Source organism: Dendropsophus ebraccatus, chromosome 1 (genome assembly GCF_027789765.1).
Source record: "Dendropsophus ebraccatus isolate aDenEbr1 chromosome 1, aDenEbr1.pat, whole genome shotgun sequence".
Lineage (NCBI taxonomy): Eukaryota > Metazoa > Chordata > Amphibia > Anura > Hylidae > Dendropsophus > Dendropsophus ebraccatus.
In genome coordinates, this window is record NC_091454.1 from 120,656,366 (window position 1) to 120,922,879 (window position 266,514).

The window sequence follows — 266,514 nt, forward strand, 5'->3', positions numbered from 1 at the left end:
TCCACCCTTTTTCGGTCTGTCACATGTCCATATGTTCAGGACTACTCAATATATTGGTGTCTAATAAAGTATGTTAAAATTTTGGTTATTGAACAAGTTATTAAAAATTACACATTCTATATTACAGTTTGTGTATAACATGGAAACATCTTATTCTGTGCAAATAAACCATAAAATGCTTAAAAAAAGGAAAATATGTGAACTGCGCAACACAGCACTGAATTTTGATATTGTACCTGAAGACACTGTCCTTGCACAAAAGAGTGTTTGTTGTTAATCTCAATATTTGTCTCCTTTGGCTAGACTCTTGGAATTACTATTGCCCAATGGAAGTACCTAATGTTTTGCTTTTTAAAACTCACCTGATAAGATGCACCACTGATTTTAGAGGCGAAAAAATGGAAGTTTGTATTCACTGTGTAGTGGTGGTAATGTGTAACTGCAGTCCAGCTCCCATTAAAGTGAATAGGAGCTGAGCTGCGGTTACAGTTGTATAGTGCTATGGGCAAAATTTATTACGTTGCGCAAGTTGTTTTAGGAGCAGTTGTGCTAGGGAGTTAACCCTCAATGAGTTGAGGCACAATTGCTCCCAGAACAACCTGATACAGATGGCCACTTGTGTTGGGTAGCTTGATAGAAGGTGGGGGGGACTTCACAGTGCTGTGCTACTATGGGCACACATTTCAGTAAAAAAAGACAAGCGTCAGCTGAAGCAGCCGCCAACATTTCATTGCATCGGCTGCAAGACATACACTCACGTAACCGCTGCAGAGATCTGTTTGTGGCTGCTCCTTCAGCTGAAACTTGACTTCACCCATATCTGTGCTGCGGCTCCAATCTTTCTCCTTTTGCTGAAGTGCCTCATGTGCTCAGCAAAGGACAGTGCTGGAAGGCAGGGAGGCAGTGGGTTGCTGACAGTGGAGGCCTATTGGCAGCGGCGGCTGAGAGTAGAGAGCTATCGGCAGTAGAGATGATCGAACATCGGAAAATCTTAGGTTCTATAGAACCTTAAAGCTACTCTGTACCCACAATCTGACCCCCCCCCCCCCCCAAACCGCTTGTACCTTCGGATAGCTGCTTTTAATCCAAGATCTGTCCTGGGGTCCGTTCGGCAGGTGATGCAGTTATTGTTCTAAAAACAACTTTTAATCCTACAGCGCTGTGTCTAACGGCCGGGGCTTACATTTGTATATGCATTAGGCTGGCACAACCTCTCCTTCCCTCCTCCCCGCCCTCCTCAGCATTAGGAATGATCTAGGAACATTTACTGCTGTTTGAGCTTTGCACAGGTGTCTTAACGATCCAGCTCATGTTCAATATGCACACAGAAGGGGAATAGGAAGCAATCTGCCTGGAGCATTCCTAATCATGAGGAGGGTGGAGAGGAAGGACAGAGAGGGTATGCCAGCCTAATGCATATACTAATGTAAGCCCCGGCCGTTAGACACAGCACTGCCGGATTAAAAGTCATTTTTTAAACAATAACTGCATCACCTGCCGAACGGACCCCAGGACAGATCTTGGATTAAAAGCAGCTGGTTTGGGTGGGACAGATTGTGGGTACAGAGTCGCTTTAACATTGTTGAACTTTCCGCATTTGATTCCCAATGCCTTTCCGGTCCGTGGGGAAGGAGGAGACAGCCCGGGTACCGCCTGGAATTCCAGGATTACGCCTATTACCTAGGCTGCATACCGGAATTTAAGTCTGTACCCGGGCTGTCTCCTCCTTCCCCACGGACAGGGAAGGCATCTGGAATCAAATGTGGAAAGTTCGACAAGGTTCGAGTTCTATAGAACCTATGATTTTCCGCTGTTCGATCATCTCTAATCGTCAGTAGCCTGGAGAGAAGTCCCCTGAGCTTGGAAAGCTGGCAGCCATGTCCTCTGCACAAGAGAGGTAGTTGCAGTGGCAGGTAAATCAGTGGGTCTGTGTTGCCAGGAGGTTTGCTCCATGCTACGGGGAATGGTTGGTGAGGAAGTTGGGGGCTTGTGCATTGCCAGCTACACCATAACTGATGGTGCCGAGCATGTTCGCTTTATAAGATGCACTGGGCGCAAAACTGTGCCATTAAATAAAAAAATACAGTATATACCGTGATTCCCCAAAAATAAAACAGTGCCTTAATTTTTACATCAAAACAGGAACTGTGTCTTATTTTCAGTGTATGTCTTATTTCTCTCCCCCCCAGCTCTCTTCAGCCCCTGAAGTATCACTGTTATGTTTTTGTTATGTTTTTAAAGGAGAAGTCCAGCCAAAATTAATTTTTGATATGTTGTTACTTATGAAAAGTTATACAAATTTCTAATGTACATTAATTATGGGAAATGCACATATAGGGCTATTTCCCTTAATTTAGTAGATCAGGAAGTGTTAGAATTCTCTCAGATCCAGTAACGTCACAACGAAAGGTGTAATTCCTATAGAGTGTCCAGCAGGGGGCGCTCTCTATATAGAAGTCTATGGGACTTTATTGTTTCTATGGATTTCTATGTAATGTAATGTAGTGTACAGTATGCTTTATTGAATGAATACATCTATGGAATACTTTGGGGAGCAAGTGTCCCTGCTCCCCAAAGTATTGCATAGGATATCACAGTAAGCCCGCTGATCCGCAGCACTCCCGCCGATCCGCCGCATATACACTGAACTACAGCTCCCATCATTTGCTTATAGTATGAACAGGTGATGGGAGCTGTAGCTGGGTAATGGATATCACTTGCCTGCGATGCCACTGCTTATGCCGCCGGGTGCAGGGGGGAGCCGCTCAGTACACAGGAGCGCTCCCCTCTCCTCCTCCTTCTTCCGGGAACCTTCCCCCTATAGCACTGCTGACTCCCCGCCTGGCCGCCGCTCTCATATACCGGTTCCCGATGCATCCTGGTGTCCGCACTGAAGCATCTGGAGCCGGTATATGAGAGCGGAGAGCGGCGGCCAGGCGGGGAGTCAGCAGTGCTATAGGGGGAAGGTTCCCGGAAGAAGGAGGAGGAGGGGGGAGCGCTCCTGTGTCTGGACCCTATGTCTTCCCCATTCTGTGAGAGCAGCAATGGTAAGTGTAATACCATATCCATACTTGTGTCGTTTGGGGGCAGCCTTCCCCGCCGGTGGTGCTGGCTGGGTTTTGGTGGGGCTTTTTGGGTCTGGTCCTGTGACATTGGGGTTGCAGGGCCGTTCCATGGCCTCCCTTCCCTGCACGTGCACGCTTTGCGGGGTTGGCGGTCGCTGACCGACACGGTGTGGAGTTAGCGTAGGGACCCGTGTGGACCAGAGGACCTGCGCGGTGGTACACGGGGCAATATGGCTTGATCAATTCATATACAGACACTCTGGTGTTGATTTTTAATATAGGCCTAGCGGCAATAGTGTCAGCCATAGATGGGATGTGCAGCCGTTCCACTCTCTCCAGTTCGTGTTTCACAACTCCTGTGTACTGAGCTGCTCCACCCTGCGCCCGGCGGCATAAGCAGTGGCATCGCAGGCAAGTGATATCCATTACCCAGCTACAGCTCCCATCACCTGTTCATACTATAAGCAGATGATGGGAGCTGTAGTTCAGTGTATATGCGGCGGATCGGCGGGAGTGTGGCGGGCTTACTGTGATATCCTAATGTATTGAATGAATACATTTATGCAATACTTTGGGGAGCAGGGACACTTGCTCCCCAAAGTATTCCATAGATTTATTCATTCAATAAAGCACTGTACACTACACTACATTACATTACATAGAAATCCATAGAAACAATAAAGTCCCATAGACTTCTATATAGAGAGCGCCCACTGCTGGACACTCCATAGGAATTACACCTTTCGTCGTGACGTCACTGGATCTGAGAGAATTCTAACACTTCCTGATCTACTAAATTAAGGGAAATAGCCCTATATGTGCATTTCCCATAATTAATGTACATTAGAAATTTGTATAACTTTTCATAAGTAGCAACATATCAAAAATTAATTTTGGCCGGACTTCTCCTTTAACCCCTTAAGGACCGGGCCTGAAATGGCCTTAAGGACCGGAGCAAATTTTATGAATTTGACCAGTGTCACTTTATTCATTAATAACTTCTGGATGCTTTTACCTATGCGGCTGATTCTGAGATTGTTTTCTCGTGACATATTGTACTTCACATTTCTTGTAAATTGGAGTCGATACTTATAACGAATCTTTATGAAAAAAACCAAAATAGCGTGAAAAATTGTGAAAAAATGCATTTTTCCAACTTTAAAACTTTTCTGCTTATACAGAAAATGGTTATACCACATAAATTATATATTAAATAGCATTAGCAACATGTCTACTTTATGTTGGCGGCATTTATTAAACTATATTTCATTTTTTTTAGACAATAGGAAGCTTAAAACATTAGCAGCAAATTTCCAAATTTTCAGTAAAATTTCAAAATCAGATATTTTTAGGGAACTGTTCAGGTTTAAAGTGTATTTGAGGGGACTGTGTGTTAGAAAGCCCCACGAAGCACCCCATTTCAGAAACTGCACCCCCTAAACTCTGCAAAAGCACATCCAGAAAGTTTTTTAACCCTTTAGGGGAGTCACAGAAATAAAAGCTAAGTGTGTAAGAAATTTGAAAATTTTAATTTTCTGTGCAGAGATTTTATTGTAATCCAATATTTTTCATAATTATAAACCTATTACCAGAGAAATGCACCCCAATATTGATTGCCCCGTTTCTGCAGTTTATAGAAATACCCCATATGTGGCCCTATTGCGCTATTTGACGCAACCACAAGCCTCAGATATAAGGGAGTGCCTAGTGAATTTCAATGGCTCCGTTATTTTTGGTCATTTTTGACTGTACCACTTCAGGTTGGCAGAGGCTCTGGGGTGCCAAAACCTAAAAAACACCCCTAAAGGGACACCATTTAGAAAACTACACCCCTCAAGGAATGTAACAAGGGGTGCGGTGAGCATCTGGACCCCACAGGTGCTTCACAGATTTTCCAAACAATATGGCTTGAAAAAAGACTAAAGTATTTTTTACACTAAAATGTTGTTCTAGCCTTCAATTTTTCATTTTCACAAAGGGATAAAAGGGAAAAAAAAACACAAAACATGTAGCGCAGTTTCTCCCGAGTACGGAAATACCCCACATGTGGACATAAAGTGCCAAGCGGGCGCAGGACGAGCCTCCAAAGGGAAGGAGCGCCAATTGGCTTTTGGAAGCTGGATTTCACTGGAATGGATTTCAAGGGCCATGTCGCATTTACAGAGCCCTCGTGCTGCCAAGACACTGGAAACCCCCCACAAGTGACCCCATTCTGAAAACTACACCCCTCAAGGAATCTAACAAGGGGTGCAGTGAGCATATGGACCCCACTGGTGACGGGCACAAATGTGGAAAAATGTGACGTGAAAGTGAAAATTTTCATTTTTTCACTTTCATGGCACAAATGTGCCCGTCATCCAGGGGTCCATATCCTCACTGCACCCCTTGTTAGATTCCTTGAGGGGTGTAGTTTCCAGAATGGGGTCACTTGTGGGGGGTTTACAGTGTTTTGGCAGCACAAGGGCTCTGTAAATGCGACATGGCGTTCATCATCCATTCTAGCCAAATCCAACCTCTAAAATCCAAATGGCGCTCCTTCCCTTCAGAGGCTTGCCCTGCACCCACATGGCGCTTTATGTCCACATGTGGGGTATTAACAGACTCGGGGGGGAAATTGCTCTACACATTTTGTGTTTTTTTTTCTCTTTTAACCCCTTGTGAAAATGATAAATTCAAGGCTAGACCAACATTATAGTGTAAAAAATTTAATATTTCATTTTCACACCACATTGTTCCACATTTGTGCCCGTCACCAGTGGGGTCCATATGCTGACTACACCCCTTGTTACATTCCTTGAGGGGTGTAGTTTCCATAATAGGGTCACTTGTGGGGGGTTTAACTGTCTTGGCAACACAGGGGCCTTTTGAATGCAACATGGCCCCTCGAAATCCATTCCATCCAAATCCAGCCTTCAAAAACCAAATGGCGCACCTTCCCTTTGGAGGCTTACCCTGCACCCGCATGGCGCTTTATGTCCACATGTGGGGTATTTCCGTACTCAGGGGAAATTGCTCTACACATTGTGTTTTTTTTTTTATCTTTTAACCCCTTGTGAAAATGAAAAAAATCAAGACAAGATCAATGATTTAGAGTAAAAATTAAAAAAAAATTACACTAAATGTTGGTCTAGCCTTGATTTTTTTCCATTTCCACAAGGGGTTAAAAAAGAAAATGAACACAAAACGTGTAGGGTAGTTTCCCCCGAGTACGAAAATACCCCACATGTGGACATAATTTGCCATATGGGCACAGGGCAAGTCACCAAAAGGACAGAGCGCCATTTAGAGGCTGGAATGGGGGATGGAGGCCATGTCGCAATTACAAAGCTCCTGTGCTGCCAGAACAGTAGAAACCCCCCACAAGTGACCCAATTCTGGAAACTACACCCCATAAGGAATCTAACAAGGGGTGCAGTGAGCATATGGACCCCACTAGTGATGGGCACATGTGTAGAACATGTGCCGTGAAAATAAAAAATTCTATTTTTTTCATTTTCACGTCCCAAATGTGGCCGTCACCAGGGGGCCATATACCCGCTGCCCCACTTGTTAGATTCCTTATGGGGTGTAGTTTCCAGAATGGGGTCACTTGTGGGGGGGTTTCTACTGTCCTGGCCGCACAGAGGCTTTGTAATTGCATCATGGCATCCTCTAATGGGAATGGCGGCCATACCTATTTAGCTGGGGAAAAGGGACAATTCTAATTTATTTGGGGGTATTAGGCCAATTATTAGTTTATAAGGTTGAAAATGACAGGTGTCCATCAAATTCAACCTGTGTTGATCCAGAGGAAGGCAAAAACCCCTCGTGAGGCAGACGACAGTAGCCTCATCACAGGGGAAAAATTCCTTCCCGACTCCATAATGGCGATCAGAATAATCCCTGGATCAACGTGACCCCTGAAATAGGAATAAGGGACAGAATTTAGATAATGTAGAACCCCAGTGACGTGTGGTGCGCCTTGGAGCGATCCAGTATGCAGAGGCCGGGGGGATCAGGACAGGTGTCACACTGGAAAATGTTGTCCTTCCTGATCTCCCTGTTACCCACACTCTGCACTTCTTCTGGGGTCTCCCTTTCTCCAGTGTGGGGGACGTCACCTGGAAAATGTTGTCCTGGTGCGATACGGGGTCCTTCATATCCAGAAGTGCTGGGTCCGCTCCATGGCTGCTAAATATTAGGGCTCTATTACTACTTCTGATATGTTCGGATCGTGCCGCAAGCTACAGTAGCTCGGGCAGCGAGGGACCGGAAGAGGGGGTGCTGGTATAAAAGTTATCCCCGTACAGGTGGTAACCTTTATCCAGCAGTGGGAAGATCAGTTCCCGGACGATGTCCCCACTAACTCCGAGGATGGGGGGGGGGGGGGAGTGGGCATCTGGGGGCTGGATTCGAGTGTCCCTTCCTTCATACACTCTAAGGGTACGTGCACACTGCGGAATCGCGAAGGATAACCCTTTGTGCATTCCGCAGTTGGCACCCGCCGGCGGACTGATGCAGGCGCACGTCTCCGTCCGTGTCGTAGACTCCATTCTATGCACGGGCGGATTCCGCTCTGCGTCCAACGTGTTGATGGAATGACGGATGATGGAATCCGCCCGTGCATAGGATAGAGTCTATGACACGGGCGGAGACGCGCCCCTGCATCAGTCCGCCGGCGGGTGCCAGCTGCGGAATGCACGAAGGGTTATCCTTCGCCATTCCGCAGTGTGCACGTACCCTAAATCTGTAAGTGTACCCTGAGGTACTCTCACAGAGTTTGTAGAATTTCACGCCATACCGTCATCTCTTATTGGGACGGTACTGGCAGAAAAGACGTGTCTGGGGGGCAGCGTACGCTACGCTACTCCCAGACACGTCACTGGATGATGAGGAGGATGAGGATGAATGGAGGAACAAAGGACCCCCCATTCATCCTCACTGGCTGTTTCGGTGTCGGAGGCAATAATAACATATGCGTCCGATACCGAAAACACCCTGGGGGCCATCTTTATATGGGGATTGGTATATGGGGTATGTAGTGGTGTAGTGTAAAACTTTATTCAATGTAGTGTGGTGTAATGTAGTGTTTTTTTACGTGTTTTTTACAGTAAGTATACAAAAAAAACCTACGCCAAAAATAGTGTTGCTGATAAATGCCGCATTTATGTTCGGCACTTATCAGCAGACCGTGGCAGTAGGATATAAAAAAAAACCACCCTACGCCAAAAAGGAGGAGTTGCTGATTAGCAGCGCACTTTCGTGCGATGCTGATCAACACTCAGCGGCGATAGGGTGCGGAAAATAGAAAAAAAAAAAATTGGGAAAAAAAAAATTTTTTTTTACTACATTCTGAACATCCCTGCAGTGGCTGATACGTGTATTACACTTATCAGCCGCTAGGGGGCAGCAGAGCGCAAGATCCGAAAATAGACGACGCTGGAGCCGGAAAAATACGAAAAAAAGACGACGCTGGAGCCGGAAAAAGCCGATCGGGACTCACGGAAGAAGCCGAAGTCCCGACAAGATGAAGAGGACCCCGGGAACCCGGAAGACGCCGATCAGGACCCCGGGACAGGTGAGTAATATACAAATACCTGCTCTGGACCCCTCAGCTACCTAGCTGAGGGGTCCGGAGCAGGTATTTATTACTTGTGGGGACTCTGATCGCCGTGAACGGCCGGCCGGCCGTTCACGGCGATCGGGACTGTGGTACCGTGACCACCATTACTTTTTACAGTAATGGCGGTCGGTGCCGTCCTCGGACAGCACCGACCGCCATTTTTTTCCGGGTCATCGGGCCACCGATGGCCCGGAAAGGTTCCGATCGCCGCTATGGGCTTATCAGCCAATAGCGGCGATCGTCGGCATGGGGGGGTTAACAACCCTCCATGCCGACAGGGAGAGATGGCCTGCTATGTATTATAGCAGGCTATTTCCCCCGATCGGGACCCGGCCGGCCGCGGCGCCCGTTTAAAGGGCCGACGTACCGGTACGTCATGGGTCCTTAAGTGACAGTGATCCATGACGTGCCGGTACGTCATGGGTCCTTAAGAGGTTAAATATGCGTTTTCGGTTTTGGTTGGTGAACACTCATTCAACAAAGGAAAACAATAAATGCATTAGACATGCAATATATATGCAGTGTCAACCCAGCCTAAATGTAAACTTCTAACACACATGCAGTTTTCTGAGAACATGCCTTCATATTTAAAATCAATCTGTCAGCTGCAATTTACATGTTTAACTGCCTACCTGGTACCTTTCATATATCGGTGCTTTAATAACCTAAAAAAATTTATTTTATTCTCTTGTGAAAAGTGTCAAACATTCTTAAGCCCCCTATGTAATGGAGGCAAGAATATCCTAGCTAACAGTGTCAGCATTTTGGAACATGAATTGCATTGGAAAGATTGCCTCAGTCTATTCCAACAAAAGAAAAGTGTGGCACTGAGAAAGCAGACACTCCAGATACATTTCTTATATATGGCTGTATTTTATTAGTAAAACTGTTGCACATTTTGTCCCACAATGTAGCCTTTACTATAGAAAAAAAAAATCAGAGTTTACAATATATTTGAAGGTTTTATCACTTGTAAGGTGCTGGGTTATCAACAGTAATCCACATTCCTAACAACTGCATCAAACCGAAAAACTTGCTAGAAGTTAAAGGGGACCTATTATGATGGCCTGCAGACGCAGCTGACACCAGAAGATTGTGTTGCTGTGGATAAGTGCTCTCTGCATTAATTAGAATAGGGCTTGTGCATGGAACTAACTTGGCATGGGAGCAACTCTAGTTTCCAGCATCAGCTTTAACTGCATGCTGATCTGGGGAGAAAAGAATGGTAACAAGTACCCTTTAAGGGGGTTGTCCAGGATTAGAAACTGCGGCTCTCTTACCTCACATCACTTTTTATACCATCTGAGCCACAAGTCATCAGCGCAGTTCATGGTGGCTTCTACATTCTCTTTGTGTAGCTAAGAGTGGTGGACAAACTGGGGGGGGGGGGCAGATTACACGCCCTAAGGGCCCGTTCACACTAAGCAAATTTGGCAGAATTCTGCTGCGGAATCCTGCCTGCCTTAGTGTCAATGTGTCTATGGGAGGGCTCACGGGCCTCCGCTTTCTCTGCTCAAAGAATTGATACTGAGGAATTCTGCAGAATTTGCTCAGTGTGAACAGGCCCTAATCCTGGACAGCCCTTTAATAGTTTTGAGATAATTGGGATGCACATCCTTAAATAAAACTAGAGTGCATTAAATCTATTTATAAAACATTAATATAACTTCAGGGCAGCTTCACACGTACCGTATCGCTGTGTATTTAACGCTGCGTATTTATCGCTGCGTGTTTGGTGCGATTTTTACATGCGAGTTTTGATTTTCACATGAAAATCATGTGAAAATCAAAACTCGCATGTAAAAATCGCACCAAACACGCGATGATAACGCAGTGATAAATAAGCAGCGATACGATACGTGTGAAGGCACCCTCAGAATGTATTTAATAGGATATAAAATCTACATTCATATCAGTTAGACTGTTAAACTAGCACTGATCAATCTAAGCGGCACCTAGTATTCCGGTGACCTCCCAAAAGGCACATGTATTACTGATTTCACATATAATGACCTGGAAAGTGTGAGCTGTCCACTATCAGAAGAAAGTTTGCTTTCAGGCCCAGAAACAGCAGCAATGTGGGTAGTGCTTGATAGTTACTTGAGTGATCTGCAAAACCAGACATATCTCCATGAACAAGAGTGGCCTTCTTTCAAATATCGGACAACCCCCTTAAACTCAAGAAAACACTGATGTAGGTTGTTTTAAAAAGATGTAAACTGATTGACTTGCAAAGGCAATTTATTATCTACACCAATACAACAGTCATATCCCTAGATTTCCCCCTTATTGATTGTGTTACCTTACAATAATCCTGAAGAAACTTCCACCCCCACTCCAGCATTGTATAGAATAATTTCAACATGGAAAACATGTCCATGTAGAAGGAAAAGGCACCGTACACCAGACAAAGGAGGCAATTTTTTATATTTCCTTGGATTTCAGGCCTGCAGTGCTATGAAGCTTTCTATCCGGTCTACACACTGTCGAGACTATAGTAATCAAAACTATGTGCTTTCCATACCCTCCAGAAGAAACACTTGAATGTTTTTTGAGTTTTTGAAACTCTGCTCAATGCAAACTGTAGTGGTAAAAAAAAGTTCACCTGACCAATCCAGTCAGGGAGTGGAAGACCGTCCAGTTTCTCCAGAGATGTCAGGTTGTGTTTAGTTTTAGAGACTGCAGCCAATCCTGGAGCTTCAGATATATGGTGCCTCTCTGGGCTTCGGCTACAATCCACCTCTGGGTTTCACTCACCAAATTCATAGTTGCTGGAAATAGCACCAAACAGATTTATTTTATTTTGCAGAATGGTGTACATCACATTCGTAATGCGAGGGTCAAATCTACAAGACTTTAAATTCAACCAGAATCCCATAATACATGTTTTCTGATACTAACCTATAAAGTGGATGGCATTTCAAGCTCAATATATATGTGTGTGTGTGTGTGTGTATATGTGTGTGTGTAATATATGCGCATTAAAAAGACAATATCTGTATTCTTCAGGTCAACATTGCCCAATCTGTATCGTTTTACTTAACCCCTTAAGGACAGAGCACAATATGACCTTAAGGACCAGGACAATTTACATTTTTGCATTTTAATTTTTTCCTCCTTGCCTTCTAAGAGCTATAACTAGAGATGAGCAAACCTCGAGCATGCTCGAGTCCATCCGAACCCGAACGTTCGGCATTTGATTAGCGGTGGCTGCTGAAGTTGGATAAAGCCCTAAGGCTATGTGGAAAACATGGATATAGTCATTGGCTGTATCCATGTTTTCCAGACAACCTTAGAGCGTTATTCAACTTCAGCAGCCCCCGCTAATCAAATGCCGAATGGTTGGGTTCGGATGGACTCGAACCCAAACCCGGTTCGCTCATCTCTAGCTATAACGCTTTTATTTTTCCATCCACAGGGCCATGTGAGGTCTTTTTTTTTTTTTTTTTTCAGGAACAGGTGGACTTTGTAATGCAGCCTTTTAATCTACCATAAAATTAATGACTGAACCCCCCAAAATATCATTTATGGGGTAATTTTGGGACAAATAATGCAATTACGCAAAGTTTGGGGGGTTCTGTGTTTACGTAATGCACTTTACGGTAAAACTGACATTTTATCTTTATTCTATAGGTCAGTCTGAATACAGCGATGTGCATGTTAACATAGCTTTTCTAATGTTTTACTGTTATTAACAGTACATTTTTTTTTGCAAATGGGGATATTTAAAATGGCCCTATTGTAATAATCCTATAGCGCATTTATTTTTTCACCTATGGGGCTGTATGGGCTGTGCAATCTTTTGTACCACGATCTCTTGTTTTTTTACCATATTTGTTTAGATTGGATGTATTGGATCACTTTTAATTACATTTTTTTACATACAAAATGTAATTAAAAAAAAAAAAAACAGCAATCCTGGCATTTTTTTACAGCTTTTTGTTCATGCCGTTCACCGTGCGGTAATATACCGGTTTTATTTTAATAGTGCGGACGATTGTGCACGTTACGACATATAATATGTTTACTTAGTTTATTACTCTTGTATGTTTTATTTATAAAAGGTAGGTGATTTAGACTTTTAACAATTCAAAAGAAAGGGAAAATAATATGCTGTACTCAAAACTCACCTTTTAGGATGGTCTGCCCTTCTCTGCAGGTATTTTCAATATCCTGTAACGGCACATCTGGATTAACATTGACAGTAGCTCCTGTAAGCTGTAACTGAGCCTGAAGGTTTGCAGGTATTTTTAAATTAATACTTCCTAAGAATGACAATAAAAATTTATTAATATCAAGTTAGAAGTGCTTTACTGTTCACTCACTGTTCTCTTTGACCATCATTACATAGCTTCAGTTTCTAAACTTTAATGGACACTAACATGTCATATAACTTGTGCTCATCTAATAATTTAAGCCACCAGTCTCACTTCAACTAAATTTTCTATCCACTGCCTGTAGTTAGGATAAGTCTCTAGTAACAGGGACACCAAGATCTGTAGCAGGGCTTAGGTAGTGCTATATGAAGGAGAGAGTCTAGGAAGGTGTAAATGCAAGCAGAGTCTGTCTGCATCTTCCAGACAAATAATACTGTATCTACAGGTAAAACAAGGCTTCCCTCTTATCTCTGGCCAACTTTCCCTTGCGTACCTCCCTTATCAGCAATATTTCACCATGTAAGGCCCTATTACACAGAATGATAATCTGCTCAATTCGCCCGATTATTGCTCTGAGTAAAAAAGACAACGATCAGCCAAAAAAAAATGATCATTGTCTTTCAACATGTTGAAAAATCATTGGCCGCCGACCGTGCATTGCTACGTGTAATAGGTAGCACGGCCAACAGCTGATGACAGTGTATAAAATGATAACACTAATACTGACCTGTCCAGGCTCCCCTAGTGTTCTCCAGCCTTGCCCGTGGGATTCCAGTCACCGCTGCTGCAGCTGTCACCCTTGGTCTCGTCTGAAGTGACAAAACAATGCTGTCCCATCTTCGCCAGTGATTGGCTAAGCCGCCTGTCACTTCAGAAACTGGACCAAGAATGAGAGCTGCAGCTGCGGTGACCAGGGAATCCAACATACAAGGCTAAAGGAAACGTAAACCTGATCAGGTAATTAATAGCTTTATTACTTTACACCAAAGCAAGGGCTGCACGGACATCACTAATGATGTCCATACAGCCCTTGCGCTCACTTATTTGGAAATTAGGGCTGTGTAAAATGGCCCCTTAGACCAGGGCTGTTTCGTAATTTAATGTCCTTCTTGCTGTAATCCTCACTGCTTGAATCAGAGCTGCTAATATAAGTTAACCCTTGCCTTGCTGTCCTACTGTTGCCATGTTGCTTTCTGCTCAGACTGCAGCTTGCAAATCCAGAGCATCAATGACTCCCTTCTTCCCAACATGCCATCTATAGTAATGTATAGTACTGTAAATGATCTCCCAGCACAGTGCCAGCCTGTTCAATTTAGTACACTTTCTCCAGCATTGTGACAAGTGGAGGTGCTGTCCTGTCATTAGCCTGAAAAGTAATAGAAACAGCCTAGCTCTGGTTCCAACCCCTGAAATGAGCCTATTATTAAAGTGAGTCCAAGGGATACTAATTCTCCTTAAGGAAAGTCCATCACAAAGACGTGTGGAGACAGGCCATTGTTGCCCCGCTGGGAACTGACTTGACTTAAGGGTACAAACACACACAGCAGATACGCAGCAGATTTGATACTGTGTTCAGTTATTTAGATCCAATCTGCTGCGTATCTGCTGCGTATCGCAGCAGTAAATACGCAGCATATAAGCCGTGTGTGTTTGTACCCTAAAGGGACATCTCTTTGCCTATCAAGGAGTCTTAGAACATTGACTGGGGATTTTATGCCAAGCCAAACTATCTTTCCAAACAAAAAGACTTCCCATTTGCAGACAGCTTTTTGGGGGTTGTTATCCTTCTCCAGTGCACAGCAGGGTGTTGGCTGGCTAGTGAGGAGCCTATCGACATGGGTCCAAGGGGTACAAATTTTCCTTAAAAAGTCAGTTATAAAGACGTGTTAAGACCAAAAGGCCATTCCTGCTCCACTGGAAATTCTGGGAAGAAAGGATATGCAAAATAGCTCTCACATGTCTTGAGCAAAGAGATAACTCAGTCAGTGTCTCACTCTAGGAGTCCTAGAACATTGGGGATTTTACATCAAGTCAAACAATCTCTCTAAAAGAAAAGACTTCCCATCTGCAAATAGCAGTTCCGGCATTGTTGCCCCTCTTCAGTGCAGAGCAGGGTGTTTGGTTGGCTAGTGAGAGGCCTATTGACGTGGGTCAAAGTGGTACTAATTCTCCTTAAGGAGAGTCCATCATAAGGACTTGTTGAATTTTCTACATAATCATGGCCGCTTTCTTCCAGAGACAGCAGCATTCTTGTCTCCAGTTCCAGCAATTAAGCGCCTTTCACTTCAATGGAACTGAGTTACAAAATCCTACCCAAACTGGAGACCAGAGCGGTGCTGTCTCTGGAAGAAAGTGTGTAAAGGGTGACAGTCCCTCTGCTACCACCAGTGGCCGTGTCAAAAACTGCAGGCCTTCAGAAGCCCAGGTCCTGACACGGAGCCTTTCCTAAAGTTAATTCTAATGCATATTGGTATTATAAAAGACATACCAACTGAAGCAGCCTGTGAAAACTGAAGAGCTCTGCAGTCACATCACAGTCAAGCAGAGTGAGTGACTATAGCTGTTAATCACCTCTCAATCTGCTTCACTATCCCTGCTCACTCTGTCTGTGTAAAGAGCAGCATAGTGAAGCAGAGTGTGGACAGGTAAGGATCATCATGATTTTGTTTATTCTTTCACCAGCTGTTAGCTGCACGTCACTATTACATGGGGGGATGCATAGCTGGCAGCCGCAATCTGCAACATATTGACATAGAACGTTGCTCTGTTTATTAGGAATGTCTACTGCCGTAGTAAATGTTACAGCTAATGAATAAACCTGCTCACCTTTGTCAGTTTTCAGGTATACCTTATCAGCTTGACTGACATAAACATCTATTGTGCCTTGATTTGTAGAGGCCATTAAACAACCATCTGAGGAGTCTGCAAAACATGGTAAGGCAAAACATATTTTAACACTTGTAGGAGCACTATTCAATGTGACAACATAATACTGCACTACCGAAACTACTATTCTGCAAAGGTATATAGCTAATCTACATATTTAGAATTGCAAAACTGTCAGAGTAAATAGAAAAAAATGAGGAACAGAATCACAGATGACTGTGACCTAGCTCAAGTTCCTACAGCACCTTCCACCGGGGCTGTGGAGTCGGAGTTGGTCATGATAAAATTCAGGAGTCGGAGTTGGAGTCGGAGCTGCGGCTTACCGACTCCACAGCCCTGCCTTCCACTCAATTCTGGACAAGTTACTATGTGGTTTTTACATGTAGGAATCTGGGGGTGATGCACTTTGTTGGCAGATTCCTCTACAGCTGGGCACTGATCTCACTGATCAGTGCCCATCATGAAAATTGTGGACCGCACTATAGATGTACCTCCTTAGTGCTCCGCAATTCATTGACCACTGCAATGAAGATGGGTGTTCCACATTAGGACCTGTCCTTTGTTTTTTGCAGCAAGGATCACGGCCCCATACACATGTACGGATGTGTGAATGGGGCCATTGAAGTGTATTGGTCCTTCTCGTCCAAAAATATGGACGAGTGAATAGGGCCTAAGATGCAAGCTTTTTAGCATTTTAGACATTTTCTTGCTAAAAAGTGTGTTTTAGAGTCTGAAAAATATGACATTAAACTGCACAAACATCATTAAAAAAAAAAAAAATAATAATTGAGATGTTTTAACACGTGGTGCTGAAACTTTTCATGACACTGTAGACAGACTTCCCTTGTAATACAAAGTAGGAGATAAGAGACATGACGCTGCACACTGACAATGAAAATATAAACTTAGCTTTCAAAGTCAACTAAATTGTTGAAAAAGGAAGTTATATCTAAGTGCAACCCAAGTCAGCAGCAATGATAAAGTAACTATGTGATGTTTAAGTTAAAAGATAGCGGACATGGTCAGTAAACCAGAGGATCTTGCATATTTTTTATAACGAAAGCCATATGGTCCATATATCAAACAGTAGTCCCACACAGCAGGTCATGGGAAAAAGTCCTGCCTTACACGTGTCTGAACTGATCCTAGTTTGTCTGTAACCCTGGTAGTAATGACAAGTCAACAGACATTACTTGTTGGCCTGTTTAAAGTATAAGAGCATATGGCTAAAGAGATATCAGAGATGTAGAATATTGTTATTGACTGACAACCACACATGCTCTGGCCGCTGCGGTATGTGAATGCAAACTTGGCCCTCCTTAACATGTTTTACCAATCAACACGTTTTGTGGCTTATTCAAAAGGTAGAAGGTAGCAAGTAATGTAATGAAGGGAAAACTCAGAATCTGATAGTTGTACAACCTCTCTCGCTGACGTAATAGGGGGTGGTTAAAAAAAACAGACTATTCCGTGCTGCCACCCTGGCTCAAAACCAATACCAGATAGCAGGAGGTGATATGCAGAGACCTATTAGTACACAGCAGGGGAACTAACAGGTATGTCCAGTATGATCTGGATAAGATGTCATTGATATTTTATGATCTATAATTACAAATGTAAATGGGTAAGTATATAAGCAGTAACCAGAGGTATAAAATGAATAGTTTTAAACAGTAGATGGTATATCCTGTATCCCAAGGCGGCATATATTGATATACCCAACTTGCTCATGTTGGTCATTTTAAAGTATGTCATATTGACAGTAATGGATAATCAACAGATGTATCAAACTCGCTTAACAAAAGTATTTGCAAAAAATACCATTAAATGATAGTGACATCCAGACCCCAACAACTTTTGGCATGTCTGTGTATAGGGAAGTTTACAATTAAATTTTTCTATGGTATACAGACAATATTTTAATATGTACAAGATCTAGAGTAGACGCACTTTAACCAGTCTTTCTTTCCGTATATCATAGTATAACAGAAACTGCGTTGTCTAGGGTTACATCAAGAATGGTAATCTAGCAACCTGCAGCCGACACTCCATAGTTAAATCAATCACTAATGCTACAAAAAAAATAAAAGACAGTGTAATCCAGATCTTATTGTACAGGCAGTGGCTGAAAAACTTTTAGTTCTATTATCAAAAGGGGTAATCCTTAAAAGTGCTACTGACGCATAACAAACATTAAAAAAGCAGCACAAGGGAAAAAAATTGGGGGAAAAAACCCCATTAAAATAGACATAAAATACATGAGAAATGGTTCATGTCTATTATATTTTTTAATTAAAGCGACTCTGTACCCACAATCCGACACCCTCAAACCGCTTATACCTTTGGATAGCTGCTTTTAATCCAAGATCTGTCCTGGGGTCTGTTAGACAGGCGATGCAGTTATTGTCCTTAAAAACAACTTTTAAACTTGCAGCTCTGTGCCAAACGGCTGTGGCCTAGAGTGTCTGTGCCCTAGGCTTGCACCGCCTTTCCGTCCCTCCTCCCCACCCTTTTCACCATTAGGAATGCCCCTGAGCAGAACATCTACTATTCATCACTTGTCTGAACACTGCACAGGTGCCTTATCAATTCAACACGTGCAGTGTTCACACAGGTGATGATTAGGAGAAACCTGCTTGGAGCATTCCTAATCGTGAAGAGGGTGGGGATGAGGGATGGGGAGACGGTGGAGCCTAATGCACAGATACTCTAGGCTACGCCAATTTGACACAGGGCTGCAAGTTTAAAAGTTGTTTTTAGGACAATAAGTGCATCACCTGCCGAACAGACTCCGGGACAGATCTTGGATTAAAAGCAGCTATCTGAAGGTAAAAGTGGTTTGGGGGGGGCTGATTGTGGGTACAGAGTCGCTTTAATGTCTCAAATAACAGTTCTATTTTTTTTATTTGTATTTTCACACTTTTCCCTCACTTTTGCTACTTTTTTGGTGTTTTTTAGTTATATTACTAGAAACTTCTCAATGAAATGTGCAGGCAAGAATGCATACCTACTGTAATATTTCCTTCTGCTGTATGGAGTTTCGTATCGCCTATAAGAAAATAAAGCAAATTATTCAGCAGAATCTTATCAGGATGCCAAATGCATCAGGTAAGGACAGCAAAAATATTAACAGGTATATATACACACATGGTATGTTGTCCCCAGAAGTGCCAGATTCCTAGCTACAATGACTGACTAAATAATGGCGTCACTATTCACATTCATCAGTAAACACAATCCTCTGTATACAGATCTAGTAGACAAAACACTACAGAACCAATGCTAAAATGACATCTAAAGTGAACTGTGCAGATTATAGCCAAAGCATTTATATGCTGCCAAGCGGATTTTTGAGGAACAGAAATTAGTCATCCTTCCTGAAGTCCGCCCTCCCACCAGAGTTATTATCACACTAAGGGGAATAAAAGAGTCAGGAGAACTGGATGAAAATACTTTATCTATTTTTCACAAGACATAAGTTATATGCCAAGTGAAGGGTTACAAAAATGGAAAAATAATGGAAAAGTCATAGAATGGACGATTAAATGTCTCAGGAGAATATAGCAGGAAAGAATGAAAAGAGATTGTTTGGGGTTACAATAGGAAATGGATTTTAGTGTATGTCTGTCCCATATGTCTCATTCCAGTGCAAGGCAGTTCCAGTGTGCGCTACTAAAGCTGTACAATCACACCACCTTTCCATTAATCCTGCTTATACAGACGGCACATATATTCTGGTTTAGGCAAATAAAGACAGTTTGGTTTTGAATATGTGAATCCTTGAGAACGCCACCAGCCTGCATAGAGTCTTATAAGCAGACAGTGCACAGACATCGAATTCACACATACCAGGAAGATTGCAGCACTCCAAAAGGATAACAGTGGGTTATTCAACTTCAATTCACGCAGTGCATCAAAAGTTATAGTGAGCTTTCAATCCTCTCACAGGATCTTTTCCAAGGCTTGAAAGGATGAAAATGTTGCTAAACTTCTGGATTGAATAAACCAGTGCTTTAAAGGGAACCAATCACCCAGAAAATCAATGTAAAGACAAGGATATGTGCTGATAGATCACCCAGCACACTTTCCAAATATACCCCTGTAACCTCTGTGCCCCCCTCAATTAGACAGTAATCTTACTTTGTTCAGGTCACGCGCTGTATGTAAATTTTTGCTAAGTAGTCCTGGTGGGCGTATGTAGTCCTGGTGGGCGTATGTAGTCACGGTCCGGGGGCGTATGTAGTCACGGTCCGGGGGCGTAAGTAGTCACGGTCTGGGGCTGTAATCACGGCCAGAGGGGCGTGATTCGGAGGCTTGCGGTCCAGTGACGTCATCCGGCGGCTTGCGTTCCGCGTCGCGGCCGCGCCGACGTGTTCGGGAACCCGCGCATGCGCAGTACGTCAGCGTCGTCTCCCGCTGTACTGCGCATGCGCGGGTTCCCGAACACGTCGGCGCGGCCGCGACGCGGAACGCAAGCCGCCGGATGACGTCACTGGACCGCAAGCCTCCGAATCACGCCCCTCTGGGCGTGATTACAGCCCCAGACGGTGACTACATACGCCCCCGGACCGTGACTAGATACGCCCCCGGACCGTGACTACATACGCCCACCAGGACTACTTAGCAAAAATTTACATACAGCGCGTGACCTGAACAAAGTAAGATTACTGTCTAATTGAGGGGGGCACAGAGGTTACAGGGGCATATTTGGGAAGTGTGCTGGGTGATCTATCAGCACATATCCTTGTCTTTACATTGATTTTCTGGGTGATTGGTTCCCTTTAACTATATATGTCTTTCATGTTTTCTTTGTGCAATCTATGAAGACATGAGGGAGGAAAGTCTACAGCAAATTCAAGTCTGTAAGGTCAAGTTGTAGAGTCCAGATCGTACAGAAGCAGAGATGTCATAGGTAAAGCATCAACCTAGTCAATGTTTTAGGCCTTGTTAAGTCAGTCGACAATTCAAAAGGAAACAGTGAAAAAAAATTATGTTACTCTATTAATTCATACGCAAGAACACTATTGTCGTGAAGAAGCAACCTTTCGTCCTCCATCAAGTAAGCATGGAGGTGTTGCAACGGCAGTGTGGCACAGCCATACTCATCTGAAGGTCATCCACTGACTAGAAATGTTGCCCTAGTAATAGTAGTATGTCTGCGCACTCTATTGGGTGCAATTAGAACAACAAAATACTTATTATGGAATATTAATTGCACACCTGAAACAGGGTGCAATGAATATTCCATAATTAGAAATGTTGCCCTGTGTTTTAGCATACTGTACAATAATTGAATGTGGAGAATGTTTTTTTTTTTTTTTTAAACCACCTGGGTCTGGCAGCTATATGTCTGACTGAAAGAGAGTGCTAGCCGAAATGCAAGTTATTCAAGGTGCAGTTCTGGAGCAATCTGCACATGTTTCAAAGTGGACACTGTAAATACTAAATGAAAAAGAATACACGAAAAACTGCACGAAAACTGCACTGTGTAAACAAGGTCTTTTGAGGAGGGCAGTGTACTTGCACTTTCCTCAAAAGCTCGTTTTTGCTGGTTAAGTTGACCACACCGTCCTTTTTCTACTATTACATAAAGACTGCACAGCTGCTGACTGGAAACAGCTGCATAACTCGATAGCACTAAAGTTGTCCAGCTCCCCACTCTCTCCCCTAAGGAACTGTTTGATCAGAAAATTCCACGGCCTCTTTAAGTTTTGGTCTGATTAGAAAAAAAGCAGCAGAGAAAAATCCCCTCACTGCTGGATGTGGGGTAGGAGGTGTCCGTGGGAGGAAAAGGTTTATAAAGATGTGTCATGGAATTCAGGATGCAAACTGAATAGATAGAAGCAATCTGGGCATCATGTATGAAAACCACTAGTGCACATAACTATTAGAGCTGGTCACTTCAATAACTGATGGGTTACTGAGGGCAACAGCTTTGTTTCCAGAACATGCACAAAACTCGTTTGCACCAAGCCAGCGTTGCTGCATACACAGTGCTGTTGTTACAGACCTCCACCACCCCTGAGTAGTGTAAGTTCTTATTAGAATATACAGCAGCAGGGGATGGCTGGCTGTTAGTGGCACTGTGTGTGTGACAGTATAGTATGACAATGAGTCCAATAGATTTCAATGGGCCCTTTCACATGCCTGTCTGTGTTACCAAAAAAAAAAAAAAAAAACACAGGTCCTAGTGCAGACCTGACTTTGTGGCATGGATCACTTCAATATACACTACAGAGCACTGCTGATGCACATTCATAGTGCAGTCTGCGGTCGCAGGCTGCACTACGGACGTGTGAATAAGGCCTATAAGACAAAGTCTGAGTTAACTTATAGGGTATATGCACACTACGGAATCTGTGTGGACAACTTCCAGCAGATCGCATGAGTGTTCCTGTGCACAGAATTGACATGTCAATTCCACGGATGGCGAAGCATAGAATAAGGCCTAGGCGGAATTTCAAGCCTAGGCATACTGGCGCAAATCAGTGGAACTTATCCGTGCAGATTCCATAGTGTGCACACAACCTTACTTTAAAAACACAGCAGTATGAAATGGAGTAATATATTACATGTCTATCTTTTGTCTGCCCTCTACAACGCCTGTAGGTAACAAAAAAACGTAAGCCCCTATTGCACGGGGTGACTGTGAGGAGCAAACGAGTGCTGTCAGCGCTCATTTGCTCCTCGTTCCCCGCTCACTGTTGCCGCTACTACATGCGGCAGCAGCAAGCGAGTGAAAGACGGGGGCGGCGGGGGGCTGCCCGGGTGATCGCTTGATCGTCCAGACAGCCCATAGCATATAGCAGTAGTCTGCTGCCGACGCTCCTATTCCAAAGAGCAACGGCAGAAGATCGCTGCTATATGAGTCTTTTGTCTTTCAACATGTTGAAAGACAAACGACTACAACGATCAGCCGACATTGTTCATGCCAGCTGATCGTTGTGTTCTATTACATAGGACGATTATTGGCCACAACAGCCGATATTGTCCAAATATGGCCGATAATCGCTCTGTGTTATAGGGCCTTTACACTTATTAGTCATCAAATAATTACAACACGAATGACCAAACCACATTTACGTTTTGTTTGTTTTTATTCAAGTTGTTTATCCACCACAGAGGGAAACTAAAGGCTGTAAACGGGTCTTTTCAGCAATAACTCACATCCCACAGATGACATCATGCTAAAACTATTTGTTTGAACTGGACGCTCTTCTATTTGTGTCCCAGTCGTGTTGAGGGAAAACACAAATCTACTCCCAGCTTAGCAATGACTTTAGTAATTGCTTTAATGATGCTATTAATGTCTAAGTTTACTTGATGAGTGGATTATTACCAACATTTTCTAATCATGGATTTCCTAAGTGATATTTACAGTGACTTAAATGGGTTATCCCCCACAAAATTATTTTGTGTTTTTCATTAGTACAAAAATATATTTTTCATCCGTAGCAACCGATTAAAAAATCTGTTTCTGAGATATCTTACACTGATGTCAGTGGTGGTGTCCCCCACTTTACATACAACTTGTATACCTTGTTGATAAAGGTCATGTTGACCGAAACGTCCAGCAATATGATGGTATACTAAAAATATGCTTTGAGCACTATACTACCTTTGCTGGCTTTCTTATCAGGTGCTCTTATACCTTTGTTTATTTCTATTTACATTTTACATTTTCATAAGCCTCTATATGTAGAGTGAGAAGGTGAGAAATATTACACAGAAATGTATATAAGTACCTCTCTCAGAAGTATAAATTTGTATGTAGTACTCTATTTTCTTCCTTTACATATACAGGCTTATAGAAGTGCATGAAGGAAGTATACAAAGCACAAGTGAATAATAAGGATACGTTGGTGATGACGACTGAAGAGGAAATTCTGGGACATGAGATCCCATAGCGCTGTGAATTAGTGAGATCTCTGGAGCTCTGTGTGAGGGGCTGCTTTCTATACTTGTCAATGTGGGAAGAAAGTTGACAAGAGTTATGTAACCTAAGGAGTTCCTAAGGGCCAGACTGCAAAGCACTTCAGGTCACATGGTCACACTGGTTTCACAAAGTTCTACAGATTAGTAAATTACTTTGTTAAAAGAAAAAGCTTTTGTGCACCATGATTGCCAGTGGATATAAGTATTTTTTTTTATTCCAAAACGGTTTCAAAACTGGGATAGATAGGTAAGTAATGCGTTATGCTTCTGCAGAAGTTTCAGCAGAAGTTTCATTTTTTTTAACCTCTACCTGGAGTTCCCCTTTAAGGGTACAAACACACTGGACGTATCCACAGCAGATTTTCTTGCTGCAAATCCGCAGCAACCCGCCCCGTTAACCCACGCCGCTGGAGCGTATACTTCACCTGCTCCCCACTCCGGCTTGCTTCAGAGCTCCCGGCGTCTTCACGCCCCGCTCAGCCAAGCAGTGTGCTGCGGCCGGGAAGCGCACTGATTGTCCGAGCGGGATGTGCCGGGAACCCCTGAAGCAAACCGGAGCATGGAGAAGGTGATGTGTACACGCTGGTGGCGGGGGGTTAATGGGGCGGGCTGCTGACATACTCAGCAGTTTGTCTGCCCATAAAGTGTACAGGGCACAGATCAGCAGCAGATCCTGCTGTGAATTTGCAGCGAGAAATCCGCTGCGGATCCACCCAGTGTGTTTGTACCCTAAAGGAGAAGTCCGGCCTCTTTTTTTTTTTTTTTGTTTTTTTTTAATGCAGGTGCATGGGGGAAAATAACAAATGGTACTAACTCACCTCTCCCTGTGCCTCTTCAGCATCAGATCGCTGCTAAGCGGACTATCCATGAGCCGAGCTGGGATGGGGGTCATGACGTCATTACAACTCGGGGGGTGGGGATGCCTTCCGGCAGGGGTCCTGGGGCTGGTCAGGTGGTGCATCGCGGGCACGGGGAGAGGTAAGCAATGCATCTTTGTTATTCTCTCCCCTGCCCCCTGTGAGAAGTTAGATGAGGCCAGACTTCTCCTTTAAGGCACTGTAGGGAAGCTTGTTTTAACAGTCATTATGCGGTACAAGTAGTTTAATGGGCGAAATCGACCTGACAGGTTCCATTTTAGAAGGGGTCTGTTTTCATTTAGGACCATTGTTTTACTCGAATAGCTAGTTGGACAGCGCCTCCAACCTACTACAGTAGTTTAGCACCAGAATTTCTGTTCAGCAAAATGTTCCAGACATTTTTTGGAAAGAAATAAACCAAAAACCGAGAAGAATTTCAAGTCGTGGGTTAAACAGTATTGCCACAACTGCAATGGCAAGCAATTAAGCAGCATGTGTTACCGCTTGTCTTAGCCCTAAAATGTATTAACCCCTTCCTGACTGCCCCACATTAACGGGCTAAGCAGAGGAAAGGGTGTATGGAGCAGGCTTGCCAAATGCTTGCCTAAGGCCCCATCTAGACTACGAAATCACATTTTGCTGCTATCAGCCGTATTCTGCCTTCAATGTGTTTGAATGTAAATTTTGAAGTAACGATGTGTTTTTTATAACGATCAGCGTTTAGACAGAACGATAGATCGTTTGAAAAAATAGTTATTGCGATCGTTTTAAGATCGCTTCGGCCCATCTCACACACAGGGTAAATCGTTGAAAGACTGTTTACACGAAGCGATCTGCAAATTTTTTGCGAACCACCAACGACGATTGGAGAACTTGTTGAAAGATCAAAATGAACGATTTCTTGCTCGTCGTAGTGTAGTGTAAAGTAGTGTGAACCTAGTAAATAACTGGTTTAACTTATTTATGCAATATCATAACAAAAAAATTAAATATATACTAAATGCCAGAATTCGTTTTTTTGATCTCATTACATCTCAGATAAAACTGAATAAAAAGTGATCAAAAAGTCCCAAATATAGTAAAGATAAAAACTACACTTCATGATGCAGAAAATTAGCCTCAAAACAGCTTTGCAAAAACACTTCATCCTCCCAAATTTGCAAAAATGCTGGGTTTCATTTGCTTCATTTTCACAAGCAATTGTTTATGTACCTTTTTTGTATGGCAAAATGTAGGGTGTCATTAGAAAGTACAGTTGGTACTAGGGCTGGGCGATCTGGCCAAAAAATCTCAATTTAAAAAAAAAGTTTGAATGATTCTCTATTTAAATCATGATTTGTTTTTTCCTTGCAGCGTCAGATACTATTTAAATGATGTTTGAGACAATAACTGTATTGATTCCCACTTTAAACAGTGCCCCCCTATGCCCCCATGTAGTAAACAAGCCCACCCTGTGTCCCATTAAAGTAGTTTTTCCAAATATGTGCCACTCTGTGCCCCCATATAGTATAGGAGAGCTTCTTTGTGCCTCTATCTAGGGTGTAGTAGTGGAGGTATAGTGGATAAGGGGTGTAGAAGTACAGGTACAGATGAGGGGTGTAGTATTAGTACAGGTACAGATGAGGGGTGTAGTAATAGTACAGGTACAGATGAGGGGTGTAGTAGTAATACAGGTACAGATGAGGACAGGGGCGTAGCTAATGTCTCCTGGGCCCTGGTGCGAGAGGTCAACTTGCCCCCCCCCCCCTTTCACGACCAAGTGATGCTACTGGTAGGTGTATGTGTGTGTGTATATGTATATTATATATATATATATATATATATATATATATATATATATATATACTCCAAGACAGATATTAACAATAACACCAGCATATAGGAAGTGAAAATATTATCACCATATATATTACCGCCATACTGTTACTGTATACTGAGACCAATATTGCCAATAATACAAGTATACAAGGGGCAAATATTAACGCCACACCACAACCACTACCATCACCACCACATTGTTACTGACCAAAACCAGTATACTGAGACCAATAAAACACAGTACCGGATAAAAAGTAACAAATATTACCACCACATACTGACTAACACCGCCACATACTGACTAACACCACCGCTGCTACCGAATAAGATCCACTGTACACAGATCACTATCACCTCATCCACTCATATAGAGGTGGAAGCAGCTCCACACAGGTTGTATACACCATATAAATTACAGCGCAGATATATCAGGTGACTCACAGGGGACGTCTTGTCTGATCGGAGTTCTTCCCTTTTCATCTTCTCCGTCTGTCCTGGGCCGTTATGAGAACTTCTCCGAGCCACGAATCCACAGAATCTGCCAGACAGACATATTAGTCTCCTCACACTGACACCATCCTCATCTCTATACACACTGCACATCTGTACTGTCCCCTTTACACCCTCATTTGGTGGGTAGCCCTGACTATGTGACCCCCTTATAGTATATATAGATGGCCCCCACTGCATGTTGCACCCCCCTTCCCTTATAGATGGCACCCTCCCCTTATAGATGACCCCCTCTACCCCCATTATAGATGCCCCCTCTCCCCCCCATTATAGATGCCCCCTCTCCCCCCCCCATTATAGATGCCCCCCTCCCCTTATAGATGACCCCCTCTACCCCCATTATAGATGCCCCCTCTCCCCCCCCATTATAGATGCCCCCCTCCCCTTATAGATGGCCCCCACTCCCCCCCTTATAGATACCCCCTCTCCCCCCCTTGAAGATGGCCTCTCTTCCCCATTATAGATGCCCCCCCTTCTCTTCCCCCCATTATAGATGCCCCCCCTTCTCTTCCCCCCATTATAGATGCCCCCCCTTTCCTCTATGCTAAGCAGTATTTTAAAAACAAACACACAAACTCACCTGACAACCCGCTCCCCCGGCGATCCTCTTCTTCTTCAGGCGCTGTCCCCGGCTGATGCGCGGCTGCCGGGGGTGTCCTGTCCTATCCCCGGCAGCGCGCGCATCAGTGAGCTCCCTGTACGCCGGGGCTGTGACTTCTGACACAGGAAGCGTCTCTGACGTGTGCTTCCTGTGCCGGAAGTCAGGGCCCCAAGCAGCTCACTGATGCGCCGCGCTGCCGGGGATAGGACGGGACACCCCCGGCAGCCGCGCATCAGCCGGGGGCCCGGACGAGCACCCTCTTGTGACCGCAAGCAAATCAATGCTTGCGGTCACAAGAGTAATTTAAGGGGGGAGCAGTGCAGTGGCAAGGGGGGGGCCCTCGCAGGCCCCCCCTAGCGGGCCGGGTTGCAGGTACAGTTTAGGGGTGTAGTAGTAGTACAGGTAGAGTTGAGGGGTGTAGTAGTACAGGTAGAGTTGAGGGGTGTAGTAGTACAGGAACAGATGAGGGGTGTAATAGTACAGCTGGGGCAGAGGGTGGTGACTGGGGCAGGCTCGGGCAGCGGGGGGTGACTGGGGCAGGATGGCACATACCCGGGATATACCCCTATTTCACCTCTCAAACCGGGCACACACGTTCCCTTCTCGGCCACACACAGAGGCCTTCGGTCTCTGAAGAAGGAGGTGGTGCAGGAACTACAGAATAAGGTGACATCGTTGCTGCGGTTACTGGAGCTGTACAGCGGGATCGGGGGGACGAAGACTTTGATTTTACTTTGGGGAGCGCAATGCACACTTTTACTTTGTCTTTGATTTTTGGTTCTTCTAGAAGAACTCGGTCCTCCGGCAAAGCCAATGGTCCGTCTGGTGATCCCAGGGGACTGCATTGTACAGCTCCAGTACCCAAAGCAGCGCTATCCCCTCTGCCCCAGTCAGCTGTCCCTACGGCCTCCTCCAGAGACCAGGGACCTCCGTGTGCGGCCAGGAGGGGAGCTCGTCCCGCTATGGGTAAGAAGCGGGTCAGCAGTGGCTCTGCTAGCTTTAGCAGCTAGAGGCCGCCAGTACCTCACCGCGCTGCCTGCCCTGCACCTTGCCACCCGCCGCCCCCTCAGCACTACACCTCACCGTCAGAAATGATTTTTTGTGAAAACTTAATTTACGATTTTCTTCAGGAGACCCGCTCTTCCTGCAGGTCAGAGCAGGACCGCATGCCCGCACCCAAGTGACTGCCGCTGGCCACCCTGTGCCGGCCCACACCTATAAGATTGCCGCCGGCCGCCCACACCCACAGGACTGCCGCCAGCCGCCCTTTGCCCGCCCACACCCACAGGACTGCTGCCGGCCGCCCTTTGCCCGCCCATACCCACAAGACTGCCGCCCTATGCCCGCCAGCCCGCACCCACAAGATTGCTGCCGGCCCACCTGAACCAGCAGCGGCAGTAGCCAGGCACTGAGCAGCCCATGGGACATTACTGAAGAAAACTGGATATTACAGGTAAGGATTTGGCCTGGTGACCTGCCCCTCCCCAAACCACGTCTACCTAACTAAAACTATTACTCCCATTACTATGGCTACTAACCCCCACTCCTGATACTACTACTCTCATTACTATGGCCACCCCCCCCCACTATGACGACTACTACTCACATTTCTTAATCTTTAACCCGCCCTACTTCAGCTTGGATGCCTTATAGGTTCCCAGCACTCTCTGTAGGTATACATTGTAGAAGTGACTATATGCTGTTAAAGTAAGGATGGCTTGCTGCCAGTAACTGAAAAACTAGTAAAGGCAGTGACCCTGCTTGAAAACTAAAGATCTGCTCTGTTTATGAATAATACAGGAAAAGACCAAGGACATCTTATTAACAATAAATGGTATTTTGGAATCTCGAGAACATATTTTACCTTGAAGAAAGCAAAAATTATAAGAAAGCAAACTAATTTAGTGAAACAAATGTTAGATAGGATTTATGCATTCATTTCTGCAGCAAGTCACTGCCAGAGCTATATTTAACCTCAGCCTGCATCTGATTATAACAGTGACTCCACTGGGACAAAATTCACAACTCACAAAAGAAATAAAAAGCCAAAGGAGGACCACAAAAGGGTTGAAAGAGATACAAGAAAATGCTGTTACACTGGCAACTCTGGAAACTTATCTTTCCTCCATTCTGGACCAGTTACTTGGTCACTTCTCTAGTATGTAAGTGTTCTGTATGTAGGCAGCACAGTTGCACCACCTGACCCTGTTACATGTCCTTCGCCCAGGAGTACATTACATGCCTGTGCACATGTTACATGCCTGTTGGAAAAGACATACAGGCATGTTGATGTCAGTAGGGGGCACTGCCACTGGAAAGTTTTTTTCCCCATCACAGAATATAAATGTTTTATCAATTTTTGCAAATAACCAAATTACTTTCAAATGTTCTTTTTGACTCTAAGGGCCTGTTCGCACTGAGCAAAAGTAGAGGAATTTCAAGCCGTGACCACACCGCGGACGCTGCTTGAAATTCTGCCTTTCCCATTGTTTCTATGGTATTTCTCATGTGCCTCCGCTCAAAGAGTCGACACATCAATTCTTAGGGCGGAGAGCAGAGGCGTGCGAGAAATCCCATTGAGACAATGGGATAGGCGGAATTTCAAGCGGTGTCAACGGCGCGGTCTCGGCTTGAAATTCCCCCACTTTTGCTCAGTGTGAACAGGCCTTTAGGATGGAATCACAAACTGCAGTTTTTTGGAAAACCGCCCCTGCAGTTTTTGTGCCATGTGTGTCTAATCTATTGTGGTGAACAATCCTATTTTTTGTGTGTTTGTATTTGCGTTGCAGTCATAGCTGCGTGCATAAATTACAAAGATGTCAGTTAATTTCTGGTTTTTGCAATACTTACCATGTGCACTCCCTACTATAATATCTCCTGCAGCTGAAGACATAGACGATGACTCTGCATACAGGTACTTGGCTTTCAGCTGACCATTTTCTGTGCAGATATTAATAGATGTTCCAAGCAATTTCTCAATGTCAACTGTCTGCAAAACAAATGTAGGAACATTACCAGTTTAACTAGAACACAGTGAATGCCTGTTAGCAGCATCAATTATTTATAGAAAACCTAATACCTAAACCTAAAAGAACGACAGAAATATATCCCATTCTTTAATCATATTTTTAGTTTTCAAAATATAAAGATACATTTGCATTTTAATGTGGACAAAAATGTAAACCACATGTTTAAAAAGGGGTTGAAGAGGTTATCTGGGTAACAAAAACAATACTCTAAACGATTCCCCTTTCCAATACCACCCTCTGGGGGAATATACACGTCTGTGGATGATACGGACAGGGGAGGAATGTCATGGATTTGTTCCCCGCTTGGCATGTACAGGACAGGATCCGCAGCAGATTAGACAAAATAAGTGAACACAGCAGATTTGATGGTCAGATTTTATGCTGTGTTGCAGTTATTTAGATCAATGTGTGAAGCTGCCCTTAAACTTGCAGCTTTGTGTCAAATTGGCGTGACATAGATTGTGTGTGGCCTAGGCCTGCACCGCCTTCTCCATTCCGTCTCCTCATTAGGAACGTCCCTGGGTAGAATTTTTCCTATTCATCACTGGTCTAAACAGTGCACATGTGCTGGATCGTTAAAGCACATGCACATGTGGTGATTAAGAGAGATCCTACCCAGGGGCATTCCTGATGATGAGGAGGGCAGGAAGGAGGAATGGAGAGCCGGTGCAGGCCTACGGCACGAAAGGGCATATACTGTCCTGGCATCTGGGCAATAGACACTTCATGATTTTGCAGCCGGATGGTATGTGCACTGGGACAGAGGTTGGGAACGTAGCATGAAAAGCTCTGGGAGCTGGATGGACCTGCACGGGCAGGACCAGAGCATGTGCTCTACTTGGCTGTACTGACTTATGCAGGAAGTTTTCCCAGTAACTAGTAAGAGAAATTGCACTCCCCTTCTTCCTTATACTTTTTGTGTTGAGGAGACATGAACAACTGCAGTAAGGGAATTACATTCTCTGTGTGTGCATCCCTGCTGCCCCAGACAGGCTTCTGCACAAACGACATCAAATTTGGCAAATTCTGTCATAAAGACCTGAGACAACACTGCCTTGCACATTCTCTAGGAGGCATGTAAAAGTCAGGGGGCAACTCTAGAGACAATGCAGCTCGGCGTCCTGAATAGTATTTGGAGGCACATATTGGGCCTGCTCAAATAGGTGTTACTATATGAAGCAATCCAGTTGCTGCCTCAAACACCATTAGAATAGTATCTGAGGCGCCTGCATGTACAGAAATGGTCTGTTTATCAAGAGATTATATTTTGTGGCCATATCGCCCAGCCCTAAATGTTACAAATAGATGCTAAAGATGCCCTGAATTAGGTGTTTATTTGAAGAAACACTGTAAAGTCTTTTCAATCGACTCTGTTCTACACCCACATTTAAATTGTGATGTCCATATAATGAATACTGAGTCCTCAGACAAAATATGGTGGGTGAGAGTGGGATAACCTTTCTTACACATTGCATAAAGAGAGCAAGATATTTCTATTCTTTCCACCAGTCCTACACCAGGCTACACTCACAATGCTGCGTATCTGTATCAATTATGAGATATGCTAGGATGAAAGGCAGCAGATACTGAATACACACAGACATTACTTTACCATTATATACACAAATAAGTGTTATGGGGATTAACAGGCTTTCTGCAGTTTACACATACACAAATTCACATGCACTTTTCCACTGATATATTCTCCAAAGACTTAAATGCATCTTGGCTGCCAAAAAATTCCTTGTACCAGATTATGTGCCAGTGGGAAAATTTCACTACAATCTGGAGATTATTTTTAAGCTTAAGTCATACAGCTAAACTATTAATAACTGTGCATAATTGCAGAGTTCCTTTGGCAGAAATCTAGGCTTTAATTCTCCAGAACATACGTGTAACTTTACTTTTCATGAGTTTTACAAGTTAACCACACGGTGACGCATTCATTTTGATCAGGCTGATCATTATGGCAATCTAGATTGGAAAAGAAAACTGCAAACAGCCTGCGGACTTGTGTCATGTTCTTTGGTGTCTCTCAATGAATCTTGAGATACAACTCAAGTGTGTTTGGAACATTGTAAGGAGAAGCTACAGAACACATGTGAGATATGGGAATAAACAAAGTACATTATTACAACCATATGGAGTGTTTGCACATCAAGCTGCATCTGAAAGATATGTATTGTCAAGATATTAAACATTCTCAAGTTTTATTTCACTTCTCTGCATTTTTTACAAGTTTTTCTCTGGCCACTGAGCCTCATAACAGGCTGACACTTTCTGTTTTGTTGACAAGGCTAGATTATGGTTGGCTCCCGGGTGGAAAAAAAGAGAAATTGTGGTGGGGGAATCTAAAATGTATAAATTTTGGTATAGAGCCACTAGTCCCAAGAATATGATGAAAAGGGATGATATGAAGGATGATGAGATGGGCATAGGGGCCAAAAGAAGGACATGGGAGGAAAACGTAGAGCCTAAGAAAAAGGGTGAGAAAGTAGGCCATACACGCTGAAGAAATGAAAGGTTATGATTAGAGATGAGCAGCCTTTTAACTGACTGCTACTATGTGGCGCTCCTCCCTGGGTGCTGGGAAAAGCTGTTTCCCAGAAAAGAAGTTTCCCAGGACTGGATCCCGGTTTACCCACCACCTGGGGAGGAGCAGCGCTAGCAGTAGTCAGTTAAAAGGCAGCAGGCTGATGAGCGGATTTCAGAGCTAACTAAGTGGTTTGCTTTGTTATTACTGTACACTCGTTAATCTCTAGTTACATCCACTATGACCACTAGTTATGGTCACATTCTACCATGCTTACAATAGACACAGCAATTCCTCCTCTAGGCTATCAGGTTCCTAATCCATCTCCAGGAACTCCTGCCTCTGCACACTTCTGGCTGGTAAGCTCCATTGGTGCAGGTTTACTGCTGGGCTATCACCAAAACGGAACGGGTGCTGGAAAACGTGATGGGGCACTGTAGCAGCCATAGTGATGTAGCCAGGCTTTCATGCTCTATTCTATCGATGCAGGGGCGTAGCTAGGATTCACGGGGCCCTATAGCAAAAGAAACTGTAAGCCCCTCCCCTACACACAACACAAAGCACTGTACACATGGACTATAAACAGAGTACAGGTCATAAAGGAAAGACTGAGATTTCTCCTCTTTGCAAATCCAAATGGCTTTGGCTGAAAAAATGTGTCAGATAATCTGTCAGATACATCTTGGTGTAATAGGGCCCAGAATCCTGCCTGCAGCCACAAGAGTGACTGGCAAAGCAGAGAGCCAATGGCTGCTTGTTCTGTCAGTCCACTGTACTTAAGCTATAAGGGCCCATTAGGAGCTTATGGTTTAATACATAGGTGCAGGAGCAGACTATTTTCTGCTTAACCCCTTATGTACTGCAGTGTATAAGTGACCCAAAATTCAGAAGACAAGGAGATCTCTGCTTTGCACTGATAACCCCTGACCTCTGAACAGGTCAGAGAACAGAGGTCAGGGGTTATCAGTGCAGTGAAGCAGAGATCTCTTTGTCCTGTGCTTGTTAACCCTTTTTTTGTGTTGCAGCAAGTAAACATTGGGTCACTTACACACTACAGTACATAAGGGGTTAAGCAGAAGGACACAGGACGGCTCTTATCTTCTCCCCCCGGCCCCCCTGCTGCAGGGCCCCATAGCAACTGCCTACCCTGCCTCTATGGTAGCTACACCCCTGTATCGATTATATACACTGAATACTGCCCATAGAAAATGTACACTAAAAATCTAATTCTTATCATCATTAGTGGTGCTTCTTATGGTGTATATATACTCTGGTATATAACTGGTATATCAGTTTCAAGGAAATCCTTTGGGGGGAGATTTATCAAACATGGTGTAAAGTGAAACTGGCTCAGTTGCCCCTAGCAACCAATCAGATTTCAAATAGTTGCTGTCCGGCTCCAAGTAGTATAAAAATCTTTTCTTTATTGTAGCATATTAAAAACTGTACATGACAGTATCATAAACGCCGTTGATGACACTGTCATGTACAGTTTTTAATATGCTACAATAAAGAAAAGATTTTTATACTACTTGGAGCCGGACAGCAACTATTTGTATTCCATATATGTATCGGGAGTCGGCCCGACTCAAGGTCTCGTGCTTCATGGTGGCTGGTGCCTGAACTTTTGGATCAAGGGTGAGCTGATATTATCCCTTTCTTAACTACAATCAGATTTCACCTTTCATTTTTCAAAGAGTGTGTGAGGAATGAAAGGTGGAATCTGATTGGTTGCTAGGGGCAACTGAGCCAGTTTCACTTTACACCATGTTTGATAAATCTTTCCCATAGTGTTTACAATTATAAGCTGCCTAGTTATGTTGGTTACACATCCTAAGTATAAAACTAGGCAGGACATTTTACGGAAAGGTTTTGCAGCTTTCCCATGACACGATCTAATCTAGATTACTGTCTCTAATAAGTTTTAGTATATTAAGGTATGAATAAAAGAAGGTAGAAAAAAAACACAGAATAAGTCCTGCAGCCTAGAATAAGATAAAACCTGGGCATTGGTTGATTTATTTTACAAAGATTAACGTGGTAATGTCTGTATTGCACCACCAGTTTATTCTCCGAAATGTATTACTCTTTCTAAGTACGCCATCTTGTGGTAAAAAGCAAAAAAAATAATAATAATAATAATTGCATATTACAACGTTTTGCAAAGGCATTTGCTGTCAACGCAGACCTGCTAGCAGCTTTTTGCCAACTGAAGTAAAACAGTGTACAATAGGGTTTCTTACTAAAAATCAGGATATAAACTCTACTTTCAATCCATCGCCGAGCTAAAGGCCCACCAAAGTTCACATAGTGTACATTGTAGGCAAAGGGGCTTTAATTAGGACAGAAGGGGACAAATGTTGAGGAACACCCTGTAGGGCTTTATCTTATTTGAATAAGATGTCTGAAGGTGGCCATACACCTAAAGGCCCTATTCCACGGAACGATTATCGTTCGTATTCGGCCGATATCGGCCGCTACGGACGATAATCGTCCCGTGGAATAGAGTGCAACGATCAGCCGACATCGTTCATGTCGGCTGATCGTTGCAGTCGCTTGTTTTTCAACATGTTGAAAAACAAGCGACTGATATAGCAGCGATCTGCTGCCGTCGCTCCGTTGAATAGGAGCGTCGGCAGCAGATGCTGCTATATCCTATGGGCTGCCCGGACGATCTAGCGATCCCACGGGCAGCCCCCCCGCATCTCCCCGCCTCCCCTCCCGCACTCACCCGCTCGCTGCAGCCGCGCTGAATAGCGGCGGCAGCGAGCGGGGAACGAGGAGCAGTGGAATAGGGGCATTAGACTTATGTAGGCTGAACCCACTGCTCGCAGAAAATTTGGTTGTCAGTCTGGGGTGTTTAAGGCCCCTCTGATCAACCACCGACAGATGATGTCATGGCGATAGGTGTCAGACGTGATGGAGAACCACAAGGACACAGAAAGAGCGCTCTCACTGCGGCATATCTCTTCCTATAGAGAACACGGGAACTCCTTGTCTGCTGAAATGTAGGCAGGAGGGGCCGGTCAGAGATGGTGAATCACCAGTGTGACAGAATTGTGCAAACATGGTAATACATGATATAGAGAGAAAATAATTTTCCCTATCTGGCGTTTCCCTCTAATGGCAAAAATGCATCAGTTTTATCAGGTGTCCTATCCTATCAGTTGTTGGGCATGATAGATGGAGGAACACTGCAAGATGTTTCTTCCTTCCTTCGTGTTCAGTGATCTGACATCCAGATTCGAACACCAGATAGTCTGAACTGTCCCATGACACCTGTTACCAGTTGTGGGGTATAGAATAACACAGAGCTATGAAAACAGGTCCTCTCTAAGGCTATGTTCACACTACGTAAGAGACCGGCCGTTCCATTACCTCGGCCAGGTCTCAGAACGGCCGGGCTCTGGCCGGATCATCTCGGCCGTTACTTAAGTACCAGCCAGATGATCTTTCCGGCCGCAGAGCTCTGATGCAGGCGCATCAGCACGCGCTCGCATCAGAGCTTCCCATAGCACACAGTGAAGCAAGCGGCCAGAGCCGCTCGCTTCACTGTGTGAACTGACAGGGCTTTCTGCGGCCAGAATTCACTGCATTCCAGACGCAGAAAACTGACATGTCAGTTATTTGCAGCCCCGTATGGGATCCCGGACGGACCGTATACGATGTGTATATGCTCCGGCCGGGATCCCATTGAAAGTAAGGCATTGTTCCACCCCGCAAAAACTACGACAACAACGGCTGTAGTTTTACCTAGTGTGAACATAGGCTAACACCTGAAAAAAATGAAGAATCACTAAACTTAGAGGATGGTCACTCTGTGTTTTTACTTTGTAGTATATATACAAATCACAGATCTGACACAAAACCATGTTGGTTTCAATAGCCGAACATTCCAGAATTGTGAAACCCTTAAAGCGACTCTGTACCCACAATCTGTCCTGTCCACAATCTGTTGAAAACACTTTCAATTTTTTTTTTTTTACTTTGTAACAAATTTCCTAAAATGCTATCAGACGCACATCTGTTTAGCCCGAGAAATGTATGACAGATAACAATGATTTTATCAAACACACAAAACATTCAGTCAGCTGATGAGTGAGCGTTTGCTCGACTGATCTCTGGCCTTTGTAAAAGGACCTTAAAAATGTCCTAAAAAATGACTTCATTCCAGAAAATGCAAGCCTTAAAGAGGATGTACCATCAGACCTCATATATTGTGATATACATACTAATCTGTCGGTGCTGACATGTAGAAGAGGCTGGTGTGGAGCATCTCTCTTTATCCTCCCCGGTCGCCGTTAAATTCCCCTCCGAACGGATATTCAAATGATCCGGTGTGAAGCACAGGAGGCGGGCCCAGGGTGTGCTATTCCCTTCATCTCCTCCCCCCGCCCATGATGTGCGCCGCTTACTCTCATTACCGTCGCCTCAGTACTGCCTCTTATGTCAATTTGGCAGATCCTACAGTATGCAGCACAGCCCTGCCTCCTGTTTGTGTCCCAGCCACTCTGTCATCATGCCGGGATGTAGGACCTGCCGTATTAACATACGTATTAACGTACGGCAGGTCCTACATCCCGGCATGATGACAGAGTGGCTGGGACACAAACAGGAGGCAGGGCTGTGCTGCATACTGTAGGACCTGCCAAATTGACATAAGAGGCAGTACTGAGGCGAGGGTAATGAGAGTCAGCGGCGCACATCACGGGTGGGGGGAGGAGATGAAGGGAATAGCACACCCTGGGCCCGCCTCCTGTGCTTCACACCGGATCATTTGAATATCCGTTCGGACGGGAATTTAACGGCGACCGGGCAGGATAAAGAGAAATGCTCCACACCAGCCTCTTCTACATGTCAGCGCCGACAGATTAGTATGTATATCACAATATATGAGGTCTGATGGTACATCCTCTTTAATAAATTCCCCTGTAGACTAGCAATGTGCAGGCTTGACCATTACTCCACTGAAGTCACAAGTGATCCAATATTTATCACCTAAAACAGCAATATGAGAAGTATATATACTTACACTGTGGGCCAAGGTACGAATATCAACATTGCCATGGACTGTCCCCAGACACACTACTTTGCCTCCCTTTGTACGAATGTTAACATTATGACCCTAAAATGCAAAGAAAATTGTATTAAATGGTTGTCATACAGGTGGCCGTCAGTATGGGGGTCAGAATTAATAAACAGGAGTCAATAAATATAAAAAAAAGGTAGAAAATTCCCATAAAAAACCTCTCCTGCTCTCCAGACTGGAAGTACTACCACTTCCTGCAGGACATACAGCTGCTGGTAAGTACTGGAAGACCTGAGGTTTTTTAAACTGTAAATTATAAGTCTCTGCCACTTTGTCACAAGGTGATTTGAAAGAATTTTTTTTTTTTTCCTAAACTAACCCTTTAAAAAGCAGTGTGAGGCCATATTTTATGTTAGTACAGTGGTCCCTCAGGTTACAATATTAAATGGTTCCATTGTATCTTGAGACCAAAACTGTAAGGAAAACTGGTAATTGGTTCTGAAGCCCCCAAAGTATCATCCCAAAAGAAGAAAAAAATTAAGATTTAAAGGATAATAAGCAGATAACTAATATGGATAAAGCAAGCAAGATGAATATATACAGCAGTCAGAAGGAGTTACTGGAGAGTGTAAATCACTTTCTGTATAGAGGACTGCAGCATTTCCAGGATTCTGTACAGATCAGATTCCCAGAAAAATAAACTGAAGCCGCCCTCACCTGGTGCCCAAAAGGCAACTTATCCTGGCCCAGGTAAAGAGCAGTACAGAACATGTAGTATCACACTGTACCATCAGGAGGAGATACTAGACACACACACAGCAGTACAGGACATGTAAAGTATCACACTGTACTGTAGAGGATCACTACTAGACAGCACCTATACAGTATGTTGAGTCTGGTCTCAAGTTGCCATGGTCCAGAAAGGAACATTATATGTTAAAAAATATTGTATCCCGAGGCCATTGTAAGTTGAGGGATCACTGTTTTTTTGTTTGTTTTTTTTGAGGGCGGAACACAGAAAAGTAAATTTGTCATAACCAGATTCACTCTTTTTTTACTGTTATGGGAATACCAAATACATGCACACCTTTTGTGGTTATATAAGCTTACATTACAAACTTTATTTTACATTAATTACATGCTATAATTGTCATTTTTTTAAGTACAGTTTTGTTAGGTTTTTATCCTATTTGGGCATTACCTTTTTACATTTTCTGTGCCACAACAGATCAAAAATTGTCCCATTGCTCTGAAAACATGCAAGCTGACCTTTGATTGGTTGCTATGGGCAAATCAGTTTTAGATAAATCTGGGCCAGTGTGTGTAAAGACAGTGCTGGAGTATGTCTAACTATAAGGGAGTTCTGTCAGTAATGTGGATAGCTCATCAGTAGTTGATTGTCGGCTGACCCCCAGCGCCTTCACCCTTAAAGGAGACTTCCAGCAAAAATTTTTATGAAAGTATTGTATTGCCCCCCCAAAAGTTATACAAATCTCCAATATACACTTATTACAGGAAATGCTTATAAAGTGCTTTTTTCCCTGCACTTACTACTGCATCAAGGCTTCACTTCCTGGATAAAATGATGATGTCACGACCCGACTCCCAGAGCTGTGCAGGCTGTGGCTCATGGAGAGGATGATGGCAGAGGGACACAGGGCACTGGAGGGACACTGAGCATCACCCTGCTATCATTCTCTCCAGCAGCCACAGCACGCACAGCTCTGTGAGTCGGGTCGTGACATCACCATTTTACCAGGAAGTGAAGCCTTGATGCAGTAGTAAGTGCAGGGAAAAAAGCACTTTATAAGCATTTCGCATAATAATTGTATATTGGTGATTTGTATAACTTTTGGGGGCAATACAATACGTTAATAAAAATTTTCGCCGGACTTCTCCTTTAGGCTGTTCAGTACCACAATACATGGTAAGTGCAGTTTGTCACTGTTTATTGTATAGCGCTGGCAATGTGCAACTGCAGCTCAGCTCCTATTCCCTTGAACGGGACCTGAGCTGCAGTCACAAACTGCCACCACTTCACAATGCATACGTTCCCTGTGTAGAGTGGCGAAAATTAGAAAATTTTACACTCAAACTCTTTAAATCTAGTTCTTAATAATAAATCTACTGCTCACTTCCTACTGACTATTTCATTGTTATGCTCAATGGTTCTCCATGTTTGCTTAGCGAACAGCTGCATTTTAGTACTGTGAGAAGCAGACCATCTTGCGGTGCAGTTCCTTGGTTTTCCAGGATGTGCTCTCACAGGGTTAGCTGCTCTGTAACCTTTACCTCACATACACACTGCAGGAACTCCATCCTGGTCTACAGCCACAGTTAGTTCTCTGACGTCTCTTGTGGTGGATGAGCCAAGCAGCATGTGCGATCTGTTACTGCCCTATACCCCAGCTCCTTTAATCTCACTGCATGTGGCACATCTCTGATAGAATGAACAAGACTAATAGCCCTATTTCACGGAACGATTATCGTTCATAGACTCGCTCCAACGACCGCTCATTAACAAGCCCTTAACGTTTTTTTTAAGCGAACGATAACACATAATACGTGTGGGAACGTGAACGATATCTGTAGTGTAACGATTTTTTTGCGGTCGTTACATCGTTACATGGTCGTTTAAAACGTGGGGAAATGTAGGTAGACATTTCAAGAACGCTTGAGATTTTTTATTCAACGAAAAGATTAGCGAATTATTGTTGACAAACGATTTTTTTTCGACATGTTGAAAAAAAATAGTGAACGACTCAACAACGATTTCGCTGTTGTCGTTCGCTCGTTTACAGCTATTCCACAGAACGAATATCGTTAATGAGCGGTCGTTTGAACGATTTTATGAACGATAATCGTTCGAAAAAGTTCAGTGGAATAGGGCCTAAAGCCTTGCTGCAAACTGAGACTGCTACTCTTCAGTTACATCTAGACCTGGGATTATTGCCACTGTATAAAGGTTTATGTAATCCGTGGTAAAAAAAAAATAAAAAAAAAATATCTAAACCTTAGGGTGCCTTCACACCTACCTGATCCACAGCAGATCTCACTTCTGCGGATTCGAAACGAGAACCGCTGCGGATCCGGTATCAATTCACCCCTATGATAGCACATATTCGCAGCAGGATTGAAATCCCGCTGTGAATACGTGCTTTAACTCCCTGGTGCCGTCGCATCCCCCCCATCAGCCCACCCCCAGCCCGCCGCGAGCATACATTACCTGCTCGGCTGCAGTAAGGCTCCCGGCTCCGGTCCCACTCAGCTGATCTGATCTGCGGGCTGGGGGTGGGCTGATGGGGGGATGTGGCCGGGATGGGGGGGATGCGACGGCGGGGCTGCGGGCACCAGGGAGTTAAAGCACATATTCACAGCGGGATGTTAATAGGGGTGAATTGATACCGGATCCGCAGCGGTTCTCGCTTCGAATCCGCAGAAGTGAGATCCGCTGTGGATCCGGTAGGTGTGAAGGCACCCTTAAGGATTATTACTGAAATACTCTTTCTGGTCCCATAGTCATGTGTCTGATGGTCGTTTACCTGTCAAGAAACACAAAGAAGGCACAAAAGGCTCTAGTAGGGTACAAACACACACAGCAGATACGCAGCAGATTTGATACTGTGTTCAGTTATTTAGATCTAATCTGCCGCGTATCTGCTGCGTATCGCAGCAGTAAATACGCAGCGTATAAGCCGTGTGTGTTTGTACCCGTACACAAAGAGGATGCTGGGCTCCAAGGACGCTGGGCAAATAACAGCACTGTAATTTATCATTATATAATATAAAGGGTTTTACATATTGTTGCGTTATTACTGCAACAAGGGCTGTGGAGACGGTAAGCCGCAGCTCCAACTCTGACTCCTGAATTTTATCAGGGTCTAACTCAGACTCTAATTCCAGCTCCTCCATAAATGGCCAGTCATATGCCAGGGGAGTTATCTATCACATTGTTGTAAAGTAGATCTGGCTCAACAGCTTCTTCCTAATGTCCTACATGATCCTGGGTCGACTTCTGAGTGAATAATGCAAATTCTCCTCTTTGTGTGTCTGTGCAGTGATGCAGCTAGTCTCCAGCCTCCATGTCCTGAACAACTCTGAAGAACTAGACTACATGGAGCAGGTGGTGTTTTCTGCTGATAATCATTTATGTCTCTAACTAAACATTCACCATACACAGCTGTGAGTGGGGCCATGACATCACAGGATCAGGAGCTTGTGGGATCGAGCGACTATGAGCCGTGACACTGCACTGTATCACTCTTTCTAACTAAATGTATGGGAAAAAGTGTTGTTCTAGTTTAAATAAATAAGGCCCCTAAATTGCTTGAACATAAAATATATTAACGAGGAACATTTCAATTATAAAATGTTTAAAGACATGAAAAGAAAGCAGGAAGTTGGAAAACATAATTGGGAGTTGAGCAGTACTAGCAAAATAGAGAAAGTATTCCTGTATTTAGAAAAAAAACAACTTTATCAAAGACACATGAGAAGTTTTAAAGGGGTTGTCCGGCGCTAAAAAATTATTCACAGAATAACACACATTACAAAGTTATACAACTTTGTAATGTATGTTATGTCTGTGAATGGCCCCCTTCCCCGTGTCCCACCACCCCCACCCGTGTACCCGGAAGTGTGGTGCGCTATACATACCTGTCACGTGCCGACCACGGTCTCCGATCCTCAGCAGTGACGTCTTCTTCGGGCGGCCAGCGGATCTTCCCGAGTGCTGGCCGCCCTCTGCAGCGTCATCCGAAGCTCAGCCGCGATTGGCTGAGCATAACTGTGCTCAGCCAATCGCGGCTGATGACGCGGCCACGTCATCAGCTGCTCAGCTGCGATTGGCTGAGCACAGTTATGCTCAGCCAATCGCGGCTGAGCTTCGGATGACGCTGCAGAGGGCGGCCAGCACTCGGGAAGATCCGCTGGCCGCCCGAAGAAGACGTCACTGCTGAGGATCGGAGACCGTGGTCGGCACGTGACAGGTATGTATAGCGCACCACACTTCCGGGTACACGGGTGGGGGTGGTGGTACACGGGGAAGGGGGCCATTCACAGACATAACATACATTACAAAGTTGTATAACTTTGTAATGTGTGTTATTCTGTGAATAATTTTTTTGCGCCGGACAACCCCTTTAACTGCTTGTGGTCTGGACGTTCAGACCCCCACAAATCTTCAGACACAGCCAGAAGCAGTGTGTGACTAAACACTTATATCCCCAGCTCCCTTAAAGTGAATGTATCATCAGAAATTGACTTAGGGTAGCTTCACATGTACCAGATCCGCAGCGGATTTCACGCTGCAAGTCTGCAGAGAAATCCGCTGCGGATCCTGGTAGTGTGAAGTTGAATGGGTCACATATATACAGCGGAATTTTCATTCCGCTGCCAGTATGTAACCTGCCCCCCCACTGCCCGCAGCCCCCGGCCCAGAGCATACATTACCTGCTTGGTGCCGCGGCTGTGTGTGAGGCTTCCGGCTCCCCATCAGCCAATCTGTGCACGGCAGCACTGATTGGGTAATGGGGACCGACAGGAGCCGGAAGCCTCACACACAGCCGCGGTGCCGAGCAGGTAATGTATGATCAGGGCTGGGGGCTGCAGGGGGGTTAAAGGAGCCGGGTTACATATCCCCAGTGGAATGAAAACTGCGGATATATAACCCCATAGACCTTCACACTGCCAGGATCCACATCGGATTTCGCTGCAAACTCGCAGTGTGAAATGCGCTGCGGATCCAGTACATGAGAAGCTACCCTTATTGTTTAAAGGGAACAGGCTCCCGACCCCGCTACAGCCCCCTATACTTACCTGATCCCGCTTCCGGTCGGGTCACGGAGATATCAGCCGCTGCAGCCCGGCGCGCGCGCTGAGAGATGAGTCCAACGCTCATAGAGAATGACAGAGAGTCCAGCGCTCCGTCATTCTCTATGAGCGTTGGACTTATCTCTCAGCGCGCGCGCGCGCCGGGCTGCAGCAGCTGATATCTCCGTGACCCGACCGGATCCAGATACGGGCCCCGTAGGGATCAGGTGAGGATAGGGGGCTGTAGCGGGGGGGGGGGGTCGGGAGCCTGTCACCCCGGCACGGGGGTGACAGGTTCCCTTTAAATGATGTTTTATGTTAAACATATTTTTGGTGACATTTTTACTAATTTTCGATTTTTCTATCTACATTATAAAACAATCCTGAGATCTCCCCAAGCTGAGACTTCCTGCTGTGTCTGTAGTGATAAGAGGAGGCTGCTGTAAAGTGATTTGTACAGCATTGCAGTGACATGTGACACCAGTTGATACAGGAGACAATAGCAGCTCCCTGTGGAATGACCACTTCAGAGGTCACAGAGTATGCTCAGTAATGTTTCACATTCATCTCAAGGGGACAGACTATGTTCATAAGTCTTGCAATAAAGCACGTCATTAAATGATGTTAAGAACAGCTCAGGCAAGATGGCAGTCCCCATAATATACAAAAAACGATATAAACAAAAAAAACAGAAAATAGAAACAAATTAGAATAAAAGAGTAAATTAAAGAAAATGTAGGTAATAAATTCCCTTTAAAGTCTATAGAGCTTGTCTTACCCAGTAAAAAAAAATATCACAGGAAGCCAGGGGAAGAAGCACTTGCTTTTCCTGGCTATACCTAGGCCATGCAGACCATTAGTAGTATTCTTTGAAGCACCAAAACCACCTCAGTATCTAGTTAGGCAAAGTGGCGTGTCCATAGGTACATCTGAAAATACACATGACACAGAATGCAGCTATGGCTCAGAGGTATTGCCACAATGTGGTAAGACAAGTTAAACAGGACGTAATCACAAAAGACAAAAAAACAGAAGGTGCAACAGCAACCCACAGGTGCAAGGGCTTACCGTATATTCCCAGCGTACACACAGCAAACACCTGCTCTGTAGATATTAAAAAGTGAGGATCTTAGCAAACTATTTGATCAAACAGAGTATACCATGTCGCCAAGTTAAGGCGTCCTCGAGACATGGTCCCTACTCTAGCATCTTCACACTAGCAATGGCCTCTCCTGGGCAGAATAAGCCTATAACTGGGCAGATAGGAGCCAAATGATCTCTTTTTATAGCACCCTTGGGAAATGGGTGAAGTGCAAGCCAACAAGGAGGTGGCCACACCCCCTCCTGTTGGCTTGCACCTTCTGTTTTTTTGTCTGTACTTTAGCCACAAGCAGCGTGCAACCTGCAGTGTGAACAGAGTCATAGATGTGCGGCCAATTGTTCCTTTTTTCTGTAATCACAGAAGAAACATGGAGTAGGTAACAGACTGCCCAAAAGATGGCCAGAAACCTGCACAACTTTTTCCCACCTTGCCACTCTCCCCCCACCATCAGGCACGGAAGGAAGACACCTCCAGACACAGCAGGAGGTCACGTCTCCACCTGCGCCCCCTACCCCCCATCAGTTGAGCGGGGGATATGGCTGGTGTACGCCACAGAAAAAGGGCGAATCTGCCCCTAACAGTGTCAGCGGGTCGAAATGTGAATTAAAGCCGACAGATTCACTTTAAACACTTCTACTTTGTTTGTTTTTTTGTAATTGCACATTTCATACAAAAAAAATCTGCACCTGGCAGGTTTTGCACTGAAGCCAATAGGCAGCATTTCAACTATGTGACAGTGCCTTAAAGTCATTAACAATTTTAGTCAGTTAGGTTATGTTGACATATTCAGCTCATATTGATATTGATAGCTTCTCCTAAGGATAGGCCACCGACATCATAGTACCAGAAAACCCATATTCTTAATTATTAATCAAAATACTGTAAAATGATTACCTTGACAGACTGCAGCACACTGCTCCCTTTCTCAGTTTCTATTTGGCAATTGTCACACTCAATTTTTCTTACATTCACACTGCCAAAGCCCATGGTTTTGATGTTTACATCTAAAATACAACCATAAAAAATAATAGTCATTACAGCAACAATTCTTGCATTTTTTTCAGCCATTTGCAACTTTGTTTTTCTGCATTGAAAACTATAATCACATAGCAGGTCCAGGTCATGGTACCACAGGACACTGCCCACCCCAAAAAACTATAGGTTTCAAATTCTGTAGTGACTATCTTTTAATATTGCTAACAAAATAATGTGTGCACCAGAGAACCCCATACACAATATTTTAAAACAAATAGCAGGGTACAGTCACCCAATGGCATCTACAACGGGATGCTGTAGTATTTGTAGGCCAGCACTTCAACAGAACATTATATAGCTAGACACGGTGGTCTTACCATCTCAGTTTCTTATGCCAGTGTCTTGTTCAATGCATGTGAACACACATCAGAGTTGCATCTAGTGAGGATCCAAGGTGTCAAAAGGTGGTCAAGGGGCCTTTCCTGATCCTAATGTAGCCCTGTGGGATAAGAACTCCCCTAAGTTGGAGTTATTCAGGAAGGGGGTCATACCTTTTTTTTTCTTTTTGGGGGGTGGGTAGCTCCAACTAACCCATTGTAGTTAGGGGTCAGGAATAGGACCCTTGCCCACAACTACAATGGGTTAGTTGGAGCTACCTACCCCCACCCCCCCCCCAAAAAAAAAAAAAAGGTATGACCCCCTTCCTGAATAACTCCAACTTAGGGGAGTTCTTATCCCACAGGGCTACATTAGGATCAGGAAAGGCCCCTTGACCACCTTTTGACACCTTGGATCAAATAAAAGAATGTACAGTACATGTGATACAGGGATGAGCTCAGGACATCTACTGTCCGAATGAGCAATTGATGTATACCAACATCAAACTGTGGGGACCGAGGTGGATTTTTCTGGATTTACTCTATTAGGCTGGGTTCACACTGCGTTTTTGCAATCCATTTTTTGAAAAAAAACGAATGAAAAACGGATTGCAAAAACTGATGCATTTGCGTGCATCTGTTTTGATCCGTTTTTCCATTGACTTCCATTATAAAAAAACGGATCAAAGCGGATCTGTTTTTTTTTTTGACAGACACAAAAATGTTGCTGACACTTTTTTGTCAGTTAAAAAAAACGGATCCGTTAAACGTATGCTAAAAACGCAGTGTGAACCCAGCCTTAAACTGAGCACAGAGATGCAGAAAGATGGACTCCTGCTCTGGTAGATTTGGCTCCACCATAACGCATTCACAACTGGAGCTTCTCTAAACAGAAAAAAATAAAATCAGACACATTGCCCGGAATGCAGAATAAAATCAAATTAGCAAGTTTTCTGTGGTTGTTTCAATGTAAGGGTACGTTCACACTGAGTAATATAGGCGGATTTCAGGGGCGGAGAGAAATCCCCCACTCGCGCCACTCTCTCCTCAAAATATTGACATGAGAGACAGAAGCGGAGGCACACGAGCCATCCCATAGACACACAGTGTGTTTCACTGAGACCTATATTACGTAGTGTGAACATACCCTAAATTCATGTTTTAGGGTGCATTCACACATACAGGATCTGCAGCAGATTTGATGGCGCAGATTTGAAGTTGCAGATTCAAAGCAAAGCAAATCTGCTGCAGATCCTGTACTAGTGAACGCACCCTTAAAAGGAAAAAAAATGGGAACACCATAAGTAAATGGGGTCAGACAAGGATGTCAGGAATAGTTCCAATAAAAGATTACACAGAGTGCACAGTGAAGCTTACCGCTGCTGAATGTAACGCTGGTGCTTACAGCAATGTGTCTACATGCATGACTTGTTCCTTAGCATGGATTAGCCATCCATGCACACAACATACTCAAGGGCCATTAGTGTCTTAGGGATACAGAATGGTAAAAAACATGAAATGTTTGGATCACTGAGCAGTGAAAAACATGTACCGTACTAGTGTGAGCAGTGTAGTAGTTAGAGGGGCACAGCAGAAAAGGGGGGGCTGCTGACTGGTTTGTGTTTCTTTTTTTAGCTATGCTGCAGCTAGCCCTCACAATTCACTAGCTGAACACTTTCAGGTTATGCTGCGTTTACACTGAGCGATAATTCGCCCGATCGTACGATTAACGATTTTTTTAATATATTTTTTTTAAATAACAATCAGCGTTTAGACGGAACGATATATCGTATGGAAAAATCTGCAAATTTTTTGCGAACGACGATTTAAGAACATGTTGTAAGATCAAAATGAACGATTTCCCGCTCGTCGTTTGATCGTTCGCTGCGTTTACACGTACGATTATAGTTCGAATTTGATCGTTCGCAAATTCAAATGATAATCGTTCTGTGTAGACGCAGCATTAGACTAGCAAACTTACAAATCAGTGATCTCAATGTGAGGGGTGGCTGCAGCATTAGCGTTGTCTGATCTACTGTGTGGTGATCTCTGCCTGGCTCGGCTGCATCCATCCTGTTTTTTAGGTAAGCCAGGTATCCGTCCACCTATCTATCTTCCTACCAGTCTCTCTGTGTATACATGTATATTTATTATTTTATTTACACAGGCATATATTATATCGTTACTTATAATCATTCTTGTGGTCGTCTTGTTGTTGCTACTGCGTTCGTCACTACTGCGAACGACCGAACGACTTCTTATTCAATACGAACGATTTGCGAACAAGCAACGATAAAAATAGGTCCAGGTCTTATTAAACGATCAACGATTTCTCGTTCAGTCGTTAAGTCGTTAAAGGGGTAGTGCGGCGGTAAAAAATTATTCACAGACTAACACACATTACAAAGTTATAAAACTTTGTAATGTATGTTATGTCTGTGAATGGCCCCCTTCCCCGTGTCCCACCACCCCCACCCGTGTACCCAGAAGTGTGGTGCGCTATACATACCTGTCACGTGCCGACACCAGCCTTCGATCTTCATTCAGCAACGTCTTCTTCGGGCGGACCGCGAACAGTTCTGACTGTTCCGAATGCCGGCCGCCCTCTGCAGCGTCATGCGATGCTCAGCCGCGATTGGCTGAGCATAACTGTGCTCAGCCATTCGCGGCTGAGCACAGTTGTGACGCGGCAGAGGGGGGACGGGCGGTAGCGACTCGGCCGTCCATCCGAAGATGACGTTTGGCACAAGATGGCGGACGACCCTCGACACGGATCAGGTAATGTATAATGCACCACACTTCAGGGTACATGGGTGGGGGGGGGGGGGGGGACACGGGGAAGGGGGCGATTCACAGACATAACATACATTACAAAGTTGTATAACTTTGTAATGTGTTATTCTGTGAATAATTTCTAAGCGCCGCACTACCCCTTTAACTACTTTTCAAACAAACAATTATGGTTTAGATTCGAACGGTTTAACGATAGTCTAAATGATAATCGCCCAGTGGAATAGGGTGGAATCTGATTATCGTTAAATCGTTCGAATCCAAAGATAATTGTTTGTTTCAATAGCAGTTAACGACTAACGACCGAAAGAGAAATCTTTTTTCGTTTAATAAGACCAGGACCTATTTTTATCGTTCTAAAATTGTTCGCATTGAATAAGTCGTTCGCAGTAAAGACGAACACAATAGCGACGACAAGACGATCGCAAGAACGATCATAAGTAACGATACTCTTTCCATGTAAATGGGTGAACGATTTCAGGTCTTTCGTAATACCGGTTGTTTGGATCGTTTATCGTTAACGATTACGCAAACAATAATCGTCCCGTGGAATAGGGCCCTAAATCTAAAGGGACCCCAGTGCTGATGTAGAACTGCAGTTTTCCCTGTACAGTGGTGGGAAGTGCAGCTGGCCACAGTCACCGGGATATAACACTCAGCCCCCCACCACTCAGATAGCGCCTTAGTGACCGCCCACAGGTGTTTTTACAGCGGTAACTACGGGGCTTTGGGCTAGGTCACTGCCTAGTATAGGTTTCTTGTTCTGAGATAGCAGGAGCTTGGTTACCAGTATGTGCCCCCACCCACTGCCAGGACTGGGAAACCATCCACCCTGGCAGTTTAGTATGTTACATGCCACAGCCAAATAATGACCGTGACACGTAATGGACCTGCGGGGCTCTGCTTCACCATTAGCAACCCAGCAATGGGTTTCCATGGCAACCAATGTGAATCTTTGCCTGGGTTATTAAATAAAAAATAAAAAAAACACTAGCTACTCCTCTGGATGGGAGGGTCAGAACTGGGGCAAGCAGACGGAATGTATAAATGCATGAGTCTTTCCTGTCAGGGGTCAGCAGGTCAGGCATAATGGTGGGGGGAATGCGCTTAATGAAATGTTAAATATATCTGTATTTCCCATATATTGCCAGCACGGACCGGCAAACGCCAGGTACTGCGAGCAGAGTGCCGTATACAGACGGTCACCTTCTAGGTGTAGAGACCACCTCTAAGAGCTTATGTAAGCACTGAGGCCAGCAGCCCTGGCAGGACAATGCACCATGTACAGTCAGGGGATGTTTCCAGGGACATGACTGAGATTTCCAGCCCTATCCCAATCTAACCTGTGACAGACTCTCCTGTCAGCCTGGACTACCAGCCCCCACCCCTACAACCCCAGCCTCCAGGACCAGGGGTACACAGGTGAGAAGCATAAGGTGTCACCACCAGAGGGCGCTGTGCACCCCATCACCTCAGCCCCCCAGCTGGCACATACCGAAGCGCACCGGGGTGGTGACCTCCACGCACGTCCGGCTGTCTATGTCCTGGGAGCTGATCAGCACTTGCTTACTCTCCTCGTCGTAGCGGACCTCAATGTTGTCCAGGTCGAGACCCCGGTGCACATTGCGGTCCACCCCGCTCACCAGCACAAACACCCTGTCCGCGTCCGGATACGTGAGCGGGTCCTGGGGTCTCACCCGCACATGACACGGCAGCTTCACCCGCAGGCTGCTCAGCGGGTGCACAATCAGAGTCCACTGCTTCAGGGGCTTGTTCCGGGACTCTGGCGCACAGCTCCCCCAGGAGCGACAGGCTGCTCTGCCGGTGCCCGCCGCCAGAGACCACCACAGGCGGCCGCCATACACTATGGGGACCATCATAGCCCTAGAGCAGCCATGCAGACTCTTCTCTCAGGTTACTAAGCGCCCCCTACTCCGGGCTGACGGGAAATGTAGTTAAAGACGCAGCATTGTACATGGCTTCTAGTGCTAAGTAAACTACAACTCCCAGAATCCCTCTGAACGGTTTCAGCAGTGCAGTGATCGCCTATGTTTACTGCCGCTGTGAACTCCTTCTCCCCTGCGCACTGGCAGGAACACGTGTCCCGACATTTTACACGATCTGGGGTTATCCAGTAAAAATGTTATTCTTTCAAATTAACTGATGTCAGAAAGTTATATAGATTTGTAATTTACTTCTATTTAAAAATCTCAAGTCTTCCCATACCTATAAACTGTTGTATGTCCTGCAGGAAGTGTTGTTTTATTTACATTCAGAAACAGTGCTCTCTGCTGACATCTCTGGCCGAGTCAGGAACTGTCCAGAGCAGTAGCAGATTCCCATGGAAAACCTCTCCTGCTTCTGAGTTCCTGACTCGGCCAGAGATGTCAGCAGAGAGCACTGTGTCTGAATGTAAATAAACAACACTTCCTGCAGGACATACAACAGCTTATAAGTATGGGAAGGCTTGAGATTTTTAAATAGAAGTAAATTACAAATCTATATAAATTTCTGGCACCAGTTGATTTGAAAGAAATTTATTTCCGCTGGACAACCCCTTTAACCCTTTGAGGACCAGGCCCAAAATGACCCAGTGGACCGCGCAAATTTTGATCTTAGTGTTTCCGTTTTTCCCTCCTCCCCTTCTAAGAGCTCTAGCACTTTCAGTTTTCTATCTACAAGGCCATGTAATGGCTTATTTGTTACAGGAGTAGCTGTACTTTGTAATGGTATCTTTCATTTTACCATAACATGTATGATGGAATTCCAAATATATTATTTATGAAGATATAAATTGGTGAAATCGCAAAAAAGAATGCAATATGGTAACGTTTGGGGGGTTCCTGTGTCTACGTAATGCACTATATGGTAACAGCGACATGATACCATTATTCTACAGGTCAGCCCGAACACAACCATATGCAGGTTTACGCAGATTCTCTATGTTACATATTTTTTTTATGAAATCCTTTTTTTTGGCAATTAATTATAAATAAAATGGGACTATTGTGACGCTTATAACGGTTTTATTTTTTCACCTATGAGGCTGTATGGGGTGTCATTTTTTCCGCCATGATCTCTAGTTTTTATTAATACCATATTTGTGAAGATCGGACGTTTTGATCACTTTTTATAACATTTTTTTTATATATAATGTAACATAAAATCGGTAATCCGCGCACTTTTTTCCCTCTTTTCGTGCACGCCGTTTACCGTTCGCAATGACGCTTGTTATATTTTAATAGATCGGACAATTACGCACGCTACGGTATATTATATGTTTATTTGTTTATTTATTTTTATATGTTTTTTTTATATAATGGGAAAGGGGGGTGATTTCAACTTTTATTGGGGGAGGGGTTTTGGGGTTGTGTGTTAGTGTTTTTAACTTTTTTTTTTTTACACATTTGAAGTCCCTTTGGGGGACTTTTATATCCAGTACTTGGATTTTTACACTGATGAATGCTATGCCATAGGCATAGCATTGATCAGTGTTATCGGCGATCTGCTCATTGAGCCTGCCTGTGCAGGCTCAGTGTAGCAGATCGCCGATCGGACCGCACGGAGGCAGGTAAGAGACCTCCGGCGGCCCGTTTTACCAATCGGGACCCCCGCAGTCACACTGCGGGGGTCCCGATCGGTAAGTGACAGGGGACTCCCCCTGTCACTTACACTTAAACGCCGCAGTCGCGCCGCCATCGCGGCGTTTAAGGAGTTAATGACACGCGGCAGCGCGATCGCTGCTGCGTGTCATTACCGGTGGGGTCCCGGCTGCTGATTGCAGCCGGCCCCCACCTGCTATGAAGCGCGCTTCGCTCCGGAGCAGGCTTCATAGCGGGAGAAACACCCAGGGCGTACAGTTGCGCCCTAGGTCGTCTGGGGACAGACTTCCATGGCGTAACTATACGCCCTGGGTCGTCTAGGGGTTAAGTTAGGAAAGTATATAGCTGAGCTGCCTTTGCATCTATGCAAACAATTTTCCAATAAATATATCAAAAGAGTTGTCAGGTGTTTTGAAGGAAAAAAAGAGCAGCGAAAGATCTTCCCCTGCAGATGTAATGGTTCTCCGGTGGTTGTTGCTTACAACTATCGAATTTTACATATGTTCCCACTACAAAATATGTGGCAGAATTTCGAGTGGAGGCTGTGCAGTGGACTCCGCTTGAAGTTCTGCCGTCCCATAGACTCCCAAATCCGCCCTCCGCCCAAAGACTAATGCTGCATTTATACAGAGCGATAATTCGCCCAAACAATCGTTTAACGATTTTGAAGCAACAATTTGGTTTTTATAACTATCAGCGTTTAGACGAATGAATCGTTAGAAATATTCGTAAGAAAAATCGTTATTGCGATCGTTTTTAAGATCGCTTAAGCCCATCTTTCACATAGAGTGACTCTTTGAAAGACTGTTTACACGAAGCGATCTGCGAATTTTTAAAGAACGACGATTTGAGAACATGTTTACACGGAACGATTATCGTTTGAATTTTCGCAATAACGAGCACATTTCATAATCGTTCCGTGTAAACGCAGCAAACAATCAAGCGACGAGCGATAAATCGTTCATTTTGATCTTTCAACATGTTCTCAAATCGTCGTTTGCTAAAAATTCACCCTATGTGAAAGATGGGCTTAAGTGATCTTAAAAAATGATCACAATAACTATTTTTCTTACAAATATTTCTAACGATTTATTCGTGTAAACGCTGATTGTTATAAAAACCAAATTGTTGCTTCAAAATAGTTAAACAATGGATTGGGCGAATTATCGATTTGTGTAAACGCAGCATTACAGACCCCAGTATTAGACCCCCAGCATATTAAAGACCCCAGTATCTGGCCCCCGGCATATTACAGACCCCAGTATCAGGCCCCCGGCCTATTACAGACCCCAGTATCAGGCCCCCGGCATATTACAGACCCCAGTATCAGGCCCCCGGCCTATTACAGACCCCAGTATCAGGCCCCCGGCCTATTACAGACCCCAGTATCAGGCCCCCGGCCTATTATAGACCCCAGTATCAGGCCCCCGGCCTATTACAGACCTCCGTATAAGACTCCCAGAATATTACAGACCCCAGTATCCGGCCCCCAGCATATTACAGACCCCAGTATCAGGCCCCCAGCATATTACAGATCCCAGTATTAGGCCCCCGGCATATTACAGACCCCACTATCAGGCCCCCGGCATATTACAGACCCCAGTATCAGGCCCCCGGCCTATTACAGACCCCAGTATCAGGCCCCCGGCATATTACAGACCTCCGTATAAGACTCCCAGAATATTACAGACCCCAGTATCAGGCCCTCGGCATATTACAGACCTCCGTATGAGACTCACAGCATATTATAGACCCCAGTATCAGGCCCGACATATTACAGACCTCTGTATGAAACTCCCAGCATATTACAGACCCCAGTATCAGGCCCCCGGCATATTACAGACCCCAGTATCAGGCCCCCAGCATATTACAGACCTCCGTATGAGACTCCCAGCATATTACAGACCCCAGTATCAGGCCCCCGGCCTATTACAGACCCCAGTATCAGGCCTGGCATATTACAGACCTCCGTATGAGACTCCCAGCATATTACAGACCCCAATGTAAGGCCCCCAGCATATTATAGACCTCCGTATAAAACTCCCAGCATATTACAGACCCCAGTATCAGGCCCCCGGCATATTACAGACCCCAGTATCAGGCCCCCGGCATATTACAGACCTCCGTATGAGACTGCCAGCATATTACAGACCCCAATGTAAGGCCCCCAGCATATTATAGACCTCCGTATAAGACTTCCAGCATATTACAGACCCCAGTATCAGGCCCCCGGCATATTACAGACCCCAGTATCAGGCCCCCGGCATATTACAGACCCCAGTATCAGGCCCCTGGCATATTACAGACCTCCGTATGAGACTCCCAGCATATTACAGACCCCAGTATCAGGCCCCCGGCCTATTACAGACCCCAGTATCAGGCCCCCGGCATATTACAGACCTCCGTATGAGACTCCCAGCATATTACAGACCCCAGTATCAGGCCCCCGGCATATTACAGACCCCAGTATCAGGCCCCCAGCATATTACAAACCCCAGTATCAGGCCCCCGGCATATTACAGACCTCCGTATGAGACTCCCAGCATATTACAGACCCCAGTATCAGGCCCCCGGCATATTACAGACCTCCGTATGAGACTCCCAGCATATTACAGACCCCAGTATCAGGCCCCCGGCATATTACAGACCTCCGTATGAGACTCCCAGCATATTACAGACCCCAGTATCAGGCCCCCGGCATATTACAGACCTCTGTATAAGACTCACAGCATATTACAGACCCCAATGTCAGGCCCCCAGCATATTATAGACCCCAGTATTAGGCCACTAGTACATTATAAACTCCAGTATCAGATCAGATCCCAGTATCAGAACACACCATAAGTGAACTGATTCGCCTCCGCTGACCCTACACTCCTCATTAGTATTGGACAACAAAGTACAGTCTTCCATAAGACTGTTTGATCAATCTCCCCAATATTTTCAGTGTACAATGGTCAGGATTACCAACAACAAAACATTGTAAGTTGCCTGTACTATTCATGTGCTAGTCTGTATATAGAGAACAGACTCTCACCAGCTCGGGATATCTGTGGAGCAGAGTAACCCAAAGAGGACTCATGACAGATCCAAAGCGATCAGACTACGATTAAGTTGTTGTTGAGTGCAGTACACCTCACAGACACGCGAGGGCGCACTACGTTCTCAACCATTCTAGCCCACATTCGGAACGGTCACATGTGCAGCGTTCCACCTCCTCCAGAAGTTATCAGTGCGGGAGAGTCAGGCCCCGCCTCCCATGCAGATGATTGGTCAGCCGTAGTATGCGGCGGGGGCGGCAGCGATGTCTGCCTGTTGCCATGGAGTTGGACGCTAGCTTTCTCCTCAGAAGGTGTAAGGTGATAATGTGGCAGCGTCGCCCCCTGTGACCCCAGCAGGGAGGGAGGTGAGGTCACCTGAGCCCAATCCACCGGGACCGCACACCTGTGCCTGCAAAAGGTGAGAAGGAAATCAGAGCCGCGCACTGCTGTGATCTGTGCACTGCACGGGCTGTGGGCTGTAGTAACCCGCTGGGCACTGATGGGCTGTGGGCTGTAGTAACCCGCTGGGCACTGATGGGCTGTGGGCTGTAGTAACCCGCTGGGCACTGATGGGCTGTGGGCTGTAGTAACCCGCTGGGCACTGATGGGCTGTGGGCTGTAGTAACCCGCTGGGCACTGATGGGCTGTGGGCTGTAGTAACCCGCTGGGCACTGATGGGCTGTGGGCTGTAGTAACCCGCTGGGCACTGATGGGCTGTGGGCTGTAGTAACCCGCTGGACACTGATGGGCTGTAGTAACCCGCTGGGCACTGATGGGCTGTGGGCTGTAGTAACCCGCTGGGCACTGATGGGCTGTGGGCTGTAGTAACCCGCTGGGCACGGATGGGCTGTAGTAACCCGCTGGGCACTGATGGGCTGTGGGCTGTAGTAACCCGCTGGGCACTGCTGGGCTGTAGTAACCCGCTGGGCACTGATGGGCTGTGGGCTGTAGTAACCCGCTGGGCACTGATGGGCTGTGGGCTGTAGTAACCCGCTGGGCACTGATGGGCTGTGGGCTGTAGTAACCCGCTGGGCACGGATGGGCTGTAGTAACCTGCTGGGCACTGATGGGCTGTGGGCTGTAGTAACCCGCTGGGCACTGATGGGCTGTAGTAACCCGCTGGGCACTGATGGGCTGTGGGCTGTAGTAACCCGCTGGGCACGGATGGGCTGTAGTAACCTGCTGGGCACTGATGGGCTGTGGGCTGTAGTAACCCGCTGGGCACTGATGGGCTGTAGTAACCCGCTGGGCACTGATGGGCTGTGGGCTGTAGTAACCCGCTGGGCACGGATGGGCTGTAGTAACCCGCTGGGCACTGATGGGCTGTGGGCTGTAGTAACCCGCTGGGCACTGATGGGCTGTGGGCTGTAGTAACCCGCTGGGCACGGATGGGCTGTAGTAACCCGCTGGGCACTGATGGGCTGTGGGCTGTAGTAACCCGCTGGGCACTGATGGGCTGTGGGCTGTAGTAACCCGCTGGGCACTGATGGGCTGTAGTAACCCGCTGTGCACTGATGAGCTGTGGGCTGTAGTAACCCGCTGGGCACTGATGGCCTGTGGGCTGTAGTAACCCGCTGGGCACTGATGGGCTGTGGGCTGTAGTAACCCGCTGGGCACTGATGGGCTGTAGTAACCCGCTGGGCACTGATGGGCTGTGCGCTGTAGTAACCCACTGGGCACTGACGGTCTGGGGGCTGTAATAACCCGCTGGGCACTGCACGGGCTGTGGGCTGTAGTAACCCGCTGGGCACTGATGGGCTGTGGGCTGTAGTAACCCCCTGGGCACTGATGGGCTGTGGGCTGTAGTAACCCCCTGGGCACTGATGGGCTCTGGGCTACTGGACACAAGGAACCATCCCTTTAAGAATTTACCATGTGGGGAAAATAACAAGTCAATAATATGTTTCAACTTGTGCATGAAGATAGTTTGATTCTTGCACACCATCATTTATAGTGTTCCCATACCAGTATTCTCACCATGTTATTCTAGTCCCTGCCAAGACAGAGCTCATTTAAGGCTGTATGTATCCCCCTGGATGTAGAGGGAAGATGAGCAGTATTGGAGAAGAAAGGTCTGAAGAAAGTGCATCTTCAGCAGAGGAAGAGGAGGAGGAGGATGAAGAGGAGAAGCCACTGAGTGCATTACCTCCTTTCAGCTCTAAAGAGGAAAGTCCTAAGGATGTGTCTGCAAGTCCAGCCTTCCAGTGCTTGGATGAGGTAAGGAAAGCACATATATCTACAATGTAGTCTACATCAGGGCTTCTGGGCACGGGGCAGTTCCTGTCACAGAGGTGGCAGCAGGGAGCATAGTGTCACACTGGAAAGTAAACGCCACTTCCTGTAAGGCATACAGCAGCTGAGAACAGGGCCGGACTGGGACTTAAAATGAGCCCTGGCACTCAAGCTCCAGCAGCCCACTTACCATATATCATGGATAGTGGTGTAGGGAACCAGGAGCCGGAGAAGCAGGCAGGAGCATGGACAGGTAACGTATTAGTCCGGCAGCTGCTGGGGTGAGTGGGAAGGGACTACGTTCTTGCAGCGAATGAAAAATCCGCTGGGAGAATGTAAAGCCATAGAAAATTACAGTACCAGTATTGCAGCATATTTTGCTGCAGAACTCACAGCGTGAAATCCGCTGCAATCCGATACATGTGAAGGCATCCTTAAAATACCTATAATACCGATAACACCAATATAGACAGGATAAATATACAATAACCACTACCCTCAGCATACAGTGACTGGATGATACCACTATACTGTCACTGAATAATAGTCACTATATAAAGAGCAATATTCTCCCTGACCAGTGACAATATAGAGGTATATACAGCTGTATGCAGGTTCCACAGACTTATAACTGACTATAGTGCAGGGACTCACAGGGGGCGGCTTCTCTGTGACGTTTTTCATAGTCAGAGTTGTCTCTGTTCCTTTCCTTCTCCGTCTGGCTCTGCCCATCATGAAGTTTTCTCCGGCCAGGACTTTCCTCCACAGGATCTGCCAGACAAACATTTTAGGCTCCACACTTAAGGATCATCATCCTCTCTATACAAAGTCCCCATATATTGCTCCACACACTAACAATGCCCCCTCTGTGCCCCCATATAAAGAGTTATGCCCAGTATGTGCCTGCAAATAGTATACAGGCTGCTCTGTGTCCCCATATGGTAAACAAGCCTCCTCTCTGCCCCCATATAGTACACACCCTTTGTGCCTCCATATAGTTTAGCCCTCTGTATGGCTCCATATAACATAGGCCCTCTGTGCCCCCATATAATATAGCCCTACCTGTGTCTCCATATAGTATAGCCCTCTGTATGGCTCCATATAACATGGGCCCTCTGTCCCCCTATATAATATAGCCCTACCTGTGTCTCCATATGGTATAGCCCCCTCTATGACTCCATTTAGTAGTCCCCACCCCCTCCTTCCCCTTAGGTATTCATGTAGTCACCTCCCCTCCTTTCCCATAGGTATTCATGTAGTCACCCCCACCTCCTTCCCCATAGGTATCCATGTAGTTACAAACACACAAAAAAATGCAACAGCTCACCACAATGGCAAGATACAAACCCACTACAGACAAAATAGTTAAAAGCAGCCCCCCCAACTGCCAAAAAAAGCTTCCACAAAAATAATGAGGATAACATTTGAAAATGGTGTAAACTTCCCCACCACGTTACGGTGGCCTCATACACGGGGCAGTCCTACACTGTACTATGGCCTCTCCATGGCATGTAATACGCCTATGCTCTGGGCATGAAAGATCTGTCTTATACCGGCACAAGTAATTACACCACCTGGGTGGGATAGGTGGAGTGTTCTAGGAGAGCTGACCAAATTTGTCCTTTTTTTTCTGTGTTCTAGATGGGGGAGTGGCTGCCTCTACTTGGTTGTGCACTCCACCTATCCCACCAAGGTGGTGTAATTACTTGTGCCGGTATAAGACAGATCATGCATGCCCATAGCATAGGCGTATGTCATGCCATGGAGAGGCCATAGTACAGTGTAGGACTGCCCCGTGTATGAGGCCACCGTAACGTGGTGGGGAAGTTTACACCATTTTCAAATGTTAACCAAGCGCCTCATTATTTTTGTGGAAGTTTTTTTGGCAGTTGGGGAGGCTGCTTTTAACTATTTTCATGTCTGTAGTGGGTCTGTATCTTGCCATTGTGGTGAGCTGTTGCATTTTTCTGTGTTTTTGTGTGTTTGCAACTTCAGCCACAGCAACATGCTCCTGCCTAGTGTGAATGGTGTTCTAGGAGAGCTGACCAAATTTGTCCTTTTTTTTTCTGTGATCCACGTAGTCACCCCCCCTCCTTCCCCATAGGTATTCATGTAGTCACCCCCCCTTCCCTATAGGTATTCATGTAGTCACCCCGCTTCCTTCCCCAAAGGTATTCATGTAGTCAACCCCCCCACCACTTCCCCATAGGTGTTCCTGTTGTTATTGCCCCCCGTAGTTAACCCCCCCCCTCGTGGTTTATCCCACCCCTGCGTGATAAAGGAGAGGCAAATTATAAAATAAAATAATAAAAACACATACTCACCCGTCCCAGCGAAGTCGCCCATCTCTCCTTATCAATGTGAACTGTCTGCTGCTATCTCTTCCAGCTCACTGACACACAGGAAATGCCGGGGAGTCGGGAGATAGAGCAGCCTCTTGTGGCCGGAAGTATAATGCTGCCTCCAGCCACAAGAGTGACTGGCAGGGCCGGGGGCCAAGGCCTTTCTGGCTCTGCCAGTCACAGAGCTGCCGCTGCAAACTGTGAGCTTTCATCTTGAACGCTCACAGTTAAAGGTCCAGGGCACCGGCCCTCTGAAGAGGCTGAATGAATAGCTCAGCAGCCGGCTGTGCTATTCTTGCAGCCACTGCTGAGAGTCGGTGCACATGGGGGCCAGGATTGGCGGCCCCTGGACTGGTAATCCTGGCAGCCCAGCGGGCATTTGCCTGGCTTGCCAGATTACCAATCTGCCTGGCTGAGAAGCACTAAAACACTTGAGAATTTTTAAAAGATATCATTTACAGAACTCTATAATTTTCTGACATCAGTTGTTTTGAATTTCTTTCTCCAGAGTATCTGCTTAAGGGGTTAAAACATCTGCTGCTAACATCTTGGTGCCAGATTCCACAAGTATACTGCAAGCCTCAATTGGTCCGAACTTCTTTGGCGGGAAAAATGTTAGGCAGATTTAGGGTATATTCACACGGGCGGGCTCGCAGCGAGATTCTCGCTGCGAGCCCGGCAGGTCCTGTCAGTTCCCATAAACTACATACTTGCTGCGGTCTAAACGACCGCAGCGAGTATGTAATTATACCTCGCTTAACCCCTTCTGCCCCCGCCGGCTCCCCCGCTGTAAGCAGCATACATTACCTGTCCTTGCTGCACGGGTCCGGCGTCCTGCTCTCCCACCCGGCCAATCAGTGGCTGCGGCTGGGCAACACACTAATTGGCCGGACGGGAGAGCAGGACGCCGGACCCGTGCAGCAAGGACAGGTAATGTATGCTGCTTACAGCGGGGGAGCCGGCGGGAGTAGAAGGGGTTAAGCGCGGTATAATTACATACTTGCTGCGGTCGTTTAGACCGCAGCAAGTATGTAGTTTATGGGAACTGACAGGACCTGCCGGGCTCGCAGCGAGAATATACCCGTGTGAATATACCCTTAAGGGGGTATTCCACACAAACATAACTTTTGATATATTGCTGCCCATGGTGAGACTAACAATTCCTTCCATACTTGTTATTATGTATTCAGTCACCTTCACAAAATTCTGAGCTGCTGCTTTCTGCTGAAGACGGCAAGAAAAACCTCACGTTTTCAGCACAAAGTAGCAGCTTAGAACTATGGGAAGGAGACTGAATAGATAATAACAAGTACGGAATGAATTGTTAGTCTCACCATGGACAGCAACATATGAAAAGTTATGTTTGAGCAGAATGCCCCTTTAATGTAATGACTGATCAGTATACAGTGGTGCCTTGAATTACGGGCATAATTCGTTTCGGGACCGTGTTTTGTAATCCAAATCCACTCTTAAACCAAAGCAAATTTTCCCATAAGAAATCACAGAAATGCAGACAATTAGTTCCACACCCCATAAATAATGATTTTTTATTCTGAATAACCGGTAAAACAAATGAAACAAAGTTTTAGAAACAGCTGGATGTGTCTTATTGTAAGTTACTGTACAGTATAGCAATCAGCATGTGGTGTATAATGTATAGTAACTGCATAAACCTGAAAAACAGCTGCAGTTTGTAGATACAGGATGGAGCTGCAGATCCCCATAATGGCGAAGATGGGAAACACAAGGGCTGACAGAGACTGCAGGGAGCATGAAGGAATAAGCAGGGTATAGGGTAAGCAGTATAGCAGCACTCTCTGTCCAGGGAGAGAGGGGTTACAGCTATGAAGAGATTACCTCCAATGTCCTGTCCTCCGATGTAAGCCCCAGCCTGAAGTGGATCTGCTATGATTTGGAAGGTGAGGGAGTCGTCCTGGGTCAGAGTACAGTGCTGTAGACCTCGCTATGCAGACCATGCCCCTTCCCCACTCCCCCTCCCACCCAGTACAGGGAGCTCTTAAACCAAAGCAATGCTCTCAAACCAAATCACAATTTTGAAAAACTATGAGCTCTTAAACCAAAACGCTCCTAATCCAAGTTACTCTTAAACCAAGGTACCATTGTATACTTAATATATATATATGTATATATTGTGGACATGTCACGGGAAAAGTGCTCGAGGGGAGGTACATCTCACCCAGGTTAATACGGAGCATGAGATGGTAAGTCCAGGAGGCATCTGTGCTCAGCAGTGTTATGCTGCTGAGCTATTATTTATTATTGCCGGGCCTGGACTTACATGGAATGGCAGATAGGTTTTGGTAGTGGGATTTGCCATTCCCTCCCCCCGATCTAGGTCAGGTTTTGGGGTCAGGTGTCTCTGGCCCTAATCAGCCTGACAAAGAAAAGCCCTGCAGAGGATCCTTGGTTAGCTCTCAGACAGGAGTAAACAGCCTGCGTGGTCTGTTTGGTGAGAGCTGGGAAGACAGCCGCTGCTGGGGCCTGTTCACACCCCGCAATACTGCCGACTGAAGTGCCAGAGAGGTGACCAGTGTATTAGTAAGCGCCCAGACGGGCAGGACTTTATGTTTTGTTTTATTCTTAAAGCACAGTGTTGCTGTATTTATTTTGCTGGACTGTTTATGCAACAAATAAACACCAAAGCTGTTTTTATAAGTCCAAGTTTACTGCCTAAACTGTGTCCAAACACACCATCCCCCGGGAAGATCCCTACAATATATATATATATATATATATATATATTCATGATAATATGATACTCATACTGAAGTCACAGCAACAATAAAGTTTAATCTAACTATAATGTAGAATTATGTTACAGCAAAGAACTTTTTCTATCCACTTGATGGCAGTATTAGGTTGTATTATCAAAATAATGGCACGCTTTCAAAAATGCGTCCAAAACTTTACCTGTTTGTAACAAAGGGCCTGTATATGAAAAAACTTCAAGGATACACGTTACACCTTCGAGAAAAAATATCACAAGACAAAAGTTCATGGATGATTTAGCAATGGAAAATCCTTCAAAATAAAAGGTTTACTACCTAATGGCAGATCCTATTAAATGGTTAAAGGAGAAGCTCCCCAAAATACACTTATGGGAAACGTAAGGTGCTTTTTTTCCCCTGCACTTACTGCAGCATGAAGGCTTCACTTCCTGGATAACATGGTGATGTCACGACCCGACTCCCAGAACTGTGCAGGCTAAGGCTGCTGGAGAGGATGATGGCAGAGGGATGCTCAGTGTCCCTCCAGTGCCCTGTGTCCCTCAGTGTCCCCCTGCCATAATCCTCTCCAGCAGCCACAGCCCACATGGCTCTGGGAGTCGGGTCGTGACATCACCATGTTATCCAGGAAGTGAATCCTTGATGCAGTAGTAAGTGCAGGGAAAAAAGCACTATATAAGCATTTCCTGTAATAAGTGTATATTGGTAATTTGTATAACTTTTGTAGGGCAATACAATACTTTATTAAAACATTTTGCTGGACTTCTCCTTTAAGGCGTTTGGCAGTGGTTACCACTGTTCTATCCATTCACATGCATAATTGGTGGAGGATCACGTAAGATAGCTAAGCCATTAGCTGAATGAGCATTCAGCCGACAGCTTTTGTATGTTTATGAGTAGCTAAAAAGACTTTAATAATAATAATAATAATAATAATAATAATAATAATAATAATAATGCTGTATCTGTATATCTCTAGCTTATTCCACAACACTTTACATGCTTTTGTCAATTTTGGTCCTTGTCCCCATCAATCTAAATTTTTCTATCTGCATGTTTTGGATGTGGGAGAAAATTGGAGTACCCAGAAGAAACCCATATAAACTCTTTGCAGATATTGTCCTTTGCAGGTTTTGAACCCAAAAGACCCCAGCGCAGCAATGCCACCATGCTGCCCACTTTTATTGAACCTTTCTCTTCTTGTCCAGCCCTGAAACCTAGATGGGGACCAACACTGGGTGTTATATGCCTTTGGGAGGCCAACAGTGTATGACCAAGTTAACAAAGGACTATGTCTCTACATCTGAAACAATGCATATACAGATGTTACTACCAGAAGAATGTGAACCACCTAGGATGCAGTCAGATAATGGTATTCAGTATTATGGATAAAAATTCTTCACGCTGTACTATAGTAAGGGCTTATTCTCATGCCCCGTATTCTGCGGATCGTACGGACAGGGAAGCCCTGTAGTGGACTCTTTCTACGCCTAGCATCATGTATCAATATGATGCCGGGAGCGGGGAATGTATTTGAATACTCACAGCACAGTAATGACACAGCCATGCGGCTGTCGACTACAGGGCTTCACGATCTATAGGAATCCGTCGAATATGGACCATGGAAAAAAGGCCTAAAGATGTAGCACAAATCCAAAAATCTCAGGTGTTATACAATAAGTAAACCAGCTAGATATTGCTAGTTACTGTGTGTGCAACCAATGACGGACACAGCAAGAACCAATAAGAAAAAGTCATGTATAGATATCAATAGAAAATGTACCCGGCACTGCCCGAGTATAAAGTGTCAGTGTGTTAATTAGATTTGTTCTAAGGTGCCCAGGAGGCCAAGCTAAAGGTATTGTTTCATCTGAGTTAATCAGTGTAATTAGTGTATACCTGTAGTGCATAGTTGGAGGGGTTTTGTATACCCACAATGTATAGTTTTTAGGGGTCTCGCATATCCGTAGTGCATAGTTGGGGGGTTGTATACCTATAGTGTGTAGTTGGGGGGGTCCTGTATACCTGTAGTGTGTAGTTGGGGGGGGGCTGTATACCTGTAGTGTATAGTTGAGGGAGGTCCTGTATACCTGCAGTGTACAGTTGGTGAAGGTCCTGTATACCTGTACTGTATAGTTTGGGGGTCCTGTATACCTGTAGTATATAGTTGGTGCTGTATACCTGTAATGTATAGTTGGTGGAGCTCGTGTATACCAGTAGTTTATAGTTTGAGGGTCCTGGATACCTGTAGTGTATAATTGGTGGAGGTCTTGTATACCTGTAGTATATAGTTCGGGGGTCCTGTATACCTGTAGTGCATAGTTTGAGGGTTCTGTATAACTGTAGTATAGAGTTTGTGGAGGTCCTGTATACCAGTAGTGTATAGTTTTGGGGTCCTGTATACCTGTAGTGTATAGTTTGGGGTCCTATATACCTGTAGTATATAGTTGGTGGAGTTCCTGTATACCTGTAGTGTATAGCTTTGGGGTCCTGTATACCTGTAGTATAGAGTTGGTGGGGGTGCTGTATACCTGTATTATATAGTTGGTGGAGGTTCTGTATACCTGTAGTGTATAGTTGGTGGAGGTCCTGTATACCTGTAGTGTAAAGTTTGGGGGTCCTGTATACCTGTAGTATAGAGTTGGTGAAGGTGCTGTATACCTTTAGTATCGAGTTGGTGGAGGTCCTGTATCCCTGTAGTGTATAGTTTGGGGTCCTGTATACCTGTAGTATATAGTTGGTGGAGGTCCTGTATACCTGAAGTGTATAGTTGGTGGAGGTCCTGTATACCTGTAGTGTATAGTTTGGGGTCCTGTATACCTGTAGTATATAGTTGGTGGAGGTCCTGTATACCTGTAGTGTAAAGTTTGGGGGTCCTGTATACCTGCAGTATAGAGTTGGTGAAGGTGCTGTATACCTGTAGTATCGAGTTGGTGGAGGTCCTGTATACCTGTAGTGTATAGTTTGGGGTCCTGTATACCTGTAGTATATAGTTGGTGGAGGTCCTGTATACCTGAAGTGTATAGTTGGTGGAGGTCCTGTATACCTGTAGTGTATAGTTTTGGGGTCCTGTATACCTGTAGTGTAAAGTTTGGGGTCCTGTATACCTGTAGTATATACTGTAGTTGGTGGAGGTCCCATGCACCTGTAGTGTATAGTTTTGGGGTCCTGTATACCTGCAGGGTCGTATTTACCATTAGGCACCCATGGTCTGGTGCGTAGGGTAGCACCTTCCAGAGGGGCAGTACCCTCCCGTTCAGACTTGTCAGAAAATCTGGTGTCTTTTCGAGGGGGGTATGGTGGTATTGGTCAGGTCTGCTATAGCGGTGTTATCCAGTCACAGTATGGCGGTATTAGTCAGGTCTGGTATGGCAGTGTTATCCAGTCACAATATGGCGGTATTGAACAGGTCTGGTATGGCAGTGTTATCCAGTCACAGTATGGCCGTATTGGTCAGGTCTGGTATGGCAGTGTTATCCAGTCATAGTATGGCGGTATTGGTCTGGTCTGGTATGGCGGTGTTATCCAGTCACAGTATGGCGGTATGGGTCAGGTCTGGTATGAAAGTGTTATCCAGTCACAGTATGGCGGTATTGGTCAGGTGTGGTATGACAGTGTTATCCAGTCACAGTAAGATGGTATTGGTCCGGCCTGGTGTGGCGGTGTTATCCAGTTACAGTATGGCGGTATTGGTAAGGTCTGGTATAGTAGTTTTTTCCAGTCATAGTAATGGTGGTATTGGTCAGGTGTGTTATGTCAGTGTTACCCAGTCACAGTTTGGCGGTATTGGTCAGATCTGGTATGACAGTGTTATCCAGTCACAGTATGGTGGTATTGGTCAGGTCTGGTATGGCGGTGTTATCCAGTCACAGTATGGTGGTATTGGTCAGGTCTGGTATGGCGGTGTTATTCAGTCACAGTATGGTGGTATTGGTCAGGTGTGGTTTGGCAGTGTTTTCCAGTCACAGTGTGGCGGTATTGGCCAGGCCTGGTATGACAGTGTTACCCAGTCACAGTATGGCGGTATTGGTCAGGTCTGGTATGACAGTGTTATCTACCAGTTATTTCTGTGGATGTTGTGAGGCAGCTTCCCTAGCAACCATTCACATTCCAGCTCCCTGTCAAAATGAAAGCAGTAATCCTATTGGTTGCTAAGCTCCAAACTGCCGTTTACTGCTGGAGACATGCAGCTAATTATATCACCTGTGTGTGCAGTGTGGAGATTTTCCCATTCATCTCTATGGAGAGCCGCTCTTCCCCCTCTCCCTCCTCTCCTGTACATCTGGCGGGGACGGGACCTTCGCAATAACCTTCCCGGGCACCCAATGTATCTGTGGGCCAAATTTGGGGTCAAACTGTTCAGGCGTTTGGAAGTCTATACGGGACAGACAGACAGACAGACAGACTTTCATTTTTATGATATAGATTATGCTGGATCAAACAAATAAAACAACACATGTGCCATTCCTACGCTTTTAGCTAATCAGGTCTCCTCAGGGGAGGAATTTGGCTATGTATACCAAGATTTCTGGAACGTCGCCATGTAGATATGTAGACTAGATGAGCTGGCCAGATTATATAGTTCAAGAGGCATGAAAGCAATGATAGGTTTCATTTAACAGTGTTTTATATGTTTAGTGGGTAATTTTAGCTATTATACATATGTGTAAGAATCTTAAAGAAATATGCATCTTTCTACACTTTTCAGGCTCCTTTCCTGTTTCCTTTCCCGACTAAACTTATCATTTACTCTGAATAACAGCTCAAGTTCATTTTTAGCGATGAACTTGAGAGATAACTCATTCAGGGATACTATAACATGCTGCCCATAGAAGTGTAGGGGGGAGGAGTTTATAGTAAGTATTAGATCTTACTCCAGTGCTTGATTTACAGCCTACCTGGCTCAGTACTGCTCTATAATGTCCTCTGCGCTGCTGATTCTAGGGTGTGCTATAGATATATTGGGAATCAGGATGCCCTCTTCTGTGTGTGCAGTGTATGGGAATCATCATAGAGATTAGTCTCCAAGTATTAGCCCAAAGATAAGTGAAAATTAGTGGCGAGGCCTGCAGAGAGGAAATCTGGTAAAAAAAGAAAAGTTTTATCATGGTCAGGCATTGTGTACACACACGACAGTTTATCCTGTAAAGTTTAATTAAACAGCAGGTATGCTTTACCAGATTTTTTCAATTGTTGAATATATCTGCTATCATTTAAAATATAACCTAAACTATTTGGTAGCTGTATTAAATAATTTAGTCTGTAACAGTACTTACACTACATTGGGTCACATGTTTATTTAAAAATGTTACATGTTTAACTTTCAGCCCTAAAAAGGTAAAGTACCAAGTAAAGTGCATAAGAAGAATTCCAGTATGGGAAGTGAAAGAATCTGACTGCCTCACAACCTCTTATTGTAGGAAGGAAAACTAGTATGTGCGCAGTTTCATTATTATTCTTCTTTAAGGAGAGACTTTTTGCTTCCTATTTATTGTAGGCTTTTTGTTATTTGGTACTAAAAACAATAGTCGTACTGTATAGTCAAATCTATTATCTTTATAAATATCTAAAAGCAAGTCCTTCAAATACTGTCATAATATTTTCTCCCCCGATTAGTGTGCAGTAACTCCGACCACCAGAAAACTATGAAGGCCAGGTCAGTTCCTATTGGATCAGAAAGGGGCTTGTGCATGGAACTTGAAACATAGTTGTATACATATTTACCCAAATTTACGACGGCAAGAGTGACTGCACGCTGATCAGGGGAGAAAACATCATGACAATTAGTACCCTTTAACATTCCTGATTATGGCTATGTTCACACATAGTATTTCTGTCAGTCTTTTTTTCAACCAAAACCTGGAGTGGGTTGAATACATAAAACTGGGTACAAGCTTGCTCACCCCCAGTGGGAGAAACCCCCCGCCCCTCTATGATGTGGCTCCATTGATTCTAATAGAGACATGTCATAGAGGGGTGCGGGTTTCCTCCCACTGGAGGCGGTACGACCTGCCTCCATTGCTTCATCCCCGCCGATGCCTGTGAATAGAACGGTCTATCCATGGGCAAAACTTAAAGTGAATGGTACATTTGCTTTAAAAAGGAATCCGTTATAAAAAAAAAAAGGATCCATCCAGCTTCGTTTTACAGAGAAGACGATACTTAATAGATTAATAAATCATTTTTGGTAAAACAGTCTGTAAAACCTCTAACAGGTTTCTTTTAAATACAATAAGAATGATAACAAGAGTAATAGATGTGCCCCATCCAGAGCACTTATTTCCATTCATGCCTTATCCTTCTATGGTCCTTTTGCTTTGTAAAAAGAAATCACACACTATATTGGCCAGTACTTTCACATTTCATGACTTGTTTGGTCTTTTGGGAAGCTGAATATAGGACTGTGAATTTCTACAACCAGGTAATCCAGCAGGAAGCTTAGAACAAATAGATCATAGCCAAGACACCTGTTTAGGACAGAATCGCTATTACAATTGCAGCTGAATTTGAGGGAGTTCTGTAAAAGGTCATGACTTTGACACTACGTTCACACTGCGGATTCAGCGCGGAGATTCGCTGGAAACCTCCGTCCATGTTCATGTTAATTCTTTGAGCAGAGAGGCATGGAGAGCGGAGGCGCAAGCCCTCTCATTCAAAGACATAGCAGGAGGGATTCGGCGCGGAGTTCACAGCGGAGTCCGCGCCAAAACCATAGTGGGAACAGGCCCTTAAAAAGGAGAGTGGCTTTACGTGCACCACAAACTGTGCAAAATTCTGGTGCTTGCTGAGGCCAACTAATAGTTGATTTAAACTTAAACTGCACATGTCTTGAGATGTACCATTTTTCAATCAGTATGATACATCATAAGAAATCTGGCACATTTACACTTTTAGGGTAGCTTCACACGTACCAGGGCATACATTACCTTCACACGTACTGGAGCATACATTACCTGCTCGGGCCGCGGCTCTGTGTGAGGCTCCCGGCTCCCCTCGCTCCCCATCAGCCAATCAGTGCACGGCAGCACTGATTGGCTGATGGGGAGCAAGGGGAGCCGGGAGCCTCACACACAGCCGCGGCGCCAAGCAGGTAATGTATGCTTTGGGCTGCGGGCTGTGGGAGATTAAAGGGGCCGGCTTACATATCTGCAGCAGAATGAAAATTCCGCTACGGGTATGTGACCCCATAGAACTTCAGTATACCAGGATTGAGCTGCAAACTCGCAGCGGGAAATCTGCTGCAGATCCGGTTATGTTTAAAGCTACCCTTAGGTTATGTTCCCACACAGTATTTTTGCTCAGTATTTGGTCACTATTTTGCAACCAAAACCAGGAGTGGATAGAAAACACAGGGGGGGGGAGATTTATGGAAGGGTGTAAAATTTACACCTGGTGTAAACTGCCCACAGCAACCAATCACAGCTCAGCTTTCAGCTCCGGTAGAACAAAAGAGGAGCTGTGATTGGTTGCTGTGGGCAGTTTATACCCTTTCAGAAATCTCCCCCAGAAAGCCTATGGTCACACAATGTTGAAATTTAGTAGATGGCCGCCATTTTATGGAAAATAATTACTGTTATTTTAAAACAACAGCTATTGTTTTAAAATAACAGCAATTATTTGTCATTAATTGATGGCCATCCACTAAATTTCAAGTGTGTGAACATAGTCTTACAGTGCAGGGAGCCATGTACAAATTAATATACCATGCCTTTATAACTGAAGAGGTTATCCACCTAAAAGTAGGTTGTTTATTAATTCTAGTTAATATGGGTGTATGAAATTGAAAAAGAAAAATCTTCTGACAAGCATCTTTTTGCCTTCTTTTTCCCTAACACACATTGAACAGGTAAACAGCCACAGTAAGCATATGCTACTTGGTGGGCAGTTAACAAAATTTAAGGGGAATGTATTGCCTAGATTTTTAAGGAATTAGATCCAAATACTGAAACTTATTAATTTATACTTTTTTTTAATGTTTATTGAAAAGAAATATCAATTTACACCACAATATCCAACGGAGAAGACAAGCGTAAGAGCTGATAAGAATTTAAAAGAACTGATAAGTGATAAAGGTAAAAACAGAGTAATAGGAAACAATGCCACACGCAGGTGGGAGATGGTCAAATAATGCACACAGAGCATGGGAACATAGTTTGTTCTGCTGGTTTATATTGTAAACCCATACCTTCAAATAAGGCTAGGTTTACACTGCGTTTTCAGCATCCGTTTAACGCATCCGTTTTTTGCAAAAAACGCATGAAAAACGGATTGCAAAAAACGGATTCATTTGTGTGCATCCGTTTTTCCATTGACTTCCATTGTAAAAAAAACGGATCCGTTTTTTTTGACGGACCAAAACGGACAAAAAAACGTTGCTGACCCTATTTTTCTGGACGTTAAAAAAAAACGGATCCGTTAAACGGATGCTGAAAACGCAGTGTGAACCTAGCCTAAGAACAAAAATGCAGTCTAGGCATATAGCACATCATCAGGTACTTGGATGTTCGGAAGTCTCAAATTTGGCAGGGCAACCCCAAGCTTCTTGTGTAAGAGACAACACAAGAGTAAAGTGGCTTTTATTAGTCAGAACCAGTTGCAAAGAGTGGGAATCTTGGGGTGTTTCCAATTTAAAGGGGTTGTCCGGCCTAATTGACCAAATGATTCTGATGCCGGGGCTGTGAGAACACAACAGTGCTTTATACTTACCTGTCCTACGCCCACTGTCTTCTGCTCTCCTCAGCTGTCATCATTTTTACGTGTTTTGACATGTCTATGCTAAATGGCCATTTCCTGTGGAATCGGCCTGTAACTGGAAGTTGTCCGAATAATGACAACAGCAAAGAGCAGAGGACAGAGGGCAGCATTTCTTCTGTACTCTCTAAAGCTAAAGGTGCAATTGTATTATTCTATCTATGGCTTTATTGGCTTCTCCCCCGAACTGTTCTTAACAGCAATTAGTGACATGCTTTATGACAAGCATTATGATTATGTAGATAAAATTATCTCCATGCTTAATTTTTATTGTATGGAACACATTTGTAAGCATGCTTTGTAACCTCTGTTACCTATCCAAAGGTCATTCCACAGGGAGGAGGAGGCAGACCTGCCATTGTCGTCTTTATCTGCTTGTCTCACCTTTGGCTAAAATGCTATACAAATCGCTTCACAGTAGCCCTCTACTTATCATCACAGACAGAACAGGGAAAAAAACCAAAAAAATATTTTAAAATATGTTTAACATACAAACTTGATTTAAAATTAATGTAGCAGCAGTACATTTGCTTTGGATAGAATGGTACCGATGCGATAAAGCCGGTCCCAAGGTACCTTTTTTGAACTGCGGCCTGGTTCCCGCGTATGGCGCTGTTCTATTTCCAGGCATCTGCCAGGGGTTAAGCACTGGAGGCATTATGATCAATGGAGCCTTATCACAGAGGGATGATGGTTTCCTCCCAGTGGGGGGTAGGCCGGTCCGCCTCCAGTGCTTCACTCCTGGCCGTTGCGCAGGAATAGAACGGCACCACCTTCCCTATGCTGACGCCATTCTATCGATGTGAAAATCTTAAAGCGAATGTACTGCATGTACATTCGCTTTAAACAATAGGAGGGAGTTTTATCAAAGTGTGTAAAATATAGACTGGTGTAAACTGCCCACAGCAACCAAGCAGCTATGGAATCATCAGCCTCCTGCGATCCAATTGCAGGGGAGCTGACCTAAACCCTAAACCACCAATGATGTTCAGCCATACTGTTCAAATGTGCTGTCTGTTTAGACAGCGACATCCAAGAAGTTAAAATAGTTGGCATCAGCGATTGCACCTTGCTGACCATGAGTGGCGGCCCTCAGCCTGTTCCTTACACTGTTGATAACATTAGGATGTGTTTACTGCTACTTTGTCGTCATCTGTTTAGAATACAGATGTAGCCAGAGGCTACAAACTGAAATAACTTGGCTTGTAGCAGATCGGGAGCTTGTCTGTGACATATTTTACTGGGGAACAAAAGCATTTTTCTATATTCTAGAAGCACAAAAGGATATACAATAGGTACAACTTGTCTCTTATATGTGTAAATTTTATGTTTATACAGTATACATTTTTATGGCATTTACCCTTTAATATAAATAACACATTAACCTTTTTCTATGTTAAGATAATATTCATACCAAAAATGTATTGTTTTTCACACTTTAAGGCTATGTTCACACAATGTAACAACAATGGCCTTTGTATGGCACTTAAAAAAACAACGACAGTTGTGAGTGTTACAAAAAAATGATTGGTGGAAGTCTTTATGCTGAGACCCTCACTAATTGTAACTATCATTCTGTGCTGGTGGATAAGCTGTCAAAATCCTGCCAGGCATTGCTGGAGGTAGTGCTGTTGACCGCATTGTATACACATTGTTTACACCATGGGTGTCCAAACTGCGGCCCTCCAGCTGTTGCAATCAGTGGCGTAGCTACAGTGAAGGCAGGGAAGGCGACTGCTATGGGGCCCCTGCATGAAGGGGGCCCGAGGAAGCCTGCCCTGCCTTAACGGTAGGTACCCCGCTCCCCCAGGTGTCCATAGAGGAAGAGGGACCCCCACTGCACTGTTCAGCCCCCTCACTGTAGTGCCGGGTGAGCGGGCTGAACAGAGGAGCAGGACCTGCCAGACGGCACAGGAGAGGGATTAAGGACCTTTGGGTCACATGACCCAAAGGTCCTCAATACCTATGTGAAGATCAGCCCGGACTACAGGAGGAGGAGGGGGAAGCCTGGGAGCTGTAAGTGCTGTGTATGTGTGTCAGTGAGTGTATATATGTATCTGTGGGTATATGTATATGTCAGTGTGTGTATATATGTATCTGTGTATATATTTATATGTCAGTATGTGTATGTATCTGTGGCTATATGTGTGTGTGTATGTCAGCAATGTCTGTAGCACTGGTGTATATGTGTGTGTTTGCTCCCAAAGATGTTCTGCCGCAGCTTCTATTAATGTTGGGCTCTAATAAAAGAACCCACCACTAATATCTGCAGCATTTTCTTTTATTTCTGGTTGAGTATTTCTTATTACACTGAGATGATTTCCCTGTGTACAGTCTACTCATGGTGTATACATCAGCACTAGAGTAATCACATTACAGTGTATATATGTGTGTATGTCAGTGGCGTATCTGTATATATGTTAATGGTGCCTCTGTGTGTGTATATGTGCGTCATTGTCTGTGTTTGGCGGGGGGGGGGGGGGCGTACAGGATTTATGGGGCCCCATACAGTTTTTTGCTATAGGGCCCCATGAATCCTAGCTACGCCCCTGGTTGCAATACTATATTTCCCATCATGCCTGGACAGCCAAATCCAAAGGTTTAGTTGTCCAGGCATGATGGGATTTGTGGTTTTGCAACAGCTGGAGGACCGCAGTTTGGAGACCCATGGTTTACACCAATGGATTCACACTAATTAAAACTTCTCACATGATACTGCCATCATTTTTTTTGAAACAGTATACAATACAAACTTTAAACATAAAAAGGTGCTTGAATCAGTAATCACTTGTCAGGCTGTGTCCACACATTGCATTTTCATTGCGGTACTCTATAATTTCTGGGAAGTCGCTGCTGTACCTCTTCAGTACTGCAAGTGAACATAGCCTTAGGTGCCATTTTATCTAATTTTTAGTTTTAGCTGTCACCAGTCTTTGATGGTGAAGGCACAACTTACTGCCAACACCTTATGTGTGTGATTGATACCAGTAAGTGGTTAAGGTGCAAAAGTTTTTATTAGATAAAAACTCAGTTTGTTGTTGCAATAAGCTTGTGAGCAGAATGGGCATGTGTAATAAGGACATTCTGTATAAGGATATGTTCACACTGGGCTGATACTCTCATCTGTTAGTTGGTCTGTCTTGTGTGAACATACTCTCACTTTATCTTATGTGGTTATAGCTTAGCAGGATCTTCTTCTGCGGTCTTGGTAGCATAGTATTTAATGCATAGTTGCTTTATTACTTTCTCTGTCTTTTAGGGTATTTGAAAATACATTATTGATAGACAGAACTATTTATAGAACTATGGTTATATTTTACACATGTTTTACAGTATGTGAGAGCACAGTTATGATGAAAAGTCTTTTGGTCTGATCATCATCCTTACAGCCTTAAAGGTATGCCTGTAACTGTTAAAGTTCTCTTCAGAAACACCCGGCCATGTACCCCAGAAAATCCCATTGCGCACACCCTTGTATTCTTTCTCATAATATTTGCCGTTAAGATTTGCAGACATGCATGCATCAAACCACCATCCAGAGCCATAGTAAGCACCACAGTTCCCAGATGGATACCTGTCATTGTCTTTATCTGGTGTAGTAAAGAACTTTTGGTCATGATTGTACTGTTTGCTGAATTGCAATGCATCACCAGCTGTTCCACTATAGCCACTGACAGATATTTTATATTTAAGATATTCATTGGCCACGTAGAATAGATCATAATTGGCAAATTCTTTAAGACCCTTAAAATCCTCAAGTTCAATTCTTAGCATCATGTTACTGCTCTTGGACAAGAGATGAAGCCTATCATTTCCCAACCAAAACTCTCCACTAAGGTTTCCAAAACCATTTTTGTATTCATTCCATGTTCTGTTGAAACTTATGGTGCCATCTTTACGCCTCTGCACCACTGTCCAGCCTCCACCCATGGACTCCATATCGCAGAAGACTTCAAATGTCTTATTCTTTGGATCTGGCATGACTTGGTAAATACCATTTCGTCTTTTACCCATCTTGTAGTAGTCGGAACAGTCCTGGAAGATAAGCTGTATGCCTACAAAGGAAACAGTAAAAAAAACACAAAAAACATTTAGCAGCAGTATTATAATTCTAATAATTACCCCCTTCAATGTCCAATGGGAGATATTGGGAAAAAATGCATAGTATATTATAGACTCTCATATCTTTAGTATTGTATATACTTTGTACTGAAGAGGCTGTGTCACAGCTTTATTTTTAAATAAAGTCTTCCAACAGACATTTAAATATTCTGACTTTTCCTGTAAATCATGGAAATCATTGACCTCTATGATATCAGCGAGTTGCTCTGCACATACTTGTACACAAATGGGTTAAATGAATTGAGACCTGACACGCTTGTATTAACAAATTTTAAGTGTCTGTAAATGTATAAGAAACTGACTACATGCTATTACCATTCTCCTTGTCAATGAGGAGTATGCCTTTATACAGTGTCTAGTCAGTACTGTCTGTATCAGAATGTGTAGGGGCAAGTCAGATTTCTAGGAGGAATAACCAAGGAATAGCACAACAAGCTCTAAGAGAAGAGGTGGATGCCAGTATATACAAATAAAATAGACATGTCATTAACAAGTAAAACACACAGGAGAGCTGACCTGACAGCGCCTCTCTAAAGGCCCTTGTTTCAGCGCCTCTCTTAAAGCCTTGTTTCACCAATTACCGGCTGTTTAAGCCAATAATCGTTTAGTGTAATAGCGCATGTTGAAAGGCAACGATCAGCCGTCATGCACGATGTTGGCTGATCGTGATCTTTCAACATGCTGAAAGAGCATGATTTGTGCACCAATGGTCTGCTGCATAATGCTCTGTGTAATCGACCTGTGAGACCGCTGCTGACCTAAGTGGGCCACTTGAACAATCTAAGAATTATTCGGGCGTTCCCTCCCGCTGCTCCCCGTTCGCTGTCTGTGCGTGTAATAGCATTGTATAGTGAGCAGGAAACGAGGGAAAGGGAAATCAAGCGTTAAACTGACAGGTTGGCGCCCGCTTCCCCCCAATTATCGTGCCACTTTATAGGGTTAAGAGGAATACAAGACAAAAGAGCATATGGTTCCAGCTATAATTTTCTAATTTAGCTTCTATTAGTTGCCTAGACAATTCTTCTTGTGGCTCTGTTGAACTTTTTTTTTATGTGTATAGCCATAGGGTGACGTCACCTAGAAATTGAAGACTTCACTTAATTCCATCTTAGGAGTTATTAATTACAGGAGAACTTTGCTTTATTAGCTCGTTGCCAAAATACAATGATGTCCGCACTTGTTTTTGTTGGGAGGCTTACAACTCAGACTTCTGCTATTCTGTTTCTCATATTTATCTTTAAAATGTGATCTGATAGACAAAATGGGGAAAAAAAAAGCTAGGAAAGAAGAGCACTAAGCGCCCAATTTGGCATGCCACAAAGGAAAGGGCGGACAATATAACAGCACACTGGTTTCCTCTTTTATTTATCGTTTTATTCACTGGACATTTAACTTGCCAGATGTTCTGGGAGATAAAGTGTTATACTGTAGATGTAGCACTGTCCTCAACCCTCCTACGTAAGTGGTTAGAGGAAATGACAGAACTAAAGTGAACTGAACCTTATGTCCTATACATATCATAAACACCAATATTTCATCCTGATCTCATTCAGGAAATGCTCACATAACATGGGAACTGTATTTATTGCATGTGAACACGCACTTGTGAATTGACCTTGCCAACACAATCTTTATAAGGTAGACATAATAGAATGTATCATTTTCAGTTGCTTTTTTATAAACATTCAGAAAAAATAAATGTACGCCTCAATGCAGACTTATGGTCCGTTCACACGTACAGGATCCGCAGCAGATTTGATGCTGTGTGTAGTTACTTGATATCTGCAGCATCAAATCTGCTGCGGATCCTGCACGTGTGAAAGCACCCTAAGGCTATGTTCACACACAGAAAAATAAAAGCATAATACAACCGTAATTTTGAGGCTCAAATACGCATTATAGTCAGTATAATAATCTGCTTCAGTGAAGTCAAGTCAAGGAAGAAATTGGCTGGCAATGCACACACAGTATAGAATATTGATTTATTAATTACGACCATCAAAATAATTAAGAAGCTCATTATTAAAACCTTTTTTTTGCTAAATACAACCATTTCTATTCACTTGTTTATATATTGTTCTATTTTCATTTAAAATTATGGCTGTATTTTGCTTTGATTTTACTGTGTGTGAACATAGCTGTAATGGTTTCCAGTTCCAAGAAACCTGACTAGAGGGAAGTTTCTAATGATATGCAATATCCTTTGTAGAAAAGCACTGTTCTAGACACAGATGACGACGTAGCTGTCTATATATCTATGAATTATTATTATTAGTCCATACCTTACATATATCACTTTAGCTTTAACAGGGCCTTGCAAAATAGTTATAAGCTCAGCATGCAATGCTCCCACTTACAAGATGCCAAATCTTTCTTCTGGAGGACATTCCACTTCATCAAATGTAGTGGATGCCAACTCGTCTATGCACCTGTTTCTCTTCCTTTTTTGCTCATTTTCGTCAGTTTTTTTCAGGTTCACTTTTATTACGTCATTAAAGTCAACTTTTATTTCCTTATTTTGTAAGTTAAAGCCTCTTTGTAGGAAAACAAAATATGTTACAGAGCTTTAAGATGAGGCTTGCGGCTGCCTTGTAATGGCAAACATTGCAGAGAACAGAGCTCTTGGAACAGAAAATGTTTTCTTGAACTAAAATAGTCCTTTTGGACTTTCTGAAAATCTGCAGTTTCCCACAGTTTCTCCCTCATGTGCCAGGAGTAAATGTTCATCAGAGAAAACCTTTACCACCTTGTGTATTACTTGGTTAGATCATTATATGTTAGTCATGTACATTCATTACTGGAGGGTTTTTTATATAAGCAAATACAGTATATCAGTGCATATAGGGATACAAGTTCAGTAATACTTTCATATCACTTCATATGGAAATCATTGTGGATGTTAATTCAACTGGCTTAAATTTAGACTCTGCCTGTATGGACAGCCAACCTGTTCCCATTTTTTATGTGTGTATAACATACAAGGTAGTAGGCAAGGTAGTACCTGTATAATAATCAGGTACATCAACTGTCATGACTTCCATAATACTTCCATAATTCTGTTTTTTTTAGAAATAATTAAATATTTTATTATTTTTAAACTTTTATATAAACTCGTTTATATTCTCTACATAGGTGTCATAAACTATGTTCACATCTCTATCATATATTCCTGTCAAAGTGATAGACACTTAGATGGACCAGCACAGATCCCATTATAAGTCAGTAGGGTCTATCGGATTCACTACTGCATCATGGTTTCTGTTTATAATGGAAACCAGGTCACTAATGGGAACTATGTCAAAATTAAATAATTGTAGACAACCTTTACTATATGGTCCTGTAGGAAAATGGGTAGATGTAAGGCTGCTAAATGATGTGCAGAAGATAGATAGATAGATAGATAGATAGATAGATAGATAGATAGTATAGTTGTATTTCCTGTAGTAATTAGTGAGGTACTGTTTGGATCTATAAAAGCTAACACTTTAAGTAAAATTGTTAGCTGTCATATATGTTAATAGATTAGGTTTCTGGTGCAGAATTTTAAGTATATAAAAGACTTACTTGGAAGTGCTTCCTTTAGTGGACAGTTATTGGAGCACTTGTCACCATTGCTGAGTGTGAATGACAGGTTTGCTATCTTCTTGTCAATGTAGTCATCCACATTGTTCGTATTCATCTTCTCTATCTGATCCTGCAAGTTGTTAATCTGATTCCGTGCATTCTTCAAGCTTATGGACATTTTCTTCATCTTAGACTGCAGATCTTGTATTTGATTCACCTGCCCATCTCCATCAGAGACCCCAGTAGCTTGTTTCTCCAGGTTCTCATCTGCCTGCAGTTTGCAGTCCTGACAAGATTTCTTAAGGTTATTTACAGTTTCTTTTAGGCTCTGTACTTCCTTGAGTGTTTTTTCAAGAAGCTGCAACTGCTTGGGTAGCTGTATTGTCATTGGGGGCAACGTTATCTGGTAGGGACAGTTCCCTTCTTCGTCACATTTACCACCATTCTTCATTTTTATGGGGCAGGCATTAACAGGTTTTTCTGCTGGAACATTCTCTTCTTCTGCACCAGCCAGCCCAGCTGACAAGGCTGCGGAGAGGCTTCATAATTCTGGCAAAGAGAGCAAGAGGCTCAGCACAGTTTATATAGAACCAGCAGGCTCCGCTGCAACAATTCACAGTACTCAGAAATGGGTGGGAGCTCCTGAAATTGTAGCAAATAGTCGTGTAAGAGAACTTCCTGCCAAAGTGATCAAATATTTCCTCTATTTTAAACATCAGCTGAAAATAGATTATCCGAGAAACAGCTAAAGTGGAATGATAAACTATAGAGAAAAAAAAGCTTGCTGTATTTCCATTTTGGTGTTTTTACAATGGATCTGGTAGTGTAGGATTATTCTTCATATGAAAAAATAGTCTACTTTATCTCCCATAGCAACCAATTGGATAGCTGCTTTTAGGTATGCCACCCCTTTTGGTGGGATGCCTGATTGACCTCTGGGACACCTACCAGTCCTGATAATATAATTACATAATACTTAGTGCTGCAAATCCTACATTTTCTATGCTCAGCAGCAGCACTGGCTACTTGGCCAAAAGAGGAGACTCACCTGTTTGGCTTTGTCGTACCTGCTGCCCACATGCTTGTGCTACCTATGTGCATACCCGTGTGGCATGTTTATCATGGCATGTAGCAATGTACAATTAGTTATTGAACCCTGATGATATTTTGTATAAATGCAAGGAAGTTAATGAGAAGCACTCACCACATAATCTTGAATGTTTGTTTTATGGGATGAAACATTCACAGATTACTACATAAGTGCAAGATAATCAGTGAATGTTTCGTCCAATAAAGCAACCATTCATAATTATATGGTGTATGCCGCCTATTCACTACCTTGCCTTTATACAGTTGGATCGCTGTATGGGGCAGAGCACCTCAACAAGGTTTTGCTGATTTATTTGTCCTCTATAAACTGGCTACATGTTGTTATCATACTGATTAACCCAACACCTGCGAATCAGCTATTTCTATTGCATCCTGATGATATTTTAGGCGTTTGGCATTTTGCCTTTAAAAAACTGACTTTTTTTTCATCAGTTTGCATCGGTTTGCATCCGTTTTCATATCAGTTTATTTTCTTTCTTTGGTTTCTTGCTTCTTCTGCGCATGCTCAGTGAAATACCTGATGAAAACTGTTAACTTGCAAACGGATGTGAACAGAAATACCTTCTGTTGAGATCCGTCCTCATTGACTTTAATGTAAAAAAAAAAAAACAAGTGCACTTTCCATTCGTGTTCCGTTTTTTCAAACGGAGGGAAAAAAGCAGCATGCAGGATTTTTCTTTCCGTTCACAAAAATGGAACCCTGACGGAATACATGCAAATGGAGCACAAATATGACAAACGGAGCACAATAAAAATACATAGAAATGAATGGGGTGTTGGACAGATACGTCAGATTCCGTTTATGTTGTTTAAAAACAGAACAGCTAAACGGAACTGTGGCGGAGAGAAAAACGTCAGTGTGAACCCAGCCTTACCTGTTAAAAACATGTAGGCTCTCTCGATGCTGGCATTCTGGTGAAAAAGATCTTTTATCTGGGCGGCGCTGTGTCAGAGGCAGGGTCTAGAGCTCCCGTGCCCTGCAGCAACTCTCTCTTCTTGCTGCCCATCCCTGTTTTTAGCTATACCCCTGGGGTGGGTAGAACTGGCAGCAAAACAAGGCATGGGTGCTCTAGGCGCGCCTCTTTGCCAGAATAAAAGATCTTTTTTTTTACTGGAATGCTGGCAACAGAAGAAAAACAGACCTGATTTTTGAAGATCTGGTGAATCTCTTAACTGTCTAATGTAAGCTTGCACCATTTATTAGTTGGCAGTTTACCATAAAATATATGTGCCACAAAGTGGTGCATTTTGACACATTTTAGCCTTCCCCTTTTTGTCAAAGCCACTCCCTCCTTCCAGTAAACCACATTCTCTAGTTCCATTGAGGTGACGGTAAGTTGCAACATGCAAACCTTCTTCCCCTGTCCAGGGAGGGGTGTGGAAGGAAGGAGGAATGCATACACAGCTTCTTGGGTATTTGAGCTTGGATGGAAAACATCAGGTTCAAGGTTACCTGAGAAAACATAACATATTATAAGACAACATAACAATTATACATTAAAGTGTCACTGTTGTTAAAATTTATTTTGCAGAAATCAATAGTTCAGGCGATTTTAAGAAACTTTGTAATTGGGTTTATTAGCCAAATATGCCATTATCTGCATGTAAAAAGCCTTTTCCCAGGTCCCCCCTCCTCTCCTTTCTGTCATCCACTCCTCAGAATCAGGAAATCTCGAATGTTTTTTCCATCAGTCGGATCTGTCTGGCCTATGAAGAGGGGAGGGGGGAGGGGGAAGGAGTGAGATTAGCGGGCAGCTGAGAGCCAAGAACAAAGGATTGCACAGGGCGGGAGCTATTCAGAGCCCTAATTAGTGGTCAGAGAGGTCCTGGTGACTGTCAGAGGAGAGAGCTCATGATGTGAATGTAAATTAACTCTTTTTTGTCCTGTTTTGCTTCCTCTACTTTCTCTCTCCATAGGAAAACCATAAAGACAGAGGGAGAGCTTCAAACTGCTTTTTCTGACTAATAAATTGCCTGTACTATTGATTTCTGCAATAAAAATTTTAACGACAGTGACACTTTAAGGCAACTTGGGAAACAAATGGCCAAGTCTAAAAATAATCCTTTACTCAAATACATAGTAAACATATCGGAGGGAAATTATCAAAGTAGTTCTAAATGTGTTTGTGTCTATATTATGCCTTTGGCCATATGGGTATCTTTACAATGTGCCATTTTATAAATTAATAAAAATGGAGCATAGTCATAAATTTGGTGTAACCTTGGAGACGCACCGTTTCACACAACTGGCATGCCTTTGACGTTATTTAAGGGTGGTCCAGACTGAAGCGGCTTTGGACCTATTTTGCGTAATCTAAAAAAGTAGCAGTTGATAAATGTTTCCTGACCGGCAAAAATAGAACTTGACAAAGGACACACGTGAGCAGTATAGTTGCAAAATGTTTGCAATTGCGCAAAAATCAGCGACTTTTCCACGACATACATAAAACAATGATGAATTCCCCCATATTGTCTACCATATATGACACAAATATGTAGGGCACTTTTAGATTGGGCTGTTTCATGCCTATCTTTTTTCAATATTCAGTGGGGATTTATCATTCCTTGCACCACTGTTAAATTGTGAAATTGTTGTCAAAACAAAGTTTGCTCAAAAATCTTGCCACTCTGCACTGGAACTTGTAATGAGTTGTAATCCTCAATTTCTTCTATTGTTTATGGATAATGTTGGCGTATTAGTTTGTGTAGGTTATCTGTTATTGTTCAGTCACTCACCATGGCTGAACATAGCAATATTTTAGGCCTCCCTCCGTGTAAAACCTACAGATTCACGCTAAAGATTCACAGTCTAGAGCTCATTTAGCTGTAATGTCTCTGACATGGAAAAAATCTGGGGTCACCAGTGATTTTATTTCTGTAAGAAGATCTTGTCTTTCTAGGAAAGTAAAAGTAGATCTTTAAATCATGTAGCTCTTTTGCTAGCTAATAAAAAGAAAGTTCTAGAACAAACACAGCCTTTCATCTGCTAAAGCAATTCCTAAGGAGAACTATTTGATTGCTATGTTTTCAATTGTGGTAGTATGTGTGTATGACTTAAAGGCCAATGATTATTGCTGGTACAGCCCAGCACCAGACCTTTGTTAGAGAAATCAGTGGGGGTCTCAATACATTTTTCACGAAATCTTTTTTATTTTAATTTGGTGCACTGAGGCGATTTGTAGTTATGAGAACTGGAGTCACTGCAGAGCGACACCCAGAGGGACAGGCTGGCGTGGTGGGTTGGTGCACTGAGGCGCTTTGCAGTTATGAGAAAAGGAGTCACTGCAGAGCGACACCCAGAGGGACAGCCTGGCATGGTGGGTTGGTGCACTGAAGCGCTTTGTAGTTATGAGAACTGGAATCACTGCAGAGCGACACCCAGAGGGACAGGCTGGCGTGGTGGGTTAGTGCACTGAGGCGCTTTGTAGTTATGAGAACTGAAGTCACTGCAGAGCGACACCCAGAGGGACAGGCTGGCGGGGTGGGTTAGTGCACTGAGGCGCTTTGTAGTTATGAGAAAAGGAGTCACTGCAGAGCGACACCCAGAGGGACAGCCTGGCATGGTGGGTTGGTGCACTGAGGCGCTTTGTAGTTATGAGAACTAGAATCACTGCAGAGCGACACCCAGAGGGACAGGCTGGCGTGGTGGGTTAGTGCACTGAGGCGCTTTGTAGTTATGAGAAAAGGAGTCACTGCAGAGCGACACCCAGAGGGACAGGCTGGCGTGGTGGGTTGGTGCACTGAGGCGCTTTGTGGTTATGAGAAAAGGAGTCACTGCAGAGCGACACCCAGAGGGACAGGCTGGCGTGGTGGGTTGGTGCACTGAGGCGCTTTGTAGTTATGAGAAAAGGAGTCACTGCAGAGCGACACACCAGGCGTGGTGGGTGGTGCACTGAACGTTGTCGTCCCATCCCCAGTGCCCCAAACTACCTAATTTACATATTAAACTACAGATTTAGTGAAAATGATGCTAAGAATGTGCTCTATAGGGACATAACAGCAGTTTAGAGTCTTCTAACCTGCTGTTAGTTTCCCTTTAACTTGAATAATTTTTAACTATATTAAGTCATTTGTACATCCTCCAGATATCCAGCTATTTTCCTAATATAGCTGTCAATGTAATTGAAGAACAAGTAATTAGTGCAGATAATTTCTGGGAGCAGCTGGACATGTCTCATGCCTTAAAATACTTGGCCAGCTTCTTGTTTTGGAGGTTTTGTTGTGACAAGTTGTGTAAGTTGATTACATAGTGCAGCCTCATTTGTCATGATCACTGTGAGAGTTCTGTATCATTTCTGTTATTCAGGACACATAGGGTAGGGTAGTAACAGTGAAGCACTTTGCCTTTTGTCTCCATCCTTTCCTTATAATCTGTAAGCTCTTCTGAGCAGGGCCCTCATTCTTCATTGATGGTTTCATAATTATATGTATATGGCTACGTTCACAAAAAGCGGCTGTTCTATTTAAAAAGACATCTGTTATTACCGCTTTTTAACTGATTGCAATGCATTGAAGTCAATGGGGTGACGGACCTCCAATGCACACAGTGTATAAAATAACGGACGTTATCTGCGCGGACGTCAAAATAATAATCATGACAATTATTTTCGGACGTCTTTTAAAAACAGCGGACGTTATTTATTTTTTTTTGTTCACACACAGTTTTTTCAACAACCTTTTTCTGTTTTTACTAATAAATTCAATGGACTTTTCAATTAAAGACATATGCAAAGGTCAATCAGTAACCACAAACTAGAATAATGGACCAGCGGCCAATCCTCAAAATAACGGATGTCGTTTTTAAAATGATAAATAGACAAGAAAAAAAGTTGTGTAAACATAGCCTCTCATCTCTGTAATGTCTGAATTTTGTCTATGTATAAGTAAAAATTATTATTATTATCAGGTTCACACCTAATCTTGGCATACCTATAGGACTAAATGGACCACCCACACTTTATTTGTATGTTTGGTTTGCATTACCATGGTATATGTCTTATTTGTGAGATAGAATAACTTAGTGAAACAGGGTTCTATAATGTGTGGCCAGAGCTGGAGGAACATGGCTAACAATCTTTGTGCAGCCCTTTCCTTTAATCAGCCATCAGCAGCACATCTCTTATTATATGGACAGATCTGCATTGGATGGCAAATGATCTTTTCGCATGTTTAAAGTGAGCGATCAGCCGACGGGTCTTCAGCTGCTTACTGGCTGTAATACATTGGGAGATATCAGTCTGATTTGTGTAATAGAACCCATCTAAGTATGTCTAAACTGGAGAGGGAAGCGCTCAGCCAAGTGCTTATAAAGGGTAACTCAGCACTTGGGGGCAGTCTTAACCAGACCCTGATTACTCAAAACCATTGAAATATCTTTATGAAATGTGACAAGGACAATTTAAAGGGAAACTCCAGGTAGAGGTTAAAAAAAATGAAACTTCTGCAGAAGCATATAGCGTTACTTACCTATCTATTTCAGTTTTGAAACTACCGAAAATCCATTTGTTTTGGGGTGTTTTGTTCTGTTTGTGTTTCTGCACTTTCTGGTTGAGCAGTTGTACAGAGTACTACAGGTTCCAGAATGCATTGCTTTCCCTCAGCTGTTCATCACAGTCCCCCCCTGCACATTCCCCGCCCAAATCTATTGCAACACACATTGCCGTTTCAATGAATTATTTGCATTACTTTATCATTCCATTGTTGTCCCACCCACACAGCACACAGTTACTACCTGTAACACCACACAGTGCTGTATTCTCTACCTGTAACACCACACAGCACGCTGTATTCTCTACCTGTAACACCACACAGCACGCTGTATTCTCTACCTGTAACACCACACAGCACGCTTTATTCTCTACCTGTAACACCACACAGCACGCTGTATTCTCTACCTGTAACACCACACAGCACACTGTATTCTCTACCTGTAACACCACACAGCACGCTGTATTCTGTCCCCTGTAACACCACACAGCACACTATATTCCCTACCTATAACACCACACAGCACAGTGTATTCTCTACCTGTAATACCACACAGCACACTGCATTCTCTACCTGTAAAACCACACAGCACACTGTATTATCTACCTGTAACACCACACAGCACACTATTCTCTACCTGTAACACCACACAGCACACTGCATTCTCTACCTGTAACACCACACAGCACGCTGTATTCTCTACCTGTAACACCACACAGCACTGTATTCTCTACCTGTAACACCACACAGCACGCTGTATTCTCTACCTGTAACACCACACAGCACACTGTATTCTCTACCTGTAACACCACACAGCACGCTGTATTCTCTACCTGTAACACCACACAGCACGCTGTATTCTCTACCTGTAACACCACACAGCACGCTTTATTCTCTACCTGTAACACCACACAGCACGCTGTATTCTCTACCTGTAACACCACACAGCACACTGTATTCTCTACCTGTAACACCACACAGCACGCTGTATTCTGTCCCCTGTAACACCACACAGCACACTATATTCCCTACCTATAACACCACACAGCACAGTGTATTCTCTACCTGTAATACCACACAGCACACTGCATTCTCTACCTGTAAAACCACACAGCACACTGTATTATCTACCTGTAACACCACACAGCACACTATTCTCTACCTGTAACACCACACAGCACACTGCATTCTCTACCTGTAACACCACACAGCACGCTGTATTCTCTACCTGTAACACCACACAGCACTGTATTCTCTACCTGTAACACCACACAGCACGCTGTATTCTCTACCTGTAACACCACACAGCACACTGTATTCTCTACCTGTAACACCACACAGCACGCTGTATTATCTACCTGTAACACCACACAGCACACTGTATTCTCTACCTGTAACACCACACAGCACGCTGTATTCTCTACCTGTAACACCACACAGCACACTGTATTCTCTACCTGTAACACCACACAGCACGCTGTATTATCTACCTGTAACACTACACAGCACACTGTATTCTCTACCTGTAACACCACACAGCACGCTGTATTCTCTACCTGTAACACCACACAGCACACTGTATTCTCTACCGGTAACACCACACAGCACGCTGTATTCTCTACCTGTAACACCACACAGCACGCTGTATTCTCTACCTGTAACACCACACAGCACGCTGTATTATCTACCTGTAACACCACACAGCACGCTGTATTCTCTACCTGTAACACCACACAGCACGCTGTATTATCTATCTGTAACACTACACAGCACACTGTATTCTCTACCTGTAACACCACACAGCACGCTGTATTCTCTACCTCTAACACAGTACGCTGTATTCTCTACCTGTAACACCACACAGCACACTGTATTCTCTACCTGTAACAACACACAGCACACTGTATTCTCCACCTGTAACACCACACAGCACACTGTATTCTCTACCTGTAACACCACACATCGCACCGTATTCTCTACCTGTAACACCACACAGCACAGTGTATCCTCTACCTGTAACACCACACTGTATTCTCTACCTGTAACACCACACAGCACAGTGTATCCTCTACCTGTAACACCACACTGTATTCTCTACCTGTAACACCACACAGCACGCTGTATTCTCTACCTGTAACACCACACAGCACGCTGTATTCTCTACCTGTAACACCACACAGCACGCTGTATTCTCTACCTGTAACACCACACAGCACGCTGTATTCTCTACCTGTAACACCACACAGCACGCTGTATTCTCTGCCTGTAACACAGTACGCTGTATTCTCTACCTGTAACACTACACAGCACACTGTATTCACTACCTGTAACACCACACAGCACACTGTATTCTCCACCTGTAACACCACACAGCACACTGCATTCTCTACCTGTAACACCACACAGCACGCTGTATTCTCTACCTGTAACACCACACAGCACGCTGTATTCTCTACCTGTAACATCACACAGCACGCTGTATTCTCTACCTGTAACACCACACAGCACGCTGTATTCACTACCTGTAACACCACACAGCAGGCTGTATTCTCTACCTGTAACACCACACAGCAGGCTGTATTCTCTACCTGTAACACCACACAGCATGCTGTATTCTCTACCTGTAACACCACACAGCACGCTGTATTCTCTACCTGTAACACCACACAGCACACTGTATTCTCTACCAGTAACATCACACAGCACACTGTATTCTCTACCTGTAACACCACACAGCGCACTGTATTCTCTACCTGTAACACCACACAGCACGCTGTATTCACTACCTGTAACACCACACAGCACGCTGTATTCTCTACCTGTAACACCACACAGCACACTGTATTCTCTACCTGTAACACCACACAGCACGCTGTATTCTCTACCTGTAACACCACACAGCACGCTGTATTCTCTTCCTGTAACACCACACAGCACACTGTATTCTCTACCTGTAACACCACACAGCACACTGTATTCTCTACCTGTAACACCACACAGCACGCTGTATTCTCTACCTGTAACATCACACAGCACACTGTATTCTCTACCTGTAACACCACACAGCACGCTGTATTCTCTACCTGTAACACCACACATCACACTGTATTTTCTACCTGTAACACCACACAGCACGCTGTATTCTCTACCTGTAACACCACACAGCACGCTGTATTCTCTACCGTGACAGCACACAGCACACTGTATTTTCTACCTGTCACACTACACAGCATGCTGTATTCTCTACCTGTAACACTGATATTGGAATAAAGTAAAGAACTTTTTTGAACTGTTTTTTTTCTTTTCATTTCCACGCACATTTTATGATCAAGCATCCTTTATCTTTGAAGTTGAGCCCTACTATAAGGCTCTGATCCCCTCTGCCGTTTATAGCATCATTTACTTGTGTTACTGCATCATTTTTGTGAATACGCTGCAGTACTGCAATGACACTCCAACATGTGTGAACACAGCCCTAATTTCACTGCACACTTCTGCACAATTAGAGAAATCAGTGCAACACCTGCTTCTGGCCGGTCAGAAATGGTGCATCACTCAGGAGATTGGGGGATCCAGCCAAGCCTCCTGTGACATCACGCCCTGCCCCCTGTCTGCATGATCAGCCTGATCCCAGCAAACACACACAATGTGAGACAGAGTCATGGAAGATTTGTCTCCTAAGGTGGGAGAGCAGTGGGAGCAGGAGACAATGTGGATTTGCACAGAGGCCATTTTTCATCACTTCCTGGATTTCTATCAGCTACCAGTGTGGCAGGACCGTACAGATACGGTAATACATTGTATAGACACATCAATATAACTTTTAATGTACTTTTAATAGAAAACAAGTTTTCCTTATCCGGAGTTCCCCTTTAATACAATAATTAAAGATACATGCTAGATACATACATACTTTTTTTTCTTTTCTAACTATATTTATATATTATGTAGGAGATAAACACTTGTTTAGTCAAGAAAGTATTAACATATATTATTATGAGATAAACAAAGTAAGCAAATAGAAACAACAAACAGAATGTGAAAGCACAGCACTCAACAATTCTTTATTTGAATTATTTATTGCGCTACTCCATCCCATTACATATTGCATCGCATAAAGGCCTTAGCAAAACAACTATAATGCTGAAGCTTATAAAGGTAGCACTTATGCCAAGCACTTTTGCCAAGGATTGTCTCATGTGATGGATTGATGCAATAAAGATTTCAAAGAAATAGCTGGTAAGCGCTAGGCTTTCACTTTCTGTGTTTGCAGACCCCATTGATGAACAGTATGCTTAGATGTTAAAGGGGTGGTGTCATGAAGAAAACTAGGTCTATAGTGATATGTTTTGTAAAATAAAACATATTTCCAAAGTACATGCATTGTACATATATATGGGCGTCTAAACTTCAATGCATTGAACATATTGGAATAACAGATCTTGGTTTGTAGAAGTAAAATATGAGAGAGAACAAAGAAGGAAGAGGAGAAAAGGAGAGAAAGAGAGGAGAAGAAGAGAAGGGGAAAAAAGGAGGGGGTAAGCCTTTCTTAAAGGGAAACAATTAGCACATTTGTGCTGATTGGGCTTCCAACACGTTTGCACGCACCTGGCAGCCGGGTCTCCTAACAGGCTAACGGGCCTACTTGTCTGTCAATCACCCCATTGGCAAGACAGAGAGCTGTGACTAGTCACAGCCTACATGCCTATTTCACGGCTCTCCCCCTGCCTTCTGCGTGGGATTAAGAACCATTTTACCCGACATGAATCCCGGAACCCCAACACTATAGGAGACCCAGCTGCCAGGTCTATGCAGACGTTCTGGGAGCCCAAGCAGCACAAATTGTATAATTTAAAAGATATAGCACCACTAATCCCCCATGTGTTGTTTTGCTTCCTTATCTGTTGCCATTGGCCAACCAGGCATCCACTTTTTTGTGTTACACATGCTTCGTTCAATTGTCACATGATCTGTCTGATTAGTACTGGCAGTTGGTTTTCATTTCACGTGCAGCAAGGGGGATTGTGGGAAAGTGTCTGCACTGTTACATAGCAGAAGCAGGGTCACAGTTCAGAGAGGAAACCAGGGAGTAAATAGATACACGGGGATGAAACTTGCTCACTGATGTAAGTAACTACTAAAAACAGCACATTTGTTCTCCTGTACATATGTGTATGCTTTGTGACACCACCCCTTTAAGCACTGATTACCACCTGCAGATACTGTTTTTGAGTAACTGCACCGTGACTTGAAGTGTCTGTCTGTCTGAATCTGAATGAATTATATACTGTAGTACCAATTAATAAAACCTGAGTTAATTCCATGTGAATTCTGTGTCCTATTAATTTCAAAGGGAATGCACACTGTAGTTTATACGATACAGATTTTTCATTATAGAGTTTAAATCCACATAGCAGAAAACGAAGTGGCGTGTCACTTTTTAATGATGAATCTGCAGCAGGTAGCCCCACATAGATAAGCTCCAATGAATAGTTAACCCATGGTATCTCAGAAGGCAAATCTGCTGACCACAAGAACACTTTGCAGATTTGTGCAAAATATAAAATGTTTCAACACAGTTTACCTCATATGTCATTGAGGAATTTCCTAGATATTTATGAAACGGCACACATAATTCATTGCATGTGTCATATTGCAGCATAAGGTAATATGTGAATGCAATAATCCTATTAGTCAGTGTACTGTAGCTAGGGATGGAAGACTTTGTTATGACAGTGGACTAACCAGTATGTTGAAGTTAATAGCCTTTCTCTTTTTCATCCTTCTATGGACATAAACAGTAAACTTTAGGAGTTTCCCACCTTTCTGTTCCATTATAAGCTAACTGAACAGTTACAGTTCAGCAACATGACAAAATAATAAGATTAGATATGTGTGGGCAAAAGCATAAATCATACAATAATCAACTCTTGTAGTAAAATAAAGACAATGAGCTTATTGCCAGATAAAGAATGTCAGGTATTGTGACTTTGTGATAGGAGAGACATTTTAAAGACTCAATAAACAAATGAGGAAAATAAATCTCAACTTCAAGAAGGGGAAACTGGCAAAATACAAAGTACAAGTCTTTTCATTATATGCTTTTTTTTATTTGTAGCTGTTTCTAGCTGGTAAAATCCCAGGAACCAGAGTAGCTGAACTGAAGGCAAAGTATAGCTTGCTGTATGAGACACTGAAAAGGTATTGTACTTTTACAAGTTATAATGTGTGAATCAAATTAGTTTACATGTATTGTGTGTGTGTTTATGTGCATCACTTTTTTTTACCTATGGATGGGGAAATGTTAAAAATAATAAATAAGTCATACTTACCTACCCTGATCCCCCACAGCTGCCATTCCTAGGCTTTCTGGTTCATTGCTTCTTGGTTTTCGTGATGAGTCATGTGACTGCCCTGATTGGTGGTCAGGCAGTTCCTGCTGAGATTACTTATTTGTTATTTTTAGCACAACACAAGTAAAAGAAAAATTATGCCCCTTCAAAACTAATATCACAAATGTATAGTACAATAATAAATAATATTCAGTGCTAGCAAAAAAGTATTATGTAAATACAAAGAGCAGAATTTTTTAGCATATAATTCAGAAGAGAATATTAAAGGAGTTATCCAGCCCACTCAGCTTGGCCAGTACGATCACCTCAGGGGGATACCCGAGACCTATAGAAGGACACAGGAGGAGCGCGGAATGGTAAGTATAGCTTTTTTTTTTTTACATGCTTGCAGCCATATAGCTATGATTTTGTATCGCCGAAACACCCCTTTAATGTTTTAATCTACAGTTGTGGTTTTCTGGTATTCTCATTGTATCAGGTGTGTCTTCCTGTTTTGAAGTTTTTTACTCTGTGACCATGTTTGTAACCTTTTCTTTCTGATGTCTCCTGACAATCTTCCCTTGAAAAAAGTTTATTTTATATTACCTCATGAAAGATAATGTGACGGTATACTTCATTACTTAATGACAAGCTAAGGAGATAAAAGGTGTGGAGTATATTCCAGTTCTTAAATTTGAATTTTGTAGCTGTTCATAAAAACTTTCAATGTGTGGTTCGAAAAGGTGTCAATGCAAGTGAAGGACGGCAGTCATGTGCTGCAAAAATGATAAAGCAATGCTTCACCATGTAGATAGATGATGACCAAACACATACTACAAAATCAAGACAGGAGCTTTTTAAAGGAGTTTTGCAGTCAAAACAGGCTGATGAGCCTTTCATAGGATAGGTCATTAGCCACTGATTGATGGGGTGCAGAACCCCCGCCAATCAGCTTTTCAGCCCCCACATTACACAGTAGATGGGGTCGGAAGCAGCTAGCTCCAAATACTGGACCTGGTTACTGCAGCTTAGCTGCTGTTCACTTGAACAGGAGCTGAGCTGTAGTTACACATCACTACTTCTACACAATGAATGGAGCCAACTTTCAGCCCAATTTACTATGTAGTACACGAACTGCACAGTGACTTATGACCTCTTGGATAGCTTATCAGTCTGTTTTGGCCAGAAAACACCTTTAAAGACAATGAAAGGGCATACTTTTCAATGATGAAGACAAAACTGAAAGCAGAAAGTCCCAGACAAGTGAAGGCGGCTTCAGTAAAGGCCTGGGAAAGCATACTCTAGGAAAGAACATTAGCACTGGGTGATGCCCATGTGTTCCAGTTCGCAGGCAGACAGTGACTACAAAATATTCACATCCAGTTATTAACAGAATCTTTATAGCTATAATTACATTACTTTGTCATATTACTTTTTAGCCTTTAACCCCTTCACGTCAGCCATTTGTATATATACGTTCCTATTGCACATGCCCCGTGCAGTAGGAATGTACATATACGTTCCTGACTGACAGGGGCTTTGTGATGAGAACGGGATAGCTGCAGGGACAGCGATCCCGCTCTCATCTGTGTACAGCACCGGAGATAATGAGGATCAGCTGCGATTCCGCAGCTGACCCCCATTAACCCCTTAGTGACCGCCGAAACGCCGGTCACTAATGGGCCGGTGCCGCCGCTGTATTTCATCTCCCCCCACCGTGAATCCACGGTGGGGGGAGATGAAATAAGTAAAAATCAGACCCCAGATCAGCCCCCTAATGCCCCAGTCACTAACCCCCCCTCCCGCGGCGGCCATCGGATCCAAGATGGCCGCCGCAATCACTGTGAACAGACTAATGTCTGTTCACAGTGATCAAAAAAGAAAAATGAATGAAAGCCCCATGCTCTCCGCCACCGGAGGTAGCGGAGAGCATGGGGCAGTCATCGGGACCCCCCCTGTGGGGTCCCGGTACAAGCGATCAGCGGTATATACTATATACCGCTGATCGCTTGTGCCATGTGCCGCCGACACTTTTTATCCCCTGTCACCATGAATGATTGGTGACAGGGGATAAAAAGTGATGTCCCCCCCACCCCCCAAGTCGCCCCCCACCCCCCAAGTCGCCCCCCACCCCCCCTGTCACCCCCGTCCCCCCCCCCTTCCCCATATACTCACCTGCTCCTGGAGCTCCTTCCTCTTCCGTGTCCTGGCTGGTTATGAAGTGCGCATGCGCTCCACAACCAGCCAAGCTCTGAAAATTTAAAGTGACAGAGACCAATTTGGTCTCTGTCACTGAACTATGATTACTGTGATAGAAAATATCACAGTAATCATAGTAATACAGTGAACATGAATGTATAAAGTACAAAAAGTGACAAACATACAAAAAAATAAAACACACACTTTTTATTATAGTAATAATTGCAGTTTACTCCCAAATTACCCCTAACCCCCCCCAGATTACCCGTAACCACCGCAGGTTGCCCGTAACCACCGCACGCTGCCCATAACCACCCCAGGTTGTCCGTAATCACGTCAGATTGCACGTAACCCCCCAGATTACCCGTAACCACCGCACATTGCCCATAACCACCGCACGTTGCCTGTAACCACCGCACGTTGCCCGTAACCACAGCACGTTGCCAGTAACCACCGCACGTTGCCAGTGACCCCCTCCAGATTGTCCGTAATCACCCCAGATTGCCTGTAACCACCCCAAATTACATGTAACCACCCCAGATTAGCTATAAGCACTTCACTCTATCCGTAACAATTCTAGATTGTCTGTAACCCCCCCAGGTTGCCCGTAACCACCCCAGGTTGTCCGTAATCATGCCAGATTACATGTAACCCCCCAGATTGCTCGCAACCACCGCAGGTTGCCTCTGACCACCGCACCTTGCCTCTGACCACCGCACGTCGCCTCTGACCACCGCACGTCGCCTCTGACCACCGCACGTCGCCTCTGACCACTGCACGTCGCCTATGACCACTGCACGTCGCCTATGACCACCGCACGTCGCCTATGACCACTGCACCTTGCATCTGAACACTGCACCTTGCCTCTAACCACCCCAAATTGCCAGTGACCCCCTCCAGATTGCCTGTAACCACTCCAGATTACAGGTACCCACCTCTGATTACCTATTAGCACTTCAGTTTATCCGTAACCACAGCAGGTTGCCTGTAACCACCCCAGATTGTCCGTAACCACCCCAGATTGTCCGTAACCACCCCAGATTGTCCGTAACCACCCCACGTTGCCTGTAACCACAGCAGGTTGCCTGTAACCACCCTAGATTGTCTGTAACCACAGCAGGTTGCCCGTAACCACCCCAGGTTGCCCGTAACCACCCCAGATTGTCCGTAACCACCCCAGATTGTCCGCAACCACCCCAGATTGTCCGCAACCACCCCAGATTGTCCGCAACCACCCCAGGTTGCCTGTAACCATACCAGATTGTCTGTAACCACAGCAGGTTGTCCGTATTCACCCCACATTGCCCGTAACCACCCCAGGTTGCCTCTAACCACCCCAGGTTGCCTCTAACCACACCAGGTTGCCTGTAACCACCCCAGGTTGTCGTAACCACAGCAGGTTGCCTGTGACCACCCCATGTTCACCGTATCCACCCCAGATTATCCGTAACCACCCCAGATTACCTGTAACCACCCCAGACTGCCCGTAACCACCTCAGACTGCCCGTAACCACCTCAGACTGCCCGTAACCACCTCTAGATTACCCGGAACCACCCCAGACTGTCCGGAACCACCCCACATTACCTGTAATCTAATTTTTTTTATTATATTTTAGTAACTGCGCTATTCTAATAACTGTTACTAGCTGCGGTTTTGCTCCAGCAAATTGGCGCTCCTTCCCTTCTGAGCCCTGCTGTGTGCCCATACAGTGGTTTATGCCCACATATGGGGTACCGTTGTACTCAGGAGAACCTGCGTTACAGATTTTGGGGTACATTTTTTCTCCTGTTCCTTGTGAAATTTAGAAATTTCAAACTAAACCAACATATTTTTGGAAAAATTCAAGTTTTTCATTTTTACTGGCCAATTTTAAATACTTTCCTCTAATACCTGTGGGGCCAAAATGCTCATCCTACCCCAAGATGAATTCTTTGAGGGGTGTACTTTCCGAAATGGGGTGACTTTTGGGGGGATTCTATTCTGTAGACATTACAGGGGCGCTGCAAACGCACCTGGTGCTCAGAAACTTCTTCAGAAAAATCTGCAGAGAAAATGCTAATTGGCGCTCCTTCCCTTCTGAGCCCCGCTGTGTGCCCATACAGTGGTTTATGCCCACATATGGGGTACCGTTCTACTCAGGAGAACCTGCGTTACAGATTTTGTGGTGAATTTCCTCTCCTGTTCCTCGTGAAATTGAGAAATTTCAAACTAACGGAACATATTATTGGAAAAATTCGAGTTTTTCATTTTTACTGTCTACTTTTGAGTACTTTCCTCTAATACCTGTGGGGTCAAAATGCTCACCACACACCAAGATGAATTCTTTGAGGGGTGCACTTTCCAAAATGGGGTGACTTATGGCGAGATTTTACTCCGCTGGCACTACAGGGGCACTGCAAACCCACCTGGCGGTAAAGAAACTTCTTCAGCAAAATCTGCATTGAAAAAGCTAATTGGCGCTCCTTCCCTTCTGAGCCCTGATGTGTGCCCATACAGTGGTTTATACTGACATATGAGGTACCTTTTTACTCAGGAGAAGCTGCGTTACAAATTTTGGGGTACTTTTTTTCTCTTGTTCCTCGTGAAATTGAGAAATTTCAAACTAAAGGAACATATTATTGGAAAAATTCGAGTTTTTCATTTTTACTGTCTACTTTTGAATACTTTCCTCTAACACTTGTGGGGTCAAATTGCTCATCCTACCCGAAGATGAATTCTTTGAGGGGTGTACTTTCCAAAATGGGGTGACTTATGTTTTTTTTTTCTCTGCTGACACTACAGGGGCTGTGCAAATGCACCTGGCGCTCGGAAACTTCTTCAGCAAAATCTGCAATGGAAAAGCTAATTGGCGCTCCTTCCCTTCTGAGCCCCGCTGTGTGCCCATGCAGTGGTTTACGCCCACATATGGGGTACCGTAGTACTCAAGAGAACCCGTGTTACAAATTTTGGGGTGCTTTTTCTCTCATGTTCCTTTTGAAAATGAGAAACTTTAATCTAAATGTATATATTATTGGAAAATTTTAATTTTTCATTTTTTTACGGCCTAATGGTGAATACTTTCCTCCAGCCCCTGTAGGGTTAAAATGCTCATTATACCCCTAGATTAATTCTTTAAGGTGTCTAGTTTCCAAAATGGGGTCACTTATGGGGGTTTCCAGTATACAAATCTCCTAAATCAACTTAAAATAAGAACTGGTCCCTAAAAAAAATCAGTTTTGGAAACTTTCACGAAAATGTGGTAATTTGCTGATAAATTTCTAAGCCCCGTAACACCCTAAAAAAGTAAAATATGTTTATGAAATGAAGCCAGAATAAAGAGGACATATTGGTAATGTGACTTAGTAACTAATTTATGTAATACAACTTTCTTTTTTTAAAAGCAGAGAATTTCAAAGTTCATAAAATGCTAATTTTTTCAATTTTTCATGATATTTTGATGTTTTTCACAAAAAACACACAAAGTAGTGACCAAATTTTGCCACTAATATAAAGTGCCATATGTGACGAAAAAACAATCTCAGAATCGCTAGCATATGTTAAAGCATCACTGAGCTATAAGCGCATAAAGTGAGATAGGTCAGATTTTGAAAAATGAGCCTGGTCTTTTAGGTGCAAATAGGCTTGGTCTTGAAGGGGTTAAAAATGTTGCACTGTGTGATACATTTCATTCTTGAACTAATATTTTGATATTATTGTTAAGCCCTTTGTATAAAAGCTGAAAGTCTACATATCAGTCACATATTGAGCTTTCTCACTATCCAAATATTTCGGGTCCCAACTGTATATACACAACTTTTCTTTTATTCTTAGTTTTATTTTTATTATGTAACCCATTATGAAGATGTCAAGATAAAAAAAAATCTTCTTCCTTAGGACAGGTGGGTGTAAAAAAAATTGTTACAAACATATGCACAATATAAAATACATCAGAAGAGGAAGACACACCTGACACCACAAGAATACCGGAAAACCACAAGTTAAAAAGAAAAACATTAACGTTTTACAATATGTGCCAACAGATACTGCAGTACTGTTCAATTTGCATTAAAAAAACAATTACAATGTAACAAATCTGAGAAATAATAATCATGTCTGAGGAAGGGGGCAGTGAAGCTCCTAAAGTGCATTGTATAGATAAAGGATCCAGGATTTTCCTCCAGGTCTATCTTCCTTTAACCGTGGGAGCAGCAAATCAGTTTAAAGCGACTCTGTACCCACAATGTCCCCCCCCCCCCGCCCAAAACCTTTTGTACAGTCGGATAGCTGCTTTTAATCCAAGATCTGTCCTGAGGTCCGTTTGGCAGGTGATGCAATTATTGTCATAAAAAAACAACTGCTTTTAGACTTGCAGCCCTGTGTCAAATTGGAATGGCCTAGAGCAGTGATGGCTAACCTTGACACTCCAGCTGTTGCAAAACTACAATTCCCATCATGCCTGGGCAGCCAAAGCCATATCTTTGGTTGTTCAGGCATGATGGGAATTGTAGTTTTGCAACAGCTGGAGTGTCAAGGTTAGCCATTACTGCCCTAGAGTGTCTGTGCCCTAGGCTTGCACTGCCTCTCCATCCCTCCTCTCTGCCCTCTTCATCATTAGGAATGCTTAAGAGTAATTTTTTAGGGCAATAACTGCATCACCTGACAAATGGACCCAAGGACAGATCTTGGATTAAAAGCAATCTGAAGGTACAAGCAGTTTCGGGAAAGGGGTGTGTGGAGAGGAGAGTCACTTTAACTCATCCACTGGGATGCGCTTTGTTAATTCACCATTTCTCTTCCTGTCTTCTGGTACTTTTTTCTATGGGTCAACTTGGTGACCACATGACAGTAATGAAATGCATGAATACAGTAGTGCTGAAATAAAACACATAGCATTGTTAGACTAGTGATGGTGAGTGTGCATGATGTGGGCAAAAAACCTGGAATACTTATTTGATGACAAGTGCGTAAGCAGAATAGTCCTGCAGTTTCTGTACCTCCTGATTTACTTAAACAGTATAGCACACAGTGCTCCACTTTATGAAGCTCCCATTAACATCTATGGAAGTTACATATACTATGTAAATATCCCACTGAGATAATTTTGCCATCCTGATCACCATCAGCCACCACAAGCAGAACAGAAGGAACTGAGGTGTGGGAGGAGTGGCTTCATTCTGGAGAAAGGACCTATGTGACCTATGCCTTTAAAGGGGTATTCCCATCTGGTCTTGTTATTCCCTATCCATAGCCTAGGTGATAACAAGTTGATTGTTGGGGGCTGGACCACTGGGACCTCAGATGATCCCGAAAATGGGAATGCAATCTACTTGCAATGAATGGAGCACCACTGTGGCCGGTGTTCAGTTGATTCTTTACGGATCTGCCGGAAGCAGCAAAATGGTCGTGTTTTATTATCATTGCGCAATGACATAATTTTTACAGTGATTTTGGAAAATCATCGCAGAAACACGGTCCCAGCTCTCAGGATAATAGGCTCAGGTGTGAGAACTCCTTTAATAGCAGAGTTATTTGTCCCCATTGATTCATTGGAAGGAGGCTGCAATATTGTTTTAGTAAATTGTGTGCACTGACCTCTCTATAACTTCCATCCAGCATACAGGAATCTGAGATACAGTTGTTGCAAGATGCTAAACACTTCACATATCGACTAGAGAAGCAACAACATGAACTAGAAAAAGCCGATCAGTTTCCTGAGGGATCAAACAGTGAAGTCTCCCGAATGAGGCAGCAATTGCTGAAATATAATAATGACCTGAACGAATCTGAGGAAAGGGAATACCAACTTCAGTATAAACTAGAGTGGTAAGTGTCTGTGGAAACAGTGTAGACACCTTCTTTTCACTTATCTGCTTACACAAAGTATTTGTTACTGATATCGTTGTAAACTTTGAGGTAGTAAACAAGCATTAGTGTTAGCTGGCAAGTTGACGAGAAGTGGAGCTCCGCAAGAAGTCTGCATAACTGTGTGCCAACAGCTGACTTTACGTAAACCATGGAAAAACATCGGACCATTAAGTCATTTGAAACTGGATTTACTGAATGTTTTCCATCTAAAATGTAAAATGTTCAGACTGGAAGTGATCAATCGGTCAGATTTAACGCATAACAGTTGTACAGTGGGTTAGGAAAATGAAGGCGATACATAAATGAAATAAGGGCGTTGCTGTGTACAAGCTAGACTGGTTGGCCCCTACCTTTTGGAGATCTGCTAGAGAATGGGTCTCCAAACTGCGGCTCTCCAACTGTTGCAATACTACTTTCCCATCATGCCTCGACAGCCAAATCCAAAGCTTTAGCTATCCGGGCATGATGGGAATTGTGGTTTTGCAACAGCTGGAGGGCTGCAGTTTGGAGACCCATGTGCTAGAGAGTTCAAGTCATATCAGGTCTTCAACAGATCAGGGATCAACAAAGTCTACAAAATTATGGTATTGTGTAGTAGATGTAGATTTGTCTTGTAACACTGTGAAACTGGATGTGTACTAACAAACAAGCTACTATGTAGTATTAAGATAGGTGTTAAAAAACATAGGAGGGAGAAAGGACATTAGTTAAGAAAAAAAAAAACTCCTTTCTGATCAGTCTTCATGAATGTAACCAAAAATGGTAAAGTTTCTGGATAATTTAGCTCAGCTCTTTTTTTTATACGCCATAATTAGGCTATGTTCACACTACGTGAAGAGACCGGCTGTTCCGTGACCCGGCCAGGTCTACGCTCCGGCTGGGGTCCCATACAAGGAAAGGCAGTTCCACACCATACTTTTACATAGTGTAAACATAGCCTTACTCAGTAATAGAAAGTTCTTACACTATATTACTCTACAGCCACCAATGTTGGAGAAAATGTCAGGTTTTTTTCCTGGTCTTGATAAGGCAAAGTGAATGAGAAACAATGGTATGAGTCATACTACAGTGTACCTACAAGACAATACATTTTTGTGTATGGAGAATTATCAAGCACGCTTGTAATATCCTATGACTTAATTGGCACTTGATCTGTGGAGGGAAATGTCAAGCATTCTTCATCACACATGTAATGGACAAGAACCAATTGTTGTGGGTTTCTAACTTTCCTCACTTATGGAAAAACTGAGAATTGGTGTAGGATTCTATATAGGAATCAGTGTTCTGGGGAATGAAGCAATGACCTTTTCAGGGAACCTGCCAGTATAGCGGAACAGTGTTTAATAGTAAATTGTGTGATCCATTACGTTTTAGTCTTCAATGTAAATAACCAACTGATGCCTGTTTTACTTACTGAAAAATTTACCTTGCTGTTTGGTACATTAGTAGTAGTTGACCTTAGTAACAATTCATATATTGAATGGTCACTTTATTTATTATTGGAGCAAAAACCAAGAGAACAAGTTTTCTGTGGATTAGTTTCAGTATGAATCCACATTAGAATAGGAATAGAAGTGATCTGACTTTGACTAAGGCCTGGTCAGCTGTGCTAGACAAGCTAGGGCAAGGATTTCAGTAACTGCAAACCTTGTGGGGTTTTCTCATACAACGGGGTGGAGAGTATACCATGAATGGTTGGACTGAGAAAAAACATCCAGTGATAGGGGATCTTGTGAGAACAAGCAACTTGATAAAAGTAATGACTGGAGGATGTCAAGAATTGTTCTGGCGAATAGGTGGTACAGTCAAGAAAATTAGGCTGGCTTTACACTGCGTTTTTGCAATCCGTTCAATGTATCCATTTTTATTTGGGTACTTTTAACGGACAGAAAAGCTACTACTACTTTTGTGTCCGTTAAAAAAACGCATACGTTTTTTTTGGAAGTCAATGAAAAAAATGTATCCAAATTGATGACACACAATTGCATTGTTTTTTTTCATAAAATGTATACGTTAAACAGATTGCAAAAACGCAGTGTGAACCCATCTTTACAGCCGAATACAACACTGGTGCTCCAGCTAATATGTACAAAAGCACAACTTGTCATTCCTTAGCATGGATGAGCTATAGCAGCACATGACCGATTCACAGTTAACAAGACTTCAGTGGGCAAACAAATACATAAATGGATTAGTGGGCAATAGAAGAGCTTTGACAGGGATGATGAAATCTGATCTTTTGCACCATTGTTGACGGAAAGGTAAGAATTTGATGCATACAGTATGACTTGTCCTCTAATTACACTTCATGGGCAATAACCTTCTCATGATCAAAGGTCACTGATGCACGGATGTCCAAGTCACACTTAAGCAGTGCTCTACTCCTCGCATTCTAAGAGCCATAACTAACTTATTTTTCCATCTACAGGCTATTTGAGGTCTCATGTTTTGCACTATGATCTATAGTTTTTATTTGTATCATATTGTTGTAGATGGTAATTCTTGATCTCTTTTTATATGTAAATGAGGCTTTTTTGTTCTTTTCATTTACGCTGTTCACCATGCATAAAAAATATTATAATAAAATACAGTGGTGCCCTGGATTACGAGCATAATTTGTTCCGGACCGTGCTTGTAATCCAAATCCACTCTTCAACCAAAGCAAATTTTCCTATAAGAAATCAATGAAATACAATTGGTTCTACACGTCTGAATACCATGTAGAACAGATGAAACAAACAATGAGAAACATCTGAATATGTCATATTATAAGTTATTGTACAGTATAGCAGTCAGCATGTGGAGTATAAATGTATAGTAAGTGCATAAACCAGGAAAAAATAGCAGCAGTTTGTAGATACAGTATGGAGTTGCAGATCCCCATAATGCAGTAGTGTAGTACAGCTTGCTAGAATAGAGAAGCAGGGCTGCTGTCAGAGGTCTGTGTGGTCACATGACAGCAATGGGGAAGGGGGGTGTGCTCAGCATGGACCAATCAGGAAGTTGCAATCACAGAGCTGTGCAGAAAGACAGTGACAGAAAATTTATATACAGCAATTCGAATGGCTGAGTGTGAGTGCAGGCAGATTTTAGCAGCAGTGTGTATAGCTGAGTGTGAGTGAAGGCACATTATAGCAGCTGTGTGTATAGCTGAGTGTGAGTGCAGGCACATTATAGCACGAATATAGAGCATGGAAAACACAAGGGCTGACAAAGACTGCAGGAAACATGAAGGAATGAGCATTGCATATGTGGGCACGGTATAGCAACACTCTCTGTCCAGGGAGAGAGGGGTTACAGCTATGGAGAGATTACCTCCACAGTCCTGTTCTCTGATGCAAGCCCCAGCCTGAAGTGGATCTGCTATAATTTGGAAGGTGAGGAAAACTTCCTGGAGTACAGTGCTGTAGACCCCACTATGCAGACCATGCCCCTCCCCCACTCCTGCTCCCTCCCAGTACAGGGAGCTCTTAAACCAAGCAATGCTCTTAAACCAAGTTACAATTTTGAAAAACTGTGAGCTCTTCTTGCAAAACGCTCTTAATCCAAGTTACTCTTAAACCAAGGTACCACTGTAGTTTGAACAATTCCGCACGCTACAATACCAAATGTGTTTTTTTTTTAATTGACATTTTTATTTGTAAAATGGGAAAGGGGGTGATTTCATTGGGGGATAGGGCTTTGTAATTTTTTTTCCACTTTGTAAGCCCCCCTAGGGGACATCATCGATTAACAATCATTAGATTGCTTATACTGGTTAATGCTATGTTATTGCATAGCATCAACTAGAGTTATTGGCACTCTGCTAGTACAGGCTGTAGGAGCAGTTCAACGATCCAACAGCACAGAAATGAGTAAAAAATTTCCAGCTGTCAGGAAAACAGATTGGCATCTCCTGACACTCTTAACCACTGCAATTGATTTAGATTACAGCATTTAATGGTGCGTTTACACAGAGAGATTTATCTGACAGATTTTTTAAGCCAAAGCCAGGAACAGACCATAAACAGGGAACAGGTCATAAAGGAAAGACTGAGATTTATTTTCTTTTCCAATCCATTCCTGTCTTTGGCTTCCAAAATCTGTCAGATAAATCTGCCTGTGTAAACGCACCTTAAGGGGCTATAACGCAATTGCTGCTGTCCTTTATTGTATTGGCTGCTGCCACTTAAATGTGTGCAGTCCTGCTCACATTGAGGCCATTCGGCACACGTTAAAGATTTCTCCCCACCAGGAACGTGTATATACATTCCAACTGCACAGGGCATCGGCTGTTGAAACGTATATAGACGTATTGCTGACTTTAAGGGGTTAAGACAGTCTTATCTAAACATTGTTGGAGACCAAATTCATCCCTTCATTTCAACTGTTTATCCTATGGCAGAAGGATACTTTCAGTAGAACAATGCACAATGCCAAAGGGGTTTACAGTCATGGATTGGTTCCAGGAACATGATGAGCCAATATTCCTGCAGAACGGTATCAACACCTAGTAATCAATGAAGAATTGCCGTGGTTCTGAAAGCCAGAGGAAGTCTAACATGTTATTAAACAGGTGTATCTATTAAATTAGCTACTCAGTGTAGTTTTCAATGTTAAGCACTTATTTAAATAATAAGTTTGCAAATGGAAAATGCTACAATTATTATGTAAAGCCTGTCTTGGTTTGCATATCTGATGGCTAAAGAAGATATAAAATTAATGTATAGATGATGGTAAAAGCAAGCAGGCATAACTAATGTAACAAAACCAGTAGAGCATTAATAAACCTAAAGAGGTGACTAGTATGTGTGTGTTATAAAAACAGAGCATGTGGAGGACTTGATATATGAAAGAAAAAGACAAGGACAGGACATATCAATGAATAAAAAAGGGGAAAAATAAGAGGAAAAGCATTAAATATTACTATAACATTTTTGGTGTGTACAATTTTGGCTGCTTTTCTAACATGAGAACCTAGTAGTTAATCTACAGTAGAAGCTTCTAGTGACTTGCATAGTGTAACTCTCATTTAACATACAGCACAATATCTCAGTATTTAGAAGAAAGTGTGACCATAACTACATACCCAACCCACTAACTTGGCACATGCTTAAGGAATTCGGGGTTTGGAGTAAATGTAAAAAAATAATGGTAACTATTAAGGGAGTGTCAGTAGCAATATGGAGAGAAGAGAATTACTATGTGGTTAAGCATTGTGGTCATTTGCATAGTTTATCTAATATATTGATTTAATAGTTTGGTGAAGAAAACAGAGTAAAGGCCCTGATACACGTAGTGATTATCTCTATAACAATTGATCGCTAGCAAAAACTAGCAATTTAGTAACATGATTCTGAGGTTATAACGTTGACCAATTGCTGTTAATGAACAATCATTTTTGAACATGTTCTATCTGCAATTGACGGCGAATTACCAACAATAATTTTTCTACATGCTGAAAGACAACGATTGATGACTTTTTGTTTGTCGTTTAATCATTGGGTGTTATTACATGAGCAGATAATTGCTAATTTTCTATTGTTCTAGCAAATTTTTAAACGATAATTGCTCGTCTAAAGTTTGTGAAGAAGTTATATTTTTATAAATTAAATGTATGAAACAACAAGTCAAAGCAATCAGAATAACTTGCCACAAGCAGTATTACTCCGCTTTTCATGAGGGAGAGAATAAATTATTTATATATAGGGCAAGCGGTGCTACGAGGGCAAACTCATGGGAGATTGTCTTAGTGTAACAGCGGCAACAGGTTACTGCAGCCTTAATCATGTAGAATTGAATGGCACAGCCACTACACTAAGTACAGTACAAGCCAACTACTTCTGGCTCCATCCTCAGTGTAGTGTGGGCGCTAAATAGCTGATCATCAAATATTGATAACCCATCCAGTGGACAGGCTATCACCATTTTTTCCTGACAAACCTCTTCATGTAAAGGGACATATATTGTATTTAATGAGCTACATGTAAACTCTTTCAACAGTTTACGGGAAGAAAAACGGCTTCTGGAGCGGGAGTATGAAAGAATCCCCAAGATTGGGGTAAGTGTTGTTGTATCTTAATGTGTCAGTATCTTTGGATGCTAGTTTATCAAGACTATTCATTTGTCCCTCAGGCTTATGCTAAGGATTTATGCACACAAGTACAATTTTGCTAAACATTTGTATGGTTTCCGTGTGAGTGCTACATTTATTATTGATACTGTAAACTTGAGTTTACACAGGCAGAAATTCTATAGTAGTCATATCATAGCACGCATATAGGAACATAACATGTATATAACATTTATTTGGAGCTCAGTTGGTGGCTTTTATGTATCTGTGTAGAATACTATATTGGTACCAGGTTTAAATGTTTTGCCTTGTAAGAAGGCTGAAGTGTACAAAAGCACAGATAGTGTTCCTTTATGTAGGTTTATGTAGGTGCTAGACTTGTTCATAGAATTAATAGTAAATGTTTGAAGAAATACATAATCTGGGTAATCTATTGCCAGAGCAGCTCATCTCAATTTATTAACTTGTTCATAGTGTTATACAGCTTGTCTCATACATTGATGGGGTCGGTTATGAACAAAACTATTGTGTTTCATAGGTTTTCTTAAATCGTATTATCACAGTTATCATCATCGTTCTTATGAAAGGTATAGAGACACAACAATAAATGTCTTTCACATTGCAGGAGTTAGAGAAGAGGGCCAAACTGGTAAAAGAAACAAGCGAGGAGCTACAAAAGGAGAACACCCAGAGAATACTAGAGATTAAAGCACTTAAGGAAGACCTGGCTTTAAAGGAAAAAGATATTCAAAAAGAGCAAACAGAACTTGAAAAGATAAAAGAGCAACAAGAACTCATAAAGGTACAATGTGCCAACAGATTTTAGTTAAATTTATGCTTTCTAAAAAAAATAAATAAATAAATAAATAAATAAAAAAATATATATATATATATATATATATATATATAGTAGCGATTTATTTCTTATCTTTCCTTTCATTATTTAAAGGGGTACTAAAACAATTTTTTTTTTTTCTTTCAAATCAGCTGGTGTCAGAAAGTGCCAGAGATTTGTAATTTACTGCTGTATGTCCTGCAGGAAGTGGTGTATTCTTTCCAGTCTGACACAGTGCTCTCTGCTGCCACCTCTGTCTGTGTCTGGAATTGTCCAGAGCAGTAGCCATTCCATATAGAAAACCTCTCCTGCTCTCCAGACTGGAAAAAATACATCAATTCCTACAGGACATACAGCAGCTGATACTGGAAGACTTGAAATTTATTAATAGCAGTAAATAACAAATCTCTGGCATCAATTGATTCTTATAGAGCAGTGTCATAGAGGGTCAGGGGTTTCCTCCAGTTCTTTAACCCAGGCCGATGCCCAGGAATAGAACAGTGCCGTACACAGGCGCCGGCGCCGCGGCACTGTTCTATACAAGTGCAGAACTTAAAGCGAATGTACCTGATAGCAGCCTAGAATTGGTTGATATTCGTGAATACTGCCTCTATCTTTCATTATTATCTCACCACCTCATCCTCTGTATTATTTCTCTGCTCTCCAGAGAAACCGTGGCCAAAGTGTCTCCTCTCTGGGAAAGTAATGATCATGCAATCTTTTCACCACAACGTTTTCTAGCATAGTTCCTTAGAATCTTTGAATAACCTGGTCACACAGTGAGAACTGTCATTTTTTTTATCATTATTGACAAATGTAAGTAATAGTACATAATTCTGGGTTGTTCCTTCCATCAAATGTGATGGAATATGTGGACTGTGAATCTGAACAGAACTTCAAGGGAAACTATCAGTGGGTTAGACAAATCTTGCTGATAGCTTCCTATTGCACACAGGAGGTCAAGGATGAAGGTATGTCTCCTGTCCAGTATGTAGTTTAATCCTGCATCTAGTAAGGCCCTGTATCTAATAGTCATTACAAGGGGCGGGCCTTCTGGGGCAGATCAGTGCTTTTGGGGTGGTAGCCCCGTCCCCAGTCTGCCAAATGGCCTTACTGGATGCAGGATTAAACTACAAACTGCATGGAAACAGCTGGATGAAGGTAATGAGTCTTACCTTCATTCTCAGTGCCCCTTGTGCAATAGGGAGTAGGGATGGTCCGAACCAGAACGCTCGGCATCAGATTCCCGCTGTCTGCCCGCTCCGTGGAGCGGGTGGATACAGCGGGAGGACCGCCTAGAAAACTGGGATACAGCCTATGGCTATGGCTGTATCCCAGTTTTCCAGGCGGTCCTCCCGCTGGATCCGCCCGATGCACGGAGCGGGCAGACAGCGGGAATCATTACCGAGAGTTCGAATTCGTACGAACCCAAACCGAACTCGGTTTGGACCATCCCTAATAGGGAACTATCTGCAGGTAAGAGTTTTCCTTTAAAGGTAAAGTCCCACAGAAGTACATAAACAGCAGGAAAATAATAAACAACTGAATTCACCCATCCTCATGCCTCCGATGTGCTTCTCCTGACTCAGTTTATGTCAGCTGGTGACTTGCAGCTCTGCGAGCTGCAAGTCACGTCCTGGCTGAGTGATTGCCCGCCCAGCCAATCAGTGACCGGGACACCGCCCCAGTCGTTACATACCTGGTTTCCAGCTATGTGACAGACGGCTGATGTGAATAGGACCCAGAAGTGGCACATTGGAGACACAAGGATGGGTAATTTCAGTTGTTGATTATTTTCCTGCCCCCACCATCCTGCCTGCAGTTTATGAACTTCCATGGGACTTCTCCTTTAATGGAGAATTGTGGAATATATAACAGCTAAAATTTACAGAGTTTTATTTTTTTTGTTTTAGGATGAACTTGTTCGAGTCCAATACATCCCAGAGCAAATTGGTAAAGACATAGAGAAGATAAATCGAAAAACAATGTATGTGGTTTAATGTCAACTTCCATAATGTATGTGTGCTTGTGGCGTGCAAAGAGTTAAATGAATAATAATGAACAGATATATGTCCAGCAGAGGTCTATAGGCAAGGATCTCTAACAGATTTCTTGCCCAGCTGTTCCCAGATTTGGATGTATGAAAAGTTCTGGATATAAACACATTTGTCTGATCTGACAGGGGAATTGCAACATTCCATATACATATTCCACAGAGCATTTTGAATGTCCTATACATTTTACGGTAAAATATAGAAAGGTCCTAGCACACATCGCATGTTTGTCAAGTAGAAAACCTAATTCCATGTTACAAGTTACACAATGGTAAAACTTGTAACATGGAATAAAGTTTTTTACTTGATAAATATTGGTGAGTTCCAGAACCTTTCTATATTTTACCATATTCCATTATCCACATTAATTGAGCGCTGACCTAGGTGGTATATTTACATATACATTTTATAGTCAGAGGTGAAAAAAGCAGAAATATGTAGACGCCTTAATACCTACTGTAGATATATATAGGATATTCATTTTCCTAATATTTAATGGTATTATTTATACTTTTCAATCCTTAAACTTTATAAAAAATAATGACTGCTTTATTGCATGGCATATATACAGTGCTTTTTTGCCATATTCACCACTGGTTTTGTATCACAAATTTGTCATATACCGTAATGTGGCTCAAATGTTATTATATATTTGGCCCATGGGTCACATATAGTTATATCCGGCTACACCTCTTTCATGGATTAAACATACATCTTTAGCATTTGCATCATCTGGCAGAGCATATTTGAGATCAGGAAATGAAGAGCTATTCCCAATGCTAGGCTGCTATGCATAGAATGATATTGAAATTATATTGTTTTGTGCCTGAATTCCAGAGAAACAGAGAAGAAAAAGTTGAAGCTAGAAGACGAGTGCCAGGAGTTAAATCTCAACCTCAAACAGATAGAGAATAAAACCAAAAAGATGTTGGAGGAAAAAGAAGATGTGATGAAGGAATTGGAAGGGAAAAAGATTTTATTGGAAAATAAAGAACAGGAATGTAATCATCTGACCAAGTTACTGGAGTTTGCCAAGGAAAATGAAGCAGTTGCTCTGGGAGAAAGGTTACTTCACACCTATTGTTTGTGATCTTTTTTTTGTGGATTATTGTACTTGAGAAACATGTGCTGCTATGGAGTGTTATTACAGCAGCAGAAAATGTTATACTCTGTCGGATCAACCCAAAAATGTGCTGCAGGAGATATAAGCACTTTCTGGTGTAAACCATTCACATTTATAGTGCTGGTATACCTTAGAGCAGTAATGGGCAATCTTTTCAGCTTGGTGTGTCAAAATTCTGCAAAATGCTGAGCATAACTCAAATGGTGTGTCACTTCAACAACAAAAAAAAGCGATATTTATAGTTTAAATAACAAAAATATATATCCCTGTCCCCATCCCTTCAGCAGCATACAACACCAAACCCCCCTGGCCCCTCATCCCTTCACCAACATAGACCCCCAGTCCCCCTGTCCTATCCCTTCATCAGCAACCTGTCCCCCCCACACATACTCACCAACTTACTGAACGGTCAGCTCCACATACAGGAGAGTTGCTGCCTTTGAAACACAGACTACACTATGCTGCACAGAGGCGTGGCACTTTAGCTTATGTAGGCGGCGCATACATTACTGTGCATGGTGTAGCGGCACAGCCGGTGCATCCAATCCGTGTCGGCTAACGTGGAGCACGGCATAGTGGCGCATCCATTCTGTCCAGGCGGTACGTGCAGCGAGATGCATGGGGCGGAACAGACCTGGGAGCACTGCCAGAGCCCTGATACTGTTTTTGCGGTGCTGCCGGGGCATGCCTGCATCCTTCTCAGGCATGTGGCTGCATACTTCTCTGTATGGGCTTACAGCACACTAAACACTATAAGGATGGGTTTTTAGGGTAAATTCACACGGGCGGATCAGCCGGGAGTCTCACGCACGAAATCCGCAGCTAATCCACAATACACGTATTATTCTTATTATTATTGCGGATTAGCTGCGGATTTCGTGCGCGAGACTCCTGGCGGATCCACCCGTGTGAATTTACCCATAAACAGTTTCTTTTTTATAAACATACAAACAACAAAAAAAAACCATAAAGGTTCCCAACATTGGAGACACCCCCCCATAACCTCATAACTAGAATTGGGATATAGTTGAAAAGCAGTATGATAAAAATAGACATCTGTGAGTGTCACATAAAATATATTAGAAGACAATACTCCATTATGGTATCAGGGGCGGTCTTGGCATTTCTGGGGCCCCAAGCAAAGTTATGTCTGGGCCCCCCCCCACTACATGCGCTCCACAACAATAGACCGCTGTGTGCTGCCCCCAGTAGTATATACCCCTTGTGCGCTACTGCCAGTAGTAAGTACCCCTTGTGTGCTGCCCCAATAGTATTTACCTCTTGTGTCCTGCCCCCAATAGTATATACCCCTTGTGTGCTTCCCCCAGTAGTGTATGGACCCCTTTGTGTTCCCCCAGTTATATATAGCCCCCCGTGTGCTCCCCCAGAAGTATATAGACCTCCTGAGTGCTGCCCCAGTTGTATATAGACCCCCTGTGTGCTGCCCCCAGTCGTACATACCCACTGTGTGCTGCCCCAGTTGTATATACCCCCTGTGTGCTCCCCCACTAGTATAAAGCCCCCCTGTGTGCTCCCTCAGTGGTATTTAGCCCCCCTGTGTGCTCCCCCACTTGGATATAGACCTCCTGTGTGCTCCCCCACTTGGATATAGACCCCTGTGTGCTCCTCCGGTAGTATATAGACTCCTGTGTGCTCCTCCAGCAGTATATAGACCCCTTGTGTGCTGCCCCCAGTAGTATACAGACCCCATGTGTGCTCCCCCAGTTATATATAGACCCCCTGTGTGCTGCCCCAAGCAGTATATAGACCCCCTGTGTGCCTCACCAGTAGTATATAGACCCCCTGTATGTTCCCCGTGTTCCCACCCACTTGGATATAGACCTCCTGTGTGCTCCCCCAGTTGTATATAGACCCCATTCTGCTGCCCCAAGTAGTATATAGACCCCCTGTGTGCTGCCCCCAGTAGTATATAGACCCCGCTGTGAAGCCCCAGTAGTCTATAGTCCCCCTGTGTGCTCCCCCAGTTATAGCCCCTCTGTTATATAGCCCCCCTTTGTGCTCCCCCTATTTATATAGACCCCCCTGTGTGCTCACCCAGTTTATATATTCCCCGCTGTGCGCTCCCCCAGTTAAACAGACCCCTGTGTGCTCCCCCTCCCATATAGTATATAACACAATAAAACAAACAGTTATACTCACCTGGGTCCGGGCGTCTCCTCTTCTCTTCACTCTTGTGGCGGCAGGAAGGGTTTTCCCTGCGATCACAAGAGGCTGCACTCCCCTTGTCCTGGCGCCGATGCTCCAGTGATGTCTGTGGCCACAAGAGTGACTGACAGGAAGGGAGCCAATGGCTCCCGCCCTGTCAGTTCTGCTGTTGCATGTAACTATGAGCGCTCATTACGAGTGCTCATAGTTACAGTTCAGATCGCAGCAGAGAGCAGGGCAGCGGCCCTGTCCAGCGGTCTTGAGCACAAGAGCGGGGTGTGGGGGCCCCCCTGGTGTTGGGGGCCCCAAGCGATTGCTTGGGGTGCTTGGTGCCAAAGACCGCCACTGTGTGGTATATAAACACAATGATTCCACCATGTTAAGGGATAGGCAAGAAAGGGTGTAGTATAGAAATATCAGATAATGAGAACCTTAGTGGTTCTCTGGAGGCCAGACCGAAGTGATTAATCCACACCCCCTAAAGTTTCTGAAACGTCAAAAAATTGTTTCATTTACGGTAAACCACCTTCTCCGTGTCGGCTATAAACTCTGCCCTAGTGGGCACAGCATAACAACAATATAGAACAATCTGCTTTCGGGCCATATATAGCATTCAAGCAACTGCTAATTTGTGTAGGTCATTGAGTGCCAGATCGTCCACATATACTAGGAGACATTCTGGTAGGGAGAGATCCCCCTCACAGTGTACACATTAGAAACAATAGGTATGGCTTTGGACCAGATGTCTTCCAACTGAGGATTCACACTAGCTTAATAAATATGCATTTTTGTAAGTCCTGGTCTCACTGTGATCTGAAGACCTGTTTTAACAGCCATCCATATTATGCATATCAGCTTAAGGCTATGTTCACACAACGTATATTTTCATAAAACCACGGCCGTTATACAACAGACGTGATTTATACGAAAATATACTGGCCATTGCTGCCTATGGGATCCCGGTCTGAGCGTATACACATAGTATATGCTTCGGCCAGGATCCCTAGCGGCGCCGCAAACAACAGACATGTCAGTTTTCTGCGGCCACTATTCATTGAATAGCGGCTGTAAAAAAACATGTCAGTGCACACTGTGGAGTGAGCGGCTCCGGCTGCTTGCTCCATAGTGTCAGGGGTGATTCTAGCCTCTCTGCTGCCCGAGGCGAACTATAGGATGTCAGGAGAGGAGGGGGCTGATCTTATAGGGGAGGTCACAGCAGCACAGAGGAGGTCAGGAGAGGAGGGTGCTGATCTTATAGGGGAGGTCACAGCAGCACAGAGGAGGTCAGGAGAGGAGGGTGCTAATCCTATAGGAGAGGTCCCAGCAGCACAGAGGAGGTCAGGAGAGGAGGGTGCTAATCCTATAGGAGAAGTCCCAGCAGCACAGAGGATGTCAGGAGAGGAGGGTGCTGATCTTTTAGGAGATGGTCCCCCTCTCCCCCTTCCCTTATAGATGACCCCCCTTTCCCCCCTCCCTTATAGATGGTCCCCCTCTCCCCCCTCCCTTATAGATGGTCCCCCTCTCCCCCCTCCCTTATAGATGGTCCCCCTCTCCCCCCTCCCTTATAGATGGTCCCCCTCTCCCCCCTCCCTTATAGATGGTCCCCCTCTCCCCCCTCCCTTATAGATGGTCCCCCTCTCCCCCCTCCCTTATAGATGGTCCCCTCTCCCCCCTCCCTTATAGATGGTCCCCCTCTCCCGCTCCCTTATAGATGGTCCCCCTCTTCCCCCCTCCCTTATTGATGGTCCCCCTCTCCCCCATCCCTTATAGATGGTCCCCCTCTTCCCCCCCCCCTTATAGATGGTCCCCCTCTCCCCCATCCCTTATAGATGGCCCCCCTCCCTTATAGATGGCCCCCCCCCTCTCCCCCTGCCTTATAGATCGCCCCCTCTCCCCCCTCCCTTATAGATGGTCCCCCTCTCCCCCTCCCTTATAGATCGCCCCCTCTCTCCCCTTCCTTATAGATGGTCCTCCTTTCCCCCTCCCTTATAGATGGTCCCCCTCTCCCCCCTCCCTTATAGATGGTCCCCCTCTCCTCCCTCCCTTATAGATGGTCCCCCTTTCCCCCCTCCCTTATAGATGGTCCCCCTCTCCCCCCTCCCTTATAGATGGTCCCCATCTCCGCCCTCCCTTATAGATGGTCCCCCTCTCCCCCCTCCCTTATAGATGGTCCCCCTCTCCCCCCTCCCTTATAGATGGTCCCCTCTCCCCCCTCCCTTATAGATGGTCCCCCTCTCCCCGCTCCCTTATAGATGGTCCCCCTCTTCCCCCCTCCCTTATTGATGGTCCCCCTCTTCCCCCCCCCTTATAGATGGTCCCCCTCTCCCCCCCCCCTTATAGATGGTCCCCCTCTTCCCCCCCCTTATAGATGGTCCCCCTCTCCCCCATCCCTTATAGATGGCCCCCCTCCCTTATAGATGGTCCCCCCCTCTCCCCCTGCCTTATAGATCGCCCCCTCTCCCCCCTCCCTTATAGATGGTCCCCCTCTCCCCCTCCCTTATAGATCGCCTCCTCTCTCCCCTTCCTTATAGATGGTCCTCCTTTCCCCCTCCCTTATAGATGGTCCCCCTCTCCCCCCTCCCTTATAGGTGGTCCCCCTCTCCTCTCCTCCCTCCCTTATAGATGGTCCCCCTTTCCCCCCTCCCTTATAGATGGTCCCCCTCTCCCCCCTCCCTTATAGATGGCCCCCCTCTTCCCTCTCCCCCCTTATAGATGGTCCCCCTTTCCCCCCTCCCTTATAGATGGTCCCCCTCCCTTATAGATGGTCCCCCTCTCCCCCCTCCCTTATAGATGGTCCCCCTCTCCCCCCTCCCTTATAGATGCTCCCCATCTCCCCCTCCCTTATAGATGGTCCCCCTCTCCCCCCTCCCTTATAGATGCTCCCCATCTCCCCCTCCCTTATAGATGGTCCCCCTCTCCCCCCTCCCTTATAGATGGTCCCCCTCTCCCCCTCTCCCTCCCTTATAGATGGTCCCCCTCTCCCCCTCCCCCTCCCTTATAGATGGTCCCCCTCTTCCCCCCCCTTATAGATGGTCCCCCTCTTCCCCCCACCCCTTATAGATAGTCCCCCTCTTCCCCCCTTATAGATGGTCCCCCTCTTACACCCCCCCCCCCCTATAGATGGTCTGGTCCCCGGCTGATGCGCGGCTGCCGGAGGTGTCCCATCCTGTCCCCGGCAATCGCGCATCACCCGGGGGACTAAGGCTGCATTCCCACGTTCCGTGATCCTGACGGATCACGGACGTGGAATGGCGGTACCGGAGACCCCCGCGCCCGGGCAGTATCTGTAATTAGATGATGGGAGCGGGGGAGACTGTATTCATAAGCGCCACGCTGTAGTAACAGCACCGTGCGGCTGATTCTGTACAGCGCGGCGCTTATGAATACAGTCTCCTCCGCTCCCAGCATCTAATTACAGATACTGCCCGGGCGCGGGGGTCTCTGGTACATGCATTCCAGGAATGCAGCTAATCAGTGGCAGATTATAATGTGGGCAGCGGGGCATGGGCCCCCCGGAGCCTCGGGCGGCCGCCCAAACCGCCCATATTATAATCCGCCATATGCCGCCCCCATGATGACAGCTGGTGGCGCCGCCTGAGGCAGACGACTCAGGTCGCCTCATCATTGCGGCATCACTGCATAGTGTGCTGTGGAGAGTTCTGATGCGGGCGTGCACAGATGCGCCCACATCAAACCTCTGCGGCCATAAAGATCATCCGGCTGGTACTGCAGTACAGGCGGGGATGATTTTTTCAGAGACTAGCCGTTCCGTGACCCGACCGAGTCACGGAACGGCCGGTCTCTTACTGTGTGTGAACATAGCCTAACAGTGTAATAATTGTATCAGAAACATTGATATTCTTTACATTATATTTACTGTACAGTACATCAGATGCATGCTCCCTGGCTACATCTGTAAGGATTCTTTATATGGGCAGACCCATGCCTAATATGATCCCCAATGTAGTAGATTAATGCTCGCTTAGGGTGCGTTCACACCTACAGGATCTGCAGCAGATCTGCAGCAGATTTGGTGCTATGTTCAGTTATTTAAATGAAATCTGCTGCAGAAAATCAGCTGCAGATCCTGTAGGTGTGAACGCACCATTAATGAACATTTTGTGTGACTCTACCTGCATCACCAATGATGACTCTTAGTGTAAGTGTTGCACAATCCCAACCTTCAGCCAACAACCGAGCAATAGCTCCTTCATCGGCTGACTGCCGATTTACACAGAAAGATCATCTGACAGATTATCTGCCAAAGATTTGAAGTCAAAGCCAGGAATGGATTTGAAAAGAGGAGACATCTCAGGTTTTCCTTTATTGACCTGATCTCTGTTTATAGTCTGTTTCTGGCTTTGGCTTCAAATCTTTGGCAGATAATCTGACAGATAATCTATATGTGTAAATGGACCCTTATGGTTCGGTTACACAGACAGATCTTTGAAGCCAAAGCCAGAAACAAACTATAAACAGAAATCAGGTCATAAAGGAAAGACTGGGATCTATCCTCTTTTCAAATCTATTTCTGGCTTTTGCTTCCAAAAATCTGTCAGATAAATCTCTCTTTGTAAACGCACCCTTACATGGGGCAATAAATTGCCTGTTCATCCGATAATTGCCCCGTGTAAAAGGCCCTTAAGTCTCTGATTTGTCTCATTGGTGAGCATGTCGACATTATTTTCCTTAACTCTAACCTCTAGTCTTTAATTTTTAGGGCAGCTTTAGATCTTAATCTACGTCATGCTATGATAGAGAAGCAAACACAACATGATGCGCTGACCAGAAAACAAAAAGAGAAAGACCGGGATATGCGAAACATCAAAAAGTTGGAACTACAACTAAAGTCAGCAAATGATGCGCTAATACACACACAATCTTTATATGACAAAATCAAAGCAGAGGTAACTCCGCAGACACTTTTTGCCTTAAGGACTCAGGCCTTTTTTTCAAAACTGACCCGTCTTGTTTTATGTGCTAATAAATGTGTGAATGAAAGTTATTCTGAACTATTTTTTTTTTAACAAAATATATTTAATGAAATTTAGGATTGAGTCCATCACCTTTTTTTGTGAAAATTTTTTTAAAAAGTTTTTCTAGGTTTGAAATACTCCGATTGTAAAAATGATTGTCATGCAACACAAATGAGATAATTCACATTTACAATATGTGTACTTTATATTATTATTTAGTAAATGTCCTTTTAATTTTTAGTATGTTATAGGGCATAGAAAATTAGCAGCAATTTTTTTTATTCTACGTACAGTAACAGGGGCAACAATCAGCAGCAGGGGGCAAAGGCCTCGATCAGGTACAACAACAGGAGACAGGGGCGACAATCAGGTACAGCAACAGGAGACAGGTGACGATTAGAGTACGAAGGGGTTAATTTGTGTTTGTGTAATGTTTTTCTTACATTGTGGCTATGGATGAGATCAGACAGAAAACCTAGCCCCTCTTGTCAGTTTACACTGCAGTTAGTCAAACTGTATTGATGGACCAATCACAGCGATCCCCAGCCGAGGCTAGCAGGGCTGGTTGCCAGGACTTATCAGTTGCTGGCAACAGTTTTAATTGTCTCTGTTCAATTTTGCACAGTAACAGTAAGGGTATGTTCACACTGAGCAAATACGGCAGAATCCCGCCGTGCTCAGTGTCTTGCTGTGAGTGAATGAGAGGACGCGCTGCCGCCGCCCTCCGCTCAAAGTGCACGCGCTCTCCCATTGAGATGACATGACACACTGAGGCGGGCGTAATTCCACAGCAGAGAGTTCCGCCACAGAATTACGCCTATTTTACTCAGTGTGAACATACCCTTAAACTCATTTTTGTACATGAGGTTGTACTAAGGTGCAGCAAACCTAGACATACATATACATGAATTTAAGTTTCACGTACATGTACGTTAAGATACAGAAATTTTGCCTTTTTATTTTATTTTTCATATATACCAGTCTTGCTGGTCTAACTTTGTTTTTCATGGCCATTAGCTCCATATTCTCACTGATGGTTTATATCTGCATAGTTGTAAGCGATTTGGAGCATTGTACTGGGCGATTCATATTATTACCTATTTTATCCTAGTCTCAAAGCATTACTCTTCTTAAGTCATGTTTCAATATGTGAGTGGTGCCTATCTCCTAGGACCCTCAGCATTCTTTAGTTTCTTTTGCAATTACAGTTATTTTTACACCTTGCACACGGCTGTATGAAGGAGAAAGGGCACATGCGATCAACATTTCGAATGACTTCACATATTTATTCAAGATGTAGGCAAGCACAACATGTACGTCTTCACATTTTCACTTCATCATGGCTTGAAAAAGATGTAGTCATCTGAAACGCTGCTCATTTGTGCAACTCCTCCTAGTTGGAAGTGTGCAATAGCTTAATATATAGCTTTAATTCTTAAAGGGGTTAAAGAATGCTGTCTCCACTTGTGTTCTATGCACCACCTCACCTGCTGATGTGTTTGTAGTCACATGCTCCTAAATCCTCAGATGCAGGAGCATTTTGAACCCTTTGTTACCATTGTTTGCCATGTTACATGTACAGGGGAGCTGTAAGCTGGCATTATTCTTGTCTCCTCTGTCAGTATACACTACCTAATCAGTAGCAAAATTTTCAGGGAGCAACAAAAATAAATTCACAGACAGATCTCTTTTGCGGAAACATTTATATTGGGGACTTCCTACTAAAATGGTTTCAAACAGTGTCATCTATAACTTGAAATAAAAATAACTTTTTTTCTAATGAAACTGAGTTTGCATTGCCTTTTTTTCTTGTAGATAGATATTTTCCCGAAAGATGACGGCTCACTTATTGAAAAGAGGAAGGAATTACGCAAAGAAGTTGAAACACTTAAAAGGCAGTTTGCTCAACAGGTTGGCACCTAGCATATTATGTGTTTTACTGTTGCTTTTTATTAAAAATGTATACCTTGCGACATAAAAATCACTACATTTTAGATAGTTGCCTGCTAAACTAACCTAACTCACTAGATTCCCTATATGTGTATATATAAGACATCTGCTGCCAGATAGCTCAAGTACAAAAGGATGAGACACGTTGAAATCCAACATGCCCTACTGTTCTCTCTCCTGACAGTCGAGAGGCCCCCATACAGGTTTCATGATTGGCCGACCCCACCAAAATTATTTAAACATTTTTAAGAAATTTTGTGCTTCCAGACAAGAAATTAAAACTATTGTACAATGTAGGGTCTTGATCGTGGGAAGCCACTTGTGTATAACAGGTACCTGTGTAGTCTCCTACAACCTGGTGCTGACAACATTCACACTAGTCATCTTGCATTTCCTTTTAATGTAGCAAGCTCTAACGGAGGTAGAGGCGCACATGTTGGCACAGTGTATAGCTGAAGAAGAGCAGCTTGTAAAGGAGCAGGGTGAATGCCGGGAAGATTTGGTCAACTTAACACGTTTGGTGCAAATCAAAGCTGATGAGAGAGAGCAGAAGTCAAGGGATTTTGTAAAAGCTCAGGTAAGTCATGTTTATAAAATCATTACAATATCATCCTGTTAATACTAGTTTAATTAATACTACAATTACTACACTTACTACAATACTACAACATTACGGCTCATATGGCAGAAGTTACATTAACACACCCATAGGGAATTTGGAAAACAGTTTCGCAATAGAGAGCAAAAACTAAACAAAAGAACAATATAGGCCCCATTACTTTCCCTCCGTCCATTGTGCCACCGTTTGTTAGTTGTCCCAAGACTAAATTATCTGCATTGACAATTAAGGAATTTTAGTTTTTGGAGATCCTTAAAGAAGTACTCTGGCATCAGTTAAAAAACAAACATGCTGCAGAAGCAAATAGCATTGCTTACCTACCTGTCCAGTTTTGAAATTACCAAAAATTCATTTGTTTGGGGGTCAAGTGTTTTTTTTGCAAGAAAGTAGCTGTGCTTTTTTTTAATCTTGAATTACCCCTTTAATTCTTTTCTACATACTCATAGTACTTCTCATAAGGTATGCATGCAGTTCTTGGACCACCAATAGTCATTGTCCCGTGTACAGTTTTTTAAGATGTCTGTGTAGACTAAACAAAAAAAACAAAACAATAAGGCTTTACATATGGCAGACAAACCAGTGCAAAGTGCATCCTTCATAGAGGAGTCATTGTGAGCTTGATAACTTATGCAGATAGGGTGACATATCACAGAACTGATTTCCTAACACACATTTTAGTTTCAATGCTAAGTTGAGCGTTGTAAATCACAGAATTGCTCCTAATGTATGAGCAAAGAAGGGCTTAGGTCCGTCCCAGATTAATCACCATCACAGAGGCATATCACTTTTAAAACACTTTATCACTTCTGGGGAAGTCATCATCATGATATTTGGGGCACAATAAGAGGGTCAATATGAGCCATGTTTTTATGTATCTGCATGTTATGTGGAAAATTGGACTTTGTCCTACTTCTGTTTGCTAATTATCTGACAAGTCGGAAACTAGTTTAGGCTTGAGATGAACCATACTCTTCATCTGCAATTTAATTTGCACCTTTGCTTTGAATCTTGCCAATGATTGGGATTGCAGTTTTACTTTCCCTCCCTTGCTGAACCGTCTATTACACAGGGAAATGTGTTGGGAATTCTTTTAATTATTGAATATGGATAATCTGAAGAACGTATTATTTACTTATTATTTGTATCTGATAAATTCCAACCACTGGTGACCAGTAACACCATGGATATGGAATATCTAACTCCTCACCTTTCATGCCTTATTGAATTTCCATTACCTTGAGTAAAACAAGATGGACCCTTTGTATGTATTGATGTTTTTGTAGCGTTTTGTATTTTGTAGCATTTGTCAATATTCTGAGTGACGCTTTAAATTTTATACGCCTCCGAGACAGTAAATTGAGTGTTGCTTTTAAAACATTTTCATTATTTTAATTTGCAGTGACCTTTCCCAACTCCTCACTATTTTTAGAAGGCCTACAACATAAGTGACATCTCTACTGTTCTGATATTATGTATATACATAGCCAGTAATATTGTGTGTCGCAGCTGATCACTGTTGACATCAGTGGTAATGGTTATAAGATAGGAGAAACAAAATCATTCTTTAATGCATAGACAGTTCTTGTAGGCTCTTCTACATGATAGTTTATCTGGAGTGTAACAAAAGCTGTGAACAAATGATGATATAATAATTTATTTAAGTGCCAGAACTTATTAATATTCACTATTACAAACAGCAACGATACCAACAAGTCCTGCAGGAAATTAAAGGACGGGATCTTATTATTGGAGAGCATAAAAAGAAAAACCAAGAAGTTCAGAAAAGGTAAAATTGCAGATGTTATCAACATTGTATCAGACCAACATGTTATTGCATACCAAGGCTACATTCACACGTTCTGTGTTCCTCACAAAACACGGAAGTGGAATGCCTGTAACGGACTGTCCCCCCGCCCAGGCAGCATCTGTAAGTAGATGCTGGGAGAAGGGGAACTGTACAGATATGCGCCACACTGTACTGACAGCGCCACACGGCTGATCCATTACAGCGCGGCGCATATCTGTACAGTTCCCCTGCTCCCAGCATCTACTTACAGATGCTGCCCGGGCGGGGGAGAGTCCGTTACAGGCACTCTACGTCCAAAACACGGAAGGTGTGAAGACAGCCTTATGGCCCTATTCCACGGAACGATTATCGTTCATAAACTCGCTCAAACGACCGCTCGTTAACGATCAATAAATGACTATTTTTCGCGAACGATTACACATTCAATCTAGTGGTAATGTGAACGATAACGATTATTTTGCGGTCGTTACATGATCGTTAAAACGTTCGCTAATTGTTAATTTGAATACAACACACCTACTTTTTAGACACATTTTACGAACGATTTAACGATTTCTAATTCAACAAAACGATTAGCGAATTATCGTTGGAAGACAAACGATTTTTTTTCGACATGTTGAAAAACTTTTGAGAACGATTCAACAACCATTTTGCTCGAGTCGTTCGATCGTTTTCATCAATTCAACGGAACGAGTATCGTTAACGAGCGGTCGTTTGAGCGAGTTTATGAACGATAATCGTTCCGTGGAATAGGGCCTTTAGACTGTCCCTCTGCAAAGGACACATCCCCTTTTCAGAGTTCTAAGGTGCTTTGTTGGTCACGAAAAAAAAAGTATTATCTTTCTCTTTAGTAAATATGGGCCATTATCTTATTATTGTATGCTATTCCACAGATATTAAAGGGGTTATCCAGAGCTACAAAAACATGGCCACTTTCTTCCAGAGACAGCCCCACATTTGTCTCCAGCTTGGGCAGGATTTTGCTGCTTAGTTCCATTGAAGTGAAAGGAGCCTAATTGCAAACCACACTTGAACTGCAGACAAGAGTCGTGTTGTCTCTGAAAGAAAATGGCCATGTTTTTGTAGCACTGGATAACCCCTTTGAGGGTCCATTCACAAGTACAGGAACTGCTACAGATATCAGTTTAAAGGGGAACTCCAGGTAGAGGTTAAAAAAATTAAATTTCTGCAGAAGCATAACGCATTACTTACCTATCTATCCCAGTTTTGAAACTACCAAAAATCCATTTGTTTTGGGGGGGGGGGGGTGTTGTTCTGTATTGTGTTTCTGTACTTCCTGGTTGAGCAGTTCCCAGAATGCAGTACTGGTTCCAGAATGCAGTACTTTCCCTCAGCTGTTCATCACAGTCCCCCACCCTGCCTATTCCCTGACCAACTCTGTTGCAGAACATCTAGGCTGCGTTCACACATTGCAGTTTCATTGTGTTACTGAATTACTTAATCATTTCATTGTGGTCCCACCCACACAGCACGCTGTATTCTCTACCTGTAACACCACACAGCACGCTGTATTCTCTGCCTGCAACACTGATAGTGGAATAAAGTAAAGAACTTTTAGAATTTTTCTTTTTTCTTTTCATCTCCACGCACATATTATGATTAAGCATCTTATATCTTTGAACTTGAGCCCCACAATAAGGAGATTATCCGATATTATCTTACATGGGATATACTGTTTATGCCTCGTTTTTTCTCCAGGTGGGATTGGCAGTTCCGGCTCTGATCCTCTCTGCCGTTTATCATTTACTTGTGTTACTGCATCATTTTTGTGAATACGCTGCAGTACTGAAATGAAACTCCAACATGTGTGAAAACAGCCCTAATTTCACTGCAGACTTTTGCAGTGCAGCAGGTGCTTCTGGACGGTTAGAGATGGTGAATCACTCAGGGGATTGGGGGATCCAGCCAAGCCTCCTGTGACATCACACCCTGCCCTCTCTCTGCATCAACAGCCTGTGCTCAGCAAACACACACAATGTGAGACAGAGGCATGGAATATTTGTCTCCTAAGGGGGATAGCAGTGGGAGCAGGAGACAATGTGAATTGGCACAGAGGTTATTTTTCTTTACTTAATGGATTTCTATCAGCTACCAGTGTGGCAGAACAGTACAGATATGGTAATACATTGTATAGACACATCTATATAACTTTGAATAGAAATTTTTATGTGGAGTTCCCCTTTAACTAAATAACTGAACACAGCATTAAATCTGCAGCTTTGAATCTGGGATATCACATTTGCTGCAGATTCTGTTCATGTGAATGCACCCTAAGGCTATGTTCACACAACATACTTCTTATGAAAAAAATGGCTGTTGTAATTTAAAACAACAGCCATTCTTTTCAAAATGCAATGATTTGCATTGAAGTCAGTGCAAACAATAGCCGTTTCACATAATGTATTGAACAGCCGTTGTTTGCTACGGCTGTCGAATTGATGTTCATGTCAATTATTTCTGGCCTTTGTCCATAGACTTCAAATCAATTTTCATTTATTTGAGTGCCAAACAACGGCCGCTGTTTATATGGTGTGTGAACATAGCCTAAAGGGGTATTATGGCTAATAATAATCTGGGTAAAATATATATATTATAATGTATTTTACCCAGATTATTATTATATATATTATTTAATTTTTATTTTTATTACATTTCTTTAATAAAATTAACTTTATTTAAGATACATATATATATATATATATATATATATATATATATATATATATATATATATATATATTTTAGTGGCAGTGCCAATGGCTGTGTTGGGAACTGCAGGGCAAAGGCAGTCTGTAGAAGAGACCTTTGCTCTGCTACATTGTGCCACGGCTGCAGAGCTAGTGACATAGGCTTCTTCCTCAGGTGCAAAGGGGCCATGTAGGCCCTTACTGCTGCCACACTATGTATAAATGTAAAAAAATTATACTGTATGTATATCTCAACAATAAGACAAAGGGTGTGTTTCTATGTTAACCATGTTTATAGGGTGCACTCACAAAATGTTTTATAAGCAAATTCATTTTATTTGTAATACACAGAAAAACAGGTAAAAGCATTTAAAAGATGACAAAATCCACACAGAGAGAGGACTAATCCAAACCTCCAGAACTCCAATATACAAAGAATATATATACCAGTAAATAATTTTGTTTGAAGGTTAGGCCCTGTCAAAAAGTTCAGCCTCAAGTGCAAGAATCAAAGAATCAGTAAAGTGCCAAACAAATGTTAGTAAATATTACCAAGAAAGGACAGGTGGCCAGGTGATGCCTTCACATAGCATTATTTACTGGTATACATATTATTTGTATATTTATAGTGGATACCTTTTATATACTGTGATAGGAGGGAGTTGGAGTTTGGATTTATACTCTCCCTGTGTGGATTTTGTCATCTTGTAAGGGCTTATTCCCACGTTCTGTATTGTATGGATGCTACGCAGTGGCGGATTAAATGTACCCTCGGCCCCGGGCTGTCCATCCAACCTGGGCCCCCCCCATCACGAATAATACCTGTGTATAAAAAAAAAAAAAATCACCTCACCGTGACCACCTCCATTACCACCACATAGTGACTAAGGGGTCATTCACATGTCTGTAGAGTTTCATCCATACACGGACGGTGTTCTGTGGACCGGACCAGGGAGCTCCCAGCATCAGGATCAATTATGATGTTGGGATCTTCTAGGCAGTTTAACAGTTCCCGCTAGTGTACTGTACCAACTGCAAGGCTGTGTCAGTACATTAGCACAAACCATATACTGTACCATTTAGACCTCAACGGTACAAAGGCTCTGCACACTATAGAAGTTATTACAGTGCAGTTACTAATGACTTACAGGTGATGTCTTCTCTGATTGCTGTAGCTCACTTTTTGCTTTCTTCTTCATTTGGCACGGCCACCACGAAGATTTCTCTGACCACAACTTGTCTGCAGGGGGGCAGCTGGGAGTGACTGGGGCAGGTGACTTGGCCAGCTGGGGGTGACTGGGGCTGCTGGGGCGGGGGACAGCTGGAGGTGACAGGGGCCGGGGTTAGTTGGGAGTGGCAGTGGGACCAGCTGGGATGACTGGGGCAAGGGAAACAGCTGGAGGACATCTGGAGATGACTGGGGGACAGCTGGGGGTGACAGGGGGACAGCTGGGTGACTGGGGCTGACAGGGGGACTGCTGGGGGTGACTGGGGAACTGCTGTGGGTGGCTTCTGGGGGGTAACAAGGGAACTGCTGGGGGGTGACTAGATACTGCTGGGGGTGACTGGGGGACAGCTGGGAGTGACTGGGGGACAGCTGTGGGTTACTAGGGGACTACTGGAGGTGATGGGGCTACTGGGGGTACAGTAGGACAGCTGGTAGGGACATGGAGACAGCTGGGGTGACTGTGGGTGACAGGGGCTGCTGGGGGTGACAGGGGGACAGCTGGGGGTTACTAGGGGACTACTGGAAGTGACAGGGGCTACTAGGGGGGACGGGGGGACATGGGGACGTCTGGGGTGACAGGGGCTGCTGGGGGTGACAGTGGGACAGCTGGGATGACAGGGGCTGCTGGGGTTGACTGGGGGACTGCTGGGGGTGACAGGGGGTACTTGGGGTGACTAGGGGACTGCTGGGGGTGATAGGGGTGACTGGGGGACTGCTGGGGGTGACAGGGGGTACTAAGGGACTGCTGGGGGTGACAGGGGGGACTGCTGGGGGTGACAAGGGGTACTAGGGGACTGCTGGGGGTGACAGAGGGTACTGGGAGACTGCTGGGGGTGACACGGGGTGACTGGGGGACTGCTGGGGGTCACTGGGGGTACTGGGGGTGATTGGGGGACTGCTGGGGGTGACGGGGTACTGAGAGACTGCTAGGGGTGACAGGGGTACGGGGGTGACTGAGGGACTGCTGGGGGTGACTGGGGGACTGCTGGGGGTGACAGGGGTGACTGCGGGACTGCTGGGGGTGACAGGGTGTACTGGGGAACTGCTGGGGGTGACAAGGGGTACTGGGGGTGACTGGGGGAATGCTGGGTGTGACAGGGGGACTGCTGGGGGTGACAGTGGCTGCTGGGGGTGACTGGGTGACTGCTGGGGGTGACAGGGGCTACTGAGGGTGGCTTGGTGATTGCTAGGGGTGACAGGGTACTGGGGGTGACTGCTGGGGGTGACAGGACTGCTGGGGGTGACTGCTGGGGGTGACAGGACTGCTGGGGGTTACAGGACTGCGGGTGACAGTGGCTACTGGGGGACTGCTGGGGGTGATTGGGGGACTGCTGGGGGTGATTGGGGGACTGCTGGGGGTGACGGGCTGAATCCGGCACCTACCTGGAGGAGGAGGGCGCACAGGCCGCAGGGACCGCCTGATTGGGGGATGGCGCCGCTGGGGTGGACGTGAGTGCGTCCGTACGTGCGTCTGTGCGTGCGGGGGGCGCGGATTGGGCGGGAGCGGACGGGGAGAGGGCAGATGCGGGCGGGGAGAGGGCGGATGCGGGCGGGGAGAGGGCGAGAAGGGGGTGGGAGTGGGTGGGACACTGCTATTCCAGGGGGAGCGCCTGTAAACTGACGCTGTCCTCTGACTGGTGAGTGAGGGCCCAGTCAGATGACAGCATGGATATATGCGACAGCACTGGGCATGGGCCCCCCCGGAGCCTCGAGCCCCGGGCGGCCACCCAAAAAGCCCTTATTATAATCCGCCACTGATGCTACGGACAGGGAAGTCCTGAACTGTAGTTTTTCTCTGCCTGGCATCATGTATCAATATCATGCCAGGATTGGGGAAGGTGTGTGAATTTTCGTCGCACTGTAGTGTTAAGTGTAGTGTAATCATTACAGTGCAGTGAGGATTCAAACAGTTTTGAACAGTATTGATACATCATGCCAGGCGGAGAAACACTCCACTACAGGGCTTCCCTGTCCTTAGCTTCCGTAATATATAGGACATGGGAATAAGCCCTAAGGCTATGTTAACACATAGTATTTAATAAGCATTTAAATTATCGCTATTTTACAGTGAATTGTGGAATATGCTGCAAAATAGCTCAAATTAACACTAGTTAAATGTTATGTGGTAGCATAGTCTACGGGCCCTATTCCACCGGACGATTATCGTTTGCATAATCGTTAACAATTTTAAACGACCGCTATTGCGAAAGACCTGAAAACATTCACTCATTTCCATGGAACAATAATCGTTACTTATGATCGTAATTGCGATAGTTTTTTCTTCGCTATTTATTCGCTATTGCGTTCGTATCTATTGCGAACGAACGAACAACGTCCTATTCAATGCGAACGATTTGCGAACGTTTTGCGAACGAGCAACGATAAAAATAGGTCCAGGTCTTATAAAGCGATCAACGTTTTCTCGTTCGGTCGTTAATCGTTAAATACATTTCAACCGAAACATTATCGTTTAGATTCGAACGATTTAACAATAATCTGAACAATAATCGTCCGGTGGAATAGGGCCCTAAATCCTTTTAATTGTTGTTCTGTATTTAACAAATAAAATTGATTGCTTATAGTTATAATACATTTGGGGAGTCCTTTGTCATACCCTGAGATTGTGTGCACCCCCTTAATCTTGGAGGTGCATTTTCTTTAAATGGTTTACCCAGGAATAGAAAAAACATAGCTATTTTCTTCCAGAAACAGCTCCACTCTTGTCCTCAGTTTGTGGGTGTTATTGCAGCTCATTTGTATTAAAGTTATTTAAGCAGCATTGTAATACTACTCACTACCTAAAGACAGGTGTGGTGCTGTTTTGCACTTTTAATAAAGTAAAGTTATATGACTATTAAAGAAATGCAAAAAATAAAATAATGTTTATTTGCCAGAATACCCCTTTAAAGCCAAATGTTAGAGTCTTGATCACAGTTTTAGGTTATGTTCACACAACATCTTTTTATGCAAGATAATGGCTGTCAGTGTTAAAAAAAAAAAACGTCTATTATTTTTAAAGCAACACAAAATATTGTGTGAACATAGCCTTACACTGCTTGTGGTTAAATTATTATTACTACAAGGAGATAAGATTAGGGTTAATCAGAGTTAAAGGAGCATTCAGGTTTCGGCAAATAAATGTTAATCCTTTTATAATAAAATTTATACTTTTTGCATCAGTCTTATGGTTTTCCGATCCATGCTAGCTTCAGAGCTTGATGCCGTAAGTTCCGAGTTACAGTCCATAGCACATAGTCTGTGCACAGACCGTAATTGCTGAAAGTGTGAATGCCTCCTAAGATGGGCTTTTTTAACATTTTAGTCAAATATATTTATATTTTTTTATGTTTTAGACTAAAAGAATTCGCCAAGATGTATGACATAATCCGCAATGAAAGAAACAAGTGTGTCAGCTTCATTCAGATGGCTACCCAACGAGCTGCAGAACTGCGCGAAAAACTCAAAATCTATGGAAACGAGATGGAAATACTGAGAACTAACGTTTCAAGCAAAGAAAGGTCTGTGTAGTATAATAAGATATAGAGAAGTGATGAACTGACTGGCTGAAAGCACATTTCCTGATATGTCTATTTATGAGCATTCGGAAAGAGAATTTTAAATAAAGACACACTCTACAAGCTCTCATTGAAGGCAGAGCACGCTGTGGGATTCAGAAAGTATTTTAAATATTTATTTTATGTTAGAATAAATCACTGACATGATGATTTTACAAGAAACTTGCTTGCTGTGCAGGTGATTATATGGTATTACTGATACAAAACTTAAAGGAGAAGTCTGGCAAAATTTGTTATTAAAGTATTTTATTGCCCCCCAAAAGTTATACAAATCACCAATATACACTTATTACGGGAAATGCACATAAAGTGCTTTTTTCCCTGCACTTACTACTGCATCAAGGCTTCACTTCCTGGATAACATGGTTGTGTCACGACCCGACTCCCAGAGCTGTGCAGGCTGTGGCTGCTGGAGAGTATTATGCCAGGGGAAACTGAGGGACACAAGGCACTGGAGGGACACTGAGCATCCCTCTGCCATCATCCTCTCCAGCAGCCCGCACAGCTCTGGTAGTTGGGTCGTGACATCATCATTTTATCCAGGAAGTGAAGCCTTGATGCAGTAGTAAGTGCAGGGAAAAAAGCACTTTATGTGCATTTTCCATAATAAGTGTATATTGGTGATTTGCATAACTTTTGGAGGGCAATACAATACTTTAATAAACATTTTCTCATTTAACATTTTAAATGCTCTTTAAGATGGAGGATAAAATTATTATTATATTGACAAACAATATTACTGCCACCTTTCTGTTATGACTCCTGTAAACAGAGACACATAATTTAAGATGATAAACGTGCCTCTCTGTGCTTCCTGGTAGGGTGCTAAGTATGGCAACAACATGATGACACTACAGGGCTTAGTATGCAAGCTACAATGTCACTACAGTCAGTGTAAATGCGTAATGTTTTGTAGTTCCAATAAAGGTATGTATAGTGTGAGAAAATGCTACCTAAGCTGTTTTGTTGGAAATGCATTCCAAAAGGAAAAAAAATGTCTGAAACTAATCGACAACCTTCCTATAATAGGCAGCTCCAAAAAGCCATTTTAAAGCAAACCAACAACCACATGATACGGGATAGCCTGCAGAAGGATGTCAGTAGACTTAGCCTACATCTTCAAGAGGTGAAAGAAAAGAGGGAACAGAAGAAAATGGAGATTGGGAGACTCACCAATATGATTAACCAGGCAGAGGAAGAAATGGTGGGACTTCGGAAAAAGTATGAATCAGCTGTCAAAAACAGGAATGAGAGGTAAGCATGGGAGAATCTCATTTGTAGAGTTTATTATTAGTACCTGACCATTTTGCACAGCGATCTAGAGCTGTGTGATTTAGAGTCTATTGTGCTATGGGGAGATAAAAATTGACAAAAGGACATGCATATACAGGCTTGCCTGTATGTGTCACACATTGCTAAGCCTTGACCGGAATCCCCAACGGATTAAACAAACAAACAAAAAAAAAATTACAAAATTACATTTTCACACATAGCATTTCCATCAGTCTTTTGGTCCATATTTTTTCAACCAAAACCAGGAGTAGGTTGAAAACACAGAAACTGTGCAAATCTTTCTATTATACCTTTTCCCGCTCAATTCCACTCCTGATTTTGGCTACAAATATTGACAGAAATAGTGACCAAAATATAATGTGTGATCGTAGCCCATTTCAGAAACTAACAAGTCAACATTAAAATAAAGTCTGCCCCACTTGTTAACATGTGAAGTGCTTATTGTACATTTAGGCTACAGGGTAACTTAGGTTGCAGCAGGGCAGTGGCGGATTAAATGTACTCTGGGCTCCAGGCTGTCCACCCAACCTGGCCCCCCCACCCCCACCACTGGCCCCAATTATCAGTGTTCAGTCCCACTGCCAGCCACAAAGCCAGGGTAAGTGACCACATTATATGGACTACAAGATGTTGGGAAAGCTGAGTGACCTTCATAATACTTACTACTGTACAAGATGCTTGGAAAGCTGAGGGACCTCCATTATACAAGATGCTTGGAAACTGGGTGACCTCCAACTGGCAGAGATAGAGTTACCATCCTTCCTGCTGTACAGCCACTCTTTCCTCCTCAGGCCCTGTGCACCCTGGCAGTGGATTTGTTAGGCTTACCGGGATTGATGGCAACTATGCACGCCGCTTGGCTGGGCTGGAGGTGGCTTCTCCTCTCCCTCAGGGCACTCAGTCCACTCCGCTCTTTTCTTCATGCAGCAGTGCCTGGTTCAAGACGCTGCATCCCACCCACCTGGATCATACTGGCATGGACAGCCTCAGAAGAGAGCGGAGCAGAGAGCAGAGATAATTGCTGGGAGGAAGGGATGAGTAAAGTGATTTAAAAGTCTGACCACCCAGGAATCTGGGACCGAGGAAGTCCGTACTCCCGGGACAGCACTGCTGCAGAACTTCACTCAGGGTTCCACTGGATCCTGGGAGTGATGTGCTGCTATGTTACATGCATAGTAGTAATGTGGCTGGTTTGGACAGCATGGGCCCCCCCAGAGCCTCAGGCTGCCGCCCAAGCCACAAACGTTATAATCCGCCAATGCAGCAGGGGTTGTAAGGCAAAATATCATAATAATCGCACAAATGGGCTTGTGCTGTATGACAGGTAATGTCAGTGAATGTGGTTGCCTTATGACCCACAAGTAGCAAAGACCTGACAAAAAGGATATCTCAGATCAATTTCATGGAGCCCTCAGATTGCAGATGTGGGCACAAGTAGGTTGCAACATCCCGTTCACTTACATAAGCTCTAGTGTAGCACAATCCATTCCAATGTGACACAGTAATATTATCTTCACTTTTTCAATTAAAAATAACAATACAAAAGTGACTTCACACATCCTTACTTAGCATATACATCATCTATGCAAGCCAAGTGCAACCATTTGTTATAGACCAGTGTGTGGTCTTATTCTTCAATATTACATCACTGTCTTGCTATAATACAAATCTATGCTCTGAACAGATCAGCATTATTCACACAAATCATATATCCAAGTATTCCTGTGAAATCTTTCCAAATGAATATTTTACCTGATTTCACAGCCTGTACCGCCATGTCAGTGAGAGTGAGTGAGGGTGAGGGGAAGGGAGGGGGAAGAGAGGTAGCATGGTTAAAAGGGGGAATTTGCAGTTCTTCAAGCAGGTTCATCAGAAAAGATAGGTGTTAGGGTCCTATTTCACGGGCCGATGGGGGCCCGATCGACGATGTAAACGAGCGCTGATCTGCTAAGATTGGCGCTCGTTTAGTGGGCCTATTCCACGGCCCGATGATCGTTGAGAGAGGGCTGCAGGGACATTGTTACCGATGTCCTTGCAGCCCTTGCACCATACATTACCGGGTAGAACTTTTCCTCCGCTCCATCTTCCTCCCTGTTTCCCGCGGCGCATCAGCAGCTCCGGAGCGGCTTGACTGAGCTGTCAGACAGCTCAGCCAATCACTGGCCGCGGCGGTCCTGGTCTGACTGCTCAGTCAGGCCGCTCTGGAGCTGCTGATGCTGTGCCACCGGACCCGGGGAGGAAGACGGAGCGGAGGAGAAGTCCTGCCAGGTAATATATGCTGCTTCTCAAATCGTAGGTCGCCCGCTGCGCCCGCTATTCCACTGTAGTGATGTGCGGTGGGGGACCGATGATTTTAGGTCTGGCCCTAAATAAACGATCAGCCGATGACACGATCGTTTTCTCTATTCCACTAAGCGATAATCAAATCACATCGGGACGATTCAGCCAATTATTGCTCCTGTGGAATAGGCCCCTTACTGTACATTTACAAAAAGCAAATGTATTAAGCTTATTTTAGCCCTTAAAAGCGAACCATCTTGGGCAATCACATCCCCCTAGGGAACTAGTGACTAGTTTTTTAGTGAACTTAGCTGGTTTTGTGTATTGGATGTTTATCTAGATTGTTTTTTTATTGATATAACCAGGGGAGTCCAGTTAATTGAGCGGGAGGAAGAAGTCTGTATCTTTTATGAGAAGATAAATACTCAGGAAATGCTGCTGAGGAATGGTGATGTGGAGATGATGGCACTGGATGAAAAGACTCGCTTCCTAAAGATGCGGGTCACAGAAGAGACAAGACAAATTGAACAAATCAAGAAAGAGTTGCCAAATAAGAAGGCGCTGGAATCTGATCTTATAACACTACAAATCCAGGTCAGAACTATCAGCAGTTAACTTTCTGTCAACCTGAATATCAATGTGTGTGAACCATGTGTTGTTTTTTTTGTTTTTTTTTCAGTCAAACACTAGAGCAGATGTTAGAACAATAGCAAAGGAAACACATTAAAGGAAACCAATCACATTAAAAATGGCTATTAAGCTTATGAAGTGTGCTGATAAATCATTCAGCACACTTCCCATACATGTTCTTATATCCCCCATCCCTGCAAATGAAAACTTATATTCTTACTTTTACAGATTGGCACGCTGTATGGTAATAACCCCTAAGTAGTCATCTGGGCTGTGGGCAGGTAGTCATGGTCCCCTGGGCGGTTCGCCGTCGTAATCACGCCCCTCTGGACGTGAGGGGCATGATTCAAACTTCAGTAAAGCTGTGACGTCCTCCAGAGGCGTGCTGTAGCGTCTGACGGCGCAATGACATTCCCATCACGAGAACATTGGCGCACCGCCGGACACTACAGCACCCCTCTGGAGGACGTCACAGCTTCACTAGAGTTTGAATCATGCACCTGGGCGTGATTACATCGCCGACCCGCCCAGGGGACAGTGACTACCTTCCCTCAGCCCACCGCCCAGATGACTACTTGGGGGTTATTACCATACAGCGTGCCAATCTGTAAAAGATTAAAAGTTTTCATTTGCAGGGATGGGGGATATAAGGACATGTATGGGCAGTGTGCTGGGTGATTTATCAGCACACTTTCTGAGCTTAATAGCTATTTTTAACCTTATTCTCTTTAAAAATGGATTTGTGGATCTTTCATGAACCAAAGATACAGGCATATGAACGAACCCTTAGGGTACTATTAGACGGACGGATGATAGCCTGATCAATAATGTAAATGAGCACAGATCTGCTAGATTGGGGCTTGTTTACTGAGCCTATTACACAACTCGATTATCAGTTACCAAGGGCGGCTCAGACATTGTTAGCAATATCCAAGCAGCCCTTACCCTAAACTGTTACTGCATTACCTCTCCACGCTCCTGGTTTCTCCTGCCGCAGCTGCAGCTTCAGAGCGGTCTCTGAGCTGACAGGCCACTCAGCCAAACACTGGCCAGGACCACTGCGGCCAGTCATTGGCTGAGAGGCCTATCAGCTAAGAGACCGCTCTGCTGCGGCACCGGGAAGCGAGCAGAGAGCAGAAGACCAGGAGCGAATACACGTAGTGATTCTCAGTCGGTGGCTGATGATCTTGGTGTTGGACCTAAAGACACGATCAGCCAACGATCGTCGTCATTGGCTGATCGTTGTCTCTATTACACAGGGCGATAATCGGCCTGATTCGGCCTATTATCGCACTGTGTAATAGGGCCCTTAGGGTCCTATTAGACAAAGCGATTTTTAATGATTAACGATCGCAAACAAGGTTGTTTATCGTTAACCTGTAAACGATAGTCGTTAGATACGATCGTTACTACGATTGTTTACTCCATCTGATCCCAGCAAAACATTTTGAAATTACACTGAACAATTGGTGAATAAATGAAGAATTACAGTGAATGATTAACAACGATTTTAGGGTCAGATCTAAATCAAAGGTCCACGAACAAATTTTCGGTCATTGCCTGTAATTTAATATCGATTAATATAACTATTTTCTGCACGAATATCGCCCTTTGTAATAGGGCTCTTAGAAGCAGTAGGGGTCGATGTGGGAGCGATCTTTACTGAACACGAACATTTAAGCCCCTATTACACGAACGGGTAAGTGAAGGGGGGGCCTGCGGGGAGCTATTTCACAGAGCTACAGCAGCAGATGGTTGCCATCGTTGGCTTTCAACATGTTGAAAGACGTTAAAAGACACAAAACGATTATCGTCCGATAATTGCTCGGTGTAATAGGGCCTTTAGGCCATGCAATTAACATAATGTTTGAAGCAGTTTTTAAGCCTTTTGTTTACTTTTTCGCACTTTTTTTATACAGTGTTTACACCCCATTTCTTTGTTTTGGGGTTGTGCCATTTTGGGGTTACAGCGAAACTTAGTTTAAAAAAATTACTTTTCGTCATTTGGGCACTATATATTCTAAGAATTGGCTGGGGGAAAAAAAATTAAGCGCTTTGATTTTCAGTACGATCCCATTAGTAAACCAACAATCTTTAATGCAGCCTTGACAGTGACAAAAAAGCGGGGCCTAAGGTTCTTGTGTCTTAGGCCTGCTGCTTCTATCCTGCCTCTTTTTTTTTTTTTTTTTTTTTTAGCAATCTTCCCAGCCTGAATTTACGCCATGTACATATTTCACACACACACACACACACACACACACACATCATGTTGTACAGAGTTGGTTTAGGTGTTTTGACTCCTCATAAGCTGTATCCCTTCCTCTTTGATACTGTCACAGCTGCATTAAAGATTTTTTTAATGAAGATCACAGCAATGACGTCTTGAGAGCTATAGTAAATTATTAAAACATTTAGAATGGTACCAGCAGACCAATGGGGATTGGGTGTGTTTGTGACAAATTTGCTTTCAAGAACACATTTTATAAGGAATGAATACTTGTCCATGGAATATTCTCTACAATCTATCTTCAACTTTGTACATTCACAGATCTTGTTCTGTTTACTTCCACGCTGTAAGTTCAATACTATTTTAGGCAAATGTCATTATGCGTCCAGCTGCTAACGGCCAACCAGTGGAAAATTATCTAGTAGGAGAATACAAGGCCCATAGAAGAGATGGTGATGTTTACTGCCTTTCTTGATGCTGGTCAATTAAAATTGTATACTCTTACAATATCTGGTAATAACTTTTGTCAAACAGCTTTCCCAGTGTAATGATAAAGTAGCTGAACTTGAAGACCTGGCACAAAGTCCTGATAAAGAAAGCCGGATACGCATACTAGATGGAAAGGATCCATCTCTGCAAGATCTTATGAAGAAAATGGAGGAGGTAGGGATGGTGACAATTGTAACAGAAAGCAAATGTTAGTTCCATACTAGTATGAATACTACTGTAGTGATTAGAATGAGAAAGAGAGGAACGCCATAGAAGTCTACAGTCTTTTAAATGCTTATCTTTGCTAAAATGTTAACACTGTATATGCATACCATTATTACTTCAACTCTAAAAAAGTTTGTTGCGTATGAGTGGAACTGCATATATATATATATATATATATATATATATATATATATATATATATATATATATATATATATATAATCAAAAACATGAACTGGTAAAGTGCTACTAGGCGATGTGTGAATTATACCTTAAAACTACCCGCTTATTTTCAGAAGGGATTTTCAAATTCACAGGAATGAAAACTGTAAGATTTCAGGATTATTCTAGAATATTGATATTGAAAAAAATATTGGCAATATTATGCGTGTTAAGCAGCTTTTTGTCCTGGAACATAAAGGATGTCCTTACCCAGGGCACTTATTATATCCAAATTCCAAGTTTCAACATATTCTGCAGTTCTATACACACAGTATGTGTAGGGGCGTGTCCTGTTGCTGCACAGCAGTATAAACTGCCACTTCCAATATGGCTGCTGTCATGAGCAGTTTCCATGGTAACACAATCATACCAGAATGACTTAATTTACATCCAAAATTCTTTCAAAGGTAACTGTTTAAATGGTACAGTAAGTATACTTACCTGTCCATTGCTGTAATATACCTTACTATGCTCAATTGCTCAGAGAATTTTAGAAATTCAGAAGTTAATAAAAAGAAGTATCCTCATACGTCAGTAACAGTAATCTTAATATTTATATTATAATCTTATATTTTCATTAATCTTAATATTATAATCTTATATTTTCATTAAATTCAATACAGTTGTAACACCAGTAGTAGGCACTATGATAGATAGATAGATAGATAGATAGGGGGGGAAGGTAAGGGGGTAAGGAAAGAGAGGGGAAGGGATGGGGAGAAGTTTCGATGAAGCCTCTTTTTTTTTTTTTTTTTTATTCTCAATTTAATTCATTTTTTAACTTTTATAAAAACGGACAGTACAATTAACACCCAAAGAGTGTAAAGGCACATGTGTAGAGATACACAAGAAAAAATTGCCGTATAGGACTACAGCAAAAATTATACCTGATGCATTCCGCAGCTCCCAAATTTTCAGAGTTGCATGCATTAGGAAAGGCAGGAAGTGAGCCAATGCTCAATCTAAAACCGAAGAAAAAAGAGGAGGAGGTAAGAAGGAATAAAAGGTGAGCATAGAAAGAGCGTGAGAAAAAGAGGAGGGAATAGGTGGGGGACGGGGAAAGGTGCACAGGTAGCACCTCACTGAGCCAAAAGAGACTTGTATCCATCTGTTTCGGTGAATTGGTCCCAATGAAACCAAGTCCGGAAGAAACGAGAGGCACGGCCGTACAGCTGTGCAGTGAGATATTTTATGCATTTAATATCTTCAGCTTTTTGGATCCACATAGAAATGATAGGGGGAATCAGGTTGTCACCAGAGAGCGGTAATACATGCTCGGGCAGCGTTAACCAGGTGTCGGAGAACAGAGTGACGGTAACTCTTAAGAGGAACGTCTAACACATGTAGGAGAAAGAATGTTTGAGAGAAGGGAAGCTGATGGTCAGTGAAGGTTGAGGAGTTGTGCCACACTTCTTTCCAGAAGGAGACCAGTTTAGGACAACTCCAGAATGTATGTAAAAGGGAGATGAAGCCTCTCCTTGTCTCTCTTTATGTAGTGATAACTCTGCGGTGCTTTTAATTATCACTGTTATTCTGAGACTGTTTTTTCGTGACATATTCCCCTTTATGTTAGTGGTATACTTTGGTTGATACATTCAGTAGTTTATTTAAAAAAAAAAACACATTTGCGCAAAAACTTAAAAAAGTTACGTTTCTTTATATTCAAAATTCTCTTGTTCTAAGAAAAATAGTTATGCCACATGAACTAATTATTACTGTAACATCTACAACATGTCTGCTTTATGATGACGTTATTTGGTGAACGTCCTTTTACTTGTTAGAATGTTAGAGGGCTTCAATATTTTGTAAATAATAATTTTTATTTGTATAGCACTAACAGATTCCGCAGCACTTTACAATTCTGGGGGTACATACATAGACATTACAGAGATATACATATAATTATCCATACATGAGGAGTGAGGGCCCTGCTCGCATACATGAGCTTACTGACTATTAGGAAGAGGTTTGAGACAAAATGGCAAAGGGGCAAAGTGCATCTTTGGTGTTACAATTCCCAATACGAAAATACCAATACAATACCAAAGTGTGTCCATTTTCTTCCTCCTTCCAGTTTACATTTAAAGCCCTTGTGGGGCACTGGGCAGGGTCCTCTTCCCATTTACAGTAAATTTGTCATCTGGCATTCATGTTCCAAACTGCAGATACTTACTGTTTATATCTAGGCAAAGCAATCATGGTATTAGATGATTGATCTGTGACTGTGTACAACTGAATGCTCTGCTTGCCGACACCCCCCGGTCTCTGCGCCCCGGGGCAGCTGCTCCCCAGATGTTGCCCTTAAAAGGAGAAGTCTGGCAGGATGAACATAAGACCGTATGCTTACTGGACCTTGTGCCCGCGCTGAGACGCTCCTGAACCCCACCGAATGCCAGTTTTAAGGTACATCACGACCTGGCTGACACGTCACTGAAGCGTGGTAGTTACCCTGCTTAGCCAATCAGTGAGGCATCCGTCAGACGGGTCGTGACGTAGCTGCAGGAGAGATCTGCAGACTGCCAGTAGGGTCCAGAAGCGGGACGGGTAAATATAACTTCTTTATTATAATCATAAATTTGATGACATATTGCTTCTGGCTGCTGTCACACAGGGCTGATGCCATCTGCTTTCCCCTCACAGTGGCAACACATGGCCAGGGATAGGAGAAAAAGGTTGTACTTGGTGCTCTCCTTCCCTCTATACTACAGCACTAAGTTTCTCCAGAGATCTAGGGACAGATTACATGTGGCATCTTTCTAGAGAAATAGAAGAAAATTCACAGCATAATCTGCAGGATTATAGGGGGAATCTTGCACAAAGGCAGTGTATTAGTAAAGTTTGTAGAGAGGGGGGTTAAGCAATGACAAAAACTGTTGGAAAAAGCAGAGATAACATAGCATGACTGTTGAATCTGCAGGGAATGCGGGAGAAGGAGCACACAGATGCAGAAATAGGCCATGTTCATACTATGTATGAGACCAGTCGTTCCGTGACCCGGCCGGATCACGAAACGGCCGGTCTCTGAATAGCTCATCTCGGCCGGTATTGCAGTACTGGCCTGATGATCTTGCGAATCCGCATCAGGACTCCCCACAGCACGCTAGCATAGTGTGTACTGAGATGGTTTTCTGGAGCAGCTATTCACTGAATAGCGGCCACAGAAAACGGACATGTCAGTTGTTTGCGGCGCCGCTAGGGATCCGCTACTGGTAACTTGTTACCTATAGTCCACTTGTTTTTCTGTACCTGCATGAAAATGCAGTTGTATGCATGCAATATAAAATGTGGTTTAAAGGAAGAACACAGCTATATCATGATTTATTGCAGTGTGTGAATTAATTACAACAGAAAAAGAAATAAAGTATTATGGAGCAGAGATGAGCGCAACACATGGATACAGCCTATGGCCTAATCCATGATTTCCCAGACTTCCTAGGGCTGCATCCAACTTCTTCAGCCACTGGTATTTAAATATCGAATAATTGGACTCAAGCTTATTTTATTTTTTTTTTGGGGGGGGGGGGGGGCGCTTAATCATGCGAAATTGGGGTTGCAGGGCCTTTCTATGGCCTCCCTTCCCTGTTTGTCAATCAGCAACTGCTAATCCCGCAAAACGAGCACAAAGTGGTGATTTAGTGTAGGGACTCATGTGGGCCAGGGGACCTGCATGTGGTACATGAGGCAATATGGTTTGACCAAATTATATACCAACATCCTGGCTTTGGTCTTTAAATGTAGCCGAGAGGCATTAGTGTCAGCCATAGGTGTGAGGTGCAGCAGCTCCTTTCTCTCCTTGTCCGTATTGGACTCAAGCATGCTTGAGTTGCACTCATCTCTACTATGGAGGTATCAGGCAGTGAATTTCCTAAATATAAAAGAACATTGCTAGGCCTATGGATGTTATTTACAGGAGCCCATTAACCCCTGCTGTCTTTACCTTAGATAGAACTGCACTTGGCTGAGAAGGAGGAACAGTTGTTGGAGAAGGACTTTCTCTATGAACAAGTTTCCAGACTTTCAGAGAGAGTACGCATTAAAGCAGAGAACGGCAAGGAGGACACACTGGTTCTTGCCAAAAAGGTTTGTGTAATAAATAATTTATTGTTGATCAGAAAAAGTACACACAAAAGACCCTTACTTAATACAGGTATCATGCACCAACAGATTATCTGACAGATTTGTTTTGTGCCAAAGCCTGTAATATACTAAGCCTGTAATATACTATAAACAGACTGAGATTTCACCCCTTTTCAAATCCATCCCTGGTTTTGGCTTAAAAAAAAAAATTGTCAGATAATCTGTTGGTGCAACAGGGCTCTTATTTAGGCCTCATTCACACGTTCAGCAACAAACTCGTCTCTGCAATCCATGAAAAATAATCTGTAATTGCATTTGTGTCTGTGTCTGATGTGTATCACCCCAGTGTATCCCCTCCCCCTTTCCCCCAGACCTGGCAGCACATCCCCACAGATGAGAGCCCGAAACCCCCACCATGTCACCTGCATCCCCTCAGATGAGCACCCGACCCCTGTCCAAGACCTGGCAGCGCATCACCACCCTCAGCTCCACCATAGTAGTCCCACACTACTTCCTTCGGCACAAATCACTCATGCACCCGAGAGCTGGGAGAAGAAAGCAGTGCGGGACTACTCTGGTGGAGCTGAGACCAGAGTTAATCTGCGGGTGGTAATACGCTTTCAGGTCCAGGGCAGGGGGTCATGCGCTCATCTGTGAGGATGCAGGCTACATGGTCGGGCACTCATCTGTGGGGATGCTGTTCCAGGTGGTGGGGTGGGGGGGCTGATGCAGGTGACATGGGATTCCTGGTTTTTACGGATGCCACAAATAAGGCATCCGTGGAGTCAGTGAAAAACACATATCTCATAGTCTTATTGAGCAGTCCTTGCCCTGATCCACCACCGCACTAGGATATGTCCTATTTTTTCACAGCACAGATTGCTGTACAAGTCGCAGCTTCAAACATTTTATTAGACCCAAAGATTTCTATGGGCCATAAATTGTCTGTGAGAGCAGTTCTTTACAACTTTACGGAACATGTGAATAAGACCTTTTACTTATTTAGGCTTTATAGGGGAGATTTATCAAACATAGTGTAAAGTGAAACCGTCTCAGTTGCCCCTAGCAACCAATCAGATTCCATTTTTCATTCTTCACAGGCTCTTTGGAAAATGAAAGGTAGAATCTGATTGGTTGCTAGGGACAACTGAGCCAGTTTCACTTTACACCATGTTTGATAAATCTCCCCCTTTGTCTCTATCTAGTCTCCTAATCTTCTCTTTTCTGCTTGCCTCTGAAATGATTGCTTGGTGTAGGACCTGTCTACATACCTTTTTTATTTTTTTTTTTTCGACAAATAGATTACTATTTGTAGAAATAATAAAACTATAGTATTTACACACTGCCATTCTTCTCATGCTTTGGACTGTCAATGTTTTAGATGAATGAGCTTCAAAAGAAAATTAAAGACACCACTCGTAAAATGATGTCCTGCATTGCGGAACTGTCAATGCAACAAGCCAGTTACATCAAGCTGCAGCAGGAAGTGAGAGATAAGGATAAGTTTATGCAGCGGTGCTATACCAGAATGGAGCAAGGACTGGCACCTAGTGAGGAAACCGAACAAGAGTGGAAACGTCTACTGCGTGAAGAGCGTAGGCGCAGATTTGAGAAAGAAGAGAAAACCAGGGTAAGGTTCTTCTAGTAAAATCAAACCTAGGGGTAAGTTCACACCACGGAATCTGTGCGGAGACTTTCCTGTGGATTCCACCACTTGCCCCTATGCGCTCCCACTTTAATCTCAACCTGCCCCATTGTTTGCCATTAAATGGTGGCCACCCACTCAATTTTAACAGTGTGTAAATATATGAGCATAGCCTTTTTGTGTTAATAATCCACTCCTGGCTTTGGTTGCAAAATTCTGACCACAAATACTGTGTGTGAACATAGCCTTAAAATCAACGCGTAATGTCATACTCCCCAACCCCATAAATAGGAGAAAACCTCTGTGCCAAAGTGTATTGAAACTCATACTAGAATTAGCTGTAAACAAGGACCTAACCCTCAACGTGCCTCTTGACTTTGTCTAGTTAAAGCGACTCTGTACCCACAATCTGACCCCCCCCCCCCCAAAACCGCTTGTACCTTCAGATAGCTGCTTTTAATCCAAGATCTGTCCTGCGGTCTGTTTGGCAGGTGATGCAGGTATTGCCCTAAAAAACTACTTTTAAACTGGCAGCCCCGTGCCCTACGGGAGTGGCCTACATTGTGTGTGCATTAGGCTGGCACACCCTCTCTGTCCCTCCTCCCCGCCCTCCTCATTATTAGGAATGCTCCAGGCAGATTGGCTCCTATTCGTCAACTGTGAAAGGACGGCACATGGGCTGGATCGTTAAGACACCTGTACAAATGTTCAGCATGGAGAAAATGTTCCAGTGGCATTCCTAATGATGAAGAGGGTGGGGAGGAGGGACGGAGGAGTGGTGCAAAGTTAAGGCACAGATACTCCCGTTTGGCACGGGCTGCCAGTCTAAAAGTAGTTTTTTGGCACAATAACTGCATCACCTGGCAAAATGGACCGCAGGACAGATCTTGGATTAAAAGCAGCTATCTGATGGTACAAGTGGTTTGGGGGGGGGGGGGGGGGGGGCAGATTGTGGGTACAGAGTCGCTTTAAGAATAGGCTACCATGGAACATTTCTCCATGCATACTAAACCATACTACCATTTTTGAAGGCTTGTCTTCTAAGCATGACCTGTACAGTAACAAACAAAATGACATACTTTATTTTATTATGCTTTTTATTGGTATTTTCTTATGCAAATTACATTTATCCAGACATAAAAGGTTTAGAAAGAAATATAATATTTCATCATTTACATTTTAGTTATGCAGTTTCACATTTACAACTTTAAGACTATATCTTCGTAACAAGTTTTATTATTGTTCCAGTGACTCCAAAAAGAAGAAAAAAAAAAAAAAAAGTATTCCACTTTGCTCGGTCTTAATTGAAAGTGTTCTATCGTTTTGTTTCTACAATGTGTCTCAGTGGTGACAGACAACAAAAACCAACCCTTTATAGTCTAATCCTGCAGTTTTATTTTATTTCTATTTCATTTGTTCCCAACCTTATGCTTACATATTCTTAGTAAGTTGTCAAAAGTAAAGTACAGACAGAAGGCAGTATGACTGCAGAATCAGACTGTACAGGGTTGGTTTGTTCTGTTGCCCTGGAGAAACATAGGTCTATAAAGTGGTTGTAGAAGGAAACTGGTGGGAATTTCTTAAAACGGTTATCCAGGCTTAGAAAAACATGGCCACTTTCTTCCAGAAAAAGCACCACTATGGTTTTGAGGCTCAATTTCATTGAAGTAAATGGAGCTGTATTACGATACCACTCACAACCACTTCGTACAGGTGTCGTGTTTTTTGCAAAAAAATATGTTTTTTCCCTAATCCTTTAATTACAACCTACTGTATTGTCATTTATTTCTTTTACATGCTACTATAAAAGTTGTCTGATAAGAGTTAATTTTTCTACAAACTTCTATGTGAAAGCCCTACAACAGAATAAAACCATGGATTGTTTATTTTATCCACTGCAGGTAGAAGAGGAGGAGGAACACCATCTATTGCCAAATGGCATTTATACAACAGCTGAGCAACGGCCTAATGCTTATATACCAGAAGATGAAAATGCCCTTCCTCTGCCTCGGCCATATGGAGCTCTAGCACCGTTCAAACCCAGTGAACCTTGTTCAAACATGAGGCACATTAGAAAGCCACTGATAAAGCCCATTGAAATCTAATGTCCATCACACGACAACCATTATATAGTGGCAAAAACAGACTATATACATTGGACCTAATAGCGGTAAATACATTCATCTCTACTGGCTACACTAAGATCTTTCTAAGTATTTAATAATTTACAGCTGGTTAGTTAAGTAGTAAGCAAGTTTTATGAAGTGCTTTAAGAGCAATTCCAAGCTGCCTATTTTGTTCATGTATACAGCGTTGCACCAGGTTTGATGTAATAAAAGTGCCTACACTTGTCCATGGTCTTACCCTTGGCTAAGGATGCAGTTCAGGAAAGCATTAGGGCTTATTCCCACATGCCTTAAGACATGGATGGGGAAGCCCTGTAATGGAGTCTCTCCCTGCACAGTATCATGTATCAATATGATACCAGAAAAATGAAAAGTGTCTGAATATTAGTGGCAATGTAATGAAACAGCCGCTTCATTACACTGCCACAAATATTCAAACACTCTTCCCTCTCCCGGCATCATATTGCTACATGATGCAGTGTGGGGAAAGACTCCATTACAGGGCTTCCCCATCCATGTTTTAGAATGTGGGAATAAGCCCTAAAGGGAATTTATCAGCTCTAGATCAAAGTGCATGGCTCAGTGCTGGAAACTTCTTGATACCTGAGGTCTGAGCATGATATGGAGCTGACAGATACCCTTAAGATTCATAGGTCTCCTCTCCAGTCTAAGAATAAGGGTGTAAAGTTATACTGATTATTATAAGGAAAGGCAGGTGTGTGTGTGTGTGTGTGTGGGGGGGGGGGGGGGGGGGACTGCTATGCAGTATAAGGTTCCTTAACTTCTGCAGTGCACAAGACACCATTCACAATTCTTGAAATTCCTGTCAGTGTGGAAGCCACTTTTTTTGCACCTTCACTGTGACATTACGCAATAAAACATCTCTTAATTAACACTATTGAAAGTTCAGAATTTTCTTTTGCACAATATTATTATAATAATGTAAGGGGTGTATAGAACCTATCACCCCTTTCCTGTATCCATCCCCTCCTTGGTTGAACTTGATGGACATGTGTCTTTTTTTCAACCGTATTAACTATGTAACTATGTTGAAAATCACTTATCAGAACTGTCCACCAGAGATACTGGTTCATAGACACTTTCTTTCCCATAGTGTAAGCTGAGTACCAATTGTTTGCTATGAGAAACAAGACTAAACTTTCTTATATTTCCCCAAACAATCTGGAGTGATGTTTAAGAAAAATGATAGATCTGCACAGGTCATTTACACAGACATACAAGAACATTTCTTAAGTTACCAGAGATCTGTGGTAACCTCAATGGAGACAATGCAACTACTGGGTAAAAAAAAAAACCCTCAAAGTACGTCAGAACACAAATCCCCATACCCCATACCCCATACCATGTCAGTGCCAGAAACATGGCAATTAGGAGTCAAGGAAAATGTTCCTCCATGGTTTCAGCTTTACTATAAATTGTCTTATTACCAATTATAAAATAGAAAAAAAATGCACATAAAATGGCATTTCTCTGAACTTTAATACAGTATGTGATGATAGCAGCAGGACATATTCTGTCTGTCTTGACATGATGACAAACATGCAATTCAAATTAAATTTAGCAGTTTATGAATGGTATGGAAAAGACATGTCAGAAACCAAGATATTCTTCACTTATATGACAAGTAAACCATCAAGATAGGAAGCACAACAGATAAAAGGACCTTCGCAATTGTAGTAGGTTATTATCCAGTGCTCATCACAAGACATGCAGGTTGTGCTGTTGCTGATAAATATGTATGAGTAAATGTCTTGCGTCATTAGAAAAACAACACACAAAATGATCAAATGCAAAGGAACTCCAATAAACCAGATTGCAGTGCAGCATTCAAAGATACATGTAAACTAAACTCATTCACCATTTGTTTGATGGAAAGGACATTGTTATTTATGGCATTTCATTAAAAAGAGGGTATAATAATTCGAAAGAAAAGAAAGAAAATCTTTATACTAAAACCATTACATCTCTAAAATTCAAGCTGGTCAATTAAAGGGGTTATCCAGTATAAGAAAAAAGCTACTTTTTTTTTCAAGAACAGCACCACACCTGTCTCAGGTTGTGTGTGGCATTACAACTCCATTCACCTAAATAACCAAGCTGCAAAACCACACCCAAACCGAAGACCAGAGTAGTGATGCTTCTGGAAGAAAGGGGAAATTTTTTTCTAAGCCTAGATGACCCTTACAAAGTGAATCTGTCAGCTGAAATTCATGTTCCAACTTACTGACAGAGTTAGATAGCTGTTAGGTCAAGGAGACACATAGTACCTTTCATAAATCTTTGATCTCAAGTGCAAATTGTCCAAGAGGCTTTCCCAAGTTCCTTATCTGCTGCAAGAAAGAAACTTTCTGATTCCTCTCCCAACCTGGACACTGCTTGGAGCTCAGCTTGCAACTGACTCACTCAAGCAAGGTCAGGTATAGGAAGACGAATGTAAGGAGGCGTTTCAGTTTGCAGCAGACCAGGAGCTTAGAAAAACCTCTTTTACATGCTACGATGGATAACATTTTTCTGTTTTATGGAAGCACAGACAGATCTAAAAAGGTACAATGGGGGAGATTCATCAAAGGATGTAAAACTTAGACTGGCGCAAACTGGCCACAGCAACCAATCACAGCTCCTCTTTCCTTTCACCAGAGCTGTGATTGGTTGCTGTGGGCAGTTTGCACCAGTGTAAATTTTACACCCTTTGATAAATCTCCCCCAATGTGTCTTCTTGACCTAATCACTATCTAACAGTTTGGAATGTGAACAGCAGCGGACAGATGTGCTTTTATTTGGTCAGACGTTTAATACCTACCAGCATAAATTAGATGGAGCATTTCTCTAATAAACTGGAACATAAGGCTACATTGCTTATACTTCTAAGTACTATGGTCCATTTGTGTCTCCCCATATCATTGAATTTTACCACTAGAGATGGGCCAACAATAAAGGTCTCCTAGCAGAGAACCCAGATTTATAAATATGTGTAATAACAACCACAGTTGTGATTGGTTGCTGTGGCCAGTTTGTACCAATTTCTATTTGTTCACCCTTTGATAAATCTGAGCCACTTACTAAAAATGTAAAGTAGTGTTCTGTAAACAAATGTATTAGCTAATTCATATCTCAATATACAATTCCTATAAGGAATACTTTTTATACTGCTGGCACATACCTGGTTTTAGCTTGCTGACTGAAATCAATATATTGTGCCAATATTATAAACCACTTTTTACCATTACCTTGAGAAGAAAATACATTTGAGATGCAAACAGAAGGTTAACCACAAAAGAAAATGTCACAAGCATAAAATGTACACACATAAATTCTACTGAATTTCAGTGTTGCACAACACAATTTCAACAGAATTGTCAAAGACATTAAGGCTATCACCTTGCATTCTGCAGAAATATATGGACAGAGGTCATTACTTTTATCCAGTCTAGCATTGTTGTATGCGTAGTAGATCTGCAGTCTGTTTTAAGGCAATTTCTTCCAGAAATGCAGCATCTATATTATCTTCCTCAAAAGGATTTAATGCTGAAATAACAAAACGTACATTATACATATATAACTTATACGTTGGTCATTGTTACAATCAAAATATATTATTATCTGGCAAAGAACTTTCCATGCAGGGAGGAGTCTATAAACGCGAAGAGAGAACGTTGCCTAAGGGTGGGTTCACACTATGGAATCCGGGCGGATAACCCGCCGCGGATTGCGTTGCTCGCCCCCATCTCAAACATGCCAATTCTTTCAGCGAATTGCAGAATCCGCCTGACCATAGAATGGAGTCTGTGGCAGGTGATTTGCCCGGATTCCAGTGTGCGCCCACCCTAAGGATGCGATCAGAAAATTATATTTAAATAAAATTACCCCAAGACATAGCATGTCACTCCAAGATCTATAACAAACTGTACTGGCTTCAGCAGGGTTTTGCTTGAGACAGTCTCTCCTGAGATATCACATAATCCTCAGCTGTTCAAGGACAATGTTTCTCAACTTCAGTCTTCAAGTAGGTCATGTTGTGAGGGATTCCTTAGCATTTCAAGGGTGAAATAATTATAGGCAGTGCATGAGGTATGGCCACAGGTGTTCTTTGTATGACATATCCTCTAACCATAACCTCTTGTGGATCCTTGAGGGCTGAAGTTGAGAAACAATTTTTTTTAGAATATGTGGCAGAATCTGGTTTCTGAGCTAAAGATCCATCCCCTGATATAATCAACTCTAATCAGCTCCACCAGCCTAAAATCACTGGTCATACACATATACGGTCATGGATCCCCAGTCACCTCATCTGCACTTGACTGCATGGATGATGAAGTGGGTAATCCTTAGGGGTAAGAGGGGCTCAGACAATGTCATTGGTACCTTAATTTTTACTTTTTGTTTTAAAATGTAGGCATGTATATGTTTAACTTGTTTCCATATCTACTAATGTATAGTTTGTTATAAGGTTTGTTATGTAATAAAGATACTTTTCTGATGTGCAACCTTGTTATATGCACGTTTCTTTCTACTGTTCTGGTTTAGTGTATTGTTCACACACAAGTTTGCACTCAAGACAGTGGTGCCTGCTGTTTTTATAATTCGATATATATGTAGAGCAGACACAGAGAGCTCTGTTCATACTTTCCTCAAACATTATAGGATCCAAAGGAAGTCTTAACTCAGAGTAAGACTTTACTCTGGTAGTCTGGTGCCATTCTATCTATTTTCTTGGGGTTTCTCTTTTTTGTTGTTCTTGCAGCCACCCAACTTTAAAAGTTCTTATGACAGAAAATTTCCCTTTCTACACAATAATTGATACAAACTGATGTTTTAAAGAAGACTTTAGATTATAGGGGGAGATTTAACAAAAGGTGTAAAATTTAGACTGGTGCAAACTGGACACAGCAACCAATCACAGCTTCTCTTTCCTTTCACCAGAGCTGGAAACTGAGCTGTGATTGGCCGCTGTGGCCAGTTTGCACCAGTCTAAATTTTACACCCTTTGATAAATCTCACACATAGTGTTTTATATTCAAGATACCTCTATCTTCCACTTCTGATAGCATCATGATTAAATAATTCAGTGGTAGAAAGTTGATGTACAATGGAGAGCGATCATTTGGTGAAGGTCTAGTAACCTGAAAAAGAAAAAATATAATTCAGACTTGAAACATTTTAGTTAACTAATTGGCCATACTAACAATACCACTCAAAGAAGCTCTATTCCTAGTCAAATCGTGTTTTATTATTAGTTGTTAGTTTTCTTAAGAAGTGATTGAGTGAAAGAAGAAAACTTTATAATCTGTCAGCAATGGACCCAGAAAAGTGCCAAGGATTATTAGTCCACTGTAGAAATATATATCATTTGCAACAATAGATAGCATGTATGAAGATGGTGTCAAATCTGATATTGAGCAGTTTATTAGACAGTGGAACTTTTTTTTATTCAGTTTTCCTCCACATTACATTTGCGATTCTGATAATTTAGTACGGTAAAACACTTTTCACTGGAAGTGGTCAAATACTTACTTCTCTTTGGTTAAGCCTGAAGAGCAACTTTTTCGCATATTTCCTAGCAATGACATTATTGCTTATGGCATGATCCCACAAGCTATGGACTTTTTCACAAATGTTCTGCATGACAGAAAAAATAATAATAATGAATTTAACAATGTGGAATATACTCTAATGTTCTGTGTGTAGCAGGGGCAGCTCAACATCTTTCATGTAGTATTTCCTGACACTAAGTGGGTTTATATGCCATACAGGAAATCCTGGAGCCACACGTCCTAGACTTCATTTCATATAATGGAAAACTAGATATCTAATATTGTTCACTTCCCCTCTTGGTAAGGGAAACTTGCATTACAATCAGCAAGATGTAATATTATAGAATGTATTTAACATTAGTACAGATTTATTTGTTCCTAATATATTACGTTATGTAAACGCACCATTCTAACAGACTCAACCTACCTCTGGAAGTCGCAGAATGATGCTACACTTCAGTTTTTCATTTGTTTCACTATCATCCAGTTCTGTAAAGGATATGAAGATGTAATGTTCATGTGGGCTGGTAAACCTAGTGACTATGCTACATGCTACAACAAACTGTAAAGTTATGTACCGTCTAAGCATGATAAACAGTTACTTTTTAAAACACTATCCCAGCTCAATGTAATGGCCTTACACCATATAAAGATGATTTACCTTTGAGAAGTTTAATAACAAAGGTTTCTGTCAAGGTCACTACTCCGGAATCTATGTAATGAAGTAAGTTTCCTAGAGGGAGGCAGCGCGCTGCTAGAATCAGATGTAGTGTCTGAAAACCTAAAGTAATAAAAATAAAAACAAAACCATTTTACAATATCGAAAAGGACACAGAGGTTTTGTTCAGATTTAGTGGAGAAAAAAAAAAAAAGGTGTCATGTTCCTTAGCACACTGCACCTCGATTAGCAGATTTCTAATGAGCGTACAGCCATAAAAAATACAAATAATCTACTTCTGCTATTACTTACCAGGAGGTAATGGCATACACATTCGGCTTGCAGCATCTGTAATTTGACACATCACATGAAAGGCAAAATACTCTGAAGAATTTCCGCTCTGGTCCCTAAAGGAGTTTTCCCTAAATTAAAAAAATAGATAAAAGGCAACTTTATTGCAAGCGTCAAAAGCTGTGGTTATTTTTTTTCAAATAAGTGATGCGAGTTCTATAAATAATTTTGGAATGTGTAATGCTGATTTGTAGGAGAGACTGGTTTCACACGCTAATCAACTATTGATAGTCTATCTTGTTTTATCCCGACAACCCCTTTAAAAGCAGAAGTCCGCCCAAACGAAAACTCTGCTAAAGGCAGAAGCGGGAACTTAATAACGTATATTCAAGTCCCTATGCCCACGAACTGGTGCTTTACCAGCCTTCTGATCACCACCAGGTTCCAGTTTCTTCTGGATCCCTGGTATGTCAGGACCAGGGTGGGGGAAGCACCCACTCAGCCAATCAGTGACTGCATCAGTGTCTCACCTCAGTCACTGACTGGCTGAGTGGCCATTCCTGAGCCCATGTAATGACATTGCAGGAGCTGCAGTAGTCAGGCAAGGCCCAGCAGCAGTGATGCAGCTGTGCCGGGGCATGGGGACAGGTAAGTATACATTTGTCTGTCTTCCGCAGATTTTTTATTTTGGCCAGACTTACTTAAATTTATAGGGGGCAATGCATCAGTGGAGACCCTTCAGTGAGTACTCAATTTAATTTTTTTGTTGCTGGTCTCCCCGAGCTCAGCGATTGCTGTATTTTGCCAGACTTACCAAACAAATACATATATAGGTCTTTTACTTACAAACACAAGACGCCAGGATCAAGAACGTGCCTTCTCCAAACAACCTCCAATATTTGACACACCAAATCCAGCTGCCGGGGAGAAAATTAATAGGTCTAATATAAATAAATATATATATCTCAATCATTCATATTGTGGACAACCAAATAATGTTAGGTAATGTCAGAGGGAGAAGTGTAAAAGTACAGGCTCTGTGATACATACAAACTTAACCAAACATGAACTGACTACAGAGCAAAAAAAAAAAAAAAAAAAAAAAACAGACAAAAGTAAACTTTAGTCTTCATACTTTTCTACATAAAGCACATTCATATCACAAAATGTATAGGAGGAATACTTTAGTGTTAATCCAGTATGGACATTAAGCAATGGGAGAACAGAATTATTTAATTTAATAATACATTTCATTTTAAAGGCTAATACACATTCAAGGTTGTTTACAATGTAAAATGCAAACCTGAAAATAGACAAGTATTAGTTACAAATCAATAAAACGGGATGCAAATGGATGAAGAAAAAAAGCTAGTTGTTTTCAATGACTTAGAATAAACCGTAGTGTAACATTATTATGACCACCGGCTAATATCCATAGTAACTGCTATATGCAGCACAGACATAAGCTAGGCGGGCTGGGATTGACTCAATAAGTTTTGGTAGGTTTTTACACGTATCTGGAGCCATGCTGACTGCAGTGCATCCCACATCTGCTCAATTGCATCCAAGTCTGGGTAATTAGGGGACCGGGTTAGTACTTGGACATGTTGGACATTTCTAGACATGGGACATGTCACATTGTCTTGCTGGAAGAGCCTATCTGCCCCAAGGAAAACTGGCAGAGTGGATGGGTGTTCGAGATATGCAAGGATGGATTTATACTTAATTTGGTTGTAGCATCTTGGTCTGACCTTGCACACCTTCCTCGCTGATGTTCACTTTACACATCATTGGTACTTGGTGCTCTGCACTCCTCACGTCACTTATTCTGAATGGTGCCATTTGTCCATTCATGATACACTTACAAAACAGAAGCACGTGGGCAGTTTAAAAACTATGCATTTTCATAAACACTGGTACCTTTGGCCCAAAATCCAATAATCATCCATTTTAGAACTCTGATACTTTGCACCTTTTTATATAAAAGAGCTCCACCTTCTAAATGTCACGCAGCAGAAGGTATGAATGCCAGCTCAGCTCCCAATGTTAACTTATTCATCTTTATATCTACATCAGCTTGATAAATACAGCATGTGAATAAAAGAAATGCAGCAAAATGAGGACAGAATGTACAGCGATTGGAGATGCATACAATGTAGCCATCATCACTCACTATGGTTCTGGAGCAGGAAGTCTGGTGGTAAAGAGGAATCCCTACTCTTGTATTTACATTTCATAGTATGCTACGTAATGTATTTACTGGAAAAGGGACTCCCTACACACACACTCTAGTGGATTTCGTCATACCCACCTGTGTTTCTCCAGGTTACTCAAAATAGAGTTGAGGAGATAGAGGCTCAGCATTAGCACTGAAGCTGAAGAAAAGGCGAGTGGGATTTTTTTTTTAATGGTTGGACCTACTAGGGGCATCATGAGGAGGGTGGGGAAAAAACCTACTTATACATACTAGGAGGTGGGGAGCAGTGGCGGATTATAATATGGGCGGTATGGGTGGCCGCCCGGGGCCCGAGGGGGGGGGGACCCATGCCGCCCACATTATTACTATGCATGAGGTTACACAGCAGCACATCACTTTCGGGGCCCAGTGGGCCCCTGAGTGATGTGCTGCTGTGGCGCGCTGTCCCTGAGGTCCCCCCCACTGTCCTGCGCGTGAGCTGCGGCTGTACGCTGCTCCAGGTGGGCGGGACGCAGCGCAGCGGTCAGAGGAAGCTGGTGATGCAGGAAGTGAGGCTGAGCTGACCGAGTCTGTGCCTCATTGCAGCCAGCAGTCTGGGGCCCTGTTTCCTCCCCCATCTGCTCTCCTCTGCTGTCGGGGGAGAAGCGGAGGAAGAACCCGATGCCCACCTGGATGAAGATAGAAGCAAAACTGCAGTGAGCTTGCAGTATGGGGTCCTGCATGGGAGCAGGAGGGGGAGGGATGGAAGAACCCGATGCCGGGACCAGGAGGAAGATGGAGGAGGGAGACAAGAGGCTGCTGTCTGCTGACAACCAGGAGTTTCTTTGTAATAAGTGTGCGTGTGTGTGTGTGTGTGTGTGTGTGTGTGTGGTGTCTGTTACACTGGGTCAGGCTGTATACTGTGTGTGGTGTCTGTTACACTGGGTCAGGCTGTATACTGTGTGTGGTGTCTGTTACACTGGGTCAGGCTGTATACTGTGTGTGGTGTCTGTTACACTGGGTCAGGCTGTATACTGTGTGTGGTGTCTGTTACACTGGGTCAGGCTGTATACTGTGTGTGGTGTCTGTTACACTGGGTCAGGCTGTATACTGTGTGTGGTGTCTGTTACACTGGGTCAGGCTGTATACTGTGTGGTGTCTGTTACACTGGGTCAGGCTGTATACTGTGTGTGGTGTCTGTTACACTGGGTCAGGCTGTATACTGTGTGTGGTGTCTGTTACACTGGGTCAGGCTGTATACTGTGTGTGGTGTCTGTTACACTGGGTCAGGCTGTATACTGTGTGTGGTGTCTGTTACACTGGGTCAGGCTGTATACTGTGTGTGGTGTTACACTGGGTCAGGCTGTATACTGTATGTGGTGTTACACTGGTTCAGGCTGCATACTGTGTGTGGTGTCTGTTACACTGGGTCATACTGTGTGTGGTGTCTGTTACACTGGGTCAGGCTGTATACTGTGTGTGGTGTCTGTTACACTGGGTCAGGCTGTATACTGTGTGTGGTGTCTGTTACACTGGGTCAGGCTGCATACTGTGTGTGGTGTCTGTTACACTGGGTCAGGCTGCATACTGTGTGTGGTGTCTGTTACACTGGGTCAGGCTGTATACTGTGTGTGGTGTTACACTGGGTCAGGCTGCATACTGTGTGTGGTGTTACACTGGGTCAGGCTGTATACTGTGTGTGGTGTCTGTTACACTGGGTCAGGCTGTATACTGTGTGTGGTGTCTGTTACACTGGGTCAGGCTGTATACTGTGTGTGGTGTCTGTTACACTGGGTCAGGCTGTATACTGTGTGTGGTGTCTGTTACACTGGGTCAGGCTGTATACTGTGTGTGGTGTCTGTTACACTGGGTCAGGCTGTATACTGTGTGTGGTGTCTGTTACACTGGGTCAGGCTGTATACTGTGTGTGGTGTCTGTTACACTGGGTCAGGCTGTATACTGTGTGTGGTGTCTGTTACACTGGGTCAGGCTGTATACTGTGTGTGGTGTCTGTTACACTGGGTCAGGCTGTATACTGTGTGCTGTCTGTTACACTGGGTCAGGCTGCATACTGTGTGCTGTCTGTTACACTGGGTCAGGCTGTATACTGTGTGTGGTGTTACACTGGGTCAGGCTGTATACTGTGTGTGGTGTCTGTTACACTGGGTCAGGCTGTATACTGTGTGTGGTGTCTGTTACACTGGGTCAGGCTGTATACTGTGTGTGGTGTCTGTTACACTGGGTCAGGCTGTATACTGTGTGTGGTGTCTGTTACACTGGGTCAGGCTGTATACTGTGTGTGGTGTCTGTTACACTGGGTCAGGCTGTATACTGTGTGTGGTGTCTGTTACACTGGGTCAGGCTGTATACTGTGTGTGGTGTCTGTTACACTGGGTCAGGCTGTATACTGTGTGCTGTCTGTTACACTGGGTCAGGCTGTATACTGTGTGTGTGGTGTCTTTTACACTGGGTCAGGCTGTATACTGTGTGTGGTGTCTGTTACACTGGGTCAGGCTGTATACTGTGTGTGGTGTCTGTTACACTGGGTCAGGCTGTATACTGTGTGTGGTGTCTGTTACACTGGGTCAGGCTGTATACTGTGTGTGGTGTCTGTTACACTGGGTCAGGCTGTATACTGTGTGTGGTGTTACACTGGGTCAGGCTGTATACTGTGTGTGGTGCTACACTGGGTCAGGCTGTATACTGTGTGTGGTGTTACTCTGGGTCAGGCTGTATACTGTGTGTGGTGTTACACTGGGTCAGGCTGTATACTGTGTGTGGTGTTACACTGGGTCAGGCTGTATACTGTGTGTGTAGTGTCTGTGTCCCCCAGTGCATACAGAGGTACATTAGTAATAACATCCATGTATGTCCCCCAGTGCATACAACGCGGCTGCAGAGAACATCTATTCCTCTAAGTTCGGTCTTTGACATCTCAGACGTTGTTCATAGAGGACCACAGAAAAGAGATATGGAGACAGCATCCAAAAATTGGGAAAGTGTAGCTTTATTCACCAAGCCATGCAACGTTTCGGCTGTATATCAGCCTTTCTCAAACATGAGAAAGCATGGAAGGAGGGGGGGGCCCAGGTAGGGCAGACAGCCCGGGGCCCAGGGTACATTTAATCCGCCACTGGTGGGGAGGGATTACCTATTGGGGATTTTGGTTAATGGAAGAGTTATCCACCTATCCTGGGCTTCTACCTAATGTGGAGGGGAGCAAATTACCAACATTTAATATTATTTACACAAGAAAACTGAAGTAAATTGCAGCTGAAATCTACATCAGCTTCTAAGTGGTGCAGAGTTTAGTCTGTGGTACATGTATAGCCCTACTAGTAAACAATTTAATGGAACTTGATTAATTAAATACATGTATGCATTTTACAGGGTTTTTTTTTACCTGTTTACAGACAAAATCCATTACAATTTTGTCAATCTTGTTTTTTGCAACATGATGAAGATGTTGAGACAAATGATCTTTTAATTTTACCATCATCTGCAATAGAAACAGAACATGATCATGCAGGGTTTCTTTAGTTACTTTGCATCCAGCAAGGAAAGCTTTTACTGTTTATATAATAAATTAAACAAAATAGTATGTATAAAACTGCAATTTCCCTTTGTGTTGATTGCAGTCAGACATGTAGAGAATCTGAAGCAGGGCTGGTCATACTGAACAAGACAGATAGCTAACTGAAGTGTCCTTAAGAGTGTTTCTATGGGTTGGATTTACTGCAGCAAATCCAAACCATAATATACAGGAAAATTCATATGTCAACCAGTGTCAAATCAAGTTTAATTTTGATGCAAAAGTTGCATTGAATTTTTTTTTTTTAAATATAAACCCACACACTTTTCTCCCCTGACACTCCCATGGCAATACTTCTTCCAATGGTACACCTTATACCCCCTATTGCCACCAGGGGGTGAACAATGCAGCCTGTAATAGGCTGGAACAGTATAACATTGTTGCCATAGGGGGCCAGGGGTGGAGAGTATAGCTTTTTGCGTTTTATTTTCTACAAAGTGAATTTGTCAGGTCAAATTTGCAGTACTGTTGGCAGATAAAGTATTAGTACAACAAGGAGACACGTAGTACCTCTTTCGTAGCTATCCGTGCCTGTAAAACGCTAAAAACCATTTAAATCCACTGGTGGAAAGTGTCAAAGAGGTGGGTGTGACTTTGCCCCTGTGCTTTAACACATCTTTGTTCCCAATTCCCATCCTCTCTTGTTTGAGACACAGGGTGTGGCTTGCATTGCCAAGCCCTGGGGAACACTCAACCATGCGCCGTGCCACTGGATTGCCATGTGCGCTGCATGGGGCATGCATGAGACTATCAGGGCATGTTGGTCTATCAAACAAGGGCTGCGAAATCTGTTGGCGCTATACAAATAATTATTATGGACAGTAAATGAAAACCCCTTGGCCCCTCAGAGGCAAAGCCACACCTTTCACACATGCCACCAGCAGATTGAAGTTTTTTTTTGTTTTTTTTTCAGCAGGGACTGGACAGATTCACTATAAACTTTGTTTAATTTTACTGCATCCAAAATCTTGCAATTTGTTGGGTTCAACAAAACAAAATGTGAAAAGTTTGCAAGAGACTTACAACCATTCCACGGCATAAAGTTCATGTAGGAAATTTCTGCATATATACAAGAATCAATTGAATAACATTCAAAATCTGCTTATTGGGTGGGACTCTTAGAACTGCCTCAATTTAGGGATTATAGAGAACACCAAGCACTTATCTAGGAAACCCTGTACCTATAGGGTTAATGTAGTATATTGGCCTGTCAAGGACTACTCTGGTATAGTTCTGCATTAATACTAAGGGAGATTAGCGACATCTAGTGAGCTCTTTAGGAAGTGAATTTTTTGCCAGGTCTACTACTGTCAGATTGAGATTACAATTAACCAGTATAGAATAAATGTTAAATAATGTATACAAATATGTATACTGTAACAAACACAAATCAATATTTACTTTATATCTTAAAACATACCAGCCCCATTAGATCTTTCTGTAGATATTCCTCGTCTTGGTTTAATGGCACAATTCTTCCAACTGCAATAAAAAATAATGTAATGATAAAATTAAAAGAGTTTGGCTTTTAGGGTACAAACCCACTTGACGTATTTGCTGCGTGAATCAGTCTTAAAAATAAGCAGGCAAAACGCAGGTTGGCTTTATACAATTGTTCTGTGTTAAAATACGCAATTGCGTATTTTTGAAGCGTGAAGCTACATGCGTTTTTCACACAGGTTGCTAACAACTGATGCTTTGCCAACAACAAGCTTCACGCTTCAAAAATACGCAATTGCGTATTTTAACGCAGAACAATCGTATTAAGCCAACCTGCGTTTTGCCTGCTTATTTTTAAGACTGATTCACGCAGCAAATACGTCAAGTGGGTTTGTACCCTTAAGAAATACAGTATCTGCTGGACCTCCGCTCCTCTAGAAAAATAGGCTTCTAAAGCCTTGGCAAAGAAGTGGCAATGTACGCTTTGCCACTTCCCACTATAGTGCATTGGATATAAGGGAGCTTGTAAGTGGCTAAATGCTGGGACCTCTCTTACATATTCCAATAGCCTTTTTTGTATTTGTTATCACTACATACATGAGGTAGGATGTCATCTATTCTCTATGGGATGCATGCTCCGTTAAATAGAGTACTAACTGAACACTATGACCTAGTAACTTTCATCTATAAGAACAGTGTGGTGGCTTCTTGTTTAGTCCAGACTGATTATATGAGCTTGCAACTATATACGCTATAAAATGTGACAAAATACTATGTTCTACAATGTGGAAGTTGCTTTATTGAATCCAGAGCCCGAGATAGATGTTTGTGGCAAGCAAGATGGGTCCCTGCTCACAGCACAGAGTTTTTGAAACTTTGTTTTTGTCCCACTTTCTTGTGGGAATATAGCTCCTAAGGACTGGACTGGGTTTTCAGGCTGTGTCTTGGATGGGGGTTAGAATATAGCATATCACTAAGGTGGCGCTTTACAAAGGATTGTTGCTTACTATGTCCATCATCTACAATATAGATTGGATAAGACGTAATGGCTCCATGGATATTGGCTATAAAGAAAAAAATGGAAATAGGCACTATTGCAACTGTAAAAACTATTGTCAGTGATAAGGAATCAGTGGTGTTTGTGTTGATGAATGAATAAAAGACTGTCACTTTTATTCTTCAGTGAAACATATGAATCTGTGGAGCAAAATCAGGTTTATAAAAGGATCAGTGAATAAATGCTGGGACTCCTACAAGTCTGACTTATTGTACTTCCAGTTTATATTTCATAGAAGTCAAAAAAACCTTTAGGTCAATCTCAATCATAAGCACCAATAATACTGCCAGAATCCTCCTCTTTATGATGGGAGCTTTTCCACCTGTCTCAGCATGTAAATGAACAATGCTTTTGGCCTTTCTTGGTGATCAGATCAGAAATTTCATTAACTAACATGCAGAAAAGTGAAGCACACAGCCATTTATTTGCTGTCAAAGAGATGGAAACTTTTCTAGATCCCGGACTTAAGACCATATCAGATTGCCCAACAATAAGTGTAAGTGAACGCCGAGCCTATTACATGGCTTGATGATCATGAAGCAAGGGTTGCACAGACATAGTTAGCGATGTCTGTGCAGTCCTTGCTTCAAATATGTAAAATAAATAAATAAGGTTTACTTACCTCTCTGCACTCCCAGTGTCCTTAAAGGACTCCGGACAAAATGTATTTTAAGTGTTATTACATATGTAAAATTAGACAAATTCCTAATGTACACATAGTGCTATTTTCCTCTATTTGGTAGATAAGGCAGGGTTCAATTTCTCAAAAAAACTGTGACGTCACAAATAAGGTGTAATTCATAAGAAGTGTCCAGCAGGGGGCGCAATATATGGAAAAATTACATTGTAAAAACTATCTAGGGGATTTCCCATGGGCAGAGCCGCATGACACTTCTTACAGGGTAAAGAAATTGCGGTCATCAGGTGCCAAGAAGCCTCTATTATATGGTTAGTGAGCCAAGACACTGTCACAGCCCAAACATGCCAATAAGGAGCAGGGTGAGGCTGCAGGATAACATGTATCCTCATAAAGACCGCACATAGATGGGGCCACAGCCACTACAGGGATCAGCCAGGAAGTCATCCTGAAAGGCCTCACTCAGCTGTGGCAGAGGAACGCACACACACCCTGGGCCCAGCACTCATCCCAGCTACTACAGTGTCCCTGCTCATCACCCATGGAAGATGCACATGCCACCCCGCAGCCACACGTGGTCTCGCTTCAAAGGTGCAGTCAGGAGTGGCCTGTATCAATCAGTGCATGGGGGGGACCTTATCAGTGCCACTGCATTCCAGATGCAGATGCTGGGAATCCAGTTACTATGAGTTCAGAGCCCACTTCATATGGATCATCCTCCCGCGCCCCTCCGTACCGCATCAACAGGAGCATCTCCTCCTGTGTGCAGCGTGTCTCCCTCTGCTCTGTCTCTCTCCTGCTGAGGTAAATGACTATGTGCGTTAGGAGAGAGACAGCGGGGACCACGGTACAGCAGTGCTCACCCCGCTGTACACAGGACAGACAGCGGGGTGAATGCTGCTATACCATTGTCCCTGCTATCTCTCTCCCGCTGCAGTGAAAAATTACGTGCATCGGAAGAGAGACAGCAGGGACCGAGGGGAGGGAGACACACTGCACACAGGAAAAGATGCTCCTGTTGATGCAGTTCGGGCCGTCAACGGGGGGTGGGGTGAAAGTTTGGCGGCTAAGTGAGGAGTATAAGCTCGGAGGGGCGCGGGAGGCTGAGTCATATGAAGTGGGCTCTGAACCCAAAAGAACTGGATTCCCGGCATCTGCATCTCTACGGAATGCGGTGGCACTGATGAGATTCTCCCCCCCCCATTCACTGATTGGTACAGGCCGCTCCTGACCGTACAGTGTAGGCTCAACACCTTGCAGCCTCACCTTACTCCTTATTGTATGTTTGGGCTATGACAGTGTCTTGGCTCACTAACCATATAATAGGGGCTTCTTGACACCTGATGACCGCAATTTCTTTACCCTGTAATAAATGTCATGCAGCTCTCCCCATAGGAAATCCCCTGCTTAGTTTTACAATGTAATTTCTCCATATTCTGCGCCTCCTGCTGGACACTTTATACGTATTACACCTGATTCGTGACGTCACTTTTTTTTGTGAAATTGATCTCTGCTTGATCTACTAAATTGAGGAAAATAGTACTATGTGCATTTCCCATAATAAATGTACATTAGGAATTTGTCTAACTTTCCTTATGTATTAACAAAAAAAAAAAACTTTTGGGCGGAGTTGTCCTTTAAAAAGAGTCTCCCAGCTCACCAAAGCCATTGATAGCACGTGATAGCAATCACTGGCTGAGACGGGACAATGCCGCAGAAAGCGATAAGATTGGGCCAGAAGCGTCAGTGAGAGGAGAACACAGGGAAAGGCTTCAGGACAATGGCAGAAACTAGGTAAGTAGAAACTATTTTTACTGTGTCATCAGCTGATGACTACATGCAGCGATGTGCATCTGACGGCCAATGTCTTTTAAACATGTTTGAAAATCAACAATCAGCCAATGATCAGCTCTTTGGCTGATCATTGTCTTTATTACAAGGAGTGCTAATCTGCTGAGTTGGCCTGATCCTTACTTTATAAAAACAGCAGTTTTTGGAAGACATGTAATTAAAAAAAACAAAAAATAAACATAAAAGTCAGTGGGATTTAGTGGTCAATATTTGGTGGATCCTTTGCACAATGGACCCACAGTGGAGATGGAAGCAATGACGCCAGCTAGAGTGGACCATAAGTTAGTATCCTCATGCCCCACAATCAAATACTCCAAATATATACCTACCAAACATGAATTCCATTACTTACCATACTTTCTTGAGTCCATGTTTTGAAGCACCCTGAAAGAAAGGAACCAAAAGCCATCTCCATCAAGATTGTAATAAGAAATTTGTAAAAAATTTAATATATTCTATGTAGGAATCATTAACCCTTTTACTGCCAGCACAATTCTTACACATTTATTCTTACACAAAATAAAAATAAAAAAATCATTTTACACTACATACTCATGTTCTGAAAGTAGACACATGGCATATTATTAAAATGCCACTTAACACTTTACTTATGTAGCTTACTGCTCCTGTACCTTATACCTGCTTGCAGATAAATCATGGTGAAGATCTACACCAGCTCCAGAACTGGTGCAGATTTCTGAAGCTGCAGTATTGCAGCCATAGAGTCACACCTCTCAGTAAATCCAGCATGGGGACTGAATTTATTTAAAACTTGCATACTGATATGACTGTATTAATGATTGCCCCCCAGTGTCTCTATGTAGATTGATCTTCGAGCTGCAAGGCAACAATTATAACCACCAATTAAGCAAACACTAATGCCCATCAAGGGTATGCTCATAACACTTATAACAACATGGTTAATGACATGTAAAGCATGCCAATTTTCATGTAAAAAAAAGTAGTATCACTGTTAAAAAACCTCACTCCCACTGACTTCAGCGAGACACCATGAACCACAAGGAACACTGATGTCACTTTTCTGCATGGTTACAATTTGAAGCTCACATTGAAGTCAATAGGATCTTCAGGGCTGAAGCATAGGCATGTGGTTTTCCTATGTGAACTTACTTTAAGGGTACCTTCACACAGGGCGACTCGCAGCGGACATCATAGATCAGCAGTCCCTGGCAGGGCATGTTAACTGAAGTGCATCAGCGGTGGTGGCAGGGTGGCAGACATCAATAGAAACAATACAGTACCATAGACTTATATATATATATATATATATATATATATATATATATATATATATATATATATATATATATATATATATATATATATATATAGAGAGAGAGAGAGAGAGAGAGAGAGAGAGAGAGAGAGAGAGAGAGAGAGAGAGACCCCTGCTGGACACTCCATAGGAATTACAACTGATTTGTGATGTCTCGGTTTTTGAGAGAATTTGAAGACTCCCTGATCTACTAAATTCGGGAAATAGCACTATATGTGCATTTCCCATAATTAATTTACATTAGGAATTTGTCTTACTTTCCATAAGTAATAACATATTAAATATATATTTTGGCCGGAGTTGTCCTTTAAGCAGCACTATATAATCTCTCATTTAATAATTAATTATAATTTAACCAACAAAACAGAGTAAATCACTGAACTCAAGGAGAACAGTGAAAAATAACTCCAATGAAGTACTCAAGAGTCTCCACTGATGCCCCCCAAAATTTAAATATGCAAAACAAGAGTCCATGGAGTCTCGGTTGCGAGTCTCAAAATACAGGATAGCCAGATATCTCTAGCCTGTTGCCACGGGGTGCCTCCATGAGGGCGAGAGCACCACACCACGCTGATAAATAGCCCCTTAAGTCCCACTCTGTTGCGAGCATTGGAACATAAATAGGGAAATACCAGGGTGGCCCCTTTTTGTCCATGTCTAAATCAAGGTACGAGTATTGCGATCATGACAAGGGCTTGCCAAGACAGGCCTCCATCCACAGACAGCCATTTCGGGGTATTTGCCCCTCGTCAGTGTGGAGCAAGATTCTGGCTAGTTGGGGCAATAACAAATCAACCAACAAAACACAGTAATCACTGAACTCAAGGAGAACAGTGAAAAATAACTCCAATGAAGTACTCAAGAGTCTCCACTGATGCCCCCCTATTTCCCTATTCCCTATTTATGTTCCAATACTCGCAACAGAGTAGGACTTAAGGGGCTATTTATCAGGGTGGTGTGGTGCTCTCCCGATCATGGAGGCACCCCGTGGCAACAGGCTAGAGATATCTGGCTATCCCGTGTTTTGAGACTTGCAACAGAGACTCCACGGACTCTTGTTTTGCATATTTAAATTTTAGGGGCATCAGTGGAGACTCTTGACTGAGTACTTCATTGGAGTTATTTTTCACTGCTCTCTTTGAGTTCAGTGAAAATTGTGTTTTGTTGATTTGTCATTGCCCTGACTAGCCAGAATCCTACTCCACACTGACGAGGGGCAAATACCCCGAAACGGCTGTCTGTGGATGGAGGCCTGCCTTGGCAAGCCCTTGTCATGATCGCAATACTCGTACCTTGAGTTAGACATTGACAAAAAGGGGCCACCCTGGTATTTCCCCATTTATGTTCCAATACTCGCAACAGAGTGGGACTTAAGGGGCTATTTATTAGGGTGGTGTGGTGCTCTCGCCATCATGGAGGCACCCCGTGGCAACAGGCTAGATATATCTGGTTATCCCTTGTTTTGAGACTCGCAACCGCGACTCCACAGACTCTTGTTTTGCTTAATTATAATTTAGCTATATACCATACTACACATTTGCACTTACTTCTTAGCATTCTCAAGTATATTCCGTTGATAAACATCATTTCTCTTTTCTATTGTATCCTGGTAATAAAAAATTTGAAAAGGTTACAATCCATTTTATAGGTCAATTGCTTTTATAACCTAAATCTAAATTAAAAGTAAAGGTTAATAATGGCCTGGGTTTTTAGAAGTAAGACTAACACTGAATAAGCACAAAGTTTACCATTACAATTCACAGGGATTTTATTACATTTTGCCTGTGTGGATTATATGAGTCAAAGGATTAATAAACAGTCCCTCTTTTTCAGACCAGATGTAAATCTAAGAAGACCACCTGTCTGAGGTATGTGACCCACAACCAAATATCTTAAAGGGGAACTTCAGAGGTAAAAAAAAAATAATAATAATAAACGTGCTGCAGAAGCATACAGCATTGCTTACCTGTCTAACCCAGTTTTGAAACTACCAAAAATCAATTTGTTTTGGGGGGTTTTGTTCTGTACTGTGTGGTTGTACTTCCTGGTTGGGCAGTTGTTCAGTACTACAGCTTCCAGAAAGCATTGCTTTCCCTCAGCTGTTCATCACAGTCCCCCACCCTGCCCATTCCCCGCCCAAATCTATTGCAGAACATCTAGGCTGTGTTCACACATTGCAGTTTCATTGTGTTACTGAATTATTTGCAGTACTTTATCATTTCATTGAGGTCCCACCCACACAGCACTCTGTATTCTCTACCTATAACACCACACAGCACACTGTATTATCTACCTGTAACACCACACAGTATGCTGTATTCTCTACCTGTAACACCACACAGCACGCTGTATTCTCTACCTGTAACACCACACAGCACGCTGTATTCTCTACCTGTAACACCACACAGTACACTGTATTCTCTACCTGTAACACCACACAGCACGCTGTATTATCTACCTGTAACACCACACAGAACTGTATTCTCTACCTGTAACACCACACAGCTCGCTGTATTCTCTACCTGTAACCAGGGCCGTATTTGCCACTAGGCACCCGTGGTCCGGTGCCTAGGGCGGCGCCCTGCGGGGGGCGGCACCCGCAGGACACATTTCTTTTTTTATTTAATTTTTATTTTTTTTTTTACCCCCTCCGCCGCCCCGCCGCTGACATCCGCGCCCGGGTGGTGCGGCGGGGGGGGGGGGGGGGGGGGGGGGGGGGGGGCGGTGGTTTGTCAGTCGGGCGGCAGGAACAGAGGCAGGCTGGGAAGGAAGGTCCCCCTATGCAGGGCCGGCGTGAGCTTCCGGCACAGACTGTCACACAGGCCGGAAGCTCACAGTGCAGCCCCGCGATGCCCGAACTTCCCTGCTCAGCAGTGGCGTGATGACGTCACACGCACGCTGCTGAGCAGGGAAGTTTGGGCATCGCGGGGCTGCAATGTGAGCTTCCGGCCTGTGTGACAGTCTGTGCCGGAAGCTCACGCCGGCCCTGCATAGGGGGACCTTCCTTCCCAGCCTGCCTTTGTCCCTGCCGGCCGGCTAATCCAACGCCCCCCCCCCCCCGCTGGTCCCTCTGCCATCCCCCCCCCCCCCCCCGCTGGTCCCTCTGCCATCCCCCCCCTCCCGCTGGTCCCTCTGCCATCCCCCCCCTCCCGCTGGTCCCTCTGCATCCCCCCCCCCGCTGGTCCCTCTGCATCCCCCCCCCCGCTGGTCCCTCTGCATCCCCCCCCCCGCTGGTCTCTCTGCGCCCCCCCCCCCCAGCTGGTCTCTCTGCTCCCCTGCCACCCCAGCTGCCCTCCCATCTTCTCCCCCTACTCCCCCTCCCCCTGTCGCCCCAGCTGCTCCCCGTTACCCAGCTTCTGCCCCTTTCCCTGCCACCCCTAGTTGCTCTCCCTCCCTGTCGCCCCAGCTGCTCCCCCTGTTACCCAGCTTCTCCGTCTTTCCCTGCCACCCCTAGCTGCTCCCCTTCCCCCTGTCGCCCCAGCTTCTCCCCGTGTTCCCCAGCTTCTCCCCTCCCTGTTAACCCGACTGCCCCCCTGTCGCCCCAGCTGCTCCCCAGCTTCTCCCCATTCCCCAGCTTCTCCCCCTGTCTCCCCAGCTTCTCCCCCTGTTCCCCAGCTTCTCCCCTCCCTGTTAACCCGACTGCCCCCCTGTCGCCCCAGCTGCTCCCCCTGTTCCCCAGCTTCTCCCCATTCCCCAGCTTCTCCCCCTGTCGCCCCAGGTTCTCCCCCTGTCACCCCAGCTTCTCCCCCTGCCACCCCAGCTGCCCTCCCATCTTCTCCCCCTGCCACCCCTAGCTGCTCCCCCTCCCCCTGTCGCCCCAGCTGCTCCCCGTTCCCCAGCTTCTCCCCCTCCCCCTGTCACCCCAGCTTATCCCCCTCCCATTGCCACCCCATCTGCCACCCCATCTTCTCCCCCTGTCGCCCCAGCTTCTCCCCATTGCCCCAGCTGCCTTCATCGCCCCAGCTGCTCCCCCTGTTCCCCAGCTTCTCCTGCTCCCCCTGTCACTCCAGCTACTCCCCAGCTTCTCCCCCTCCCCCTATCACCCCAGCTGTTCCTCCTGCCATCCCCAGCTGCCTCCTTTCCCCAGTTACCCCCAGCTGCCTCCCTTCCCCAGTCACCCTGCTCTGCCCACCTGCAGACGAGTTGTGGTCAGAGAAGTCATCATGATGGCTGCACCAGATGGAGAAGAAAGAAAAAAGTGAGCAACGGCAATGGGAGAAGACGTCACCTGTGAGTCATTAGTAACTGCACTGTAATCACTTCTATAGTGTGCAGAGCCTGTGTACCATTGGGGTCTAAATGGGTCAGTGTATGGTTTGCGGTAGTGTACTGACACAGCCCTGCGGTCACTACAGTACACTAGCACAAACTTTTAAACTAGAATGCAACTACAACAGCTGCAGGTACTAAAACTCCCAGCAGAGGGCTGCAGACTTTCAGTACATGCTGGGAGTTGTAGTGCCTGCAGCTGTTGTAGTTGGGTCCTATACACTAGGTGCTTTGTGGGAGATCAGAATACATAGATTTGTAGGGGCTCAGTGCAGGGAAGTGACCCCAGAACATCACTAATAGGGGATACAACGAAAACATCTCCCCCTATCCCCTATTAGTGCTGTTCTGGGGTCTCTTCCACACACTGAGCCCCCACAGATCTATGTATTCTGATCTCTCACAAAGCATCCAGTGTATGATGCACCTAGGACCCAACTACAACAGCTGCAGGCACTACAACTCCCAGCATGTACTGAGTCTGCAGCCCTCGGGATATGCTGGGAGTTGTAGTGCCTGCAGCTGTTCTAGTTGGGTCCTAGGTGCATTATACGACATATAGGAAAACATAGATCTGTGGGGGCTCAGTGCAGGGACGTGACCCCAGAACATCACTAATAGGGGATAGGAGTAGATGTTTTGTTCTATCCCCTATTAGTGATGTTCTGGGGTCACTTCCCTGCACTGAGCCCCCACAGATCTATGTATTCTGATCTTCCACCAAGCCTCCTAGGACCTAACAGCTGCATGCACTACAACTCCCAGCATGTACTGACAGTCTGCAGCCCTCAGGATATGCTAGGAGTTGTAGTACAGTGTAGACAGATGTATTGCTGGACCTTCAGGGCTGATGGTTGTCACCCACAGATTGCAGCCACCAGGAGACTCTGCACACAGTGATTTATTAAAGGGTTGTCCTCTCAGAGACTACAAATCCCAGCATACCCTGAGAGCTGTATAAATGGAGGGTGTTCTGTCACAGATTTGTCACAGATACAGATAAATCCAGGAAAGGAGCGGGTCAGCATGTCGCGTTTCACTGGTTCTATATTGGTGGGCCCCAGGTGCCCCAGTCCGACACTGGACAGAAGCTGTCCCCAAATTAAGTCCCCGCCCTCCTTCCTTCCTCCATCACGTCTGATGATGAGAAGAGCGGGCATCAAGCAAAAGGGCACCCCAGTACTACTGACAGTCGGGGGGGTGCCGCCCAGTAGTACTGGGTGCTGGAGTGCCGGCCTGCCAGCTGTGCCAGGGTATACACCATGCATGTAACCTGCCAGTGCCGAGGGGAAGGGGGCACTAGTTCGCCGGGGGGGGGGGGGGGGGGGGGGGGGGGGGGGGGGGGGGGGGGGGGGGGGCGCCTCGGCATGCAAAGTGCCTAGGGCAGCATGAACTCTAAATACAGGCCTGCCTGTAACACCACACAGTACACTGTATTCTCTACCTGTAACACCACACAGCACGCTGTGTTCTCTACCTGTAACATCACACAGCACGCTGTATTCTCTACCTGTAACACCACACAGCACGCTGTATTCTCTACCTGTAACACCACACAGCACTGTATTCTCTACCTGTAACTCGACACAGCACGCTGTATTCTCTACCTGTAACACCACACAGCACGCTGTATTCTCCACCTGTCAATAAGGACTTTATCCGATATTATCTTACATGGGATATACTGTTTATGCCTCGTTTTCACTCTAGGTGGGATTGGCAGTGCCGGCTCTGATCCTCTCTGCCATTTAGCATCATTTAATTGTGTTATTGCATCATTTTTGTGCAGATGCTGCAGTACTGCAATGGCACTTCAATATGTGTGAACATAGTCCTAATTTCAATGCAGACTTCTGCACAATCAGTGAGATTGCAACAGCTGCTTCTATCACTCCCTGCCTGCTCAGGTGTAGGCTGGAGAGGCTGGTCAGAAATGGTGAATCACTCAGGGGGGTGGAAAACAAGATCCAGCCAAGCCTCTTGTCTGCATCATCAGCCTGTGCTCAGCAAACAAACTTAATGTGAGACAGAGGCATGTATTCTCTGTCTCCTGAGTTGGGGGAGAAAAGGAACAGGAGACAAAAAGGATTGGCACAGAGGCCATTTTTCTTCACTTCCTGGATTTCAATCAGCTACCAGTGTGGCAGAACTGCACAGATATGGTAATACATCATACAGACACATCTATATAACTTTTATTAGAAAAAAAGTTTTCCCTATCTGGAGTTCCCTTTTAAGGACTGAATTCAAGGTCCGTAAAGTTCTCTAGCTTGGATGCATGGCCTGGACACTCAAGACATTTTGTAAGCCTGCACAATGCCATATTCTAAATTTGTTGCTGCCATTGGTCCCTGAGCATCTTTGATTACTTTGCTGCAGCAATAATGTGCTCATATACCTATATGACCTAAGCCAACATGCCATATACCACTGAGACCAAAAGTGCTGGAGAAGCAGCCGATTTAACAGGAAAATATATGTTGTTTTGTCATCTGTCATTCCGTTCACTTCCATTTGTTTTTAACATTTGTCTCCCTTTGATACCTAGATTTTATCGGCTAGTGCAGGGGACAGGTACCCTAGTGCTGACAACTGTGTAGGCATAGTAAGGACAAGACTTGTTCACTTGAAAGTATAACTTACAGGTGATTATTTTCCATACAAATCTAAGGCCTAGCTTACCACTTCAGAGATTAGTCTGCACCAATCCCTTCTCTGCAGATGGTTACTGTACAGAAATCTTTGTTGTGCTTGCTTCATGTATTCCAGTTCAGAATGAAATTTCTCCCAAAATCCTTTAAACATTCCAATCTGTTCAGAAACAATTTGTTATGCAGCTTTGTGTTTCACTTATCATCTCAAATACAAAGGACTAGCATCTATTTTAGGTCAAAGTTGCTTCTTTATGAAGCGATCCTAAATAATAAATTTCCATTATTCCAAAGCTTTCCTTTGTTACAAATAGTAAAACCATTTTTATTAATTGGCTACAGGTCCTTTTTATAAAGGTAAAAAATAGCAGCTCACCCAACAAAATTTGGCCACTCATATCTTCCTGGCAGATAATCAGAATTGTACTGTGTGTAGTGGGTTTAGGTGAAGCATCAGACTGACGAGAAAATGACAATGGGCTCAATAAACTTACCTTCAGAATCGGCATATCAGTTATGTCTGTCGTACAAGACACACCTTCTATATCCTAGAAATAAACAGACAAAAATGGTATTATTGTATACAAAATACAAAAACATGCTGGGTAAATTAACATGGTTGTCAAGTTACGCAGCCATAGTTTTAAGAAATTACTCTGTTTTAAAAGATTCAATGTAAGCTAAGAGGATTTTACGCCATGTAAGCAAAGCTGTAGAAGCATGTAAGTAATATAGTAAAAGCTTACCAGACATACAGTATATTCTGTATACGGCACAGGTTTTATGCTTGACTAAGGATTTTTAGCAATCATCTCACCTGACTCCAAAAAGGCACTGAAGTGTAAGGCAACAGTTTATCCAGGTACATAGTTTCCAAACTTAGGTGCCTATGCAAAGAAGCTAAAATGCACAATAAATTACAATTTAGACCTTTCAATACAAAGCCATAACACTGAAACCACCTGTCTAATACAGAGTAGGTCCTCCTTTGTGCCATTAAATGCATGCATCTGAAACTATGCCGCCTTGTGTTCTCCAATAGCAGAGTGGAGATTGGAGAATACAAGGAAGCATGGCTTCAAATGCATGTATGCGGAAATGCAAGCAGTTGTTATTACTAGAACATCAATAATTGCTTGGACACAACAGCTAATATTTTGGGAACTAATGGACTAACTTTGTTATGCTGGTTGGCACAAAAGAACTAAATGCAAACATGCATAGTTTTTTCAGACTTTTTGTGGCAGTTTTTGACTGTTTCATTTCTGGAAACATAATTCATTGAGCAATTAAAAAAAAAAAAAAAAAAAAAGTTTGTCAAAGCAGGAATCCAGTAAAACAGAAATGACCAGTGTTCAGCTACCCCCCCCCCCAGACACACACACACACACACACACACACACACACACACACACACACACACACACACACACACACACACACTGCGCCAGGTGCTGCTTCTATTCATTTAACCATAAGAAGCCCCCATATCTAAATACAGTGTACTGACAGAGCGCTCACAAGGCTTGGAGTATGAGGAGATGCTAAGACATTTAGATAACCTAAATGGGGAGGTGCTTAGTACAGAGGGGGAAATTACCTACACCCTATTAGCTAAGTGGGGACTATGTACAGGGGGCGGGATTACCTACAGAGGCATTGACTACAGGAAGTAGTTGTGTATGGAGGGCTGACTACTAGGTGGGCTACATACATGATTGCTACATATGGGATACTATTTACTGGGGGGGGGGGGGGGGGGAGGGGGTTACCCACATGGAAGCACCCAACTACTATATAGAGGTACAGAGCGGCCCAACGACTATATGGGACTTATCTACTACTTGTGACACATATTAGGCACAACGGCTGCTATGGCCCACAACACAGTTACTGTGTGCAGCAATAAAGTTTCTGCCTCAAACACCATTAAAATATGTTACTAATGCCATGTGGTGCACTGGGGGGGGGGGGGGGGGGGGGGGGGCTACTTTAGCCTTTAATGCACCTAAATTGCCCCCTCTCTACAGGTACTGCTGCTGCAGAGATGCATCCTCAGTATTAATTTCTCATCTTTGCTAGAGGAGTAAGGGATCAGCCCACTTTCACCAAATGAGCTCATTAACATATACATAAAATGTTTCAATGGGGAAAAAGACACACACACACACACACACACACACACAGCGCACCATATTTGGTGCATTTGCTAAATACTGATCCAAATGCAGATGTTAAATTAAAATGATGTACCGGTGAACCATATTTAAAGGCACAGGATGTGCACAACATCAGAACTCTTGCCAGTCTAATAGTTACATTGGACAGTATCCACAAAATTATGATAGATATACAAGTCTTAGGTCATTAGGGCTTTAAAACACTAGAATAAAATGTTCTTAATATATCACGTTACACACACAAGCATTTACAATGTGTAAATTCAGAATTCATGTTTATTCAAAATTATGCATGTTGCCAATGTGTTTTCTTGTCTACATTTCTTTAGTACATCGTATTCTTAAAGGAGAAGTCCGCTGAAAATTTTTATTAAAGTATTGTATTGCCCCGCAAAGGTTATACAAATCACCAATATACACTTAGTACAGGAAATGCTTATACAGGGCTTTTTTTCCCTGCACTTACTGCTGCATCAAGGCTTCACTTCCTGGATAACATGGTGATGTAACGACCCGACACCCAGAGCTGTGCGGGCTGTGGCTGCTGGAGAGGATGATGGCAGGGGGACACTGAGGGACACAGGGCACTGGAGAGACACTGAGCATCCCTCTGCCATCATCCTCTCCATAAGCCACAGCCCACACAGCTCTGGGAGTCGGGTCGTGACATCACCATGTTATCCAGAAAGTGAAGCCTTGATGCAGTAGTAAGTACAGGGAAAAAAGAACTTTATAAACATTTCCCGTAATAAGTGCATATTGGTGAGTTGTAAAACTTTTGTGGGGCAATACAATAACTTTAATAAAAAAATTCACCGGACTTCTCCTTTAAGTACTGTACAATAAGTAGCTACAAGCATAAGCTGCTTACCAACAATGAACTCCTGTATAGGATCAAATGTGAGACAAGTTGACAGGTTGTCACAGATCCATTCAATTAGCTAGAAAACAGAAAGCATAACATAGTTAGTGCTAAACAGCAGTAAGAGATGCAAAATCTAAATACTGATTCAAAATACACTGGTATGAAGGAGGTCCTATAAGGATTAAAAAAAAAAAAAAAAGAAGAAATGCTAACTTTTCTGCAGTATTACCCGGGTCTCTAGTTGTGGCTGAAGGTCTAGGTATAACAAAATGCAATGTAGCACTGCCAAGCGATCCCAGTCCCGTCTACTTTCTGTCAGGAATTTTAAAAGTTGTTCCTGGTTTATAGACACAGAGAACAGAATTCCTGTGCAACATTCTATTACATGAGTCTTCAGAACCGTCTGCAAGGGGCAATCGCAGCACATACCACTTATTCTGGCATCTTCAGCTAAAGGAGGAAGCAAAGTTTTGTATGAGCATTTTAAAATCAAACAAATTGAACACAGGCTCAACACACACACAGAAAATCTCCCCCAAAAAACAACACAGCTGTGTATTTCTCGACATCTTTTTTTTGAATTGTGCCACTCTTGTTATTTATCCAGGGCACATATTAACAAACCGACAGTAAGCTAGTGTGGTCATTCCTCTACTCCATACACAGTCTGACACTGGTGATAACTGTGTAAGGCTACAGTCACACGTCCACAGATTTGTGGACATTATGGACAGGAAAGTAAAGTAATGGATTTGGATCCCACTTCACGGCACTGTACTGACAGAGCAGCAGCGGTTCAAACAGTTTCCCCACTGCCGTCACGATACTGACACCTAATACACGGCAGGAAACGAATCCACTTCATTCCTTCCTCGTCCGTAAGGTCCGCAAATTTGCAGATGTATATGCCCCCTAAGTCTTTAACATCTAAAGTTGCCATTCCCTTTGTGGTTTCCTTTAATTTCTACATTTTCACCTGAAATAAGAGACAAATAGCATAATTGCCAAAAGGAAAAAAATTGCCATTAACCTGTTTTATTAAATGAAATAACATGTTAAGTACATTAGCAGTTTCTCTTCAACTCACAAGCAACACATCTGTGAGTGTAAGACATTATCTATAATTTGCTTCCATGTTCATCATTAAAGGGATTATTCAGAAAAACAAGGCTGCTCTTCTCCAGAAAAAGCACCTGTTTGTCCTCAGTTTGTTTGTGGTAACTCTTCTCCATTCCCTTCATTAGAGGTGAAATGCAATACGCAGACACACACACACACACACACACACACACACACACACACACAAAGACAATAGTGGCGTTATTTTTGTTAAGAAGCAGATTTTCTAATCCTGGTTAACACCCTTAAATATTTACTTTTCCACTGGGAGCACTTGTCATCTGAACCGCTGCTATAAGGTAAAGGCTGTGGCATTATGGATGCAGTGTAAAACATTTTGTAATGTTAAAGGGGTTATCCAAAAACATGGCCACTTTCCCCCTACTGTTGTCTCCAGTTTGGGTGGGGTTTTGAAGCTCAGTTCCTTTGAAGTAAATGGAGCTTAATTGCAAACCGCACCTGAGCTGGAGACAACAGTAGGGGGGAAAAGTGGCCATGTTTTTGTAGCACTGGATAACCCCTTTAAAGAGAACAGACAGAACTGGTAAATCAGATTGGTAGAAAAGAAAAATCTAAAACCTCAGACATAGATGGCAACACACAAGTTTTGCAACTGTAATCTTTTAAAGCAAGCATAAAATGTTCAAGTAAACAGACCTTTTAACAATTGCTAACAAAGTCTGAAAGAAGAAGAGGGAAAGACTCTGTAAGTGCAATCTGCATTGCGTGCATACTCAACCAAAGGGTTGACCTGTCTCCACAGTCTTTCTAGGCCACGACTCATTGACTTGGCTACTGCAGATTAAAATACATATATATTTTTTTTACCCTAACCAAAGCAGCAGGCGCACTTTAAAAAGACATGACTGGGAAGGACTTTACCACAAAACGATTTTTCGTCGAACGATTAACGAACTCAAACGACCACTATAGCGAACGGCCTGAAATCGTTCACTCAATTACATGGAACTATGATCATTACCTATGATCGTTATTGCGTTCGTCCTGTCGTCGCCACTGCATTCACCGCTACTGCGAACAACGTCTTATTACAGACGAGCGATTTGCAAATGATCAACGAAAAAAATATGTCCAAATTCTATTTAACGACCAAAGATTTCTCGTTGGTTGTTTTATCGTTGTCTGCCATTACACTAAACGATTATTGTTCAAATTTGAATGATTTAACGGATTTTCGAATGATAATTGTCCCGTGTAATACCACCCTTACTTTCATCATTTGGATGGCACCAAAGTGTTGCTTTTAAACATCTAATTCAGACAGTCAACTAAAGTCCAGACTAGATTCAGGAGGGATTAGATGGGTAACTGCTCATCTTTTTAAAAGCAATCTATCACAATGAATCCCAGTGCAGATTGGCAAAGCAAAGCAGTCACAGTTAGAACAGGAAGATCACTTTGTTGTGGATATGTCCTGCATTGGACAAGTTCCACATCCACTGCAACATAGTATTGTCAGCACCTTTCAGTCATTTGGTGAAGGAAAAAAAAAAAAAAAAAAAGATCTTGTGTTTGGAATGAGAATAAGGCATTTACCTGCTAAAAACAAGTGGTAGCACATCAATTCTGAATGTCTTGTGTTTATCAAATGTAGAAACTGGTCAGGCAAGTAAACAGCAACGTAATTGTCTGGGGAAAAAAAGAATTTTAATGCTGAACTTTTACGAAAGACAAACCATACGGCAACACAAAAAAGGTCTTAGCAATTTATTAAAGCTTGGCAGTCCATGCAAAGTCTGCAGACACCCAGGCAGGTAAGAGAAAACACATGTATCAAACAATGTATATAAGAAATATGCAGCCAGGGTAGTGCTGAACTGTAGTTGCAAAAAAAAAAAAAAAATCCCAATCCAAAGCAACATAGATCATAATAAACAAATCTAGCATACTATCCTACCACATACACACAATTCTAGGCATATACATGCAGAGTTTAAAGGGGAACTCCAGGTAGAGGTTAAAAAATAATAATAATAAACTTCTGCAGAAGTACAACGCATTTCTTACCTGTCTATCCCAGTTTTGAAACTACCAAAAATCCATTTGTTTGGGGTTTTTTTTGCTTTCTTGGGGTATGTGCACACTGAGCAATTCTCGAGGAATTGAAGCAGAAAGTTTTCAGGCAGAATTCAAGCAGAATTTAAGCCCCCCATTGACTACTATAGGATTCCTCTAGCAGATCTACAGCAGAAAATTCTGCTCGGAAATTCTGCAGTGTGAACAACAGAGCAGAAAACCCATTGAACACAATGGGACTTTGCTCTGCACATTTTTTACGGGAGGAATTTCAAGCTGAATTTTGAGCTGAATTTCAAGCTGAATTCCTCGCCTTTTCCTCAGTGTGCACATAGCCTTTTGGGTTTCTGTTCTTCCTGGTTTGGCATGTCACAGAATGCAATGCTTTTCCTCATGTGATCATCACAGCCCCCACCCATTACAATCAGTAAAATCAGTGCAGCACCTGTTTCTGGTCGGTCGATTTCTATCAGCTACCAGTGTGGCAGAACTGTACAGATACATTAATACATTGTATAGACACATCTATATAGCTTTTAATGCACTTTTAATAGAAAACACGTTTTTCTTATTTGGAGTTCCCCTTTAATTTTGATTCTTTAAACAAAGAAGGTAACATTGCTTTAATAAATAAACAAACCCACAACATTCAGCACATTAGAAATTTTGGTTGTTTGAGTACAGTGTCCATACTAGGACATAGTAAGAGGTCAGAGTGAATAACCATTTCTACACAAGTCTGAAACCTGACCCCTGATTAGGACAAGAATCATTTTTACACAAGTGTGACACCTGACAACTAGCTTTTGATCGCTAACTTCTGACAAATGACTACTTAAGTATGACTTCTGATAAAAGTTTCACTTTCACTTCAATTGCTAGGCAGCACCTAGTTTGTATTTTTCAGGTAACAAAATGAAGGGATATCTGATCTCTGACTTGTCAGAAGTCCTGTCTCACTTGATTGCTCTCAGAGCTGAGTTTTGAAACTCTGTATTTGTTTCAGTTTTGCAAATAGCTTAAGGCCCCACCTGTCCCCTTATTGCTGGCCTGGAGCAGAAGCCATTTAGCCATTTGCAAAACTGAAACACATACAGTGTTTCAGAACTCAGCTCTGTGAGTAATCAACAAGTGAGACACGACTTATCACTTCTGACAAGTCAGTTATGAGATATCTTTTCAATTTGTTACATGAAAATGCAAGGTAGGTGCTGCCTAGAAATTGAAGTGAAACTCAAACTGAATAGAGACTTGTGATACTTAAAAGGAGAAGTCTGGAATTTTTTTTTTATTAAAGTATTATATTGCCCCCCAAAAGTTACAGATCACCAATATACACTTATTATGGGAAATGCTTATAAAGGGCTTTTTCCCAGCACTTACTACTGCATCAAGGCTTCACTTCCTGCAAATATGGTGATGTCACGACCCGACTCCCAGAGCTGTGCGGGCTGTGGCTGCTGGAGAGGATGATGGCAGAGGGATGCTCAGTGTCCCTCCAGTGCCCTGTGTCCCTCAGTTTCCCCTCCAGCAGCCACAGCCCGCACAGCTCTAGGAGTTGGGTCGTGAAGTCACCATTTTATCCAGGAAGTGAAGCCTTGATGCAGCAGTAAGTGCAGGGGAAAAAAAAAAGCCCTTTATAAGCATTTCCCATAATAAGTGTATATTGGTGATATATATACCTTTTAGTGGGCAATACAATACTTAAATAAAAAAATTTAACTGTGGACATTTCCGTAGTAAGTTATCAGTAGTTAGGTGTTACACTTGTGTAATAATGATTCTTGACTTTGACTTCTGACTACGTCCTAATATGGACACTGTAGTGGGGGCTTAGTTGCTGAGAAATCCACCAATTGCAGGCAAAAGAAGCATGTTACATGTAGAGTAATTTAGCTCCTTCTTCAGCTATCAGTGGTGATCACAGTACCCAAACACAACAGGATACACGGATCTAGTGTAAATTCCATTATCTATAGTTAAAGGGGAAGTCCAGGCAAAATAATTTTAAGATATGTTATTGCCCAACAAAAGTTATGAAAATTAGTAATAGACACTTATTATGGGAAATGCACCTATAGTGCATTTTCCCTGCACTTACTACAGCATGGTGTCTATCAGCAATTTTCATAAATTTTGTTGCGTAACATATCCTAAAATTATTTTGCCCAGACTTCCCCTTCCCTAAAGTCAACAGCAATATATCTTACCAATATTAATAAAAGATACTTTCTTAAGTTGCTTGGACTCTGTTGTAGTGCTGATCCTAAAAGTCTTACTGCAACCTAAAAAAAATATATATATAATCATTGTAAAAATCAAAAAGGGAAGATCTAAGATTTACTTTAATGAAAAGCTGAGCTACTTGATGCCAATCTCTTTGCAGTGCATAGACATGTGTTGGTGCAATATGTATGCCATCCTCACCTTCAATGTTTTTAACCCCTTAGCGACCCATGACGTATCTGATACGTTATGGTGCCGCAGGGGGTGTTCAGAGCGGGGTCCCGCAGGGACCCCGCTCTGAACGGCGCTGATCCCGGCTGACACGTGCAGCTGGGCAGTGCCTCTGTTAGCCGGAGCGGGTCCCGTTGCCGCGACGGCTAATTAAGCACTTCAATGCAGCTGTCAAACCTGACAGCTGCATTGAAGTGCTTTATGCACACTATTCCTGGTGTCTAGTGGGTCGGATCTAGTGGGTCGGAATGACGCTGATCCCGACTCGGCAATAGATTGCTATGGCCTGCAGCAGGCCATAGTAATCTATGACCGATCTAATCGATCTTTGCTGTGTATATACACAGCATTGATCTCTATGAGAGATCAGTGCTATGTATATACAAGCCCCCCAGGGGGGCTTGTAGTCCATGTAAAAAAAAAAGTAAAAAAGTGTTTTTATTAATAAAAAATCCCCTCCCCTAATAAAAGTCCAAATCACCCCCTTTTCCCATTTTATAAATATAAATTAATAAATAAACAAATAAATAAACATATTTAGTATCGCCGCACACGTAATCGCCCGAACTATTAATCACATTCCTGATCTCGCACGGTAAACGGCGTCAGCGCAAAAAAATTCCAAAGTGCAAAATTGCGCATTTTTGGTCGCATCAAATCCAGAAAAAATGTAGTAAAAAGTGATCAAAAAGTCGTATATGCGCAATCAAGGTACCGATAGAAAGAACACTTCATGGCGCAAAAAATGACACCTGACACAGCCCCATAGACCAAAGGATAAAAGCGCTATAAGCCTGGGAATGGAGCGGTTTTAAGGAACGTGTATTTGTTAACAATGGTTTGATTTTTTTAAAAGCCATCAGATACAATAAAAGTTATACATGTTATATATCGTTGTAATCGTAACAACTTGAGGAACATGCATAACAAGTCAGTTTTACCATAGGGCGAACGGCGTAAATGCAAAACTCCCCGAAATCAAAACAAATTCTTTTTTGTTTTCAATTTGACAGCGCAAATGATTTTTTTCCGGTTTCGCAGCATATTTTATGGAAAAATAATGCCGGTCATTGCAAAGTACAATTGGTTTCGCAAAAAATAAGCGCTCATATAAGTCTCTAGGTGAAAAAATGCAAGCGCTATGGACTTTTAAACATAAAATGGAAAAAGCAAAAGCGAAAATTGGCTTTGACCTTAAGGGGTTAAAGAATACAAAAATTTTACAAGCTGAGAAGTATTAAGGATTGTACGAATAAATAAGAATAGCAAATACCTTTATGCAAAAAGGCTGCCATGTAAGTAAATACTTGCAAATCTTTCGGAGGTTGATAATAAAAAAGACATAAACCACCTAAAAGCAGAAATACACAATTTGTAATAAAACATAGATTACTTCTAGAATGGTACATTAATAAATACAATATTACAGTTTGCATGAAACAAAACCGCACAACTCAACTATTCAAAAGGAATTCTGATCTAAAAATCTTAAAAAAAATTCAAATGGTTAAGTAGACCACTCCAGTGGCGTAGCGACCGCGGTGGCAGGGGTCGCCGCCGCGACCGGGCCGCTACCAAGGGGGGGCCCGCGAGGCCCCCCCTTACCACTGCACTGCCCGCCTCCCACTCCCTCTTGTGACCGCAAGCAATGTTTTGCTTGCGATCACAAGAGGCAGGGGCCCCCGGCTGTCTCGCGGCCCCCAGGGAGCTCTGTGTGCGGGGGGGGGGGGGGGGGGGGGGGGGGGGAAGTACTTCCAGCGCAGGGAGCATCGCGTTAAGGAAAAAATAGGTCCCGCGAAGCTCCGCCCCCTCCGCGCTAAGCCCCGCCTCCCGTCGGGGGAAGCCCGCCAGCGCGTGTGACCTGGGGGCTACAGAAATCATGCAGGTGAGTATAGATTTTTTTGTTTTTAAGGGGATGATGGGGGTGTAGTGGTATGATGATGGAACAAGAGGATGATGGGGGTGTAGTGGTATGATGATGGAACAAGAGGATGATGGGGGTGTAGTGGTATGATGATGATGGAACAAGAGAATGATGAGGGGTGTAGTGGTATGATGATGATGATGATGATGATGATGAAGGAACAAGAGGATGATGGGGTGTAGTGGTATGATGATGAAGGAACAAGAGGATGATGGGGGTGTAGTAGTATGATGAAGATGATGATGGAACAAGAGGATGATGAGGGGTGTAGTGGTATGATGATGATGGAACGAGGATGATGGGGATGTAGTGGTATGATGATGGAACAAGAGGATGATGAGGGGTGTAGTGGTATGATGATGATGGAACAAGAGGATGATGGGAATGTAGTGGTATGATGATGATGGAACAAGAGGAGGATGAGGGGTGTAGTGGTATGATAATGATGGAACAAGAGGATGATGAGGGGTGTAGTGGTAGGATGGAACAAGAAGAGGATGAGGGGTTAGTGGTATGATGATGGAACAAGAGGATGATGGGGGGTGTAGTGGCATGATGATGGAACAAGAGGATGATGAGGGGTGTAGTGGTATGATGATGAAGGAACAAGAGGATGATGAGGATGTAGTGGTATGATGATGATGGAACTAGAGGATGATGGGGGATGTAGTGGTATGATGATGAAGGAACAAGAGGATTATGAAGGAACAAGAGGATGATGAGGGGTGTAGTGGTATGATGATGGAACAAGAAGATGATGAGGATGTAGTGGTATGATGATGATGGAACAAGAGGATGATGGGGGGTGTAGTGGTATGATGATGATGATGATGATGAAGGAACAAGAGGATGATGGGGTGTAGTGGTATGATGATGATGATGGAACAAGAGGATGATGAGGGGTGTAGTGGTATGATGATGGAACAAGAGGATGATGAGGGGTGTAGTGGTATGATGATGATGATGGAACGAGGATGATGGGGATGTAGTGGTATGATGATGGAACAAGAGGATGATGAGGGGTGTAGTGGTATGATGATGATGGAACAAGAGGATGATGGGAATGTAGTGGTATGATGATGATGGAACAAGAGGAGGATGAGGGGTGTAGTGGTATGATGATGGAACAAGAGGATGATGGGGGTGTAGTGGTATGATAATGATGGAACAAGAGGATGATGAGGGGTGTAGTGGTAGGATGGAACAAGAAGAGGATGAGGGGTTAGTGGTATGATGATGGAACAAGAGGATGATGGGGGGTGTAGTGGCATGATGATGGAACAAGAGGATGATGAGGGGTGTAGTGGTATGATGATGAAGGAACAAGAGGATGATGAGGATGTAGTGGTATGATGATGATGGAACTAGAGGATGATGGGGGATGTAGTGGTATGATGATGAAGGAACAAGAGGATTATGAAGGAACAAGAGGATGATGAGGGGTGTAGTGGTATGATGATGGAACAAGAAGATGATGAGGATGTAGTGGTATGATGATGATGGAACAAGAGGATGATGGGGGGTGTAGTGGTATGATGATAAAACAAGAGGAAGATGAGGGGTGTAGTGGTATGATGATGAAGGAACAAGAGGATGATGAGGATGTAGTGGTATGATGATGATGGAACAAGAGGATGATGAGGATGTAGTGGTATGATGATGATGGAACAAGAGGATGATGAGGGGTGAAGTGGTATGATGATGAAAGGGCAGGAGGATGAAGGGGTAGTAGTATTATGGTGGAGGTGGTTGTAGTATGATGATGGAGGGGCAGGAGGATGAAAGGGGTAGTAGTATGATGATGGAGGGGCAGGAGGAGGGGACAACATGGGGGGCAATCTATATGGGGGATAACATGGGGGGCATCTATAATAGGGACAACACAGGGGGCCATCTATAAGGGGGAAACATTGGGGGGCCATCTATAAGGTGGACTACACAGGGGGTGTATACAATAGGGGGATATGTACTATAAGGGAGTCACAGAGTCAGGCTACCCACTAAATGAGGGTGTAAAGGGGCCAATACAGATGTGCAGTTTGTAGAGAGATGAGGATGGTGTCAGTGTGAGGAGCCTAATATGTTTGTCTGGCAGATTCTGTGGATTCGTGGCTCCAAAAAGTTCTCATAATGGCCCTGAGCAGATGGAGAAGATGAAAAGGGAAGAACTCCGATCAGAGAAGACGTCCCCTGTGAGTCACCTGATATATTTGCACTGTAATGTATATGGTGTATAGAGCCTGTGTAGAGCTGGGGCCACCTCTATATGACTGGATGAGGTCTATGACTGGATATTGGTCTATGTACAGAGGATTTTATTCAGTAGCAGCGGTTGTGTTAGTCAGTATGTGGTAAGGGGGGGGGGGGCCCAAGTTGACCTCTTGCACCAGGGCCCAAGAGACATTAGCTACGCCCCTGGACCACTCCCTAAAGTTCCCCAAAAATTTTTTGTTCGATGATGACAAATAGGATTTAAAAAGAACTCACAATTCACAGTATGGAAAGTAAACAGAATACTAACAACTTAAATTAAATTCTCCAAATCAAGCATTGTTTATCAAGTAAAGCATTGAATAACTGCTGGACAACCCTCTGCATAATATATTGTAAAAATAAAAGTGTCCTTTCTTTAGGTGGTGTTCAAAGCAACAGCTCATCCTTCCTGGCAGTATTCTGTAGCTCTACTGCACCTCTACTACAAAGCCACACAGCATAACACAGAGGCAGCGCACTTAGTAGCTCCAATGTGATGTGCTGATTTAGGGTGCCTTCACACCTACCGACTCGCAGCGTTAACGCTGCAAGTCGGCTAGGTGCTGGCAGATCACTGTCAGTACATACACGCAGCAGTCTGAACAACCGATGCGTGTATGTAAATCTGCCGGCTGCTTAACCCCTTCTGATGCCGGACGCCTCCAGCTTCAGCTCTGTATACATTACCTCCTCGCTCCACGGGGTCCCGGCGTCCTGCTCTCCCGCCCGGCCAATCAGTGGCTGCGGCAGGGCAAAACACTGATTGGCCGGGCGCGAGAACAGGACGCCGGGACCCCGTGGAGCAAGGAGGTAATGTATACAGAGCTGAGCGGGAGGCGGGCGGTATCAGAAGGGGTTAAGCAGCCGGCAGATATACATACACGCAGTGGTCGTTCAGACCGCTGCGTGTATGTACTGACAGTGATCTGCCAGGACCTAGCCGACTTGGAGCGTTATTAACGCTGCGAGTCGGTAGGTGTGAAGGCACCCTAAAGGAGTTATCCAAGGTTAGAAAAAACAAAGCTACTTTCTTGAAAGGGAAAAAAAAAAAAAAAAACAGCACCGCCCCTGGTTGTATGTGGTATTACAATTTAGCTCCCTTTACTGAGCTGAGCAGCAAAACCAAACTTAAACCAGAGACAAGAAAGCTGCTGTAACACTTACAAGTTAAAGCTCTGTACAGATTACAAGGATCTTTCATAATACATAGTAGATCAGCACTGTCCGTGGCTGAAAGTGTAACAGTCTTTTTATGATTTAATGTCCGCTTTTGAAAACAGCCTTGTGAGTACAGAAAGAAGCTCTTTTGCCTAATACAATCTATTACTGACTTTCTAATATTTGCTTGTACTATTGTACTGCTTCTACTTCAAAGATGTTTGACATGAGAGTTACACTTTAAAGGGGTTGTCCGGCGCTAAAAAATTATTCACAGAATAACACACATTACAAAGTTATACAACTTTGTAATGTATGTTATGTCTGTGAATGGCCCCCTTCCCCGTGTCCCACCACCCCCACCCCTGTACCCGGAAGTGTGGTGCGCTATACATACCTGTCAGGTGCCGACCACGGTCTCCGATCCTCAGCAGTGACGTCTTCTTCGGGCGGCCGGCGGATCTTCCCGAGTGCCGGCCGCCCTCTGCAGCGTCATCCGAAGCTCAGCCGCGATTGGCTGAGCATAACTGTGCTCAGCCAATCGCGGCTGAGCGGCTGATGACGCGCCCACGTCATCAGCCGCTCAGCCGCGATTGGCTGAACACAGTTATGCTCAGCCAATCGCGGCTGAGCTTCGGATGACGCTGCAGAGGGCGGCCGGCACTCGGGAAGATCCGCCGGCCGCCCGAAGAAGACGTCACTGCTGAGGATCGGAGACCGTGGTCGGCACGTGACATGTGAGTATAGCGCACCACACTTCCGGGTACACGGGTGGGGGGGTGGGACACGGGGAAGGGGGCCATTCACAGACATAACACACATTACAAAGTTGTATAACTTTGTAATGTGTGTTATTCTGTGAATAATTTTTTAGCGCCGGACAACCCCTTTAAGGGACCGCTACACCAGGTTGCTTTAGGCATTTACAGTTTTAGTTTTATTTATTACAATCTTCTAAAAAGTATCATTTCATACCTGTTTTATTTGTAAAAACCTGCAGATTTTGAGAGGAGATTCTTCCCCTTCCTCTTTCTTCAGGGGGATCATATCCCAAATTGACCAGACTAAGATAGGAAACAATACTTATCACTTGAGTTAACAAAACAAGAAAAAAAAAAAAAGTAGAAAGAAAAGACTTTTGCGATACTTGCCTCACGCATTGGTCATCTAGGGATATTTCAAGTGGAATTTCAAGCTTTAAGAGGAGTAAAAAAAAAATAAAAAAATAAAAAGTCAGAGCACTGAGTTTTCTATTTTAAGGCTATGTTCCCACACAGTATTTTTGCTCAGTATTTTGCAACCAAAACCAGAAGTGGATTGAAAACACAGAAAGGCTATGTTCACACACTGCGGAAATTGAGAGGATGGCGTCATTTAATGGTAAATAACGGAAGGTATTTTAAAACAGATGTTTTAAGATAATGGTACTTATTTGCCATCAAATGGCGGTCATCTCCTCAATTTCCGCAGTGTTTGAACATAGCCTTTCTGTGTTTTGAATCCATTCCTGGATAGCCTTTCATTTCAGCTCTATGAATTAGGCTTGCTTAACCCCTTCAAGACCGAACCCACTGATGCATGGATGTCTAGGCCAAATTAGTGCAATGTTCTTCCTCACATTCTAAGAGCCATAGCGCTTTTAATTTTCCACCTACAGGGCTGGCTGGGGTGTCTTTTTTTTGCACCATAATCTCTAGTTTTTATTAATATCACATAGGTGAAACAGAAAAATTTTAATTGCTTTTTAGATGGCCGATCCAACAGGACGGAGATAAGTGGATTACCCCCGCCCGTTGGTAAAAGCGATTGGAAACCCCCGCAGCAATGATTACTGATTACTCAGTGACCACTCAGCTCCCAAAGCTGCTGTGCTGGGCCGCTCTTACTGCAGCATTCCCGCACACATCAAATCCCTCTGACACGCAGGAACGTATATATACACACACATTCCTACTGCACGGGGTATGTGCACTAGGAATGTATATGTACGTATTACTGACATAAAGGGGTTAAAGGGCATTTTTTAATGAACCAAAATAAATGTTAAAACTTTCAACATTTGTGTTTTCGTTGCGTTTTTTTTCTTCTATAATCACAATCTGTCCCTGCAACATGATCAGCACTATCAGGCTTATCAGATTGTTTATAATAAAGAAAGACTGTTGCTAAATCGTGTTTGGCCAGCAGCTGCTTAATATGAACCTTAAAAAAAATAAATAAAAAAAAACTCCTGTTTTTTTTTACCAATGCATTTTCTCTGTAGTTTTTTTTGTTTTGTTTTGATTTTTTTAACTCAAATGTGGAAACAAAGCCTTAACAATTTTGATACTCATTTTTAATCATCTGTGGGGAATTAGGGTGCAAAATGTTGCGGGGATTGGGGAAAACAGGGGACTGTGGTTTTCACAATGTTGAGGTCGCAATCCAAATGCGTATGTGGAAACACACCCTTCAAGATCTATTTCTCTATATCAAATATTCAGTAAAGCTGTACCCACTATAGCAACATCAGTACTAAAAACACAAAAACATTACTTACCACATATTTAAAATTTCCATCAGGATAAAACTGGATACAATGGAAAACACAGCCTGCATGCTGGAGAGATGAAAATGTGATTTTATTGTGTATAGTTATGTGTTATACCCTAGACACTACAAACTAATAGAACTGAAATTGAAAACCAATGGCTATTAAAAAGGAAAATTTAATAGAAGGTTTCTTTCCGCCATCATGACACGAGTGTGGGTATTCAGCATCCCAGGCAACTGGTATGTGGCTGGACAAGGATAGTCCCTATTTACTGCCTATATTTTATTTTGTAGGCACAGAAAGTTACTTATTATATTTCCCCATTACCAGTGTACCAGGCAGCCAGAGAATGGGTCACAAAGTCTTCTCACACACACCTAGCTGTCAAAGGGGTTATCCAGCATTTGAAAAACACGGCCACTTTCTTCTGGAGAAAGTTATATACAGTGAAGTCTTCCCTGATCAGAGTTGTTTATATTTGTCTCCATCCAGCCCAGGCGCCACTGTCCCCTAATGATGTACCACCGTGCCCAAATGATACCCCTTCCCCCTCTTATGTACTGCATTACTATCTGTAAACAACTGTTCCCCAATCTGTGCCCCACAGCTGTTGCAAAACTACAACTCCCATCATGAACTGTCAGCTTGACATGATGGGGCTGTAGTTCTGCAACCTAGTAAGCCACAGATTGCCCCTCTCCCTTTCAGTATACACACTCTCCAGTGTACCCAATGTGCGCAAGCAGCTGCAATAAGTTAGTAAAGTGGTAAGGGGCAATAAGAAGCAGTTCATTATAAACAGGTACATCAGTAAAGTGATGGCATCTCCCTCTTCCTTAGCTGATGGCAGGAAATATATCTTTGTAATCAGGCCTCCCTGGGAGCGTAGGTGCCCCTTTGTGACTCTGCAGAATCCTATACACTGATGCTCCCAGGAAGGCCTAATTGCAAAGATATTTCCCGCCAGCAGTGACTGGTTAGGAACTCAGGACTTCCCCCATGCCTACACAGGTAAGTATTACAAAGTACAATTTTAAGCCATATAAGTAATGCTCATAGTGTTTACTTATATGCCAGAAAACAGTGCTTGGGGCCATTTAGAAATGCATTTATAGCTGTAACAGTGTTTTGTTTTTTTTTTGATTGGTTCCCTTTAATACAACACTAAAAGAATGCTTGGATCCACTCTATGGCTGTGTTCACACAATGACTTTTCTTGGACATATTTTGAGCCTGTTTTTGGACAGCAGGCATTGTGAAGCAAAAAGACGGGCGAAACATGGCCGGCAAAAGACGTTGTGTTTACATTGCACTGACAGTGTCCCAAACACTGTTTTAGGCTGTCGCCACACACATCTTCACTGGTGTTGAATAGTGGCCTTTAGTGGCCTTCCGGCCTTGTGCAGTTAAGGCTGTTAAAGTGACACCGTCACCCCCTTTGTGCATTCTGACATCTCTACACAGGTGTAAAGGGTAAGTTTAGCGTTTTTCATACCTTATTTTATATCATACGTCATGGGGTTTGTTCAAGTATAGGTGTCCTTTTATCAACTGCAGATTGTATTAAGTGGGCGTGACCTCGGCATTAGCGCCACGTAGCCCCGCCAACAACGGCACCCGCCCCCTTGACGCCCATTGGTTGGCCGACAAAGGGGGTGGGGTCTAGACCTTTCGGCCAGCCTGTTCCAATGGCCAGCGAGGGGGCAGGGCCAACGGTGGCGTTGTGGGCAGGGCTAAGTGGCACTAATGTCACAAGGCCCCGCCCACTTAACACAATCTGCAGTTGATAAAAGATGACTTTTTACTTTTACAAGCACCATGACATATGATATAAAATAAGGTATGAAAACCGCTAAATTTACTCTTTACACCTGTATAGAGATGTTAGAATGCAAAAAGGAGGCGACAGTGTCACTTTAAATAAGTCTTTGCTCCGGGTGCTGAAGAAGCTAGCTACACCTTTTCCTGCGGCTGTGTTTAAAACAAAGGTACAGAATTCGGACCCCCTGCAATCTCTTACTTGACCCTATCCTATGTATAGGGGACAAGTTAGTTTTATTTGGACGTTTATCTATGTTAGCTGAGATGGGAATACCCCTTTACAGTATTTTCAACATTTCACATTCATTCACCCCCAAGTTACGACTGTATTTCATATACATAGTATATAAATATACAAAGTAAACAATTGCAGTAACTAAATAATTCCAAAGAGCAGAATAAGTTAAAGGGAACCAATCAGCCCGTTTGAGCTGATATGGTTCCCTTGAGAATTGTATAAAGCACCTGGAGCGGCCCCGGCACGTACCGGCCACGGCCGCAGCAGGTGCTTTATAACGGAGAAAATGACTTTTATTCTCCGGCTCGTGACTAGATACGAGCAGGGAAGTAGTTGTGGTGGGCGGCTCCCCGCTCATATCTAGTCACTGCGCTCTGCCTGTCAGCGTGCTCAGAGGGGATAATTGACAGGCAGAGAGGTCCGTTACTGGCCTCTCTGACTGTCAATCATCCCGCCAAGCGCTCTGACAGGCAGAGCTCAGTGACTAGATACGAGCGGGGAGCCGCCCACCATGACTACTTCCCCGCTCATATCTAGTCACGAGCCGGGGAATAAAAGTCATTTTCTCCGTCATAAAGCACCTGCTGCGGCCGCGGCCGGTACGTGCCGGGGCCGCTCCAGGTGCTTTATACAATGCTGTATGTTCCCTTTAAAATACAAAACAAAGTGTACCTTGGGAACAATATAAAAAAGCATCTGGTCAGAGACATCCCACTGTGCCCACACAAAGTCTTCAGCAATTCTGTCCTTAGGAATTGGACCCATATTTCTAATGACCTACAGAACAAAAAAAAAAAAAAAACATTGTTTTAAACGATAAAGAATAGGTTTACATTTTTCAAAGTCATTCTGATTTATTTTTGCCTCCTCCCTCTTCCCAGCCACTGTTGCTTTGATTGGCAGCCTAAGCAAAGGGCTTTGCTTTAAAGCGTAACTATAATTTCAGTAGCCAAAGAATGAAATTTCTCAAATAAAAAGCCCACGTTATCCTTTAAAAAGAGCCCTAAACTGCGTTCCTATCTTGTGCGGTTGCTGAGATATCCCCAGTTGTTTGGCTCAGAATAATAAATGAATTTTTCTCCTGGCTGAGAGATAGTGGGCGTGGTCTCCTCCTGTCTGAAAGTGGGCATGGCCTCCCTATTTCTCTCATCTTGCTGGGTACCTCCATCCACTGGCTGCTGAGCAGCGCCATAGCAGTTGGTATCACACACACTGGACGGTAGGATTAGATAGAGCATCATAGCAGATGGTATCGCACACACTGGACGGTGGGATTAGATAGAGCACCCCTGTAGGTGGTATCCTACACAGTGGGATTAGATACAGGGCTGCATTACAGTAAGGTGTGGGACACTATGCAGGGGAGTGGGGGCTGGGGGAGCACAGCACTCTTCCCTCTGTGCTCTGATGCCTGACAGGAGCACATAGTAGGACAGTGTTGCTCTCCTGCTTACTACAGGAGAGCACCAGCACTGAAAGGGTGTCAGGCTGACCAGAGGAGAAGGGGGGGGGGGGGGGGGGGGGGGGACCGCAGCGCTCCTCTGTCTGTGTGCTCCGGATTGTACAGATAGCAGAGCACATAGAAAGAAAGTGCAGGAGTCGGGGGAGGGGCCATAACACTCAGATAACGGAGAGGAGAGGAGCCTGAGCTGCGGAGGAGGGGGCTGCTGTCCAGTGCAGGGTGAGAGGAAGCAGGGGAGGGGCGGGAGGGGACTGGATCTCTCCTACTTCTGTGTGCTCTGGTGTTTGACCTGTCACCAGACACCGGAGCACATGTCAGGAAGGAGAGCTGGGGTCTGCTGCTTACCACACAGCCTGGTAACAATCAACCAGCTGTAGCACAGACAGCAGCAAGATCAGGAGACTCCTCCTCACTGCCTGTCATGTGACTTGCTGACAGCTCGTACCTAACTGCTCCTCAGGCAATGTACTGATTTTCAGCAGGACTGGACAGTTTTGCACAAGTAGCAGAGAGACAAACACACAGCTAAGGGGACATTCTACATCATATATTTAGAAAACTGTTCAATTTACATATTTAATTGAAATTGCAAAAATTCTTATAATGGCCTAAACTAACTAAAACTAAATTGTAAAAATATTTTATAGTTGCGCTTTAAGTTCCCAGCGCTCAGGCTGCTTATTAAGCGTGAGTGGCTTGGAAGAGGGTGGAGGCAGCGCGACTACATGACAATGTGGCTCCACCCCCATGCATTGTTTCTGGATGCCAAGTTGGAGGATTAAAGATAGATATTTTCAAATTGCTGCCCCACCGGAGACTGCTGGGCCCACTGTCTGGGAGCTATGCCCTGTAAGGTACTGGGGCCAGGTTAAACGCTCTCAGGGAGGTGATTGCTTCCCTTTAATGATGACTAGCATCTGTAATGCTTCAGAGGTCTTTTTCAACCAGCAAAGACTAAAAAGCTGCCTTCGGGTATATTCACACGGGCGGGCTCGCAGCGAGATTCTCGCTGCGAGCCCGGCAGGTCCTGGCAGTTCCCATACACTACATACTTGCTGCGGTCTAAACGACCGCAGCGAGTATGTAATTATACAGCCCTTAACCCCTTCTGCTCCCGCCCGGCTCCTCCGCTGTAAAAGCATGCATTACCGATCCGGCGTCCTGCTCTCCCGCCCGGCCAATCAGTCGCTGCACACACTAATTGGCCGGACAGGAGAGAAGGACGCCGGACCCGTGCAGCAAGGACAGGTAATGTATGCTTTTACAGCGGGGGAGCCGGGCGGGAGCAGAAGGGGCTAAGGGCGGTATAATTACATACTCGCTGCGGTCGTTTAAACCGCAGCAAGTATGTAGTGTATGGGAACTGCCAGGACCTGCCGGGCTCGCAGCGAAAATCTCGCTGCGAGCCCGCCCGTGTGAATATACCCTTCAAGAGACTGGACCTGGATACAAGTAAAGCTTTGTTTAATTCCCTTAAAGACAGAGCCTAAAATGACCTTAATCCTTTCCGGACCGGTCCAGGTAGCGCCTTGAGGACTAGAGAGCATTTTTTAAATCTGCCCAGTCTTACTTTATGTGGTTATACCTTTGTGATGCTATAACTTATCCTAGAGATTCTGAGATTGTTTTCTCATGATATATTGTACTTTAGGTTAATGATATGTATTTTTTTTCACCTTTGAGCCGCTTAGCTCAAAAGGCAAGCCCCGCTCACTGCTGCCAGCCGCCCGCTCAGCAGCACATAATTCTGCCCCCCTAAATGTAAAGTGAATGGCAATGCATACTGTGTACACAGCGCCACTCACTACTGTATAGGAGCAGGAAATCTAGAGGTAAATCCCTGCTCCTGTACGCAGGGCCGTATTAACAGCTGCTGCCCTAGGCACTACACTTGAAGATGCCCCATCTTGAGGACCATGGGGGACAGTGGTTTCGGCCAATTGCATTTCTCTACATGTAGAAACATTGTCTAAATCGTGTTTTTTCTGTTTTTTAACTGCTTAAAACAAACAAATTTTCACATTGAATCAATGATTAGAGTAGTCTGCATATTGTCAGAAGGAATTCTCACCACATGATTGGTAGATTAGTAGGTCATAGCTCCACACCTGATCAATACCACCATACACGTTATTGTCCCTGCTCCTGTACAGAAGAGCGGCGCATATCTCCTCCTGCAGGCACTGTGTGATGACATAATTTCGTTGCATGCCACCTGTAGGAGAAGGCCTACAAGCCACAAAGACTACAGGAGGATAACCCCCTTTGTCTGCAGGGAGAATACTAGGGATGGTCCGAACTCGCCGAGGTTCGGGTTCGGCTGAGCCCGAACGCTCAGCATCGGATTACCTCTGCCCGCTCCGTGCAGCGGGCGGATACAGCGGGAGGACCGCCTGGAAAACTGGGATACAGCCTATGGCTATGGCTGTATCCCAGTTTTCCAGGCGTTCCTCCCGCTGGATCCGCCCGCTGCACGGATGGTTCGGGTTCGTACGAACTCCATACGAACTCTGTTTGGACCATCCCTAGAGAATACCTCTGACGGTCAGGGAACTTGATAGTCACAGCACAGAATGGTGGCACTGGAACGCAGTCGTGCCTAACAGACTTCCAGCTGTTGAGCTCTGTTCAAGGTAAGCTTCACTGGAGTACCCTTTTAACGGTAATAAGTATCAAAGCGGATTTCACTGTGTGAAATTACAGCCTACAGTATGTGCGAACATACTGTACACTAAAAAAAAAAAAATGAACACTGTTGGCACCTGAGAATTTTTTTTTATTTTGTTTAAACACACATTTTTAATGTTCAAGGTTCCTGCATACATGGGCCTCATTCATCAAAACTAACAAAAACTAGACTTTGTGCTCAGCAATCATACTGCAGATTAGGAAATGAAAGCTGTGCTTCGGTTGGTTGTGCGCTGGGCATCAAAGCCAGGTTACCAAGCTAAATATTGTATTAGCTCTCCAAACTAAACTACTTTTAGATTTTAGCCCTTGTAAAAAGTATGACAATTCTGGAAGATAAAGCAAACTCACATGCAGTTAGTTGTTAAATGCATATACATTATACAATCTTACCACTCCCTTTCCATCTTCCTCACCAATGCATATATGAAACTGATCAATATCTATAAGAAGGAGAACAGATGTAAAACAGTTGCTAAAGCACACAGTGGGTACAGTACACAAGCAACACAGAGGTAGAGACGATACAATCATAAAGTAGCTGATGTCTTGTATGTGAATATATATGTACAGCTCTACCTGTAGCTTTCTGCATTCCTGGTTGCATCCTGAGGATCTCCTATGGGCTTCCATTTCAAAATATGATGCATTTATACAAAAATGCATTCATTGTAAGCGGCATTACATTAACAGGGTTTACTGGGCAGGACAGCTGTATCTCCAAATTGGCTCCTAAGGGGCTGCGTCTGAAAACCCAACAATCTAAGGGTCCTATTAGACAAAGCAATTTTTAACGATCATAAACTAGACTGTTTATCGTGAACCTGAAAACTGTTACCATACTGCACAGAACAATAGTTGTTAGCTATGATAGTTTACTCCATCTGATCCGAGCAAAAGGAACAATGTGGAATTACACTGAATGATTAGTGAACAAACAAATGTGGCGAATGAATGTGAAATTACAGCAACCAATGATTTTAGGGTCAGATCTAAATGAAACATCAACGCTACACAAGCGATTTTTTGATTGTTGCCTGCATTTACACTGAACAATTCTCATTTAAATTCAAACAATATCCAGATTTTCTGCACGATAATCGTCCTGTATAATAGAGTCCTCAGTGAATTTGAGCAACAGTCTCCAGTCTGGCAGTCTGGCTGCCTTTGTATAACCACTTGTACATGTATGCTATGCATTCTCAACAAGTGTACACCTTGATAGCATTGTAGTCATAAAAGTAAATACTGCATAGGCTTTGTTTTAGCATTTTTGAGATCACAATATTTTTCTGTCGTAGGTGGTTGTGAAGAACTTTGCATAGCTTGAGCTACGATTTTAACAATGTTTTTGTAAGAAAACTTCTGCTTTGGAGGTTGAGGAACAAACTTAGATTTTAAGGCACAGTTTTTAAATAATTCCGATTTGTCATTTACAATGGTCAGGTTGTCTTATTTTAGGAAATATATACAGTTTGGGCATGTACTTACTTATCAAGGTGCGTTTGTTCTGTACATTATAGGTTGTATTATAGTATGCCCCTAGAACATTTTCTCCTGTCTGAACATTGCACAGGGGCCTTAAAGATCCATGTTCAGTAGTCACACAGCTGATGAATAGGAGACAATCTGCCTGGAGCATTCCTAATGATGAGGAGGGTCGGGAGGAGGGACAGAGAGGTTGTGCCAGCCTAATGCATACACAATCTAAGCCCCAGCTGTTGGGCATGGGGCTGCCAGTTTAAAAGTTGTTTTTTAGGACAATATCTGTATCACCTGCTGAACGGACCACAGGACAGATCATGGAGCAAAAGCAGCTATCCGAAGGTACAAGCGGTTTGGGGAGGTCAGATTGCGGGTACAGAGTTGCTTTAAATGATATTTTGTTTGTGTTTACAGTTCCAGTTATATGAAGATACGTGCTTGAACTGTGCAATTGTTAAACTGTTACTCTTAGGAGGAGTGATGTATATAACTTGGGGCAAACTTTTAGAAAGATTAGAGAGAGAGAAAAAAAACACCTACATTTTTCCTCAGAAACTACCAGCAGGTGGCTCTCATTATGTGGGTATACATCTTCAGCTGGAGATAAAAACTAAGTAGAAAATAAGAATGAGAAAAAAAGTTCACACACCGTAATCTATAAAAAGAACAGCTGTTGTTTTAAATTATAACGTCTGTTCTTCTCATAATGCAATGATTTGCATTGAAGTCAATGCAAACAACGGCAATTGTTTCACACAATGTATTGAACAACAATCATTGTTTGGCTACAGCCATCAAAAGGACGTTCATGTCATTTCCAGCCGTTGTCCAAAGACTTTAATCTAATTTATCATTTAAAAACAGCAGTCATTTGATCCTCAAAACAACGGCCGTTGTTTTGAGTGCCAAATAACAATTGTGTTTATACATAGTGGGAACACAGCCTTAAAGGGGTTATCCAGCGCTATAAAAACATGGCCACTTTACCCCCTACTCTTGTCTCCAGTTCAGGTGTGGTTTGCAATTAATCTCCATTTACTTCAATAGAACTGAGTTTCAAAACCCCACCAAAACTGGAGACAAGAGAGGGGAAAAGTGGCCATGTTTTTTTAGCGCTGGATAAGCCCTTTAACGTTATTCTTCTTGTCTATATACCACTCATCTACCCACAAGTAAATACCAGAAAAAAAGGTTTGGGATGTACAACTGTATGCTCTACATAGGAAGTCCCCAACAAAAAACTTGCAAGTCAGACATTTCTATTAAAAAAAACAAAAAAAACAAATACACTACATCATGTTCAGTAGTGGATTATAATAGGTCCGTTTCAGGCGTCAGCCCTGAGCTCCTGGGGGGTCCATGCCCTCCCAAACAGTCTTGTACTTTAGGGGTGTATTTTCTCCTGGCTACAATTCTGCTATGATTTGTGAAATATTTGCTGCTTTTTTACTGTGATTTTGCACAAATTAGGGTATTATGACATTATTTATCCTGTACTATGAACATAACACTAGTGCTGCCATAGTAATAGTGGGGTGGTGGGGCCCTGGCTTAGCCTGGGGCCTATGGTAAAGTTAATCCACCCTTGACCATGTTAAGGTCACCTATAGATCCATACTAATGAACTTTCCAGGGCTATGCTCATACATGGCTTGTATCCTGTTAATTTTTTTTCTTCAGTCTTTGGTCAGACTGAACTTTTCCAGTGGGTTGGAATTGCTTCACCCAACACAAAATGCAGTTTCTGTTCACAGCACATTCTTTAAAATCTTCTCAGAAAGTTTCACTACACAGTCACACAAAGGCCACTATATGCTGTATTCATTGATACATTCTTTTAAAGCAGCTATCTTGGACTGTGATGGACTTTTTATATTGATTTGGATTTTTTTATTATACCATTTCACTATGGACTTTATATATACACTATTTCACTATGTTTATATACTGCTGTGAAGCAGCCTAATGCACCTTTATGATAATGGACTTTGACTGGCACTTGTATGCACCTATAGGAAGTGTTTTGCTTAACTAAGCACCTGTATAAGAATGAGTGGATTATTCACCTAGTTTGGCTTAAATGGTGGCGTGAGGCCACAGAAACGTTGTCTACACTTTTTTTTTTTTAGTTTGCTGTGCTGCACTTGAAATCATGGAATAAAGAACACAATTTTTGCATCTAATCTGGAGTGCCGTTGATTAACCTAAATATTTAAGTGAAGTTTGTGGTTGGAACTTGCGACTGGCACCCACTGCTCTTCCTGTGTGCTGCTGAAGTTACTACAAGTTATAGCTTTATTTGTAGAGATCTATCTACATACATACACACACACACACACACACACACACACTAACTAGACCGCTATTTTTAAAGGAAAGTTTAAAGGGATGAATGATTTCATTTGACAAGACATGTTTAACTAGTTTCACTCTGTACTGTTTTTTTTGGGAAAGAATTCTTAGTATTGGTAAATCATGCAGTAGAGTCAATATCTTACCTGCACTCGAATGCTGGTATCAACAGCTTTAAGAACTTTCACATTGTTGATGGGTTTTATTTCAATAAGTAGAGCCAAATATCTGGAAACTAAATAAAATGTAAAGTTTTTCTAAATTATTGTACCCCTTACAAAACCTTCTCTTACTTTAACCCAAAATTGTACACATTCTTCTAAGACCCTATTAAACCAAACGATTATCAGTCTTACCGGACGCCAATTGTTCAGTGTAATAGGACCACGAACAGCTGCTGCTCACCGCTCCGGGTAACAGAACAAAAAGAGTGCAGGCACAGCAAGCGCTCCATTCACTTTGTGGACGACCATGTCCCCATTCTTGAGATAGGTGGGAATCCCAGCAGTCAGATCCCCCCTCAATCAACTTGCTCCTATGGATGTGTGTGTGTGTGTGTGTGTGTGTGTGTGTGTGTGTGTGTGTGTGTGTGTAACCTGTAGTTTCTATTGGTAACTTGCTTGCATATATATGACTTTTTGATAACGTATTATAAGTTTTTTTAAAGCATGGTTAAATCAGCAATTTTGCACTTATGCTTACTGTGCAAAATCAGGAACATGACCATTTTAAAGTTTGGGCGATTCAGGATGCAGGAGATCTTTATTTTTTTGGTTAAATAATAATAATAAAAAGGACTGCAATTTTTTACACTTATGTGTAGCCCCCTAGGTGACTTCTATGACCAATACTTATATTGCTCCTCCTTAGGGACGCCATGATATATGAGGTATGTCATGGGTAATGTAAAATATCATTCCAGTTAGCTAAATCAGGTGTGTCTCATAGTCCAAAAAAATATTAGCTAAAACATAACAGATGTTTTAAAGTTGCCTTCCATGAATGACATATATGAAAGGCTTAAAAGGGGTATTCTGGACAAAACATATTGTCGAGCTATCCCCCTCACCTGTTCAGAGTCTGCATTTAAGCGGGAGAGGAGCTGCAGCTACAGGTCACCACTGCTACACAGTGAAGGGAGACAAACCGCTTTCAGCCCCATTCACAGTATAAGGTGGGTACTGAACAGCTGATTGCCAGGGTGCCGACCCCTGCCAATCAGTGACTAAAGCCTGAAGTATCCTGTAGCTCATCAATATGTTTTGCCTGGAGAACATTAGAAGAAAATCTGATCTACATACATTTTTGAATAGTAAAGTTATGTAAATGTTTAAGGAGCAAGATGAACTCAGGAAACTCTATGAACTTTTCTTCAATATAACTACTGTGTAACTGTCAAGAATGTATATTTCCTTGTATTAATGGCACCCTCATTCAACAAAAGAGGTACTGAAGAAAGCCAACTTCACGGCAAGGTCATAAGATACATTCACAATAGATATACTGTTGTACATAATTTTACCAACACTCCTTTTTATTTGTTAAGGTTTTTTTTACTGTATGCCATCTTGTCTAATACATATATATACTGTATGCATTTCTCGAGATGTATAAATATTTACTACAAAAATAAGGCCCCTATTACACACAGATTTATCTGACAGATTCTTGAAGCCAAAGTTAGGAATGAATTTGAAGAGGGAAAAAAATCTAGTGTTTTATGACCTGATCTCTGTTTATAGTCTGTTCCTGGCTTTAGCTTCAATGAAAAATCTGTGTGTGTAATAGGGCCCTAAACAATTCTGGGCTTACACGATGGATGGCCTATCCTCCGCTGTTTGGCGCCCCATGTTTCACTGAGAACATCACATGGTTTCCAGTCTGTGAGCTGAGCTACAATAACTCTGCACTACCACTACTACACAATATGGGACACACAGCTTCCAGCCCTGTTTACTGTAATGCGGAGGCATGGAAAAGCTAATTGTCTGGGTGTTGGAACTTTGACGGTTTAATGGCCTATCCTAATGCTACGTTTACACGGAGCGATAATTCGCCCAATCGATCGTTTAATGATTTTGAAGCAACGATTTGGCTTTTATAAGGATCAGCGTTTAGACGAATAAATCGTTAGAAAAATCGTAAGAAAATTAGTAAGAAAAATAGTTATTGCGATCGTTTAAGCCCATCTTTTACATAGGGTGAATCTTTGAAAGACTGTTTACACGAAGCGATCTACGAATTTTTAGCTAACGACGAACGATGATTTAAGCACATGTTAAAAGATCAAAATGAACGATTTTTCAATCATCGCTTGATCGTTTGCTGTGTTTACATGGAACGATTATCGCTCAATGCGTTCGCCCGATAATCGTTCCGTGAAAACGTAGCATAAGGGTTTATTTACACAGAAAGATTATCTGCCAAAGATTTAAAGCCAAAGCCAGGAACAGACTATAAACATACATCAGGTCATCAAGGAAAGCCTGAGATTTCTCCTTTTCATATCCATTCCTGGCTTTGGCTTCAAATCTTTGGCAGATAATCTTTCTTTGTAAATGGACCCTAAGGATAGGAATTCAAATATATAGCCAGGAAAACTCCTTTATTATGCTGGTTTCACACACAGTATGTTTTTTAAACTGCCAGTGCAGTTCTTGAGCCAAAGCCAGGGTGGATAAGGGAGGTAGGACACAAATAAAAGTGCTCCCTTTATTGTACCCATTACTTTTAATCCACTTTAGTTTTTGGCTCAAAAACTGCAAAGGCAGTTTTTCAAAGAACTGCCATGTGTGAAACAATTGTTGAAAAGGTGTTCACTACTAGATGCTCTTTAGGATAATCTAATTTAGGGTGTGTTAACACATGCAGGGATCAGCAACAGATTTGGTGTTCAGTTATTTAGTTACATTGATATCAAATCTGCTGTGGATCCTGTACGTGTGAACGAACCTGAAAACAAAATATTCCAAGAGAATCTGTCAGCACCTTAATGATGTCCTGAATAGTGACAGACACACATTTCAGCAGATTGTCACTTTTAGGTGCATGTGGTTTAAGTTTCAAAACAAGGGTCAGTAAGTGATGATCTGCAGGTATCAGATATAATCTGGATGGGAATTTGTCAGATGAGTAAAGCCCTTTAATCTAAAATTCCTGGCTGAACCCTTTAGAGAATCAAAACACTGAACAACCCCTATAGCCAATGATGGTCTATACACTTGGAGAGAACACTGATCACTGTAAATTTTCTGACCTTGCAGACTCCCTTATTTTTCCACAAAATCACTTGTGATGACATCCACTGCTTTCAGCAGTGTGAAAACCTGGCCAGTAAGCCATATCACAGAAGCCTATATAAATTGTATGTAAGGATTCTTAATACATTTGATGTGCATTTCTTTGCCAAACGTAAGACGTATGAACACCTTGAAACTAAACAGAGCATTGAACTATGAATTGCTACAGTCTTGTGTGGCTATTGGCCATGCACTTTTCATAGGTGGAACAAGGTAAAATTTGGTTTACATGAAAAACAGCACAATCAAAATTTAGACTGCAAATCCATGGCCGTACACAAGTGTTTGTATCACATGGAAATTGGCGATAGAGCACAGCAGCTAACTGTGGACCCAGCCCTGTTGAAAGTCTGACCAAGATTTACCAAGCTGCCTAAAATGCACGCTGCCTTTTTACCCCACAACGATCAATCCCAACCTGAGCTGTGATTGTTGCTGTGGGAAAAAACAGAGTGCATATCACGCAGCTTGATAAATCTGGGCCATTGTATTTGTTTGTTATTTATTTGTAACACTTACCTGGTGATGAATGTCGACTTTGTGTTTCATATGTTGTATGGTAGTAACTTAAGGCTAAAGAGAAAGCAGAGTTAACAATGACCAAACTAAAAATCACATTGAAACAAAACAATGTTAGCTATAAAGGGTACTATTACACGGAATGATAATCGTCCCGATTCGGCCGATTATCGCTCCGATTCGGCCGATTATCGCTCCATGTAATATATACAAACGATCAGCCGATGACAACGATCAGATCATTGATATAAGTTTGGATCTATTTTCGTCAGGCGCCGACCGCGCACCGCTACGTGTAATAGCGGTGCGCGGCCGGCGACTGACGATATACATGACCTATCCACGTTCCAGGGCTGCTGCTGCGATCTTCTCCCCGGGTCCTGCGCGCTCTAGCTTTAGAGTGGCCTGTCAGCTGAACGGCCGCCTGGCCAATCACAGGCCGCGGCGGTCCCGGCCTGTGATTGGCTGAGCGGCTTGTCCGCTGACAGGCCACTCTGAGGTTAGAGCTCACGGGACCCGTGAAGAAGCGGACCGCAGCAGCAGCCCTGGAACGTGGATAGGTAATGTATATAATTAAGCAAGGGCTGCAAGGACATCGGTAACGATGTCCCTGCAGCCCTTGTTTAACGATTATGGGGCCGTGTAATAGGTCCAGGAAACGGACGATCTAGCAGATCGCTGCTCGTTTACAGGTATTATCGGGCCCCTATTGGCCTGTGTAATACCACCCTAAGACTTTTACCTAGATCTAAGATAGTTATGCCATGCGTAATGAAAAGTGTGTGAGGATAATGGGTGGGATGGATGCTTCATCAGTAAAACCACATGATGCGTGTCTCTTGGTGCAAAAAAAAAAAAAAAAAAAAAAAAAAAAAAAAGTAGAAATCCCTTGCATCACAGGGAACCTCACAAAAGTCAAACTACGACAACAACAACTTACCAAGTAAAGTTTTCTCATTGTTCATAGAAGCACTTATAATATTAACTTCACTTTCAAAAGAATATAACATCTGCAATAATAAAAAAAAAACAGAATAATTAGATTAATGTACTAAAATACCAAAAACACTACTTATGTTCTGCATATTTTAGGGTATGTTCACACAAAGGAATAGGTACATAATTTTAAGTGAAGTTTGCGCCACGGACATCGCTTGAAATTCAGAGCCTAATTTGTAGTGTGATCATACCCTTACTTTTGGAAGTGCATGTACTTATTTAAAATCAGCTATTTCACAATAATAACTTTAACATAAGTAAGAAGTTATCCTACTCACGATTTGGAAGGACGCAATCAATTATGGCTGTTATTCTACACTGTGTGCTCTGCTGAACAAAATTTCCCTTTGACTTCAATGGAGAAATTTATCATACTGAAAGTACAGCCATATTTTTACCCAAAAAGCAATGTTTATGCAACGCTTTAAAAAGTGGTAAAATAAAAAAGAGGCTTTAAACCAGGCATGTCAAAATCTGTCCTGTGGTGGCAGGATTTTTGTCCCGCAGGCTGTAATATGGGTGGTCGGATGGCTGCCCATATTGTAATCCTGCCATAGATCAGCCAGAATACTAGGCTGCAGCCATTCCCATAAGATGTTGGTATGTGTGTCATGGGCGGTACGTGCAGTGGTATGGACGCTTCACACCTTAAACTTGCTCTGTACTATCCTATACTTGTCATGTCAAGCAATTTATGATATAATTAAACTGCACAGCAGTGGGAGGCGCACGCTGCTTTCACAGTGCCAGGAATGGTGCACGCACACGTCAATAGACATCAAGGTCATTTGAGAGACGAGCTTCAAAGTGTCAGTTGTGAGGAAAGCAGGGGAAAGACAGACAGCAGGAGCATGGACAAGTATAGAGCATTGTTATTATTTGCTTTACTTTTCCACTGGCCACGCATCACTAATAAACATAGCGATGCTCAGTCAGCAGACAATGATTTTAAAACTTTCTTCAAGACATTAATCAGCCAATGACTGGCTCTTCAGCTGATTGTTGTCTTTATTAAACAGGGTAATATCTGCCCGATTCTGTCTGATAGGATAGATAATTGTACTGTGCAATAGGACTCAAACGGTGCCTTTACAGACAGATTTATCAGACAGATTTTCGAAGCCAAAGCCAGGAACAGACTATAAAGAGGTCATAAAGGAAAGACAGATTTTTCAGTTTTAAATCCATTCCTGGCTTTGACTTCAAAAATCTGTCAGATAAATCTCTCCATGTAAAGACACCCTAATAGTCCAATCTCTTGTACAGGGTCTATTGTAGATATTAATGAAAAAAAAATTATGGAACACAACATCAAATCTGCGACATCAGATCCTGTATGTATAAAACAATTTCCAAACAAACCTCCTACTCTAGCTTAAAAAATTCAGCACAAATGCTTGGTCATTGCTCTAATTACTGTCCTCCAATTTCAGGATCAGCAGGGGTTTCAGCAGTTGTAACCCCATCAATTAGCTCATGGGTCTCCAAACTGCGGCCCTCCAGCTGTTGCAATACTACATTTCCCATCATGCCTGGACAGCTAAATCCAAAGCTTTAGCTGTCAGCAGGCACAAGTTTGCCACACTGCCACATCACTATTCAGGGCATTCTTGCTAGAAGGAGAGTATAGCAGTCCTGTATTCTTGTCACACCTCACTTTCCCAGTAAGGCTACGTTCACACTTAGCAAAACTAGCGGAATTCCAAGGCGTAATTGTCCACCTCGGAATGCCGTTAGCCTCCCTCTCATAATGGGAGTCTATGGGAGGCGCGCACTGCTGCTCTGTCCGCGCTGAAGAATGAACATGTTCATTCTTCAGCGGAGAGACGCTGTGAGAACAGCAGTGCGCGCCTCCCATTATGAGAGGGATGCTAACGGCATTCCGCGGTGGACAATTCCGCTAGTTTTGCTACTAGTGAATGGGGCATAATGCCTCTTTCTACGCCTCCCTCAGTGACATTACAAGCTCGCCCCAGGCTGCTGCAACTAAAGCTATGGTCAGGCCTTTTAAAGGGCTCACGCCAGAGCTGAGACCATGGCTTTTGTTATAGCAGCCTGGGGTGCAGAGGAATGGCTGACTGGAACTTATAGTGTGGGACATACTCCGGCTGATTTCATAGGAGATTGCTTCGGAAATCAGCAAACGTATCATGTGCCACACTAAAAGTTATTTTTGTGTCTCAAAGCTGTGTTCCCCTTCCCCTGCCGGCAAATCCCACAGCAGCAACAGCATCATGTGGCAGGATTGCATGCACTCTCCCTTCCTCCATTCTCCAGCACCCATAGAACAGCATGGCAGTGGTCAGGCAGTAAAAAGTTGGCCCTTCTTTGCATGCCATCTCCTGTTATGGGGACTTAAATTGTATCAGACCTCGTGTGTCTCGATCAATGACCACCACAGCTCCTTTGTCCTCTCCAATTCATTCTAATAGATCTCCCGCCCAGCCTCCATCCTGCAGTGGATGCCACCAAAACCACAGGATGAGCGCATCTTGAAGGGTAGGAGGGCATTCTTATATAACAAATCGGTGCTACAGAGCCGCTGGTGTCTGTCTAGGAGCCCATCCACACATCCCTACATCAACATGGATGTATTTACAGCCTGGTTTGTGTGTCATGAGGCTTTTGCTTCATGCACACACTTCTTTGGAAAAAAAATATAGCCCTAGATGTGTTATGAGGATAATATCAGGAGCTAGCAATCTATATAGTGCCCACTAGTGATGAATGTATTGTGAAAAAGATCTGACTGTTGTAAAGTCATTGATTTTTACAGTTCTATAGACCAGTGCTTCTCAAACTGTAAACTCGGCCTCCCCAGTAAGGCGCCCTCTAGTTGGTGAGGCACAGCAGGGAGGCAGTTCTCACAAAAGTGACTATAGGCTGCACAGTTCTTTCCCTGACTGCAACAATCTCTGGTTTAGGAACATTATTGACTCATTTTATGAATATATTTATGTTTTACAGAGTTTAGGAGACACTAAGCAATTTTTATTTTTACACAGACTTCAACCACAGAGGGTGAGGCCCTGACATCCTCTTGGTCAGTCTGGTGAGGCCCAGGCATTACTTTACTCCGTTGGGCACCAGGAGAAAAAGTTTAAGAAGCACTGCTATAGAGAAGGCTATTGAGAAAAACACCATATTGAAGGCAGGATGCAGTTTGATAATGCCACGAGGGCTGTATCTGCCACTAGGCACCCGTGCTGCGGCGCCCGCAGGGAACAAAAATTTTTTTTATTACAAAAAATATATATATTTTTCACCCCTGCCGCCGTAGGCACCGGACCACACATCTCTAACAACTGAAAAGACCTTACTCTACATCCTAGGAGTAATAACTCTGTCTGAACTTTAACTGGTGGAACTTCCTGACAATAGCACGGACCAAGTGCAGGGTCAGTTCCGCTAGCTGTGGGGGACGCCTACAGAACCTGACCACACTAACGAAACATTTCAGCCTCCCTCCCCCATAACCCTCCCCCCTTCACTCTAACCCCTTAAATCTACTAGACGATCACAATTTACTACTGAGATCTAGCTGCAATGCACCAACCTTGTACTAGTAGATTGCTGTTACAAGCCTTTACTTTTTTGTTGAATCTAATAAAACCTAGTCTTTTATCATGACTTGGTCTGTCTACCACTACCGTTATTTCTTAGTTACCCTGTTGTCTGTACCTACGGGTGGAGACATTGTCCAATAAAGATAATCTATCACTATTGTTTGGTCTTTCTTTGAGTTGTAGTGCCTGCAGCTGTTGTAGTTGGGTCCTTTACACTGGATGCTTTGCGGGAGATCAGAATACATAGATCTGTATGGTCAGTGCAGGGACGTGACCCCAGAACATCACTAATAGGGGATGGAACAAAAACATCTCCCCCTATTAGTGCTGTTCTGGGGTCACTTCCCTGCACTGAGCCCCCACAGATCTATGTATTCTAATCTTCCACAAAGCATCCAGTGTATAATGCACCTAGGACCCAATTACAACGGCTGCAGGCACTACAACTCCCAGCATGTACTGACAGTCTGCAGCCCTCAGGATATGCTGGGAGTTGTAGTACAGTGTAGACAGATGTATTGCTGGACCTTCAGGGCTGATGGTTGTCACCCACAGATTGCAGCCACCGGGAGACACAGTGCACACAGTGATTTATTATAGGTTTGTCCTCTTAGACACTACAACTCCCAGCATACCCTGAGAGCTGTATAAATAGAGGGGGTTCTGAGAGTTTTAGTTAGACTGAAAAAGGAATGTCACAGATACAGAATGAATCCAGGGAAGGAGCGGGTCAGCATGTAGTCTCTCACTGGTTCTTTATTGGTGGGCCCCAAGGATCATTTCCTCTGGTGGGTCCCAGGTACCCCAGTCAGACACTGGACAGAAGCGGCCCCCAAACTAACGCCCTATTCACACATCCTGTTCCTGTCCGCAATTGCGGATCCGCAGAAAAATAGGACCAATGTATTTCAATGGACCCATACACACATCCATGTTGTGCACTGGGCTGCAATCCGTTCTGCAAAAAAAAAAAAAAAAAAAAAAAAAAAAAAAAAAAAAAAAAAAAAAAAAAAAAAAACAGGCCCTAGTACGGACAGTAACTGACACACCCAATACAACTCTATGGGGTCCGTATTTTTTTACGGATGCAATACGGACTGAATTTGCTGATTGTTACTGACTGAAATTTGTGGATTGGAAAAATATACTGACGTGTGAATAAGGCATAAGACGTCCCCGGCCTCCTTCCTTCCTGCATCAAGTCTGTTTGATGAGAACAGTGGGCATCAAGCAGAGTGGCACCCAAGTGCCAGGGTATATATCATGCATGTAACCGAGGGGGGGGGGGGGGATCCTCAGCGTGCAAAGTGCCTAGGGCAGCATGAACTCTAAATACAGGCCTGAATGCCACCACAAACTATGCAAATTAGCATTGTCATATTTTACATCTAGCCTCAAGGTTTTAGGCCACACAGGTTCAAAACCGTCCACAGATTTAGAACAGACAAGCAATTTTTATAAAAGCCTGCAACATACAGCTGTTTGAGGTACCTGTAGGTATGTGTATTTCTGCAATCCATATTTTTCCCAGTTTTAAGTTAAAAAAACAAACAAAAAAACAGATGAAAAATGGATGCAATTGTGTGCCTCCATTTGGATCCCTTTTTCCATTGACCTACATTTTGAAATAAAGGATAAAAAAAAATGGATTAAAACGTTTTTTAGCATACACAAAAACGTGGTTGACTACGGCTTTGTGTACACTAAAAAAAAATATTATTATAATATATATATTATATACACACAATGGAAGTCAATGGGAAAACGGAATGCATACAAAAGACAACACACAGGCCGAAATGCATAGTTTTTTTTTTTTTTTTAAATGTGCATTAATATTTTTGATACCTTCAGTGTTTATATGGACAACTGGAGTGCCAATACACTTTTTTCCTGTGCTTTGTGTTTGTTTTTTCCATTTGTACACTGAAGTCTTACCTCATTTTTTTTAGCAAGAGGATCGTATAGGCCAATGCTTGTGAAGCCCTCTACTCCCTGTAAAAACAGAAAAAAAAAAGAAGTTAAAACACACACACATATATATATATATATAATATACACATATATACACATATATACACATATATACACATATACATACACACACACATTTTTTCCTTTTCTCTACATGAAATACGCTATACATTTGGCCACTATGTGTCTCACTTTCTGGAAAACTGCAGTCGCACCTCCATAACTAAGGCTATTTGGTCTTTAGGAACAGCAAAAAGATAAAAAATTAAGAAAAATTGCAAATAGTGATATCAGTTGGCCCAGTGAAGAGCAATGCTGACTGACCAACAATGACGGCTGAGTAAACTAACTGATCTTAGGGCCTGGCCACTTGTTCAGAGTGAAATAATAATAATAATAATAACAATACATTAAAGGGGAATAGTTCCCTATTGCGCAGGAGGCTCCCAGGATGACAGTATGTCTCTTACCTTCATCCTCTGTGGATGTCCCTATGGCGGCAGACAGTGCTACTAACGATGCCCCAATGGTCTTACTGGACCATGGAGAAAAAGACTAATTGCACAGGAAAGATGCCAAGGATGGCAAGAGACTTACCTTCATACTCTGGGCCTTCTGCGCAATCGGTAGCTATCAGCAGGTTAAACTTGTCTAGCCCGCTGATAGTTCCGCTTTAAATATTTGCTTGATTTGTCATGACAGGTACACTTTAATATTTAAAAGAAAATTAAACAATACCTTCCAAGTATACAAGATGTTCCCGCCTCTCTCTATGTTAATGATTCGGAGTGTTCTTGAGCTTTTCTCTAAGGTATCAGAAACTGAAAACATTACTTGAGTTAGTACTAATGTATCAAACTGTTTTCTGGGATTCAGATTCTATTACACAAATTTTATTTTTATTTTACATAGAGAAAATAAATCATGATGTATCCTTATTCTAGCTGCACATACTTTATATCATTACATAGCTTTTAGTGAGGGCGGTGACGCAAGAGTCATCCCATTGTAACAGAATGCAGATTTTAAAAATAAATAATTTAAAAAAATCAAAGGCCAAACCCTTATTTCTTGTAGAGGTAAAGGGTAGTCCGGCAGGGGCCTTTTTTTAATCTGTGCCGAAGAATAAGTCATTTGAAAACAATAAACTGCACTTATCTCCCTGGCTCCCGTGGCACCACCATTATCTTATAGATTTGTCCCACTGTTCTTCCGCTTCAGGGTGCTGGGGCCGTGACGCTGCAAGCCCACTCAGCCAATCAGCGACTTAGGAGCGACATCCATGCAGTCACTGACTGGTTGGACAAGCCTGAAACATCATAACCAGGGCTGTGGAGTCGGTAAGCCGCAGCTCCGACTCAAGACTCCTGAAATTTATCAGGACCGACTCAGACTCCTGCTCCTTCATAAATGGACAGTCATATACCAGGGGAGTTATTTATCACACTGGCTCAGCAGCTTCTCCCTAATGTCCTACATGATCCTGGGGCGACTTCTGAGGGAATAAAAAAAAAAAAAGATATAAAGCAGATTCTCCTGTGTGTGCAGTGGATGCAGCCAGTCTCCAGCCTCCATGTCCTGAACAACTCAGAACTAGACTAGATGGAGCAGGGGGTCTTTTCCTGCTGACAATCTTCTATGTTTCTATATAATATTCACCATACACTAAGAAACACTGCTAACAATGCCAGATACCTGTAATATAGAGGTCAGCCATAGTGATATACAGGGGGTCAAGCCAAAGCAAACACACAGCCTGCTGCACCCATAGCACACACACACACACACAGCCTGCTGCACCCATAGCACACACACACACACACACACACACACAGCCTGCTGCACCCATAGCACACACACACACACACACACACACACACAGCCTGCTGCAGCCATAGCACACACACACAGCCTGCTGCAGCCATAGCACACACACACACACACACACACACACACACACACACAGCCTGCTGCAGCCATAGCACACACACACAGCCTGCTGCAGCCATAGCACACACACACAGCCTGCTGCAGCCATAGCACACACACACACAGCCTGCTGCAGCCATAGCACACACACACACAGCCTGCTGCAGCCATAGCACACACACACAGCCTGCTGCAGCCATAGCACACACACACAGCCTGCTGCAGCCATAGCGCACACACACACAGCCTGCTGCAGCCATAGCGCACACACACACAGCCTGCTGCAGCCATAGCGCACACACACACAGCCTGCTGCAGCCATAGCGCACACACACACAGCCTGCTGCAGCCATAGCGCACACACACACACAGCCTGTTGCAGCCATAGCGCACACACACACACAGCCTGTTGCAGCCATAGCACACACACACAGCCTGCTGCAGCCATAGCACACACACACAGCCTGCTGCAGCCATAGCACACACACACACAGCCTGCTGCAGCCATAGCACACACACACAGCCTGCTGCAGCCATAGCACACACACACAGCCTGCTGCAGCCATAGCACACACACACACAGCCTGCTGCAGCCATAGCACACACACACAGCCTGCTGCAGCCATAGCACACACACACAGCCTGCTGCAGCCATAGCGCACACACACACAGCCTGCTGCAGCCATAGCGCACACACACACAGCCTGCTGCAGCCATAGCGCACACACACACAGCCTGCTGCAGCCATAGCGCACACACACACACAGCCTGTTGCAGCCATAGCACACACACACAGCCTGCTGCAGCCATAGCACACACACACACACACACACACACACACAGCCTGCTGCAGCCATAGCACACACACACACACACACACACACACACACAGCCTGCTGCAGCCATAGCACACACACACAGCCTGCTGCAGCCATAGCACACACACACAGCCTGCTGCAGCCATAGCACACACACACAGCCTGCTGCAGCCATAGCACACACACACAGCCTGCTGCAGCCATAGCACACACACACAGCCTGCTGCAGCCATAGCACACACACACAGCCTGCTGCAGCCATAGCGCACACACACAGCCTGCTGCAGCCATAGCGCACACACACACACAGCCTGCTGCAGCCATAGCGCACACACACACAGCCTGCTGCAGCCATAGCGCACACACACACAGCCTGCTGCAGCCATAGCGCACACACACACAGCCTGCTGCAGCCATAGCACGCACACACAGCCTGCTGCAGCCATAGCGCACACACAGCCTGCTGCAGCCATAGCGCACACACAGCCTGTTGCAGCCATAGCGCGCACACACACACAGCCTGTTGCAGCCATAGCGCACACACACACACAGCCTGTTGCAGCCATAGCGCACACACACACAGCCTGTTGCAGCCATAGCGCGCACACACACAGACTGCTGCAGCCATAGCGCGCACACACACAGCCTGCTGCAGCCATAGCGTGCATACACACACACACACAGCCTTCTGCAGCCATAGCGCACACACACAGCCTGCTGCAGCCATAGCGCGCATACACACACACACACACACACACAGCCTTCTGCTGCCATAGCGCGCACACACACAGCTGCAGCCATAGAACACCACATTGAGGACAAAGGTTACTGCTTCACTACCTATGTCTTCTCCTCCTCTATATTACACAGCATATCTTCATATTACACTGCAGCTCATATACAATCATCCAGGAAAAAAACAGCACAGATCTCCCCCCACACAATGGACTCTTCCAGCTCAGAAACACTGCCAAATAGTGACCGACAACTGCCAGTGCTTTATTAGTGATATATGTTGCTTATAAAATTCATATCAAAACAAAAAAAATTTATTAAAGATTTTTTTAAGGCTGGAGTCGGAGTCTGTACATTTTTTCCAACTCCAGCCAAAACTAGCTCTGACTCCGACTCTACAGCCCTGATCACAACACCAGATTACGGAAATGGATGAACAGCTAGACGGATTGGTAAGATACCAGCTGCCCCAGAGCCACCAGTATGACAATATCCCCTCCACTCAGTGACGTGGCTGTGCTTGATTCTAATGAAGGCGTGTCACCAGCGGGAGGGGATATCATCACACTGGGTGGCACCAGGCCGCCTCCAGTGCATAGAGCTGGGCAAGTGCACAAGAAAAAAAAACTGTGCCGAGTGGTGTTTTGGAAAATAAGCCAGTAAGGTACTGAGAAAAATGTGATGGTAAATCCGCTTTAGAATGAAGCAGAGACCTCCTGTTCTGTCTTTGATGATAAAAAGGAGATTGTGGTAAGATGATCTGTATAGCATTATGGTGAAAGGTGACACCTAGATGTGTATTTTTGAGCAATATATGTGTATTCTAAATGAACATGTAATATACCTAGAAACAATGTGCCATCGATTAGGAAATTTTTCTTTTGGGTGTTTTTTTTTGTCTACGTGTAAGTATTTGGGGGAAGAAATATTCCATTCTTCATGTGCACCATAACTCATACTTCCAATTAAAACAATGGGACCACTAAAATCACTCCTACTACTCACAAACCATGTTTCAAATGCACACAAAAAAGCTTTTATTTCCCTAAAGTGTCATGAAATTAGAAGTCACACTAAACAATGACACCACACAGGGACTGAATTATAAACGGTGTCACTGGCCAAATACTTCTGGACCCAACTGCATACTTCACATTGTACTTTGCAAGGAAAATGTTATGTACAATAAGTCATTATGATAAAAATAACATCAGGAAACAAGATTGTTTTTAAAAACATGAATGAGTGTGTCACCTCAAAGGAGGTCTGTGAATAAGGTTTAAAAAAAAACAAAAAAAAAAAAAACTATTAACATGGGGAAACAGGAATGAATCACTTGGTACTGTAAATAGAACAGAAACAGAAAGTCCTTTTACACCACCAAGTGGAATTTCCCGTTTGCAGCAGTAATGTCTCTATTTACTTTCTGTGTTTGCAGTATTATGCCAAAGTAAATGGAAAATAACACACACAAAAACCATGGATTACTTGTCATTTGATTATTTTACTCTTAGGGCCCTATTCCACAGGACTATTATCGTTCAGATTATCATTAGATTGTTCGAATTTAAACGATAATCGTTTGTTCGAATTTAAACGATAATCGTTTGTTTGAATAGCAGTTAACGACTAACGACCGAACGAGAAATCATTGATCGTTCAATAAGACCTGGACCTATTTTTATCGTTGCTCGTTCGCATTGAATGAGATGTCGTTCGGTCATTCGCAGTAGTGACGACTGCAAGAACGATCATAAGTAACGATTATCTTTCCATGTAAATGGGTGAACGATTTCAGGTCTTTCGTAATAGCAGTCGTTTGGATCGTTTATCGTTAACGATTATGCGAACGATAATCGTCCTGTGGAATAGGGCCCTTAGGCTAGGTTCACACTGCGTTTTTGCTGTCAGTTTAACATATATGTATAAGGGGGGGGGGGGGACACAGATGCTGCTGTATGTTGTTTACATTATAAAAAACAAACCAACCGTATTTTCCGGCGTATAAGTCGACCCTTAACTTTTCCAGTTAAAATATAGAGTTTGAAATATACTCCCCGTATAAGACTACCCCTCTTCTAACGCACACCAAATAACAATTAATAAAAAAACCTCAGACAGCAGCGAGATCTTAGAGGCAGAGAAGGAGGTACAGTAATACTGATAGCATACAAGGACGGGCCATACGGGTGAAAGGGGTGTGTTTTTCTGGGCACAGCACCACTCTGACATAACTCCATACCCTGGACACCTGCAGCTTGCTCTGCCCTTCATACAGTCGCAACCTCAGATTCTCCAGTCTCGTTCCAAAGTTTTTCAGCACCTGTCCTATAAGATGAATAAGGGGTTTTACCGGCTGGCGATTGCTCCCAAGTGGTTCAGGTGCCTACCATTGCGTTTATGCTATGGGGATATTACTTTAACTGAGGTAAATAAAAGGTTATATTTTATTGTTACACCTCTATCTGTGAATTGCTGTCTATAAGGCAGTAGCGTAATTTGGTGGGGGCAGAGGGGGCGGCCGCTCCCGGGCCCACACAGGCAGGAGGCCCACTGAAGATTTTGCCACTTAATGCTATTGCTTTTGCAGACAGACTTAACAAATGTCTATTGGCTGTAGGTGGCCTCTGGCCAGCAACCAGTGCTCCTGGGCGGCCCATACGGCTACCGAATGTTGTGCCTGACCATTTAGCTGTATGTGCTTGTATGCAAGGAAAACATACAGTTGAATGCAGCAGGGTGATTGACAAGACGAGGAGAGCATTGGCTCTCCACCCTGCCAATCACTGTTGTGGCTACAAGTGGCCGTTCCCTCCCTTAGAGCTGTGGGACAAGAGTGATGTCACTCGTGCGCTCACAGAGCAGGAAGAGAGCTGACATCAGAAGACTACAGTACTGCAACCGCACAGCAGGTAAGTATAACTTTTTCCCCTTAGTTATAGAGCAGGAGACCTATGTGGGTGGGGCTAAGTCCTGGGAAGGATGTCATCTATGGGGTTTGGGGAATGGGATGTGCTGGCAAACTGAAAAGGGGGTACCTTATTTGGAGGTATAGTCTACTCACGGTGATGGTGGTGGTGTCTATCCACCATGAGATAGAAGAATGGATGGATGACTAATTAGAAAACAGAAACAGCGCCACAGCTTCCTCTATGTTGTTTGTGGTATTACAACTTGGTTCCATTCTCTTTTAGTGAAACTGAGCTGCACTACCACATCCAAGCTTTGGAGAAGAGTGGCACTGTTTCTGGAAAAAGGCAGCTATGTTTTTGCAATACTGGATAATCACTTTAATTTTTACATGGTTATTTATGTGAGATGTAGAAAGTCTTTTCCACTGTTCTCAGTCCCTATTCACTATGAATAATGTGGTAGAAAATACCCTTTATTATTCAGAAAGAACTGTCATCTACTGAGATTCCCTATGGGTAACACAAATGGTTGGGGGCCCACTGAGACTCACTCGCCCCCCTTAGGCTGAACTCCTAGCTACGCCCCTGCTATAAGGAGGTGTCTTTGTCCCAAGTTGGGTGTTTTTTTTTTAATGCATACATCTGTAGAATTCCGTGCCCTGTGGAGAGGACCTCTGAGCTCTCAGCATCATGATAATTATAATGTCAGGCGCTCTGACACTGTTTGCTAGAAGTGTGTAGATTTCTGCACCCGCTGCACAGTAGGTGCAAGTCAGGCTGTTTTGGTTTTTTTTGGTTTTTTTTTTAAGAGGCGTGCGCCTAATAATCAAACCGGCTGGGCAGTTAGGGGTGGGGCGTAATTTCATAAATGTCCCCCAATGTGTGCGTTCCAGTTGCAGAGTGTCCTATAACCTTAGTGTCACCTGATGCTGTTGCATGACATCTCTAGTCAATTATAGTACATGACCTGTGTTGCACAGCGACTAAATCTGGCTGTGCAACTGAAGTAGCATAGAATAGGATGTAAAGCATAGCAGAGTAATACATCTGCTCTCGTGATATCACTCCCACATTACTAAAAAAAAAAAAAAAAAAGCACCAGTAACTGTCTTGACGTCTCTAACATTATGCCCTAAAACTGAGCTTCATTTATTTCCTCCCTCTTCTAACCTGACGTTTCCATATCTGTTTGTGGTTCAACCATAACCCCTACACAGCAAGCCTTGGGGTCATGTTACACTCTGATCTCTCCCTCGCTCCCCATATTCTTTTCCACATTCTTGTCACCTGCATCTAAAAAAAAACAACTCTAAAATCTGTCCCTTCCTAACTGTCAAATCAGCTAAAACCCTCATTGTCACTAATGCAAAGTTATCATCATCATCATCATTATTATTATTAATGTCAGCTCTGTGCCTGGTCGCCAAATCCGGCCCCCTCGCAATCAGTGTTCTGCCTGCACAGCACATATATCCCAAGGCTTGCTCCTGTATCTTGCTCCCACCTGCAATTTAGCGGTGCTCTGTAGGTTCTCTTCTAGAGGTGGATAGCCAAGGATGACATAAAGATAACACTGCAACTTGCCAAACATTTCACTTTCCATTTATTAAAAGTCTGGAGCCAAGACTATAAGGGCACTAAGATCGGTCACAACTTAAAAGTGCATTGAGTACACTGCAAGACATTCCCAAGTTCCAATACTAGATCTTCCCCTCTCTGAAGTTAACTATCTAACTGTTTTAGAGCGTTCTTGTAAAACGTATGCAACATTAAATCATAGTGGATTGCAGGTACATGCTTGCCAACTACAATTCAAGTTCTGTTTCATTCAGTGCTCCATTACATGAGACAAATGTGCCACAAAAACCTTTTATCTACATAATTTAAAAGGTCTGTGAAGCGGATATGATCTACAATTAGCCGGAAGACAAAGGGGGCATTATTAACAGGGCAAAAATTCATTAAAGGGGTATTCCCCCCAAGAGCTAAAAAAAATGAAATGCTCCCAAACCTAGCTGGTTTTACTCACCAAGTCCCCCTGAGTATTTTGAGCCGTCTCCCATCTTTCTAGCTGCTGCCGTTCCTGAGTTACAACTTTTTCTAAAACATGGTCTATATCCAAGATAGGAAACTACATTTCCCATCATGCAATGCTTCTGCCTGATGATGGTGAAGTAGCAGAGCTGAGACAATGAAGGAGATGATGACGGTGTAGCAGAGCTGAGTTGGCGGGGACGCCGGTGTAGCAGAGCTGAGTTGGCGGGGACGCCGGTGTAGCAGAGCTGAGTTGGCGGGGACGCCGGTGATTGCGAGGGGCGGAGCTTGTCGCAAGTGATTGCGGGGGGGGGGGGGCGAGCTTGCCGTGGGCGATTGCGGGGGGCGGAGCTTGCCGTGGGCGATTGCGGGGGGCGGAGCTTGCGGGGGCGATTGCGGGGGGCGGAGCTTGCCGTGGGCGATTGCGGGGGGCGGAGCTTGCCGTGGGCGATTGCGGGGGGTGCCGCGGGTGAGTGCGGAGGCTATGCTGCGGGTGAGTGAGGGATGCCACAGGTGATGAGGGGGGGGGGGGCGGTTGGTTGTGGGGCGGGGGGCCGTGTGCTGCGGGTGAGTGCTGCCGGGAGGCTCTGGACACAGAGGGGGGAGCTCTGGGCTGGTGGTGACCGGGTGGCTGCTGTAAGGCTGCGTGCACACTACGGAATTGCCGCGTATAACCCGCGGCGTATTCAGTCGCTCGTCCCTGCACGCGGCGGCGCGCTTTTCCGCCGGTGCCATAGACACTGTTCTGTGCACGGGCGGATTCCGCGTTCCGTCGAAAGAATTGTCAATTCTTTTGGCGGAACGCGGAATCCGCCCGTGCATAGAATAGTGTCTATGGCACGGACGGAAATGCGCGCCGCCGCGTGCGTATACGAACTACGGAAAACGACGCGGGTTATACGCGGCAATTCCGTAGTGTGCACGCACCCTTAGAGAGGTGTGCTGGCACGTGTAGCAAAGAATTGAGCTCCTGGAAATATAGGACAATAGAAAGCACTGTATATTGGTGTAGGAACGAGCTCCAAAAATAAAAATAAAAAATTGGGGCAGAAAGTGTCATGATATTGAAGAGTAGAGATGAGTGCAACTCAAGCATGCTGGAGTCCGATCTTATACTGGTGGATGAAGAAGTTGGATGCAGCCCTCGGGAGTCTGGGAAAACATGGATAAATAGGCTGTATCCATCCATGCTTCCCAGGCTGCATCCAACTTCTTCAGCCACCAATATTCAAATGCTGAATGATTGGCTCTGCATCGCTACTGAAGTCAATTCCTTATGAAGATGTAGTAGTTTATTTTTTGGCCATGGGCAGATAACCCCTTTCAAAGGAAACTATCAGCAGGCTAAACAAACCTAACCTGCTGATAGCTTAATTTAGCGGATCAGTGCTTTAGGGGCAGTAGCCCCACCCCCAGTTCTCCTAAGAGCCTTACTAGACGCAAGAGATACTGTATCCACCAACCCACCCCCCACACCACTGGTACCATCGTTTGATGAGTAAGTCCTTCCCAATTGTGCCTTTTGGCTAGAGAAGAGCGAACCGGGTTCAGGTTCAAGTTGATCTGAACCCGAACTTTCAGCATTTGATTAGCTGGGGCTGCTGAACTTAGATAAATCTCTAAGGTTGTCTGGAAAACATGGATATAGTCATTGGCTGTATCCATGTTTTCCACATAGCCTTAGGGCCCTATTCCACCGGACGATTATCGTTTGCATAATTGTTAACGATTAACGATCTCAAACAACCGCCATTGCGAAAGACCTGAAAACATTCAGTCATTTCCATGGAACGATAATCGTTACTTATGATCGTAATTGCGATCGTTTTTTTTTCTTCGCTATTTATTCGCTATTGCGTTCGTATCTATTGCGAACGACCAAACGAGGTCTTATTCAATGCGAACGATTTGCGAACGTTTCGCGAACGAGCAACGATAAAAATAGGTCCAGGTCTTATAAAGCGATCAACGATTTCTTGTTCGTTCGTTAATTGTTAACTGCATTTCAACCGAACGATTATCATTTAGATTCGAACGACTTAACGATAATCTGAAAGATAATCGTCCGGTGGAATAGGGCCCTTAGGGCTTTATCCAAGTTCATCAGCCCCAGGTAATCAAATGCCGAACGTTCAGATTCGGATTGACTCGAGCACGCTCCAGGTTCGCTTATCTCTACTTTTGACCCCTTCACATCAGTAATACATACTACAATAATAAAATATATATATATATTTTTTTTTATATTTACACACACACACACTTTGCCCAGTAAGAACGTATATACATGTTCCTGCACTGATCGGGCTGCAATGCAAGCGATCCTGCACACATCAGTGTAGTTAGGGCTGGGAATAATAACAGGCAGCTGCCCTTAATTAACCCTTTAAATGCTGCAATGCATAGCAATCAGAGCGATTAAGGAAGTCAGCAGCAGGTTAAGCAGCTGTCACTGACTTATCGGGACCCCCGAAACATGGCTGCGGGGGTCTTGATCACTTGTACCGACAGGCAGGGGTAAGACACATACCTCTGCCGTCCTGTTGGATCAGAGATCTGTAGATAGAGTCTGTTCTCAGGCAGTACAATCGCCCATTGTACTGATCTATGCTATGCCATGGCAAATTATAGATCAGTATATACAATCTAATGACTGCATGTTAAACTGTAAAGAAAAAAAGAAAAATAAAAAAGTTAAAATATTTAGAACAAAAAAAAACTCTATAAAAATATACCCAAATTAAAGTTTAAATTACCTCCTTGCCCATTATAAAAAAATAAAACGGTAAAATAAAATAATTATATATCGTAGCATGTGGAATTGCATGATCTATTAAAATGTCAAAAGAGGAAAAAAAAAAAAAAAAAGGCCAAAATAGTTTTTTTGTTTTTTTAAAAAATATTATATCAGAAAAGAAAAAAAAATCATAACCCTTTTTTTACACTTTTATGATACCAATAAAAAACTAGAGATTGCGAAACAGAAAATGGACAACCCCAACCAGCCCTGTAGGTGGAAAAATTAAAGCGAAGATGGTGAAAGAGGATAAAGTGATCATTCACTGTAATTGAAGCATGCTGGGGATAGTACATCCAAAACTAACCTATTCTCATTGCTGGCAGTCTTATGTCACTGAATGTTTCTATGCAGCTGATAGACTCAGGTACCTACCACATGTCTGGATTCACCATCAATCTACTACATAAGGGGGCACTCCAGGTATAAAGAGAGGTCAGTGGCGGCAGCATTGGGGCACAGCGAGGATGGCGCACCTGATCTCTCATCCGGCCATCACTTATCTCCCAGGGATGCCCCAACACTCCCCATGATGGCTTATGTTATAGAACTATGCCCTCCCATATGTACCATGTCAGCCTGTGCATGCTATGTGTATACTGTATATACTATGAGGACTGGCACACACTGTATGTAACACAATGCTCCCATGGGTTATTCCCCTGCAGCAATATGGAGGTGACTGCTGCAGCCATAACTAGTCCTAGCAGCAGTACCTGGGGCAGTGATAGGGGGCGCCCTCCCTGCACACTGTGTGAGGGGTAACAGACACTACAGCGAGGGAAGAACACGAGAGCACGGCGGTTACCTGGACTTCCTTGAGCTGACACCCACGGCAGAACATCTCTGTGGAGGTTAAAGGTGACCTGAAAGTCCAGCAGCATCTCTGCAGCCTGCGGGAAGTTACGAGCGTCCCCTGTGCGACTGTGTCCTCCGCTACAGCGCTGAGAGTCCGCCCATACCTACAACCGCACACTGTGTACGAGCGCCTGCTACCCCCTCAGCCGTGTCGCGATGTCCGCCTACAGGACGGGACACGCACTCTAGGCGCCCCCTTATGACCACTACTTGTAATGCTACCATAGACCTCCTGCTATCGCAGCTCACCTACTTCAGGCCCCGCCCACAACTCAAATAACCCCGCCCACAGTTTCCAGACTACAGATCGCTTGGTGGGAGGCGCGCGATGCCATTGGTCCTGGAGACATCAATCAGCTGCAGCTGCGCCCTGAAGCCTTACTGACAGGAGGAGGCGGGACTAAGGAAATGCCGGGAAGGGAATTCCCCTGACGTCAGAGGAGTATAGCGGAGCTGGGATACAGCCCGAACCACAGCGCCCTCCTGCGGCTGTGCCCTGTACCTGCTCCACAGTCTTCTGTCCACTTGATAATTCCTAGAAAACGCACACTGAGTGTCAAAAAGTTGGTAGAAAAATATAAACTGTTCTTGTACAATGCACACCTGACATTCTGCCACAGAATTACCTCAGTGGTTCAGGCTGGTTAAGAGTCTGGCATGTCCGGTGTAAGTTTGCACCATCTACTGGTTCTGTTTTATGTGACAATGTGCACTGCAATGGGGCACCTTTACACCCATGCACCCTTTCCTTCAAGCCACACCCACTGTTTGGTAAGCCCCACACTTTACCAGATAGGTATGCTCTGTGCCTCTGTATTGTATAGGCCCCTCTGTGTAGTCCCTAACAGTATATATTGTAGGCCCCTCAGTACAGCCACTGTGTACTATAGGACCCTGTGTGCTGCTGAAATGTATACAGGCCCCTGTGTGCTGCTGCAATGTATTATAGGCCCCTGTGTGCTGCTGCAATGTATTATAGGGCCCTGTGTGCTGCCGCAATGTATTATAGGCCCCTGTGTGCTACCGCAATGTATTGTAGGGTCCTGTGTGCTGCTGAAATGTATATAGGCCCCTGTGTGCTGCTGCAATGTATTATAGGCCCCTGTGTGCTGCTGCAATGTATTATAGGGCCCTGTGTGCTGCTGCAATGTATTATAGGGCCCTGTGTGCTGCTGCAATGTATTATAGGGCCCTGTGTGCTGCCGCAATGTATTAAAGGCCCCTGTGTGCTGCCGCAATGTATTGTAGGGTCCTGTGTGCTGCTGCAATGTATTATAGGCCCCTGTGTGCTGCTGAAATGTATATAGGCCCCTGTGTGCTGCTGCAATGTATTATAGGCCCCTGTGTGCTGCTGCTGCAATGTATTATAGGCCCCTGTGTGCTGCTGCTGCAATGTATTATAGGCCCCTGTGTGCTGCTGCAATGTATTATAGGCCCCTGTGTGCTGCTGCTGCAATGTATTATAGGCCCCTGTGTGCTGCTGCTGCAATGTATTATAGGCCCCTGTGTGCTGCTGCTGCAATGTATTATAGGCCCCTGTGTGCTGCTGCTGCAATGTATTATAGGCCCCTGTGTGCTGCTGCAATGTATTATAGTGCCCTGTGTGCTGCTGCAATGTATTATAGGCCCCTGTGTGCTGCTGCTGCAATGTATTATAGGCCCCTGTGTGCTGCTGCTGCAATGTATTATAGGCCCCTGTGTGCTGCTGCTGCAATGTATTATAGGCCCCTGTGTGCTGCTGCTGCAATGTATTATAGGCCCCTGTGTGCTGCTGCAATGTATTATAGGCCCCTGTGTGCTGCTGCAATGTATTATAGGCCCCTGTGTGCTGCTGCAATGTATTATAGGCCCCTGTGTGCTGCTGCAATGTATTATAGGCCCCTGTGTGCTGCTGCAATGTATTATAGGCCCCTGTGTGTTGCTGCAATTTATTATAGGGCCCTGTGTGCTGCTGCAATGCATTATAGGGTCCTGTGTGCTGCTGCAATGTATTACAGGCCCCTGTGTGCTGTTGCAATGTATATAGGACCCTGTGTGCTGCTGCGATGTATTATAGGACCCTGTGTGCTGCTGCGATGTATTACAGGGTCCTGTGTGCTGATGCAATGTATTACAGAACCCTGTGTGCTGCTGCAATGTGTTATAGGTCCCTGTGTGCTGCTGCAATGTGTTATAGGTCCCTGTGTGCTGCTGCAATGTATTATAGGGCCCTGTGTGCCGCTGCAATATATTATAGGTCACTGTGTGCTGCCGTAATGTATTATAGGTCCCTGTGTGCTGCCGTAATGTATTATAGGCCCCTGTGTGCTGCTGCAATGTATTATAGGACCCTGTGTGCAGTCCCAATGTATTACAGGCCCCTGTGTGCTGCCGCAATGTATTGTAGGGTCCTGTGTGCTGCTGCAATGTATTATAGGGCCCTGTGTGCTGCTGCAATGTATTATAGGACCCTGTGTGCTGCTGCAATGTATTATAGGGCCCTGTGTGCTGCTGCAATGTATTATAGGGCCCTGTGTGCAGTCCCAATGTATTACAGGCCCCTGTGTGCTGCTGCAATGTATTACAGGCCCCTGTGTGCTGCCGCAATGTATTGCCCTGGGTGCTGCTGCAATGTATTATAGGGCCCTGTGTGCTGCTGCAATGTATTATAGGACCCTGTGTGCTGCTGCAATGTATTATAGGGCCCTGTGTGCAGTCCCAATGTATTACAGGCCCCTGTGTGCTGCCGCAATGTATTACAGGCCCCTGTGTGCTGTTGCAATGTATTATAGGTCCCTGTGTGCTGCTGCAATGTATTATAGGGCCCTGTGTGCTGCTGCAATGTATTATAGGGGCCTGTGTGCAGCTGCAATGTATTATAGGGGCCTGTGTGCAGTCCCAATGTATTACAGGCCCCTGTGTGCTGCCGCAATGTATTATAGGTCCCTGTGTGCTGCTGCAATGTATTATAGAGCCCTGTGTGCCGCTGCAATATATTATAGGTCCCTGTGTGCTGCCGTAATGTATTATAGGCCCCTGTGTGCTGCTGCAATGTATTATAGGCCCCTGTGTGCTGCTGCAATGTATTATAGGGCCCTGTGTGCTGCTTCGATGTATTATAGGGCCCTGTGTGCTGCTGCTGCAATGTATTATAGGGTCCTGTGTGCAGTCCCAATGTATTACAGGCCCCTGTGTGCTGCCGCAATGTATTGTAGGGTCCTTTGTGCTGCTGCAATGTATTATAGGGCCCTGTGTGCTGCTGCAATGTATTATAGGGCCCTGTGTGCTGCTGCAATGTATTATAGGACCCTGTGTGCTGCTGCAATGTATTATAGGGCCCTGTGTGCAGTCCCAATGTATTACAGGCCCCTGTGTGCTGCTGCAATGTATTACAGGCTCCTGTGTGCTGCCGCAATGTATTGCCCTGGGCCCTGGGTGCTGCTGCAATGTATTATAGGGCCCTGTGTGCTGCTGCAATGTATTATAGGACCCTGTGTGCTGCTGCAATGTATTATAGGGCCCTGTGTGCAGTCCCAATGTATTACAGGCCCCTGTGTGCTGCCGCAATGTATTACAGGCCCCTGTGTGCTGCTGCAATGTATTATAGGCCCCTGTGTGCTGCTGCAATGTATTATAGGTCCCTGTGTGCTGCTGCAATGTATTATAGGGCCCTGTGTGCTGCTGCAATGAATTATAGGGGCCTGTGTGCAGTCCCAATGTATTACAGGCCCCTGTGTGCTGCCGCAATGTATTATAGGTCCCTGTGTGCTGCCGTAATGTATTATAGGCCCCTGTGTGCTGCTGCAATGTATTATAGGACCCTGTGTGCTGCTTCAATGTATTATAGGGCCCTGTGTGCTGCTGCAATGTATTATAGGGTCTTGTGTGCAGTCCCAATGTATTACAGGCCCCTGTGTGCTGCCGCAATGTATTACAGGCCCCTGTGTGCTGCTGCAATGTATTATAGGTCCCTGTGTGCTGCTGCAATGTATTATAGGGCCCTGTGTGCTGCTGCAATGTATTATAGGGGCCTGTGTGCAGTCCCAATGTATTACAGGCCCCTGTGTGCTGCCGCAATGTATTATAGGTCCCTGTGTGCTGCTGCAATGTATTATAGAGCACTGTGTGCCACTGCAATATATTATAGGTCCCTGTGTGCTGCCGTAATGTATTATAGGCCCCTGTGTGCTGCTGCAATGTATTATAGGACCCTGTGTGCTGCTGCAATGTATTATAGGGCCCTGTGTGCAGTCCCAATGTATTACAGGCCCCTGTGTGCTGCTGCAATGTATTACAGGCTCCTGTGTGCTGCCGCAATGTATTGCCCTGGGCCCTGGGTGCTGCTGCAATGTATTATAGGGCCCTGTGTGCTGCTGCAATGTATTATAGGCCCCTGTGTGCTGCTGCAATGTATTATAGGCCCCTGTGTGCTGCTGCTGCAATGTATTATAGGCCCCTGTGTGCTGCTGCTGCAATGTATTATAGGCCCCTGTGTGCTGCTGCTGCAATGTATTATAGGCCCCTGTGTGCTGCTGCTGCAATGTATTATAGGCCCCTGTGTGCTGCTGCAATGTATTATAGTGCCCTGTGTGCTGCTGCAATGTATTATAGGCCCCTGTGTGCTGCTGCTGCAATGTATTATAGGCCCCTGTGTGCTGCTGCTGCAATGTATTATAGGCCCCTGTGTGCTGCTGCTGCAATGTATTATAGGCCCCTGTGTGCTGCTGCTGCAATGTATTATAGGCCCCTGTGTGCTGCTGCAATGTATTATAGGCCCCTGTGTGCTGCTGCAATGTATTATAGGCCCCTGTGTGCTGCTGCAATGTATTATAGGCCCCTGTGTGCTGCTGCAATGTATTATAGGCCCCTGTGTGCTGCTGCAATGTATTATAGGCCCCTGTGTGTTGCTGCAATTTATTATAGGGCCCTGTGTGCTGCTGCAATGCATTATAGGGTCCTGTGTGCTGCTGCAATGTATTACAGGCCCCTGTGTGCTGTTGCAATGTATATAGGACCCTGTGTGCTGCTGCGATGTATTATAGGACCCTGTGTGCTGCTGCGATGTATTACAGGGTCCTGTGTGCTGATGCAATGTATTACAGAACCCTGTGTGCTGCTGCAATGTGTTATAGGTCCCTGTGTGCTGCTGCAATGTGTTATAGGTCCCTGTGTGCTGCTGCAATGTATTATAGGGCCCTGTGTGCCGCTGCAATATATTATAGGTCACTGTGTGCTGCCGTAATGTATTATAGGTCCCTGTGTGCTGCCGTAATGTATTATAGGCCCCTGTGTGCTGCTGCAATGTATTATAGGACCCTGTGTGCAGTCCCAATGTATTACAGGCCCCTGTGTGCTGCCGCAATGTATTGTAGGGTCCTGTGTGCTGCTGCAATGTATTATAGGGCCCTGTGTGCTGCTGCAATGTATTATAGGACCCTGTGTGCTGCTGCAATGTATTATAGGGCCCTGTGTGCTGCTGCAATGTATTATAGGGCCCTGTGTGCAGTCCCAATGTATTACAGGCCCCTGTGTGCTGCTGCAATGTATTACAGGCCCCTGTGTGCTGCCGCAATGTATTGCCCTGGGTGCTGCTGCAATGTATTATAGGGCCCTGTGTGCTGCTGCAATGTATTATAGGACCCTGTGTGCTGCTGCAATGTATTATAGGGCCCTGTGTGCAGTCCCAATGTATTACAGGCCCCTGTGTGCTGCCGCAATGTATTACAGGCCCCTGTGTGCTGTTGCAATGTATTATAGGTCCCTGTGTGCTGCTGCAATGTATTATAGGGCCCTGTGTGCTGCTGCAATGTATTATAGGGGCCTGTGTGCAGCTGCAATGTATTATAGGGGCCTGTGTGCAGTCCCAATGTATTACAGGCCCCTGTGTGCTGCCGCAATGTATTATAGGTCCCTGTGTGCTGCTGCAATGTATTATAGAGCCCTGTGTGCCGCTGCAATATATTATAGGTCCCTGTGTGCTGCCGTAATGTATTATAGGCCCCTGTGTGCTGCTGCAATGTATTATAGGCCCCTGTGTGCTGCTGCAATGTATTATAGGGCCCTGTGTGCTGCTTCGATGTATTATAGGGCCCTGTGTGCTGCTGCTGCAATGTATTATAGGGTCCTGTGTGCAGTCCCAATGTATTACAGGCCCCTGTGTGCTGCCGCAATGTATTGTAGGGTCCTTTGTGCTGCTGCAATGTATTATAGGGCCCTGTGTGCTGCTGCAATGTATTATAGGGCCCTGTGTGCTGCTGCAATGTATTATAGGACCCTGTGTGCTGCTGCAATGTATTATAGGGCCCTGTGTGCAGTCCCAATGTATTACAGGCCCCTGTGTGCTGCTGCAATGTATTACAGGCTCCTGTGTGCTGCCGCAATGTATTGCCCTGGGCCCTGGGTGCTGCTGCAATGTATTATAGGGCCCTGTGTGCTGCTGCAATGTATTATAGGACCCTGTGTGCTGCTGCAATGTATTATAGGGCCCTGTGTGCAGTCCCAATGTATTACAGGCCCCTGTGTGCTGCCGCAATGTATTACAGGCCCCTGTGTGCTGCTGCAATGTATTATAGGCCCCTGTGTGCTGCTGCAATGTATTATAGGTCCCTGTGTGCTGCTGCAATGTATTATAGGGCCCTGTGTGCTGCTGCAATGAATTATAGGGGCCTGTGTGCAGTCCCAATGTATTACAGGCCCCTGTGTGCTGCCGCAATGTATTATAGGTCCCTGTGTGCTGCCGTAATGTATTATAGGCCCCTGTGTGCTGCTGCAATGTATTATAGGACCCTGTGTGCTGCTTCAATGTATTATAGGGCCCTGTGTGCTGCTGCAATGTATTATAGGGTCTTGTGTGCAGTCCCAATGTATTACAGGCCCCTGTGTGCTGCCGCAATGTATTACAGGCCCCTGTGTGCTGCTGCAATGTATTATAGGTCCCTGTGTGCTGCTGCAATGTATTATAGGGCCCTGTGTGCTGCTGCAATGTATTATAGGGGCCTGTGTGCAGTCCCAATGTATTACAGGCCCCTGTGTGCTGCCGCAATGTATTATAGGTCCCTGTGTGCTGCTGCAATGTATTATAGAGCACTGTGTGCCACTGCAATATATTATAGGTCCCTGTGTGCTGCCGTAATGTATTATAGGCCCCTGTGTGCTGCTGCAATGTATTATAGGACCCTGTGTGCTGCTGCAATGTATTATAGGGCCCTGTGTGCAGTCCCAATGTATTACAGGCCCCTGTGTGCTGCTGCAATGTATTACAGGCTCCTGTGTGCTGCCGCAATGTATTGCCCTGGGCCCTGGGTGCTGCTGCAATGTATTATAGGGCCCTGTGTGCTGCTGCAATGTATTATAGGACCCTGTGTGCTGCTGCAATGTATTATAGGGCCCTGTGTGCAGTCCCAATGTATTACAGGCCCCTGTGTGCTGCCGCAATGTATTACAGGCCCCTGTGTGCTGCTGCAATGTATTATAGGCCCCTGTGTGCTGCTGCAATGTATTATAGGTCCCTGTGTGCTGCTGCAATGTATTATAGGGCCCTGTGTGCTGCTGCAATGAATTATAGGGGCCTGTGTGCAGTCCCAATGTATTACAGGCCCCTGTGTGCTGCCGCAATGTATTATAGGTCCCTGTGTGCTGCTGCAATGTATTATAGAGCCCTGTGTGCCGCTGCAATATATTATAGGTCCCTGTGTGCTGCCGTAATGTATTATAGGCCCCTGTGTGCTGCTGCAATGTATTATAGGACCCTGTGTGCTGCTTCAATGTATTATAGGGCCCTGTGTGCTGCTGCAATGTATTATAGGGTCTTGTGTGCAGTCCCAATGTATTACAGGCCCCTGTGTGCTGCCGCAATGTATTACAGGCCCCTGTGTGCTGCTGCAATGTATTATAGGTCCCTGTGTGCTGCTGCAATGTATTATAGGGCCCTGTGTGCTGCTGCAATGTATTATAGGGGCCTGTGTGCAGTCCCAATGTATTACAGGCCCCTGTGTGCTGCCGCAATGTATTATAGGTCCCTGTGTGCTGCTGCAATGTATTATAGAGCACTGTGTGCCACTGCAATATATTATAGGTCCCTGTGTGCTGCCGTAATGTATTATAGGCCCCTGTGTGCTGCTGCAATGTATTATAGGACCCTGTGTGCTGCTGCAATGTATTATAGGGCCCTGTGTGCTGCTGCAATGTATTATAGGGTCTTGTGTGCAGTCCCAATGTATTACAGGCCCCTGTGTGCTGCCGCAATGTATTGTAGGGCCCTGTGTGCTGCCGCAATGTATTGTAGGCCCCTGTGTGCTGCTGCAATGTATTATAGGGTCCTGTGTGCTGCTGCAATGTATTATAGGGCCCTGTGTGCTGCTGCAATGTATTATAGGGTCCTGTGTGCTGCTGCAATGTATTATAGGGCCCTGTGTGCTGCTGCAATGTATTATAGGGCCCTGTGTGCTGCTGCAATGTATTATAGGGCCCTGTGTGCTGCTGTTACTTTGGCCCAGGGAACTGGAACTCTATCAAAACTTTCATATCTGTGATGTTGTGGTCCGGGCTACAGAAATGTAGTGCCACAGGCAGACCTGTCCTTTTAGCATTTACTGGGTGTGTACTTGAGGACTTGAAAGCTATAAAGTTTCTTCTCCTGTTATTTTGATAATTTTTGTCTTCCATTCTGTGTTACATTCGACTTTATTTAACAGTACATTTATGCCCTGCTGCATAGGATTAGGATTTGCGAAATATAATCACTAGAGGGTGCTAGAGAGCTGCAACGCATTTAATTTCAAGGAAAAGGTGAATGTAAATGACATTACATGTTTAAAATAGGAATATGTTTACAAAGCTATGAGGCTAGAAGGACATTTTTTGAAAATGATATTACAATATACAATTTTCCTTTATTCTTTAGTTGCCATTCTTTTTTTTTTTTAACCTTGTTTTTATTGAAATTTTTTTGCTGCAATAAAAGGGAAAATGTACAAAAAGGAAGAGGGGAGTTCAAAGGTAGAGATGAGCAAATCGCTGATTTAAACAAAGCAAAACGCTTCGTTTCATCTGCACTCCGCTCATCAAGCTGCCGGCCTTTCAGCCCTGCTCCGCTCCCTGCCGCTCCACCCCAGGTGCCGGGGAAAAGCCGGATCCAATCCCGGGAAACTAGAAGAAGTTTCCCAGGATTAGATCAAGCCTTTCCTGGCATCCTGAGAGGAGTGGCAGGAAGTAGAGCAGCGCTAAAAGGCTGGCGGCTTGATGAGCGGAGTGCAGATCAAATTAAGTGCTTTGCTTCGTTTAGATCAGTGATTCGCTTATCTCTGATCAAAGGTAATATAAAGTTATGACCCAGTGAGGATAATGTCATCAATTATCAAAACAAAAGTATGATAACATATCATTTTGTCTATAAAGATAAAAAATTATAGTTGTTCATTTAACATGATGGGGGAGGTGTAGTGTCCCGGGGGAGGCGATGAGGTAAGCAGTAGAGATGAGCGAACCGGCCGAGGTTTGAGTTCGTATGAACCTGAACTCTCGGCTTCTGATTCCCGCTGTCTGCCAGCTCTGTGGAGAGGGTGGATACAGCCTGAGGACCGCCTGGAAAACTTGTATACAGCCCATGGCTATTGCTGTATCCCAGTTTTCCAGGCGATCTTCAGGCTGTATCCACCCTCTCCACGGAGCGGGCAGACAGCGGGGGGCCCACTGGAGTCTGAGCCTGGAGGGCCCCTCCACTGCTCTGAGCCCCTGTTGCACAGATATGTCTGCCCATGTTAATTCTCTTTCCTGCCCTCCAGGGCTGTGGCCGCCTCCTGCTCTGCTTCTTTAACCGTGAGCGTTTGTGATGAACGCTCACAGTTAATTCTGTGGCCACACTGTGACTGACAGAGAAAGGGAGCTGTTGTCTCCTGGCCCTGCCTTTCACTCTTGTGGCCAGAGGCAGCATTATTGTCACTCGTTATTGTCATTTTCACTCGTGCGCCTAGAGAGCTGGGAGGAAGACAGGACATCAGGGGACTGCACCGGACCAGCTGAATATACTGCATCTGTATTTTAACAGAGCACAGAAAAAGATGTCCCTGGTAGGTGTATCCCGGCAGCGGCCAGGCATTTGGTGGGAAAGGAACACACGGATTGACAGATGGATGAGGGGGCTTCCAAATGTATAAGGAGAGGGGGCTACTACAGGGGAATAATGTATGGGGGGCTGCTACAGGGGGATAATGTATGGGGGACTGCTATAGAGGGATAATGTATGGGGGGCTGCTATAGAGGGACAATGTATGGGGCACAGAGGAGGCTTGTTCACCATATGGGGACACAGAGTGGACTGTCTACTATTTGGAGGCATGTATTGGGCATAACTGCAATAGTGTGTGTAGCCAGCAGATGAAGCCAGAGTACTATGTAATCTAATACTCTTCTATGTTATCACACCACATATTGGTGTGTAACCTGTGTGACCAGTACCCTGTGTAATCCCCTGGTTGTTGTTAACGAGTGATGTATGTGATTTTTTTTTTTATAAATAATTTTATTACATTTGTGCAAAAATGTATTGTTTCTCTACTTGATTGTGTTGATCAATTTGTAGGATATATATATATATTGATTTTGGGTCTTAGCATCCTAAATGGTGATACATTTTAAGGGTACAGCTACTTTTTTGGGGGGTATTTCTAAAACATGGCAAAAGTTTTTTTTTTATGAGAGTTACGCTTTAAGGCATGGGTCTCCAAACTGCGGCCCTCCAGCTGTTGCAAAACTACATTTCCCATCATGCCTGGATAGGCAAATCCAAAGCTTTAGCTGTCCAGGCATGATGGGAATTGTGGTTTCGCAACAGCTGGAGGGCCGCAGTTTGGAGATCCATGTTTACAGACCAATGCTGTAAATGGTTGAAAAAAAGGACCGAAAGCAAAGTAAGAAAAAAAAAACCTCCAAATAATGCTCACAAAATGGTCTGTAAACACAACCTTATATTTTGCCTATGAGGCTTTTACTGTTTAGAAGAGAGAAGACTTTACTGTTAATATAATTAAAAGAAATAATATGATTGTACACATAAACCAGATGTTTCCTCATAACTTGATAACACAATAAAATACAAAAATAACAAACATAGAAATACACAATCTACATCTGATTCTAGTGACGTGTGATTTATTTTCTTTTCCTTAACCCCTTGAGGACCCGGCCCAAAATGACCCAGTGGACCAGGCCAAATTTTGTGATTTTGACCTGTTTCACTTTATCCATTAATAATGTCTAGATGCTTTTACATATCCTAATGATTCTGAGACTGTTTTCTCGTGACATATTCTACTTTAAATTACTGGTAAATTTGAGTGGATATTTATAGCGAATACTTATGAAAAATCACGAAATAATGTGAAAAATTGTGAAAATTTTCATTTTTCTAACTTTGAAATATTCTGCCTGTAAGGAAAATAGTTATACCACATAAATTAGACACTAAATAACATTAGCAATATGTCTACTTTATGTTGGCAGCATTTTTTAAACTTGCTTTCAATTTTTTAAAACACTGGAAAGCTTAAAAGTTTAGCAACAATTTTCCAAATTTTCGAGAAAATTTCAAAATCAGCTTTTGTTAGGGACCAGTTGAGGTTTGAAGTGAATTTAAGGGGATTGTATGTAATAACCCCCCCACAAATCACCCCATTTCAGAAACTGCACCCCCTAAACTGTTCAAAATCACTCCCAAAAAGTTTTTTAACTCTTTAGTTGAGTCACAGAAATAAAAGCTAAATGTGTAAGAAAATCGAAAATTTCAATTTTCTGTGCACAAATTATATTGTAATCCAATTTCTCTCATAGTAGAAAACCTATTACCAGAGAAATGCACCACAAAATGTATTGCCCTGTTTCTGCAGTTTAGAGAAATACCCCATATGTGGACATAAACTGCCAAGTGGGTGCTAGGAAAGCCTCCAAAGGGAAGGAGCGCCGTTTGGATTTTGGAAGCTGGATTTGGCCAGATTGGAGGACGGAGGCCATGTTGCCTTTACAAAGGCCCAGTGCTGCCAAAACAGTAGAAACCCCCCACAAGTGACACCATTATGGAAACTACACCCCTCAAGGAACGTAAAAAAGGGTGTAGTGAGCATATAGACCCTATTGGTGGCAGGCACAATCTGCTAAGAAAATGAAAAATTACTTTTTTTTGACCAAAAAGTTAGTCTAGCCTCAAATTTTTCATTTTCACAAGTGGTTGAAAAAGAAAAAAACCTGCTAGACATGTAGAGCAATTCCCCCCCGAGTACGGAAATACCCCACATGTGGACGTGAAATGCCAAGTGGGCGCTAGGAAAGCCTCCAAAGGGAAGGAGCGCTGTTTGGATTTTGGAAGCTGGATTTGGCCAGATTGGAGGACGGAGGCCATGTTGCCTTTACAAAGGCCCAGTGCTGCCAAAACAGTAGAAACCCCCCACAAGTGACACCATTATGGAAACTACACCCCTCAAGGAACGTAACAAGGGGTGTAGTGAGCATATGGACCCTATTGGTGGCAGGCACAATCTGCTAAGAAAATGAAAAATTACTTTTTTTTGACCAAAAAGTTAGTCTAGCCTCAAATTTTTCATTTTCACAAGTGGTTGAAAAAGAAAAAAACCTGCTAGACATGTAGAGAAATTCCCCCCGAGTACGGAAATACCCCACATGTGGATGTGAAATGCCAAGTGGGCGCTAGGAAAGCCTCCAAAGGGAAGGAGCGCTGTTTGGATTTTGGAAGCTGGATTTGGCCAGATTGGAGGACGGAGGCCATGTTGCCTTTACAGAGGCCCAGTGCTGCCAAAACAGTAGAAACCCCCCACAAGTGACACCATTATGGAAACTACACCCCTCAAGGAACGTAACAAGGGGTATAGTGAGCTTATGGACCCCACTGGTGACCGGTACAAATGTGGAACAATGTGCCGTGAAAATGAAAAATTTTATATTTCTAACTAAAATGTTAGTCTAGCCTCACATTTTTCATTTTCACAAGGGGTTAAAAAAGAAAAAAACCTGCTAGACATGTAGAGCAATCCCCCCCGAGTACGGAAATACCCCACATGTGGACGTGAAATGCCAAGTGGGCGCTAGGAAAGCCTCCAAAGGGAAGGAGCGCTGTTTGGATTTTGGAAGCTGGATTTGGCCAGATTGGAGGATGGAGGCCATGTTGCCTTTACAGAGGCCCAGTGCTGCCAAAACAGTAGAAACCCCCCACAAGTGACACCATTATGGAAACTACACCCCTCAAGGAACGTAACAAGGGGTATAGTGAGCTTATGGACCCCACTGGTGACCGGTACAAATGTGGAACAATGTGCCGTGAAAATGAAAAATTTTATATTTTTAACTAAAATTTTAGTCTAGCCTCACATTTTTCATTTTCACAAGGGGTTAAAAAAGAAAAAAACCTGCTAGACATGTAGAGCAATTCCCCCCGAGTACGGAAATACCCCACATGTGGACGTGAAATGCCAAGTGGGCGCTAGGAAAGCCTCCAAAGGGAAGGAGCGCTGTTTGGATTTTGGAAGCTGGATTTGGCCAGATTGGAGGACGGAGGCCATGTTGCCTTTACAAAGGCCCAGTGCTGCCAAAACAGTAGAAACCCCCCACAAGTGACACCATTATGGAAACTACACCCCTCAAGGAACGTAACAAGGGGTGTAGTGAGCATATGGACCCTATTGGTGGCAGGCACAATCTGCTAAGAAAATGAAAAATTACTTTTTTTTGACCAAAAAGTTAGTCTAGCCTCAAATTTTTCATTTTCACAAGTGGTTGAAAAAGAAAAAAAACCTGCTAGACATGTAGAGAAATTCCCCCCGAGTACGGAAATACCCCACATGTGGACGTGAAATGCCAAGTGGGCGCTAGGAAAGCCTCCAAAGGGAAGGAGCGCTGTTTGGATTTTGGAAGCTGGATTTGGCCAGATTGGAGGACGGAGGCCATGTTGCCTTTACAAAGGCCCAGTGCTGCCAAAACAGTAGAAACCCCCCACAAGTGACACCATTATGGAAACTACACCCCTCAAGGAACGTAACAAGGGGTATAGTTAGTATATGGACCCCACTGGTGGCAGGCACAATATGGGACAATGGGTTGTAAAAATTAAAAAATGAATTTTTTCATTTTCACAGCACATTGTTCCACCTATGTGCCTTCCACCAGTGGGGTCCATATGCTCACTACACCCCTTTTTAGATTCCTTGAGGGGTGTACTTTCCATAATGGGGTCACTTGTGGGTATTTTCACTGTTTTGGCAGCACAGGCGCTTTGTAAAGTCAACATGGTGTCCGTCCTTTATTTTCGCCAAATCCAGCTTCCAAAACGGTGCTCCTTCCCTTTGGAGGCTTTCTTTGCGCCCGCTTGGCACTTTAAGTCCACATGTGAGGTATTTCCATACTCGGGGGCAAATTCTCTACATGTTTAGGGGGTATTTTTTTCTTCTAACCCCTTGTGAAAATGAAAGATTCTAAGCTAGACCAACATTTTAGTATAAAAAATTTAATTTTTTAGACTAAAAGGTTGGTCTAGCCTGGAATCTTTCATTTTCTCAAGGGGTTAAAAGTGGGGTGGATGGGGAATGAGCAGAGCAATTTCCGCCGAAGGGGGAAATACCCCACAAGTGGACATACATTACTAAGTGGACACAGGACAAGCCTCCAAAAGGACAGAGTGCCCTCTTGAGGCCAGAAAGGATCATTGAAGCCATGTTAAATTAACAAAGCCCCCAGGTTACCAAGACAGTAGATATGCCCCACAAGTGACCCCATTATGGAAACTACACCCCTCAAGGAATTTAACAAGGGGTGTAGTGAGCATATGGACCCCACTTTTGGGGGGTATCCACTTTGCATATAGGTGTGGAAATGAATTGCAATGGCCAGATTGGAGGACGGAGGCCACGTTGCCTTTACAGAGGCCCAGTGCTGCCAAAACAGTAGAAACCCCCCACAAGTGACACCATTATGGAAACTACACCCCTCAAGGAACGTAACAAGGGGTATAGTGAGCTTATGGACCCCACTGGTGACCGGTACAAATGTGGAACAATGTGCCGTGAAAATGAAAAATTTTATATTTCTAACTAAAATGTTAGTCTAGCCTCACATTTTTCATTTTCACAAGGGGTTAAAAAAGAAAAAAACCTGCTAGACATGTAGAGCAATCCCCCCCGAGTACGGAAATACCCCACATGTGGACGTGAAATGCCAAGTGGGCGCTAGGAAAGCCTCCAAAGGGAAGGAGCGCTGTTTGGATTTTGGAAGCTGGATTTGGCCAGATTGGAGGATGGAGGCCATGTTGCCTTTACAGAGGCCCAGTGCTGCCAAAACAGTAGAAACCCCCCACAAGTGACACCATTATGGAAACTACACCCCTCAAGGAACGTAACAAGGGGTATAGTGAGCTTATGGACCCCACTGGTGACCGGTACAAATGTGGAACAATGTGCCGTGAAAATGAAAAATTTTATATTTTTAACTAAAATTTTAGTCTAGCCTCACATTTTTCATTTTCACAAGGGGTTAAAAAAGAAAAAAACCTGCTAGACATGTAGAGCAATTCCCCCCGAGTACGGAAATACCCCACATGTGGACGTGAAATGCCAAGTGGGCGCTAGGAAAGCCTCCAAAGGGAAGGAGCGCTGTTTGGATTTTGGAAGCTGGATTTGGCCAGATTGGAGGACGGAGGCCATGTTGCCTTTACAAAGGCCCAGTGCTGCCAAAACAGTAGAAACCCCCCACAAGTGACACCATTATGGAAACTACACCCCTCAAGGAACGTAACAAGGGGTGTAGTGAGCATATGGACCCTATTGGTGGCAGGCACAATCTGCTAAGAAAATGAAAAATTACTTTTTTTTGACCAAAAAGTTAGTCTAGCCTCAAATTTTTCATTTTCACAAGTGGTTGAAAAAGAAAAAAAACCTGCTAGACATGTAGAGAAATTCCCCCCGAGTACGGAAATACCCCACATGTGGACGTGAAATGCCAAGTGGGCGCTAGGAAAGCCTCCAAAGGGAAGGAGCGCTGTTTGGATTTTGGAAGCTGGATTTGGCCAGATTGGAGGACGGAGGCCATGTTGCCTTTACAAAGGCCCAGTGCTGCCAAAACAGTAGAAACCCCCCACAAGTGACACCATTATGGAAACTACACCCCTCAAGGAACGTAACAAGGGGTATAGTTAGTATATGGACCCCACTGGTGGCAGGCACAATATGGGACAATGGGTTGTAAAAATTAAAAAATGAATTTTTTCATTTTCACAGCACATTGTTCCACCTATGTGCCTTCCACCAGTGGGGTCCATATGCTCACTACACCCCTTTTTAGATTCCTTGAGGGGTGTACTTTCCATAATGGGGTCACTTGTGGGTATTTTCACTGTTTTGGCAGCACAGGCGCTTTGTAAAGTCAACATGGTGTCCGTCCTTTATTTTCGCCAAATCCAGCTTCCAAAACGGTGCTCCTTCCCTTTGGAGGCTTTCTTTGCGCCCGCTTGGCACTTTAAGTCCACATGTGAGGTATTTCCATACTCGGGGGCAAATTCTCTACATGTTTAGGGGGTATTTTTTTCTTCTAACCCCTTGTGAAAATGAAAGATTCTAAGCTAGACCAACATTTTAGTATAAAAAATTTAATTTTTTAGACTAAAAGGTTGGTCTAGCCTGGAATCTTTCATTTTCTCAAGGGGTTAAAAGTGGGGTGGATGGGGAATGAGCAGAGCAATTTCCGCCGAAGGGGGAAATACCCCACAAGTGGACATACATTACTAAGTGGACACAGGACAAGCCTCCAAAAGGACAGAGTGCCCTCTTGAGGCCAGAAAGGATCATTGAAGCCATGTTAAATTAACAAAGCCCCCAGGTTACCAAGAAAGTAGATATGCCCCACAAGTGACCCCATTATGGAAACTACACCCCTCAAGGAATTTAACAAGGGGTGTAGTGAGCATATGGACCCCACTTGTGGGGGGTATCCACTTTGCATATAGGTGTGGAAATGAATTGCTATGTGGGCACAGGACAAGCCTCCAAAAGGACAGAGTGCCCTTTTGAGGCTGGAATGCCCTTTTGAGCCCTCATGCTACATGGACCTCACTGGTGACCGGCACATAGGTAGGGTTAAAAGAGAAAAATAAATTAGACATGCACGGAGTTGGCTGACAGTTGCAGACATTCTCAGGAAAATAAATAGAAAAATGCCCAAGCAAAAGGACGCCATTACAGAAACTACACCACCCAAGAAATGTATTTAGGAGGTGTAGGGTGCAAAAGCATTTCAAAAATTTATTTTCCTGGACTGAATGTGCTGCAGTAGTTGAAAATTAGAAATGCCAATTTTCACACTGCTCAACTGTAAGGCCAGTATGACTCTCCACGTCGGCATTTGATGCCGTCATGGAAAGTCTGCCCTCCACTAAAGGGCCAGTTCACACTGAGTAAACACGGCGTTATTCCGTGGCGGACCTCTCCGCCGTGCTCAGTGTGCTGCTGTAAGTGATTGAGAGGGTGCTCGCTGGTCTGCTCCCTGTCCTCTCCGCTCAAACTAGCGTGCGTCCTCTCATTCACTTACAGCAGCACACTGAGCACAGTGGGATTTACACCGTGTTTACTCATTGTGAACTGGCCCTAAGGGTGCGTTCACACCGAGCAAAAACGTTGGAATTCCACCTGCCCCAGTGTAAACCAGTGTGTCTATGGGAGGGCTTGCACGCCTCCGCTCAAAGAACTGACATATAAATTCTTTGAGCGGAGACGCGCGAGCCCTCCCATACTAACACTGTTTGAGACTGAGACAAGTGGAGCTCTGCTTTGGAATTCCCCCGATTTTGCTCAGTGTGATCATGCCCTAATTATGCCGTGTATGTTCCTTCTAGAAAAAAAAAATCTAAATCTGGCTCTAATTATAAGCCTGCAAATACAATGGGCCTTGGGAGCCCATGTGTATTTGAGGTCTAAATTAGGAGATAGGCACGGCATTGGCTGACAGTTGAAACATAGAAGCTCAACTGTCAGGCCAGTATGACTTTCCACATCGGCATGTGATGCCGACATGGAAAGTCTGCCCTCCACTAATTATGCCGTGTATGGGTCTATTTACACAGAAAGATTATCTGACAGATTATGTGCCAAAGATTTGAAGCCAAAGCCAGGAATGGATTTGAAAGTGGAGAAATCTCAGACTTTCCTTTACGACCTGATCTCTGTTTATAGTCTGTTTCCAAAGCTGGATCAGAGATCAGGTCATAAAGGAAAGCCTGAGATTTCTCCTCTTTCAAATCCATTCCTGGCGTTGGCTTCAAATCTTTGGCAGATAATCTTTCCGTGTAAATGGACCCTATGTACCCTATATAAAAATAAAATAAAAATAAACCCTACATGTGGCCAGTAGAGATGAGCGAACTGTTCGGACTTTTGGTCCGATGGCATCGGCGCTCTCTCGTAATGCCTGTGTTCCTGGCTGCATATTTGCGCTCCCGGGAATATGTGGCCAGTATATTCCAGGGAATCCATGTTGAATTCCCTGGAATATCCTGCCTGCATATTCGCGGGAGCGCAACTATGCAGCCGGGATCACAGGCATTACGAGAGAGCGACCAAAAGTCCAACGGTCCGCTCATCTCTAGTGACCAGTGACCAGAAGTAGAAAGGACAAATTTGGAAATTTTGCAGGTTGGGAATTAATACTCCATGGACGTATGGTACGTCTTGAAGCATTCTTTTATACAGAGGCCAGGTTTATCAGGACATGTATCACACTGAAAACACGTGTCCTTTCTAAACCCCCTTTTGTAGCACACGTGACACCTTTTCTGGCTTTTGCCCTTCTTGCCAGTGTGAGGGACTTCGCCAGGAAAGTGCTGCCCTGGCACGATACGGGGACCTCCAGTTGCAGCTGCAGAAGTACTAGGCCCTCCTCCTTCTCCTCCACAAAAAATCAGGGCCTTGACAACTGCCTCCTGAAACTGGAGGTATTTCCCAGGGTGGCCGGCACAACGGTAAAGTACAAACGCGTTGTACATTGCCGTTTGGACCATGTGCACGGCTAACTTTTTGTACCAGATGTTTGTTTTCCGCAGAGCACTATATGGCTTTAGGACTTGATCTGAAAGATCAACTCCTCCCATATACCGATTGTAGTCCAAAATACAATCGGGTTTGAGTGCTACTGCGGTGGTACCGCGGACAGGAACAGGGGTCGTGCCAGGACCATGGATAGTAGTCAAAATAAGGACATCGCGTTTGTCCTTATATTTGACTAATACCAGGTTGTCGCTACAATGGGCCTTGAAGACACCCCGTCGCAGTACTTCTGCCACAGGAGATCTCGGGAGGCCTCTCTGATTTTTCCTCACAGTGCCGCAAGCTACAGTAGCTCGGGTACTGAGGGATTTGAAAAGAGGGAGACTGGTATAAAAGTTATCCACGTAGAGGTGGTAACCTTTATCCAGTAGTGGGAACATCAGTTCCCACACAAGCTTCCCACTAACTCCCAGAGTGGGGGGACATTCTGGAGGTTGGATGTGGGTGTCCCTCCCTTCATAAACTCTAAATCTGTGAGTGTACCCTGAGGTACTCTCACAGAGTTTGTAGAGTTTGATGCCGTACCTTGCCCTCTTACTTGGAAGGTACTGGCGAAATTGGACTCTCCCCTTGAAGCTGACAAGGGATTCGTCAATGGAGATATATTTCCCTGGGATATATACCTCCGAAAATTTGGCCGCAAGATGATCAATGACCGGCCTAATTTTGTATAGGCGGTCGTAAGAGGGATCATCTCGGGGGGGGCACCTTGCATTATCGTTGTAATGCAGGAATTTGAGGATGGCCTCAAAGCGATGCCTTGTCATGGCCATCCGGTGTATTGGAGTGTTATATAAAATATCCACACTCCAATACTGCCTAATTCGGGGTTTTTTAACTAGCCCCATGTGCAGCAGAAGACCCCAAAACGTGGTCATTTCTGCTGCATCAACTGGGGTCCAGCTGTGGGATCCCGAAAAAAAAGAGGAGACGGGGTGCTGAGCCAGAAACTGCTGGGCGTACAAATTAGTTTGCACGACCATCAGACTTATCAGTTCATCACTGAAAAAGAGCTTAAAAAAGTCTATTTCAGTGAAGCCTGAGGGGTCAAATTGGATTCCCGATTGTCCCACAAAATCGGGAATCTGTGGCTCAAAATTGGGGGGGACTGGGGTCCAGATGGGCTCACTTGTATGGGGGGCTGGGGTGGAGATGGGGTCACTGGGGTGGAGATCGGAGGAGGCTGCCCGAGGCGTTCGCCTTGGACGCCTTCGGCGCCTTGGGGGTTCATCATCGCTACATGATGAAGAGGAGGAGGAGGAGGTCGAAACGAGGAAAGTAGGATCTTCCTCTTCTCCCTCACTGGCTGTATCGGTGTCAGAGGCAATAAGAGCATATGCCTCTTCAGCCGAATACAGACGATGGGACATTTTTGTAAGATTTAGATATGGGGGGTATGTAAATCAGTAAAATTTATTTATGTGTAGTGTGTGTGTTTTTTACACTTACACTTTTCAAGGGAAAAAAAACCTGTGCCCACTTGTTGCTGATCAGTGAATAGTCACTGATCAGAACAAGAGAGACAGGGGGGATGGCAGAGGGGTGGGCAGGTGAGGGGGTGGGTGGCGGAGGAACTGTCTGAGTGGGCAAAGAGAGTCAGGGGGGAGAAGCTGGCACAGGGGTGGGCAGGTGAGGTGGCCAGGTGAGGGGGAGGGTGGCAGAGGAACGGTCTGAGTGGGCAAAGTGACTCAGGGGGGAGAGGCTGGTACAGGGGTGGGTCGGTGAGGTGGGCAGGTGAGGTCTGAGGGGGCAAAGAGAGGCAGAGGGACTGGGCAGCACGGACGCAAAAAAAGGGGGAAAAAAGTATTTGTTAGGGAAAAAAAGGGGCACACTTGTTGCTGATCAGTGATTAGTCACTGATCAGAACAAGAGAAACGGGGCGGTGGGTGGGGGTTGGAGGAACAAAGAGGCAAGGGTGGAGGATGGCACAGGGGTGGGCAGGTGAGGTGGGGGGGAACTGTCTGAGGGGGCAAAGAGGGGCAGAGAGGATGGCACAGGGGTGGGCAGGTGGAGGATGGCACAGGGGTGGGCAGGTGGAGGATGACACAGGGGTGGGCAGGTGAGGCTGGTGGAGGAACGGTCTGAGGGGTCAAAAAGAGGCAGGGGGAGGCTGGCACAGGGGTGGGAAAGTGAGGTGGGCAGATGAGGGGGCGGTGCGGAGGAACGGTCTGAGGGGGGCAAAGAGAGGCAGGGGGACCGCTAGCAGCACAGAGGATGCTGCTAGCAGGATCTCCCTGCACACACTATGCCACCGACGGATGCGACAGCACGGGCAGCACGGAGTGGCGCAGGGGAAAACAAGAAATTTTTTTTTATTTTTTACAAAGTCACTGATCAGAACAAGAGAGACAGGAGCAGCAGCAGCAGTAGAACTACTGCTGCTGCACAGTCACAAATTTCAGGAGATCAGCCAGGCAGCACACAGTGGGCACTGCTGGCTGATCACCCTGCACTATGCCACCAACGAGGCTGGCACAGATGGGGGGGGGAGCACAAGAACAGTGGGAGGGCACAGGGGAGAAGGAGAGGATGACAGGGGGGGGAGAAGAGGATGACAGGGGGGGGAGAAGAGGAGGAAGACAGGGGGGAGAAGAGGGGGAAGATAGGGGAGGAAGGGGGGCAGTAGCTGATGGGAAGAGGGGGGGAAGATGGCACAGGGGGGAATGGGACAGGGGGGCGGATCTCACAGGGGGGCGGATGGCACAGGGGCGGATCTCACAGGGGGGCGGATGGCACAGGGGAGCGATGGCACAGGGGGGGCGATGGCACAGGGGGGAATGGGACAGGGGGGAATGGGACAGGGGGGCGGATCTCACAGGGGGGCGGATGGCACAGGGCCGGATCTCACAGGGGGGCGGATGGCACAGGGGCGGATCTCACAGGGGGGCGGATGGCACAGGGGAGCGATGGCACAGGGGGGCGATGGCACAGGGGGGGGCGATGACGGGGCACAACGGGGCAGCAGCGGGCAACTCACAAACACCCTCTCTGCTCGGCGATCCTGACGAAAAGGAGGGCGAGCAGGGAGGGATCAATATTTTGAAACGCCCGCCTCGCCCGTGATTGGCCAGTTACTGGCAAACGGCCAATCCGGGTGATCGGGGGGCGGGGGTCACGTGGTACACTGCGTCCGGCATAACCGTGATTGGTGCTGTCTCTGACAGCACCAATCACGGTTTTCTAACGTCATACCGGCCCACAATGCACCGGTATTGCTGTGATTGGCTGCCCTTAATTGGCCAGCCAATCACAGCGATCGTGATGGCGTGGGGGACGCGATTCCGCGGCTGCAGGTGAGTAAAAGGTCGCTGCTGAAAGGATCAGCAGCGATCTTTACTTTATATGTCATTATTAACCCCCTGCAGCGCGGAATGCCCATGACGTAACGTTACGTCATGGGTCGTCTGGGGACAGACTTCCATGACGTAACGTTACGTCCAGGGTCGTCTAGGGGTTAAAGGGGTTGTCAGGCGCTAAAAAATTATTCACAGAATAACACACATTACAAAGTTATACAACTTTGTAATGTATGTTATGTCTGTGAATGGCCCCCTTCCCCGTGTCCCACCACCCCCACCCGTGTACCCGGAAGTGTGGTGCGCTATACATACCTGTCACGTGCCGACCACGGTCTCCGATCCTCAGCAGTGACGTCTTCTTCGGGCGGCCGGCGGATCTTCCCGAGTGCCGGACGCCCTCTGCAGCGTCATCCGAAGCTCAGCCGCGATTGGCTGAGCATAACTGTGCTCAGCCAATCGCAGCGAATTGGGCCCCACCCCCCGTGGCCGCTGCCATCATAACCCCCCATCTTTGCAACCCCGCCCCTAGCCAGTACAATTACGTACAATAAAAAATACAAATTATTGTTAACATAAACTTTAATTCACAACACAGTCTTTCAGCAGCGCAAAAACAAAAAATAACCGTGCGTGCCGCACCAAACCAGACCAGGTTGGCTTCAAAGTATCCAAAAAACGCAATGGAGACAGCAATCTGCAGGGTTTATTGTCACACCAGTGCAACATGTCTCATATATACAGAGGGGCAACAACATGACTATTATATATGAGAACCATGTTGTCTCCCTGTATGTATACTGTATAATACAATATACAGGGAAACAACATGGCTTATATATAGAGAAGGGCAAAACAACATGTCTCATATATACAGAGGGGCAACAACATGACTATTATATTATATATGAACCATGTTGTTTCCCTGTATACAGAATACTCCTCTGTCTATATGAGACATGTTGTTTTGCCCTTCTCTATATATATATATATATATATATGCCAGATAACAAGCAACAAATATTACCACCGCATACTGACTAACACCACCGCTGCTACTGACTAATCCACTGTACACAGATCACTATCACCTCATCCAGTCATATAGAGGTACCCAGCTCTACACAGGTTCTGTACACCATATACATTACAGTGCAGATATATCAAGTGACTCACATGGGACGTCTTCTCTGATCGGAGCTCTTCCCTTTTCATCTTCTTCTCCATCTGTCCTGGGCCGTTATGAGAACTTCTCCGAGCCACGAATCCACAGAATCTGCCAGACAGACATATTAGGCTCCTCGCTCTGTCACCATCCTCATCTCTCTACACACTGCACATCTGTATTGGCCCCTTATAGATAGCTCCCCCTGTATCCCCCCTTATAGATGGCTTCCCCCTGTATCCCCCCCTTATAGATGGCTCCCCCCTGTATCCCCCCCTTATAGATAGCTCCCCCTGTATCCCCCCCGTATAGATGGCTCCCCCTGTATCCCCCCCGTATAGATGGCTCCCCCTGTATTACCCCCTTATAGATGGCTCCCCCTGTATCCACCCCCCTTTAGATGGCTCCCCCTGTATCCCCCCGTATAGATGGCTCCCCCCTGTATCCCCCCCCTTACAGATGGCTCCCCCTGTATCCCCCCCATATAGATGGCTCCCCCTGTATTACCCCCTTATAGATGGCTCCCCGCTGTATCCCCCCCCCTTACAGATGGCTCCCCCTGTATCCCCCCCGTATAGATGGCTCCCCCTGTATTACCCCCTTATAGATGGCTCCCCCTGTATTACCCCCGTATAGATGGCTCCCCCTGTATTACCCCCTTATAGATGGCTCCCCCCTGTATTACCCCCGTATAGCCCCCTTACAGATGGCTCCCCCTGTATCCCCCCCATATAGATGGCTCCCCCTGTATTACCCCCTTATAGATGGCTCCCCCTGTATTACCCCCTTATAGATGGCTCCCCCTGTATTACCCCCTTATAAATGGCTCCCCCCTGTATCCCCCTTATAGATGGCTCCCCCGTATTCCCCCCCTATAGATGGCTCCCCCGTATTCCCCCCTATAGATGGCTCCCCCGTATTCCCCCTTATAGATGGCTCCCCCCTGTATCCCCCCCCCTCGTATAGATGGCTCCCCCCTGTATCCCCCCCTATAGATGGCTCCCCCCTGTATCCCCCCTATAGATGGCCCCCCCTGTATCCCCCCCTCACATAGATGGCTCCCCCCTGTATCCCCCCTATAGATGGCTCCCCCCGTATCCCCCCCTATAGATGGCTCCCCCCTGTATCCCCCCCTATAGATGGCTCCCCCCTGTATCCCCCCCTATAGATGGCTCCCCCTGTATCCCCCCTTATAGATGGCTCCCCCCTGTATCCCCCCTTATAGATGGCTCCCCCGTATTCCCCCCTTATAGATGGCTCCCCCCTGCACAGCAGATAAAAAAAAAAAAACACCCAACTCACCTGCCAGCGCTCCCCCGTCGCTGCTTCCTCTCCTCTTCTGCCCCCGGCTGATGCGTCGCTCCTTGGGGGATTCTCCGGGAGTGCACACATCCGGAAGCTCAGTGTGCGCCCAGGCCGGGACTTCCGGTACAGGAAGCCCCAGCGACGCGCACTGAGGTTCCTGATGCGTGCGCTCCCGGAGAATCCCCCGGGGAGCGACGCATCAGCCGGAACAGGATTTCCTCTTGCGACCGCAAGCAAGAAAGTGCTTGCGGTCACAAGAGAAGGGGAAGGGGGGGCGCGCAGGGCCGTCTTATTCATTGGGCATGGGAGGCGGCTGCCCGGGCCCCCGGGCAGCCGCCTACCATGCCCAATGGGTAAGACGGCCCTGCCTCTGCTTTCACTCCTGGCGCTGCGGATCCAGCTTTAGGCTGGGTTCACACTACATATATTTCAGTCAGTATTGTGGTCCTCATATTGCAACCAAAACCAGGAGTGGACACCCCCCCGGTCTAAACACCCCCCGCGGCACCATGACGTATCAGATACGTCATGGGTCGCTAAGGGGTTAAATGGCGGCCATCCACTCAATTTCAACATTGTGTGAACAGATCCTTTCTGTGTTTTTAGTCCACTCCTTGTTTTGGTTGCAATATGAGGACCACAATACTGACTGAAATATACGTAGTGTGAACCCAGCCTCATGGTGTGTTTACACAGGCAGATTTATCTGACAGATTTTTGAAGTTAAAGCCAGGAACAGACCATAAACAGGGAACGGATCATAAATGAAAGACTGAAATTTCAACAGGCGCATGCGCGCGGGACTCAAGACGGACATGTGCCGCTGAGCTCCGGGCCGTGCCGGCCGCCGACAGCCACCTGAAGCTATTATAAGCGGGCTACCCGGTCCTTGCAGCTGTGGGAAGGTGCCCTGACTCCCGGGGGAGAGTTTAACAGCCCGGATGGCCACCAGAACGAGCAGGAGAGACGGCGGACAGTCCCGGACTGGCACGGGCCTGGTGACGTCACAAAAGAGGGCGGAACAGAAGCAGAGGGAGACGGCCGCCGCCATTACCAAGAGCAAGAGCAGCATGCCGCAACCCAGCTCCCCGCAGCTACAGTCAACCAGCAGCAGGTCTGTGGATATGAGCACCCCAGAACCCCCAGCCCTCAGTCTGATATATTTGGAGACAATTCACAGACATCCTGCATGGACAGAGCTATAGCAGAATTGCCATTCAGTCAGTCCAGTCCTGAGGTATAGGAGGGGGAAGATAATAGTGAGGACGGTAGGGGGCCTACAGGGTCCACTGAATATTCTGAGGACAAAGTTCTCATTGCACGCTTCTCTGTGTTATTGCAAAAAGAAGAAGAAAGCATGTGCTAAGATAACAGCAGACCTGAGAGCTGATTTCCAAGCTATTGGAAGCAGATTTGAGGCCATTGAACAAAAAGTGGACTCCACTATTGCTACGGTGAATTATCATTCTGCTGAAATGGAAAATCTTGTGGATCTATTGGAAGTTACTAACTCCAAGATAGAAGGCCTTGAAAATAGGTCCAGAAGAGAAAACTTTTGTATAAGAGGCCTGCCAGAGACAATCACTGATCTAGATGAAGCGACTAGGGAACTGTTGCGTAGTTTGCTACCAGACATGTCTGATCGCTATTATGACCTTGATCGAGTACATCGTGCCCTAACGGCCCCTAGAGCGGATGGCCTCCCCAGGGACATTATCGTAAAACCGCATTATTACTCTACGAAGGAGAAACTATTGTGGGCTGCCCGTGACATGCCACAATTGCAGCTTCGAGATACCCCTATACAAATATATGCAGATTTGGCTCCGCAGACCATACAGAGGAGACGGGAATTGAAACCTCTACTGCAAATCCTTCAACAACGGGACATTCGCTATTGTTGGGCATTTCCCTTTCGTCTGGTGTTTCTCTATAAGAATCGCAATCACAGCTTCACTACTTTCCCCAGCGACATGACAGCACCACCAGAGAGGGACTCCGCCCCCCAGGGACAGGAAACCTAGAGAATAAAATAAAAGGCCCTCCTCTCAACCCTCAGTGGTTTCCTGTCCCTGCGGGGAGCCTGGAGACGAAGCATGCTGGAGCTCCCTCTAAATCCCTGGTGGCACGGTCCGGCCGATGGGCAGACTCTAAACGGGCCCTGGTTGAGGTCCAGAAGACCGCTCTCACCCCTCCAGACGATCCGGTGCACGGAGAAGTCTGGTGATGCCGTCCGGTGGCTCACGCGCGTCGGTGAATGCTGCGTGAGTATGTTCCGGCCGGCAGCAGGATACCGGAAGTGACGCGCAGTGACGCGCCACGAGATTCTGGGCAATAAGATGGTGGCAGCAGAGACGCCTAATATATCTTCTTTTCTGTCATCGATGAAGTGAGACAGTTCTTTTTTCTTTATGATGTATATGATGGTCTGTTAAAAATTGAACAGCACTCTCAGGGCATTTGTTTCTATCTCCCCTTAGGGATTTAATCAGAGATGAAATAAAAAAATCCCTTAAACATACAACACCTGTAGCTACACCTGCATCAGCTACTATCTCCACTGATCCAAGTACTTCTCAGGAAGTAGTGACCATCCCAGATAATGAGTCAGAGGAGGGGGCAATTAAAGAAGGAGAAACTGAGTATTCTGATGATGAAGGTGCCGGTAAACCTTTGTTTGCCATAGAGGATGTGGACACTTTAGTTAAAGAAGTCCGTTCAACTATGGAGATTGAGGAACAGAAGGAACCAAGATCCGTGCAGGATATTATGTTTAGTGGGCTAGAATGTAGGAAAAGGAGAGTTTTCCCTGTCCATAAGTCTGTGTCGGCTCTGATTAATAGAGAGTGGGCCAAGCCAGATCGTAAAGGCTTTATCCCACGTGCTGTTAAACGGAAGTATCCGTTCGATGAAGGAGAAAATCCATCCTGGGATTGCCCTCCAAAAATAGACGCAGCAATTGCCAAAGAATCTAAAAGGGCTACGCTACCCTTTGATGATTTAGGGACACTTAGTGATCCCATGGACAAAAAAGCTGATGGTTACCTGAAAAAGTCCTGGGAAGCTTCTACGGCAACGTTTAAGCTGAATATAGCCGGTACAAGTGTCGCCCGCTCCATGATCTACTTCTTTTCTAGCGGACGCCTCAGCGGATGCGCTTCGATTTTCAGCAAGATCAGCGGCATCATCCAACTCAGCCAGGAGAGCAATTTGGGTCTGGGGATGTAGCATCAAAAGCCAAGATATGTAGTTTTCCGTGTGAAGGGGAATTCTTGTTTGGATCAGCCCTGGACAAACTATTAGAGAAAGCAGGAGACAGGAAGAAAAAATTCCCATCCTCCTTTCAACCCAGCCATTACAGGTCCTTTCGTCCCCAAAGCAGAGGGGGATCCAGCAGAAGAGGATCAGATAGAGGAGGAAGAGGTAGAGGATCTTCTAGAGCCAGAGGTTACCTCTTTAATCAGAAGTCCGATGTCTACAAAAAAACAGCTACCCAGTAATTCTGGGCTTAAAGTGGGGGGTAGACAAAAATTTTTTGCCCAGGAGTGGAAGAAAATTTGTGGCAGCTCCTGGGTCCTGAGATACATTCAGGATGGTGTAGACTTTGACTTTATCTCCCGGCCCCCCACACGATTTGTGATTACTAAAAGTCAAATGGGAGAAGTTGGGGAAAGGATTTTAGAGAAAGAGGTTATTTCTCTGATTGACAAAAACGTCCTTATCCCAGTACCGCAGAGTGAAATTAAACAGGGGTTCTACTCTACACTTTTTTTGGTTCAGAAGCCCGATTTTTCTTTTAGGGTTATTATTAATTTGAAACCCCTTAATAAATTTTTGAAGTACCAAAAGTTTAAGATGGAGACCATTAAGTCCACAATAAATTTGTTGCAAAAAGATTGTTTTATGGCCTCTATTGATTTAAAGGACGCATATCTCCATGTACCAATCCATAAAGATTATCAACAATATCTAATAATTGCCATAAAAATTAATAACAACCTGTGTCACCTTCAATTCCAGGCTCTTCCCTTTGGAATTTCAATAGCTCCAAGAGTATTCACCAAAATTGTGGCAGAGATGGCAGCACACATTCGGGAAGGGCCAGGTCTGTTCATTCCATACCTGGATGATTTTTTATTGGTAGCTGGATCAGAACTAGAGCTCAATACACAAATAACAAGAACGCTAGGTATACTAAGTAAGCTAGGATGGATCATAAATAACGAAAAATCTTTTCTATCCCCAGCTCAGGAAAAAAGGTTTCTAGGGATAAACTTAAATTCATCTTTGCAAAAGTCATTCCTGCCAGAAGAGAAAATCCTCAAGATAAAGGAGTCGGTAACCTCAGTGATAAGGAACCCCAAAATTACCATCAGAAAGGGTATGTCTCTTTTAGGTCTGTTTACAGCAGCCATCCCAGCAGTTCCTTGGGCCCAGATCCATGGTAGACCCCTACAAGTTCACCTCCTTGGGGTATGGGACGGGTCTCCAAGGGGTTTAGATTATAAGACGGTCATTCCCCAAAATATTCTAGATAGCCTGTCCTGGTGGTTAGTTAGAGAACACCTCACCGTAGGTCTAGATTGGAATACTCTCTCCCCTATCGTAGTCACTACTGATGCTAGCCCTAGAGGTTGGGGGGCCCATTTAGGGGATTTAGATTTTCAGGGCACATGGGACCGGTCCTTTAGAGACAAATCCTCAAATTACCGAGAACTGGCAGCAGTTTTTGAAGCCCTTAGATCTTCAAAAGACTATGTACAGAATTCTAATGTTAGAATTTTTTCGGACAACTCTACAGCAGTTGCACTCATAAACAGACAAGGTACTACCAGAGGTGCAGTATTATTGGATCTATGTTATCAAATATTCTCCTTCGCAGAGCAAAATCTTCTGACGTTATCGGCCGTACATCTAAAAGGAACACTGAACACCAGGGCAGACTATCTCAGCCGCAACTCACTACATCAAGGAAAATGGCAACTAAACCCAGAAGTGTTTCAGATGATCACTGGACTATGGGGTCAACCAGAGGTAGACTTATTTGCCACACGAGCCAACCGGCAGGTGAGACAGTTCTGCTCGCTATCTCCCAAGGATCATCCTCTAGCAATAGATGCATTATCTCAAACTTGGAGGTGCAGTCTAATGTATGCCTTCCCCCCATTGCCTCTGCTTCCAAGAGTCCTGAGGAAGATAAAACAGGACAGGGCAAGAGTGATTGTAGTGGCTACCTTTTGGCCCAGGAGGGCTTGGTTTTCTTGTCTGATTCAGATGGCAGTATCAGACCCATGGGTTCTCCCAGACCGTCCGGATCTACTACTACAGGGACCAGTCCGGCATCCACAAGTGGACAAGCTCCACTTGACGGCTTGGCTCTTGAGCGGCTAATCCTAAAAAGTAAAGGTCTGTCGGATGCGGTCATCTCGACATTACAGAAAAGTAGGAAGCCTGTAACCTGAAAAAATTTATTTCAGAATTTGGCGGGCCTATTTTAATTTTTTAGGTTCTAGCACGATTGACTTTGACAAGCCTAATCTGGCCAGGATTCTGGACTTCCTACAAAAAGGACTGGAAAAAGGTCTAAAATCAGCTACCTTGAAGGTACAGGTTTCGGCTCTAGGAGCACTATATGGTCATCCTCTAGCAAAGCATCCGTGGATTATAAGATTCTTTAAGGTCATAGCTAAATTATGCCCTAAAGTTCATAACAAAGTAGCCCCATGGGATCTTAATACAGTGCTCTCTGCCTTAATTAAAGCACCCTTTGAGCCTTTGGCAGAGGCGTCGCTAAGGTTAGTGACACTCAAAACAGCCCTGTTAGTAGCTATTACATCAGCTAGGAGGGTGAGTGAGATGATACATTTCTCATCTTCGGAGCCCTATACTAAGGTATTGGCAGATAGAATTATACTTAGGCCAGATCCCGCTTTCCTACCGAAGGTATCTTCAGCATTTCATAGGTCACAAGAAGTGGTACTACCTTCTTTTTGTAACAACCCCAAAAATGAAAAAGAGAGAGAGAGTATAGTTATCTAGATGTTAGGAGAGCAGTACTTTCTTACTTGGAAGTTACTAGATCCTTCAGGAAGTCTAAGAGCCTATTTGTACAATTTTCTGGTCCAAATAAAGGGAACAAAATATCTAGAGGTACTCTAGCAAGGTGGATCAGACAGGCTATTAGTCTTTGCTATACTTCCTTGGGTCTCTCTCCTCCTCTCTCTCTCAAAGCTCACTCTACACGTGCAGTGTCAGCATCTTGGGCAGAAAAAGGGGATGCCTCAATAGAACAGATTTGTAAGGCTGCCATCTGGTCTTCTCCTCACACTTTCTTCCGGCACTATCGTTTGGATCTTTCCTCTTCTTCTGACGTGTCCTTTGGAAGAAAGGTCTTACAAGCTGTAGTCCCACCCTGAATTCCTCTCTGGTATTCTCTCTGGTGGTGCTGTCATGTCGCTGGGGAAAACCGGAGTTACTCACCGGTAATGTAGTTTCCCCGAGTACATGACAGCACCGCTACATTCCCACCCTGTATTATTCTGCTTCTCACGGGGTGATCACTTAGTGGTGTTAATTGATATATCATATAGACATAGAATATATTGAGTTATATATATATATATATATATATATATATATATATATATATATATTGAACAAAGTCATGATTATGTTTATTTTCATTATTGTACATATGCGTGATTAAAATTTTTAAGGCTCTCTTCAGTCTTGGATATTCACTGAGGGTGGAGAGGAGGGCCTTTCCTTTTATTCTCTAGGTTTCCTGTCCCTGGGGGGCGGAGTCCCTCTCTGGTGGTGCTGTCATGTACTCGGGGAAACTACATTACCGGTGAGTAACTCCGGTTTTCTCTGAGGGAGAGTCGGTGCTGGAGTCGCTGGGACTTCTCTCTCGACATCCGCCCTCGTCACCCAGAGAATCTTTTACAGATGCCGTCCTGGAGCAAAGGAAACGCCGGCCTATCTCGCCGCTGTAGAAGAGAAGCAACAGACCAGTCCCTCCTTGACTCTGGTGCTATTGGTTGCCTATTCGAGGCCCTCCTGAGAAGTGTCCTACAGAGGTTTTGTGGGACTTCGGGGTTACCTGTTCGGAAGTGTGTCTAGTTTTAGCTGACCGGGACTGCCACTTTAAGCGGGGCTGCGGTGAGCCGGTGTGGTTATGCGCCTGCGCTCTCCACGACTCCTAGAATGGGTTCCCTGCTGAGTTGCTGGGCGAACCCTGACCCGGGGTCCTGTAGAGGGGCTCTGGCCCTTTGGTCCATTGGGACCGGTATGAGTGTGTCTGTATGGTGGTTTTCTTGTCTGGTGTGTCATGTGTGTTTGTCTTTGTTCTTCCCCATTCCTCTAATGTTCTGTTGGATTGTCTCCTGCGTCCTGCGCTTTGCCAGGGCTATGTCTGTTAAGCGACCTTTTGATTACTCATGATGGCGGATAAATCTATATTTAAAATAGTTTCTCATAACGTGCAAGGACTAAATAGTCCAGTGAAAAGGAAGAAAGCGTTCCAGTTATTTAAGTCCATGAGATCAGATGTGGTGTGTCTACAGGAGCTGCATTTTTCAAAAAATTCGGCCCCAAAGTATATGCATAATCAATTCCCTTTGTTTTTTCTTTCTTTAGCAGAGGAAAAGAAGAGAGGAGTGGGCATTTTTTTTCTCTAAGGCGGTGGACTTTGTGTCGTCTGGTGTGCATTGTGATCCAGATGGCCGCTACTTGCTGGTAACGGGTACGCTCCAGGGCTTGCCGGTCTCCTTTCTATCATACTATGCTCCCAATACAGGACAGGTAAAAAATTTTCAGGACATGCTTAAGACACTTGCCCCTCATTTTGTGGGACAGCTCATCTTTGCTGGTGACTCTAATTTAGTGTTGGACTCCACTCTAGATAAAAAGGCTGGAGAACTTCCTAAAAGTAGAGCCCCCACCAAAGCAGGCTTGTGCCTGGCCAATTTATTCCATGCATACGACCTGATTGATGCTTGGCGGTCAGCTAATCCGACATCCCGAGATTACACATATTTTTCTATAGCACACTCCTCATATTCCCGTATTGATCATGTGCTTCTCTCTTCCCAACTCGCTTTTAATTTAACTTCTGCCAAATTTATCCCCATGCCTTGGTCTGATCATGATCCACTGTTGGTGACCTTGGAGTCATTCTGGGTCACACCCACTAGCTTACCGTGGCGCCTTAATGAAACGTTACTGACTAATCCTGTGCTCTGTTCAGAAATTCTAGCTGAATTGAAGGCCTTTTTTCAAGTTAATCTGGCTTCTGACACTTCCCCATTTATAAATTGGGAAGCTCATAAAGCATGTCTTCGGAGGAAACTAATCAGCATTGCTTCTAGGTTGAAGAAAGATAGGGAAGCCACTCTGATTAAAAAACAGAATGAATATGCAGCCCTCTTGTTGAGGCATAAACGGGATCCACAGGCCAATGTGTTGGTGGCTCTGGAGGCCGCTAGGACGGAGTTGAATATGTGTTTAACTTCGGTGGCGGAACGCAGTCTGAGATGGACGCAATTAAGATTTTTTAGTCAGAGTGATAAACACGGTACCCTTCTGGCCCGGAGGCTGACCCCAAGATTAAAAGCTTCTGCTATACCCACCCTTGGGAATGTGAACCATCTCCCAACCTAACACCCTCATCAGGTGTTATAAGAGTTTCATTCGTTTTATTCCGCTTTGTATGCTAACACTTTGTATGCATTCTTTCAATAGACAGAAAGCAGATGAATTGTTTAGAGACAAATCTCTGCCTACCCTTTCATCACCACACAGTGAGTTGATGGACGAACCGATCTCTTTAGAAGAGGTTCTTTCGACAATAAAAGTTCTTAAAGGGGGTTCTGCCCCGGGGGACCGACGGCTTCTCTAGCCTATACTATAAGAAGTTTGCTGAAGTACTTGCCCCCCACTTGAAAGATATGTTCAATGCACTACGTGATGGCAGTATGCCATGCCCCAAGTCTTTAAAGGCCTACATTTCAGTTATTCCGAAACCTGACAGAGATCATGCCCTGTGTGAAAACTTCCGTCCCATTTCATTGATTAATGTAGATTTGAAAATCCTTACAAAAATTTTAGCTACAAGATTGAACTCTTAGAATCATATATTCACCCAGATCAGGTAGGGTTTGTCCCTAATAGGCAAGGAGGGTTATTGATTTGATCTCTTTAGTACAATCCCAATGGGCCCCGACTTCCTCTAAAAAAGCTTTGTGTTTGTCCTTGGATTTACATAAGGCTTTTGATTCTCTGAGCTGGGATTACTTATTTTATGTTCTTGAGCGCTGGGGATTTGGTTCTAGATTTGTCACGATTTTACGTGGCCTTTACTCTGCTCCCTGCGCCCTTGTTAACATAAAGGGTCATCTGTCTCAGTCGATCTCGGTAGCTCGGGGCACGAGACAGGGATGCCCGCTGTCACCGGCATTGTTCATACTGGCAATTGAGCCACTTGCACATCTCTTTAGAGCGAATGGTGGCATCAAAGGAATCTAGGTCAATAGGGCTTAACATAAATGTGCGTTATACACGGATGATATATTGCTAATGCTAACCTCCCCATTGACTTCTCTTCCTAATGTTTATAATGTTTTAGATAAGTTCTCCCAGATTTCTGGCCACAAAGTGAACCACAATAAATCTGAAATTCTTAATATTAATATCCCGGTAGAAGAAGCTAATGGGCTTAAGTTAAATTTTGATGTACAATGGAAGGAGGATAAACTTAAATATTTAGGAATTTTTCTCACCCCTTCCTTGCCCACTCTCTTTCCTGCTAATTATGTGTGGATGAGACGGAAGTTGAAGTCAGATTTAACCTTGGGGTCAGCCCTGAATTTGTCCTATTAGGTTGTATAGCTGCCATAAAAATTACCCTGTTACCTCAAATTCTATATTTATTTAGAACTATTCAAATTGATGTTCCGATCTCATTTCTACAAGCTTTTCAAAGAGAGATACTCTAATTTGTATGGGGCCCATGGCGCTCTCGGGTGGCTAGGAAGACAAATGGAGGATTGGGGTTTCCCAATCTCACAAAATATTATTATGCGGCACGCCTAGCATCAATCATTGTGTTGCATCGGAAACTTGCCCGTCCATTATGGGCAGATATTGAGCAGCAAGCTTGTCTAAAGACTCCCATAGATCTATTGCCATGGATGCTTATGCGTAACAGACCTCTGATTCTCTGCCCACTCCTCTCTTCCTCTCTGGCTCTTTGGGATCGGCTGCGCAAAGCATTTGGTTTGAGCTCTAAACATACGCCTGCTGCTCCGATTTTTGGTAACCCAGACTTTCCACCAGGGGTACGATCTAGACAGTCTCAGTGGTGGGTGGATAAGGGTTTATATAGGATTGGAAATTTTTTGGCCAAAGAGGGGTGCGACCTAAAGAGCATTTTATTTCTTTATATGAGATGCCGAAGGAAGAGTATTTTAGATTCAACCAGATTTTTCATTTCCTTTCAGCAGTGCAAGCTAGGACGGATGATGAGTTAACCCCCACGTTATTTGAAACTTTATGTATGAAGTATGCTGCTGGTGGACACCTGTTGTCCAATATATATAATGTGCTCATATCCCCTCCGGACAAGCTGAGTTATATGGCCCAGTGGGAACGCGATCTCTCTTTATCCTTCTCCGTGCGAGAATGGCAGGATATGGCTATGAATACAGCTAAGGTTTCCATCAATGTTGCCTTGGTTGAAGCCAATTATAAAGTGTTCATGAGGTGGTACTTAGTCCCTGCTCGAATAGCAAAAATGGTCCCTAAGTATTCAGCTAATTGTTTTCGAAACTGTGGTTTAGAGGGGACGATGTATCACATATGGTGGACCTGTGTGAAGGTTAAAAGGTTCTGGAGGAGGGTTTTTAACATGTTATTCTCGCTAACTCAATGTAATGTTAAAATGTTGCCTTCTTATGCGTTGTTAAATGTGAACATTTCAGGGCTCTCCAAACCTTCTCAACGGTTTGCCTCCTTTCTGTTTTTAGCAGCTAAAATTGCTATTGCTACCTCTTGGAAAAAGGAACTGGTGCCCCTAGATCTAGTGAAGTCCAAACTAAATTGGATCATGGTCAATGACCGACTCCATGCGATTCTTAATGATAAAGAGGAAATGTTCCTTTAAGGTTTGGTGGCCCTGGATGTTATATTTGGATCCGACATTGGCTACTGGGAGAGTTGCTTAATTGGTATGGGGGATAGGGGACAGGCTCACTGGCTTTGTCCCCCCTCCTTACCCTGCCCCCCCCACCCCCCCGTCTTTGTCTCGTGGGTATGTGTGTGGTGTATTTGTAGATGTTCTATGTGGTTGGTGTTTTAAACTTTCTTTTTTTTTTTATTCTCTTTTTCTGAGTTATGAAGTTGAAGTTAGCGGAAGTCCGTAATACTACAGCTGTGATTTAAGATTGTAGTTTGGGATTGGGACTTCTTCTATGAGTGCTTGAATGCGCTGTTTCTATGTGGACATTGCTAATACTTTATGTGGTATTTGCCTACCTGGCCCCTGTTGGGCCTTATCTTGCAGCCTATGTTGGGCTTTTGTGCTGTATATCCTTAAAGAGTCACTGTCGTATTTTTTTTTTTTGCAGAAATCAATAGTCCAGGCGATTTTAAGAAACTTTGTAATTGGGTTTATTAGCCAAATCTGCCATTATCTGCATGTAAAAAGCCTTTTCCCAGGTCCCCCCCTCCTTCCTCTTTTTCATCCACTCCAAAAAATCTGAAAATTGTGACTTGTTGCAGGAGACGTCCCCTGTCTGCTCTAGGGAGAGGGGAGGGGGGAGGAGGAAGGAGGGAGTTAGCCGGCAGCAGAAAGCAGATAACAGAGGATTACAGGCACGGAGCTGGGTGACAGCTGTAATCCGAGCTCAGACAGGTCACTGGTGACTGTCACAGGAGATATCCCGTGAGGGATTTGTAGATTAACTCTTTGTTGTCCTGTTTTGGTCTTTTCTTTAGCTCTCTCCATAGGAGAACAATGAAGACAGGGGGTAGAGCTTCAAACTGCTTTTTCATGATAAAAATGCATTTTTCGGATAATAAACCCAATTACAAAGTTTCTTAAAATCGCCTTGACTATTGATTTCTGCAAAAAAAAATTTCACGACAGTGACACTTTAACCCTTTGAGGACCAGGCCCAAAATGACCCAGTGGACCGCGCAAATTTTGATCTTAGTGTTTCCGTTTTTCCCTCCTCCCCTTCTAAGAGCTCTAGCACTTTCAGTTTTTTATCTACAGGCCATGTAAGGGCTTATTTGTTACAGGAATAGTTGTACTTTGTAATGGCGTCATTCATTTTACCATAACATGTATGATGGAATCCCAAATATATTATTTATGAAGATATAAATTGGTGAAATCGCAAAAAAGAATGCAATATGGTAACGTTTGGGGGGTTCCTGTGTCTACGTAATGCACTATATGGTAACAGCGACATGATACAATTATTCTATAGGTCAGTCCGAACACAACCATATGCAGGTTACACAGATTCTCTAATGTTATATATGTATTTTTTTATGAAATCCTTTTTTTTGGCAATTAATTATAAATAAAATGGGACTATTGTGACGCTTATAACGGTTTTATTTTTTCACCTACGGGGCTGTATGGGGTGTCATTTTTTCCGCCATGATCTCAAATACCATATTTGTGAAGATCGGACGTTTTGATCACTTTTTATAACATTTTTTTTTATATATAATGTAACATAAAAGCGGTAATCTGCGCACTTTTTCCCCTCTTTTCGTGTACGCCGTTCACCGTTCGCAATGACGCTTGTTATATTTTAATAGATCGGACAATTACGCACGCTACGGTATATTATATGTTTATCTATTTATTTATTTTTATATGTTTTATTTATATAATAGGAAAGGGGGGTGATTTCAACTTTTATTGGGGGAGGGGTTTTGGGGTAGTGTGTTAGTGTTTTTAACTTTTTTTTTTTTACACATTTGAAGTCCCTTTGGGGGACTTTTACATACATTACTTGGATTTCTACACTGATGAATGCTATGCCATAGGCATAGCATTGATCAGTGTTATCGGCGCTCTGCTCATTGAGCCTGCCTGTGCAGGCTTAGAGTAGCAGAGCGCCGATCGGACCGCATGGAGGCAGGTAAGAGACCTCCAGCAGTCCGTTTTACCGATCGGGACCCCCGCAGTCACACTGCGGGGGTCCCGATCGGTAAGTGACAGGGGACTCCCCCTGTCACTTACACTTAAACGCCGCGGTCGCGGCGTTTAAGGGGTTAATGACACGCGGCAGCGCGATCGCTGCAGCGTGTCATTACCGGTGAGGTCCCGGCTGCTCACTGCAGCCGGCCCCCACCTCCTATGAAGCGCGCTCCGCTCCGGAGCGCGCTTCATAGCGGGAATAACACCCAGGGCGTACAGTTACGCCCTAGGTCGTCTGGGGACAGACTTCCATGGCGTAACTATACGCCCTGGGTCGTCTAAGGGTTAATTTGAAAAAATTAATAAAATTCTTTGAAAACCAGAAAGACTGAAATTTCTCCTCTTTTCAAATCAACTCCTGGCTTTGGCTTCCAAAATCTGTCAGTTAAATCTGCCTGTGTAAACGCACCATTAGAGTGGCCTGTCTGAGCTGATAGGCTGCTTAGCAAATCACTGTGTGGGACCGCCGTGAAGACTCCTTTTGAAGCTACAGCCGCAGCGCCAGGAGTGAAAGCAAAGGACAGGAGAAGACCGGGAGCATGGAGAGGTAATGTATATTAATTTATTCAATAGCCAATGATTTTAGGTCTGGTTTCGTAGAAATTTAAGCAGGTTGGAGGAGAAATTTTACATTTTCTTTTTTTTTTTTTTTTGGCAGATATTCCATTTTAATCCATTTTTTTACTCTAACACAGCAAATACTAACAGAGAAATGGAACTCAATATTTATTCTGCTTATTCCAATGTTTGTAGAAATCCCCCATATGTGGCTGCAGTGCGGCCATCTGACTCAACCACAGGCCTCAGACATGACAGAGACCTGGTGAATTTTGGGGCCTTTTTATTTCAGTTTTTTTTAGCCATTATACCATGTCACTGTTAGGAACCAGACAGCAGGACAAGACAAGACAGTGAGCCCTAAGCTCAGCCCCACCCACTGTCCTCTACCTACTTGCCACAATCCGCCCTAAGATGGCGGCGAGCAACTGGGCGGCAGTCCCTGCACTGGCTAGGTGGGACACAAAGACAAGACAGACAGACAAAACACAATAAAGAATAGTCGACAGTCCGGGTCACAACAATCAGGCAGCACAGTACAAAATCACAATCCTATAATCAGAGTCAACAAACAAGCGATATGGTCAGGGGCAGGCAGCTAGCAAGGATAGTCAGAACACAAAGCAGTAGTCAGGAGATGCAAAGAAACAAAATCCACAAGCAGGCAGAGACTAAGTCAATAACCAGCAATGATATCCAAGACTGAGGTAGTTATATAGGAGGCCAGGGTTCTGATCCAGAACATAATTGGACCATCCCCCTGATCTCCAAGCACAGACAGCTGAGAACAAAACAGATCCACTGGCAGGAAGACCTATCAGTCACAGCAGAACCCAAACACAGATTAACCATGACATGGCCAGACAGAACTCAGCAGGTGAAGTCGGGTGTGTCTCCCAACCCAGGTGAGCAATAAACCAGAGTTCACACACAGCAAAACAAAACACAGAAACAGGATACAAGAAAATCAGCGCCTTCTCGGCCGAACAGCACGAGCCGAGGGGCGCATAATGCTCTGCAGAGATACCATCCTGACAGTACCCCCCCTTTTACGAGGGGCCTCAGGACCCTCACAGGACTCAACTTCACTTAGAAGATTGCCATCTGACTCCCATTCATCAGAAGAAGAGTCCATGGCATGGAGAACAGGCTTACTGACAGGACGAGCAGAAGAACATGATAAATTCGCATCAGATACAGGCAAATCAGTTACAGTAGAACTAGCAATGTTTATTTCGCCGGAGGGTACCTGTGCGCCCAAGTGACCTTCCTGGGAGTCACCTGAACGCTGATGATCTGGGTGCAGGTTTTCTTGCCGCTTGGGACGCTTGTGCCAGAAACTGATGAAGTGGCTACTGTCACCACAGTAATAGCACAGACCGTTGTGTCTCCGGTGTTCTCGCCTGGTCCTGGCGTCCAATAGTCCCAGCTGCATGGGCTCGTCCTCATGTATATCAGGGATAACAACAGAGTGTTTTACAGAGCAGGGGACAGAGGTCTTAGAAGGGTCAGAGCCTACTTTCTCCCTATGTCTGTCACGGAGCCTACGGTCTATGCGAATAGCCAAATTCATGGCCTGCTTTAGGGTGGAAGGATCTGGATGTCCTGTCCAGGCATATTTAATGTCATCAGATAACCCCTGCTAAAATTTGCATCTAAGCGCTGGATCATTCCATCCGGATGGAACACACCACTGGCGGAACTCTGCACAATACTCCTCCACTGGTCGCTTGCCCTGTCTCAAAACTGTCAACTGCCTCTCAGCTGCTGCTGCCCTGTCAGGGTCATCATAGAGTAACTCCAATGCAGAGAAAAACTGATCTACAGAAGATAACTCAGTGGCATCTGGAGGCAAAGAAAAGGCCCACTCCTGTGGAGGTCCTTGTAAGAGTGACATAATAATGCCCACTCTCTGGCTCTCATCCCCAGAGGACCGGGGGCAAAGTCTGAAAAACAACTTACATCCCTCTCTGAAGATTCGAAAGGCCCTTCTCTCGCCCTTGAACCTATCAGGAAGCTGCACAGGAGGTTCTGGGGGAACAGCAGCAGATAGCATGGCATTTTGGCCCAGGAAAGACTCTACCTGCTGCACCCTTTGCGTAAGGTCCAGAACAAGCTGGTTGAGACTTTGCATTTGCTCAACCAGAGCTTTCATGGGGTCCATAGCAAGTTGGAGAGAAAAAAAAAAAAGTATGGCTGGTTATTCTGTTAGGAACCAGACAGCAGGACAAGACAAGACAGTGAGCCCTAAGCTCAGCCCCGCCCACTGTCCTCTACCTACTTGCCATAATCCGCCCTAAGATGGCGGCGAGCAACTGGGCGGCAGTCCCTGCACTGGCTAGGTGGGACACAAAGACAAGACAGACAGACAAAACACAATAAAGAATAGTCGACAGTCCGGGTCACAACAATCAGGCAGCACAGTACAAAATCACAATCCTATAATCAGAGTCAACAAACAAGCGATATGGTCAGGGGCAGGCAGCTAGCAAGGATAGTCAGAACACAAAGCAGTAGTCAGGAGATGCAAAGAAACAGAATCCACAAGCAGGCAGAGACTAAGTCAATAACCAGCAATGATATCCAAGACTGAGGTAGTTACATAGGAGGCCAGGGTTCTGATCCAGAACATAATTGGACCATCCCCCTGATCTCTAAGCACAGACAGCTGAGAACAAAACAGATCCACTGGCAGGAAGACCTGTCAGTCACAGCAGAACCAAAACACAGATTAACCATGACATGGCCAGACAGAACTCAGCAGGTGAAGTCGGGTGTGTCTCCCAACCCAGGTGAGCAATAAACCAGAGTTCACACACAGTAAAACAAAACACAGAAACAGGATACAAGAAAATCAGCGCCTTCTCGGCCGAACAGCACGAGCCGAGGGGCGCATAATGCTCTGCAGAGATACCATCCTGACAGTCACAGAGGCCTTTCAGTGCCAAAATATTTGTGTAAGACAAGTTGACGTTTCCATCTGTACCATTCTGGGGGACATGTGACACCCTGATCATTTTTATTACATTTTTTTATGAGGTGGTACGAAAAAAAAACCAACACAATTTAGCAACAGTTTTTTATCATTTTATTGTATGCTGTTTACTATACGTCACATACGACATGTTATCGTTATTCGTCAGGTCAGTACAATTACAGTGAAATCCATGTTATATAGCTTTTGTTATAGTTTATGGCATTTATACTATAAAAACTGTTTGTGTCTTGCATATTGTAAGAGAAGTAATATTTTTATATTTTCGCCAATGGAGTTATGCGAGGGCTTTTTTTGCGGCATCTGCTGACGTTTTTAGTGGTACACCTTTTGGGTACATGTGACGATTTGATAATCGGGCGGGATAATTAATGTAATGTGTTAATAGAACGTGTTATTTTGTGTCATTACGAACACGGCAATACCAAATATGTGTATTTTATTCATAGGGGATCATTTATAAGAAGGGGGGGAATGTGTATATTTATTTATTAATTAATTTATTTAATTAATTTATGTAACATTTATCTATGTGTGTGTGTGTGTGTGTGTGTGTCTGTGTGTTTTCACGTACACTTTTGCAGATGCATCTATTCTACATTACAGCACATGATCAGAGCTGTAATGTATTATAGACTAAATGAGCTGTCAGTACACTGACAGCTCATTCAAACGATCAGGTCCTTGCCTCAGGGGCCTGATTGTTATAATCCATAGCAGCTGAGATGCATTAAGCAGCATCTGGGTTGCTATTGTAACCCCCCCGGAGCTGTGCAATTACTTGCGCTGCTCCGGGGGGGTCCGAGGGAGCAGATCTCTCTCCGGATTCCCCACGGACCGCGGCGCCTATGGGGTTAACTGCCCGGGGCAGGGGGGGTGTTTGGGGGACACTTCATTTTTAAAAGAGTGTGTGAGGAATGAGAGGTGGAATCTGATTGGTTGCTAGGGGCAACTGAGCTAGTTTCACTTTACACCATGTTTGATAAATCTCCCCCATTGTTCCTCTGTGGATATGAGCGTATGCTCAGAAAGGGAACCTCATCTGTCATTAAGTTGGACTTAGCCTGGACCTTCCTTGATCCTAAAAGCGTAATTGCACATGCAGCTGGAATCAACACACACATACGCAGAATCTACCCGCTTAAAAATTATTTCAGTCCGGGATGTCTGTCTTATTTGTATATTACTTTAAATTTTTTAAAATTCATAACAGGAATTTAGCATCACAGAACATAGTTTTATGGGGAGAAAAAAAGACAGGGCAGCACATCCATACAGCCCAGTTGTCCAGCCACCCCAATGCTGCCAGACATAGCCCCCCTGGGCTGTGCCTTGAAATAAATGAAGTAGGGAAAGTACTTGGGCCATTGCATCCAAACTGAACCTTTTCGTAACTCCCGTAACACCTAGTTAAACCTAGTAAAACTGCCATTTAAACACTAAAGTTATAAATATACATTAAGAGTCTTAATGTATATTTATAACTTTTGTGGTTAAATTGCATTTTTTTAATTAGCTGTTAAAAAAAAAAAAAAGTTTAACTAGGTGTTACGGGTGTTACGAAAAGGTTCAGTTTGGATGGAATGGCCCACTTAAAATAATAACATGAAATAAAAATCAAAGAAATTGACATAGAAATAAAATGAAATTATCATTTGGAAAGAGGACATGGAGGTTCAAGTGAAGGAGGAAGTAGCCAACACTGTAGATAAGAGATTTGTAAGTTGTCTTCTCAATCAGGCATTGGGACCAACAAGTCCTGTGAGATCCACATTTTTAGGAACGTCAGCTTGTCCATGTAGGCTGTGGATAGGTGGATCCAATATGGGTGATGACACCCCCTGCAGTGCTAAACACCCTTTCAAAGACCACACTTGCTGCAGGGCAGGCCAGCACCTCCAAGGCATAGAGGGTGATCTCTGGCCAGGTGTCCAATTTAGAAACCCAGAAATTAAAAAGACACCTGTCACTCAGTACCAGGAGACTTGTGGACACATATTCATCCACCATGTAGCTAAAATACTGCCTCTTGCATATATGTCCTGTCCTGTGTTTTGATACTCTTCAATGAGGCTCCACGGGCTCCTCTTTTGCATATTCCTGCATATATGTGGCATATCAAATCTTAGTGGTGGATGTTGTGGAGTACTGAGGAAGGTGAGTGGCCATGCTCAGCCACCCTTTCGAAGTGGTGCTGGTCCCCCAGCTGCGCTGGCGACTTTCTCCTTCTCGGCCTTGTGCTCCCACCACAAGCTTCCTTGGGACGTTGTGAACATGGCTGTTGATGGTGCTACTGTGACATAACCCCTTTGTGGGAAGACAGGTGGCCCTTTCACTAGGGAGGGTGATGAAGAGGTTGAGAGAATAGCCGCAGAATAGGGAAAAGAGGGAGCCTCAGATGTTTGCTGGCTTTTTTTGTTGCCTGATCCACTGCAGCTTATGCTATGCATTTAGGTGCCTCATCATGCAGGTGGAGCGCAGGTTATTCATATTCACACCTTGCTGGAGGTCTTGGTAGCGTGCCAACCACCAGTGTCTTTTGGGTGACCACCACCTCTCCCTCCAGACTGTCATGGCCTTCAGCTCATGTGGGTTCCAGTGGCGGATTATAATAGGTTCGTTTTGGGTGGTAGCCTGGGGCCCCAAGCTCCTGGGGGGCCCATGGCCACCCAAAAAGACTGACACTTTTTGTGGTAAAATGTCTCCTGGCTACAGTTCTGCCATGATTTGCAAAAAATTGTGGCTTTTCTAAAGCAGTTTTGCACAATTCAGGGCATCATGACATTATCTATCCTGTACTATGAAAACCATGCTACTGGTGCCTTAGTTACAGTGGGTTGGGGGGCCCAGGCTTGGTGAACAGCCCAGGGCCTATGGTAAAGTTAATCCGTCCCTGGTGGGTTCTAGAACCTCGTCATCATTCCTCCCATTGTCCTCCATGACTTACTCCACACTGCTGAAAGTCTCAGCAATTGGAGGTTAGGTTTCATCATCGTCAGAGATATCCTGCCATGGTCCCCTGCCCATTTGCATTAGCCTTTCTACATCCTCATCCTCATGGTAGAGGGGTCAATGCTTTCAGCAGCAGAGAAGCAGGTGAAAGACATCACCATGGAACGGGAGGCACTCTGCATTATGAAATCTATAAAAAAATCTACTTGCTTTTGACGCACTATTGGGGTTTAGTAAATCACACTACAAACCCTGACACCTACTGGAACCAGAGGAAAGTGCTATATCTTCTAGTTTAGCAGGCACAGATTTCCCACGTCAGCTTCCTACTACAGCAGTGGACTGAATCCACCTTCTCTAGGCAGTGGGACTCAAATGCAGATTGTTCGTGCAAATCCGAACTTTCGGCAAGTTTGCTCATCTCTATTAGTCGCTTACTGATTGCCTATCTGGCCAAACACTTGAATTTATTAGCCACACACTGATGGCCTAATGCTAAGTTTACACGGAGCGATAATTGGCCCGATTGCACGATTTCGAAATAACTATTTTTTTTTTATAACGATCAGCGTTTAGACGGTATGATATATCGTACAGAAAAATCATTTTGCGATTGCGCGTCCGCAGCCCGCCCCCCCATCACTGCCCGGCCCCCTGCTCATCCGCAGCCCGGCCCCACGGTCAACCGCAGCCCCCTGCGCCACTCCGATCGCCGCCGCCGCTCCTATCGCCACCCCCGCCGCTCCGATTGCCACCCCCCCCGCCGCCGCTGCGATCGCCCCTCTGCCGCTCCGATCGCCCCCCCCCCGCCGCTCCGATCGCCCCCCCCCGCTCCGAACGCTGCCGCCGCTCCGATCTCCCCCACCGCCGCGGCCAAGAGCATACATTACCTGCTCCGCGCAGCAGGTCTTCCGACATCCCCGGCTCCCATCTTCAGCGCATTGATTGGCTGAAGAGATGAGCCGTGATATTCAAACGGCTCCTCTTCAACCAATCAGTGCTCCTCTTCAGCACTGATTGGCTGAAGGGGAGCCGTTTGAAATTCCCGGAGATGTCGGAAGACCAGCTGCGCGGAGCAGGTAACGTATGCTCTTGGCCGCGGCGGTGGGGGCGATCGGAACGGCGGCGGCGATCGGAGTGGAGGCGGTGGGGGGGCCATCGGAGTGGCGGCCACGGCGATCAAGCCAGCGCAGGGGGCTGCGGATGAGCGGGGGGCCGGGCTGCGAGCGGGGGGCCGGGTGGCAGGCGGGGCGCGGCCGGACTATCGCGCGACAACTGTTTACACGGAACGATCGGCGAATTTTTTGCGATTGGTGTACAACGATTTATGAACATGTTAAAAGATCAAAATGAACGATTTTTCGATCGTTCGCTGCGTTTACACGTATGATTATCGTATGAATTTGATCGTTATCGCGAAAATTCGCCTGATAATCGTTTCGTGTAAACGTAGCATAAGGGTCCATTTATACAGAAAGAATATCTGACAGATTATCTGCCAAAGATTTGAAGCCAAAGCCAGGAATGGAAAAGAGGATAAATCTCAGGCTTTCCTTTATGACCTGATCTTTGTTTATAGTCTGTTTCTGGCTTTGGCTTCAAATCTTTGACAGATAATCTGTCAGATAATCTTTCTGTGTAAATGGACCCTGTGGTAACGAATGAACTGTGGCAATAATTATCTATGTTTTTCAGGAACTGATGGCCTAATTTACTTAACACCTGCTTTAATAAAGTTTTATTACTTTGTAAAAATAAATGTATACTTTTTGCGTTATATAACCTCTTCCACTAAGTGGCAGCATCACCCAGATTATCTTCTCAATTAAAGTTAGATGCTGAAACATATTTGCTAATTGCAGTTTACTAATTTGCAGCTATATCCAGGCCTGGACTGACAATCAGGCAGACCAGGCAAATGGTGGGCTGCCCAGAATGCCAATCTGGGGGAGTGGGGGGGGAGGAGGTCTGTGTGCTTGGGCTGCAGGAGTAAATGGTGCAGTACTAAGGATTAACTGGCACCACTGTGGTGAAAAATGTGACAATCAGAACGCATGGCGCAGAGGGGTTACTGTTTTTTTTTTTTTTTTTTTTTTTGTTTGTGTGGGGGTACTGCACGGAGGGGGCCACTGCATACTGCGGGTGTGTGTATTGGCTACTGTATAGGGCACTGTTGAGTGTATGGATACTATATTGAGGCACTATTGGGGGTATTGGATACTATATTGGGGCACTGTTGGGGGTATGGATACTATATTGAGGTACTATTGGGGGTATTGGATACTATATTGGGGGGATTGTTTAGTATATGGGGCACTATTGGGGGGATTGGCTACTAAATGGGGTATTTGTGGGAGTATTGGCTATTATCTGGGTACTTTGGGATGGGGGTTGGCTACTATATAGGGCACTATTAGGGGCCTAACTACTATATGGGGCACTATTGTGGGGAGTAACTACTATATGGGGCACTATTGTGGGGAGTAACTACTATATGGGGCACTATTGTGGGGAGTAACTAGTATATGGGGCACTATTGTGGGGAGTAACTAGTATATGGGGCAGTACTGGGAGGAGTTAACTAGAGGGGATAAAAACTAAATTGGTTATGGGTCTGATGATCACTGCTGTAGTCTCTATAGTCTGCTGGGTGATAATACTCTTCAGCTCCTGCGTACACCTAGGACAGTATCTGAAAACATTCTGTGCAGTGCAGTAG

General features: G+C 44.2%; 5 protein-coding genes across 8 annotated transcripts; 1 reads left to right on the top strand and 4 right to left on the bottom strand.

Moving 5' to 3' along the window:
• Positions 1–11,106: 11,106 nt before the first annotated feature.
• On the bottom strand, positions 11,107–51,026 carry FAM185A (family with sequence similarity 185 member A). The gene is made up of 8 exons (XM_069956150.1): positions 50,573–51,026; positions 45,830–45,939; positions 38,026–38,118; positions 30,282–30,420; positions 18,718–18,759; positions 15,651–15,746; positions 12,798–12,932; positions 11,107–11,438 (listed from the first exon to the last, which is right to left on the bottom strand). The coding sequence occupies exons 1-8, from the start codon at positions 50,955–50,957 to the stop codon at positions 11,323–11,325; spliced, it is 1,116 nt and encodes a 371-aa protein (XP_069812251.1). The 5' UTR covers positions 50,958–51,026; the 3' UTR covers positions 11,107–11,322.
• Positions 51,027–55,952: 4,926 nt separating this feature from the next.
• CCDC146 (coiled-coil domain containing 146) lies at positions 55,953–144,985 on the top strand. The gene is made up of 19 exons (XM_069978058.1): positions 55,953–56,138; positions 57,763–57,937; positions 92,194–92,276; positions 100,200–100,409; positions 106,434–106,491; positions 107,129–107,305; positions 109,252–109,325; positions 110,230–110,457; positions 117,402–117,588; positions 119,473–119,568; positions 120,014–120,184; positions 121,924–122,012; positions 129,323–129,487; positions 130,574–130,798; positions 133,483–133,711; positions 136,509–136,637; positions 140,853–140,990; positions 142,369–142,617; positions 144,534–144,985. Exons 2-19 carry the CDS (start codon positions 57,770–57,772, stop codon positions 144,735–144,737), a joined length of 2,880 nt encoding a protein of 959 aa, XP_069834159.1. The 5' UTR covers positions 55,953–56,138; positions 57,763–57,769; the 3' UTR covers positions 144,738–144,985.
• FGL2 (fibrinogen like 2) lies at positions 73,011–80,011 on the bottom strand. 2 transcript variants are annotated; one of them, XR_011363966.1, is made up of 3 exons: positions 79,479–80,011; positions 73,756–75,847; positions 73,011–73,722 (listed from the first exon to the last, which is right to left on the bottom strand). XR_011363966.1 is itself a non-coding variant. In XM_069978041.1 (2 exons), exons 1-2 carry the CDS (start codon positions 79,927–79,929, stop codon positions 75,141–75,143), a joined length of 1,158 nt encoding a protein of 385 aa, XP_069834142.1. In that variant the 5' UTR covers positions 79,930–80,011; the 3' UTR covers positions 73,011–75,140. The 2 variants fall into 2 exon arrangements, 1 of the variants encoding a protein (XP_069834142.1); XM_069978041.1 differs by having other exon boundaries at positions 73,011–75,847.
• A 2,482-nt stretch (positions 144,986–147,467) lies between the features above and the next one.
• Positions 147,468–219,496, bottom strand: GSAP (gamma-secretase activating protein). Of its 3 annotated transcripts, none has more exons than XM_069978071.1 (31): positions 219,192–219,496; positions 207,897–207,979; positions 207,123–207,179; positions 201,560–201,629; positions 200,620–200,673; positions 196,948–197,036; positions 194,990–195,059; positions 193,358–193,407; positions 189,487–189,591; positions 186,762–186,821; positions 185,374–185,417; positions 185,198–185,286; positions 180,161–180,238; positions 178,641–178,715; positions 175,951–176,043; positions 173,504–173,724; positions 173,281–173,350; positions 171,047–171,129; positions 170,724–170,777; positions 170,261–170,389; positions 164,857–164,915; positions 162,365–162,396; positions 158,448–158,509; positions 156,839–156,934; positions 152,106–152,176; positions 151,281–151,390; positions 150,972–151,091; positions 150,738–150,799; positions 150,291–150,395; positions 149,803–149,899; positions 147,468–148,304 (listed from the first exon to the last, which is right to left on the bottom strand). In XM_069978071.1, exons 1-31 carry the CDS (start codon positions 219,265–219,267, stop codon positions 148,207–148,209), a joined length of 2,562 nt encoding a protein of 853 aa, XP_069834172.1. In that variant the 5' UTR covers positions 219,268–219,496; the 3' UTR covers positions 147,468–148,206. The 3 variants fall into 3 exon arrangements, with proteins under 3 accessions (XP_069834172.1, XP_069834193.1, XP_069834184.1); XM_069978092.1 differs by lacking the exon at positions 219,192–219,496 and adding an exon at positions 218,759–218,780; XM_069978083.1 differs by lacking the exon at positions 207,897–207,979.
• Positions 219,497–237,905: 18,409 nt separating this feature from the next.
• Positions 237,906–239,678, bottom strand: LOC138783244 (piggyBac transposable element-derived protein 4-like). Its single transcript, XM_069957713.1, has 2 exons — positions 238,834–239,678; positions 237,906–238,608 (listed from the first exon to the last, which is right to left on the bottom strand). The coding sequence occupies exons 1-2, from the start codon at positions 239,676–239,678 to the stop codon at positions 237,906–237,908; spliced, it is 1,548 nt and encodes a 515-aa protein (XP_069813814.1).
• Positions 239,679–266,514: the final 26,836 nt, after the last annotated feature.

Coding starts and splice junctions, on each gene's coding strand:
- FAM185A (XM_069956150.1), bottom strand. CDS start 50,957: ATGATGGTCCCCATAGTGTATGGCGGCCGCCTGTGGTGGTCTCTGGCG. Junction 38,119..45,829: donor GTGTGCTGCAGTCTGTCAAG/GTAATCATTTTA, acceptor TTTGCATTTTAG/GGTCATAATGTTAACATTCG. Junction 18,760..30,281: donor TATAGTAGGGAGTGCACATG/GTAAGTATTGCA, acceptor ATTTTCTTATAG/GCGATACGAAACTCCATACA.
- LOC138783244 (XM_069957713.1), bottom strand. CDS start 239,678: ATGTCCCATCGTCTGTATTCGGCTGAAGAGGCATATGCTCTTATTGCC. Junction 238,609..238,833: donor CTTCCAAGTAAGAGGGCAAG/GTACGGCATCAA, acceptor CAAATCCCTCAG/TACCCGAGCTACTGTAGCTT.
- FGL2 (XM_069978041.1), bottom strand. CDS start 79,929: ATGAAGAATGGTGGTAAATGTGACGAAGAAGGGAACTGTCCCTACCAG. Junction 75,848..79,478: donor ACTAAAGGAAGCACTTCCAA/GTAAGTCTTTTA, acceptor TTTCCTTTGTAG/GCATACAGCTTATCTTCCAG.
- CCDC146 (XM_069978058.1), top strand. CDS start 57,770: ATGAGCAGTATTGGAGAAGAAAGGTCTGAAGAAAGTGCATCTTCAGCA. Junction 92,277..100,199: donor CTGTATGAGACACTGAAAAG/GTATTGTACTTT, acceptor ACTTCCATCCAG/CATACAGGAATCTGAGATAC. Junction 120,185..121,923: donor GGGATTTTGTAAAAGCTCAG/GTAAGTCATGTT, acceptor TATTACAAACAG/CAACGATACCAACAAGTCCT.
- GSAP (XM_069978071.1), bottom strand. CDS start 219,267: ATGCTGCTGGACTTTCAGGTCACCTTTAACCTCCACAGAGATGTTCTG. Junction 193,408..194,989: donor GGTAGTTTCTGAGGAAAAAT/GTAGGTGTTTTT, acceptor TCCTTCTTATAG/ATATTGATCAGTTTCATATA. Junction 150,800..150,971: donor TGTTATTAAACTTCTCAAAG/GTAAATCATCTT, acceptor TATCCTTTACAG/AACTGGATGATAGTGAAACA.